General features: G+C 36.5%; 2 protein-coding genes across 2 annotated transcripts; one reads left to right on the forward strand and one right to left on the reverse strand.

Annotated features, from left to right (window-relative positions):
* Window positions 1-42,386: 42,386 nt before the first annotated feature.
* LOC122403322 (probable transmembrane reductase CYB561D1) lies at window positions 42,387-50,315 on the forward strand. The gene is made up of 3 exons (XM_043406791.1): window positions 42,387-42,524; window positions 46,981-47,227; window positions 47,920-50,315. Exons 2-3 carry the CDS (start codon window positions 46,985-46,987, stop codon window positions 48,445-48,447), a joined length of 771 nt encoding a protein of 256 aa, XP_043262726.1. The 5' UTR covers window positions 42,387-42,524; window positions 46,981-46,984; the 3' UTR covers window positions 48,448-50,315.
* Window positions 50,316-118,263: 67,948 nt separating this feature from the next.
* Window positions 118,264-220,243, reverse strand: LOC122403335. The gene is made up of 4 exons (XM_043406815.1): window positions 220,093-220,243; window positions 191,016-191,218; window positions 133,814-134,027; window positions 118,264-118,776 (listed from the first exon to the last, which is right to left on the reverse strand). The coding sequence occupies exons 1-4, from the start codon at window positions 220,241-220,243 to the stop codon at window positions 118,364-118,366; spliced, it is 981 nt and encodes a 326-aa protein (XP_043262750.1). The 3' UTR covers window positions 118,264-118,363.
* Window positions 220,244-279,430: the final 59,187 nt, after the last annotated feature.

Raw genomic sequence — 279,430 nt, forward strand, 5'->3', positions numbered from 1 at the left:
CATCTAAGAAAGTCGACCCTCGAACTTTTGCCCTTGCAATTTATTTTCACGATAGTACTAAATCATTGAATGTGTGAAAGCATGTTCGTTCAATTTGCTACAATTTTACGTCTCGAAGTTCGACACCTATCGTCGATCTAATTTGTAGCGAAATAACTTTTCGATTTTTTTTTTGTTTCGCTAAACAGGGGCGGAAGTTACGACGCGACATTGAAATTTCAGTTATAACCGGCCATTGAAAATTAACAAACTGTTACGGACAATGAGCCCAGCCCCGATTTAGAAGCAAAGTGGCAAGCTGCTGGCACAAAAAAGTGGTCCCGCGTGTACCAAATGGTATTCTAGACCATCCTCACCCTTCGACGGGATGCGTGCTCGAGTATGTTTCTCTGTGTACCCATCCATATGTATCTAGCCCATAAAGCAACGCACAATGCTGGCATTATAACGCTCGGAAACTGCGCAAGTACACGGCCTCTTGAGCTTCAGCCGAAGATTTTGTGTCTTTGTGCCGTCGCTGGGGCTCAAATGGGCAATCGACGTGAGTCCCAAAAAGATTTCTTTGTTGCTACTTTATCGTTGTCCAAGAATTTTTCATCGTTAACTTTATTCAGTCAATGTTCGGTTTATTGAACCGTCGCTGGGCTCCTATTATCTGAACTATCATCGAGCGATGATACGAACATCTTGAATGCACAAAAATGTAAACATATTTTTATACGAGTCTGATGAAACAGAGAAATAGTTGAAAGTTGATCTAATTTAATGATTTTTATATTAAGGAAAGAATTGCTGTCCTCGTTAGTGATTTCTGAGCTTGTAGAGATTGAAATATTAATATAATCCGAAGAGTGAACTAAACGTAGGGTTACAGCCACTTATCCGAACAGGAACTTCGATTATATGAATGAAAAGCATCCTAGTGTCCTAGTGTATTTAATTTTAAAAGTATGACAGAATTAAAAATCATGTTTCGTCTACATTTTAATTGCTTTTAAAGTGACTTCCCCTTAATATTTAAATAACGATGAATTTATACACGATTGGAACCTGGAAAAATGTTGTTTCATCGATATTTTAGGTTCCAGGGCGATATAAAATTTGGCTATCTTTTAACACCCTTCTTTCTGTCATCGTCGGTTCGTTTTCTTCGTTTCGAGACGGAAATTTTTTACGGTTAAGTATGATGACCCACTTCTTCGGTATTAAAAATCAATATTACGTCGCCCGAAGAACGAATCGCTATACGTCAAAGCGAGATCAAACTTTTTCAATCTCGATTAATTCCGTCGCGGTGGTATTGCCGTGACAGGACGATTGTCCGCTGTTAAAGAGCGCGGAAAACTGCGGTTGAGTGACACGAGCGCTTGAAATTTTAAAAAAAGAACCCTATGAAAATAAATAGAACGCGATCTCTCCGCGTGACAGGTACCTACCATCGTTTCATACGTACCGCAGCCGCGGCAATCGGTCTTTGTCACAGACTCCTCTACAGCAAGAGGAATTTGGAAAATAAATTCCGAAAAACCGTGGAAATTCTTGATACCACTGAAACTCGATTCAAATCGAATATTCGCTTTATTGCGCGTTTATTAATATCATAATTTTGTACACGGTGTACGTCTTAACGGTTCAATTGTCCAGCCATTCGTTAATTTACCTCTGCTTCAAAATGTTAATCTTTTTGCGAGAAATTTATATTAGTAGATATCAACGTTTGCTCCCTCTTGCTTCGTAAATTTGAAAATTTTGGTTACGTTTAAATAATTTAACGTAAACACGTTGAGTTATTTAGATTGTCGCCATCTTTAGAACACTAATTACGAATGAAAATGTAAGAACGTATAAAAATAAACAGGCAATAGAGGCGATTAGAGATAGAATCTCTATTCTATTCTGTTTCGCATTTACACATTCGTACATTCCCACTGCTGCCTGAAACGTATGTGGCATCGCGCCAATGGGGCGTAAGAACGGTCTACAAAAGTGAACAATTTATAATAAAAAAAAATATTAGTGTTATTATTAATGGAGAACACTTCTGGGAAAAGAAGAAATTCAAGTTTTCTTTAGTAAATTCAAATCTTGTTTAATACATTCGACGCAGAGTCAACGGTTGCATTTGATTAGCCTTGGTACCGATATTTGCATTAATTTTCTATAGAATTTTCCAAACGCATGATCTCGCTGGAAAGTGTAGAGCGCAACGTTCCCATTGCTGCTTGAAAAGTCCGTGGCATCGCACCAATGGGGCGTAAGAACGGTCTATAAATGGTTAAGCCGGGCTTAGTATGTATCCGCCACTGGGGATAAAGGTTATAGGCCAATGATTCGGTGCGGTTCTTGGATACGCGTATACACGCACGCACACGGTACACGTGTATCCGGCTGGAAGCTGGAGCTCGTGAAATCTTCATGTAAGAGGCCTGGACCTTACGCTCCTGTAATGCCCCCGGTGGCAGTCGAGGGAGAATCCCTACAGCGCGGATCCTCGATGACGATGACAAGGGCCGACAGCCTTTCCAAACAGCCAGTTGTGAATGTCTGCTCCCGTTTCATGGCAACTCGTCACGGACAGGGGCGACGATCCCGAACGCACCTCGTACAACCGCGAATCACCGTAATTAATCGGATAAGATAACACCGTGTCTCGTCAGGTGGACATTCCCAGACGATGATACGTATCGTTCTTTATCGCCCAACACAGACGACAATGTGTCAAGTTGACGACTATGACCCCAAGAAAAATTATTTATCGAGTCCCGTTGAATCTTACAATTTATTTTGATAATTTCAGCAAGCATAAAATTAATCTTGCCCGGTCAATTGGGTATTTTTTAACTCTTTGATATCAGATCTTTTGTTGTTTTTTCTATATTTTTTACACTGATCCTGTATTTTAAAATTTGATTAGGAGTCAGGGGAGATATTTGAATATAATCTATCTCCCAAATTTTCCTTTTCGTTTCTTCATCGAACTTGTATTCCAATACATTTAACCCAGATCTGTTTCTAATAATGATAACATTCGTCAAGTATCGAAACATGTACTTGTACCGCTTAGCACGTGCGCGGGGAATTTTTTCGCACGAAGGGGGATGCAACGAGCGTCATTATCGAAGATCATAATCACCCTCAACCGTACGAGAAGTATTCGTGGATCGAAATGCGTGGATTAAAGTGATTACATTTTTTTATCAATTAACCAAGGATTATTTTTACGATCTCTCGAGGACACTAGAGGAGCTCTTTAAAGGTTCGTAATAATCCTGTAATCCTTTCGAATGGTCAGGAATTTTAGAAATGTCGGTTCGAGTATCGTGTCGTATCGTTATCGGTACAAATAGCATTCTTTTAATCGATCGATCAGGAATTAAAGATGTCTCGAGATTTTGACGAACCAGACAGAGGTTGCGTAAATTGTTCTTCGAAAATATCTTTATCGATTATCGTTCTGTAACTTCATTAGAATGTTTGTGTTGCTTTTCGTTTCGACATAATTTTTTAAATGTATTCAGTGATTACATTTTCTGTCGGTATATTAATGAAGGATTACGCTTGCGATTTGTGGAGTTCCTTTAAGATGCTACAAGAATCCACGAAATAATCCTTTCTGTGGTCGGAGAGATTTAAAAAATTTCATTGCAAGTACCGTGTTCGACAAAGAAGCTCTTTTAAAATTCTGGAAAGGGTATCCCGGTCCGTGCCAGCGCGCTTCATCGATTTCAGCTACTAAGTATTACAGGATCGTGTTCGTCGACACGATTCCGTTCGTTTCGTCGTCGCAACCCTTTACAGGCTCCATTTCGTGAAGCAGCGACACTAAAGCGACGACAACAACAACAACAAGCAGATTTAGCCCGGCTGCCTTGACGCTGCTTAAGGGACACGCGGCTTATCTGCCTAATGCTGGTAATACTTTGGCTTTGCCTAGGCATTAAAAGCAAATACACTTACGTCGAACGACCCCATTTCCATGACGCTGCTACATAGAACCACTGTGGTATTAGAGCATAAAACCGATCCTCCTGACCCCGTTTACGTTTTTCAGAACTATTGTGCCCACGACACAAATACCGTTTGCCTAAAATCCTCTGCGACCGGCGACAGTACATATAGGGCTTTCCAATGAGAGCCATAGTACTCTGAACTGAAACGAAACGAATACTGCAAAATATAGTCCGGGGCTCGTTGTTTTATTTTTGTGTAATGATTTACAATATCGTTTTATCGGTGGAGAAATTCAATTTTCGATTACTGTTATTTCACCAATAACACGAATGATATTTGATGTGTCTGGCCTAATTCCTAAGTTGGTTCGCGTCAAGACTTGAGTGTTCTTATGCGTGAAAGACGAAAGACAATTTATAGGAACAAACTGAATTATCAAAGATCAAGAAAATTGTTTTTTGCAATAGGAATAGTATGATTGGAGAAAACAGAAAAGGGGATTACATTGTTCAGCAGGTTAACGAGATTGTGTTAATTAATAAATAATAGAAAGAATCAACGTAAGACAATTGTTTTCTGTAATTTAAATGTATTCTTGTGCTCTCAGAAAAAGTTCAGTTTAATAGATTCTTAAAACGAAATTCATAAATATGAGTTATAAAATATTTAATACTGTTCCTTTTGGTAATGATAATTTCAACAAGATGTTTCCTTTCATAATTACATTGTTCTTATTTAGGACTCGGTTACTTTGATACTATAATTATAAAATTGTTCTCAAAGTGTTTTATGGCGAGACCAGAACAGGATTACGAAAAAAGTTAAGGTGATTTCGAAAGGGGGAGTGTTGTGTTTGCGCGGGAGGGCATCGATTCGAGTTTCGCGGTTAGGTTTAACGCGGACATATGTCAATGTTTGCCCTCCGGTAACACGCGTTTTACGCTCATCTGGTTACTTCGCCCGGTCGGACCCTTCTTTTCGTTCAGATGACCGTGGATCGACGAAAGCGTTCGTACCCTTCGCGTTTCGGCCCGACAGGCGACAGAAACTGAACGCGTAAGGGAACGAGCGATTTCCATATAGGGGAGGTTTGACAAAATCCTGCTGCTTAAGATATTTTATCATGTATTTCCTATTTGGTACTAATTTATATGCAAATTAATTTTGGAAGTCTCTAAGATTGACAAAATGCATACCAAAGAATATAACAACTATTAACTCACTAGAACGTGTATAGTCCAAGAACCTAAGAACCTTAAAATTTAAAAAATGAAACACCTGAAAGTATTTTGTAACTCAAAAAATCGTAAACAAAGAGGTCCCCAAGACATTGACAAAATACCAAAGAATGTAACAATTAACGAGTGGCGAATGGTAACGATTTAGGTGAGGGATACGTATCAGACAACTCTAGACAGTCGCTTCGAATTCAATTGGAAATTAGATGATAGCGGTGTGGGATCGGGAAGATAATGACTCCGCTCTGTTCCGTTCCGCACAATTGTATTGTTGCTGTCGTACAACGACGTGACTCGTGGTGCGGGTTACGCTCGACTCTCTGGTACGATCATCGCCACCGTACCAAGAGGCCTTCAAAAACAAAAGACGGTCAGAGACGACGACAACGGCTTTTCGGCTCACGCGGCTCTGGTCGTCTCGTGTGCAACCATCGTCTCGTGTGCAACCATCGTCTCGTGTGCAACCATACATTGTAGCGGCTTCGAACGGCTAAGGCGTATGTGGTGCCTTGGCCGCCACACTACCCCCCTGCCAGTAATTGGCACAATTACGAAAAATTGACCGACTACATTACCACTACCATTTACTCTATTATATAAAATACGTTATCCTAACTAAGATTTACATTACAGTATTTGAACAGAGTTGAAAAAAAAAGGAATTTACATGGAGTTTAATATATAATACGTAATACCTAAAAATACATGAAAGTACATAAAAGTGATGGATAAAAATAAATGGTATATGATACTTATTATAATAATGCGCAAGCCTTAAGTACTACCGCGTAATTTGAAATCGCTCGGGAAAACGTACGCGTCTACCTGAACGCGTGACACGTTGCTGTATAACCGGCGCATTGTCAGGTACGTTTGTTTGTGTGACCGGCTGATTTTCTATGCTCACGGGATCCGGTCTGTTTTCTGCTAGCATATAAGCAGGCTTTAGCCTTTCAATTGATATATTTATTTCCTTACCTCTAATGTTTATTGTAAATGTTTTTTCGCCTCGGCGCACTACGGCGTATGGACCTTCATAAGCGGGTTGTAAAATAGTTTTGGCTGAATCTGTTCGGATGAAAACATGTGTTGAACTGCTAAGATCTTTGAAAACGAATGTACGATTAACGGAATGGCGTGATGCATTAGAGGGACTCAATTTAGAAAAATGGTTGCGTAGTCTATTAGTAAAATCGGAAGCATTTTCTGTGCCTTCCGCTGAATGCGAAGACAAGAACTCTCCCGGTAATCTTAATGGCTCGCCATAAACTAATTCCGCTGAGGTAGCGCCGAGGTCTTCTTTCCAGGCGGAACGAATACCGAGTAGAACCGTCGGAAGTATTTCTGTCCACTTGTCGGATCCGTGGCACCTTATAGCCGACTTGAGCTGTCGGTGAAAACGCTCTACCATCCCATTGGCCGCTGGGTGATACGCCGTTGTGCGAAGGCGTGTGGATCCAATTAAATTGTTCAGCGCAAAAAATAATTTGGATTCGAATTGCCTACCCTGATCGGTGGTAATCCGTACGGGAGCACCAAACCGCGCTACCCAACCGTCATAAAAGGTTCGAGCTACGGTTTGGGCCTCCTGATCGACCATGGGGAAGGCTTCCGGCCACCGCGTATATCTGTCTACACAGGTCAGACAATACCTGAAACCTTCGGACACCGGTAAAATTACTATGTCTAAATGAATGTGTTCGAATCGCGCAGAAGGTTTAACAAATGTAGCCAATGGTGCAGTCACATGACGGGAAATTTTTGATCTTTGGCACGGTATACAGCAACGTGTCCACGTGCGAACATCTCTTTTAATCGACGGCCAAACATAACGTTGCGTTATGAGCTTGATCGTCGCGTTAATACCTGGATGTGATAATACATGTAACATATTAAAAACTGCACGTCGGAAAGGAGGGGTGACATAAGGTCTTACATTCTTAGTCGAAATATCGCAAAAAATTTCGGAAGACGTGCCAGGCAACGAGACTTTGCGTAATCGCAGGCTAGATTCGCTATTCAACAACCGCTGCAACTCCTCATCCTGGGCTTGCGATTTTGCCAATTCTTCGAAATTAATCGAGTGGTTAACCGTTTCCACTCTGGACAGTGCATCGGCAACGACGTTGTCTTTACCGGAAATATGTTGAATATCTGTAGAGAATTGCGCAATGTAATCTAGGTATCGGAATTGTCGAGGAGAGCATTTATCTAATTTCTGTTTGAAAGCGAAAGTTATGGGTTTATGGTCTGTAAAAATCGTGAAATGTCTGCCTTCGAGCATATGTTTGAAATGTTTTATTGCTAAATAGATAGAAAGTAGTTCCCGGTCGTAAGCTGAATACTTCTTTTCGGCAGATCCTAATTTCTTAGAAAAGAATGCTAATGGTTGTCGTTCGTTGCCGACGCACTGATGTAAAACAGCTCCTACGGTGTAATCAGAAGCATCGCAGGTAACCGACAATGGAGCGTTGACCGCAGGATGAGAAAGCAGGGTTGCGTTTGCTAAACTATTTTTGGTATTTTCGAAAGCCTGACGCGCTTCCGAAGTCCAGGCTATCGGGGTCTTGCCCTTAAAATTGCCGGCTAGAAGGTCGTTCAAGGGTGCTTGAAAGCGAGCGGCATCTGGGATAAAACGGCGGTAAAAATTAAGCATTCCCAAGTACTGCCTCAAATCCTTCGCGTTTTTCGGAAGGGGAAATGACTTTATGGCTTGTACCTTGCCGGGCAAAGGTTGAGTGCCGCTTTCATTTACCCGATAGCCTAGAAATTTAACTTCTTCCTGTCCGAACGTGCATTTATTCGGATTAACAACAATGCCATAATCTTTTAATCGTTTAAATAATAATTCTAAATGGCGCAGGTGATCGGCTTGGGATTCTGAGGCGACCAAAATGTCGTCTATATACGCGTAACAAAAATCGAAACCGCGTAAAATTTCGTCGATAAAGCGCTGAAATGTTTGCGCGGCATTTCGTAACCCGAACGACATGTACGGGAATTCAAAAAGCCCGAACGGCGTTGTAATGGCCGTTTTTCCGACGTCTTCCGACGCAACCGGAATCTGATTATAAGCTCGGACGAGATCTATTGTGGAAAATACCTTTTTGCCACTCAGTTGTTGCGCAAAATCCTCAATGTGACGCACGGGGTATCGGTCGGGAATTGTCCGTGCGTTTAACGCTCTATAGTCACCGCAAGGCCTCCAAGCTTCTTCGCCCTTCTTCGGAACCATATGAAGGGGTGCTGACCACGCGCTCTTCGAAGGACAAGCGATGCCCATCTTCACCATCGCGTCGAACTCCTTCTGGGCAGCCCTGAGCCGGTCCGGTGCAAGCCGCCGCGGCTTGCTGGAAACGGGTGGTCCAGGGGTTGTCTCGATGTAATGCACCGTTTGGTGCGTAGTCCTCATCGGGGTGCCGCTAGGCCGTGTAAGTTCCGGCATCTGCATCAGGAGCTGGTGGTAAACGGTAGTCCCTGCTACTGTCTTCACCGACGGCGTTTCATCCTCGGCTCGTGTTCCGCGGACCGTTAACGACGTGGTCCGATCGACGAGGCGACGATTGCGGATGTCCACCATAAGATCGAAGTGATCGAGAAAGTCTACCCCGATTATGGGTTTTGTAACATCCGCAACCACGAATCGCCACACGAAATCCCGTCGTAGGCCGAGGTGCAGGTTTAACGACACTGTCCCGTAGGTGTTAATTACACTCCCATTCGCCGCCGCCAGCTGGTACTCCGATCTTTCTCGCAATCCGCCTAGCAGGCGGCGCGGAAAAACGCACAAATCGGCCCCGGTATCCACTAAAAATTCCGTCTTCGAGCTGTTGTCTAAGATGAAGAGGCGGCGTGATGCTGGATTTGTGTCGCTGGCCGCCATCAACGACTCCCCAGGTCGTTTCCCTGATCCGTGGCGTTCCAATTGCACGGTGCAACGCACCTCTGCGCGGCCGGACCGAACCGCCAATGGTACCAGCATTTCCCTTGATGGTCCATTTGTCCTCCCGCGGGCCGCTCTCGCGATCGCGATAGAGATCGTCTGCGGTAGCGCGAGTTTGGATGATTTCGGTGGGTCCACCTGCGACGGGAAGATTGCCCCTGGTCCACCAAGGATTCACGGATGGCAGAAATTTCCTGCCTCAAGGAAAGAGCCAATTGTGACATCTTAATGTTTAACATGGCCTCGATGTTCGGGCCCGGCGGGGGTATTTGGCAGGATGCAGATACGCCCGTAATCGCTGCCTCCGTGACGTGTACCCGCGGTGTCATCGTATCCGCAACAGCGTCTGCCAACTCTGCCACCTTATCCAGCGGGGTGTCCCGCTGCGTGGCTAAAATCACCTGCATATTAGCAGGTAGTCGGCCCATCCAAAGCGTCCGCAATACACCGTCCGAAAAAGCCGTACCGGCCAATCCGCGCAGGTGACGAAGAAATTGGGACGGTTTTCTGTCCCCGATTTCCTCGTGTTCCAATAACCGCCGCGTTTTCTGTTCCTGCGACGCACTAAGCCGGCGAATGAACTCATTTTTTAGCGTCGTGTACGGATCCGTGGCCGGGGGATTCATGATAATGTCTCTTACTTCCGCGGCGTGTCGCGCACTTAACGCGCCGAGAATGTACCCGAATTTCGTGGTCTCCGACGTTACATTGGATACCTCAAAACTTCTCTCTACCATTGAAAACCACATCTCCGGGTCTCCCGGACAAAACTCGGGTATCCGTACAGCGACGCGATCAACTGCCAACGGCACACCCGCGGATGTCCCTGCGTTAACGTTAGGGTCAGTCATTTTACCAGTCTTAGTCACAAAAAAAAATAGTTTCACCGCACACACACACCGCGCTTACTATTTGTCAGACCGTGTCCTTTTCTTATGTCCTTAACACTATACACTTATTTCTCTACACTAACTAATATTGTCCGTATACAAAAAATGTCCAAATTTTCTTAAAAAAACTTTACTTGCGCGGCGAGATCACGTCGGGGTCACCAATGTGGGATCGGGAAGATAATGACTCCGCTCTGTTCCGTTCCGCACAATTGTATTGTTGCTGTCGTACAACGACGTGACTCGTGGTGCGGGTTACGCTCGACTCTCTGGTACGATCATCGCCACCGTACCAAGAGGCCTTCAAAAACAAAAGACGGTCAGAGACGACGACAACGGCTTTTCGGCTCACGCGGCTCTGGTCGTCTCGTGTGCAACCATCGTCTCGTGTGCAACCATCGTCTCGTGTGCAACCATACATTGTAGCGGCTTCGAACGGCTAAGGCGTATGTGGTGCCTTGGCCGCCACAGCGGTAAAAGGATGAAACATCGAAGTTTAAGCTGTCGCGCCGTAGTCTTCTGCTTGGCACCGACACCACCTAACGTGAAGAACTTTGACAGTACACATTACTTGGCTCTAAACTATTTGCACTCGACATTTGCGCTGCCTTAAGTTTCGGCTTCCTCGAGGCGAAGGCCTCCGTACATTGTACCGCCTTCGAGTGCTGTACGAAGCGCACAGTACGCCAGGGAACGCGGTTCTGTTCGCCAGACAGACGAGAGAGGCATTGTGTGAAATGGTATGTACGTTCGGTGGAGTTAGTACGCCGAGGAACCGAATTTCCCTGTCAGCAATGGCTGCGACTTTCCGCCGGAAGTCGAGCCACACGCCCGAACTACCCGAGATGAATCTTGAACTCGACTCTTTCGGCGCTATAGCGAATCGAACTTTCCACGATAGGAAATCCTAAGAAGGTACCGAAATTATACGGTATTCCCGACCTACGAAGCTCTCGATCGTTTTAGATTCTTTCACGAGAAGGCTTGAAAATCGTAGTCTAGCCGCAGAATTACGAGAACGAAGAAAAAAGGAATGTCGAAGAGTACGAGATTCGAAAGGAATACTTGACATTGAGGGTAACTCGAGCACTTTAACAGAGAAGATTAAATTTACATCTGTGAAATAATTTTTATAGTAATCTTGGACTAATGTACTTCGAAATCAATTGCTTTATTTTAGAAAGAATTGGTTTTAACATTAGAACTACCAAGTTCAAAATTACGGTTTCCAATTATTTTTAAGATGGCACGACTGTTGTATTTCTGTCAAACATTTTAATTATCTGCCTGATGTATAGATTTGTCAAATACCCATTAATTTCACCGAATATACTTTAAATTCAAAGATACATATATCTATTTAACGCTAAATTTACAGAAAATGTCAGATACCCTATTTAAAATTACAAAACTCCTAAATATTATTCTTCAACAATGTGGAATTATGTGGATGCAACGATACAAAAATTTTAATGTAACATTCAATCAACGTTTGTAGATCCAGCGTTAAGTTTAAATATCTGTCACCCTTAACGAAAGACCGTTCATTAGCGAGTAACTTCTCATTACGAGGACACTTTAAAAAAAAGTGACTCTTTTCCGGTTTTATTAGAACAAATGTCCCAGCGAGCGTCGTTCGTAGACATCCGTAGACCCCGAGAGAAGGTGTGAATAGAGCGTTCTCGGTAATGAGGAACCCACTGGCTAAGCAGCCAACCATCCAGTCGCCCATCTATCTAGCCAACCCCGTGTTTCAACCCCCCATATCCATTCTCCATCCATTCCTATCCCTCGGCGTTCCTTCTTCACACCCAACCCCCGAACCGGCCTCTGGCACTGGTGTGTTGCCTCCGCTGCTGCGGACCCTCTTCTACGCCTCGGGTTTGTTTGCATCGCAGCCTCCATTTTAACCTCTGTTGGCTGAACGATGGTCTTCGTACGCGAGTGGATAGCGGTGGCGTCGAAAACGCGTCGCTGTCGAGGAAATTGCGGACGTTAAAGCGGAGCGAAGTGAACAATCGTATTTTCAGTGACTTAAATAAGAAAGTCGGCGGATATAATATTTTTACGACGTCCTGCTCGCGTTCGTGCTTGTGTTCCGTCGATTCCCCGGTTCCTCCCAGTAATTTCCATGACACTGGTTAATACATCCCGGCCAAGTTGTTCGCCGCGAGCGGAATGGAATAAATCGCGGGCGGCGGCGGAAAGATAAAGAAGAGAAGCCCGGGGAGAGACGATCGGAGCATGGAACAGAGACAGGAAGGCAGATCCTCGCGGGACGTAGCGGTACGGGGGTGTAGGAGGCGGAGGAATCCTTTAGTTAGGTTGGAGAAGCGTAGACACGGCTGAAAGTTGAAAGGATTCCCCGGATTAAGACGCGATAACGAGCTTCGCTCGCTCTCGACAAGCCGCCCTTAAGAGGATCACGAACGACGCCGATTCCGTGATTGGCTGATTATCCGGTAAAGTAATACGGCGGTTTATTGTTTTCCCGATCTGACACTTCAACCCCGCTGGAGAAGAGATTCTCCACTCGGTAACACCCTTCGCGAACATAAGAGAGACGAAAGATACTGCCGGAGGGACGGACAAAAGTAACTCCGGCGCATAGAAAACGATAGCAATTAGATAAATTGTCGTGGAAGAGGGACAATCGAGTCCCTCTTTTTTTTATTTCTACCTGTCACGCGGAAGAATCGTTCGTCGATAAATATTAGCCAATTGGTTACGGGCGGGACCGTTCGTCCAGAAATAGTCCCCAGTCTGTTCGTTAACGATGGAAAACACGATACCAGCGAGAACACGGCTTGGACGTTTCGCGTACTGCGGGGAATTGGCAGAAGTGATGGTGGAAAAGGACACCAGATCGAAAGACAATGAACTTCAACCCCCGAGGGGAGACCCTCGTACACACGTCACGTCACCTATTATTGCGATAACAGCTAATCAGCCAGCGTCCCTTGTTCCAGCCTGTTATGACGCCCGACGAGATCAAGCCGAGAAGAAGAGGAAGGCTGCGTGTTCAGAATTTCCCAAAAATTCCACCTTATTTCGTCCTTGGCTCCCTATATTAGGCTACGATTGTAATTCGAATAATTCTAAAAGTAAGTGATATTTACAAATTTTTGTAGAAGAAACTATCGTTAATTGGGACTGAACTTTTTCGGGAGTGCTCGGAAGACATTTTTAAATTATAGAAAACAATATTGTTACATCGATTTCTTTCGTTATTTATTAATTAAAGCAGTCATTTCAACCTCGACGATTTTTATTAGCATATAGCAGAAAATGCAAACAGTTTGCTTAGAGTCAAATAGTTTATGCTAAAATGGAAATTTTACAAAGTTATAAATTACTTTTTTCTTTAGATAAATTAACTTCACATCGATGGAAAAGGAGATTATGTATAAAACCAGAAATTAAAAGGTCTCTGGAGATATGTATAACAAATAAAATGAGCTGTGTTTGAAATTGATCAGTGAATTAATTTTTTAGTTATCCTAAACGTAAATTTTAAAATAGCAAGTCTTAGATACAGTATATTTAATATAGACACATCTTAAAAATAGCCTGTAATATCAATATGTTCACGAATTCTATTTTAAAGCTTTGGGCGCTTATTTTTGAGTTACGAAAAAAGATGAATCGATTTTTTGAACTTGTTATACGAGAATTCCCAATTGAGGCATGTTATAGATCAGTACTGTAGATAAATACAGTTAAAGAGCAAATAATAGGAATAATTTGCTGTTTCGTTTTTTGAATCACCATTATTTGAGATAAGATACAAATTATTATATTTAGGGGTTGAGACAATGCTTTACAAAGCTCCCATTTCATTAACCCTATTAATAAAAATATGAATTTGCAGAAAGATCCACAATCTACTTATAATATAAGTGAGTTACAATATTAATTGTCAAGAATTGAACAAAGAACGAATAAATGAATACATGAATACATGTGTACATGAATGAATAAAACATTCTTCTATGCTTTCAGTGGGCTTCTGTTGGAATCTCGTAACTTTTAAAACAACAATACAATCAAAAACAAAAACAATTTGGAATTTTCGTTCAAATAATAAGGATTCAGAAAGATTTGACGAAATTTTGATTTTTGTCTAACAAGTACCGCTCTCGAAGCCGCGAATTAATAGTAAAAAATGGATAACAGAGAAAGTGTTATAACCATCCCTTACTCTGGGGCGATTCTAACACTTTTATCCTCAAAGAAATCAAATTACTTATTAAAAATTAAATTATAGTATTCAATAAAGATAAAATCTATGAAACAAAGCATTAGGAGCTTGTAATAAGAGTGAAACAGATTTCCAAATTATTGCCATCCAGACAAAAGAGTGATATAAAATAGAAAACAGAGCAGAGATTAATCGAATGCGGTTCATTTTATAATTACCATAAACTTGGTGGTCGTAAAAGATCTATAAATTTTGATACATCAGTTCTTAATAGCGTTCTTTACTATCCCAGAATAATAATAAACGTACTATCTACACATTTTCAAACTTAATTTTCTCGTAAACGAAGCTAGAAATGAACAACTCCCTTTTTTCGACTTAGAATCGCACGTAGAATCACCCCCTGCTCGATGGTGCTAGTCGTCCGATAACACCCTGTACAGTAATCGACACGGTTTCGATACAAGATCAACCGCGTTCTAGGAGGCCCAGCGATCGTCGCTGGATCGAAATTCGGTCCAACGGGAGGAGTCTGAAGTCGTTTGGTCAGTCGGTCGACGACGGCAGCGCATGTAAATTGAAAAGGAGACCGAGAAGGAGGAAAGAGGGTCTCCCCGATGGGGCGAGACAGATTGTTATACCTAAACAAATCGGAGGGGGATTGTTTGCAGTGGCATCGTTTTACGCATGAGGCCGCGACCGTTCTTTATTCCTTTCTCGATTCTCGAGAGCCGATGCCACTTGAATCTCGCAGGCGAATGCGAAAGAGGGAGCGGGACAAGACGCCTAGAAATAAAGCCCGGCCACGAGAGAGCAACAGAGAGTAAGAGAGAGGGAGCTCGCGAGTCGGTATTCTCGGTAGGTCGTCGGTCACCCCCGCAGGTTAGCTTTGATCTATGCCGGCCTCCAGGACTACCCTGATACACCCCGCCGGTCCCCACTGTTATTTTATCCACTTGGAGGATGCTTCAGAGAGTCGAAGGCACTCTTAACCGTGCATGCTCTCGTCCTCGTAGTCATCGTTGGTAAAGGAATGACGCCTGTGCAATTGTTTTTTCGTATTCGGTCCCCAGCGAAGAGTGGGGCGGTACTCGAGGACCTCGCGACACTGCCGTCGGATCGTCGCGTTCTTTTTTTCGGTTGCTGCTTATCAAACGAGCTCGTTGCAACGGCGGTCCTGTATCCGAGTCACTGGACCAAAATGGCGAGCGTCCATCGCGAGAGCCGCCGACGCGACGCGCGGAAAAACAAACGTTTCGAGCGGTAGAAGCTAGCAAAGTCATCGTTTCGCGTCGAGGGGGATCGTTTGCTCTACCAGGTTCGAATTTTCGAAGCACCAAGATGCAAATTATTCTGACAATTCATTGAAACGGATTCCGTTCGTTGGTACGTCGCGACTACGGTGTTCACCGAGCAGCCCCGAGCCACCGACGTCGGGCGTCGCGCCTAAAACCGGCTTAAAAGACGACAATTAGATGACGTGGTCGGTAGTCGGTGTAACCTCGGCTGCCGGATTCTCCATATTCATGGGAGATCAGCGCGCGTTTAGTCGAGGGGAGGAAACGCCGGTAAGTTGATCAAAGGCTCGACTGCGATGTCGAGGCCCTCACAGCCCCTGCGAACCTTTCGCTCTTTATTACTCAAACAACTCCCGGGCACCCGAAGCTCAACTGTACTTTTCAAATAATGACCCCGTCATATTGTATACCTTTGCATTTTTGCATTAACAACCGCGCGCTTTCTTTAATGTTTCGAGTTCTTCGCGAGGGGGCCGCATCGTTTTTGCTCGCGGAGGTGAGGACAGGGGCGCGGGGGGACGAAGGGCGAGCTTTCATCGCTTCGACGCGACGCACCGTGTCACGGACCGCCAATCTACCTGGACGAAAGTCAATCACCGTCATTTTTATTAACAATAATAAATTTATGCACCCTTTAGTGTGCAAATAATGTTTTCAGTCATTGGTAGGCACACATTGTCCTGTAGTTAAATTATTATCGTTAGACTGCGGATGTTTATGCATTCATGGAAAATTTTAATTCTTAAAAAACTATAGAATGCACTTAAGATGTAAAAATATAAGGAACACGTACGATACGAATTATTATATTTAGGGGTTGAGACCATTCTCTACAAAGCTCTCATTTCACTAATCTTATTAATAAAAGCATGAATTTGCATACATCTCATGTTTTTAAAAATATTGAGGTATACATTTTCGTCCATTATGTTATCGATAAAAACTAATCCACCCGTTCCAAACGTCGAAACACATCCCCATACAAGTACATTTCCACCTTAATACTCGGCTTCGTATATTTAATTTTGAATTCTTCATTCTTCTTTCGCCCAATCTTCCAATCCAGAACAGATGAATTTACTCTCATCATTAAAAACAACACCGTTCCACGACGTATCATCTTCTAATTATTCCTGTTGGAACGTATTTATCATCGTCTGCGAGATCTGATAAATTTCAGCCGTCGATCCATAGTTTCACAAAGCAGACGGACGAACGGTTTCATCATAGATCGTATTTGAAACCGTTTGAGGGCAGTCGGAGCGCACGGCAAACAGGTGTGAGGTTGCCAGGTTAATCTCGAGCGAGGTCCCGTTTGAACGAGTTCGACGTAGCCGGGTGTCGTTTCTCGTTGTTTCAGCGAGAAAGAGGAGGACCGGGGATCTTACATATCCGTCGATTCTCCAGTGAACGCGAGACCACACGGCCGACACTCCGGGAACGGATTCAAATGGAATTAAACGCACTTTTCCCAGCCGTGGCACGTTCCTCTGCACGTTTACACGCAGACAGACGAGCACACTCGCGAAAAGGTCGCGCAGCGGCACGCCGCCATTTAATTACGCCTTGAAAAGGTTGGTAGGCAGAGAGAGGTCGGGAGGTCTGTAGGTTGATACAGCGGTAAAGGCCGAATGTATACTTACTTCCGTCCTTGCGGACTCCCGGACCGTACCTCCTGGCTGCTTCGCCCAGTGCAAACATGGATATGAAAGGTTAAGCTTGCCCCTTTGGCAAAGCCTTCCAGGACTTTCGTCCCCGGTCGTCTTTCCGTCTGACTGCGACTACCCGGAATGGCTGCGATAAAATTTGCTCTTCTCTCGTGACGTCGTGGCACGGAGTGAGGCAGACCGATTACAGTGATCCTGGCAAAGCCACACCGCCATCATGCAAATTGAAACTGTTCTCTCTGTGCACTCCGCCCTCTACCTGCTCTCCTTTCATCCGCCTCTCTCTCCGTAAATATGTAAATATCTTTCCTCGCGTCGTCGTACCCTCTCTCCCCTCCATGGTATCTCCATTCCACTTTGTTTATTGTGACGCGCTTAAAGTCGCAATTAATTTTCGGGGGCCTCGAATGTCACCTGTCTCTCGTGTCCCTTTTCTGGTCGTTCGACGAGAGAACTCGGTTCTTTTCCTACCCTAGGTCCGTCGATTCTGGACAAGTTTATTCCTGAGTTTATTCCGGTGCATCTTCTTCCTAACGTTCTCTCAAGGCGATTCTAGACGTTTTATTTATTTGTTTAATATAGAGGTGAATTTGTCGAAGTTCTTCTTCCATTTTTTAACAAACTTTTTACAACGTGTCAGCATCATTATAATTAAAGTAGTATGCTGTATCTCAATGGGGTTTGCTCTCTTGTTTAATCGGTTCCCACAACAACCCCAATGCTACACCAACTTAATAAAACAGTAAATGTGTTGTAGCACAAAGAAAAATGTTAAAAACCATTGCCCCAAGCTGTTTCAATAGAGTATAATACACATGATGCAAGTGATAATATCTGATACAGTATAAGGATCAGAGATCATAAATCGTGGAATGTTCCTGAAAAACATTTTCATAATGTAAAATTCCACTATATATTTAAATTCAATTGCATAACTATTTAATCCAGTGAAAGTTTATTAAGCTTTCGACAAAAATGAGGTAATAGATGCCGTGAGAAAGAAATATGTCTACCGTATAACACGAAATCTCTATTAAATATGACTTTACCGTGTATTCAAATAACAAACTAACCAAAACGGTGGTTTTTATGATAGCAAATTCCGTTGATGATTCCACGTGCACGAAGAAGTATCTCGATACCAGGGTGCTCGATGCCGGTTCACCGAACAGGGGCACAAAATTACATCGACCTACGGGTCTGGAAGTGGTCGTCGTATCTCGAGGACGCGCAAGACGTATGAATTTTTACGAGGCTCGCATACTTCCACGCGTATATTTGTATTCGATATTTTTACTCGAATTCCGTCTCACAATGGCATACCTTGCGTCACAGACACGTACCCAGAGCAAGCTAGACGATCGATTCAATGGGAAATATGATTTCGATGCACGCGAAGCGGAAGATATTCGACGTTTGTCGGACCCGGCCCACTTGGGCCGGATCCTTGCATTATGGGATTATCATTACGTGTGCCAAATACCTATTATGGGGTCGTGAACGTTTCTGGTACAGGCATTCAAAAATATCGGCTAAGGCGATTACTTTCGGGGCTACCTGTGCTCGATGTTTCCTTTTGTTACGCGCGTTCGACGAAACCGCGGTTTCGTCATCGGGTCCACGAGAAATATCGATTCCGAAAATATAAACTTTCAAATAATTTTAATTCGTCGTGCAGACAAAAATAGTATCTCTCTAAATTCCAAGTAAATTCTAAATAATGCAGTAACGATTCTTAAAATGAACTCCAGGCGTGATTCGTAAGTTGAATATTTCTATCTCTCTCAATTGGTTGGTTTCTTTTGGTTTTAATACTTTGATATTTGGTTTGGCAATGAAGTGAATCTATCGTAGGCGAAGATCTTTTAAAAAATATATTCTATAAGAGTGAAAGAGTGGACGTTGGCAGAATAGATAGAGAATATCCATATATATATATATATATTACCTAATGTTCTAGGTTTAGATATTCAGTTTTTTTTTAAGAATAAAATGAAAAAAATACTTTGGCTCAGCCTTTTGGAATTATTAGCTTAATTGCTTCATCTATCAAACATTTCCTATTTTCATACCCTGACAGATGCTGACATCTGCATGTCCCGGATGTAGGTTGGTTCGTACCACCAGTTAGAGGGGTGAAATCCACCCAGTAACCTAGGAAGACCATGTATCCACGAATATACTTTCCAGAAAAAGTTAGTAGCGAATGGTAAATTCCAACAGAAGGAAACCTTCACCTTATGGACTTTCGCGACCGAATCTGACTGCCATACCGACCTGAAAATTCGGAGGTGATTTTAGCGTCCTCTTCTCATGGATGGCGGTCAGTTGACAAACTGAAGGGATTAAAATTCATGTTTGAATCTGTTGGTAAAGTTGCGAATGACATAAAAATAGTAATGGGGTTTCGAGATCCCACAAAAATGGATCGAAAAAGAAATTAGGTAAAAGGTATACCGGCAGACGTTGAATCCAATGTATTTTTTTGGAGCTCTACAGCCACATTACCACATTTGTGCCAGTTGCAAAGTTACCAACAGGCTATAGAAATGAACACAGGAGAAAATGAGCAATCCAAAATTAGTTCGTATACGCAACACTACCCTGAAAAAAACGCGAAAAATTTCCATCGTTCGCAACTCTAAAGTTATCTATAAAACTAATTATTTGCAAAGATAACTAGGCAAGCAACGCGAATAATTTGTATTTCGTAACGCTAATAGCAAACCGGTATTAATTCTTACTCGCGACACTACTCTGAAAGCAAACGCGAAAATATTCATCGTCCGCAACGCTAAAAGTAATCGCGATAAATTCAAATTATGCGCAACGCTATTTTTAAAACAAACGCGATCATTTGAATTTCACAACACTAACGCAAACCACGATCTGCCCCGAAATACTGGCTGTTGATCTGAAAAACTAGAAATACTACAAATACAGGCGAATATAGTGACGCAGTAGGTACATGGAATGACTCTCCATCCTCATCCGAAGATGAAGATGAACAGCCATTTGTTGCAGCCCACTCTTGAAACAATTTGTCAGGGCCTCTTCGACTCCAAAGAGTCTCTTCTTTCTTCGGCGGTCCTGCCAAAGCCTGAAACTTAAACCTAGGCTCGAGATTCCGTGCAATACGTCGTCGGAACAAGCGTGGAGAAACTCGAGCGGGACGAGCGTTTCGGGGAACCTACCGCGAAGGAACGCGACCGCGAAAAGCGACTGTGAAGCCGCGTGATTCCAGGAATCGAAAGTAAAATCAAAACAAACGGAACAATCCGTTTGAATCGGCTAACGTTTCGACTCCTCAAATCGAACTACAGACACAGGACCTGTACAGTCCTGCCCTGACCCCACCTACTTACATCTAACACACATACCAGAAACCAAGTTACCTACCTACCTAACCCTATATTTAAAAAATTGCAAAACTCATTCTCGCAAACATACGCTCCACGGTTCTCACACATAATGTCCGGACGCAAAAGCCTACACTAGAGAGGACGCCCCGGGGTTCCTCCGACACCCGAACATTTCACACAACTTTCATACTCTAAGGTACGTACCAAATCCTGAAATCAACTGACAAAGGCTAGTGATCATTGCGTATCTTTATTATATTTATATATACTATGTTATTTTAATGTAATCGAATCATAGATAAAGTATGTTATTGCACGAATTAAATAAATTATTATATTATTGCATGAATGATCGTGATCGAATTTCTTCAGTTTATTTCTCAATATCAAAAAGTTAATCGTCATTTATATTTCATTAAATGTTTTGTACTATGATGTACGTGTATGCAACAAATATGTATAAGGTCAAGTAAAATTATCTTTGTAAATTATAATGGATTTTTTAAACGACGTAATTCCACAGCCTAACCACAAACACACACATGTGGCAATTACGTCGCGCACGATACACTAGCGCAATGTTAGTCGCATATTTATATTATTAGATATTTTTATAAACTAAGTCATCGTGCCCATTGCTTTCACTCGCGCAAGTAGCACCTGGGCACTTGGGTGAGATTAGGCAATGAACACGGAAAGGTATCCTGAAAATCCTGAACTAGAAAGAGTGGTTAATAAATAATAGAGACGGCATTTTTCAATTCATTTCCAGTTAGAATAACTCAACTTTTTGTTTGAATGTTTTAAAAACAAAACACGTTAATATTAAAATATGAAAAATGTTGTTATTAAAGAAAATTACTATAATTATAATTTAATTATGTAAAAGGAAACACTTTCATTAAGTAGTAATATTATTTATTTAGTATTTGTTTAAATAATTTTATTGAACTATTAATTCAAATATTCAAATAGTCTCGGTCGATTCTGTCGTCAAAGTAAATTTAAAGGAAAATGGAAATAGTATACAATGCTTGTTACTTTGACTCAAAAATCTACTATTCGCGAATTGTCTTTTTGTACATAAATTGAAACATTAAATTTTTCAATACGTAAGACTTTGGTATCTTTCATACAAAGCCATCAAGTTACATTTGAATGTGAGACATGAAGAATTTAAAAAACAATCAGTATTCAACTTAAATAATCATCATTGAATATATGATGTAATTAGAATTCAAAGAATTTCCATATTCAATTTATATTATATTATAACTAATTGATATTATAACCATTAGCTACTCTATGTTATATTTTCATGTCATATTAAAAATCGCGAAGTACAAAAAGACCCTAGCCTAAACTACAAAATAAAACAATGTACATATGTATGTATGTTCCTATGCACGGGTATAAAAAAATACCCGCGATCACTATATTCGCCAAAAATACCAAGTATACAACCAGTCACCCGTGTTGATTCGGACCTTTCGTCCTACAACATGATTAGGGACCGGAGGAACAAAAATCACATGCGACTCACCAATTGTAGAATGCAAGTACCCGGGGCGACGATGTTGGCTAGTAGAAGTCATCAGCAAAGTCATCAGTGAAGTCAGCAACGAAGTCAGCATCAATGTCAGCAGAGAAATCATCGTCGAGTTTCTCTGGATCCACAAGTACGATGATGAGATGTCAAGATCCTGTAGAAAGAAAGAGTAAATGTTTTAACGAAAAGGTTTCTACCATATTTGAAAACTTGATGCAGGAAAATTTGAATCAAACAATTTTTTTTTAAGCGTACTCGGAACAAAATACGAAGGATACTTACATTTTTTTCGCACGTGGGCATCGCCAAATACTCCTTTTCGCATAGATACAGGTTTCCTGTCGAAACGTGTTCACAAACTCTCAAAGCATTATGGCGTCGCGTCGGTTGCGTGACCGTAGTTTCACCGTAGTTTGACGGTACTTGAGCGTCTCATGTCTTTGAACTGTAATTTTGACTGTAACAGAAATAAAACACAAATTTGTTAACAGACACTTATTAATATTGTATAATGCATCGATGGAGAATGACGAAGAGAATAGAAACGCTTAAAAATGAAAAATGCGTTTGACTGTAATGAAGCGTCCCACGCGTTTGAATTGCAATTACGGGCTCTAACAGAAATAAAACACAAATTTGTTAACAGACACTTATTAATATTGTATAAATGCATCGATGGAGAATGACGAAGAGAACAGAAACAGTTAAAAATTAAAAATGTATACCTAATTAGCCACGAAGCTGTCAACGTACTTATCACGCCACTTTCCAGGCGAAGAATGACGAACAGGATCGGACACGCTCCCGCGCGAGGAGTGGGGAGTGGGCTGAGGGAGTCACGTAGTCCGTCTTGACTCTCGATGTGTATCTTCGAAAGAAAGGTTAAACCTTATATCTCGAAGAATTAAAAATAATTAAAATAAATACACGAAACAAATAAAATTAATATAAAAAGATACCAAACAAACAATTAATTACTGATTTATAATCTTTATACTACTGTGACGCCACAATGAGAAGCTGTCATTGGCTCATCTAATATCGATCTGTTATTGGTTGCATATGTAACTAGATCAATTAAAATATATTAATTCTAACCATATAATGTGTAAGTATTAACTTTCAATCTAAATTTCAATCAGTTTTTCATATAAAAGTTTCTTTTGTTTCTACTAAATTTTCTAAAGATATTTGTTTTAATTCTCACTAGATTACCAACCTTCTTTGACGCGGTGTCGATAACATTGAACTCCACACTGTTTTGGTAAGAAGTTTTCTACAGGCATAAACGAAGTGTGACGTAGAAGTAGAAGTGCACGCAATTTGTTTGTCGTAACACACGGATTAAAGGCACAGACAATGCTTAGTATAGACGCATAAAGCAACTGTGTTTGTGTCACGCAGCCAGGAATTCATGAGCCCATCTCCAAGGTGAAGTCGAAAGGCCGGCGTCCGAGAATATAAACACAGCCTGACCGAGCTTTCAAGAGATAAGAAACGTCTCGCATCATTGTCCTTGGCTTAGGAATGCTAACAACGGTAAGAATAAAATTACGTTTAAAGAATATTATAGAATACACAAGAAATAGGTACAGACGAGTAACAGACAGGAACAGTATTTAGTGGGAGTCCTATGACGCAAAAGAAAAACATCGTGAAAAATGAATATTTTGTATATTTTATACATATTATTTGTCTATTGTTTTATTCACACAATTTGTATGAAAAGCTTTTATTAAAATAATGATAATTAATATATTTCAATCGATCTAGCTATTTATGCGTCGATTAACAGATCGATATTCGATATTCAAGCAGCGCCTGTGATTGGCTGTTACTCAGTGTGACGTCACAAGAATATAAAGACAATAAATAATTAATTAATTGTTTGTCTGATATCTTTTTGTATTTATTTTATGTAGTTACTTTATTTCTTTTCAGTTATTCGAGATATAAGATTTAACCTTTTCTTCCGAAGTGCAGATTGAGAGTCGAGACGTTGGACTACGTGACCATCTCACCCCGTTCCCGCCCGCATTGCCCCGCGCGGTAGACGTGTTCGTTCCTGTCCGTCATTCGTCCTCTGGAAATTCGTGTGATGCGGTGCAATGACACGCTGCGTCCAATGAGATACGTAATTTTTAATTTTTGTCATTTTAATGTTCCAAATCGCTCATAATACTTTCCTTTACTATCTGTCGGTGCTTTCATTTAATATTAATACGTTTTTGACGTTCAAGTCAATCGGAATCGCGAAAAATGTTTGATCTGTTTCGTGCGTGCTCTTCCTATACGTAATCGTCGTCAATTATGATGTCTGTAAACGTAATTAACGATTCATGGACCATATTTCGGGTTCAGTCAATGTTTAATTAAATTATAGGTACATTTATTTTAACGCATTGGATCGTAATATGTGTTTTATTTCTGTTGCAGATTCTGATTGTTCGAGTTCGACTGGAAGGGACGCTACCGGCACGCAATCGACGCCATGTTTGGAAATGGCAAATAGAAGGAATTGAAAATAAAATATTGGGAAAATCAACTTCGTTATAACAAGTGAGTATGCATTTATATATGATTACATATTTTTGTGTTTTTATCGGTAAAATTTAATACTAAATATATAAATAGACAGGACTGTGTGATTACTTAATTATTTTTAAATTTCTAATTTCAGGTTTTTTTTCCAGAAATTTTGATGACCGCGCGCAATGCGGTCGGTAGAAGCACAGTTTGTTGCGTAGATTAGTTGATTGTTTTTCGAAGCACAGTTGCTTCGAGTAGAGTTTCGTTCATTCTTTAGACAAACGCGAAGGTCGACTCAGTGTATATTGCGTATTTGTATGTTTTTTCCAAAGCATCGTGGCTCTTAGCTTTCGAAATCGCGACAGCTCTCTTGTTCGTCGACTTTGATTTTCGGTCGCGTTAGTTTACCATTTTCTTTAATATTTTTTTTCCATTATTCTTTTGAAAAGTAGAGTAACTCGTTACCGGTATTAGAATCAGTGCATCACCGAAGAGGAGTTTTGGGCGATGCTCCACGAGTAAAAAATGTAAGTATTGCTCAGTTTTGAGCATGTAGATACTTTTATATTAAATTACGAATTGTTTTTAATTTTTACGGTAGATTATAATTGTTTCCTTATTCTTTATAGTTTCTAGATTTCATCCTTACATCCTGGCAACCAGCAGGACCATGCAGACGATTTCGTTGATGACTACACTGGGAAGCAGCATTGCAGAGGTCTACCTAGAGGTTCATCGTAGTCAACGGTTGGTGAGTCGCATGTGTTTTCGTTCCTCTGGTCCCCAATCATGTTGTAGGACGAAAGGTCCAAATCAACACGGGTGATCGGTTGTATACGTAGTATGTTTGGCGAATATAGTGATCGCGGGTATTTTTTGTACCCGTGAACAGAAACATATTTACATTATTTTAATTTGTAGTTCAGGTTAGTGTCTTCTTGTGCTGTAGGTTTTTTAGATATCATCAATAAATATTTTACAGAATAATAAATAGTTTTTATTAAGAACATTTATAAATGAAAATATATTAAATATTTTCTTCACTCATTTTTTACTTTTATTTTAAAATGACGATTCTAATAATAGTATAGGTATATGGAATATATATTATTGAATATTAATTGTTTCCTTAATTACTACAAAATATAATGTATTTCACGTACAAGAAGACAATTCGCGACTGGTAGATTTTTGAGTCAAAGTAACAAGCATTGTATACTATTTCCATTTTCCTTTAAATTTACTTTGACGACAGAATCGACCGAGACTATTTGAATATTTGAATTAATAGTTCAATAAAATTATTTAAACAAATACTAAATAAATAATATTACTACTTAATGAAAGTGTTTCCTTTTACATAATTAAATTATAATTATAGTAATTTTCTTTAATAACAACATTTTTCATATTTTAATATTAACGTGTTTTGTTTTTAAAACATTCAAACAAAAAGTTGAGTTATTCTAACTGGAAATGAATTGAAAAATGCCGTCTCTATTATTTATTAACCACTCTTTCTAGTTCAGGATTTTCAGGATACCTTTCCGTGTTCATTGCCTAATCTCACCCAAGTGCCCAGGTGCTACTTGCGCGAGTGAAAGCAATGGGCACGATGACTTAGTTTATAAAAATATCTAATAATATAAATATGCGACTAACATTGCGCTAGTGTATCGTGCGCGACGTAATTGCCACATGTGTGTGTTTGTGGTTAGGCTGTGGAATTACGTCGTTTAAAAAATCCATTATAATTTACAAAGATAATTTTACTTGACCTTATACATATTTGTTGCATACACGTACATCATAGTACAAAACATTTAATGAAATATAAATGACGATTAACTTTTTGATATTGAGAAATAAACTGAAGAAATTCGATCACGATCATTCATGCAATAATATAATAATTTATTTAATTCGTGCAATAACATACTTTATCTATGATTCGATTACATTAAAATAACATAACAAATATATATATAATAAAGATACGCAATGATCACTAGCCTTTGTCAGTTGATTTCAGGATTTGGTACGTACCTTAGAGTATGAAAGTTGTGTGAAATGTTCGGGTGTCGGAGGAACCCCGGGGCGTCCTCTCTAGTGTAGGCTTTTGCGCCCGGACATTTTGTGTGAGAACCGTGGAGCGTATGTTTGCGAGAATGAGTTTTGCAATTTTTTAAATATAGGGTTAGGTAGGTAGGTAACTTGGTTTCTGGTATGTGTGTTAGATGTAAGTAGGTAGGGTCAGGGCAGTACTGTACAGGTCCTGTGCCTGTAGTTCGATTTGAGGAGTCGAAACGTTAGCCGATTCAAACGGATTGTTCCGTTTGTTTTGATTTTACTTTCGATTCCTGGAATCACGCGGCTTCACAGTCGCTTTTCGCGGTCGCGTTCCTTCGCGGTAGGTTCCCCGAAACGCTCGTCCCGCTCGAGTTTCTCCACGCTTGTTCCGACAACGTATTGCACGGAATCTCGAGCCTAGGTTTAAGTTTCAGGCTTTGGCAGGACCGCCGAAGAAAGAAGAGACTCTTTGGAGTCGAAGAGGCCCTGACAAATTGTTTCAAGAGTGGGCTGCAACAAATGGCTGTTCATCTTCATCTTCGGATGAGGATGGAGAGTCGTTCCATGTTCCTACTGCGTCACTATATTCGCCTGTACTTGTAGTATTTGTAGTTTTTCAGATCAACAGCCAGTATTTTGGGGCAGATCGTGGTTTGCGTTAGTGTTGCGAAATTCAAGTGATCGCGTTTGTTTTAAAAATAGCGTTGTGCATAATTTGAATTTATCGCGATTACTTTTAGCGTTGCGGACGATGAATATTTTCGCGTTTGCTTTCAGAGTAGTGTCGCGAGTAAGAATTAATACCGGTTTGCTATTAGCGTTACGAAGTACAAATTATTCGCGTTGCTTGCCTAGTTATCTTTGCAAATAATTAGTTTTATAGATAACTTTAGAGTTGCGAACGATGAAAATTTTTCGCGTTTTTTTTCAGGGTAGTGTTGCGTATACGAACTAATTTTGGATTGCATTAGTGTCGCGTTAAAGTCTGAACCATACAGTTTCCATTCCGTTAAAAATCTGAAGAATTCCTGTCTCATTTCCTCCTGCGTTCATTTGTGTAACCTGTTGGCAATGTTGCGAGTGACACAAAAATGGTGTTGGAGTTCTAGAGCCCCAGAAAAATCGGTCAAAAAAATACATTGGGTGAAAGGTCTACTCGTATACCTGGTTTGTGAACATATCGTGCAACTCTTTTCTAACATTGAAAATAGAAGATTTTAATTCCAAATTAAATTACCCTATTTTGACTAATAGAAAACATTCGTACGTTCCGATCACAGGTATATTTCTCCCCATTTGCCGACCCTATTATCATTTCGGTATCACCCGCAATGTTACCATCAGATTGTAGAAAACGACCATAGCGCTTCTTATGGTAGGAAACGGAATCACAGGAACTCTTTTTTTTTTACAAAATGGAAGCTGTACGGACCAGAGTAGGGCCACAGACGAGGTATACGTCGTCTGTGGTAGGGCATCGATCGATTAATTACATTTGAGTAATCGATCGATTAATGGATGGGAAAAAGATTACGATATATGATATAAGATTCAGATATAAACATTCCATTAAAAAACAATCAAATTTCTGTAGTTGCATTTTCTGTCTCACTTCCTCTTGTGTTCATTTCTGTTATCTGTTGGTAATGTTGCGAGTAAAAAATGGGCCCGAAAAATGGGCTGAAAATTGGATGTAAGGTCTCCTCGTATACCTCGTCTGTGGTACAATTTTCATTCTCTTAGAAAACAATGAAATTCCTATAATTTCATTTCCTACCATAATGATCGCTACGATCTTTTTCTATAGCATGTTGGTAATGTCGCGGGTGACATCGACATGATAATGGTGCTCTAGAGCCACAGAGAAATGGGCCAAAAAAGTACATTGAATGCAACATCTACTTGCATACCTCATCTGTGATTTTATTGCGAAATAAAATTACTCTATTTCTATGAGGAAAAAATACTCGTACTTTCCGACCACAGGTAGAATTCTCGATTCTCGGATATTTCAGATAATTTATTCACCGGAAGATGGCTCGCTCGATAACACTGGTATCTTTTTTTTTAGAGCTCGAAGTTAATCGTAAAAAGGCGAAATTTATTTCCGATCTATTATTCCACGGAGTTTTTGGATTTGGCGGCGAGGTATGAAATAGATCATAAACTCGCCGCGAAACTGTTTCGAGGGATTCGTAGGTTCGGGTAGGGTGTCTTCAGCTCGGGACGAAATAGACGACATAAACGTAAACCGGAAGGGTTGGAGAAACTGTTTGGCATAACTGTCCGGCAGGCTTAATGGAAACCTAAAAGTAAATTTATGTCGGCTGGCCACTCAAAATGCTAATGCGAGCGCGAAATATTAGAGCGTCCCGGATAAATTTCGCGAATACGTCTCCATCAAGTTCCCAGCTCCCTCGTTTCTACTTACAGTAACGAACAAAAGATCAAGACGAAAAGAAATCGTGTATTTTGTACGAGAAACACAAGTACAATATTCTTTCGTGATAATAAACGATTAATTTTGTGAACAGTTGCTCGTACGACGTAATAAATTCAATCTCGGAATAAGTGAAATACATTTCAAATAAACAAACAAATATTAAAAAATTATTATTTGTTTGCTTGTTTATTTATCGTCTTGTTTTGTTTAATAATTACAACGCGTCTTCGTGGTATGGAGACTATGAGCCGATTATTATCAATATTATTCCATCCTTTTTATGTAGTATCGAATAAATCGTTTAGATTTAATGGTTTTCGACGTTTGACTGATTTATCAGCGATCGACATCATTTCTATTAAACTGAATTCAGTGATTGAACCAATCACTTGATTACAGTAATGTCGTTCACATGTAAAAATTGTTTCGCTTTGCTGTGAAACGAGTTTTTGATCGTTGACCGCTTCAGATGTTTAGTAACCAGAAATAATAGGTATTCTATCAATTTATATGAAAGGAAATCAGTAACGAAAAGGTGCTTACTCATGTTCAGGATGATAATCATAATAACTGAAGCAAATTTAAAAATATGAATTTTTTTTTTAAAGTTCTCAATAATAATTATAGAGGAAGGAATTTTTTTTTAGTCAATCTTCACTATATATGTAAATTATGTTTTGTTTTATTATTGCATATAACCAGTATTAATATCATAAAACCAACCACAGTAAGAAAACAATGAGTAAAATGGATTAAATTAGTATAAATATCGCAATAAATTTTCACCATGATAATGGTTATTTTATAATTTGTTCCTTATTTAATTTAGAGTCCCTAAAAATATCTAATCTTCGTATAGATAATTAATTGCAGTAGTAATAAATTCTGCAAAATATCTACATAAACATACGCGATGTATTATTGGGTTAACGCTATTTAAAGTCATTTTCCTCCTCAAACCATAATCGATCTGCCATCTTTAATGGCTGGTTTGATGCCATATAGATGAAATTCTTTCTTCATTCGACGTCGAACATTAAATTTTTCATCCGATTCAAAACGATTGAACACTGATTCATTAGTAATAATGAGTCAATGATTTTAAATTCGTATTCAGTTTAAAATCACATCTTTTTTTTTGTAAATACGTATTTTTTTACGAGCTACTCAGGCCATCAATTCACTTATACGATGTATCGCATGAAAATCGCTTTCCACGTCTTGATACAAATTCCCTAATCGATATCAATAGCGTTTCTGTGTTGATCATTTTCCTAAAGGCGATGTATCACGCGATCCGTACGTGGTGCAGTTTCTCGTGATCTATTAAACGGAATTTTATGTTCAAAACTACTCAGAACATTTATGTGTTTTATAGCGCTATAACAAGCTTCGATACACCCACGCGTTTAGCTATTTTACGAATTATTGTTTGATCATTTTGAAATCCAACTGTCTTCGTTATTCACTATAATAATACGCTCCGTTGCTATTTTAATAAAATACACAGTGCACGTAATAAAATGATGGACATTTTATACGAATTTAAAATTAAATTTGAGTGAATATCCCAGTAATCGTACGATTGAAAGAAAGTGAAACGTTTTAACTTCCAAACATGAATTAAAACGATCGTTTATATTATTGATTTCTTTACCTGTTGCTTCTACGATATCTCGTTTCTATATTTCTACGTTATATTTAAAAAAAAGTAAGTATAGTTAGAAATTCCCAAAATGTTCCAGTAATCGGATTTAGTTTTGCGTTGTAGCTTACCAAGTAAATAAACTTGAAGAGCAAATAATATTAATAGCCATCTAATTTTGCAATATTAGTTCATTTTACTAATAAATACCCAATCACTATAATCTTGTTTTTTTAAAAGTACTCTTTTGGAGATGATAAAATTACCTACTCTTATTTTTAACTTATTGAAGATATCTGCACTCTTTTCCAAACGACAATACACAAGAATAATCGCTCATAATTTTCTCCTTTCTTTTCCTCATTGTTTTCTGTGGAACTTTATTAAATTTACAGGTTGAAAAGTTCTCCATTTTGTAATTAAATCATTTGTAGATTTTTAAAATTCTATGTACGTAATTCTAGATTTGTTTACATTTGAATAGTATGAATTCACAGCCAATTTGAAGATTATATAAATCTTGAAGGTTTTTAAACTTAACGATTCACTTGGAACGTTCAGAAATTTGCCCACTTTTTCATTTTATTCTACAGACCATGACTTTTTGGCGAAAATAACTGCGTAGATTGATCGTGCAGATTGACAAACACTGTCCGCCGTGCCATAAATTTTTTTCTACGGATCACTAACTTTATTTCGAAACACGTTAAGAAAATCAATACACAATTTCGCACGAACTGTCTGGTCGAACAATATCGCACCATTTACTATATTTATATTCACTTCGATTTTCTGTGTATTAGTCTCAAAGGGTCTTCCTTCGCCTGTAGAATAAATTAGTAACCATAACTTCTCAATTGTTGTACGGGGAACAAGAAATTATTTATCGAAGCGGGGCAAAATATTCGTTCGATAGATATTTTATAATTACATTTGTAATATAGATTTATATTATATTTCACAATTGTTGAACCGGGAACGAAAAATTATTAGCCGAAGTTCGAAGCAATGCAAAATATTTGTACAATATAAATTATGTATTTACAGTTGTATTACAGATTTATATTCCAGCTCTAATTATTATTCTCTTTCATGAATGTTTATTGAACGAAGTTATTTTAATTCGTGGTGTAGGTTTTTCGATAACAAATTTATGGTTGAATCAATACATTATATTTTTTATTTTTATTTTATTTGATTCAATATGTATCGAATTATAAGCAGGTAAAAAATTGGAAAAATTGTGCACCCTTTCTCTGGCCTTCTCCCAGATTATATGTTTCCTTTTAAACATCATAAGATCTTTCAAATTAGGAAGAAAGATTGTTTCCCCCCCTTCTCCGATTTCTATTCAAATCCAAAAGCAATTCCAGTTTAGTCTGTGCAGTTTCCAGTTCAATTAGTATTTGGACATATTGGAATTAACATTTACAGATCTATGTGTATTCAATAACGATCACTTATTTGCCAAGTAAAATATGTTATTAATCCAAACGATGAATTATTACTTCATAATACAAACTAAATTAATATCGATGTTTGTCATAAGACTGAACCACATTGAGGTCAAAATAATTGTTACTGTATCGTGTAATATGCAACTAATTCTCTTTGTTAAATGACAGTTGATTCCAACACACGTAATCTACAGTCCACGACAAAAATATAGCATAATTTATAACGTGAAAATTGCTTTTACAAATAAGAATTATAATTAACAGAAATAGTTTTTGAATACGAATAACGATTATTAATGGCTGTTATCTATGATGAAAATTTAATTTTGAAATTTTGTCAACTTATTTCTGCCCGAAGCGTAGAACTAAATATTAAAAATGTTCTACGCGTGTTAAAAAAAAATATATATATCCACGACGAAAGAAACTGCGCAAGAAACCATCACTAAATGCCCGCCATAAAGGGGATCGTTTGAGGTTTTGCAACCCAACATATTCAGTGGAAGAAAAAAGTGGAGGATCCTCATCTTTATGGATGCGAAAAAATTTAATTTGTATGATCCAGATGGTTGGAATTATTACCGTCACGATGTACGGAAATAGAATAAATTATTGAAGCGTCGACGAATGGCTGACGGAGATATCATGGATTGGAATTGGATACAATGGAAAGATTAAAATAAAAAATAAAGAGGCGAACGTATAGCATTAGTTGCGTGGCATTAATCAACGAGCAAATAGAATATAATCCTAGTCGAGCTGGCGGAAAAGAATTTATTTTACAAAACGATGTTAAAGCTGTATCGATATCCGTTAAACTATGTAATTATTAACCCTTTTTCTCAAATTATATCGCGATAAATAGAAGTATTCGATAGTTCAGTAGATATTTGTAGAATTCCTAATTCCAGTGACGTTGTTTCAAAATTTTTTTATTAAAGTTCGTTTATAGCATGCTTTCAAAAGCACGTTGTACATTTAATCACCATGGCAGGTAACGTGTCAGGGGGCAATAAAAAACAAATTGTTTTTTGGCTTACCAGCAAGATTAATTTAATTATCGTATATGGCAATTCGAGTATTAGACAAGTATATTAAATTAATAAAGAATACTACCAAAGAAAAGGTGACTTTTGACACTTTTTTATTTGAAAAGAACCATGGAAATAATTGTTAATGCGAATTACTTGGCTTTAATTTACGTTTGAAAACCATGCAGGTACTATAAAATTATTTTTACAGTTCCGTGGGCTTAAATATGAAACTTCGAATTTCGATAAATGCAATCACTTTCGGAACGATTTTGCAGCATGTTTGGGATCTCCGTTTAAGTGGAAAATTATTTCATCCACGAGACACGGTACATTTTCCACCGTTTCTGTGATGGCCTGATTCATAATACCAAATGCAATAAATTTTGCATATTCCATAAATTGTTACACGTATCACGATACAACCTCGACTATGTTTTAATGTTTGCTATACTTTAGTTTTTCACTGCCAGATCTTCTACCATCTGACTATATTCGATCGATAATCCGGTTCGTGTATTTTTCTTTATTAATTTATGCAACCTTTTACAGTTTTCTTTTTTCTCGTTTGTAGTCATTAACATATCGATTTGCTCGTTGCTTTCTTTGATATATTTGCGGCCATAAATTGAAAGCTTCTCCAGTTTGAACGAACCGACCTAACAACCTCTTTCTTTCTGTTCCCCTTGCCGGGGCAATAATTTTGGTCGACCCCCAAACGATGTTGCCACATCCGAACAATATTTTATTCTGAATTTTTGTTTTAATTTTTTTGAATCAGAGGCCTTTTGTTTTCAATACTGTATTTATTCGCCGGGCCATGCTCTATATTAATATTTCAGAATAATCAGGGCTGAATTTATACCATTCCGTCCTCGACCCTGTTCCAAAAGTTATCAATGCATGTCGACGGAGTGTAATATTCGCAATGTAATTTTCTTTTTTTTCAAATAAACACATAAATTGTAACCAAAGCAAAATCTACAGCTTAGCTGTTAATGTTCGTTTCAATTATTATAAGACTCTGCGATAACTTTCATTGACGAACAAATAATGGTTTAAATAGTCAGAAATATAAGCATATAAATTGAAACCAAAGCAAAATCTACAACTTAGCTATTAACGCTCCATTCAATTATTATAAGACTTTGCAGTAAGTTTCATTATTATACAACGCAGAAAAAGATTGCTTAACAAAAGAGCGATTGGTAATTTGTAATATTGTAATTTTTTCATCGCAGTAGCCAAGATGATTTTAGTAATGGAAAATTGTATTTATGTTATTATTATTCTTTGATAAAAATACGACTTTTCCTTCAATATGAAACTATCGAATCTTTTTACAAAGATCAAATCCTTGGATCAGTTTTGTGATCGAGAATAGGGGTTGACGAACAACTAATGTTTTTAAATAGCCAGAAATATAAAAATCGACCGGTTTTAAATCTGGAGGAACGAGCAAGCCACGTTTCTGCAAGCCAAGGTCCTGCAGGACCTATCCATCTGTTAGAAAATCGTTCGTTCAAGAACTGCCTGGCTACTCGACTGAAATGGGACGTTGCACCGTCCATGCATAAACCACGCGCGACCTTTTTCAATAATTTGTGCAGTTGATTAATATAAACGGTCTCAATTATCGAAGTATTTCTCGACAACCGTCGTTGGCAACAGAAACTGTCGAGTATTATTTTTTTTCAAATACTTAAAACGAACGAACACTAATACTCATAAATTGTTAAATAATATTAGTGTAACTGGAAAATAAAATGATAAGTACATAATTAAAGTGCAGAATAGTACAGATTTCCAAATTGAAATTTCAGCTAATGTTGAAGACATTTCAAGATACGGAAAATAGGTCTGGCAGTCAATGTTATCTCTCTTTCAGAGAAACAAAGAGCTATACTTTGCATAGAAACAGTTTAATATGTGGAATCAATTATTCTCGCTCGTATCGTAAGATGAAATGATATTATGGGGCATAATAGTCGACTCTTTATTTTTAAAATCGAGATAAAATCACTATTGTCCCGTTGCCTATAATGTCAAACGATTGAAGATAAGGCACATGAAGCTTTTATCTATTACCAATCGTATCAACAAGATTAGCGTTGAAATTAGTTGTAATTATCTTACTCTAGGATCTCGTTAATCACCCATTCTGGAAAACAAAGCCCTGTTGTACATGGTATGGGAATAGTTTAGTGTATAGAATCAACTATACTAGCCCGTATTACAGTATAATAATTAAACAAGATTTTATGGAGTGCTTGTAGTATTATTCAATTTTTTAAATGAAAGCTTCATTTTATTTGTAAATTTTTTAGAAACATCGAGCATTCGACCATAGATATTTCAATCATCGTCATATTAATATGCAAGCGTTTCACAGTTTAGAAACAAACATAACAGCTGATCTCTATTTATAACATTCTAATTTGTCCATAAAATTTTTGTTAATATAATTCATTAAGAGCAAGAGACACGGTGCTTCTATCAATCTACTATTAATTCGTTTTAATAGGCCAAACTGGAGGTGTCGATGACTGGATCGACGTTGGGGTTAGTTATATTTACCTTGCTCGAGAATTTGACACAAGATTAACTCGTTAATCTTCCATTCAGGAAAACAAGGAGCTATCGTACATTGTATAGGGACGGTTTAGTATGTAGAATCAGTTATACTAGCTCGGTTTGCGATTATCCCATCGCAGGTCGCGCGACCAATTGTTACGTGAGAGGTCGCACATGGAGGTTTCCCTTGGGTTTCAATTCGAGTAATATTGTCTAGATAAACAAGAATCTTTGGTATAAATTGTTTAGAATCGCAGATGCGTAAATTAAGATTAACATTTCACTCTGCAATTTCTGCGAAACATCTATAGAACGTCGAGCAAGAAACATGTTAACAATATCTCATAAGAGAGTACAAGCTATTCAAAATTCTACCATTGAATATTTCAAAATAATAAATTAAATATATATCGGATAAAATGGTAACGTGGTAATAATAATTAAATACTCTTAATAGAGGATTTTTAATAAAAATTACAGTAAAAAACAGAAAAGAAAGAAGGTCGAAATCCATAATTATTATCGTACCTACCATCGTACATAATAAATATGTATTGATTATTCTCCGGAATTACGAAAAAAGCATAAACATTTTCGGCCTCGACGTTGTAATATTTTACCGAATCCGCAGATTAATTAAAAAATTTTTAAACACGAAGCAGATTAGACCTCAAAAAATTGCAGTTGCGTTTAATTAAGGAAACACCCACAATTGGCCCATAGATTGGCTATAGAATTAATTATAATAGACCTGTTGCTGTTTGTACAAGTGTGCATATATATTTATTTTTATTATTTTTCTCCCGTTTGAACATTCTTGGTAAACAGAATTTTATAACAAAAGGAAGTTTTCAGAAACAAATATTCAGCTCAGAGCTGCTCGCAAATGGCGACCATACGCTTTTATGAGACGCTATTATAGAAATGGCGAACCTGCCCCCGGGTGTACGACGCGGCTTTTTCGCATATGTTGGCAATTAAGTATCAACCTTCGTTTATGAATTATACATACTCGAACGACGTGCATTTTAATTAATTAAATGACCACTGTTCACCGAGTGTAAAAGATAAACTCGATAAGAGTGTTGTAAATTATTTGATTTTAACGAGTAAACAGAGTATAATTAATCTATATCTCTATTAACAGTGCATTTCGATTATGAAATTTTATGGCCGTCTTTTGCAGGGATTAAGTAGAATGTCTGATATGAAATCAAATATTAGCAGTCCCGAAACAATGCAAATTGATCGTTTATCACATATCTAATTTTTTCGGTGTTTAAATATTTATATACCGATCTTCAGTTCAGTGAGAATGACTTTTTCGATCTTCGAGGTTTGGCTGTGGGTTTTCGAGCACAGTCGGACCTCGATACCTCGAACCTCTTTAAGTCGAAAGACTCTATAGATCGAAACTTTATTCATTTCCCTCCGTAAAACCTCGGTAACTCGATAAATAAACAGAAGTTTACTCGAACCTCCGCAGCGGACTTTTACGACTCGAATTTATATAAATTAACTTCTACAACTAGAAATTTATTTTACGGATTTTTAACGCCACTATAATTTGTTTTTGTTTTCTTTACATCCTACTGCTTTAGTTTACATTTTAAATTATTAGGTCTCCTGTTTTCATAAAGAATGGATAGAAAAATAGTCATTAGGATATATTCAAAATTTATTTTTTACATACTGCAAGTTTCAGTTAAATATATTAAAATATTCCAGTAGATTCAATTGTTCTTTCTTTGGTCTATCAACCAAATGATCTACCATTTTATTTCTCCGGATACATAGACACAAATAAATAACAAAAGAGTTCTCTGTTAAATTTTTATTAATGTTAATCGTAATTTTTTCTACATAAGAAAGGTTTGTCTTTCATTATAAAGATCGGTGTGAAAAAGATAAGCACGACATCAACCGTATTATTAATCCCAGTATGAGCCAAGGCACGTTTGCCATCGAGTTACGTTTGTAACGTGATTTACATAAAATATTAGATTCCTCGCTAGGCGAATAAAATTTTTCTGCGTAGGAAATTCACAGAAAAGGGTAAAAAAGATATTGAAATCGAAGAAACCGAGCAAATTCAGTGATATACTAATAAAACGAAGATTTTCTCATTCTGTCTCCGGCATATGGAACATGTATGTTTTTTAAATTTCATCGGTTTTTTTTCTGATTTCTCGTGAATCTGAAATCACGTTCACAGTCTGGAAATCGCATTACCATATTTGAATCTAACTTTTCTGAATATTATTAATTTTTAATCAAATTTCGACGGATCACTCGCCGGAACGGACAGCGAAGATATTGTAAATAGACGCGGTTTTTCGTTAAAATTAATGTAAAAAATTCCGAGTCTTGATTAAGAATCGTTCGAGTACGTATAAAAATAGAGGCAAAGAGGGAAAGAGGGCTCCTTTCATCGCTTTTGTGGCCCCAATTCACGACTGAAGTGGGCCCCACGTGTCACGATGCACCCTGTTTATTTCATTACTGCTTTTACCCGGGCGATAAAAATAAATCGCGGTACGTAGATGTTAATTATAACACTCTCTGCTTCTAATTAAGAGTTCGTTAAGCCGGGTAATTAAAATTGAAAATCCTCTATCGCGACGACTCTGCTAATTAATTTTACTTCCAATCCTTTTTACCTTCTTCCAGCCCCTTTCTTTGCACCGTCGAAGAGGACGCTGCTAGCAAGAAATTTCCGATTTTCGAGAACTTCCGCGAAACGGACGGAACAACGGGGCAGCGTAAAAAGGCCAAGGTTCGATAACACTTTATCGTGACACTATCGAACGGCACGATAAAAATTAATTGCGTTCGATAATCAAAATGCTTAATCTCTACGTGAGAAAACGCACACGCGATGTCGATGAATACAGATCCTATCGAGTACCTAAATATTGTTCTCGAGTAAAGAGAAACTCGACCGAACCGTGACGATTGCTGCGCAACTTGACGTCTCATAAAATCGTAACTCGCTTTCCAGATTAAAATAAAAACATTAATAACGTTCCCCGTAACGAGCACTATCGATTCGTTGGAAATGATTAATCGTAAAAGGTGGTTGATAGTATTTGCATTCGGGGAATCATTAACGAGTATCGAGGTGATTCATCCTATAAATTATTATTTCTATTTTGTGTAAATATCATTTTTGAAATGGACATATTTGCTCGGGCGATACGAGGCTAGTAATTAAGATAATTACAGCTTCGAATTTCATGCGCGAAAAATCCTGGGTACAGCGAACTTTTAAAAACGGTGCGTTCCGAGATAGATTCGTTTCATTGTTTGTTTAATTTTAATTGTTTTATCAGTAATCGGAATTATAGGGCTGACACGACTACCTAATCTGAAGTTGATTGATCACAGAAAAGAACAGATTTATTTTACAAGTATTTCGAGAACGTGCGGATTTATAAACGATACTCAAGAATTTCGTTGTTAGACGTTTCTGTATTTAAAATATAATTTTTATTATCAAATAATAATATCCTAGAACTTTTCGATCAGACGTATATTTCAATTGGAATTTTTATCACGTCGATAATGACGTTTAATTTCCTGTCAGGATCTTTCACAATGCTTTGATGAATTGGGCATCGAGTGTTAATCATCGTTGCAAAGCGTAGTGAATCAGGACAAATTGTTTATAACGAACGCATTTATCCATCCCCTGGCAATCAGCAAAAGGTTTAAATGTGGAACGAGCAGCCATTTGGAGCCATGAATAGAATTTACAAATTAACTCTAACAAATTGCAGGGATATTTTAATTTAGTTTATTACCAAGATCAATCCTGTTAATGAGGTGATTAACGATATCAAGTAAATAATCAAGTGAATATTTCATTGAAAATATCTTTGGAAAGGTATGTTGCAAAACCGTAGCCTCATACGTTTGTAAACAACGCAACGTATAGATGTTTTCCGGATAGAGGGATACGAATGCAGCTAAATAACGTTGGCCGCTGGTCGCGTTGAATTAATTCATTCGTTAGCCGGATTTTCGTAGATTCTCGTTGTTTTTATTTTTACAGAGACGTCACCGGAATAATCCCGTTTCGTAATTAGCGCAATTATTACTAAATAAATTATGCACGTCCCCGAATACCTCCATCCGCGAGCTAAATGCACCGTTCGGGCTGATTAAATTAAAATATCGCTCGTCGAATTCTATCCTTCATAATCTTTTAAACCCATTGATAAGCATATTGCACGAACTGTATTTTTCGTTTGAATTATTATCGAATTATAGACACGGTTATTCGAACACGAGGCATTTCATATCAAAAGGAGCGCACGGAAAATTTTAATATTTTCGATCCTAATTGATCATTCAAAGGAAAAACGTATTATTTTTAATATTAAAAATATATAGAAAATTTTATTCGGAAAAAAAGCATGTAATTTTTAATATTAAAAATATATAGAAAATTTCATTCGGAGAAAAAGCATGCAATTTTTAATTTAAAAAATATATAGAAAATTTTAATATCTTCAAAGCTGTACGAGAACTTTAAACATTTCTGAATATACAATTGGTAATGTTTAGAGAAAGCAACTAATTTTAAACTTGAAACTGAATAAAAAATTCATAGAGTCTGAAGTACAACGAATTAATTAAGATGGAAAATTATTACTTTATGTTATAAAATTGTAGACATTATACAAAAGGAGACAGTATGTGTTTTAGTTATGTAATACTCATCAAGATAACAACAGCGTGAAAATGACAGTTCATGTACAGTCACAGTGAAAATCGTATATTGTGTATCGTCGAATATTTTAACTATGTTTATTAACAGAATAATACAAAAAAAAAATAAGGAAAATTAAAATATGACAAATTGATCTCACGCCCTTAAATTGTACACATAATTGCATAATAACACTGTTAATAACCCTTAAAATTTGTAAAATAATTAAAAAATAAAACATTCTTCGGAAAGTTATTCGTTTCAGAATTTTAATCTATTTTTTAAATTAGTTAAAATTTAGTCAAAATATTCCACGATACGCGTTGCATAATTTTCACTGAGACTGTATTTCGAATAACAATTCTTTTATCGTATGCAACGTCTGTAACTCGAGCCTATCAACGAAGCTCATGATTATTGAATGCGGGGGAGTACATACGAGAAAGAGGAAAACACAGCTTCAAGGCTAAGTTCGGTGATTTACTCGCATTTGTCAATGCACCAGGAAAATGTTATTAAAATATAATAATTCCCAACGATAATGGACACTTATTTGTATTTATATCATATTTTTCCATTCGTTATTGAATATAAACGAATTGTTTATCAAATGGCCAAGCATTTCCATTCATGCATTTTTGCAATTTCATAAAACATATAGCATATTAATAATTCTTCTTCCAATTCATTTTTTCAATTACAAAACGTATAATTCTTTTTTATATCCAGTGCTGTTGAATTAAACAAGCTCCCTTGATATTTTAATAAATAAAATACACGTGTACGAATTCGTGTAGAGAACATAAATATGTTGATGTTCATTGAAACAGCTTTTATAAGTAATAAAGGCGGATGAATTTTCATATTTCATTTCACTATTAATTTTCCTCTGAAAGGAACTCCCAGTCTTTGTTAGTAATAATTAAATTCGGTGAAACGAGATACGTATAAAAAGAAAATAATTTCTTTTTTTATGGAATCATTTTTTTAATAGATATTTTGAGCGCATTGCTCCTTTATTGCGATGAAAAATCTAATTTTCTTGATTCGAACAACATTTTATATTAATTTACAGTAATTTAAAATTTTACTGTAAATGGTACTCTCCAGTTTAGAATTGTATGTAAAATTTATCTTTCCTCATTTTCGGTCAAAGCTTCTTCCAAGCGTGGCTAAACAAATTATTTACTATTTAGTGCGACATGTTGGGTTTGAATAATCTCCTGCAAATAATTTTATTCATTTGATTTCTCAAATTCAGTAACGCCACAACCATTGTAGAATGTGTTATCAGAAGCTTAATTATATAAAATACAAAGAATAAAGTGTTAATGGTTGGCAAGAGTGCAACGACGAAACATTGTTTAATCGAAAATAGATCACGATATCGAAACGAATCGCTCGAATAATCCTTATTTTCGAGCCCGATTCTGACGCGATCGTGTAATCTAACCGTTTCCGACGAAAGAACACGGGATTAATCTCAATTAAAGGGCGGCGAACTTTTCGTATAATTCTATTCTGGTCCGATCGAATCTAAATTCAATAATCCGATTCAACGAAATTGCATTCGATTTGCATGGGAAATGTCGACTGGTAGGTGACTGCTCGCACACCTGACGGCCGTCGAACTTCCGAATACGCGCTCGTAAAAATGACGTCTGATCATAATTATTGGCAACGCGTACCCCTCGGTTCTGTTTTTAATTAATGAGTGATGCACACGGGGCGGTCACGTGTTCCACGACGCATCGTTTCGATTATCGGTCTTGCAACCGGGGGGGGAAAACATAGCGACTCTTCTTATATTGCGACAGTGGCGTGTTTCACTCAATTATGAGATTTCCTCAATTGGTACGACAGTAGTCGTACTCGAATCGCCGTCGTAACTCGCGCCGCTGAAACTCGCGTGCAATTTAAAAAAAACGTTCGTCGTGATTACGCGAGGGAACGAGTTGTTTGGTGAGTTAACGAGCCTCTCTTTAAATTCAACGAAATTTTTTTCTGTTTTTTTTCCCGCCCCGAAACTTTCGTCGTTTGCCAAACGTTTGCGTATAATTGTTAGTAAATAAGTGTTTTCAACCGCCTTTCCACGTTAATTATTGAGAGAGGAGCCAATTGGTGCAAGAACATCGTAAGATAAATTTGTGGTCAAACGGTGAATGTGTTTTCGTAATTTTTCCGTAAATAAATGGGTGACAGGACTTTTCATTATGGAACTAAAATAATTAATTCGCTAATAAGGAATACGAATTTTAGATCAATACTATGTACGTTTCAATTGTAAATCAGAATCTATTAACGAATCTTTTAAACCAATATTTTATTTGAGATTAAAATTTGCCCAACTCTGGGCCTGGGGCTGTTGGAACAATTTAATATTCGCTTTTCTGACGAGTACTCGAATTCTAGGAATAAGATATATTTAGAAAGGGAATGAAATTCACGAGAGAAGTAATTTTTGATAAAGTCTGAAGAATAAAGAACTAAAATAATTAATTTTCGCATCGAAATGTTAATGGAAATAGCTCCAAATTTTAAGTTCGTGTCTAACTTTGATATCGCGTTATTGTTTTATTTACTCATAAAAAAAGAAAGTGTTCGAGGTGCCTATGTTAGATAAAATCGCTTGCATAATATTATCTACGATCGTTAAGGCGGGGAAAACAATATTTCTGGACGATCGTGGGTCCCGAAATGCTCCGAAATCGTTTTCCCCGGAGACGAGAATGGAAATTTGTTGAAAAATGTCGAGAAATCTCGAGACGGTATTCCCGGGGCACAATTGTTACCTTCGATAGAAACGGGAAGGAGTTGGAATAGTCTCGTCGAAAATAACCGATTACGCGACACTCGCGATAATAATTGCAAGTATTATAAAACGATTTCACTGTTCGTTCAACGAACGCGGGCACGGTGCTATGCGAGTTCCAGTGTATCTTAGAGAGGAGAAAAGTAGAGGCGAAGGAAACGCGCTAACGAACTATATTGTGAACAAAATAAATCGAAATAAACGTAACATAGATGTGCCGTAGTTGCACAACCTGTGCTCGTCTTTCGGCCGGAAGGAAACTTGTTTATTTTATTTACTGGCTTCAATTTGCTCGAACAGATTACGGTATCCTAGAAGGAAAATATCATGTTCGGGAACGAACGTGTCTTCCTTTTTCTTTGAGACAATTTTCTGTTTCTCGGTTCGCCCGGAGAAAATATACTGTGCGTGTCGTAAATATATCAATCTCGCCAATGTTTCAACCTCTCGAGCTTTAATAGACTGTAAAGAAAATGCATTTGTCCAAATTCATATGCAGAAATATTGATTTTTAGACGTTTTATAAATATATTCAAACTCATACGTAATTTCTACGAACGATATAAAAAATTCTGTTCGGAATAGATTTTAAAAAATTATCATTTATATTTTCTTTTCGTAGTTACTTCTAACTTCGATAATTGTAATTTCCCCGTCTTCGAATTAATGGTTATTTGACTCTACGAATTAATATTCTCCACAAATTTCCGATTCTATTCGAATGGGGAGAACGTGCAAGGCAATCTCACAGAGGGATATTGTTTTCAATTAAACAAACATTATCTTTGGCCACTGGGTGAGAACTGTTGCATTATCTTGCGCAAACATAAGATCTTCATCATCAATCTCGGTCCAAGATGGCTTTAAATAATTGCTCAGCATTTGAATGTAATTGATGTCTTCTGCATTGTTTAGAATGAACACTGTAGTTTTCCCATATAATATCGAAATTATATTTTGCAAAGAATTTTTCTTTCATTTCTAAATCGTACTAGTAGGAATTGAACCCATTGGAATTGTCTAAAATAAATGTTTATTGCTTAAAATAATTATGGAAATTCGTTATTCAATTCTTTACTGGTATCGAAAGAAATTACTCTACATATTCGATTTATTTTTTCGTGTAGTATTATTTTTCCTCAATTGACTTTCTGGCTTTATAAAAATATTTTTCCAATACTCATTTCTATTACCTTTCACGTTTCTCTTCGAAACTTTTTTTCTGCTTCTTTGTTTATTTTTAAAATACTGTTTCATTTATACAGTTATTGTTTCCTATTGAGATCGTTTCAAAGCAAGTTGTCGGAATGTACTATGTTAATTTCCTGCTCAATTCATTCATGTTAAGCGAATTTCTGGGGAACTAAATATTGGATCCTTAGTGGGTAACGTCTTTGGAGCAGTGAAACTAACCTTGGAACTTAATATTTAACTAAAACTGCGGGAAGTTTCGATCACTAGGTCATGGCCAATTAGTGACACGCTTATCCCATACACCGAATTCGGTGCAAACTTCCATTCCCTAAGAAAATTGTTTCTTGGCATGTTTGTTTATGCAGATAAATTTACATATATAGTAATTTGTAATTTAGTCACTTGCAAACTTAAAAATAAACGAAAATATACAGCGAGAGACCAAAGTGCAGAGCTTTCAATTGTCACAGCCACCATTTCTATGTATAATGTGATTGAACGTGAAAACAGAGCCACGAGCATTAGATTATCTTTTGTAATATTTATTTTATTTCAATTTAAAATTCTATCTAGTCTGAGCCTCTTCTCGTAAAATTCCTAGTATATGCGTATAAAAATTCTTTTCTCACTGTTACACGGATCTCAGATTTTCGTTTCTTTCGGATCTTGGGATCGACGAACTCGTTTTCGTTCCTTTCGATCAGTGACCCGATTTTAAACAGGTCAGCGCCATTGCGCCCCCAGATGTAATCACGCCGACACATAAGAGTCAAAGTGTTTCGTTTGTAATTCCCCTTATCGTGCCTAGCAATTACTATTGCCACGTGAAATTCTGCCCTTCTGCCCGTTAGCAAAGACTTTCGAGCATTGTTGTCGAGTGCTTCCAAACGATCTAGCGCAGGGAAATTGAGAGAAGATTTTTTTTAGCGATACGATATCGGTGTATCGACGTAATAATAGTGAGATTATGCTGCTACGAAATCGAGTATTAATATATTATTCATTGTTGATTCAACGTCAGGAAAACCCCACGATTTATCACGTTGAAGCTAAGAGAGGGGGGTACTTTCGTTATCGATGGGTTTTTATTTAAAACGGTCGTTAGATATTAATATTTATAGTTTATACTATCTATATATTTGGAATATTATTGATTATATTCTTGAGTATATTATAAAGAATTATACAAGATCTTTTGTCGGAATTCCTTATTCCATGTATTTTTACATAAATTTTTTCAAAGTAGAATAATCATAATAATTCATAAACGTCGTTCCGTGGTTCCCATGGTTTCAACCATTCTACATATTACAAGTGAAAAATGAAGAGAGATTCCTAATGAAGATGAATATAATCACGGCAGCTAGTAAAATCAGAGGAAAAATTCGGTAACTTGATAAATGATAATACTTCGTTGTTTTCTTTATTTTTGGTTCAAAAAAATAATGAATATACAAGATAGTACATTCATTCTAGTAATGGTTAAAATGACGTACTTGTTTTTTTAATATCATTAAATAAAATGATTACTTTATGTCGACTTAAATAAACTGATATTCCAAATATGCTTCCTCTATTTATTTTGTGATATTTTATTTGTACTATTACATTAATTTATTTTTAATAAATGCTTAATAAAAGAAAATGGTAACGATACTTAACAGTTTAACGTTTATTTTTCTGAAATTGATTAAGGAAGACGCTTGCAAAATTCAATGAAAGTATAATATTTAGATTTCAGTTGATTTCATATAGTTTCGTTCGTTTGGCTCTGGTAGTTTTCATATTGATCATACTTTCAAATTCCTCGGTTTAACACGTTGATTGTCCGCGGATTCACATATGGGTCAGAACGGTTTTGGCTCAGAATTCAACCGAATACAAAACAAATATCGCTTGTACCGGTAATCTGACAGACTTTTTGGAAAACTGGAAAATATGACTACATCGCAAGGTCAGCGTGGTTTTTAAAAAATATAATAAAAATGCCTATTAAAATTCCATTGTATCTCTGGACGTGAGCTGTATTCACACGTACGAAAAATCAATTTGCTATGCTAGGTGACAAATTCAATATGTTCCATAAATTCGGTTCCCTAATTCGGGCCAATACAGAGTTGGAATAGTTTATATCAGTGTTTCTCAACCTCCGGGTCACAGAGTGCTATCTCATAAAGTTTCAGAATTTCGTAAAAAAGCGATCGAAACCGTTTTAATTTAAATTTTTCACAAAGTTATTAAAAAATTACAGCTATTGCTGTTAGCAGAAGTCACTTGTTGTTAATTTGGAAAGGGGGTGTAAATACTGTTAACTTTCTTCTCGAAAACGTACAGCGCAGAACGTTTATCATCCATACATCATTTACATCATTTACAGTATTTACAGTACAGTAAAATGTATGGATTTTTCAGAACGATGGAAGACTTACAATCGTACGCGTTGCGGAATATAAAGGCGCAAGATGCATCGACCAGTACCTTCGAAAATTCCACCGACTCGGACAACTCGCACACAAAACGAAGCCTCTATAGTTTATGTGTTAATGTTATAGACGTGGTTAACCACATACTCGTTATATATATGACGGTGTTTCTTCTATTCTACACAGCTGGATCCATGTCGGTGATGGATCTCCACGTGAGCCTCTGTACTGTAGGGGTAGGTAGATCAAATCTGATATTACACGAACGGCAGAAAAAATAAGGGCTTGCAGGGGGCAAAAACATTTCTGTTATATAGAATAATGATTCTTAAAATGTCGTGATTCGTAATTCCCCTTGGAATGAAGAGTGAAACACGATGCTTTAAAGACCACAGCTTACTAACTCTAGAAAGAAATTTTTAGAAGGGAACGCAGTAACAGTTCATTCGGTGTTTAAAAAGCGACGTTCGTTTTAAGAATCATTACTGTAATTTCTTAACGAAACAGACGTTGCTTAATTTCACAGTCTTTTTCCACTGTTTTGGTGGGAATACTTTTACAACGCGACCCTTTTTCTGCCTTTCGGTCGCAAACGCCCCACTGCGCGATGGTCCGAAAACGCGAGAGCTTCTTTGGCTGCCAAGGAACGGGGGAAACGAAGGAAAGAATATTCGACGGGGCGAAAAAGTTCGCGTAACCTTGCCCAAGAGTCTCCTCCGCAGTTCGAGACGATTGCGCGCGATTCAAATTGCTCCATTTATTTTCCACTTACACACACTGCCGGGAACGTCCTGCGCCGGATCGAAATTCAAGAATGACCGTAGGAGAGAGACCCGGGGTAACCGAGGTGGCCAAAGAAGTTCTAACGACTTCGCCAAACGACTGCAACTTCTACCCTTTCTGACGGACTCGATCTTACCCCTTTCAGTACGTCCTACTGATGTCGGAGTCCATTGTCATCCTGGCCGGTGAAAGCTTCTTGACGAAGTTTCTTACGCGCCGTGCCAAGAGCCACGTTCACTGGATCCTTCAGCTCGTTGGACTGATCTGCATCATCGTCGGCGTCGTGGTAATGTACAACGTGAGAAAGTTCCATTTCCGGAGCATCCACGCGATCCTGGGCATCTCCTCGTTGGCCATCATGATCTTCGTGACCATTTTCGGTTACCCGGTCTTCGTTGCCGCGAAACTTCGAAAGTATATTCGACCGGTGACCATCAAATTCGGCCACAACTTCCTGGGCATAGCCAGCTTCGTGATAGGAATGGCCTCACAGTGTTACGGTTACAGATACAACTGGCTGGCCAAAGTGTCCCATGTGCCACACGTTCAGTTAATGAGCATAATAGTGACCTCCTTGATCACCGTGTTTTCGTTAAGGGGCGCTCTAGTGTCCCTTTACAAACAGAGTGTTTCAGATAGAGGAATATTGAACTTTGGAAGACTGTGCGCGTAAAAAGGCATCGAACGAGAATCATTTCGGACAAATGGAGCTCCGTTTCTAACGAGGACGACTCCCAGGGAGAAAATTCCGTGCTTATAACGAGGGACTAACGCATACGCTTTAGTTTCCCTTCGTAGCTCGCGACTAAACTCGCGAGAGGCAACGAGCGATGGTCCAAACCGGAGATAATTAGGTGTCCCGTTTCTGGGGCAACCTATGTATCATTGTTATGGCGTCAACAATATTTCAGATCTTATCAAGTCGCAACGTATGAAGCGTCCGTTTCTCTAGGTTGAAATAGAAACGCCAACGCACGGCAGTGCACATTTCATAATCTATCTTTCGAGTCTTCTGGCTTTAGCGTTCAGGTCATCCGTCGTGATTCGACCTAGATCTAAAGTTAGAGTTCTCGAACCTCCTCTGTCCACCTATTGTTGCACGTATTTCTCGTTTCTTTAATTTTAAGAGCAACGTGATCCATGGCTCTTTCTGTTTTAAAGGTACAATGTTACGATATTACTTCTAAATACGGACAGTAGAATCGGAAGATTGCGAGCTTCCGGGCTACCGTGGTGCTAAATATCGTAGAACTGCTACCAAAAGCTATAGTCCAACTAATATAGCTATTTCATACGTTACGAACGGAAGATTGAAAGTGTACAATTTTGTAAATGAAAGTTATTTGGTAAGCTTTTCATTTCTGAATTATCTACTTTCCTGTTTTAGGTTTACTGTCACGCTATAATTTTTAAAGTTCAATTTTATATTGGATTTATAAATGGGGGAAGATTTCTTAACACTTTGAACTATTTTTTATTTACTAGAATTACGTGAGTATTTGAAAACAGTATAAATATAAATGAACATAGGGGTAGATTTATAGAATCTTAAATTTGTTGAGGCGTCGCAAATCAATAATTATTTCTATAATTTTATTATTTTCTGAAGTTTTAGAATTAATCGAAACATTAAATATAAAATATTTTCTTTGCATAAATTTCATTTTACTAGGAAACACGAAGGATTATTTTTCACCTTACTATACAAAAATTGGCTCATAAAACATTTTAAAAACATGTTTGAAAGAGCAAAAAAATAAAACTTCAATGTTTCTGACAGAAACTTTTGCAGGTCCAATTTAAAGAAATAAAGATAAATTTCGCTAAAGTTCGCTATTGGAAAGCAATTACAGAAGTTTGATTTTTTTGTTTCATACTAAAAAGTATCGTTGAAGAATGTCCGTATTACGCGAGAAAATGTAATTTGAGAGGTGGAGGATTTTGATTCTAATCGGGTCTATGCTGAAAACGTGTTTTAGGAACAAATATTGTTGACGATAGGTCGTAATTCGATATCAAGTGTAACGCGAAACGTTCCTCGGCTTGTGGGGAAATCCCATTAGCGCCTGTTGGAAAATACGTGTTGCGTTAACGTATTGCACGATCGGAGCGCATAATCAAAGCATAGATATATGTACTTAGCCAAGTAATTACGAGATGATATTCGGTATATCCCGTAGTTGTTCGATCGACGATTCGTGTTTTTGCGTCACGATACTGTCGTCGACTGTCGTCGATTTCAAAGCTTGTCACGCGTGTTACCGTGTTGTTCGATCTTTGATTAATTAAAATGGTTGCCCGGGGACGAGAAAATAGGTCTCTGAGAAGTCGAAGGTCGAGGAAAATATGTTTGCAACTGGTTTGTAAGTTTTAAGACACACTCGTAATTACTGGGACGAGAATTTTATATTTATAGTACAACAATGATGTATATAAAATGAAACTATTTATTTTTAAATAATATCTTCATAAACTGAGCGAAAGAAATTTTCAATTTGAACAAGAACAATACAATTTCGCTTGGATAAAATTATAAGACAGTTAAATTTGAAAATGTATATAATTAAATAAGATTATCACACTTTTTGTAATGTTAATGATGGGTAGCCTTTATTTTGTAATACCTTGATCATTTGATTCAAAGAATTTTGTATAATTTTAAAATATAAAATTATTCTCTTTGACTCATTAATATTGTTCAGTACTGAGGGTGGAGTGACCGTCACGTTGGCCGATCGGATCGTCGAAGGTTGTAAATCTTCTCTCCACGACTCGAGTGCGTCTCCACGACCTGATAGGGTGATGGAGAGGATAAGGTTGTTTCTATGTGGTTGATGTTTCTGGATCAGAGATGGATGTGGGACAGTCTCGCGTCTGTGGTCGATCTCTAACGATTGAAACTAGGACGCTTGATGACGATGGTTCGTCTGTTCGCTATGTGTTTCACGAGAGAGATCCTTTGGTAGACTAGACGAGATTTGTCCCACCGGTCAACATGCAATCTTGGTCGAGTTGCGGCTGTGTCTAACAACGGGGACCACTTAGGGGTCGCTGCCGCGCTAGAGCACACCGATTGGACTATCGAGACCTCCCCCTGCATGCCAAGATTGCCAAAAGGTGGTAACTGATAGAGAGGCCCAATCACTGGGGTGATTTGGGTCCGTCGATCTTAGGGAGGGTGGTCGAGTTGCGGCTGTGTCTAACAACGGGGACCACTCAGGGGTCGCTGCCGCGTTAGAGCACACCGATTGGACTATCGAGACCTCCCCCTGCATGCCAAGATCGACTAAGTTTTGGAAGGAATCTGGAGGTCCAATCACTGGTGTGATTTGGTCTGTTGATGGGTTTGGCCTAAAGACCAATGCATCGCATTGGTCGCTCGGTGTGTGTGACCGAGGGCCTTTGTCAGCCGGAATGTATTGGAGTCATGGACATGTGCATCGGCTGGTAAACAGATTGTAGCTAAGGAGAGGAACTTCTTTGAGGAAAGATATATTGGCCCTTGACTGCAAGGAACTGTTCCTGTTGTTGGCGAGGAAAGTCGTCTGAGTTTGGTAACTCGAGACACTCCTTGACAGCTCGTAAAGTAATTGGCCAGTGTGCCATGTGGGAGGCCTCGGTTTGGGCCGAGTGTCCCGATTTCAATAGGACCCTGTTTTCCTAGAGAACCCTCTCGCTTGGCGCGAGGACTGTTCCCGGTTCGAAACTGATTTATAGTTTTATGGCGACCCGTTATCTGAAGGGCCTTAAACCGTCGCCTTGCTAAGAAGTGGCGTGTCTAATGGAATTTACTTATGCGTAGGCACGAATTTGTTTGCTCAAGATGCATGCACTTGGGCTGTGAATTTATATGGCCGGAAACAATAACTTGTCTTGCCATCGACCGAAGTTGGAGAATGCTCCGGCTCGAAACAAATATTATAGTAATGTTTGACACCTTCATCTACTTTTCTGTTAAACCACTCATATTTTCTATAATATTAAGGTCCAGATTATAATTTTAGCTACGTGGTTAGCTGTGTTATCGCGATAGAATATAAAATTTGCTCCAATTATTCTACTCCAATAGTTCTGAATTTGTTCTTCGATTAGTTTCAAATAACCAGCACTTTCTGAAAAGCAGATCATTTTATCTTCATTTTTTTCTCGTTAGTGAAAAGCACTTTCTACCACTTTTTATTTTTATTTTTTAACACAACGATGATAGAAAGTGGTGGAAAGTGTTTGATTTAAAAACATTTTACGGCTTATAATATATTGATAAAGAAATCTTTTATAAAAATGGAAACTCTTACATATCTCGAATATTTCGCTTTATTTCTGTTTGGTATGCAAATATCGAACGAGATACTATTTAAGTTAAAATCATATTCAGCTTTGCTTCTTTCTTTATCTCGTCGATAAAGCGAATGTAATTAATGTGACGCGTTTAATGACAGTTTTTCGTGTCGCAATTTTCTTGTCCGGGTGATTAATACGTTTGTTGACATTCGATAAACCGGACTGGACCGATAGAAACGTTTCCTCGTTTCGGTGACATACGTATAATGATATTTATTCGCAAATGATACTGATTGCCACATTGGGAAACGTAGACGCTTCGAAGGACGCGTTTCTACATCTATATACAGGGTGTTAAATACGAAACTCTCTCAATTTAAAGGGTGAAATGCTGTTGTATTTACTTTTTATTCGTCGAACGTTTCGAAAAAAATTTCTTAAGCTATACAAACGAAATTTCTATTGGTGATTTCTTTATGTGACTTGCAATACGAAAAGAATCACAGAATAATTTAGCACGTTCCTCGTGTGTGTTTCCAAAGTGCTCTCTATTTTATTCTGAGGAATGATACATTTTTTATAATTCTATTTCTTAATATTTTTCAATATTTCCTAGACTTGGCTTGAATACTACTTTAAATGCCTCCAGAAAAAAAGGAAGAATTGGATCAGTAGATTTCCATTGAAAAATTGCATGAAAAAATGTGGAATTGACATAATTTAATTATCGTTTCAAGATGAATTCTGATAAAAAAATGTCTCCCACAAAAGTTTCTTTCTCCTAATCTATAGAATAAGAATTAAAATTATGGATTTCTATTTAAAAGAGTAAGGTTAAATAAATAAAATAGTTATATGCCCCCCCTGAAGCTGAAGATATTTAATATTTTCCAAAAACTGCGTCCCATTTGAGATACTCGAGTTTTCAAACGAACACCCTGTATCATGCATACGTGTGCAGACGTAGGTTCACGTTTAAGTAAACGCGCAAACGATATTTACACGGACCAAACGCGAACGCATTAATTAGAATATTCGATACAGAGCTCTTCGTTATCCCAGATGAGTGACTCTTTTCTCGACGAACCAGGAGAATCCTCAGTTTGCCCGCGAAATCGAGGGAAACCCGGTGAAAATTAATTTCACGCGAAATATTTGTCCGCTGCCTAATCGACGCGACCAAATCCCCGGCGGCGCTTCAGATAACGTCGGGGGAAAATCGTTTCTCGAATTTTTTCCGCCGCCCAGCGAGCTTTCGAATTAATTGTCGTTATTTCAAAAAGCTTTCACCGGAATGCAACCGCGCTTGATTTATCCTCGGTTAAAAAATATTCCCATTTTCGCGTGATTCCACATCTCTGTTCCTTTTTTTTTGCTTGTCGAGCCTCTATATTATAAAGTGCACTATTCGACAAAATTTTTCTTCGAATAAACATGGGTGCACTTTATATACGAGGTATACGAGTAGATCTTACACCTTATGGACTTTCGTGGCCCAATTTGACTGCCATATCGACTGGAAAATTTTTCGGCGAAATTAAAAAATTTCAAACCATTCTGAAAAAATTATTTTTGATTGCGGGGGTCAATTACAACCATTTTTGGTGAGAAGACATACCCCCGAATTTCTACGCATTTTCAAGAAAAAAATTCATTACCGAAAATATAATTTGTTGCCAGACATCTACTTCAAAAACTGTCCCATAAATTGCGCGAACGATTGCACCGGACAAAATCACAGTCTTTCCCTGCAATTAATAAAAAAATCCCAGTGGGTAGTTACGACTACGCGCGCTGTTATGCAAAAGTATGTAAAGGTTGAATTAGAATTACAGGTCGAGTATTTACAGCGACAAAGACGGAATAAACGCTCCCGCAATTACGATAGAACGTATACCAGACCGTTACGGAGCCCGCTCTCAGCGTAAGTTATTATAAATATTAACGTTATTCGAGCAACTGGAAGGTATGTACGTATACGCATGTAGTTTAAACTCCGTTAACGGGGGTTCACGTATTGTATGAATAATTCACTACTTACTGCAAACTTATAACGCATTAAATATTCATAACGCGTCCGTTAAATTCGTGCGGCCGTTTGAATTTTTCATAATAGTAAAAATTCCTCGTCACCCCCTCCCCCCTGCTCGCCCCCCTTTTATCGACCGACCTTCTCGCGAGAAGTCCGAAAAAGATTGTCCAAGTTACACAATTAAGAAGACGGTTCGGTAATTTAAGATCAAAGACCCATTTATTTTTGCATAACTTTAAAGATTCAAGTTTCAAAAGCGGTATTCCGGAAAAATCTCGACAAATTGGAGATGTTAAATTATTTTTAACTGAACTGTTTATATGTTCAGTTAACACTGTTAAAATGCATAATATGATAATAACGAAAAGTTCAAATTTTATTCAGGATTTAAATTACGTTTTCAATAAATTGCACTCTTAAAAATTTAAGACCCTATCAATAGTATGCAGCATAGTGACCCACTTTTAACGTAGATACATCAGACTGGTCGATGAGCGAAAGACAAAGGCGAGTTTCAAACGTGAGATAAGAATGGACGATACTTTAGCAAACATTTTGCATATTTGACGAGTGCCAAATTTAAAAGTGCAAGAAGAAACGTATGCAAGAGCGAGCATACATAGCAATGGTATCAACAATAGATTGGGAACATATCAAATTTAAACTTGAACTCAATTCTGAATAGTCACACTAATCTTAGGTTATTTCTCAGATATTTAACTATCTCGAAAAACAAACATTTAATAGTTTACAATTTTTTTAATCGACTTTTGACCGCGTATTCGGGTCAGACGCCTCTACAGCGCGTTAAAAAGTGAAATTCGCCTCCGTTGTACGAGAAATGTAATTTCTTAACGAAATATGGTCGTTGGACAACATTTTAGAATAACAAATTTATATTCGTATAGAATTTAAGTTATCAAAACATCGTGTAAACGGGAAATTATTCATACCTAACCGTTTTTTTTTTTTTTTTAATAAACCCTTATAAAAGAGCTCAATCTGACTGCCTGTTCCCCCCAACGTGCCACTCGACGCGTCGATAGAATCGAAGACTAACGATCCTCGTGAAACCGATGCAACGAAAGAGGCGCCGTGTAAAAGGTTCCGTCAAACCAATTCCTACGTGTAACCGTCGGTACGTGCCGGGCAAATGAATTACAAATTAACGAGAACAAAGGGGGTAACTCTCGCGGCTGTGTCTCGCCGAAGAAGGAACAGTTCTCGCTTCGAAAATGGAGCAAAAACAGAAAAAACGTGAGCGGAGGCAATTCGACGCGCTTTTACGCGCGAGTCCGAATGGTCGTGAACGCCGTTACTGTTACCAGGACTTCCACCATTGTTGCCGCACGCACGGACTACCCTGCCTTAATCCGCCGTTTCCACACCCTCCCCCCCAAAAAAATATTCACCTGCCTTTGTTCCCGGGCCATTTCTTTTTCACCGTCAGATGGCTCCGTCGAATGGACGATTTATGCTGATGCATTTACGGCCGCTCCAGCCATTGTTTAACAGTCCCTCTGACGCGTCACCGTTACTCGTTCATGCTACGAGCATTGTATCTGAAATTGTAAGGTAGGCGGTGATCACATTTTAAAGAACAATACCGCGACGACGACTATTGGCCCGATCGACGATCCGCTAGTCGATACGCTAGGTTTATCGTCGATCTTCCGCAATGTGCAGCGCGCGGGATTGCAAAAACCGGAAACGATATTCGTGAAAATTTCGGTGTCTTGTTCGATTTTATTCACAAGTTAACGGACCACGTTCACGCTGCTCGGATTTATATTATAGTTTCGACGTAGGGTAGAGGGAAAGCACCATACATATACCGAACTATCTTAAAATGTATTAATATTGTACAATTCGTAATACCGCGAATAGTAGGAGCTAAGGATTTATATTTGTGGACCAATCGTAATTTTAGACTTTAATTACTTGAATGGGGTCATTGCAATTTCATCTTCTAGTGTAGATAGTAGTATCTAGTCTAAGATTTATTCGTTTATAAATTCAAGTTTCTTGAAAATAAATTTCCGAAAAGTGTGATATAATTGTAGCGTCCAAAACTAAAAATGAATATCACAAACATACGATACTACGTCCATTATTGTTTAAACATTCTCTATTATATTAAAAAATAAGTAATTTGTAATTAAGTTTTAGTCCAACATTTTTCACTCTTTCCAAAACGAATTTTAACAACAAAAATAAATATTTAATCGTTTCTTCAATTTATCTATGATCTCCTTGGAATTAATGGACCAAAGGTTGAAAACCAGAGTCTTAATCATATTAGTCGATTAACAATAGAGACAAGCGAAGCTCCAAATACCTCCCATCATGGAATATAAATATTTACAACGGTTACATAACGTTTTATATTTTTTAAATTATTTTTTAACGAAGCATTTATGGACTTTTTTGTTACGTAATATTGTAGTCTTATTTCCACCTGCAGCAGAGGCTGACGAAGTTTGCACAGAAGTATCTGGGACACCTTATATATCGTAACAAAGTTTGCTATTGAAATTCAGTGATTATTTTAATGATATCACGTGCTGAAAGAGAAAGAAAGCACAAAGACGCGAACTGAGTCACGTTTCTATTGAGCCTTAACGCAAATGCTTTGCATGCAACGAGAGCTCCAACTTTACCTGCGCGCGGTTACCTTTCAATTTACATAACTTTGCAAATTTTTCGAAATTCAATCCGATAATTTAGGTGTATGCTTTACCACCTATAACTTCAGGAAAGTGTGAAGAAGAAATGGACATCCTTGAACGTCGATAATGTTTAACCACGTGTCCCATTTAATTGGTATTCATTTCATGTTTGTGGAAATCCATATATACTGATCGAAACTTCATGAATAGAAGTGAAATTAATTCTCACGGCGTTCGTTTGCTATAACGAAATAATAAACAATACTTATATGAAATGATTCTTGCGTTGAAACGAGAGGAAGTCGCGCGCGGACGATAAATAATATATTTATTATATTTATGGATTTTTTATTCACCGCATCGAACAAACAATAACAAAAAGGTAAAATCTACGAGAGAATTGTGAATTGAATTGAAACGTTAAAATTCAACGAACAAGGCTTTTTATTTTAGTTCTAACCTTTATTTCGGAATGAACCGACAAAGTTTGAGATCGATATGTCGATTATATATCTCCGGAAATTTTTACGACCAGTTCGTAAATCTGACACGTTCTCGATAATATCGTATAACTTTGACAGTTTTTCGAATTTCAAATCGATGCTTTACACACGAATTTCTAAATGTTATGTTTTAAAATACGTCCAATGTAATTTTGTACTTTTTGTACTTCGAGCAGAGTTTACAGAATTCACAACATCACTGATTATTAATATTTTTCATTGGAACCTCGACGAACTCACCGAGGAAATAAACAATAAACTGTAAATTTTTAAGAATATTCAAATAACATTTGTACAGAATATTGGGTTCCTAAATTTAATAAACTCAAAAAATGTCAAAATTTTCTTACAAACACTTCATGAATGTGTGAATGAAACATTTATTTACTAAAACTTATTCATTACATTATAAAAGAAATGTAACTTATATTATATGTATCAGCTTCGATTGAAAACAGTTTTCAAATTAATAGTGGAATTCTCTCGAAAATTGTTTTTTATTATTTGTTTTATTAATTTCATTCCAACCTGCCTGTGATATTTTTTACCAGATTTCTGATTTTAAACGCGTTAATCTTCAAAATTTGTTTCAATAATAAAATTTACAGTAAAGTAGAAGCTTAAAACGATTAAATGTAACAAAGGAAGATAATAAGGTGGCTTTAGAAAATTCTATCCGTACCTCAATTTGCATTTTCGTGATTTATGGACGTACAATTAGAAAGATAATCTAAAGCGTGTCGGAAGCAGAATTTCCGATAAAAGTTGCAATGTTTTTTAAATAAAGCAAAGGCTAAATTTGTAAACCTAGATTACAATTCTGTTGAATTCTTTTTCCCCAAGAAGCACATCCAAGTGCTTCTACGTAACGCCTTTCGATTATTGATACTGTTCACCGAAACCTCGAGGAAAGTTAGAATAATAAACCGTGTAAATTTCAAAGAATTACAGTTACTCGTTCTCTAAGAACGTAGGGTTGAAAGAAGGTCGATGTTTAAAATTCTGAAGCTCGACTACCCTCCTTTGCCAGAAGACCCTCTTGACCGCGAAAAATGTCTGACCTAATAACGGATAGTCGTCGACTCGCAAAGCATTCTTGGGGAACTTTGTAGCAAGCGAGAAACGTTTACATCTCCGGCAAAGAAGCCGGAAATGATTTCATTCGACTCGAAGGTGGCGTATAGCGGTCCCGAAGTTTGACCCATTTTCGGAATCACGCCAGTACGTCACGCACTGACGTTGGGTTCGCGGTCAACTGAAATCGCGGCAACTTTTATAATCAGTATCCGTGAACGCGGGGGGTGGCTGCTTTGCAGCTACGACTTCGTAGTTTCCCGGCCCGTGACGAAATTCCGTGGTTCTGCACGATCAAACCTAACTGCTCTCTGTCCCCACTTGCACACACGACGGTAATAACGACACGGAAATTTCACTGTACCGCGAGTACGGAATGTACATTGTTAATCCTGCGACGGACAAAACGGGAATTAACGGTAGGAAATTTCTCATTGGTTTTGGCTAGACGTTCCCTCCAATAAGTGCGGTTTCGGCTATGGGTAACGGGGTCTGACTATATCACGGGATATTCGTATCACCGACGTCCGGAGGATCGCGTAATCCCCGATGAAATATTAAATTCCCGCGCGGCGGCCTCGAGGGAAGTGATTTAATTAGATAAAAATTGGGAAAAAAAGTAAATAGAGAGTACGGAAGAAACAGAGAATTTTCTGCATTTTCTGTTTCCAACAGTACGGCGACGATGCTAATTAAACGAATTGCACAACGAGGGAACAATATCAACAGTCTTTTAAGTTTTATGCCCGACAATCTCCACTCCCGACATATTCGTTATCCTCTTAATTAACATACGTCATTGCTCGTAATAAACGCGCTTTGTACGTTGCCAACAGCGCGGCAATATTGCCGTCAAACCGAATTCATTTTTTCCTCGTAAATCGCATCCCCGTCCCAGCCACCCCTATACATATGCATGTAGATCGAATCTCGTCATAGTTATCGTTCGTCCGGCCACAGTATCGGCCGGAATCAATTAATGTAAATCAAAAGCAGCGAACGAAAGCGCAATCGTTGCAGACCGAGAAGGGTTTGACTATAACGTGTACGTGTGCCTCTGTGTGCGCTATGATTCGTGGTACAATCAAAACCGGGGGTTGATTCCTCGTTTACGAATAAATCGAAGAATAAAAATATTTTTCATGCGGAACTTTCGACAGACTTCATACTGATCACAAATATTAGCGTATCCAGGCAGGGATTGTCAAAATTTTAATTGTGGCAAACCGATACCATGTTTTAAAAATAATTGTTTCACGAAGTCTGAGGAAAATAGTTTCTTTTTCTCGGGAATAAAAGTGTTGGTTTCTTTTAAAAAGTGCAACTCTCATTGAAAGCTCTTAATAAATAAAAAGAATGAAATTGAGAAAGTTTTGTATTTAATATATTTTAACGAAAACGTGTTGCACAGTATGTAAAGTTTTTAAACGAACACCCTGTACGCCAAGTCAAGAAGACTCGAATCAGGACAAGTGTACGCCTACTAATGAACAGAGCAGCAAGGTTAAGGGGTTGATGTGTTCAAGAGGGCGCGAATTCAGGCTTCCATTGCGTATTCGTTTTTGGAAAAGTATCGGTACCTATCGATTTCGAATTCCGTACACATATTTGCACACGCGTTTCGGATTACCTGCGATCGACGACCGCGTGCAATCCTTATCGCACACGGAAAGAGTTATTTACTAATGAAAATTTATGTTTTCGTATCTTTCAAAGCATCTTTGTGAAAGTATTACCAACGAATCGGCGATGTTAATTCCGTTGAAAACGAGCCAAACTCGACCTCGTTCGGACTGTGTTTAATTACACGCAATTGGAACGTTTTCCGAACGTGAATCGAATGTGGTGTTATTTAAAAGAAATAAAATTGTAGAAAATGTGGTCGTATTTACCCTCGTTTTCATCGGAAAGACTTCGTTGATCGATGAGATATTGACTTGAAAAGATATAAAAATCTTTCATTAACCTTAGCCTTTTCAAATCATGAAGTTTTGATTTTTACTAAAATTGAAATAATTCTTTAAGAATGAACGATCATTTTCTAAGGAATAGTGAAATTACTCCACTATATTTTTCCATCATATTTCCTTTACATTAGTCGCCATTTTTTAATGCAAAATATCACTATTATTTTCTCACATCTATTTCTTAATATCAGATAGAATTAGATATTTATTCTTCCTCTATTGTTATGTAAATCAAAGTTCTAATTTAATATTACGGTGTTTTTAATATACGATTCTTTAGACGTTACTTTTTTATTAAGAAAAATAGAAATTGCTCTTATTGAGACATTTATCCTAAGCGTGCACTCAACTATAAATTAACCCTTTAAGTGCATTATTGGAGCGGCTGCGGCCCTCCACAAGTTTAAACTAATATTGTATAATATATGTCAATGCAATTATCTGAAAATTTATGTAATCCTCCATTAGTTCATTATTTCTTAAATGCTTTAAAAGAAAGTTGATTTCCGTTTTCCAATTTGGTAACAATCAACATTAATAATAGTTCAATTGAGATTGAAAGTCCACTTGAGGGTTAATTGACCTATGTGTACTTAATTTAGTTCTGTTAACGTTTAGATTTATCGGCGATAGTACGATACGAATTGTTTTTCGTTGATCTTGAACCTTTCTAACCATATGTTTGCGTCAAGTTATTGCAAATGACAGAGTATAGTAACCGAGAGTATACTGATACGTTGCTTGCATTAAAACCTTGTGACGGCAAAGCCTCTGTTCCGAGTATGTAACTATCCATCTACTGTTGTAATTATTAGACACTAATTAATTTTTCACTATGATCGAGTACCGTCATATTTTATAAGAGGAATTAGATACTTCGGTGTCAGCACAGACATTGCCAAATCAGAGTTGAAAATTTTTTCCAAAATAGAAAAAGACCAACTTTTACTTCCAACCAAAGTAAAAAATAGTTACGAATTACTGTAACGAATCTCTCCCATCGATAACTATTATCAGCAACTGGAACGAATTTTCTTCGTTAATTTACATTGGTTTTACATAGTTTACTTTTATACAACACGTATAAGATAATTGATAAAAGATTGTTTGCCCTGTGTAAGAGTTCATTTATTCGTTATTAATTAGCATTGCTAGAATTTTCATGGCGTAACTTCAAGCAAGTATACAAGACTATTCCAAAATCGTGGTATATCCAGAAAATTTCAAAATAGAATAAATTTAACAATAAATTAGGAGTGAAAAAGATAACTACATTATTTCCTAGTCATTCTTTTCTCAAAATCGGAACTTCTAGCCCCGGTCTCCCCTATTTATTTAGTCGCCAAAGTCAATAGAACGAAATCTTTTCGAGGAAATCTCGAAATCACAAGGACGAAGAATACTTCGAAAAATATTTGTTCCACGAACGTTTGCATCGTGTACCGTGCAACGAATCGCGCAACAGTCTGTACGAGGTATGGTAGCCCGAAGTTTAGGTCCGATATCGCGTTACACGTACGCAAGATTACGCGATGGTCGAGGGGCTCGATTGTGTGGGAGGTTGAGTTATGTTTGCGGGGTCGCAAGTTGCCGGACGCCGGTACGATAGCGGTGCACGGAATGAAACGGTTATGTTTCATTTCGGTGTAGCCGTCGTGGCCCGATGCTAATGGAGTAATGTCAATCGAAGGCAACGCTACAGGGGCTTGCGACACTCGAAAGGGCCTCGTGACGGGGGGATGGTTTGGCAAACAGACGGAAAGCAAACAAGCGCCGCTTGCTACGAACATTTTCGTCGGCCCATACCTGGACATCACGCAGCTAATGTGAATTCGATGAAGATATATTGAGAACTACGGATGAACAAGTCCAACTGTTACACTCGAAGGACTGTATCGGAAACTCGATTCAAATCATTCCGCCATCCCCCCTCTTGTACGCGCTTGAAAAAACTTGGAATTGCATATGAAGCGGAAAGGCGAATATCGCATGAATTATCCAAGGAGAATCTTTACTTAAGAGATTCGTGAGCACGATTCCTTTGTCTCGTCGTAACATTGGAATAGCAATACTTGATACGGTTGAAGTTACGTGTATTCTTAGATTTTACAATTTACAGAGCGGATGTTTCTCTTGTATTTATTTGGAAGCCATGGGAATCTGACCCAATTCGTACTTGTGATATACGACTCTGTACGTATGCGTATGATTTACAAGGGAAGTTTGGCAATTGATGCACTCGAAAGCATCTGAAATTTCGCACAATCGAGTACATGTGAACGTAACCACATTGCTGTTTTGCACTTTGGCACAAAAACGGCTCGGAGGGTGTTTACGGCCCTTTAACGGGGTCTTCTACTGTAAAACGCGTTTTTTTTACGGATGTCGGGGTACGTTTTAACAAAATACTAAAATATTTTATTGATACAATCGACTGCCGAAGCGAGGAGAAAACAGGAAGAAGAAGAAGAAGAAGAAGAAGAAGAACGAGCCCGCTCGCTCGCGGATTATTTATACACCTCGCGCACACGCTCTCTCTTTCTTTCCTTCTCTCGCGCGCGCGCACGCATTTCTTTTCTAATTGCGCGAATATTCAAATCGTTGCTACACGGATAAGATTTCTGATCTTAACTAAACGTAATTGATCGAATAAATTAGATCGATTCTACATTCACAGCCATTAGCTCGGTGTTACCCCACGAAGAAAAAGATTTCTATCGTGGGTAACACCGATTACCAGGTCTCACCACGTGGAGGTTGCTGCGAGTGAAGACCCGAAGAGAGATGGCTGGAATTCAAGTTCTATCGATCTCCCTTTTACATTCTTAGAAATTAGATTACTAAACCAGAGAGATAGAAGGAAGCAAAGTTCCTTCGATCTTCTAGTTTAGTTGTGCCAAGTAATTACTTTGGTTTAAACGAGGGATGAAGCTAAATTGTTGGAGACGCGACAAGACGCGATGCTGAACCGTGCAGCGGATCTTGGGATCGAACCTACTGTCCTTGCTAATTCGAATCGAGGTCTCTGAAGGACCCGACTTAGGCTGTCTAACAGAGAGAGAGTACCTGAGACAAGGACGACTTCCTGCTGGAAGGTGTGCGTTTCCGCTGAAAACGGATACTTCACACCATCCAGCGAAGAAACATTTTCCTTCAATCGAGTTATCAAAGGAAGGTGATTAGATCCTTCGGACCAACGGTTCCATCGGATTAGTTAAGTAATGTTTTATTAATATATTTTTACAATATTTGGACATTATGCATTATTATATGCTTTAGGGATTTACGATTGCAATTACATAGAAATTAGATTATATTTGATATTTTTATACCTGTTCTATATATTCTTATACTGATGGTGGTTTAACGACGATGGGTATTGTTTCAAATGAAACAGTCTCGGGGATTCTGCGAAAAAAATGTTACTTTCTACGATATACGCGTTTGCTGCGTGCCAATACGTGTAAATCCTCTTTATTCATTTTTTACTATGTGCTCATGAACGTTTATGGTCAAGAAACTACATCGACTATAACGTGAGCGTGTATCAGGCAGCTTTTAAAGCCAGAAAATCCATAGTTACACAGCCACTTAAACGTCTTCAGTTATTAAAGACTGGTCTGGGTTAGAAAGATTTATGGCGAGGGAAAATCATTATTGAATCTGTTGGGATAGGTTGTTGTAGGAAAACACTTTTAGTGGGGTGACAAGACTTTCTTTATTTTTCCGTTGTTTTCGGTTAGAGCGCGCAAAACCAAGTGTGTTTATTCCTCGCTCGTCTCCGTGTCGACCCCTCGGTTGCACTGGCAAAATTGTTAAACAACCCTGATTGGTTGGGTGATTGAGGGGGACGACGTTGCGCCCTCACTGCAAGATTTCCTTCGGACCACCCGCGCTGGGCCCACTTGGCGAAACTCCGATGGGTACGCGTCGAGTGTCCTCTGGAAATCCCTAATTTACGACGGTCTCTATTTGCTGTTGAGGGACTTAGGAAAAAGAATTTACTAAACGCATTCGATACGCGAGTCTGGAAAATATCTTCCTCAAAAACAGCTTCGACGAACGAGAGTCGTAAATTACGTGGGCCGTTTGCACGAGAGAAAAACTTTCCCATGTGCGCACGACCGGTCGCTACAAATCCTCAGAATAAAAAAGTAAGAACGAGGAATACCATTAACTTTCAATGTTAATAATTTTTGATTAACAAAAGATTTTACAGACAAACGAATACAGAACCAAAATATTTGATGATATATTTATAAATATATCGTAAATATGATGTATTTGTTTTATCCTCGAAGTAATGGAATATTGTTTGCTCTATTATGCATTGATTTATACAGTGTTTTTTTAATATGATTTTATTAGACTTTTCAAAGCGTACAAAATAGTTATTAATATTCAATTTTTTGATATTCTAATTTAAACGCGTTAATAATATTTCTTTTATATCTATTCAATTTTTTAGTAAATCTCTAATGTCTGTACTCTTCATCTAATGGCCCGAATATAAACTTTTATACAAAAACTAATAGAATATTGTGTGCATTGTTATGTATCGATCGATATGGTGTTGCTTCAACGTAATTTTATTAGACTTTTCACCGCGTATAAAACGGTTATAAATATTCAACGGTCTGGCGTTTCGAAAAATGTATATTCGAGCTTTTAGATGAAGAGTATAGCTCAACACAATATATGTTACTTATAGATTTAGTCCAATGGTGTCAGGATTAATAAAACCTGGATACGTACCAAAAAAGATACCGAATTTACACACACTTAAAAACCTCGATGAAATTCGTAAAAGAGAGTTTTCCACGATATTTTTGCCAAACTGTTTTAAAAGAACCAAAATGAAGCGCATTTGGAACAAAATAATTAGACGATCGTGTACCAGGTTCGAAATAACAACAGTGACCTACAAAAAGTTTTGTTTTTATCTATATTCAACGCATCGGCTAATAAATTCCGGTAATCGGATTAGTATGATTGAAAGCAGGAGAACTAGGTCTCAAATTGAGAAACCCCTAAGCTAACATCTAAGCATTGAATATTTATAACTATTTTATACGACGCTCTGATAAATCTAAGTTCAATGTCAATGTTATTATAATTACTTAAATGATGACTATATTGCTTTGACGGTTAAAAATGGATATGATTGCAATGGTTCCCAAAAATTGTTCATTCTGAATTTAATTAAGAAATTGTTTTTCAATTGATTTCGTAAGTGTAATAACAAAATTTATTCTCAGTCTTTGAAGACGAATTAGGATTTTTGAAGCCCTCTTGATACAAAAAACGAAGGATAAAAAAATTTATAGTAAAAGTACAATAGTAACAATTTAAACATTGTTTAGTATTTTATATTTTATTAAGAAATAAATTTCACTTTCTTGAGCAGTGAAATTCTTATTATATTTTATACATTAAGTTTGAAATCATGTATGGAGACAGAACAGATATTATATTCAGAGAAAACTTTGTACTTGTTAATAAGGTTGGCATGCTTTCTACCTGAAGCTACATTCCCATATATTTATGGTTGCATGACAAAATGACATCAAACATTATGAGCACACAATATTATAAGGAATAAGACGCGATAAAATATCACAGATGAAAATATCAAGGGACAAAGTATTAGGTATCATAAAATACGAAGAAATTTATTTTAAAAACCTCAATTGCAGAAAAGCTTTCCATTGTATGTCGATTAATTATTGTAATTGTTAAAGGTTTGGTAGACAATGGATATAAAGACAATGTACACAAAGGGGGAGTGAGAGACAACCCGAGTTAGGTTAACAACATTTACTTCATCAACTTGGACTCCTCTGCTCTTCGATCGGTAATTTCTCGCTACGACTGATCATTTAGGTTAGAATGCATCGCCTGCGGGCTCACCTACTAGACTTCAGTCACTATTTCGTTCCATGGAAATTGCAAATTCGATGTCGTCCTTTTGTTTTCGTGCGTTGTAAAATATGATAAATTGTCGTTTTTGTACTTCCATTACAATATTTATTTATTTAAAAATATAAGCTCCTCTAGAACTTTTATCAATCAGATATGCAATTGTTAAAATTGAACTTTAATTTAAAAGAGAAAATAAATAATTTAATAGCTAAAAGTTCACTAAATAACTTTGATATAACATGATATACATATATTGATTGACATAACTCCTATTATTCCCAATATTTTCGATTGTATCTTGTACCTTACTTTAATATTACAGTTGTTAATAGTTAAGTGTATAATAACATGAAATTTGTTCGAGTCGTTCGTCATAGGATTCAGGTGAAAGTGATACATACAATGGTCATTTCTCGTAAAATTTCTGTGTTTATATTTCCAATAAAAGGAACATCAACCCTCAGCTAGCGTCGTAGGGTACTTTGACACCTCCAACGATGAAAGTTTATTTCATTCGTAACCATTACTCTATAAAATAAACACAATCGTCCAACGAGGAGCTTTTTATTTGTAATAATATTTGTTTCAAGATACAGGATTGTTAAATAAACGAACGTCATATTTTAACCCGCGAAAATTATGGTACCGATTCCAGTGCCGTTATCTATTGCATCAATCATCATAAATCCAGGGGATGATTAATAATCGAAAACAAGTGGTCGCGTTCCATCTTTCAGAGGCGCGGAGCGGATTTGCATTATTTTTGGGATGACCTGACACTCCGAACCGGTAACCCGTTGATGCTACATAACGTGCGTACAATTAATACGGCGGAACGCGTCCGGCGGGATGATTTTGGATCAACGCCAGATTTTAAACTCGTTAAATACGCGCCGTTCCGACAGACTTGAAACGCATTTATCTAGTTGTTTCGCGTGTCTCGTATACAGTTTTCCCTGGGAAATTTGAACGCAACGATGCAACGCACCCCGATCGTTTTCATTCGCGATGGTCCACTGTTCGCGTGACAGAATACTCGCGCCCCCTCTTCCGTTGCAACGGCGGAGAAATAGATTTAACTACAGGAAATGGGGCGTATAAATCATTTATACGCGTATAATTCTTTTACAAAATAAATATACACGCGATGTTCGCCGCGCAACTGTCGCCAGCCGTCATATCCTTTCGTTTTTTCGAAATTTTCGAAAAAAATACCCGCCTGCGAAACGTTGCGTCGCGAAATTATTTTTTTTTTTCTTTTTTAATAAGGTATCAGTTTTTCCAAACGGACTGATGGCAATTGTTGTCGTTAACGTGGCTGTAACGCAACGCGAAGCGTGTTAATTTAACCGTTTAATAGGGAATCGTTATTCGCTGAAATTTTGTTTATCTTGTAGAATTTGATCCGTACTCGCAGCTGCAGCGTACAGAAACATAATGGCTCGCATAATGTCCAAATTCCCGTGCGTGGTGGTGCAATATGGACAGTATGAATTTAATTGAACGTCATAGCAAACATAACACGATAATAAACATTAGTATCGTTATTTATTCACTATCCATCGGTCCATTTCTCTCAATTTACATTCACATTTATATTATGTGGTACAAATAAAACTCTGCAAGCTGGTCTTTTTAAAAATCATCGAAGATACGGACTTCTTGTGAAACATACAATTTTAAATATTTTAGAACATTTCCTGAACTCCCAATTTCTAGAAAATTTCTTCACGTTAGTACAGTTGTGTGTTTTTTTTTAAATAAATCAAGGTTTCGATAGGTACAATGTTTCCTGTGACATCGTGCCAGTATTAAAAAAAATATTCGCGACGTGGAACCAATTTCAACGATGTACGAGGAACCAAGAATGAAAAACGATCGTACGAAGATACGGTCAATTTAACCCCCTTTCTGAGTTACAGCTATTTTTGTACTTCAATCGTGTGTGGTTGTTCACGTTTATAGGAAGTACTCGAAATGGCCACCTCCCCTTCAACCCTCCATTCAACCTTGCAGTCGTCGTGTGACAAAGTCTCTCAATTTATCAAAAATTCCAGCTATTTATCAGATTCGCTGGCAGTCTTGTAGTGTACGTTGACAAAGTATTTCAACACTGACAATAGATTATTGAATAATCGATTGTTTTCAGGTCGGTTCGGAAATCGAAAAAAAACAAAAAAAAAAAACGATGGATTTAAGTCTGTGGAACGAGCGGGCAATAAGTCCTGCAACGCCCATCCGTTTGGTAGGAAATCGTTCGTTCAAAAACTGTCTGGATCCACGGCTAAAATGTTGCAGCGTAACGCCATGCAATAATTTATCCGACTCATGGAACGGAATAGCAAAGAAGGTCGAGAGTTATCATGGAGTTATCGAGCATTGTGTACAAACAGTTTAGCAGATACAGTCGGCCACGAAAATATCCGGACACCGCTATAATTTTGACGTTGTCCACCCTATCTTGAATATTATGCTATACCACCGTGTGGTTTCTAAATAATAAAAATACAAAAGTTATTTATTCACTGTTTAAAGAAATGCTGGAATAGTTATAATAAATAATCGATGTTAGTACGCTCCATTCTTTCGTAAAACGGTTCTCGAACTAGCTTTTAGTTCTTTTTTTAAATTATAATTATAATTAAATATGTTTTTGATAGGCATCAGGTTAGGGAATTGTGGAAATGGGATTTTTCTACAAGTGATATGACAAGAATTTCTAGACAATCCATGCTTCTAGTTCTTTTTTTAAATTATAATTATAATTAAATATGTTTTTGATAGGCATCAGGTTAGGGAATTGTGGAAATGGGATTTTTCTACAAGTGATGTGACAAGAATTTCTAGACAATCCATGCTTCTAGTTCTTTTTTTAAATTATAATTATAATTAAATATGTTTTTGATAGGCATCAGGTTAGGGAATTGTGGAAATGGGATTTTTCTACAAGTGATGTGACAAGAATTTCTAGACAATCCATGCTTCATGCTTTGGATTATTGCCCTAGTAAAATTTATATTTCTTTCAATCTCCATATTTACATCACACTTTGTTACAGATTTATTCTGTAAATATACAGGAATGAATTTTCCTTTCAGGGATAATATATTTAGTCTTATCAACAGAAATCAACATTATTAGAAGATTCTTTTACTCCTCGAATAGTATCACCATTCTGCATTTAAAAATACAAATTAATTTGCCCAGTTCTGGCCACGTGGGAGGATGAATACCTCCAAGTAAATTCTAAAATGGAGTCCACTTTTCGGGTCGAGAGACTGAAATTAATAAACCCGCTATTAGGCGCGCATAATTAACAAGCACTATCTCGAGGAAGAGGTCGTAACTCTCGAAACGCGAATTTTCAATATCATTAACGACGTAACAACAGCGATAGCGGCGCAAAGTGGGAGGCGTTTGTATATTTACGAGTGACTGGTGCTTCCCGGGGCTTTCGCGATCGCCGTGGCAAAGGATCGGGTCGAGAAAAAACTGGCAATCCGATAAACTTTACCGCGGAGAGATGTTCATTTACGTAAGAGAGAAGAACTTCGAACTCGTAGGAGTGTACCGTTTAAAATCAAACGCGCACGACGATCGAGTACCACGGAAGTTTAACTTCGGACCGACGTCTGGCCAGGCGAAAGTTCGCACGTATCTGCGCGTCAGGGGGGTGGAAAAAAGGAAAGAATGGATTCTTCCCGCAGCCTTAAAGCGACGGCTCCCTTTTACGCTCGAAACTTCGTTCCCTTAGATCCGACCTTATGCAATCAACGGGGAATCGGAAACTTGCGGCTGAACGCCGTGCAAAGCAGTAGAATCTTGGGTGGATCCGTAAGTAACTTAGCTTTTCACAGCGCTTTCCGCGAACTACTGTCACGATTAACTTCGAAAAGACAAGGAAGAGGCTCGTTGGATCCCCCCGGGGGAATTCTTTAAAACACAGAGACGGCATTCGTTAATCGCCGCGCGAAATAACGTTTCGAAGAAGAGGATAAAAGATAATCAACGTTCTATGACATTGCTTTCTCCTTGAGATAAGGAAATTATCAGTTTTCCTAACGATAAACCTACCACGACGGGTCAAACGACCATTTTTAACATATCGTTCAGAATTTCTAACATACAATGTTATTTTAGAGAAGAATATGTAGTCTGCCTTGTCTATCACGACCGGTCTGATCGGTTAAACGATTTATATTCTCTTGTAAGAAACTGGTATCAAATTCTGGTTAGTTTCCGATGTAAATAGGAAATATATGGACAGCAAAGACGAAAGAAGAGAACCTCCAGTTCCCACTGTCTTAGAATAGTCTAACAACGCGTATTAAAAATAGTCAAACTTTAGACGCGTGCAGTTCCGAAACTACTAGTGTTTCATTAATTATTGAGCCATCGTTGGCAGCGGCAAACCTTCCCCTTTAAAATGGTTCTTGGTTTTTGTCGATCCGACTTCCCGTTTTCGAGATATCGTAATTTATGTAAAAGGTAATTTTTCTTAATTCGACTAACGCTGTCTCCGTCTAACGCGTCGCGTCGGACCTCCTTGTCGCACGTTGACCCACTAACCGAGTGACCGAGTGACGTCACGTTTACTATTTACTACGAGCACGTGCGGTCAACGACCTTGACAAGGCCGTAGTAAGAAAGTAAACAAACGCTTCGGACCCTTATACAGGGTGTTCGGCCACCTCTAGCAAAAATTTTAATGAGTGATAGTAGAGGCCAAAATAAGACGAAAATCAAGAATACTAATTTGTTGATGGAGGCTTCGTTGCAAAGTTATTAACATTTAAAGTTCCGCCTGTAGAATGACAATCCGCTAAACAGCTGGTTCGCGCGGACGGTTGCGGCAGGCGAGTGCTAGTGGTTCTCACGCAGCATGAAAAATTCTGCTTACCGACATTATCGACAGCCTTAGATTTTTGTCCACTTACAGGATGCGAACACCTTACGTTGAATAAGATTCAACCTGTCTTATGAAAATCAAGAAGGGCATATCAAAACTCGTCCGACGAGATTTTCACAGAGAAAGGGTGAATGCCAGTTCCAATACACAATGTTGTGAACAAAAATCACCCACATGCGATTATACACGCCCCACGATTGTCCACAGTGTCCACAAGTATCCACAAATAATCCTTTCAGGCACTAACCACTATGCAATTAAATAAACACGTACCGCGATTATGTTATTCGTGAATGTCTACGTGTACGTGTATCACGATTCTTCCGAGTTACTTACGAATAAAACTGTTATTAATTTTTCAAATACACTTCAATTTAAAAATGTAAAAAGGAATCGCAGGATAAATGAAATTTTCGCATCGATTTACGTTCACGGCGAAGAATGTAACAATACTAGCAGCTGACTGTGCCATCGATCGACGAGGTTCAGAGAAACATATGCCGAACAGGCCCCGATTCTACGTCACTCGCCTCGCTTATCTCTCTCACACACAGCGGAGACAAAGGGCAGCATCGGCACGTGTTCGGCCAGCTAGTCAGTCGTAAAACAGTATCAGTCAAGCTAGTTCACGCGACACATTTCAGTTATGTATTAAGTAGCATGTAAGAAATACAGTGATATAAACAATCAGCGAATACTTATTAAATTCCTGTTTACATTTTTAAATTGAAGTGTATTTGAAAAATTAATAACAGTTTTATTCGTAAGTAACTCGGAAGAATCGTGATACACGTACACGTAGACATTCACGAATAACATAATCGCGGTACGTGTTTATTTAATTGCATAGTGGTTAGTGCCTGAAAGGATTATTTGTGGATACTTGTGGACACTGTGGACAATCGTGGGGCGTGTATAATCGCATGTGGGTGATTTTTGTTCACAACATTGTGTATTGGAACTGGCATTCACCCTTTCTCTGTGAAAATCTCGTCGGACGAGTTTTGATATGCCCTTCTGGATTTTCATAAGACAGGTTGAATCTTATTCAACGTAAGGTGTTCGCATTCCCATAAGTGGACAAAAATCTAAGGCTGTCGATAATGTCGGTAAGCAGAATTTTTCATGCTGCGTGAGAACCACTAGCACTCGCCTGCCGCAACCGTCCGCGCGAACCAGCTGTTTAGCGGATTGTCATTCTACAGGCGGAACTTTAAATGTTAATAACTTTGCAACGAAGCCTCCATCAACAAATTAGTATTCTTGATTTTCGTCTTATTTTGGCCTCTACTATCGCTCATTAAAATTTTTGCTAGAGGTGGCCGAACACCCTGTATCTCCGGAACTAGCCACCGCATCGACTTGAAACTAAAATCGCTATATCTCCGGAACTAATAAAGCTATCGACTCGTACAAACGCTCATTTTAAAGGGCATTTCATCCCCTATCCGATGACTATACCAACTACTATAATTTATGCTGTCTTCTAGATTTATTTTGTAATTTACTTTGACGCTATATACCCAAAGAAGTTTCAGTAATTCTTATTGTACTGGTGTGCGATAAAATTGGATTATAAATTGTTTATTTAATTAAAAATGAATTTAAATTTGTATACAGGGTGTTAGCATAATTACTATGCCATTTTTTCGTGAATAATTGTATTCTCTGGAATTAACTTTTTAAAATTCAGAAAGAGAAGAGAAAGAAGAAGGGTTTCGGGATTAATAAATTTATTATCGTTACTTGCTGCGGAATTATAATATTTGGGCGTAGTTACCGAGGGTATGAACGTGTCCCGGGACCCTGGCTGTTGCTCCATCTTGCTCGCAATCAGTATTATCTCGTTTGCTATCTTCGTCGAACGTTGTTTGCGAATACCGGAGATCTCGCTTTTGTTGTTCGAGTGTGATTGTCAAGACGGGAGTTTCTCTGCAAGAAATATTAGATGAAATGGGTCGACAACTGCAATGAAACAAAGGATAATTTTGATTTGAAGCATGAATGCAACGAGAAACCGTGCTCCCAGCATCGTGTCTGGATGATGCGAAAATAGGACATTTAAAACTTCATCTTTGTGATCGCAAAATCGAGCGAATTACACGAAGTTTCCGGAGTCGGGCAAATTTTATTCACGGGGCACGAATAAAAATTTTAGATTAACTCGCGGAACGACTTTTGCCCCTCCGGTGTCGATTCGAAACATAAATCGATGGATTCTAATTTGCTAAGGAAAGTTTATTTACGAATCAATCTGACGTTTCTATTCGTTATTTGCGAATAATGTTTCCTTGAATATTGTACACAATGTACTCAAAGAACTGCTAAAACTTCTATCCGTTCCGTTTCAATTAATTAATAATACAGTAGAATAACCTGTTAGTTCTTTCTTATTATCGTGTCGCAATTTTTCAACAGTTCGTTACACGATTGTTCTAATCTCTAACAATGAACGTCGAAGGTTATTGTGTCCACGGTTTTAGAATCTCAAATCCAATTATACTTGTGCAGTACCAAGCGCACAATAGCACCTTTTCTAACGTCAGGCTCGATTTAGGTGTGGACAGAACTGATTTGGGGAAATCCATTGATCGAAGTGTTTCTAGCCACCGTGTAGCGATCATTTCTCGTCACTGTTGACAATCCTGCTAAGAAAGGGATCACTTCGTTGCCCAGTCAATAACGATGTGCAAATTGTTCGCCGTTGATCTTTGTTTGCGTGCGACAATCATCGTATCCAAATGCTTTGCCTAAGCTCCCCTCTGATTTCGTGGTGTCTTTGCACCGTCGACCACATTCTCCAAATGTATCAACTATTTCCAGCACGGTCAATCTTGAATCCGACCCAACCAGTGATTTCGAGAAGCCACCATTACTGAATTCGATAGGTCATCCGTTATAAAAGCCACAGAATAAATAAAAATCAACAAATTTTTTGAACCGACGTTGAGCATTCATCGATCATCGAAAACCTCTTCGTAAATATTAAAAATATTTTTTGTTCCTGATAATATAGACCATAGTCTGTTTTATGAAACACTTTTTCACATACAAGAGACTCAAAGGAATTCTAGTTTCTCATATGTTTGCTAGAATCTTTGAAAGTACAAAAAATATTGAGAAAAAGTCAAATACGAAATGTTATAGTATCTCATGCTCTACAAGACTGTGATAAAAGATTCCAAAAAGAGTTTTAAAATATTGTATGCTTAATAATAATAAGACAGAAAGATCTTCTCAAAGGAATAGCAAGCATTCAAAAACGATAATTGATCTGAGAATTGATTGAAAAGATTGTCGAAGAATACAAAACGCAAAGTCGAGATTATTATTTTCCTTGTTTCAACGTGCAGTTGGTTTTTCTATTAGCATGAGTCAATTCCTTCGAAGGTTCTCAGTTCTTGCCTTGACCTCGTTCGACCGATGCTATCCGTTTTGCTTCACCCTTTGAATACTAATATGCTTCCCAACTAGTGGCGAATCTAGATTTATCTGGACCTAAGCATCTTTTCTGTTTCTGAAATGTTTTATGAAAGGCAAATGCTATTATTATGTAAATATATTGATCCCCCTATTAGCGAGCATTTTTAACATTATTCTAAATAAAGTTTTCTATGCGTAATTTTCTTTTAGTTATCCAGATCGTCTTGTTTGCATCTTTTCTTACGTATCGTTGTCGCTAGTTTATTTAAGGTTTTGTTAATACTAAAAGTAATTTATAACGTGGGAAATAATTAGAAAATTAAGGTTACGATAGAATAAAACGAAATGAACGAACGATGTGTAAAATCGAATAATCATATATAATTCAATAAAATATTACGAGAGGCAATATTTAATATAATGGATTATTGGACAGATAAAGTATATACCAATATACTCACGTATATTTTTATGTAAAATATAATCCAAATACATACGATTATACGTCCTACTTGTTACAAGAATTTTCAAAGATTCAAAAATATTTAATGCTAGAATAATTGTTTGTTCAAGAAATAATATTTTATTTCTTTAAAAAAATTTCCTACGTACCTAACTGCGAGAATTCGAACAATTTTTCAAACGTTTTAAACGAAATATTCCTTGAGACATGAATTTAGGGGTTGTTGAGTGACCGTAGAATTAATGTACGACGGTCTGTCGAAGAAAATATGCTTCCAGATTGCATTATTTCAACAGTAAGGAGACGATCCTGTCGTGGGAATCTGAAAACGGGTCTTATCTGAACATACAATCTCCTCAGGGCAAGGATTACCGAGCAACGGATTCATTATGCAACAAGATGAAGATCCGGGACACACCCCTAAGCTGTGCTCGAAGCATTTAGAAGCAGCACGAAAGAATTTAAAAAAGTATGCACCGCTTGTTCCGATCTCTGGATTTATATCCGATCAAATTGCTAGAGAAATAAGGAATAATTATTTGAGAACGACTTTTAGAAACGTCTACAGAAAAATCTGGTGCAATACTAAAGCGAAAGTTATTGAAAAATTAATAGCGTAAATCTCGAAAGTATACTGGGCAATTTTTAACAAAAGAAATACTAATGGGTACAAAGAAGATAAAAAATATCTGGTTTCAAGCGTATTTTATAAAGGAATTTTGAAATTTAAAAAAATTGCACAGTAAGAATAAACGTTTTATTCTATCAAAGCCTCGAGTTTTTACGAGATTCTTGATAAGCCTACCTTTTGACCCCTCCTAGACCACTGTTCGCATGCCATCGCGATTCCTTCCCGTACGAAATGAATTAGAGATTCAACGGTGTCTACGAAGTAACAAACGTGCGTCTGATGTAAGTTCACCAGCGGGAATTTATGGTTTAATCCCTTAATACGGCTACTAACGCATGCGATACGTGGGTATCTATTTACAAGCTCGGGAATACGAGATACACATAACTAAACCGCGTACGTTCACTCAAATGCATGTTTTTATAAGAAAGCAGGTGAGAAAGCCCCGGACAGAAATCCGTCTTATCGTTAGAAGACTCGAAAGATCTTCTATTTTCCACACATTTTTTCAAGTCTATTGCATACTTCATCCACGTTTGACGTGAGTATTTTACAAATTTTATATTTGTCGTTTGATTAAATTTCCTGCAATAAACTTCGCGCGACTGTGTATCATTCCGCGACATACACAAACATTATTATGCTATACTAAGTGATTCTCCAGGAAACGACAACAAATACAGCTACCGTGTTCTCGAGCTTGCGTAACCATGATAGTATCGTACATGTATATTCAGTAAAATTTGAAACAGTGAATACATCGCAACAGGTACAGGTTGCTCAAAATTTAGTATCCCCAAAGTCTTTATAAAGTTATTGGTATGAAAAAGTTAGTTATCTAATTCGATGAAATTATTAATATTGAACAAGGTTTTAGAAATACAGCTGAAGGTGTCAGAGTGAAAATTATTTACAAATGTGACTCGGGGAATTGATAATTGCTCTACAGGTGTCTAAGTTTAAATCAACTCAAGTATTTGATTGTTTTAGAAATCTTGATTATGCATTTTTATTCAATTACAGTATTATATCCGAATAATAAAGTTTGCTTCGATAAGATTTAGATAAGCTTACATAAAATTAGGAATAATCATGATGATTCTAGAAATTTAAAAAAATGTAATAAAGTTTAAAGAATGATTTCAAATATTAAATTTCTTTGAGTTTATTACATAATAATTATGCTCTTATTTTGTACAAACAATCAATTCATTCAAACATTTGAACAAATTGAATTTTCTCAAGATCGATCAAGCATTCCAGATACTTGGATAATCGAATGTTTAACTCGATTCGAAGTATTTGGACAGCTTCGTCTTATTCCGTGAGCATCTCCGAGCATCCTCTAGAGTAAAAACTGAACTTTTCAGGCGCTATTTGCCCGTAAGAAGTTATCCGATCGCGCGTCGATTCGAAATAATCGCGTTCGTGCTTCCTTCCATTCATTTTGAATATCGTTTTTCTATCGAAACGTAGCAGGATGGCGCGTTTCGCCCGGAACGTTCGACGGCGTGGCTAAGTCTTTATTAAAAAGCTTCCGTTCCGAGGGGTATCCACGGGCTGCCGGGTAGGAAACGCGATAACATCACGGCCGCGTATAATTTTCCCGGATACATTTACAGGAAGACGTTTATTTGAAAGTATTTGCTTCCAGCGAGATTAGTTCGTCCTCCGCGTGTATTCGGCTCTAAGAGCAGAAATAAAGTCGATGGCCGCGATAAAGTCGACCTAAAAGCGAACTTCCCTCTTAAATTTCACCGACGGTGCCGTCATACGGCGTAAAGTGTTGATAATGATTGCCGATACCGCGCTACCCAGCGTAGATCGAATTTTCTCCCTTGTATTTTTGCAACGTACAAAATCCAATTTATGCCACCCCCCGTCGCCTTTCGCCGGGCGAAATTATTTTTTTATAAGGTCGGATACGAGCATTAACGGGGCTCAATATTGATCTACTTCATTTCTCTACCCCCAGTCACAGTTCGCTATTTAGAATTCCCCAGAAAATGCTACGCACTTCCGAGCCTTGCGTTATTAAACGATAATTACGACACGTGATCATGACGGTCTACAGTCTTTTCTTTTGGTCATTTTGCAATCGTTGTTATGTTGGTCAACAAATCGTGTAGACCACGATAAAGATTGGCAAAGTTTTGAAACATTGTTTATAACAGTTTTGGAAGAATAGTTGCTTCCCTTTTGGTATTCGAAACAAGATTTATTTCTTCTCTGGAGTGCTTCGAGAATTGTAAAACTGTTTTGAGTTACGTTCTGAACTTATGCTATATCCGGTATTAGGGGACACCTAATGATCTGTTCAAATTCTATACCAAAGTTTAACTAAAGTTTCAGTCAACTATTATAGTAATATTATTTCTTTCGTCATTTTATATTGATTTCTAACAATAAATAAAACAGTGTAGAGGGCATAGAATATTTTTATAATGATTTAAAGAAAATCTTAAATGTGTGGTACTAGAGGAACTCCCCCTATTTGGAAAACAATCAGGAAACCTTGAGAGAAATCTTCTCATTACTGGTCTTCAATGTATTAACAAGTTAAGAACCACTGCACTAAATGAATTACAATTTTAATTAATTCCCAACCCTATTGAGATACAAGATACTATTTTAATTATAATGTTCCTGACACGTTGTAAAAAGTTTGTTAAAAAATGTCCCGTTCGAATCGACGAGGAGGAACTTCGACAAGTTCCAACCCTACATTTTCAAATTATAATATCGTTGGTAGCTTGTACTTTAACCGATGGAAAGAAGCTTACCATCGATATAACAATACACGCGTGCGTTTAATCTCCATGGTGTAAAAATAAACAGAATGCAAAGCGTGTAAAATGCATAATACATTCTGGGACAACCTAATATTAAGTCTTCTGCGTACGTGGAGCATGCCAGGCGCGTTCCTGTGAAGGTATTCATTTAAGATGAGACTCCCAGCCGCAAGTTTCGTTTTGAGAGAGGCTTTTTTCCCCTAACTCAGGCTGCATCCTGTCCCGCGGAACGTGCATACGCGCGCGTTCACGCAGTGGTCGCATAAATTTTCGAAACGCAGCACAACTATGTTCGTGCTCCGCAAATAAAGCGCAGAGTAATCTAAACATCTTAATTCTCCCCTGTTTCTCATTATATCGCCGTTAGCACTGCAGTCATTGATAATGCACTTTATCGAAACCCATCATGTTGATCCATAATATTTAATTCGCGACAAATATTAATATAAATCGATTAAACAATATTTTATTCAAGTCAAATATTAATTTAAACGCATCAAATAATATTTAATGTACTTCAAATTGATGGGTTTCGTAAATTTAGCATCAACGTGCATAATAATTATGTGGAAAATGAAATTACTTCGCAGGATACTTTAGTTTTTGGATAATTGAGTTTGGAAATTAGTCGAATAAACGGGCGATTGAATATTTGTCTGGCGCGTCTGACCATTATTTGCCATTTCTACTTGCCCTGGCGTACGAATCGTACTCTGTTTCACGTGTAATCAATTAATACTTTTAGTCATCTTTTTTGCAAAAAGAGCCTCGTATGAAATAATTTTATTCTACATTTTTTACCCGTTTTTAAAAGAATAGTAAAATAAATTAATTAAATATAATAATAGTATCTTTATTACTCACATGTAAAATGTATCATTGAAAGACACATTTATCCATATTTTAATTAATTGCAAACAAAATTTCTACCTACTATTTATTAAAAAAAGACTCAATTAATTAAAAAATGTAATAGCACTTTTATTAAATACATATAAAGTGGAATATTGGATGAAACGTTTGTCCATAATTTAATTAATTGCAAACATAGTTTCAAGCAATTATTAATATTAACGTGCTGTTAATTATCAACGTTTTTTTGTAGTAGTAGTGTGCTTTATCGATTTCCAAATGGATTAGAATGTTTCTCATACTCTACCTTCACATTTCCCATTTATATATATTAATATATATTTTTTATAAATATAACCAATATGAAACATAAAACGTTCAAATTAAAATTAACATTACTTTATACAAACTAAAGTTTACGTATATCTATCGTAAAACTTTCTACTGTTAATTTTGCTGTCTTTCTTTGTTTTTTGCTTTCTTTTTTGCCAGAATGACTGCCAAACGAGAAACAGTCGGGACGATAGTCCGAAACGAAGTCGACTAAAATTGCAAATCGACTCGATTCCCCCAGAATGACGTTGTTTGTAGAATCCTGAAACCATTTTATGTAGACTATCATTCCTGAGGAATTGAGTCGATTTGAGATTTTAGCTGACTCCATTTCAGATTGAAAAAGTGTCACAATTGCTTTACGCTCGGTAGATCATTTAAACCCATTAGTTGCCGTCGACGCGAAAACACATCATTAATTATTAGTTTTTTTTACACCAGGTTGAATATTTATTTCCGTCGAAATAATCAAAGTCATCTATTATTTGGAAAATTTCAGTTGGAATTCTTTTTTAAATCACCATTTTTTGGACAGATTTCTGTGACAAAGTAATACAAGATATTAGATTAATTATTCTTGAAAATTGCCTAGATCAAATTGAATAAATTATTTAATTAATTTTCAATCGCATTCGAAATATTCTGACAATTTTCATAAGGCGTAATGATAATATTTTATATTAAATTTAAACATAATACATAGTGAAGGTTTAATAAAAAATTGAAGCATTTATGACAGATTATACATTTCTAACAGAACTTTAAGGTCACCATATACACGTTTAGGTATTGTCCAAAAGAAAAAAGAAAGAACATAATTATGTTTAACAAAACGATGCTTGAAAAAATGAAGTTCGTTTTCCAGAGTTAATTTGGCTGCTTTAATACAAATGCAGAGGTATACACTCGATTCGTTTTTGTCTTTTCATTATTCTTAATTAAAATCACTGCCAAGTTAAAAAGAATTTGTTCGAGTAATTAATTGTTGCGTATTTTAAAAGAGAACGCTGTTTGTCGGTCGGACGTAGAAGCTCTCAGCATTTCAGTTTTCATTCAATTTATGGAAAACAAATTTATTTAGTAAGCAATTATAACGACACAAATTTATAGTATCCAGTTGCCATTCCGTCACAGTCAACTAATTGCAAAACTTTTTTCTTCATGCCGCTCTGAAGTTCCTTTATCGAACTTTATTCAAATTTTCTTTTGATATAATTGACCGTTTCGAAGTCTTCGAAAAAAGTTGTTTGAGATCTGAACTAACGACTTTATTCTATTAAAGATGAAAGAGAAACTAAATATGCGATAATCTTATTATCCGGACGTTGCCTGAGAAAAGTTATGACTCTCTCGTATCAAAGTAAACAATGCTATTAAAAATAAATGGATGAAGATCATAACTATGAAAGAGTTTTAATGGAAAGTAAAATCTTTATTAAAAACACGTAAAATTGGAATTTGTTCGTTACAATACGAACAAATCGATTCGAAACGGATAAACTTTCATTAAGTACGGATACGATTTGATTTGATATCCTTCGTTAAATTTCAATTCGAATATACATATTGTATGCCTAGCTTGAAGAAAACGAGTTCAAAGGTTAAGTGATATTTTATAAATTGAATAAATAGTTTCTGTCGTGTTATATTTATTATATTCAGAATAAATTCCTTATAAAAGAGCTGCAACTTACCGTAGTGGATTAATAAATAATTTATCTTGATCGAATTAATACTAAAAATGCTCAAATGCAATTTCGTTATTCTTGACGTCCATTTTTACGTGTAAAATTATTTTATAAAATATTTTCATACCAGTAGCTTAACACAGTATTGTAACCTCGTGTAAAGAAGAGTTACGATGGTTTTACTAGGACATTTTAAAGGTTAAATCCCCTACTTTCGCAAAAGCATAAGCTAAATTCCTTTGGAAATTCTTTTATGCTAGAAAGCAAGCGAGAAAGTGGAGATGGATTTGTCCTCAAAAATGTTTCGAATGGCTCCATAAAACTGAATATCAAAGACTCTTTTTTACAACGAGCTTTTTAATCAAGTTGATGTACAGTTGTTTCTGCCATTTTATTCCTCGTTGAAGTGCCATCAGCATCGCAATACCCAACAGTCATAAAATATTAAAACACATCTGTTATACTCGCAGAAAATGAAATTTATTAGTTAGAACATTTTCCCTTTGTTTTCCAGTTTCTTAGTTAAATACTAAATAAACGAATATTGAAATTCCGTAATATTACTACTATTTTTCATACATTAGTGAAATAAAATTTTATATTCAACTTTTCTCATTGTGAAAGGAAGACTGTTTAATTAAATAAAATTCGTGAATTTAGTTGCGCAGAAAATGAAAAAATTTTTAGGAGTTTAAATTTGAAAAATTCTTTGGTATATAAGTTTAATCTTCAATTTTATACTAACTGTGTAGTGTAAAAATATATTTGAGAAAATAGAGGGTTCAATTCTTGACACGTTTGACTGCCATGGTGGTCACGTTGTTTTCTTAAAACACTTATAATGATTCCTCATACTCTTAAACGTTGTGTTACTACTATTATAAATGATATAAAGAAACAAGTACTCTATTCGAATAATAAATACTCCTACCTTTCGTTGAATAATTTTGATAAATACTAAGGACATTTTCAGACATAGAAAACTAATATGGCAGTCAACGTGTCAATCTGTTAGAACCAATGTGTTTTAAATATTCCTTGTAAAGAGAGGGCGCATCATGTGCAGAACAAGCATCAATATTATAAAAGAATTTCTCACAGAATAATTTTGATAAATATCAAAGGCATTTTCAAGCGTTAATCTGCTAGAACCAATGTATTTCAAATATTTCTTGCAAATAGAACGTGCACGGATAGCGGTAAAAAGGGGCGAAAGGAAAGTTAAGACCGAACCTCCATACATTTTACAGCTCTTAAATCTATCCCAACTATGGTAACGTCATGAATTTCGAGTGGAACACTTCGGGGGCACATTTTCAGTAGCCCGAATCACGTGCAATAATTCAAAGCGCGATATTTTTGCACTCCCCGGGCCCAGAATGCCCCCCCTTAAATGGTCCGCATTTCGTTCGTTGTTCATAAGCAGAGAAACTTTTGATCGATAACGCGACGCGTGCACCAACGTACGCGTGTGCAGGTCGCATAAATATTTTTCTTAAAATGCATTTCGCATCCGGCGGGACCGCGTCGCGGAATATTTGCGTATGCATACGTGTTTCTCGCCGGATCGTCATACTGTTCCGTCAAAGTCGTTACACCCGACACGGTGGATAGGATGCATAATCCTCCGACGGGGGCGGAGTAGCTCGTGTTGTATGTATAACACCGCGAACTTGTCGGGGCGATAGAGGCGTTGACACCATTTTTGTTCTCGGTCGGCGGCGAAATCTAATTAATCCGGGGCGTATCTCGCGCGAGCGTAAAGGTATTCCGCGCCGGGGGATCGACACGCGTGCGAGCGTACGTTTCAATGATTCCGTTATTACTTTTAAAGGAGCACGTCCGCGGCGCGTTTTAATTCCTCCGTTCGACGAAGAATGCCATTCACGTCCGACGGATCTTCGTCTACCGCGCGCCACGGCCGGGCTCCTTTCCCCGGTTTCAGAATTTCAATTCGATCGTCGATGCTAAAGAGTCGAGCAATTGCCGGCGATAAAACGTCCAAAGAAATTACCGTCCAACGGGAACGACTTCGCCCAATTTTCAAATAACGGTTTGTATCTTTTATTTCGGCTACGATCGAGCCCCCATTCTACGAACGCCCGTTATCCAAACGTTCGAAGGGTAGGACGTTTTATTATTCGAGGAGACTATGGTTCTTCGAAAACTTAAACGACCAGATGTCTCGTGCTTAAATTCGGGACAGCCCTACTCCTTTCATGCCCCTTCAAAATTACTTAAGGGAATAGTCCGGAACCTTTGAAAAATCGATTTTTAAATTTTATTTCATTTTCTATAAGTACATACCCTGATAAGAAAATATTTCCAACGATGGAGATACTTTTTGGACCTCCCCAAAAATCACATAAAGAAATATTCTAGTCTAGAGTCTCTAAAAAGTCAATTTTTTAATTTTATTTTATTTTCTGTAAGTACATGCCCTAATAAGAAAATATTTCTACCAATGGGGATTCTTTTTTAACCCCCCAAATCAGTTAATAGATTAGTGAAAATATTCAAGTAGGTAGTTGCAAGGCAAATAAGTTTCAAATAAGTTATTTGTACTCGTTTGTACATTATTACACGTTATAATGTATTATTTCGTGGGTAAATCTTTTCCATGAGATCTTCTTCAAATTTGCTTATAAAATTCTCCGTACGAAAGGGAGAAATTGCATTAAATATTTTTTAATTAACTTCGCTAGTTCAAATACGTGTATTGTCAGTTTTTTAAGATAATTAAATTTAAATATAAGGCATCATACTACTTTTAAACAATCGATATTCATTTTCCGTGTTTGAAATGGGATTTTCAACCGATTTTATCTCGAACTCATCCACATGCATATTCCCAATGATTTTGTTATATAATAAATTGCTTCAAGTGTGAGTATGATTGTTATTCAGATTAATTTTTACGTGAAACGCGTTTATTTGCGGTAAATGGTGTAATATGTTAATTTATACATTGTTGGGATGGTACTGAACGCATTGTTAACACAAACTGCTTTGAAACTATGAGAAGTACAGGGGTGGGTGACACATGCCACTCGCGCGATTAACGAAGCGTTAACGCAATCTAGCGAGATAATGTAACGCATAGTGTAATGTACGAAGAAACTATAATATTAAACGATTCTTACCAGCGATGGATCTATAGAAATTAGGGTAGTACAAAAATCTACGAGTTTATAAAAAAATACAATTTTCTAACTTAATTAGTGAATTAAATTAACGAACCACGCCACAATAAGTAGAATTAAATTTGGTTGCGTCAATTTGTAAATTTAAAGCCAAATATTGTAAAGATCTGATGAAAATTGCCATATTTCGAAAATGCCATATTTAAAATAGATTTTGTCTTTATTAAAAATAATTACGTTGGAGGCAGAACGAAAGTAAATGATATTCATAACAACATTCAATGTTTCTTTGATGCTCGAGTTTTTAATTTTCTTCCTGATTGCTGATGTAAATTTTTGTGCATTCCGCGTATTTAATTTTAAATAGGATATTGCATGTTTCGTTTATACAATTTAATTCGGTGGCTTCACATTCTCAAATGCACGCGAGGAAATTAACATATCTCGCTTAAAAGTTATAAATTGGAAATGGAAAATTGGTACATATATTTAGAATACCATTCGGGGCAATTTATAGGGAAAGTAGACATAGGAGAATATACAATATTAGAGAATTGGCATGCATTGCTGAAATGGCAAAAAGAAACCTCACCTATAAAGAATAGAATGGCACATAGTGATTTTTTTTTCATTTCTACGACGTAGTAGAATCTATTGTGCTGAATACTACAATATGTCAAAGTACAGAAAGAATAATATGGTTGAAAATGTAGCAGATGCGGTTCGATAAACGTAATACATTGATTGACATTTAATCTTCAAATCCTGAAAAGAAATGTACTTGGAAAAATTTGGTATTAAATGAAAATTATTGCAAACAATCTTTTACATTTCACATTAATTCATTATTAAAATACCATATGCAAAATCAAAATGCGATGTACTAAAAATTAATATTAACAAAGATTTTCTATTCCGTCGTTGAAGAACAAAAATGTAGTAAAAATTGTTACTTTATTACTTAATACACTTTCTTTCGTTAAACGTACAATTTTTAAAAATAAACTGGTTGCTATTTGTTTAGCTTTATTATTTTTCCAATAAATATAATATTTACAATATAGATTAAATTAAGAATATTTTTATTGTTTATTTTATACATATTTTGCTGCCATTATTTTTTGTAGTATTATTATTACAATTTTAGGGAATTATATTATAATTTATTGAAATTAACAACTCTCTGTAGATATAAATATCATTAACAATAATTTTTAATAATTTTAGTAATTTCTTTTAATATTTGGCTATTTGCTTCTTTTTATTCCACTTTCCTGGCTAAATCCTATTTTTATCTTAGTATGTAGAAGTTTGATGGGGTTTGAATCTGAAGACCGTCGGGATGTATAGTTGTTTGGCGATATTATATAATCATTACTCCATTATCCTCTGTGCCGTATGCTTTGGGTCGTTATCTCGTTGAAAGCTAAACGACCCTCCCAGAACTTTATTTCCCCGCACTGCGGTTAAAATTTCTTTTTAAAATATTAGGATCAACATTTTTGTCCATAATGCCATCAATAAAGTTTAAACACCCCATTTCGACTATATTCGCGCAACTCTGGAACGCATCAACCCCTTCACCATTGAATTTTGATACTCCATTTTCAGCTTCCCCTAAACCGTAAGGAATTTTGATATTACATTTTCGGCTTCTCCTAAACAAAATTCTACCGTTTGAATTAAAAATGTTTTCGTCTTGTTTATTATTTCTATCAAGAATAATTAATAGAAACAGTATGCAATTCTTCCCGACACTTTATAAAACATTATTAAAGAAACAATACAAATATTTACAGTCTTTCAATTCTCATTCCCTTTTCTATCTAATCCGTATATTAAATACAGTAAATAAAAACATTCGAGCGCCGGGGTAGGCTTGAATTTATTCTAGAATTTTTGAATCAATTTAAATATTTATTCCCGTTTGTAATAATACAGATAAAAACAATTTTGAAAGAGCATGATTCCGTATACCATTCCATTGAACTTTCGCAAGGGATTCATTTATAATGAAAAAGTGTTGGAATGATATTTTTGCGGACGAAAATAAATTTCACGTTTTCCGTTAGGCGAGTCTGGGGTTTGTTATCTTCTCGGGTAGAAAAAAATTTGAATGGTTAAAAAATTGATATTTGTGGCGCAAAGGGGATGAAATTGCTCGGTTGCAACCCTCCGCGGGCGCGCCACCGTGTCAGATTACATTATGAACCGTCTCAGGGACTATTATATCGTAGTCCTCTGCTATTATTCTTGCCAGTCATGCATCTGGATTCGATTCTGACCTAATTGCACGCGTACGGTGCTATTCTAATTTTGGGAAAGCTTAAGTTTCATTGAGAATGACTTACGACTGTCTGCTATTTCAGCTAGATGAAAGGCTAAGCGGTTCATCTCTAAGTATCTCTATCTTCCAACTGTTCTGCTAAAGCCAGTTATTATACCAGAGCCATGTGTCTTTTTTGGGGGGATTGGGAGGGTAGATTTGCAGTCAACCCTCTGATAAACGCTCCACATGCACTTGCACGCTAAAATCGAGCTCTAGCAAAAGTTACACTATATCTTCGTTAAAATTCCGAATTTCAATGGCAGTCAATAAAATTCCTTTAACAATTCAATATAGAAATAATTTCATGCCAATATTATAAAGGTTTTTCAATTCTTATAAATTCCTTTAGTATTATTATAATACATCGATTTTCTGAAGGGATATTTTGAAGGGAATAATCGATCTCTTTTTAAAAATATTACTCTAATTATGAAATTGTACTGAGATAATATATTTTAATATTATAATATATTAATATATAAAGAATTCAAATATTTTGAGTAGCCCACAGGACACTGTAACTTTAACACTATATATATTAACATATTTAAGTGTTGTATTACAAGAGTTTCGAAATACAAAATGAACAATTTGTGCACCATTTATATAATCATTGTTTATACTTTTAAATACAAAATAATTTTGATTAGATATTCCTGACTTATACGCTCCCGTTTGTCTTCTAATCTGTTCGTATGTTCGCTTTTCAAATTTATTGGTGTTATCTGTATCCTGCGATTCAAATTATCCCATAAATTTTCGATGGGATTTAAGCCCGGGGATTGCGTAGGCGGATGTAATACTTTCAGACGATGATAAAGTAAGTATTTCTGCACCGTGCTTTGTACTTCTGATCGTTATCCTGTTAAAATTTCAAAGCTCTTCGAATACCCATATCAATGGTAATGAATTTCTTTCTGATTTTTTAGAAATACAGAAAATTTTTTAACGACGACTTCTTATTGATCTTTTCCAGTCTCTTTTCAATTCTATTTGCATAGATTAAAACATCAGAAGAATAATGTTTCAGACTGATGGCGTGTTAACTATTTTTTATCCACCGTTATGTATGGAATTAGTTTGCATGTATAATAATAGAAATAGTTTTCACGACCAGGAAATACAAGTTTTTTTCTTCGTAGGATATTTTTAGCAGCTTGTTGGGATTGTGGATGTAGGAAGGTTCAAAGCAATATTATAGAAGGAGGTAGCATGACCAAAACGTTCTAAGCAAGGCGCCTCATAATTGCATGAACATCAGTCTCGCGTGGGTGAAATGCTCTGAAACACTATGTTTCCTGGCAGCGCTTCAGAGCTGTGCGCATTTGTCCGCTAAAATAACAATTCTTTTGGCCTGCGGTGTTTTATTTCCACGGTGGTAAGATAAATGCTCCTAATTTCGACATCAACCCAGTCACCAATGATACCAATTTATTTCAGCGATATGATTACTACCAGCTTTCTTAAAGCAGTATTTCCTTTATTTTCAGTAATCTACATCTACTTTAAATTTATTAATATTTACAACAGTGTTTTCAATTATTTTAAATGTTATAATTATTCAGACATTTTTTTTTACAGTTGCTATTTCAAATGATAGCTAATGCTCAATATTATTATTTTTTCCTTAGATTATAATATCAGAAAATATAGATAATAATTTATTTTGTATTTAAATACTTAAAATACGTTTAATATGTTTAACAGTATAATGAAGACATAACAACTGCTTTTCTAACATTCATTTATAAAAATAAAATATAATTATTATTAGCTTCTTGAGAGTTCGATCAGTGGCATAATTAGATTGATTTCTTCTTTGAAATAATGGATACAGTGTTAATAATATCAATAATTCACTGAGTATAAAAGACATAATGTTTCCAGCAAACCGTCAATAATTATATTACCGAGACAAATTGATAGAGTCGATGACTGGATCGATGTGAAAATTAGGTGCACTTATCTAATAAGTAAGACCGTGAGGGGTTGGTTGCCCATAATTCAGTTTTTAAAGATTCTTTTATAGAAAATTCCACAATGGACAAAGTCCCCTCCCTAATTAACAGGTCAAATTAATCACCAAGTCCCTTTATTTTATCGTATCTTTGCTCAACTTTTCAAAAATAGATTTCATGTTTCAAGGATTAAAAAATGTACGAAAAAAATTGGTGAAATATTTCTGTCGAATATAAACATGATGAAAATTCTAACAGAAAGTGTAAAGACTAAAAGTAAATTAATTGTTACTTTTACGATATTTTAATAAACCACTCATAAATTATAAAAAAAGGAAAGGCCAACATACGTATGCAAAAACAAAATATGTTTATATTTATATATGAAAGATACTATAACAAATTTAATGGTTTTCTTTTAAAACAATTGTGAGATTTTAAATAAAATAGAGCTTGTAATTTTTTTTTCTTTTACGAATACAAAAAATACAATTTCCAGATAAACCAATCCTGAGATTTTAAATAAAATGGAGCTCAACAATGTATGTACATTAAATTTTGTAACCATCTGTTTCAGTACTTTTAATAATAGAAAAACTCAGAACATTGATAAATACAAAAAATACGATTTTCTGATAAACGAATATTAAGATTTGAAATGAAATGCTCAATATATATATATGTATATATATTAAATTTTGTGATCACCGTTTTCAATATCTTTAGTCACGAAACAATAAGTGGACAAATATAAAAAAGAGGGTTGTAAATTTGAATCGATAGCAATATTTTCCCTCAGTTGTATTCTGTAAAAGTCAGGATAATAAAAATGAACATATTATTAGTGACGTCAAACCGAATGAGACATTCTCACGCACGAGCGTCGAGGTCTGACGAAGTAAAGGAAGCGGATTTAAACACAGAAGGGTTTCAAAACAGGCTTTATGAAGTTTGGAAAGAAAACGACGGCAGTGCGCCAACCTGGCATAATAAAATTCAAACGGCCACTCGCGGGTTCACCTCTGCATTAAAATATTCATCAGTGACACGTTCAATATTTCAAGGCTTTTAAATTATGTTTTACCGCAATTACGTTACCCTTCGTGCACGTTGACGGTGCAATTAGATACGTTTGCGCTAAAATTTTGCCCTCCGTGTCCAACGAGTCTACTGTGCTCGCGCAGTCATGCAAATGTTCATGTTTTATACCGGCGCAGTATTTTCACTGACGACCGTATTTCCCGATAGTAATATTTTCCTCTTCGTTCTCTTTTTCTTTTATCGTGATAACAAAAGGTGCCCGATTTTTAAAAATATGCGTCACAATTAGGGGCACGCGTTACACGTCAAGATGGCTCTTCGATTTTCATTTTAAGTAAGAACATGATTTCTATCAAAAGAATAGTAATTACCTTGTCAATATTTCAAAATCAAGAATATCAATTTCTTGATTCAGGCTTTGTTAAAAAGTTATTCATAAATTACATTAAAAAATTTAAAATCGTTATAAAAAAATTATTTTCGGTTGTAGGGGTCAACCACAATCATTTTTGGTGAATAGACATATTCCCGAATTCCTACGCGCTTTCGAGAAAAAAATTCATTACCGAAAATATAATGGCTGACCATACATTGATATGTTTCACTGAAATTTCATGCATATGTTTAAAACATCATAACTTCTGAACGGATTAGACGATTTTAATGTTTCAAAATGCAAACGACGCGTATTTTAGTCAAGAATATGTAGAAATTCCAAAAATATTCGAAAAGTTGATCCTTCCAGGGGAAAATGATAAAATTCATTAATAAATCATACAGGTTTCCAAAGCTGATTTAGGTCTTTATTTTCAATTTGCTCTTTTGGTATCACGATTACTAGTATAATTATTGGAAGATGTACTCATTCTCAATAAAAACATATTTGGCACATTGTGTAGCCTTCATTTAAAAAAAACGACGGATGATAATAAATGGTTGCATGACAAGTTTACAACAAAAGTGTTTAGTAGGAACAGCTCGTCTAAAACTCGTTCAAACTAGATCGTCTCGATAACCGAGCGAAAAACGAACAAATTTCTTCGTACGTTTTCGCCGAGGAATTATCATCCCCTGTTCGCTCGAACTAAAAATTATATTTATACCGGGAGATTTATAAGCTGGAACGAGGTCGGAGATGAATTTTTCTAAAACGTCGATCGATGGCCGACTGCTTTAAATGGATGTCGCGGCCCAAGGAGCACCCAAAACGAATTTGTTCTGCCTGGTGGTGGTTACGAGCCGCCTCGTTTGTCGTATATAACAATCAGGGCTTATCACGGTTCGTCAGTAAGAGGCTGACGAGGCGCGGGTCAAGCCCAGTCTGGTCGATAAGGTCATCGAGCCAGCAGACCGGAGTCATTTGACGACACCGTCCAGGTATGCCGTAACGTTATCCCTCGGTGACGAGCATAGCGATCGCATTAGGGACGCGAATTTCTTCCGGAAATTCACCTAAGCTGCAGAGAAAACACGTCTCGAGTCGAGGACCAAGAAATATAGCACGAATTGGCCACGCTCAGCACCTGACCGCTGCACTTTCTCGTGACCCTGATTAAAACTTACCCCTATCGAACAGATTCATCGAAACTTGGTCGACAATCGAACCTCGATTCGCAAATATTTTTAACCGCGAATATAATTAAAAATTATTAAAATATTTAGTTTCAATTTTGCGCCTTTCTTTTTCATAATAGGTTAAGTTTTTTCCCCTTCCTTCTTTTGTTTTTTTGTGTGCGTGTGGTTCCTTTTCTGTTTGATGGGTTTTGCTGTTTGGTCGAGTTGGAGGTTTTGTTATCTGAACGAAATAAAGTTTTATGAACTATAAAAATAATGTATCTGCATATAATCAACATATTCATATACAATATTATTATACAAAAATATCTACCTAGAAGTTTGAACATATTCGGAAGATGAGCATCGATCGAGTGATGCTGTTGAATTCGACTGTGATACTTTAAGAACCATGGTTGAGCATAATGCAGGTGTAACGATTCAAGAGCTATTACTGAAATTGAATTCAATTCCTTCGACCATCCGTCGATGTTTGAAGGAGATTGGAAAGTGCAGCAGATTGGGAAAATGGGCGCCGCATGAATTGTCCGATTCAAATCTTCAGCGAAGGAAACGGGTCATATTCTTTTCCCCCCGTTTGAAGTGTGAACCAATTCACGAGTCTAATTGTTACAAGAGTCGAACAAAAAAATGGATCTTGCTTTACAATATTAATAGTGTCGATTCACAGAAGATTTTACTTTCCATTCGACGGGAGAATATGGACGAAATAATTGATTTCGAGCTTCTGAATCCCGGAACGAATGATTAATATGCATGTTTATGATTAGCAATTGAAACGATTGCAATCAACAATGAAAAAAAACAGACAATTTGTCTAAGGATTCTTTCATTTTTTGAAAGTTCGAAGTTCTAACAATATTATTCACATTTTTATAATTCGAAATAATAATGAAGATTTTTGACTGTTTCTTGAACGTAACTGAAGTATGTAAGTGCATATGAAGATAATTTGTTAAAAAAAAAATCGTATCATTGGAATATCATTTCAATTGAAGATAATAATTATGTATTCGTTAAAATATTTATATTACGTGTTGGTAATATGGTTTTTGTATTGAGCGAATAAGATTTCGTCTACAGAAGGACAGTTTAGCAAAATCTAGAGGAAAAATATTTCTATGTTGGATTACAGTTTCAGTGTGCGTTGATTGAGTTAAAGGGATTTTTTTAAATTCAAATAATTGGCAGGGCTGTAGAAAAATTCTGAAAAAACATTTTAAATGTATCTTCGAGAGAATTAAATTTTATGTAAAAAGGCTAAATAAGCGTTCTTTCCATTTTTTATAGTAGAGAAAAAGTAAATGAATGAATTTTTATAATGGAAAGACGTTTATTTAGCCTTTTTACATAAAATTTAATTCTCTCGAAGATACATTTAAAATGTTTTTTCAGAATTTTTCTGCAACCCTGCCAATTATTTGAATTTGAAAAAATCCCTTTAGCTCAATGGGCATACATTGAAACTTTAATCCGATATCGAATTTAGTCTGATATCGAAGCCATGTGATTTTTATAAATGGAGGATCGAACAATTGGACGGTTGGTAACTGTTATATAAATCAAGAAAAACGTATCGATGATTAATGATACCAAACAGGTTAATTAATTTCACCGGGTGTCGAAACGAGGAAAATTGGAAAATACTTGGGGAATGACATGGGTCTTACGTTGGTGCCTGACGGTGCAAGGGAAACGTGTAACGAATTCTTGTTTGTAACTGTTCTCAAAGTTTCCCAAGTAAAATTCCATCCGAAACTTCTGAGGCCTTTGTTCCTGGCTTCCTGGAACTTTCTTGGATAATTGGTCAATACATAAGTTATCTTGCAATATGCTAACAGATCCATCGACCTAGGAACTAGTACTTTACGAACAGAAGGTAGCAAATAAACCACGAATATAATCGTTTATATATAGTTTGGCTAGGAGTAATAATTGTAAGCTTTCCGAACTGTGAGAGTTGCATCGAGTTGCAATTAAATTCTTCGGGGTTTTGAACTTTCACTATGAGGTAACTTTCTGTTAAGAAAACCCCTGCAGCAGGTGAAAAACAAAGTTAGCTAATAACGAATGTTGCTGCCGATCGAAACCCTCGGTCTTAAGTATTTAATTTTATTAAGGAGTAATTTAATGAAATACCATCAGGGATTTAATAAAGTATAAGATTATACTAAGATAAGGTATACTGCTATCTTAAGGTGAGCCTCAAATTGTTGGATCAAATTTGATTTATTCGCAATGTATTCCTAGATTAAAATCGTTGGTATTTTGTTAATATTCGAGGTACCCAAAGAGCCATCTGCAGCAACATTTTATAACGTTGAAAAGTCAAAAATATTTATTGCAATTTAAAAGAATTAAGATTTGACATTTTATCGTAAACAAATTTTTAGACATTTTTGGAAATTTGTTTACTGCACTTTTTTTTGTTTGACACTCTGTATATTATCTATCGATACTAAAGTAAATATAGACATATTTTGAAGACACAAACAATGAAACGTGTGTGCAACGAAAATTAAATACGAAAAATGTCACTTCTATTTCGCTCCTCGATGCCTTTCTGTTGTTTTACTATTTTCCTATTTTTTGATTGCTCGAGAATTTCATGTGCCATAAATTTTTTCCCCCGATTTAGAGCTACGATCGTACTTCAGTAAAGTGCAGTTGCTTGCTCGAAACGGTCACTTTCGGATCAAATAAAAGTCCGTGGACGTCTTGCCATAGTTTCTAAATCCTCAAAATATTGTGTCCGTCCGATTTGGCAACCGTTTCGTACGCGTTGCCAAAATATTTCAGCGCTATTAATTGTCGTGGAAATAATAAATGTTTTCATTTAGCCCTGAAGAATACAAAATTCTGCTAATTTAAATCCGGGGAAATCTTAAATCTTTAATGCAAATTGAAAAAACTACCTAGTTAAATTTTCCAAACACGTAATTTCAGAAATATGTATTTTAAAAAAGGCTCTTCCGAAAGCTATGTATATCTTCCCCAGTTTCGTAATACTATAACGCTTCGATAAAACGTAGATTGTAGTTTTGATTATTAAGGGATTCTCCAGGTTTCCTCGACTCGAGTTCAGATCGAAGATACAGCTGGCTGAGTTTCAAAGCGTGTCGGTTACATAGAGACTAAAAGCTTTTATATTTTTCAGTGTATCGATACGAAAGTATTATCAATGGATTCTACGTCGTATGAATGATGTATAAGTAAAAGTGGTCCCAGCATGATCGTGTTTATACTAGTTTTCACCGATCAATTCATAATAGAAGACACTCTATTAAAGATTAAACAGGCCGATTTGAGGCACCAAATTCGCGCTATACTTCGTTAAAACGTAACGAGCGATCCTCGAATTTCTACCCCGAATTGCCATAATCGTGGTAATGGACAAGTTCACGAACGAAATAAGCACGATACGAGTCGAATTAATATCGAATATTTGATCCCATCGTTAATCATAATCGTGATTATTTTATTAAATTCACTGTACAGTGTATCGATACGAAGGCAGAAATTTAATACTTTTTATTCGAACGAAATACCGAATACGAGTATTTACTTTTTCATTTAATAGAAATGTTATTATATTTGATAATCAATGGATCGTTAAACGCAAATTACACAAGTATTTAACATTCCATAACACGATTAACATCACAAAATTCCAGATCACTTTGTCGATTAATTTATACGTTAAATAAAAGCATTCGATGCTGATCGCCTCTGCTCGGAATGCAATGCGTTTCGAAAATATTTTTCCCGTAAAATTATACTTCGTGGGAAGTCGAACGAACTTTCTGATCGATCAAGCTCGCTTTTTCTTCGATAATTTCTAACACTCTTTACCAAAACAGGAAAACAATTCGATCGTGGTCTTCGTTTTCGATAGAACCGAGTTTCAAAAATTAAAAACGGTGTCAGTCGATTCCATCGAATCTTCGATATCCTGGCTTTCCGGATATCCTTGTCCTATTTGCTGTATCGTCGATTTGAATGCCATTAATTGGGAAATCTGTGTTCCAATCGCTCGTAGCCGAACCGTGTAGCAAACCGCAAGCTCCAAACTATTTTATTCTACGCTCTATTATTCGTTGATTCGAGCAGCGCCGATTGGAACATTGTTCTCCGTCCTATTCGGTCGCCGACGAAACCATACATCGTACCACATTCTGTTCATATACGTAAACAGCTGACTATAAAATCGCGACGAATTAAAAAACAATTAAACGTCGAATCGCGCACGGGCGCCATAATTTGTATTTGTTTAAAAAGCTGATTGGAAACTTTGCTGGCTTGTATTCGCTTAAATGATGAGGTGCCTAATCAGCAGAAGCCTGCAGGATTAATCCTTTCAGAGTAAATAGTCATTTTCTGTGTCGATAAGTTCGATTATCTCCGTTTATTCGTTGCTGGAGAAAAGCTGAGGATTACCTTGTGTATCTGTTGTGGGATTGATTTAATTTATAATTTTAACTTGCTATAAGGGACACTGTGTTCCAGCATGCACATTGTTTAGATAACTGTTCATAGTTAATTTATATTATTAGAACAGAATGTCGGTATTTATTTTTTTACGTGTAAAAAACAGATTTTAAGGATTTTTTACACTGAACATAATATTTTCGATTAGTTTGGAACTTCATACTACGACTATGTACTAAAATACGCGTCGTTTGCATTTTGAAACATTAAAATCGTCTAATCCGTTCAGGAGTTATGATATTTTAAACATATGCATGAAATTTAAGTGAAACATATCAATGTATGGTCAGACATTATATTTTCGGTAATGAATTTTTTTCTCGAAAGCGCGTAGGATTTCGGGGATATGTCTATTCACCAAAAATTATTGTAATTGATCCCCTCAACGGAAAATAATTTTTCCAGAACGATTTGAAATTTTTTAAGTTTGTCTACAAATTCGTCCATCTACTCGAATTTTTTTCTCGAAAATGCGTAGGATTTTGGGAGCATATCTGTTCACCAAAAATTATTGTAATTTACCCCTGCAATCAAAAATAATTTTTTTTAAGCGATTTAAAATTTTTTAATTTCGCCGAAAATTTCCAAAACCTACTCGAATTTATTTCTCGAAAGTGCGTAGGATTTCGGGGATATGTGTATCCACCAAAAATGATTGTAATTTACCCCCGCAGCCGAATATAATTGTTCCAGAATGATTTGAAATTTGTTAACAACTTTTAAACAAAACCTCAGTCAAGAAATTGATATTCTTGATTTTGGTCTTATTTTGGCCTCCAGAACCTACCATTAAAGTTATTTCCAGGGTTGGCCGAACACCCTGTATAATGAGAATACGGTTTAGAATAAAGTTGATTAATTAATAATACAATTAACGTCTCTGTTGGTCATATCATGAAACTATTTTCGGAACAACCCAATATCTTGTAAGACAGCAGACAGCAGCGTTAACGAAATTAGACGAAACCCGATCAATATGAAGGTACTGGTACACGTTTTCATATCGAAGTCTTTGGCTGGGACAAAACGGCCGACGGACCCGTTGCTTTGTACTGTTTCCAAGTAGAGAATCTGGTTGAAACGATCGAGCCGTAACGACGAAACAGATATCAGCGTTCGACCACAAAGGATACACGGCTTGTAATTTCGAGCAGAAACGTGCGCGATTCGAGCCGAAATCCCCGTAGGACCTGGGAGGATACTTTCCGGGTAACGCAAACCGACTACTTGTATCTCACGTGTTCGCGATTTTACGCGTTTCCATCCGGTAATTCGAGGCCAGCGATCATTTTACGTTCTCGTCGAGGAAAAACGAAAAAATCATTCCCGGGACGCTGATAAATCAGAAATGAAACACGACGAAGCCACTCCAGAAACTATTCGAACGCCCAGATAATACTAAATGGAAATTCGGGCGATGCATATTCGTCCTTTTGGGTAACTCTTGGTTAAGTCCCAAATTATGAGCGTTAAGGAGTTAATATCAAGGTTATTTTAATTAATATCAGGGCACATTTTGATACTAGTAGAAGTTAGTACTAGTAAATGGAGTCATATGTGTTTTATTGCATCAGCTGATGCACTTTGATATTTTTTCTTTTCGTTGCAACCAACTACGAGCTGGGAGCTTCACCACCTGAGGTTAAATTGCATTTTAGAATATAATTCCACTTTACAGATTTACAGATTTAAGTCGTTATTATTAAACGAAGTGAAAAATGTAGAAAATAGATTTGTTTCACGAATACCTCGAGAATGGAAAAATGTGTTGATTTTAATTTATAAGGCTTGATGACGATCAACCTCATAACTGTGAAACTTCACATCAAGAATTTGCAAGGGGTTAAAGGAAAATTCATTTCCGTTTTCCAATTTGGTAAAAATCAACATTAAATAATACAATTCGTGAAACGAAAAAAATCGTTCCCGCAACGATGATAAATCAGAAACGAGACGCGAGGAAACCCACGCCAGAAACTATTCGAACGTCCAGATAATACGAAATGGAAATTCTGTCGATGCTTATTCGTCCTTTGTCTCGAATTGTAATTCGACGTGGCGTCGTTCGTACGTGTTCTGTGTTTCCGCGTTTCGAGCGTCCCGTATTCCGCGCGCGGTGTAAGAAACGCGAACGACCCGAGAACAGCGGCGTAGATCGATGACGAGTCGTCGAATAAATCCAAGGAATTAGAAGTTCGCGGCACGAAAATCCCGGAGAGTGTAAGAGACGTCTCCGTCGTAATCCCGCCTCTGTGACTGCGTCAAGTTTTAATGCGTTTAGGCGACGTTTCTGGTAAAGGCTATTCAAACTTTATCTTCGCGCGGATCGTCATTCGCCTCGCATCCGTTTATTCGCCTCTCTAAATATACTCGGTGCCCTTCGACCGGTTACACGGCGAGACCCGGGGTCTGACTCGTGGTAGAACCGGAAACGAGAACCATTCCTCGCGCGATACCAGACTCGAAACTGCATGTCGGAACTTCTCGCGTCGGGCTTTGTGTGTATCGAGCCGCGTTCGAAAATTCATCGAGTACATCGGATGTTCGTAAACGAACCGAATTTTAGGAATATATTTCGCCACTTGCAGTCCACTACGAGCTCGAAGCTCCACCACCTGAGTTTAAATTCGATTTTAGAATGTAACTCCAGTTTACAGATTTTTAATTTTATAGTTTCGATATGTACAAGATGGATCACCATATACAGCACCCCAGACTCACATTATTATTAAATGAAGTGAAAAATGTTTCTCTATATTTATTCAAATTCGTAAGCTATTTATAGAATAATTGAATTCTTATTCTAGTATAATAAAAATAAAAGATCGTAACAAGTAGAGATTTTGGGCTCCATCAAGACAATACGTGATTCTATTCTTTGCATGTCCAAAGATTCAAATAAAAGCTCTTTCTAAATCTAAGAAGGTCGTCCCAAAAGAAATGCGAATGAATAAAAGATGGTTTATCTAATTTCAAGAATATTTTCACAGCCCTCCAATATATCAGTTAATTTCTTCCCAAAATTCTTCCCTAATTTGTCAGCTTATGGTAGTTTTTAGAACCTTCAAGTCAAGAGGACAATTGCCCTACATGGGTTTCTTGAATTTTGAAAATACTTCATTGTCAGTTCTCATTTAACATACGAACAACAACAACCAGTAGAATATCACTGAATATATTCGTAAATTTAATATAAGCCATGAATAGTTCCACAGAGACGCAACGAGTATTATTTAAATATTTCGCGTTACGAATCTTCGTATTGTAGGAGTTATAGAAGTTCTTTGAAGAAAAATTAAGAAGAAACGTCAAGAAACATAACGTCGAAGACAATTTCCTTCGTCACACAAGATAGCAATCGACCAAATTAAGGAAACGACGAAGCAGTGACTCGCCCAGTGGCATAATTTCCAATCCCGGACTAGTTCCGGCGTACAAAGAACTAACGGTCGCGGTGGAAGGACAGGGGGAAAAGCAATTTTAACGTCATCGTTTTGTAAAAAAAGGATTCGCGAGGGGGCTATAGAAGATACGGCAGCCATGAAAAGAAAAGTGGTTATAAGAAGTCGAAAAGACTCTCGACAAGTTGCTTCAACCCTTAACCAATAAAGATGACGAGTGCTGTATTGACTGCGCGGATGCAACCACACAATGCCAGGACGAGTGGATCCAATGAATACCGTAGTAAAAAGTGGAATTATCAGGACCGTACCAATTCAACCAGAGATAGACTTATCTTTTTCCGTGCAGTCCATTTGCCTTAGAATATAATATTCGATTCTTTGTTTAACACTGTGCCCTCAACGCGGTTTTATGCGTAGCAGTCCCGACCAAAAACTTTTGGCATCTTTACAAATAATTGTAAAAATAATTGCTAATTATTTATGATATTTTTTACCTCTAAACGCTCTTAATTAATTAATTTTTCTAATTCCACTGTCTCTGTCTTCGTCTAACGCGTTGTACCTCTCTCTCTCGTACGTGAGTGACGTAGATTTACTATTTACTACGAGCACGTGCAGTCAACGACCTTGACAAGGCCGTAGTGAAAGTTCATCGATCTCGCGACGTAAATAATGAAAAGTAAACAAACGCTTCGAACCCTTATATTTCTGAAACTAACCACACGATCGACTTGAAACAAAAATCGTCATATCTCCTGACCTAATTAGGCTATCGAGTTGAATGAACACTCGTTTTAAAGGGCACTTCATCCTCTATCCAACGAATATAACAACTATTATAATTTATACTATCTTCTATATTTATTTTGAAATTTACTTTGACGCTATGCACCAAAAAAAGTTTCAGCAATTTCTATTGATTGTACAATCTCCGTGCGATAAACTCTGGATTCTAGATTATTTATTTAATTGAAAAAGTGCTCGTGTCATTACTAGTCAGCATTTTTTTCGTAAATAATAGTTTTCTCTGGGACTAACTTCGATATCGCCTTAAAACAAAATTAGTTTCACAAGAAAGTAAGTTTCCAGAACCTGGTCGACCAAGTCTTTTAGTCAATGGTATTAGTTAATTAAAATTTCCCCAGAATTTTGAAGGTAGTACTCGATACTCGAAGATTAATATTTGGCTAACTTTTAACATTACAAAGAAGCAGTCTTTCAGGAGCTTTCGTTCATTCTCCCAAATAGTTCTATCCTATATAATTCTTCTATTCCTTAAATTATTCTGAGATCCTTTAGTTATTAAAGTCTCATCAGAAATGATAAAGAGATCCTTTTTTTAGTTTTATTTTGAAAGAATTGGCCTTTCTTAACAAACTTTGTCCCGAATGAAGAATCAATTTTACAACGTCGAAGATTAGAAGTAAACTTTTATTTTTCTAAATACAGATTCGAGGTCACGTTTTTAATAATTTGTAGAAAATACCATCGTGCTCCTTGGACCACAAACTGGAAGTTGCTTCATTGTTACAAATTTTCTGCGCTTCTGACGACAGTGTGCACTTCTGGAATTTTGCTGCTTTGTTCTAAATAGCGTCTGACATATCATAACTCCACATCTTGTTACACGTGCAACCCTTCAGACTCAATTTTCCTAGACCCACGTATGTCGCAGTCGCCACTCCCACGCAAAGTGAATGGGAGTTAGCACATTTAGAAACACTATCCATCTAGCGATGGTCAAACCTTTTATCTGGATGAGAAATTCAAAATTGTAAAATGAAATGTTCTACAATGAGCTAATAAAAATTTAACTGATTAATCGAAGATTTGTCCCATTTCTAGTTTTTCAAATATTTCATATTTTTAAATTTCTCAGTATAATCTCACATATAGAAAAAGGTGGACTTTCGTTCAGAGTGAATGTAAAATATTATTATATTTACATAATTGTTTATGGATTGCAAAGGATGTATTTGCAAAATAGTATAAGCGCTTTACTGCTTAATAATTTATTAATTTACTGTAATTCGCGTGATATAATCTTGAGTTTCGGATTTCGAATTACCTCCTTACATTCCACAGAGACAATGTTCGTGTACAGCACTCGTGATTTGATCAGATATTATTACGAATGCACAATGTAATAGTCCCTCGTGTTGTATTTGGCTTCACCTACTGCTTAATTACACCTCTGATGACATTGGCTCAACACCTTTGTCGCAGGTGTGTGTAATTTTCTCGTAGTAGGGTGGAACTATTGATTTATCGATAACAGAGATTCGTATTCCAGATAATAGAATAATTTCAATAAGCGATGAAACGTCAACGCAAATGTCGATACAAATTTTAGATTAATTCATAAGCTATATTCCATGTACGTTTCATTCATGAATTTATTTATAAATTAGAATTTATTTCTGCAGATCAATATTCGGGAGAGCAAATGCTGCGGGCAAAAGCTAGTTTACGAACGAATCGAATATACTTTTATGAAAATATGTCAAAGGAAAATTATATATTTATATTACCTGGCTGAAAGTCTGCCCTTTGATGCCTATTTTTATCGTTTACTATTTCGAGTTGGTTACGTCGATCGAAAGTTATAGCAATTTTTGCCAAACCCTCTCGAACTGCCGCTGAACTCCGTATCCGAGCCTTAATTGCAAAATTCTAGTTCGTACAGTTTTTCACAAATAAAAAGAGTCATGTATACAATTTCATGTTAAATTTCTCGTACTTTTGATTGGTGAAATTATAGAAAACAAACGAACAAATCTGACGAAACCATCTTCAGAAAACTCTTCAGTAATCTTGCACTTAAATTTTTAATAACACGTTTACACGGTTAAAACAGAACTTTACTCCATTGTAAAATTTCTTCAAGAGTCGTGTATCTTTTAGATCAGATTTACACAAATTATTTTCTTGCAGTTGGCGATTCCAAACTCTCCGTTATTATATTTCTATTAATTGTATCACAGAGTTAGTTTCAATGAAATCTCATCGAAGAACGACTCCGTTTGGTCAAACTCAAACTAATAAATAATTCTATATGAAATATTTAGTGGAAACGTAACAATTAACAATCAAGCACATAATCGAGCAAATGAAATTTATCTAACTATCGTTCAACTAATTGAAAGTAATTCGAACTATGTGAATTCTTGCGAGGGTCGATGAGGGTTAGTTGTCGTTGTTGATACTCTAGATCCAACATTCTGATACTCTCTGTTGCAGACTATGCGAGTGACTATGCAAGACTATATCGAAACCAACAAGGGAACATCACCGAACTGTTACACGCCGATATTGATGAAACTTTGCACACAGGTGAAGTTGTTGAAACTATGCGACATGTATTACCTTTCCAGATGTTATATTGAATCTAACAAAGCAAAAATATTGACATTTCTTTACGTTTTCACGTGCCTCGACTACATGAAACGCGAAAGGGCTGTTTGCAGAGTTCTATATACAAGGGTACATACACTAGGATGAAACGAAAAAAATCAAAATTGTTTATCCTTTTAAATTGAGCCTGGAAAAGCTAACTTTTGTTCAAACAATTTTTCATCTGACGCAGGAACATTGAAATGTTATTCTTTTGCTCTTTTAAACACACAAATTGTTTTATGAGTCCATTTTTCATGATTTAAAATCTAACAATAATTCTTTTCTCGTTTTCTTGTAAAACAGAATTAACGTAATAAAAAATAATAAAAATAGACATTAAAGGGTAAACTTATAGCCATCCAATATTTCCCCTTCCTTTGATATATTTTAAATATTATTCTATTAAAGGTAAAATTACTTTTCTTAATTATTTTAGTCAAATAGTTGTCGTTTTATTCACTTCTCCTAAATTAATTTAATCTACATAAAAATTCGTTTTCTATCTTTCTCATTTAAGGGTGGTTTTTCGAATATTTCTTAACACTAGAACTACCAAAGTGGTCAAAACGATCCATTCGCAATTTCTAATAAAAATTGTAAATAAATTCATTTATTCCCATTGCGTTATACGTTTCTTCGAGTATTCGTTGTTTTAATTTCTTTGGTACAAATAAATATAGAGGAAGTTAAAAGGGGATGGAAAAAGCTTACCATCGATATATCAACACACGTTCAATCTCTGTGGTGTAAAAATAAACAGAATGCCTTGAAAAACCTTAAGTGCCCGGTACTAGGAGAACTCTCTCTACTAAAACGGCGATATAAAATAATAAAACGGTGTTTAGAATCATTAGAAACGAAAGGAACGAAATTCTAGCGGCAAAATCCCGCAGAAACTTGCGGGAGGGATCCCCATACAATATCCGGGCGAAGATCTCCATTCGCCGGTAATTAACAAACCGCGTGCGAAAACTTGCGCGTTGAAATATACGAATTCGCGAGCATGAAGTTTGCCACGCCACGCGGCGCGAGTTTAATATTATCTCAGGGTTAATTCGAGTACGATGTTGGTAACGCCTCGAATATTGTTGCGGATGCTGATGGAATCGGACCGTGGCGCACGACCAAACCCCCGTCACGATGCAATCCTCTATCGAAGACACGAATCAGAAACGGCGCAGCGGGTATTGCGTCGTCGCCGAGGCGGCAGGAATAGATTAGAGTCATCTTTCTGGAATAATGACGTCGGTCTGCTCGTTGTTGGGCACACGATATTAACGATTCAAATTTAGCACGGCCGAGCACCGGGCCGCTGATTGCGGGCCAACGTTGATTCCAAGGAGCCCTCCGAATCGGGTCAACAGGAAACGGTTCCTTAAAAAAAGAACGGCGAAACAAAGTTTCTGCGGGCCTCCGAGACGTGACCCATTGCACTTCCGTGTTAGAAGCACGATCGACACCGTGTTTCGTTCCCACTGGCTCCTTTTGTCGGGTTTCGACCCTGTAACGAGGAGACCGAACCGTAGCAATGCGTACTTTTAACTAGCCGTAACCCCAAAAATCCTGCGCAGTCTTTGAGATTTGAAAATGATCGTTGCTTGAAATTATTACGAGCAGCTTACTAGAAACTTCCACTGGAATTTTTTGTGAAACTTTGAATCGAATAATATGCAAGTATTTTTTTATTTGGCCAAGGGATGAAAACTGTCCTCAAAGTTGCGAATAAAATACAGGTTTACTTAAGTTTTTTAAAATCTGTCGGATAGAAAATAAAATTTTACATATAAAAGTGACTACTTGAAATGAATGTGAAATGTGTGGAGCTTTTGTGAAACTTTGAATTGAATAATATTACGCGAGTATTTTTTTATTAATTCAAGGGATGAAAACTGTCTTCAAAGTCGCGAATAAAATACATGTTTACTTAAATTTGTCAAAAGCTGTTAAACAAAATTTTATACACAAAAAAGGCTCATACATGCAAGTTTCTTTATAAATATTTCTTGTAAAACCTTCTTTTATCAGACTGAAAATTATTCATAGTAACGTGAATATACGAAGTTAATATATGCATCCTTTCCCAATTTTTGTTGGTTCGATCAAGATAAACATACATTTTTCTTAAGCTCCAGCACGGGTATATCCCACAGAGAGTATACACCGGAGTGCATGAACAAAAAGTGATATAGTTTGTGCTAGGAAGTAATTTTCCAAGAACCTATTAAACGAGTATTTCCTCGAAACTTCGAGGGTAGTTATTAATTCCTGAAGATTAATATTTGCCTAATTTTAAAAATTACAAACAGTCTTTCAGAAGCTAGCTTTAGTTTATCCCCCCAAAGAACTTTTAAATTTCCTCTAGTTCTTCTATTCCTTAAATTATTCTGAGATGCTTCAGTTATTAACGACTATTTCACCAATTTTCTCCACAAATACGACTGCTTCCACCAAGCGTATTAATACCTTCGATTTTCCCACCGTCGATTATTTCCGATTACGTAGCTTTTATCTTTTGACCGTTTTCTCGCGGAGGCTTTTTCAATATCTTCGAAAACATCAAGCTTACTTTATCTAATACCCACGATATCCCTGGCCGCGTGGTTCCTTACCGCTTTTTCTTTTGTCCTGATTCCTCCCCTCGCGTTTTTAACTCTTCTATTTCTGACGGTACCCTTTCCTCTAGCTTGGAAATACTCCGCGGACTATCTTACCCTCAAAACACCTAATGCGTCTTCCTTAAACTCGCTTCGCCCCATTTCTCAAACTCCTTTCCTCGCCAAAGTTCTGGAAAAGCTCTGCTTTTCACTGCTGTTGAGGTTTATTAACTCCATGGATATTGTGTCTTTCAATCTGGACCTATATACTATTGCTACACTGAAACTGCTTTGCTGCACATTTCTGATACCGTTTATTTCTTTAGACTCGTCGACAGTTTTCGTGGTTTATCAACTCCATGGACATTCTGTCTTTCAATCTGGATTTAGTAACCGTTACAATACTGAAACTGCTCTACACATTTCCGATACCATTTATTCCTTCAAACTTGTCGAGAGTCTTCGTCATGATTGTTCATTACTCATCAAATATTAAGTTATAGAATTTTGGATTTTCATTTAGAAATACTGGAATTTCACTAAAGGAATAACGAAAAGATTTCATAACTGTATCTACCTCGGTTTTAAGTGTATCCATTTTATCCAAAAAGTGGAAATTATTATTAAAATTGATATAATTATATAAAGTCAAAAAGCCAAATGAGTCACCAAACTTGACTACTTTAAATCGCCCATAAATTCTTTATTCTACGAAAAAATGTTGCATAAACAGTCGTACGATATCAAACAGGAAATACGATAATTAACTAAAAAATAAAAAATATAAAAATGCAATTTGAAAGAGTATAATTATTATTAATCTGCGTAAAAAGAGAAAAATATAAAACTTCTGTAAAAGTCATACAATACTTTTTCAACCGATCCCCGAATCCAAACCCAAAATGTTTATAAACATGGCTGCTACGATTGAAGTTATTGTTACGCAAACTAGTATCAGTTTCATCGTGTTACGCGCGAGAAAAATTCTGCGTGTTCGAAAAATATAATATTCGATACCAATCAACGTGTCGAAACGTTTTTGAAGCTGGTAAATGGCCCAAACTGGTCAGCTTCAACGACAGAAACTCGTAAGAAATATGAATAATACTACTGTTGTTCTTGCTACTATTAATCACAGTACGCATATCTGCACGTGACAAATATCTGAGAGGAATTTTGAAACACCTGCAATTTTATGTTTGATTTTATTCGTTGATTCGAATACCTGGAAGTACTTGGACCACGTTTCATTTTGGGTTGATTTTTAATCAAGATTCGAGGGCCTCGTGTTTTTTCAAATTAAATGTGTAACACCTAACAATGCAATTTTGAAATAAAAATAAATGAATCTATATGGAATACTGACAAGGGAGGTTCAATTAATTTCGAAAAAAATTCCATTGGAAGTTATGATACTCGACCCCTGTCTAATGTGAGTGTAAATTACATTTCTTTGTCTACATTTTGAGCCTTTATAAACAACATAAAATAAATGAATCACAAGAATAAGTTCGACAAATTAAAATTTGAAAAATTAAAAATAATATAGTGTTTATACAATATGCATAACAGAAGTGTGTAAAGAAAATGGGTCAAATTTTCTCAATTAGATCAAGTACCATAATTTTCAACAGAAATTTCTTGAAAACTGGTAGCAGTATTCCACATTATTTAATATTACGACGTCAGGTGTTGTACATTTCGTTAAAAAATTTCAAAGTGACCTTTACATTTTACTAAAAAAGCAAAAGCTCAAAAAAGCTAATTACCGAGCGTGTCTCTCGACACCACACGACCACTTTTGTAACATTTCTCTCGCCCAAGTAACAGTTTTTGAGTAATTCAAGGTGCTAAGTGACCTGAGAAGAACCGAAAAGGTCGAAACTATACTTGTAAAGCTGGGAATTCTGTCTTTAATTTTATTCACGATTAGCGCGAGCATTGCTAGTTTCGAACTAATTTAAATAACCTCCGTCCAATTTATCTCCGCAGACCGCGAATGCTGCGATGACTAGGTTCTGTTTAAATCTCTCTATATTCTCCGCGCTTCCATATTTCAAACCTCATTTTCTTACTCGACGTGAAAATGCTCTGTTATTTTAACTTCATCCTTTCAGATATTCCTTAGATCCTTTTACCCCTTTAAAACTCGCTCGTTGTTTTATTCCCTCTCATTTCCCATAACTCTCTCTTTTTCCCCTTTCTTCACGCACTTAGCAGTATTACGACATCCGTTTTGTTCTCGAGTTTGGCTTATACGCTTAAGATTAAGTTGTAAAACAGCTATTGTTGATCCTCGTCCATTCGTCGTGTCACAACCACCGCGTACGGTACACGTATTCTCTGTTTTTCTCTCTGTTTTATTATGATGCGATAAAGATGTTAGGTATACGAGTAAATAAGAGAGACCCCATTTTTATAAGTCTATAGGGTGATTCTAAACACTGGAATGAGCTATAACTCTTCCCCGGGGGAAGATGAAAATGATTCATAAACGAAAAAGTTGAAAGTCGCAATAAAGAATATCTCTTTATTATTTTTGTTGGCGTTAATATTCCTTAAATTTGAACTCTGCAGTTTTTATAACGATCAATAGTTTCTTATTATTCTGTCTATAAAAGTGACTATCAATTGTACTTCCAAATATTAAATATTCTGAATAAAAATGATAGAACTTGGGATATTTAACATTATATAGTAATATATTAATTTTTCTGCATATTTTGGGCATTTGTCGATATAATTTCTATAAACCATATGTAGAAATTATAATATTTACATATTTAAATGATAAATGGAATGTTTCTATTTTTAATTTCCATTGTACATGTATGTTAAACTTGGTTATACAAATTTATTTGTTGAATGTGTACAAAATGAAGATTAAAATTAATATTGTCTCTTGGGCAATATAAATAGTAGCAAAGATTGAAATAAAATTGTTTAAAAATGTTTTAAAGTAAGACTATTCGGTAAATATTTTAACGAATTATGCCGTTTAAATATGTGAATATTATAACTAATTTCAATGCGTTAATTAATGTCAAGTTAATTCGAATATAAGCTAATATTAACGTTAAAAAATGGTAAAACACTTTATCGAGTATTTCATCGAGTTGTATAGATTAATAAATGTTTCGTCGACGTGAAGACTTCAACATTTTGACGTTGAAACTCGTTCATTTTGAAAACGAATGTCCATACACAAATTAAATGGAGGTGACTCGCAAACAGCTCGTTAATACATACCTGCAGTATCAAGCCCGTGACATCAAAGAGTCTCATTTCCATTTTACATCCCCTCCTCGTACGCGAAGTTTTGTGTTAAGTCAATATAAAGCTCTACATTTATTTAATTCACCTGTACCTGAACTTTTTTGAAACGCGTCGATTACAAAATAAAGAAATGGAACAATGGACTCGTTACTCCAATATTCCATTTCACCACACTCTCGAAATATTTATTTATCTTTTACGCAATAACAATTTTAATGGAAAGTAATATTCAAATTTTCGGAAAATTTATTTTTTTTTTATTCGATGGATTCCATGTTTTAAATGACAAAATTCATACAAATTATTTCTCAGCAATTTACATCTTTTATTTCAACGTAACCATCGACGCGACGAGTTTCTATTATTTTTAATAAATTCTCAAACTTCGGTGGTTCGAATTACACTTATTTTGTAACACGTACTAGCGTTTCCGAATTTAATTCGAAGCTGTTGAAGGCACCTGTGTTCGAAAGAACAGGACAAAAGCCTAATGTTTGGACTTCCAATTTTTCATCGAAAAAAAGAATAAAATTTCATTGAAATATATTCACTATTGTAAGAGTTATGGCTGTTTGAAGATTGGTCCATTATTATGGGGGTTTTCTCATTTTACGGGGTCAAGGATCAACTTCTCGAATATTTTTGAAATTTCTACATATTCTTCACTAAAATACGCGTTGTTTGCTTTTTTTAACATTAAAATCGTCCAATCCGTTCAGAAGTTATGATATTTTAAACATTTGCATGAAATTTCAGTGAAACATATCAACGTATGGTCAGACATTGTATTTTCGGTTATGAATTTTTTTCTCGAAAGTGCGTAGGATTTCAGGGGTATGTGTATTGACGAAAAGTGGTTGTAATTAACCCCTCCAACCAAAAATAATTTTTCCGTGAACGATTTGAAATTTTTTAATTTAATTTTGTTAATAACTTTTTAAAATCAAGAAATTGATATTAAAATTGTTCCCAGGGGTGGGTGAACACCCTCTGTATCCACACTGAACATTTTCTGTTAACTCGTTTTACGTTTCTATATTCGAATTGTTAATAAATCATTGTGTTGGCAAATAAGTCTTGTTTTCTCTTCTATTTGTTAAATAATCGGCTTCGCGGACTTTGTGGGAGCCAACACCCAACTTGTTGCGATACTCACGATCAGACAGGCGTTTTCAAAATATGTTTGCGCTACGCTCGGGTTTCGTACGCGTTTGTCGAACGGTATATTCCACGGGACGCCATTTTCCGTCATAGTCGAGTACCCGAGGTGATATTCCCCGCTCGGAGGCCCGGCTAGTGTCGCGTTTCAGCCCGGTATCGAAGCACTCGATGAACCGTGTTTGACGGCACGGGCGGTAAACGTAATCGAGGACCGATTAAAACCGTCTTCGATCGAGACGCTCGCTCGAACGTTATCGCGAAATTTCGCTTCGTCGGCGTTCCCAATGCGTCCAGCCAATATCCTTGCAGATCCTTCTTTCTCCGTTTCACCCTTCCGTCGAACAATCGTACGAACAATCGCAACGACCAACGAGAACCGCGTCCTTCCGACCCCGAAATGGAAACGCGAACCGTTCTCCGTCGTTCGAGCGAAAACCATAATAATTCTCGAACGGCTTCGACGAGGCGCAATAATGAATTAGCCGCGATCGAACGAGGCTGTAATTTTAATACGACGCAAACAATGCCATTAGCATGCCAGGCTATTACCAGAGACTGAGCCAGGAACTGTGTCACGGCGAAATTATTCTCCGGGGAAGGTACGAATGAAAATGCTTACGCTCCACGAACCCATCGCGTTTCGCCGGTATTTTGCTTCGATAAAGAGGAGCAACGGTATTACAGCGAAACGAAAACACTGTCTATTGTGCCAGGGAAAAGTGATCAAGGAGCAATTCATTACATAATACATTTTCGCGCCGCATATTGTTTTAGCGGAATTAAACAAGCCGTCCCGGAACGGAAATGTAACTGGAAATCGTAGACACCGTGTTTTCTTCGCCAGAAATTTACTATTTTTAGTGAAAATTTCAGCGATTCTTTGCTATGGAAATGGCCTAAGAAAACGTATTAAAAACAATTCTTTCCATCACGATGCTAATTTAATAAGAAGTAATTTAAGAAGTTATATAATCTTATTAAAAACAATTTTTTCCATCGTGAAGCTAGTATGAAATGTATCTGAAACTGAATTTCATAAATAAGAAGTAATTTAAGAAGTTATATAATCGTATTGATAACAATTTTTTTCATCATGATGTTAGTATGAAGTGTATCTGAAATTAAATTATTTAAAAAATTATGTAATTGAATTAAAACGTATCTTAAGTCATTAAAGTTCATCAAATCAAATCAGAAGTAATTTCATCGTATTAAAAGAAATTGTTTTCCCATGGCGATGCTACTATGAAACGTGTCTGAAATGAAATATTTATTTCATAAATAAATTGCACGAGTGTGTTTCGAAGGAAAAATAATTTCATCGAGAAAATAATACAAAGAAGAAACAAATTTCTTTTTTTTAGAATTGTATACGATCGTGACTTTGTAATTACTCTTTCGAACGAGTTTCTATTCATTCTTTGCTTACTATAAGATTGTCTACATATATTGTATACTTGAATAGCTTTTAAAAAATTCGCGCTAAATTGCCGGAATGTGAGATAATAAATGCATTTAATTTCATGCTTTTCCTTTGCTCGTTACTTTTAAGTAGTAAATAATGGAGACAACTAAGAGATTCTTCGTGAGGACCCATTGAAGTCTCATGAAATGGAGCTTCTTTTGTGAATCGTATCCTCTGTGTTTTTAACCAGTTAATTGGTTGTCCATCGGTGTCTTTTGTTCTTCGTGTTGTTGCTTTTTCTAATTACTTGGCCAAATAAAATTCGTCTGTGAGTGTACAGTGTTTTATGTAAAATTATTACACTTACCTGATCCGCTGTCTGATGATACGATAGAAAAATATACTGAAAATATAACAATGTTACATGGAAAAAAATAACTTATGTCACTGACAAAGTAAAATTCTTCCATAATAATGAAATATAAATAAAAATTCAATCCAGCCTGAAAGCAATCGACTTCTTTGGAACTTTTCCCCCAAAGAAACCATAACACTTTTTTCTGTATACTTTTACACACATATTTCAATCCTATTTCCACAGTATTATTTTAATGAAAATACTACTAATTGAAGAAGTTGTATAATTTCAAATATGGAGTATTTTTGAAAGCTGGAATTCGCTGGCGGGATTCCGGGTCGTTCTGCTAGCCTGAAACGAAAACAGCCACAAAGCTTCTTGATTAGTATGAATGTAGTCACAGCGTGACTCGCGTATAAACAATTTCTCTAAATTAAAAAAAAATATGGTTGCCCTTTGAAGATTCAATATTGATATTTTTGTGTTTCGTTTTGTCTATCGTGCTAAAAAACTTTCACGCGATAAAAATACGATTATTAAAAATTTATTCCAAATTTTAAATCAATTGGTTAACCAGAACTTGAGATGTAATTTAAAATATTTGGTTTCAAGATAAACGTATTTAAAGCATTTCTTACATGAAAATTTGTAAATATGAAATGATATGTTTATTCGAATAAAATAAATTATTACCACGCATTCTGACGATGGTTTGAAAAAATAAGAAAAATATAATTGCATACTATTAAATACGACAGACGGATATAGGTCTCAAACTATTTAAGAAAATTGTCTTCATGTTACCTTTCAATTCTTTTAATAGCTATGTGGGTGACCCAGAAAATATTGCGCGATTTTAGTCACTTCGATCCGTTATTTTTGAACGGTTTACCCAAATAAAGTACGCGTTTTAATAAATTATCGGAAAGCTCTTTCGGTGCTTCGTTCGTTAACGTTTTTATTATCCATTTAATTTGTTTTCGGAATAAAAGAATAAAAATAAACGTTTCGATGCTTTTGTATTGACATGGGAAATATGTATTTATAATTAAAACTATTGTTTACCGTGTATATAATCCAGACTTTGCTTTTTTATAATTATTGCATTGCAGGCTTTTATTCGATCGACACATTCTTCGTGTATCGTATATCATAACTAGACAAATAATAAACATTTTTGCTGATTCTTTTTCTAGGCATTGCTGGACAATAAATGTATAAAGAATTATTGGAAAAAATTCCTGAATATTTCCATTTTACGTTCTCGAAACTGAAATTAATACTTCTTTTATTTCGTTATTGATTCTTCTTTCACCTGACATGTAAAACGACAAGTATTTATTTGAAAAATTGATGTTACATCATCTGGAGAATTTTCATATCCAAGTTGTGTCCTTATTAAGGGAGATTTGTCTTGTAAATCGAAAGTTCGAGGTTTAAAATGTAAGCTTGTACAATTTTAAGGGCCAATTTGCAGAAGCAATGGAGTCACAAGTTGTTTGGTGAAATTCTATTAAAAATTTTAAACACGTCTCAAAACCATATTTTTCATATTATTCACCATACATTTCTCCACGATCCTAAAGTTTACAATTTCTCATCGACATAAAGTTAATTTACCCAAGAAAAGAGGGTGATTTTTCTTCCAAACGCTACAAAAGCTTTTCAATTTTTTATTTCACATTAATGAATAAATAATGAAAGGAATCGACATGAAAAAAAATTGTTTTTCACAATTTAAAAACGTTTCCTTACATCTTCCAAAGAATTAAATTCAAATTAAGGAACAGCCCTTTCAGAAAGAAATCGTAAAACATCGCTTTTAGAGATCCGTTATACGAGAATCTCCCCTCGGTTCGAACAGTAAACGCATTAGCATAATTTTCTTTTTTTTGCCTCGTATTTTGCAACAAAGTGCTCATTCTCGCGACTGCGATGCAATTCAGCGGCACAGTTCGTTGTGTATCCACCGAGTGGCTGGCGCCTCTGAATTAATTCGCTCGAGTTTATGAATACCAGACCCGGTATTATGTTCGAAATCAAAATATCCTGTTCAAAATTAAAATATCCCCGTTAATGTTCCGTTATCGCCGAGCCACGCGACTAATTAAAGAACACGCATCGGTTTCAAAGTCGAGTGGAATTTATATGAAAACTTTATTCAACTGTAAATGAGATTAACATTGTACGACGTCCGTAACATATATATATATATAATATATATATATACGCTTGTTGTATATATATATACATTATAACAGACAGCGACGATATCATCGAACATCACATTAAATTATTTAATCGTTCTAACTTATACGAATCAAATCCCTCGTCAAGTGGCGTACGCTCGAAGAAATATAATCGTTTCGGTTTCCTATTATAACAAGTTCGATCGATCGATTAATCGCGATCCATCCTCCAATTATAACAGGGATTTTCATTTAACCGTAGTACTCCCAGAGGCACGCGCACGCTATCATTGAGCTTCATCATTCGCTCGACGGTCGGTACATCGCTCGTACACGTAACACGATCAGTTTATTATTTGTAAAATTGGATTATCCGCATCAACGATGTGTACAATACGTGAAACAGTTGTCTACTATAGTGGATTAGCTCGAAACATGCGACAATACTAACGCTGCGATATATCGTGGTCCAGATGATCGTGTCTGTACTTTTCATCAGACAATAAAACGCAAACGTCCATTTAAAGAATCTACCATATAATTTATCGATAACGATTAACTGTCGTATAGAAAATATATAGTACAATAATAGTCGGATATAACGAACGATAGAAATCGATAGTATCGCGGTCCAACCGAGAATAACGTTATTCTTTCCCCTACGTGTACACTCGCATAACTTAACCTACTCGTATTTTCGCGACGAAACTTTCCGGGAACTATTCATTTTCAAGCATAATTTCAAAGTGAAAAGGCAAGATTTTAGTCGGGCATATTGAATAATTTAATTTGCAAAACAATCTTTCGACGCAAAAACAATCTTTTACTGGAAATTATAATTCTCAAATTATTCGATTTATTCGAGGTAATAATATCGTTATGTGATAATTGAAAGTATAAGAAACGATTTCACGTTGATATTGTTTTTAATCTTTATGCTTTGGGATTTTTACTTAAATTTTTACTTTTTCAAACGTATATGTACCATGTACTAAAAATGTATAAAAAAATATACCACACAATATTAAAAAGTTAAATTAGCTAACAATCATATTATAATTTTATTTCAAAGTTTCTCTACGAATTAAATTAAATTAAAGTAAAACAAACAATAGACAACGATAAAAACTGATTGCACGTTGATATTGTTTTTAATCTTCATGCTTTGAGAGTTTGTATCATTGAAAACATTTATCAATGAATAACAAGATAATGAAATTTGTACTTTGTCACACAATATTAGAGTTAAATTAGCCAACATCTCTGTTAATATTGTCACATTAAATGCTATTATATTTTCGAATAAAAGGAAACTATATATATTGCCTTTTCACTTTAGAAACGTGTTTCAAAATTAATTTTCCCCGCGACGTTTTATCGTCAATATGGTTGCACGCTGATTTACGCGAGCAAATCGTACGTTTACATTACGACAGCGACGCAGTTCGTCGCTGGTGATACTCTAAACGTTTAAACGCCATCGACTTCGTTGTCGATACTTTACGCGACGACTTTCGATACCCCAAAAAACGAACGACGGTCCCCTCTACGTGTACACCTGAGCACGGCCATTTTGCGGACGTCGGATAGAACTAATTTGGACATTATGAGCAAGGTCGTCTGTGCGGAGCAAGGCAATGGAAGATAATGTCGTTAGGCTGTGCTGCATTACGCCGGGATTATCACGATTAATTACGCGCACCTGTACGTAGGCCGAATATGGAATATTCCATTACTATAACCGGGAAACTTCGCCCCGATTTAATCCCTTATCAACTCTCGTTATCGTCGGAGCAATTCGAAAAAAAGATGGGCAAAATTGTTGGCTGGATTAAAGTTTCGAGCAACGAGTAAACACACACCAGCGCGACTGGTCGCTTCAATTCGTGCAGGTTTTTTTTTTCTCGATCTCTCCCGTTGCACACTCGATACCGATCAACTTTTGCCGGACGCTCGCGAATGGCTGAAAAGTTGAGTACACAGAATCGATGGTACAGTTTAAATCCACGCGAAAAAACAAACCGAAAACATGGACGACATTCTTCGTACGGAAGCTTCATTTTTTAAAATAAATCGATGCTCGATCAAGAGTTGGGATTTTAGACCGATTCGTAAACTGACTTATCAGTTATAAATTAAAATCTATCAACGATTTTTTTTTAATATTCAGACAAATATGTACGAACGAATCTAATATTTTTATTCCTTATTTAAATTTTTTGGATGACAATTCGTAAACTGTTAAAATTCGTAATTTTGTTAAAATTAGAAATTAATCGTTTTCTGATGTAAAAATTGTTGAAAACGATTTCCACTTTTTTCCTGGCGACGGTATTCTCCATTTTCGAATGCTCGAATGCAAGAATAATTTTCTTCCGCGACTCGTATTCGACCAGTGCACAAAAGTTCCGACGCGACGCCATAAGTAAAAATCCATAGGCGTTAAGTCCCGGGATCGCAGGTGGCCAAGCTGGCCACCATATTGAATATTCAAAAAAATCTCTGACACTTCTACCGAAACGTGGCGTTGGCGCTCCATTTTGTTGGAAAATTAAATTCTTCCGAGTTTCAAGCGCGTCTTCTAATGATTCACGGGACGCGATATTACATTCGAAGAGCCAACGATTGCTTTTTCAATTATGTCAGCCCAAACGTTTATGCCCCAGAATTGAATGTACATTTCAGAAATGGCACTGAGATATGCAAAAAAATTTTACGAGTAACGTCGTTTCATTTAAAACCCACAGCAGGGATTTGTAGCGCCACGCACTCGTTCCTGAAAAATTCTAACCTGAAATTAAATTCGTTGGTTCATAGAATATTTAGTAAAAATTGTTCGTCATACACGTTAATGAACCAGTGGCAAAATGTTTTTCGTAAAAAGCAAGTAGAATTTATTCTCGTGTAATATTTAAAAAACAGAATTTTTAGAAAAAACTACGCCGTGAAAAAGTTGACTCGTCTCTATTCTAGGGGTTCTTTTTAATTTTGCAAAAAACAGTTTCTCTGTATTCTTTTTCTAATTAGTCGAAAATAATTGTTACGTCGACGAAGCTCGACCCTTTGAACGAGTGTTTAGAATTTCGACGTTTTGTATACTGGACTTTACAGTTACTAGCAGTCATAACGCGAGCATTACAATAACTGAAAATTGATAATATTCAAAAACACAAATTATTCATTGATTTATTCAGAAATGAAACTTCGTACGAAATAATATCATTATGTTTTTTACCATACTCCAGTTATCGGACACTTGGAATTTTTAAGTCTGATCACTGGAACATCTTGATATTTTTCAATCAAAATAATCTTTTTAAATGAAGGGACATTAGTTCTATTTGTTTTAGTTAATCGAAGTTCGTATTTCCTTAACCGTCTAATTAGTGAGACAGTTACCCTAGATGGATACGTACTAATTCGCCTAACTCGATGTAAAATTCTGCCCAATCTCTGATTCGAATTTACAGTCGCCTCGGAAAATAAATCAACAATCAGCGAATCCGGATAAAATAGTAAGATATAAGTTTTGTAACGATGATAAATATTTTCCTAATCAATTACATTACAAAAGTATAAACAAAATATTGATTTTTCCCCATTACGATACATTGGAAAATAAGTAAACGCCTCAAAATCTATTTTGATAAATTAATAGTCTGTCTATTTAAATCATTAAGGCGATTTTGTATGCTGCAGAATTATTTTTTAATAACATCTACGCTTGTTTATACTTTTATATTTAAATTTCAATGTATCTAATGTACTTTTGATTTATGAACGATTTTATAATCTTTTGAACATTTCTTTCCATTTCACTCACTTCGAGTGTTTCCATTTTCATTTAGCTCCCTTGATAACGTTTAAAGCGCGAACATTAACGATGGAACACTGTATTACACTGTCAAAAAAGAATTTTCCCAAAAGTCTCGGTCGAAATAATAGAAAAGCGACAAAATTTCGATGCATTTCGCTAAATTTGAACCGCTCAAAGGCGTTCGCTCACTTTCCGAGGCGACCGCGTACGATTCTTCTCGCGACAGTCGGTCGACGCTAAATGGTCGCGCACGACCCGCGTCGTCTGCTATTAACGTAACAAATTTCGTCCGTTGTCGTTAACAACCCCGTCCGAATGAAGTTGTCGTTACGGCGGGTTGCGGCGCGTCGCGGAAAGTTTTCGGGTCGGTAAAACGCGCGCCGGATTGCGACAGGACTGCCGCCATTAATCGTGCCGCTCGTCGCAGACAGATTACACAATTACAGTTCTATTATCGCGATAGTACACATAGCTTACAGTCACACGTATCACAACAGTTAATAGAATGGCGCCGCGTGAAATGCCAGCTTGAGCAACGTAGAGATACCGAACGACGAGATTTATCATTCGCCACGAACAACGCGAATAAAGGCGAAATATTCCACCCCCTATTATTCGCGTCCCTCGAAATAGCTACTTTTTGAGCATTCGTAAACGGGTTAACGCTATTTACAGTGATTATAGAATCGTGCACACGGTTACAGAGCGTCTCGTTACTCGCGGAAAAAGTATACCACCGCGATAACGTTTCTCACCTACCGTGGGACATCGGATTGCGAAGGTCCCCGAACGTCTCGCGTCCTGGAACTTGGTAAAACATAGCACATGTCACGCCACAAGATTTCTCCGAGTCGGTGCCGACGTGGACGTGTTCTCCCTAGATCCGTCTGGCTATGCGCGTGCCGGCGCACGACGGTCAGTTGGTGGTGGTGGAGTGCAGCACCAGCTTCAACGTGGCGAACATCATCAGCAGGGCGCTGCACGCCATGACGGACGGCGAGGACGCGATGCTGTGCTGCATGGCCGCCGGATTATCCCCCTTGAACACGTGCACCAGGACACGGGCCGGCTGCGCGTTGCTCGCCTCGCAGGTGTAATTTCCGGAATGACGATCGGACGCGCGCGGCACCTCCAACCAGCTCTCGCGACCCGTCAGATCGGTGCTGACATTGACCCCCTGATCGACGTCGTAGTTGATCATCCGGAAGTTGTGGTACCAGAATAGAAACGAGGGCGTCTCGGTCGATTTTTTCACGACACAGTGGAGCTGCAGGGTGCTGCCCGGCCTCACGAACTTCTCCATGGGACCGGCTATCTCTGCCTTGGCTTCTGCAAATGCCAGAACGTGACGCGTCAGACGTGAGCTGCTTACCGTCCCCGTCCCCCTCCATATTATTTACTGGTGTTATGAGGAAACGGGATGGGGACGAGTTACTACGCTCCGGATCGCGATAGTGTGTGTTCCGTACGTTACTTGCAAGTTTAATCCACTGTTTCTATTTTTAGAAGTAATACATTTTTTATAGATAGTCAATTTTATAGATTCTAATCTATAAAAAGGTTTATGATTGAACCTAAAATTTTGTATTCGTTATTCATGAATCAAACTTCCCGACTATGATTAGGAATCGAAACTAGCTTTTTCTCAGGGCTTTGTTCGTCCTAATATTAATTTTAAATTCTAAGGAAACGCTCCGGATCGTGATAGTGGGTGTTCCATACGTTACTTGCAAGTTTAAAGCAGTGTTTCTATTTTTAGAAATAACACATTTTATAATTTCAAATTTGTTATTTTCTGAATTGTGACTTCGTGTAAAGGAATAGGAATGGGAAGATGAGTAGTATAATAACGAGTACAGCATGATTCTACGTGTAAAAATAAGTGAAAAAGAACGAATAACGTTTTCTCCATCGAGCCTTCGTTTTCGAGATAATTGAATTTGAAACAAGTGAAATTCAGTATTCGTAAAACAAATCTATTCTTTCTCGTGACAGATTTAAACAAAATTAAATAGTATACATTTCAAGGGGTTAATAAAGCACATATAGCTAAGTATGTCTGTCAAATATTAACCGTAATCATAATTGAACACATAGACGGTCCAGAAATGAAAAAATATTCCGTAATAAACAAGCTTATAACATCCAGACACTCGTACCTTCCCAGCACGATAATTGCAAAATTACGTTCAGACCTCACATTTAACCGTGGATATTTTAATTGCGCAAGATTCCAACAACGTTGAAATACTTTCGCGAGCCACTGTATGCATCGTGGCTGGTTAAGGGTCGTACGGGTGCAGCGTACGAAAATTCTCTTCTCTCTCCCCGTCTCTCTCTCTCGTTCTTTCACGAATAACCGTCGCGTTATCCAGCGGGATGACGGGGCTCCGAGAATTTTAAGTTACCCCTTCGCGGCAGAAGTACGACGCCTCCCGTCTTATCCGGCCACCGTTCGTTTGCTCGACCGTCCGCTCGACGCTCACCGACACGGACCGTCGCGACGCCCCGTGAGCCTGTTATAGGATCAGGTGTGACGGAACACTGTAAACACGGTGCAAAACCTTCCCCCCAGACCCTCGGGTATGCTTTTGCTCATCCATCCTATCCTGTCCCACCCTCCTCTCCCCTCGTCCCCTTGCCAGACCAGCTCGAGGCTTCCGGTACCCCGGCGTCACGGACGAACGCTCGCAAACGCGAGCGTGGATCGAGTTTTAAGCGCTCCTCCGTGCGACGTGAACGCGTTCTTTTGAACCGTGCACGCTTCGGCTGCTTCGCCGGAGCCATTCAATCGGTTACGGGGCGCAAGCATTCGCTCTGTTGTACGAATAAAAATCAAATTCGAGCGGAACGGACGCGTAACGGGTTCGAAATTTACTAAAACGTCGCGGCTTTTTGTATTAAAGGCTACCCGGTCCATTGTTCCCGTTTCCCGTTTCCCGTTTCCTGCACCCGGACGTCCCGGCGTACCCGCTTTCGAAACGTGACTTCTAATCGACTGCGATCCGACACGAATCGAATCGTCGGGTCACGCCATCTTTACGGCCGAACGAAACCGAGAAAATGTTTCTCTGTCACGATGTGCTCGTGCTCTTCGAAATAATCGTTGCTTTTATTTATTTGTTTAACAATCTATTTTTGCTTGTTTGCAAGCATCTAAACGTTATTGTTCTCGTAGCTCTACGTACTTTTAGCAAATAGTGTATTTTTACTTTATTAATAATACAGTTATATCGGGGATTTAATCATTCTTCTAAATGTAATGCAATGAAAGCAAATGTTTGTGTAAACACGTTGACTAAAAACTTAGAATATTCTGTTGAAAAAATCCTCTTGTATAGGACAACCACTTTAATTATTCTTTAGGTATTACATCCTATAACATGCGATATAATTTATATGTCTCTGGCAACAACGCAAAAAGTTTGCAATTACGCGCGCCAAAACAACGCTCCAATACGATCGGTAAAACTACATATCGGGTGGTAATTGGGGCTTACCTCTCCTCACACGTACTAACGAACCATTTGAGGTCTAACCACATATTGGAAACCACTGTTCGGTCAAGAAACCCCGAGACGATCGTCTCAACTCCCAGCTTCTTTCGAAACCACGTTCGAAATTAAGGGAAATCCTCGCAGGAACATAATAATTCTTGTTTCGATCGTTCCTTAGCTTTCAAAATTTAAAGAACATATTAATCAATTGATGACTACTGGTATTTTCAACTGTATTTACAAGTTGGTCGAGTGGTTGATCAAAATTCAATTCAAAATAAAATCCTTGCATTGAGAATATTAAATAAAATTCTCAAATTGGGGAAATATTGTCTTAGAAAATCTTACAATATTTTAGATCGAAGGCTGTAATTGTTTTGTATCTGAATAATTGTTTTACGATACTTAGAATTTTCTATTATTTAGTAATATTGTTCCAATAATCACGGTACAATCGTAAACAATTCTACGTGAACAAATAAATAAGAAATGTAGAATCAAATTTTCCCGTGTAATTCTTTGTTCTCGATATAATTGAGTTTGAAAGTTTGTCTGACTATTGCTTGATGTTTCTACTTGCTTCGATGTTCAAACAGAGTTAGATAATTTTCATTCGCAAATAACGAATGAATATTTTAGATTCATTCGTAGCCCAACTGATGAATTAATGTATTTTAATTTACGAATGAAACGTGAATGAAAATTAGTTTACGAATGGATCTAAAATTTTAATTCGTTAATTAAATTTGTCCGAGTCTTAACATACATTCTCCACTTATTTTTTCACATATAATCGTTCCATGTATATGTATATTAAATTGTTGTGTGCGTTTCTTTCTAAGAATGTCAAGTATTTTCAATTTCATATAGAATTTGTATGTTTTGTATTGATTTGTTTAATCGATGGTATACGTAAAATTTTGTAAAATTCATTGGATTGCTTAATTAAAAATCCAGATACGTTTATATTTATTTCTTCTCTATTCATTTCCCATCGAGAGAAAATAACTTTCCAATCTCGTGTGCAGGCTCATCAATTTTTGCTGGATAATAAATAACTAAGAATACGAAACAGTAAATCAAATTGAAAACGAGCGCAGTTATATTGTCGCTCGTCGCTAAATAATTAAAATGAAAAAAATAAATAAAGGTATCGGTAATACGACTAATGGATGCCCCGAGTTCTGTTATCGATCCCGACGCTGAGTCGACAGCCGAAGAATTAGCTCTTGGATTACGATTGCAAGACACACGGCTTAGGTGTCCACGAAAGAGGTCAGAATCTCTTAATGACGAACGGATTGATTTCTAAACGACGCTTCGTCGTCTCAGAAACGATTATCGCGAACTATGATTCATTTATTCGAGGTAAAATAACTGATTTTCAAATCTGACGTAAAAGAAGAAACATATGAAATTCTATACGTGTTTTTCCTCGAACCATATTTGTGTTATCGATGCCACTAATAAACGAAATAACGTTTGATGGATTGTATTATCGATCACGTGCATAAATTATACCTATCTGACAAGCTAATTTTGTGTGCAGTCTACCTATACTTTATTAAATATTACTGCAAAAAATTAACAAATTTTCCTTAAAATTTTCGTGCCAGAGCAAGCTTTCTGTTTAGTTTGTTTTGTGAAATGGATTTTTTCTGTTTTTAACCATATTGTATAATAAAGTAGTAACACCCTTTGATTTTTGCAACTATAGAGTAAAATAATAATTTTCCTAATCTATAGTTTTAAATTTAAATGTTCAAAATCATAGCGTTTACTCTGTATCAATAAATTTTGACTTCCACGAAAATATTCCAGAAGAGAAATTGCTTAAAGTTCGCAGAGATAATATGTTCGATGCAAAAACAATTATAATTTCCATATAACGTCCAATTCATATGTACGAAATAATATTTTTAATAAATTTAAGGGTCCTCGAAACTTTCGAACGACACTGTGGGCTTGAAAGAGACTCCATAGTTTACCGTGGCTCCTCTTGGCGATAAAAATAATTATTTTTACGCTTTTTGTGCAACTTGAATTCGACAGAACGGCGTTAATAATCGATAAAGTCCATACGAGACGTCAAATGAAACAGAAACTGCGTTTCAATGCGAGCTACATATGCAATGCGATGCACGCTGGGATGAGCGATTTCAAGCTTATGCGGATCTGCGTCATCCTACGCTCAATGTTCACCTAGCATGATCGTTTACTTGCAATCTCTGTACGAATCTCCGTCTGATTACCTCCATGCAATTCATCACTTTTATCGAGATTTATGTACCAATATTATAAGGAGAATTAGATCATTCTTTCGTCACTTTCATCGAGATCTATATACCAATATTGTAAGGAAAATTCTCTTGCAAATGGTTCAAAAAATCGAGTTTCAATTTTCCCAGTAAATCAAAGGAACATTTTGAATATAAATATGCCAAAATTTTAGGGTCAATTTCGCAAAAATAACAAAGTTACAGGCTATTTCGTAAGACATGTTAAAATGTGAAACTTCATTAATAATTTTCAATAATCTTTCCTCCAAATCATATTTATCAAAGAGTATTTCAGAATAACTTTAAAAGAAATCGATTGATCAATTTCAAATTCATTTTATTTATCTATTTTCTGTATGTCTGATGGTTCGTTAGCGAACAAAAATGTACGACTCTGCAGGCGAGACTACAGTATTAATGTAGAATGCAACTCTTCAATTTTTCAGTATTAATGTTCGAATCGAAATTACAAGTCTATCGTTGACTAAAAATTGGTGTATAATACAAGATAACGTCCAATGAAACGTACGAAAATTAAGAAAATAGCTTGACGTGCATTTTGTCGCCGGGGCGTAGTATCTTAATTAGTTTCGGTCGCGAAAGAAATTCTACCCGGTCGTCCAGACACCCCGCTGAAAATTGAGAAGCTTATTAAATGTGGCGTGATGTACTTCCTTCTGCCGGCGTTGAAGGTTTTAAGGGGATGTGACGGTATCGAGTGATTAAAATTAGACGACGTCGGTAGCAGGTCGACGTACTCACGGCTGAATGGAACGTTTATCGTAGAAAAATGTCGCCTCTCTCGAACCGTCTAATTACGTTTTAATGAGACGTCATTAAAGGGGCCTTTAAAGATGTCTTTATTTCGGGGGAACAATACCGCGATATGATATTGATTAAAAAGTTGAAAGTGAATCCCTTCCGGCTCGGTGCCCTCGTTAAGTACGCCTTTGCTTTCTGGACTTCTTATTCTCCGTAATCCAATCTGATTTCTAGATGGAACTTACGAGCGCGATCCGAACGAACCTGGGGGATCCATTCTTCTCGATCGCGTCGCTCGACTAATTAGCGCCGAGGCAAACTGCCGATCCAATTTTTTTAACAATCGCAAAGCGTCGCGAGCTCTGCTCCAATTAACTAGAATTAATCAGCTAATCGGGTTTCCGCCGCGAGACATTGCTTGCAACTTAACCCGCGTGCGTATTCTTATACGTATTTCATACAAGGCATCCTAGTAATCGCAATACGACCGCGAAGGAAGTTTTACGTTAAAGATTAAGTCGAAAACGTGGAATAAATTTCATTCATAGGACACTTTGTTCCCGAGAAAATCGACTTTGTAAATTAATGGTCTATGCAAAGGGTGGAATAGTGGTTCTTAATTTATTTGCATCACATAAATGAATGAAAAGTATGTCTTTAACAGGAATTTCTTTTTCGTTAAATTTAAGTACAAATATTACAATATTCGAGTGATTTACTTTTGGTTGTCACAATTAGTATATTGGGAAATTGAAAAATATGTTTCTGAAATAATTGATATTGATACGGTATTTTATTTTCTAAATTGAGCATCATTCTACGTGTAAAAATAAGTAAAATAGAACGAATAACATTTTCTCGATCGAGCCTTCGTTTTCGAGATAATTGAATTTAAAAATATGCCCAGAACAAGTGAAATTCAGTACGCTTTGTCTGCCGCGTTTGACCTTTTGTCTTTGAGATAAAAAAAAAACAGAATAAATATAAGAATAATATAAGAAAAATTTAACTTTCAGTCAATTTTAACTTTCTTTGATCCACAAATTGTTGTAAACGTGGCTTCAGAAGGTGTTATAGTTTATTAGCAAAAAAAATCTTAACGTCACACTACAATATCCCTCTAAGCGTTATTTGATTCCTGTCTCGTCCACCAACGACTGCAAAAACTACCTGTTCACTTCAGGGTTTTCTGCCCCGTTTGTCGAATAAATTTATCATTATTATTATTTGTCAGAAGGAATCGACAGAGCTCGAACACGCTCACGAGCCATCGATAATCTCACAGAGTCGCAACGACGGTAATTAACAAGTCGATTTCGTTCAGGGTAGTATCGATCGTCGAAATCCTCGATACACGTTCGTCGTCCCTCGGACAACTTGTTCCCCGCCCGAGCCTATCGTTCGACACGGCTATAAACCGTACGTCGTTTAAACGCGTATAAAACGCTATAATCGAAACGTCCTACGGGCGATCCCGCGATACATCATGCTCGGATCAGAAAAATCTCGACCCGCGGAATCCCTCCCCCTCCACCCCCCGGAACGGGAAGGAAGGAACGTAAATATTACGCGTCCCAGTTTCGAGAGAACATAAATATTAAAAGTACCTGAGAAAGGCTCTCGTACGTATCCGTCAGATGTCACGGGGTAAAAACACGCCCTCCCCCGCTCCCCCTCCGGTAACCCGGGGACAAAATTAGATACCGGGCTCGCGCGCAAACTCACACGCGTACCACACACGTGCAGGGATGTACGTACATACGAACCGACGTACATCCAAAAACTGTGAATCTAAATGCAAATACACAAACACCGGCGGGGGAAGGGGGGGCCCGCTTAAATCGGCCGACGCCGGGGCAGAGACCCGTAATTCACGAAACTTTTGCCTCCCGAGTTCTGATAAAAAGCATTTTCTCGCTATTGATCGGCTCGTCTGCTTAATAAAATCCAGATAAAACTGCTCCCCTTGTTCAGGCTCGAGAGAAAGAGAGAGAGAGAAGAGAAAGAGATAAGAGAACGGAAGGGTGGACCGTTTACGCCGACACGTGGGGCCTGCGTAAATAGGGACGAAAATGTAAACACTTGGATCGTAGTTCAAGGAGGGAGCCTTTCGGGAAGAAATGGGGGAAAGAAAGGAAGGAACCGGGGCTCTTAAAGAGACTATCCCCGAGCTAGTACATAAGGAAAAAGAGTTTCCGTTGTGCTCGAGCGCGCTCCGTCTCTTATCAGCGGCCGGACAATGCCGGTGCAGTCTCTCTGGGTACGCGAACGATGCTCTTTACGCGTCCCTTACGGAAACGACGACTTCGGCGCGCCTGGCGTGTTCGGCTCCATTGTGCAGGGGACGCGTTTCGCGCGTAATATTCGTTATTGCGGCAGACGTAATGGCGAACGTCGCAAATGGACACAACCGCGCGGCACAATTCGCTCGCCCGACGATGAAAATATTAAGTTCTGGGGAAAGGAAATCTATTATTTTACACTTAGATGGTTGTAGTGATGTACAGGGTGTTCAGCCACCCCTGGAAAAAATTTTAATAGGAGATTCTAGAGACCCAAATAAGACGAAAATCAAGGAAGTTATTAAAAAATTTCAAATTGTTCTAAAAAAATTATTTCGATTGCAGAAGTCAATTACAATCATTTTTGGTCAATAGACATTCCCCCGAAATCCTAACCATTTTCGAGAAAAAAATTCATTACCGACAATATAATGTCTGACCGTACATTGATATGTTTCACTGAAAATTACAAAATTTCAAATTGTTCTGAAAAAATTATTTTCGGTTGTGGGGGTTTATTTTAAAAATTTTTGGTCAATACACATACCCCCAAAATCCTACGTACTTTCGAGAAAAAAATTCTTTACCGAAAATATACTGTGTGGAAATAACTAGTCTCTAGTTTGTCAAAATACGTTTCAGATGAGAGGAAAAGTTTACAGAGATGATACGAAGAAAATAATGATATTAATGCAAGTATGAATGATTGTCAAATACCATAACACCTGAATATTCCGTTCGTCTGGATACCAATTCCAGCAAATGAGGTCTGTTCAAATGTTCTGTCTACGAGAAACAGAATTTATTCAGACGAACGCGACACAGCAATACTATTACCTGTTTAGTTTCCGAACGAGAATTGTGAGCAGGTATCGAACTTGGTATAATTTATACGTACAGTCGCACGACTCGATAAGTCTCAATACGTCCATCGTTCAATTCAATGAATAGACGTATCAGTCTATTAACATTTATACCATCCCATACATATTGGATACCTAGTAATCCAGCTGTTTCGGTCGCGAAGTATTATGCCCGCTTGCTATACTACGCAGATCGTGCTTATCACACAGCTTCTTGCTGTGATCCCTTTCCCTAGGCTCTAAGGACCACCTAAACTGATGTTTGGGAAAAATCGATAGCCTTGAAGTTGCTCTTTTTAGTTGCACAAGAATATTTCTAGACTTGTGGAGAATCGACTCGAGGTTGTAAGGCTCGATCAAACGAATCTAATCCCAAAACCTAGTGCTACCCTTAACCTAACCTCAGCTCTCCTTACCAAGGTGACGGAAACGCGTAACACTAACCGGTGGGTCAAGCCAATCCTCCAAGTCGTCACTTTGGCAGGGCGTTTCTTGCCTTTTGCAACATTCCCACCCACTCTGCTGTCCAGAATCCAGGTGTATCATGCAAGAGTGAGCGAGAACGTTGGTCCTTTTTAAATAAACATTTTGGGGAAAGCCAAAGCCCCCAAGACCCCGGTGCTCTGCAGCTGTGCACTACCGTGGGTTTACAATACGTCAAATTGAGGCAAGGAAGAGCTCCAAGGATTCCAAGTCCCGTGTGGAGTTTGGAGGTTCCTTAATGACCGTACCCTAATTTGTCAAGTAAAAATGTCTCTAAGTGATCTGCAAATTGAAATGAACTGTCAGTTGAATTATTTCACTTTCAACAATTCCAATCTATTCTATCATTTTACAGCATTAAAAATGCTTACTGAATTCGTTCCTAATCAGAGTGTCGAAATGATTCCGATACATCGTATTTATCATAATTGTATTAATCCTCTCGCGCTCTGACAGAAATACATACCAATATTGCTCGCGATACAGTAAAATATGAGCGACGAATCCCTCTGTGGATTTTGCGTGTCACTTGTATCCGTGCGACACGACGTTTAACGTGTTAAACTGTCACGGTGATAAATTAATAAATACAACTATATCAAAAACTGTGAAAGCGATAGCTTGGTACGAGTAATTATATTTCGGTGACGCGATTACGCCTTCGTAACTCTCGTTAAGAACTCCCGGAGCGCAGAAACGTTTCTGCTACGGCGAACGATTAATTCTGGAGCTTGGAAATTCAAATCTAAAGTTTACAAATGGCGTATCGTTCAGATTTTGCACGGAGGATTTGTTAGCAAGGATGACACAGCGGAACTTAACGAAGAAAAACCTTTCGATGGACTCTGAGTTTGCAAATACCTGAATAAAAACTCCAACAGTCGGGTGAAAAATATATGAAATGGAAGAAAAACCTACGTTTTTATCAACATCGAGTTTACAATATTTAAACAAAAACTCCAACAGCGAACGAAAGATTTTACCAAACTCCATCAAACTATATTGAACGTAAAAATATTTTGATCGATTTTTACTGGCCAAGGGTTGATATAAAATATTAAAAATATACATAGCTCGTGAAAAATGGTTCAATAAACGCTGTAATATTGAAAAAATTTCTAGGAAAAATTTTGAGAAGGTGTGCAATTTTTCGACAAAATTAAAAAATTTCAAATCGTTCTAAAAAAATTATTCTTGATTGCAGGGGTCAATTACAATCATTTTTTGTCAATAGACATACCCTCGAAATCCTACCCACTATCTAGGAAAAAATTCGAGAAATTGTTCAATTTTCGACGAAATTAAAAAATTTCAAATCGTTCTAAAAAAATTATTCTTGATTGCAGGGGTCAATTACAATCATTTTTTGTCAATAGACATACCCTCGAAATCCTACCCACTATCTAGGAAAAAATTCGAGAAATTGTTCAATTTTCGACGAAATTAAAAAATTTCAAATCGTTCTAAAAAAATTATTCTTGATTGCGGGGGTCAATTATAATCATTTTTGGTTGACAAACATACCTTCGAAATCCTAACCATTTTTGAGAAAAAAATTCAGTATGAGCGGAACCTTAAATGTTAATAACTTTTTAACGAAGCCTCCATCAATAAATTAGTATTCTTGATTTTCGTCTTATTTAGGCCTCTAGAAGACGCTCTCCTTTGTTCCCAATTTGCAATGTAATATTTTATAATGTTGATTTCTGTCACTGAATCATTGCATTTTACAGAGATGAAATAAAAGGGAGAGATTCAACGATTACAGTTATTCTACAACCTAACATAAATTAATCCTGAACTTATAGTGTAGCCTAAATAGAAGATGGACGATTCTACGTAGAAGAAAAAATCTAAAATATAGTGTTATAGGAAATGGAAAAAGATAAAGCAAGAAACAGAGGAATTTATCGAACTTATGATCGAGAGAAGGTTAAAATAGTAAGCAGACATGTACGAAAAGGAAGCTGGCAATTTGGCGGTAGGGTAAAAGGACGCAGGAAGTATAAATATGTATAAATAGGAGACTTTGAGACAAAGATCTTGTAAACAAGACAGCTGAGACGAGAGATCCGTTTCTACCGCATATTCAGCGAGGGATTTCAGAACGTTGAAACGAGAGCAACGTGATCGAATTCACCGGAACAGTAGGAGAAACGAATTTTGGATGAATAAAAGAGGACGGTCGAGAAGAAAGACAGGGTCCACAAACGATATCACAATAATCAAACAAGGAAACCTCAAAGGATTGCGAAAGTATCAGTTAGAGTGGGTGGACGAAATAAAACGAGAAGGATCGTAAACGAAAAGAGGCAAAATTCGTACCGCTGAGTGAAATTTTCAGAGAAAATATTTTAAATACTACTCTAAATGTGAAATTCTTTACGATCGAAATAAAAAAATATTTCGAATAAAATTGAAAACTTTCTAGGGGTAAAATATTTTTATTTTTGACATCTATAACGAAACCTTTTACTTTGACAATTTAAAATATAGAATAGTATATTTTGTTTTTATAAGCTAAAGTATAAGATGAAATACTTAATCTTGTTTTATAAGTACGAGTTTAAAAGAGTCCTTAATTCGACGATAAATTACGAAAGGAGATAATGCAAGGAGTAATAATTGCGAACTGAATTTATTTACTGTCTTTTAAGAACAGCTTAAGCTGGTAATAAATACTTTCTCAGGAAGAAGTACTTCATTCTATACTTCGAAGAAATAAAGATATTTTACCCCTTTATTCAGTAAAATAAACATAGTTCGTTTGCTGATGATAAATTAAGTAAAAAACTGTGATATAGATATTTTTAATAATCTTCGAATAAAATTTTCAAGAATTTTTCCAAGAAATTAAATATTTTCGAAAAGTACATGTATGACTTGGATTAAAATAGTTATTTACTATTTATTAATTTAAATAGTATTTTACCTAGCTCTGGGCACAATAACTTAAATATGAAAATGAATAAAAACACCAAGCTTTTTGAATAGTTATTGACTAAAATAGATATTAACTAAAAATAATTGTTATTCGATCAATTTTTTTTTTAGTTAGTAGTTGAAACAGTTTAATCAATTTACAAAGAATAAATTTCACAAAATAACGCAAATGAAATTGATTTCATTTCCTTTTCAATAAAAAGAGTTTGATATTTATATTATAAAGAAAAGTGAGTTGTAAACTAGGAGCAAATAGAAACAAGGTCTCCAATTTTTATGTTTCAGAAACGTTGTTTACGGAAAAGAATAAAATATTAAATGAAATATTTCTATTTGTCAACCAAGTTAGGAGCCGCGGCTCGGTGGTTGCGAAGCTAAGGATTTTCTTCATTAGAGTTCGTAGACAGATGAATGTGTTTGTTTAACATGTTGGGAAAAATGGAAAATATATGCTCCCGTCCATAAATCACAGGAGACTTAATGACTGTGTAACCAAAACGAATTAACACTGGGAAGCGATGTAGATTATGTACTAAAAATAATTTATTCAATACGTTACAAAAGGAAACTCATATTGCATGCTATTTATTTTACCAAAATGTTAGCAAATAGTTTGAAATTTTTTTGTGATTATTTAAATTAACGCTGGAATTCTGTAGTATAATTTCCATTAATATCGTTCCAACCCTTGTGTAATATTTTTCACGAATCTTTCTTTGATTTTGAATTGCATTTATCTTCTAGATTTACCCCCTCGTACAATTTTACTTGTTGCATATTTATTTTGATTTCAAGCGAGTGTTATAAAATTCACAAACTAATTAAGATAACTAAACGTGACAAAGATAAGAAAATTGTTTCAGAAAATAGTATCCAGTACCTTAATTTGCATTTTCCAAGACGATCGAGCAAAATATCCGGTGACATATGGACAGTAGTATATAAGGGATGTTGTTTGGTAAATAAATGAAGAATAACATGTAATTTTATTATAAATTCACAGAAAAGGAAATCCCACAAAATATTAAAATTAATTATTAACTTCACGAAGGTTTTCGCCTCGAAAAAATATTATTATTCTAAAGAACGTGCTTTACCATAGATTATTAAATAACGGAGTTACCATATAACAATAGCAATAAACTAGAAAAATTGATTAAAGTTAGAAATTGTAATAAAAATTTTTATTAATTTAAAATCGTCATTATATCACTGTTAATATCAGAAAAGCTGTTCAAAGATAGTTAATAAAAATTCACCGAACGTGTGACTTCCTACGATTGATGTTTAACATTAGCGAAGATAACGCAACTCCAAGTGTTGGAACGCCTTGATAAAAGACAATTATCAAAGGCGGAGAGAAACATTTTGCAGAAAGGAGTCGAGCTATTGCTCCGAAAATTGTGATGTGGGTCTGTAGACGGACGACTACTTTGAGATTTATCACACAGAACTTGTTTTCCGAGGTACGCCATTTGTCTCTGTCCGTTCGGTGAAGTTTCCGGTTCGCGGACTCGGTCGTCAAGGAGTTAAAGCTAATCGAGTCTTATACACAATACAGAACGTGTTAAACACGATGTCCAGGGAAGCGAAAATTCCCTCTGTGTCGCCCTACGAATTTCAGAGGATACTCCCATTCGGGGACCTCGATTTTAAACGATTTTCAACATAAGAAATGAAAATAAAATTTAAAAAATAAAAAATTACCATATAATTATACAGTAAGGATTTTCAAATTTCTCTGTTTCATTACTAACCCAGATCTAACCCAGACCTCGATTTTAGACGATTTTCAAAATAATAAAAGAAAATAAAATTTTTTTAATAAAAAGTTACGGTATAATTATAATTATAATAGTAAGGATTTTCAAATTTCCCAGTTCCCTAGAACGATGTGAAATATTTTTTTTAGTCGAAAAATTTGGACGCTTACCCCCTGTCGATGTTACTTAAAAATTCGTTTTTCATTTTTAATAAATTTGATTGGCGCTGTACAGAAAAAGTTATTTAATACTTTTTTGGAGGTAACCATGAACTCTAGTTCTCCCCAAAATTTCAATGCAATATATTCACTATTGTAGGAGTTGTGGACGTTTGAAAATTGGACCAGTTTTATGGGGTTTTTCTCATTTTACGGAGTCAAGGAATAATTTTTCGTATATTTTTAGAATTTCTACATATTCTTCACTAAAATACGCATTATTTGCATTTTTAAACATTAAAATCGTCCAATCCGTTCAGGAGTTATGATGTTTTAAACATATGCATGAAATTTCAGTGACACATATCAATGGTATGGTCAGACATCTACGGTGACGAATTTTTTTCTCGAAAATGGATAGGATTTCGGAAGTATGTGTAATGACCTAAAATGATTATAATGGACCCCTGCAACCGAAAATAATATTTTTAGAAAGATTTGAAAAATTTTTTGTTTACCGAAAAAAGCACCTAGCCAAATTTTTTTCTCGAAAATGCATAGGATTTCGGGAGTATGTGTAATGACCAAAAATGATTGTAATCGACCCCCGCAAACAAAAATAATTTTTTCAAAATGATTTGAAATTTTCTAATTTAATTTTCTAATAACTTTTTCAAGAAATTGATATTGATTTTGGCCTCTAGAATCTCCCATTAAAATTTTTCCCATGTGTGGCCGGACGCCCTGTACAACATGATCTAAAACAAGAGTAAGGAAGTTATGGTCAATCGTAACCTTAAATAAAATAAAATAAAACATATGCAATCATATGAATCAGTGTACCACATCAAGGTGTTAAGTCTGAATCTCGAGTGTTCCCGCTGAAATCAGCTCAATTATATTATTCCGTTCGCGAAACGAGCGAATCCTTGCTGAGTTTGCAGCTGAAATAGACAATAATATTAGCCCGAAGAAAAGCATCCAGGACGCACGAAATCGCGATATTTTTGCCTACGTTGGTCGGTTGATGGGCGTGGACGTTCCCGTCTCTTTTTTTCTCCACCGACGTGCACGCGAACCGTTTATTTCAATTTCATTAACCGCTCGACAAAATAAAATAGAATTTAATTTATTCGACCAGCGGTCGTTCCGATGGAAACGAGGGGAACGCGCGCGCTAGACGCGGTAAAATGTATTAAAAGCCGGCAGAGAACGTTGGAAAAATTGGATCCTCGAGCGTGGCGCGGCACCGGATGGTCGATATATCGGGTTATCGGGTGAAGAGAGTCCGACAACCACGCAAATAGCTTATATTGGTGTTTTATTTCACGCTTACCGACAACCTCCAGGAACAGAAATATACTCGTAGGTGGATGGGTGGACACTTGGCACTGGTACAATCCGGCATCCCTCGGTTGAACGTATTTTATTTGAAGAGTCCAGTCCAGGCTGTTGAGGAAATGGCTCGCCTGGAATCGTTCGTCGTTCGCGTACGTTGTCAGTCCGACGGTCAGTAACTCCTGGGCGTTCTTTCGCTTGATCCACGACACCTGAAATCCGGCAAAAAGTCGCGTTAACAAGAATCATCTGTCGTCGGTGGCCGGGATCGGTCGTGAAGCCCGGAAAACGAGGGGATCTCTGCCCTCCGACGATAGGATCCGAACGTTTCGCGTCCACGAGACTCGTACACCGTTCACAGTGAATCCCATAAGTATTCCTACCCCTGCACAGTGATTAAATTCATAGATCTAGGTGGACAAAATGAAAATATTAATGTTATCGAAACAGTCCCAAGTCCTATAAATTTAGAGACTGATTTTTTTAAATTGTTTACAGAATAGAATTACAATTCAATATTGTCTCCCTCAAAATGACTTCCTTGAGAAGCCACACAGCGCTGGAGACGATTTTTCTAATCCTTATAGCACTGCTGGAACATGGAACATGGAACATGGAGTATAGCTTTCAGCTGGTAAATTACAGCCGCTTCAATGTTTTCGAGTGTTCCAAAATGACACCCCTTGAGGTGATTTTTCAATCTCGGGAAAAGGAAAAAATCACAAGGACTGAAGTCAGGCGAATAAGGAGGTTGAGGAGCCACAGGAATGTTTTTACTGGCCAAAAACTCATTTACTGAAATTGCTGTGTGGCAAGACAAAATTCATGATTATTATTATTATAATATTAATAAATATGTATAAAAAACAAATAGTGACAAAAGATTCATGAACATGTTTCTTAAGAATGTCCATCCAGATCGTTTAAATTGCCCACTGTTCCTCGTTGCTTATGGGACAAACTTGTTGAAATGAAACGATGCACGTAAGATATTGCAATAAACATTTTGCTATCAATGAACACACGTATAAAGTTTAATTACACCAAATTATAACAAAATTGATCAACTAATAACAAAAATATATTTATTTCACTCTACATATTCGTACCATTCTTGGTAAAGTCGATTTTCTTTTGCTTCGAATGTTATTTCGCATCGAAAATAATTTCCACGGTTCACAGTCGGTTGAGTGAACGCTAACAAAGCAGTCTGGTTCGAAATTGTGTCGAAATAACATCAATAATTACAAATGAGTCGAAAGAAGTCCGAGACTGCTCTGGAAGAGCGTAAAATATTCGTTAAATTATCGCTTTAAAGCTGATAGAAAGTATGCCAAATCGATTAAACGACCCACGAAATACTATAAAATTAATACAAAGTAAAAAAGTTACCATAATATGCGATTTTTTTATCAAATTTACACTGGTACCAATACTTTTGTGGACTGCTATTACGTACTATGCAGAGTAAAATCAATATATTTTTGTTATTAGATAATCAGTGTTATTATAATTCGCTATAAATAAATTTTATACATGTGTTCATTTATGATAAAAAATGTATTACATAACTTTAAACGAATTCTTTGATTTCAACAAATTTCTCTTACGAAGGTACGAATACTTATGAGACTGACTGTATTACCGATCGGATTTTCATCTTTTCAGCCCTCCTCGAACCTGGTTTAGTTGAAACAAAGTAACCGATAATTATTTCAAATATTGGATCCCGTTAAATATTACGTCTGTGAATATTAAACGTCGGATTTCAGGTATTCCCATTAATTTCGAACACGATACCTCCAGGGAACAGATGGATTAAACGGGGAAAGAAGTTAATTATTATCAATTCTCGCAACCCTTCAACCGCCATAGTGTTTCATTTTTAAATAATCTGTTAAATAGTCCAACGATTTGTCGAAACGTTGACATTAATAATTTTTCATAAGATACAATAATATTCAGGATAATTCCGAAGCTCCTTTCATTTCTTTTGTTGCTAACGAATTTCTTTTTTAATTCGTCAATTGTTACGATTTTGGCGTGATTTACCTCTTCGATCTCATAGCTAATTTGTTTCATAACTGCTCTTCACGAATTTCTCGTCTCAAATATTATTAATCTCTCTTAACGAGCGAAAGTATCGTATGTTACTAACGAAGATTCAATTTTGTAATTATTTTTGCAATGTTTAACACTTTGAATGCTACATCGTCCACATATGACAAAACTTTTCATTTTGGAATCGATACAATTAATTGTCAAGCTGAAATGGCAAAGGATTTATGAATTTTAGTTGTTACGAAAATAATTACAAAAACAAATTTTAATTTATGCAGTTTACAATTGTGTAAAATCAAAATTTTGGTCTCACACAAAATTGCACAGCTTTGGAACTGGAACAATTAATTCTTCAGCTGAAATGTCAAAGGAAATAACTTTGAATAGGATTTATGAATTTTAGTTGTAACGAAAATAATTACTAAAACAAATTTTAATTTATGCAGATTACAATTGTGTAAAATCAAAATTTTGGTCTCACACAAAATTGCACAGCTTTGGAACTGGAACAATTAATTCTTCAGCTGAAATGTCAAAGGAAATAACTTTGAATAGGATTTATGAATTTTAGTTGTAACGAAAATAATTACTAAAACAAATTTTAATTTATGCAGATTACAATTGTGTAAAATCAGAGTTTTGGTCTCACGAGAAATTCTACAGTTTTGGTCTGGCAGTCAATGTGGCCATATTACTATCTGTAGACTATGTATAGAGGGTGGTTAATAAAAAATTGCAAAACACTTCAAAATTTAGAGGATTCAAGAATCTCACATCTCGAAACTATAAATAAAAATGTTAAAACTTCAATGATTGTCCAACCTAAAAAAAATTGCTTTTAAAATTTAATTAATTTTCTTGTTTACTAATTGATTTGTTCGAGTATAAATTTGGAACACCGTTGAAACAAAAATCGTATCAGAGAGTAAGTGATTTGGATCTCCTAGTAAGTTATTGCACCGATAAAATTGCGCCCCGATTTTCGATTCGAGGTTTTAATTAATTGCTCGTAGGTGTGTACAATAATCCGTAGCTATCGGAGTTCCGCGTACTGTATAGGGTCGTTTAAGAAATCGCGAGACAGGGCACGCGATATTATCCCTTGAGGAAACAAACAGGCATCAGGTCTGCTTACGACGTTCACCATTCACTTCCCTGTAATACCGAGAGTCTTGGATCCATTGTCCGCCTATTACGGTCAGTAACTACTGTGCCAGACCACTAACACCGCCATTAGTCAGTACTTTTTATCCACTAGCAATAACCAGTGTCCGCTTCCCAATGGTCATTAATTTCTCATTGTATGTGAGAATCGATCGTCTTAATACTGTCATGGAAACGATCCCCTCGCACGATGGGGCAATTTTAAAATTTATCAGTTCGAACGAAATTGAAAGAAACGATAAAGCATATAAAATATTTCCTTGATTATCACATATGGCAAATTTTAATTTTTGAAAAACTACGTAATGCACTTAATATGCTAAGTAAGATTAGAATTATTATATTTAGAGATTGTAACAACACCCTACAAAGCTCCCTTTTTATAAATTCTATTAATAAAAATATGAATTTACATAAAGATTCGCGGTACAGTTACCAAAGTTGCAAATAAAATGCATGTTTGCTTAAATTTTTCAAAAACTGCTAGAGAACAAAAGTTTACATAAAAAAGAGGATGCTTGGAATTAATACGAGCGATTTACAAGCACTCGACTGGAACATGTGTGGAAATTTTATGAAACTTTAAACAGGGATGGAGCATTTGAAAAATATCACGCGAGTATTTTTTTATTGATTCGAGGGATGAAAGCTGTCCTCAAAGTTGCGAATAAAATACACGGTTGTTTAAATTGTTCGAGAACTGTCAGATATTATTTACAAGCATCCGTCTGGAATGTGTGGAAATTTTGTAAAACTCTGAACAGGCATGAAGCATTGAAAAATGTTTCGCAAGTATTTTTTTTATCGATCCAAGGGATGAAAACTGTCCTCAAAGTTGCGAATAAAATACACGTCCGGTTGAATTTTTCAAAAACTGTCAGATATTATTTTCAAGAATTTACACGCATTCAGCTGGAGTGTGTGAAAATTTTATGAAACCCTGAATAAAATATTACGTATTTTTTTTATTGATTCAAGGGATGAAAATTGTCCCCAAAGTAGCAAATAAAATACATGTTTATTTCAAATTTATAAAACACTGTTAGAGAACGAAATTTTACATGTAACAGAGGCTCATACGCGTCCGTTTCTTTATAAATATTTATTATAAAACCTATTTTTAGCAGGCTAAAAATGATCCGTAGTAACGTGAATGTTGCGCTTATGGGGCTTCACTTAAATTAACCACACACTGCACTGCACAGTTCAACACATATATTTATTCGTTTCAACAATGGGTCATGTGGGCACACGTGTTCATTCGACCAGTTTCCTCAAACCGACTGCCCCGAAGGCTCCCGAGCCTACCCGAACCGCGCACGAAAGACGTGCAGTTGCACCACGCTCCTTTGTTCCAACAGTGAATATATGAAGTCACTAAATTCATACTTTCCCAATTTTTGTTGCTTCGTTCAAGATAAACATACATTTTTGTTAAACCCCAGCGCAGGGATTTCCTGCAGTCGTGCATAGAGAGTATACACTAAAGTGCATGAACAAAAAGTAACATAGTTTGTGCTGGAAAGTAAGTTTCCAGAACCTAGTTGACCAAATGTTTTACTCGATGGTTTTCCTTTTTCAGTCTCCGTTAAATTTTGTGAAATCCAATTAAACGGGTATTTCCCCAAAACTTTGAGGGTGGTTTTCAATTCCTGAAAATTAATACTTGCCTAATTTTAAAAGTTACAAAGAAGAAGTCTTTCAGAAGCTTCAGTCTATTCTTCTAAACAATTTTAGAATTTTCCTTAAATCATTCTGAGACCCTTCGGTTATTAACGATCATTTTATTAATTTTAGGGTTTAATAAAATTGCAGAATAATAAAACTGATTGTTACGAGAATTATTAACTAACTTGACTTGTAGGCCTAAATGGCTGAAATTCAATTCTAGCTTATTGTATGTCGACGTCACTCAGGTTAGGGCACGTTTCCGTAGATTCCAAAATCTAGCGACGGGATTGGCCCAATGACGTACTAATTAATACAGATGCGTATCGATTGTCAAGCAACGTGTTGCACTATCACACAGATACCAAAGTTAATTAGTAATGGGATTAGTTAGATGTATTTGTTGATAATTTGTGCGATACCGATACGATCGAGCAACGACATCATTAAAATCTCAACGAAACAACGATTTGCATAATCTATTATTCGGGTTAATTATCGTATAAGTGGCTTTTAATAAGTTATTCTTAAGCACCGTGTCGAAAATGTTTACCAACAGATTTAATGAATTTTTATCTCTCATGACTTTCTATAATTCATAATAATTATGGGTAATTTTGATTTACTCGAATTTGAATTTCCTTATTTCACATTTCAGTATAAAATTTCTGGTCGAATTTTTGAGGAGTTACATTTAAAAAATTCTTAATTAAATAAAAGAAGAATTTCGTGACTGAGATAGTTAAAATGAATCCTCAGTATGTTGAACGTGGTTTAGAAACTGTGTTGTGTTCATTTTCTGTGCAATAAGTGTCAAAAGATTCGGAATTGCCCCCTAAAACAGTGATAACAAATTAAGAATATTTATCCTGCTGATAAATATTGCTGAAAATACATTTGTAAATGTTTTCAGTTTAAAAAGCCAAAGATTGAATTAAACAATTAAGGTTGGAATTTTGTTCAATTAAATTTACAATTATCTTGTACAATACTTATTATTGTTATATTTAAGATAACTTTGAACTATACTTTATTATTAAATATGTACCGGGATTTCAAAAATTTTATTCAAATTTATTTAAAGCTGTCCTTTTCCTGCCGGGAAAAGTGGAACAGGAGGAGATAAAAATTAGAAAGAACAAAATTGTTCGTGTCCTAATTTCTAACAACTCTGTCCAACTAGAATTGGAATTTTCGCCACTGTGCGCCATAGCAATTCGGTCACCATTGGACCACGATATTACACATCGATTTCTTTAATCGACAAAGTTTATAAAGACACGATACGTCGACTTTCAGTTTGCTAAATAGAAAGGAATAACAAATCACAATGAAAATAATAAAATTAAAATTAAAATTGATATTAATAAACATAAATCATATTAAAAAAAGTTTAAGTAATCAAATGATGTCTGTAGTAACTTGGATGTGTATTATTAAGTCTGATAAATAGATTCTAAGTGTTTTCAGTTTATTTAATAGAAAGGAATAACAAATCACAATGAAAATGATAAAATTAAAATAAAAATTGATAGTAATAAATATAAATCATATTAAAAAAAGTTTAAGTAATCAAATAGAGTCTGTAGTCATTTGTATGTGTATTATTAAGTTTGATAAATGAATTCTAAGTGCTTTCAGTTTGCTAAATAGAACAACAAATCACAAAGAAAATGATAAAATTAAAATAAAAATTAAAATTGATATAAATAAACATAAATCATATTAAAAAAAGTTTGACTAATCAAATAAAGTCTGTAGTAATTAGTACGTGTATTATTAAGTTTGTTAAATCGAGTTCGCGAACTCTGTGAGAGCCAACGTACGATCCAGACACTCGATCGAAAAAATTTATTCCGTACTCATGACAGATAAGTTATCCAGGTGTAATACGAGAGCCGAGTTAAAAACATTCGAAGCGTGGGAATTAGTATCAAAGTCGGGGGATAACAATGGGAAGAAGGCACGAGTGGAAGTTGTCGTTCGCGGAGTGCAACGGAGAGGTAAAAAAACGTCATTGCGAGGCAGCGAGTTGATGGAGGTTTGTGCAGTTGGCAGAGAATCCTGCGAGACGTCCGTTTGCAAGGTACGATTGAAGTCAGCAGTGGAAGTGTAACGTAATGTTCCGGAATTGCAGCCCTTTCCCGGTGTATATAGTCCCGTGCTTCATCCACACGTATTGGAACTTGTCAGATTGAACAAGCTTTTTCCCCTCGGCGAAATTTAATCTCTCTTTAGAGATAGACCGTTCGTTAACGTACGGGTCATTCCACGCCAAATCGATTACCGTCTGTGCTCGAGGTCAGAAATATTGTTCAAACCGAATTATGGACCGGTTACTTTCAAAGTGGCGCAAGATAAATACAGCAAGGGAAACTGGGCCACGTTGTTACAGTCAAATTATCTGGACACTGGATATATATAAATTAAATAAAGAAATATCTGTGAAATCTTACTTTACTTTAATGTTCATTGCTATGCAGTGTTAGACTATATTCGTTAATGTTAGTAGCTTTTATTCTACTATTTATGTTTCTTGGACTAGTTGATACAGTAAAATTACTTGAATACTAGATATATGTATATAAATTAAATTAAAAAATGCCTATGAAATCTGACTTTACTTTAGTGTTCATTGCTATATAGTATAATATTCACAGAAATTATTAGCTTCTATTCTACTGTTTTTATGTTTCTTTGGATCCAAAGTAAATAACGAGACACTATACATAACTTGACTAATTTGATTTTTGATCGAACTATTCAAAGATAATCACGTTTTTTTATTTTGTTTATGTGCACTACATTTTTGTACAATAACATGGAACACATTGATACAGTGTACTACTAACACAAGGATGTCCTCCATGTGTAAAAGAAGGATTTGAGAATTAAGTAATAGGACACACTAAACTAACTCATTCGCACCTATTAACGAAGGAAAATGTTTTTAAATTTCCAAACTGTAACGTGAACCTCAGTATGAAACATATTATATTTGAATGCAATGATTTTCATCATAGTAGAGGAAAACACAAAATTGAAAATGATTGAAAAGAATTGAAACCATAATGGAAAACTTATCAGCTTTTTAAACGATATTAATGCACGTAACATGATTTAAAATAAGAATATGTTAGCTATTAATACGACCTTAAATAAAATAAAGTAAAATAAAAAATGCATAAAAATAGAAAAACCACGAAAAAAAGTTGTGTTTTTGACACAAGAAAATAACATTTTCTTTTACAAATACAACATCGAGGAAAGTACGAATCGAAACGTGTACGTCAATATTTAAAAAAAGGCAATTTGAACCGTAGTCCGAGAAAATTTAAATCTCAGCGAGTTTTGAATCTTTCAAGACAAGTTTGCCTTTCTTATTGAAAGATAACAACGCCAAGCACAGGGCAAAGAGGGTAAAGAAGTGGTTACTTTATAATATCGCTAAAGATCTCTATAAAACGCCATCTGAATATTTACACCATAAAACTTTTATGGAACGACGTAAAAAAGACGATTCCGTGACACACCGTTTGACATAAAGGAGCTACAAAAATCTAAAAATATTACTCAACTGGAAGAACATCCGACTAGTCGTTAGCAATAAATCAGTCGATAGATTATAAAAAAAGAAGGATGCAAAAGATTGCCAACAGAAAAGAAGAACCAACGGACCATTAATCAAAAAAATATCGTTAATAAAATTGATGGATACGAAAACTTTTTTCATCTCATTTTCCCTATATCTTTCATTTTGTTGGGTTTAATTGGCGGACAAATTAATATTTATTATTTCTATTTGCATCGATGATAAATTACACGTACTCGGTTAATTTCTTCCGTAAATATTTTTCATTTATCCGCGTTATAGTTTTAAGACGTGTTGTCGAGTCGTATATGTGGTGTTTTTTATTGTTTGCGTGACGTATGCGCTGTTTGTGTGACGTGTAACACGTGGACAAGCGTGACATTCTCGAAATTAGCAAATGGTTGCGTATACAGGATGTTCCGTGATGAAATCGACAAACTTCGGCCGCATGTTCAGCATATTAATCTAACTAAGCAATATTATACACACCGTGTGTCGATCCATCTTTGTTTCCCATACACACAAGATGCATTCGTACAACGCAAAACCACAACTAATTAGGCCGGTTCGAGATACTTAATCTCTTCCTCGTTAATGTGCTTGAAATTCAGTGAAATTGCATTTGAAATCAATATATATTATACTGATATTTCGATGGGTACTGTTCAAAATGAGCACTCCGTGCCTGCACGCCCACAAGTAGACGTGCTTCAATCGACCACATCCACTCGATATCGACATGATCATTACTAACAGCTCGTTAACAACTACTCCTGTATAATAATATTTCCATTTAAATGCAATCTCAATTTTGCACAAAAAGAATCAATTTTTCCACAACACGATTCACTATTTTAGAAACAGAAAAATTTAGAAACAGTATAGATCCAAATGCTCGCCACCAGAGGGCTCGCGCTCTCACAAGCGCTCGATCGACCCCTCAATTGCTATACAGGGTGTTCGGCCACCTCTAGCAAAAATTTTAGTGAGCGATAGTAGAGGCCAAAATAAGACGAAAATCAAGAATACTAATTTGTTGATGGAAGCTTCGTTAAAAAGTTATTAACAATTAAATTTAAAAATTTAAAATCGTTCTGGAAAAATTATTTTCGGTTGCGGGGGTCAACTACAATCATTTTTGGTGAGTACACATACCTCCGAAATCCTATCTACTTTCGAGAAAAAAAATCGAGTAGGTGCTGAAATTTTTCGGCGAAAAAAAATTTTTCAAATCGTTTTAAAAAAATTATTTTCGGTTGCGGGGATCAATTACAATCATTTTTTATCATTACACATACCTCCGAAATCGTACGCACTTTCGAGAAAAAAATTCCTTACTGAAAATCCAATTAGGTGCCTAAATTTTGCAACGGAGAAAAAAAATTGCAAATCGTTGTGGAAAAATTATTTTCGGTTGCGGGGGTCAATTACAATCAGTTTTTGCCATTAGACATACCCACGAATTCCTGCCCACTTTCGAGAAAAAAAATAGAGAAGGTGTGAAATTATTCGAGAAAATTAAAAAATTGCAAATCGTTGGGGAAAAATTATTTTCGGTTGTAGGGTTCAATTACAGTCATTTTTGGTGAATAGACATACCCCCGAAATCTTGCGCATTTTCGAGAAAAAAATTCAGTAAGAGCGGCACTTTAAACGTTAATAACTTTTTAACGAAGCTTCCACCAACAAATTAGTATTCTTGATTTTCGTCTTATTTTGGCCTCTACTATCGCTCATTAAAATTTTTGCTAGAGGTGGCCGAACACCCTGTATATACGCGAGAAAAGGAAAATAAATATATTCCAACTACTCCGAATGATTTTTAATATTAATTATTCGGATTTATTTAACCAGATAGAAGTAGAAATAAATTTCAACCTCTCTGTTGCAATATAAATAACGTAACTTTAACGGTTTCATTTACGAGACACGGTTCAACGAGAATGTAAAGAAAGAAACTCCAATATTTGTCGTTCGAAAGTAAAAATAAAAATCCAACGCAATATTGCTTTACGTATATTTACAAATATATATATTTATATTTGTTGCAAGCAGAAGGCTGTTTTATTTCAGCATTTTCCAGCTATATTTAGATGTTAGAATGTTTTAAATGAAAATCATGTGTACAAGAGAGGGCCGTGTTCGTGGCGCAGCCGGGAAACTAGACGACTTCCCGTGTAAAAATAAATCGAAAAATCAAATTTTCTCGTACGTGGCGTGGTTTCGATTTCGAGAGTATCGATTTTGAGAATTCGTATATGTGCGAACAGGCACGATTGCCTGGCTCGTCTGATCATTATTCGTTCTTTCTACTTGCGTTAGCATTTATAATTAATTAAAATCTGTCGAAACAGATAATTGCATACAATTAAAAATACATTCGTCTTTTCCAGTCGAAAATAAACAGTGCTTGTGGCTGGTTTTTATTTTTTAAGAAACCATAAACTATTTTAAATCTGCAATTTTTCTTAAACATATATAATCATATGTTATTCTTAATATTTAGAATTTTGAGTTCCCAATAATTGTAAAAAACTGAGCTATCTATAATTCGTTTCTAAATGAAGCTTTACCTTTGTTTTTAAATAGAATAACGGATAAAAGTATCAAACTGTGATCATTGATAAAAAGTATTAATTTGTGAGAGAATTTCATATTCCACACAAAGGAATTATTTTATTCCAGCAGACGTTCGATCATTTTATCTTTACAAATTAAATATTTTCCTGTTCGTTTCGTTACATTTTTCATTAACGTTTGCAAGTTAAATCCATTATGTATTATATCACCGACCAGACTTAATAATCTAATGTTCCACCCAGTTGAATTGTTACTTTTGTTCTAAACAAAAGTATATTCTCAATGTCTCGTTTCATCTGATGACGGAAAAGGAAAGAATTGGAATTAATTGCTAGAATGTAATAGTTGTATAACTTGAGAGACTGATGAAAAAGTGCAAAGAAACGAGAAAGATGATATTTAAAATACGACGATAAAACTTTTACCTGCTGGAGGTAAAGTAAGTTTTTAACATAAAATATGAAATATTTCGTAAAGTATTATAGTTTTAATAACAGGGCGAAAAAGGAGGCCAGTCTCCGTTAAGAAGATGCACGACATCTTTAGAAATTAATTATTTTTATCATTGATTTTTCAATCTGTTCTGCAACATCTTAATTCTACATTAAACTCTTCATTTGTAGTTTCATTTTCGAAATAATTAAATTTGAAAATTTATGGGACACCTGTGCTATTCAATAAGAGTTTTTCTAGCATGTCTGACCATTTATCGCTATTTCTACTGAAGGCCAAGTCTTATTCTATCGCACGTGTAAGGAAACATTTTCTCAAAAAACAAAGTTCCATGAATACAAAAACTTCATTCTATCTTTTCTCGTGGAAATACCCTCTTCTAGTTTGTGCCACGATTGTAAGAACATTGAAACTTTGAAGATTTGACGGACACCTGTGGTATTGAATAAGAGTTTTAGCAGCATGTCTGACCATACATCGCTATTTCTACTGAAGATCAAATTCCTATTCTATTCCAACGTGTAAGAAAACTTTATTTCAAAATTTTAGGTGCATAGTTAGTACATGTGTGACTATAGCTCGTACTAGAAATAAATCAAAATTTTTAAAATTCTCGAAAAACTTGATAATCAAATTGATAAAAGTTGCCATTTTTTTAAATATCGACCTTTTCCTTTTGTTCCACTGCCAGTTACAGTCACACTCATAATAATTAAGAATCTTTCCCGTTTTTTCCATTTCGAACAATCAGAATGGCCTGGAAATCAAGGACACCATCAAAAGATATTTTTTAAACGCGACTATATGTTTGGCTATGTTTGAGAGTGTGCAGTGCCATCAATTTTAACTTTCTTTCATCCAAAAAATTTCAAAATATTACTAAAATATGTGTAAATGAACCTTGTAAATTTGACTGCAAAAGGTATCATAATTCATTCGCAAAAAATTCGAGAAGAAAGTCAAAAAGAAACACCCTTCACAATACCCTTTTAAACGTCAATTGATTCATGTCTTGTCCCTCAATGGATCTCACCCAAAAAATTTTAAAATGTCACTGATCCCCGTGTAAATAAACCTTGTAAATTTGACTGCAAAAGGGGTCATAGTTTATTCACAAAAAATTCTTCAAGAAAGTCAAACAAAAACACTCTTCACACTAGAATACCCTTTTAAACGTCAATCGATTCGTGTCTTGTCCTTCAATGGATTTTATTTAAAAAAATTTTAAATGTCACTAATATATGTGTTAATAAACCTTGCAAATTTAACTGCAAAAGGTTTCACAATTTATTGGCAAAAAATTCCTCAAGAAATTAAAAAAAAAAACTCGCTTTGCACTAAAACATCCTTCTTCCTATCGCGAACATGGAAGCCGAAAAGTTGTTTTCGTCTTCTTTTCGTGCCCGTCAGCCGGCGTGTAGTACTTTTACGTAACCGTGAGTATCAGTTCCGAGCGTAAATACACCTGTCGTACTAAAACATGTCTCGATTCGCATCGCGATCGAAAACTTTTCGTTTGCGTACGGTTCTTGCCGCGTTATCCGCCCGTTTGCTCCGCGAATGAGCCGCCCTGGATCGCGATACGCCGCGTTTTCTATTTACTTAACGAAGCGAATTCCCGTGTATAAATGGAGCTCGAGTTGGACCGTTTCAATGAGCAGTCGATCGTTCGTCAAGAAGTTCGCGTAAAGGGCCGGCTGCCAAACACCGATAGGTAGCCCGGTAACCCGGTGAAAACTCGCTACGGCCTGTAAACAGTGGGAACATATGACGCACGGCAAACGTGGTACGTCAATAACGATCGGTAATTGCCGTTGCGTTCTCTATCGCTCGATCCCGACGTTACCTGCTCGTAAGCAAGAAATTCCCTCGGTCAGAATAATCCCCAGGACTGTGACACAGGATGATTGCACAGCTCGTGACCGGAATTGATCGCGAAACCTACATCGGACGGCACGTTCCACGGAAACTTCCCCTCGCGAGTGATCCGTATTTATTCAGACAATTATTAGTCGTATTTACCGCGATGCGGATTTTCTCTCTGTCAATCGTATCGCGGGAACGCAGCTTACAAACGATGCACGCGGGTTCTTAAACATTCGTAGCCCTATGTCGAGTTGGACTTGGATTAAGAAGCCTCTCTACTTTGTCAGATTGAAAATTGAATTCTTTGCGTTTTCTTTTGGTATGTAGTCTCGAAAATATACCTAACAAATATTAAATTGAAATTCGGAAAACTGACGAAGTTACAGCCTGCTGAAAAATGACTAGCCTAATAGGTAGAGAAGATTAAACGGCAAAAGTATCATCTAAGCGAAAATAAGCGTTAACGTGCTCGTTTTCGAGTTATTGACGAAAAACTGTTGCGAATGATCGCTCCGGCGACGAAAATCGTTGTTGGGCGAAATTTCGACAGGCTATCCTGTAGGGCAAAAGCAGGGGAACACGAGACTGTCGTTAAAAGTGTAGGTTCTCGTGCTTGTTTTCGAGAAATAAAAGTCTCAAAATTCGAGATAAAAAAACATAATAATATTAACATAAGCTGACTTTCGTTGGAAAAAATTATGACAATTACAAAACAATTGGCATTTCTTTAATACTAGAAATTTTTGATCAAATTTCTTTTGTCGATATAAGCATTTGTGATTTGTAATGAAAAGAAATTTTGAATTTTTCTATCTTCTTGCACTTTCATCGAATTTTCAAAAAAATTTTGTTATTTTGAAAACTTCGGGGATATATTTATAGCACACTTGCGTTAAATATGCAACGATGTGATTTTTTATGCATTAGGCTATTGGTGAAATCGTATCAAAGAATTCCCAATTTGGTGGTTACTTGTTCTTATTACGAGTATCAGATCCTCTGCCTATGGCGATAGCGTATTTTTGCACATTCTGCGCAGAAATATCGTCCGGCCATCGCGCGTGGTCGTACGTGTACAATGTGTCACAAAAGAAGCGTTACCCTTTTGTTCAGTGTTCATTTTACAATGGTGTGTGAAGCATCCAATTTTATCGTGAAGCGCTTGACGTCTCGACAACGCGTTATTGTGATCAGATTTATTGTCAAAGCCGGTCGTTTGTTATAGAAATACGTAAAGAAAATCGTGAGACGTTTTTTTTTTTATCGTCGAGTGGACTATTCTTCGTGCAACCAAAAACGTTCGAATAAATCGGCAATAATAAAGAAAGTAATTAATCATTTCTGTCCCGATATAATTTAATAATTGCAAAAAACGAAACAAAGCGAATTATTCCAGAAAATGGTGATTCATTTCAAGTTAAAATATTCAAAATAACATCAAAATTAAATATTCCACGATATCTTGGAATAGCTTTTATTGTATGTAATATTAGATGTCGATTGGTCTCCTCGATTTTCTTCATTTAGCTGCTTCTTTCTTTGGGAGTGTTTGAAGGGAAAAATCCTGTGCAAACATGTTGAAACTATAATTCAACAACTCGAGGACAACATTCGATAAGAAACGTACGAAAAGAACAAGGAAAGATTGAACAATCTATTGATAAAACGAAAATATATTTCTATTGTTTCGTAAAAACAAAAATGGCAACCCTTATTTTACGACACTTCGTATATCGCGCCTCATACGTATCGTGCATATGTAGTGACGAAACTATATATCTATGCCAAGTGTACAAGTATGATATTGCAATCGTAAGAGAATTTGGCCCTCGTAGTCAGAACATTGAAGCACCTAGCGAAGAAGAATTCTTCGATGTGATTTTATCGATACGATATGGCGTATCCTAAAAATATTTTCGTATCGAAGCGTCTTATTAAAGCTGCAGCCGCGGTAACTATCGATAAACATAATAAAGAATGCGCAAACACGATAACAAATTTATTCAAACATTCTGGAATAACAGCGCGAAATCGGTGTGAAATTGCACCAAACTAAAACAAAAATCATCGTTTTGTACAATAAATTGTACAAATCTTCTTAGACAGTAGAGAATTCGAATAATCTAAATTCCACTTTAGTTTGAATAACCAAATTTTATTTTAAATACTTCCAAAAAATTAAAATTCTAGGCTGAAATTTGTGTAAATAGAAAGAACTTCTAACAAATAATTATATAGATTTTTCGATCTCATTATCTCCTTTGAGAATTCTTTTCCAGAATAAATATTTATCCAAATTAATTCAACGCTCGAAATTACGCGAAAGTAAACATTTGTAAAAGTATGTGTTAACAAACTGAAAATATTGGAGGGGAAATTAATTACCTCGAGCAGTATTTTCCCATCGATGTTTGTAGTACAAACTAACGAAATAACTTTATTCCTATTATTTCAAGCAGAGTCGATATTCTTTTTCACACCAAAAAACGATTAAGGAAAACTGAAATGTTATTTGAATATATTATTCGAATCATAATTCTAATAATATATTGCTGGGAATTGCTTCAAATTATTCGAGAAACATATTCCACCCCGTCCATGAATTCGACTCGTATATATCTATATAACTGGCACAGCATTTATGCTAACATACTCGAAATATCGAGGATTACAGCCGTGAACTAAATCCTTACAGATTCGTGTAAAAAACACAGACTTCATTTTAAATACAATAACCAAAAGTAAAATTTGCATTGCAAATATGTAATATGAAAAATATCGAACAAACAAGGATACAGATTTTTCGATATTGTTCCCAGAAAAAAATTTCCAAACTGGCAGAGTATTCATCCAATTTACGAAATACAAATTATAAGCAACTAAAAGTACAAATATACTAAAAACAATAATAAAAATCGACAAAAGTATATTTAAAACCTTCCAACAATTTATATTCGCGCGAACCAAAAATATCGAAGGTAAATTAATTCGATGTTCGAAGCACGAACAAACAAAATAATTTCCAAATCTTGTTACTTCGAGCAAATCGATATTCTTCGCCCGAATACTTTAAATAAAACATAGAAATGTTATTTCTTCGCCGCAATTTCTCGCGTAAATGTTCAATCGCGGTTGAATAGCTAAATTGAGAGCGAAATAATTAACAGCGATACGAATGATAATTCCATAAGTCCGGATTTCCATCTCCCGTAATACTATCCTCTCCGTTTCAGCCTTACAAAACCGGAACACCGACGTACGCGTAAATAAACCAGACGTTTTCTTCCACCCAGGGCAGATTCATCCATTCAGCGTAAACACGCGAATTGCTTAACGTGCTCCGACCTTTATGCTCCACGTCGACGATTCAGTATCCGCCCCCGCGTTTCTAGGCCGAGCTCGGCGCATTTAAAAGCGCGAAAGCCTATTGCCAGAAGCGCTATCAACGGGGATGATCCAGCGAGCTCGATTCAGGGACCACCGGGAGGGGGAGTGGAAGACTCGCAATTGGAATTGGCCGCGAAACGAGGAAAGGAAGAAGATCCCCCGTGGTACCCGCGACAGTATCTTTGCCACTCTGTACCGCCTTTATGTCGACCATAAAGTTTCGCCGCCCGATAACGAGTGATCTCGCGGTGAGATTGAATTCTTGATGTTTGTCGTTACGAAACGTGCAAACCTTTCGCGTATTAACCGACTTCCGCCCGGGGGGATTAGCCGTACTTCGCGCTTTTAATCTCCTAATTTATCGTCTCGATGAAACACCGGGGGTGGATATTAAACACTCGACGAGAGATTAAATGGAACGATTCGTCCGCCGGCGTGCGGCGAAGATTACAACCGCGGAAAAATTGGCCGCGAAATCGGAGAAAGGTATTGATTTGCCAACTACATGAACTTCGGAAACGAATTTAAGCCACGTGAAATGAGAAAAACCCCGTAAAAGTAGTACAATTTTCAAACGACCGTAACTCCTGCAATAGTGAATGAATTTGATTGAAATTTATTTGTAGAGTAGAGCTCATGGATACCCACGAAAAAGTACTAAACAACATTTTGTACATCGTCAAACAAATTTGAAAACGAATTTTTAAGAAAAATCAACAGGGTGTAGGTACCTAAATTTTTGAGTGAAAAAAAATTTTCAAATCCGTCTAGAAAAATTATTTTTCGCTAGGGGGGTCAATTCCAATCATTTTTTGTCAATAGACATACCCTCGAAATCCTACCTACTTACTAGGAAAAAATTCGAGAAAGTGTGCAATTTTTCGACAAAATTAAAAAATTTCAAATCGTTCTAAAAAAATTGTATTTATCTAGTGGGGTCAATTATAATCATTTTTGGTTGATAAACATACCCTCGAAATCCTAACCAGTTTCGAGAAAAAAATTCAATAACTGGATAAATTTTTCGACAAAATTAAGACATTTCAAATCGTTCTAAAAAAATTATATTTAGTTGCGAGGGTTAATAACAACCATTTTGGGTTAAGAGACCTACCCTCGAAATCCTACGCATGTTCGAGAAAAAAATTCCTTACCGTAGATATAATGCCTGACCATGTATGACATTTTTCCCTGAAATTTCGTGTACGTTTGAAACGTCATAACTTCTGAACGGATTGGAGGATTTTAATGTTTCAAAAAGCAAACAACGCGTATTTTAGTAAAGGATATGTAGAAGTTCTAAAAATATTCGAAAATTTGTTCCTTGAGGCCGCGAAATTAGAAAAACCCAATAAAAATTGTTCAATTTTCAAACAGCCATAACTCCTACAACAGTGAACGTTTCTCAATGAAATTTAGTATAGAAGTAGAGCTCATGGATAGCTACAAAAAAGTACTAAACAACATTTCCGTACAGCGACAAACAAATTTATTAAAAATCGAGATCAAACTGTTAAGAAAAATCGACAAGTAGGTGCTGAAATTTTTCGGTGAAAAGAAAAAACTTCAAATCGTTCTGTTCCTTTCTGTTCACCATCGTGTCCGCGAGCCTTTTCCAAACGAAGGGACCTCCACTCTCGCCGCGCGTTACCACCTTAATGCGAGTCCTTCATTAACATGCAACGAACGTATTTCATCCGACGTTACGGTGTACGTCCGGGGGCCGTTCAGTTTCAGAATCCGACCAGCGGTCGGGAACGACCGAAACTTTTACGTAAGACGTCGCTTTAAGACGTCGCGGCGTTTAAAAAGCGGAAAAGGATGCCAACAGCCGAGAATGGCCGGAGCGATTACCTAGACCATGAGAGCGGCATTGGCTGCATCTCGAAGAATAATGAGAAGCGATGGACGAACAGGCGGAGGGGAGGGGGTAGGGAACGGTAAAAGAACAGCGAAGAAAGGAAAGAGGAAGCTGTTGCCAGCCGCGGATTCTCACGTACCGCTGACAATTCGCGAGGCGTATCCTCGTGGACATTTCTCCCCGGTACCGAGAATATTCGAAAACCGAAGGAAATTGCGAGGAACGTTCACTTCGAAGGATAAGACGTCCGACGTAACGAATTTCGATCGAGTTCGATGAAACAGACAGGATACGCTCGCGGCCAAAAACACAACGCGTCTGTGTGTCGTCATTAATTTCTTGCGAAATTGATCGTATTGCAATCCACTTTGTACTATTCTAGGAATGTACAAGATGTTCCCGAGTAACATGTAAAAGCGTGTAGGAAGTAATTTCTTATGAAAAAGTAAGAGAAATAGAAAGAATACATTTTTTTGGATTTTGTTGTTAGTTTTCGAGATAATCAGGTTTGATAATTGGCTATGTGTTATACAGGGTGTTCGGCCATCCCTGGGAAAAATTTTAATGGGAGATTCTAGAGATTTTTAAAAAGTTATTGACTTTTAAATTTTCATATCGAAAATTTTTCGACGAAATTGAAAAATTTCAAATCATTCTGTAAAAATTATTTTCGGTTGCGGGGATCAATTACAATCATTTTTGGTGAATACACATATCCCCGAAATCCTACGCGCTTTCGAGAAAAAAATTCGTTACCCGAAAATATAATGTCTGACCATACGTTGATATGTTTCATTGAAATTGTATGCATATGTTTAAAACATCATAACTTCTGAACGGATTGGACGATTTCAATGTTTCAAAATGCAATCAACGCGTATTTTGGTGGAGAATATGTAGAAATTCTAACAATATTGAAAAAGTTGTTCCTTGACCCCGTAAAGTGAGAAAACCCCCATAAAAATGGTCCAATTTTCAAACGACCATAAGTCCAACAATAGTAAACGTATCTCAATGAAATTTAGCATAGAAGTAGAGCTCATGGATATCTACAAAAAAGTACTAAACAACTTTTCCGTAACGCGTCAAACAAATTTATTAAAAATAAAAATGAATCTTTAAGAAAAAACGACAGGGTGTAGATGCCTAAATTTTTCGACAAAAAAAAAAATTTCGAATCATTCTAGAAAAATTATTTTCGTTTGCGGGGGTTAATTACAATCATTTTTGGTGAATAGACATACCCCCGAATTCCTACCCACTTTCGAGAAAAAAATTCGTGTAGGTAGACAAATTTTATTAATAATTTTTAACAATAATTTTGTTAATAACTGTGAACTATAATTGTGGTTCACTATACATGGAAAGAAACTTGTATCTTATGAAATTCTTTGCATTTATTTTTACACCAAATGTTGTTTATTACACACTGTATATTACTTCCATTCATTCATTCATTTAGTTCCATTAAATATTCCAATAATACCTTTACCGTGGCTTGCAAGGTCACAAATATTATTGAAAATTAATGGAGACTACATATTGAAGCATTGTCTAACATAAAAGACAATATGGAAATATTTATGAATTAGAAAAAGCTAATGAACAGGAATTTAAAGATACAATTTAAAATCTGTACAAATCTAATGTTCGAGATAATAGAAATTAAACAAAAATCCACTCATTATTAAATACATATATTGGGTTATATAAATTAGTATTTAACGAAATATATTTCTGTTGCTTTACAGTTTTCCTTTGTTATTCTCCAAACCATTTTACAATTCTTTTCCATCGATCCACTCTGAGATTGCAACCTGACTATATTATTTTTAGCAAACGTAAAATTTTATATACGCTATTGAAAAATTAATGACAGCACACCTGTCGTATCTTTTTGGTTTAGAGCGTGGAAAATTCTCGCATTTTCATTTCGAACCTCCGCGAGACCACCAGCCCAACTTCGAATTGATTATACTTCGTGGTTAGTTGATCAACCACGTGTCACGACTCGTTTTAAATTTTGAATAAAAATTTTACACCCACTGTTATTATTCCCCGTTTGACAATTTCTATAATATCCATTTAGTTTTATTCGCTTCTGAAAAAGTGATGTACATTGTTCTTATCCGTCACCACCGAATGAACGTTTAATTAATTTTGTACAAAACACAAGGCTTCGCAAGCTCTTCGTCAAATAAAAGAAAGCGATTCTACAAAAGAGTGTCTCAGTTCAGTGATTCAATTTCACGGTCCTTTCAAATCCATTTAAGGCAGATATTTTCCAGACTTCAATGGAATTACAAATGCAATTACACGAAGTTGAAAGCAATTATATTTAACAAAAAAATTCGAAAAAAGGCCCTTAAAATCTCTGTTTGCTGCAGCTTTAAAGAACGAACGAAATCAGATTGCATGCAGATACGCAAACAAATCTAATAACCGGTATAATTATGTAGTAAATTCTACAATTTCATTTCTGATTATTAAACATTGTAGTATACTCTTTGCTCTCAAACACTTTCAAACCTGTCAGAGTTACTTTTATCCTAATAAAGAACTTTCATTTTAATAAATATTAATTTCGAAAAGTAATCACAGTATTATTGCACGTATTTTGAAATAATTGAATATTACTAAAATCGTCGGTGCCACAAAAAAAGTTTAATCATAGCGATTCTATTAGCTACAGCGAGGAGCGTATGGTTATGAGAGGTTATGTTTTTCTTGATCCAATTTTATCACATATTCATAACACGAAACGAATCAGCTCTGCGTAACTGCAAACAAATGTATTGTTATAAGACGATCATGTATTATTTCTATATTTCTCACGAAGTTCGCGCGATGAAATACCGCTTTGATCTTAAAAAGTGAGAACGTCGCCTCTGAATAATGCTTTCGTCATTATCGTGTTTAAAATAAAACAGCAAGGGAAGCTTGCTTCAAAGAGCAACGAAAGAAACGGAAACCGGTAGACCATACTGAAACGAATGCATTTTTTGGTCTTTTATCGGCCATTCCGGAGAAACGCGCGAAGCTAAAGGATCTTTATGGAGAAAAGATAGTACTTTTTCTGGGCAGATTTATACAGCTATAATGTCCCGTGATAGATTCGACGATTTTTTTGAGATTCATACGATTCGAAAATTCTATCGCGGAAAGAAACGCTTACGATAAATTTATTCCACTCCCGGGACGTTATAAATATTTTAGCGACAAATTCCTCGGATCCTTACGAACCAATAAACACAGTTGATTAATATTCTTTCAAAGTTTACGTGGCCAGCAAACGAGGGAGAAAATGGAATAAAATTGTAGGTAAAAATTGAGGTGAAAATATTTTATTACATTACTGGAGGGAAAAAATGAATTTGTGGGGTTGTACAGGGTGTCCCGTAAAGAGTGTAAGAACCGGAAATGGGGGGTAGCTGACACGATTCTGAATAACAATTTTCTTCACAAAAATGTCGGATGGGGCTTCGTTTTTGAATTATTAACGAAAATTATTACTTACTGATTTTTGAAACCATGGTAGAAGATATAAAGTCATATTATAAAAGCAGAAATGTTCTATGTACGTACATGAAAAGAAAGAAAATAAAATTGTAAGAATTTTTTACGGTTTTAACAGTTTATATATTAAAATTAAAAATCACCATTTTAATAACGCTAAAAACGGGGAATTTTCCATTTATTACGATAATAGTGTGATGGAAAAATTTATGGTAAACAAGAGTTGTTCAAGTTTATTAAAACCGTGTTGTAGAAGTGCTGTCGCAATTTTTATAAAATATAAAGTCATTTACGTATATAAACAAAGAAAAATCAATTTATTGCAAGCATTTTTAACGATTTTAATACTTCGTGTATCAAAATTAGAGGAAACAAAAATTCAACATTTTAGTAATACTAAAAAATGAACGAAAAATTCCCCAAATTATTCCAGCAAAAAGAAGTACGATTTGAAGTAAACAAGGAATATCCAAGTTTATTAAAACCGTGTTGTAGAAGGTCTGTTGCAATTTTTATAAAATATAAAGTCAGTTAAATATATAAACAAAGAAAAATCAATTTATTGCAAGCATTTTTAACGATTTTAATACTTCGTGTATCAAAATTAGAGGAAACAAAAATTCAACATTTTAGTAATACTAAAAAATGAACGAGAAATCCCCCAAATTATTCCAGCCAAAAGAAGTACGATTTGAAGTAAACAAGGAATATCGAAGTTTATTAAAACCGTGTTGTAGAAGGGCTGTCGCAATTTTTATAAAATATAAAGTCGTTTTCGTATATAAACAAAGAAAAATCAATTTATTGAAAGCATTTTTAACGATTTTAATGCTTCGTGTATCAAAATTAAAATAAACGAGAAATTCAACATTTTAGTAAAACTAAAAAATGAACGAGAAATTCCCCAAGCTATTCCAGCCATAAAAAGTCCACTTTGAAGTAAACAATGAATATCCAAGTTTATTAAAACCGTGTTGTAGAGGGTCTTTGGTAATTTTTGCACCGTATTATATCGAAATCATGTTTTCAAAAGACCGTGTTACGAGAGGGTAGATTGTATAATGTAAATGTAACGTAGGAATCTGACCTAAAACTCGTTCGATGTGTAGAAAGGCGAATGTATAGTTTCTGTTGGGTTTGCGTAATCAATAAACGATCCAGAAATACCTGAGCGGAACGTGTTGCCTAAACGTTCGCCATAGAATTCACGAATTCCGTTCGATCCGCGCCGTAGTTTTGCTTTGCGTTTTCCCTTTCAACGAACAGCAACAGAAAATCTCTCCAGCTTTGTCCGACTTCAGACCCGGGTTAAACAACTGTTTAGAAGGAAAATATACCGACTCGCGAAAACGATAGGAACCTTTTCAAACAAAACAATTTATGCTCAACGAGTTTAGTCTGGCTTGACCCACTGAGCGGCTCGGAATCGGATTATTATTTTATCGTAAATTACGCCCGAGTAAAATAAAATATTTATAATTCTGTATATTAATTGCTCAGATTTTAAATTGTTTTTTTTTGACGGAAACCCGAGGATAATACAAATGACGGAAAAAATATAAAAATGTTCATTTTTAATTTGCCCTGCTTATCCGAGCAAATAATTTGTCATAATATGCCAGCAAAAATGATTTTAATCTTTCAATTTAAAATTTAAATTTTCTTTCGAAATTAAGATTTTAATTTTAATGCACAATTATATACTTTTAAATAATGTCTTCTTTTAAAAAATTTTTTTAGCGAAAACTAAGATTAAAAAACAGTCAATCAATGATTTACCCAGGCTCAAAATTTTTAATTATTCTTTGGATAACAAATTGCTCGTTCAATAAGCAATTAAGTGTGATTTATATAGAGGGATTAATAAGCTTTAATAAGAGGGATTTTTCGATTCAATTCTTAATTAAATACAGCTATGGAAAATTCTCGCAAATAAATTCTTTTGAGGCCAATCGATTAAACCATGCAAATTTGCAATTACTTAGACATTTTAATTACTGTTCGAACAACAAATTGTGGTTCCAGAAGGCAATTACGGTGTTTTATACGGATTTTAAAAAACTCATTAAATCAATGGCATTTTGTTATTAAATCCTATTATGGACTCAAGCATATACCCTGTAGAAGCAATTAATTGTCACTCAATTTTTTAAAATAGGTGTATTTGGACAAAAATCCTATCATAAGTTTACTATAATCATTAAACGGTACAAAATTTGTTTTCGAGTTCTTTTCTATTTTTAATTAAAACAGAATTTTACAGAACTTTATCCACAATTTGAAATTATTTTTTTTTCGTTGAAAAATTTAGGCACCTAATTAGATTTTTGATAAGGAATTTTTTTCTCAAAAATGCGTAGGATTTCGGGGATATGTGTATTCACAAAAAAAGATTGCAATTGACCCCTATTACCAAAAATAATTTTTTTAGAACAATTTAAAATTTTTTTTCCGTCGAAAAATTTCACACCTTCTCGAATTTTTTTCTAGAAAATGCGCTGGATTTCGGGGGTATGTGTATTCATAAAAAATGATTGTAATTGACCCCTGCAATCGAAAATAATTTTTCCAGAACGATTTGAAATTTTTTTTTCCGTCGAAAAATTTCACACCTTCTCGAATTTTTTTCTAGAAAATGCGCTGGATTTCGGGGGTATGTGTATTCATAAAAAATGATTGTAATTGACCCCTGCAATCGAAAATAATTTTTCGAGAACGATTTGAAATTTTTTTTCCGTCGAAAAATTTCACACCTTCTCGAATTTTTTTTCTCGAAAATGCGTAGGATTTCGGGGGTATGTATAATGATCAAAAATGATTATAATCGACTCCCGCAACCGAAAATAATTTTTCCAGATCGATTTGAAATTTTTGAATTTAATTGTTAACTTTTTAACGAAGCCTCAGTCAAAAAATTAATATTCTTTATTTTCGTCTTATTTTTACGTCTACTTATTCACTGCTTTGTTATTTATTCTCTCGAATACAATGATTATGTTTCTATTTTATCACAGGGACGACAATAATGTAAAATTTCGATAAAACAATCGCGAAATAGAGTGATTGTAAGTTTCATTGCTCCAATTAGTAAATTGACATACACCGTTTTATTTGACCAATACAAACGTTTCTCGAGCGCGTGAACAATGTCTATGGGAAGCAATATTCCCGTTATGGGCACTCGTATGAAAAATGCTTAGTTGGGAATTTAAAAAACGAGGACGTTACCGTTCCGCCATGCGCATGGAGATAATACATTTTCTCGTATTTCATAAACACAAATTTATTGCGAATAATTTCTTTTATTTCAGGCATGCGAAATTTCATTACCGACGAGCAGAGGGAACAGTTTTTATTTTTAATTACATTAATCCGTATTATACGGTTGCCCGGTGCGTGAATTATTTTCATATCCAATTTTGCGCCAGTTGTACAAAAATTTTATAGGCGCATTGTCCCCTTTATCCCTTTTATAATCGCATTATGATTGAACCATTGTCCGATGAAAGGTAATCCGTTAATATGAAATACAAATTTTTATTCAAATCCCCCGATAAAGTTGAAATCACTGCAGTTTTAAAATTCGCGAACCAATATCCCGGGAATAAAAATTTTAAATGGTATAAAAAATTGTACAACATTTTTGGCGAATCGCGTTCCCCGTGTCCTCGATATCGAACAATCCACACGTCACACAGCGGGACAAAATGAATAAATTTAAAAAGTTTTTATGTCTTCCGAGGGGGAAACTAATTGAATAACAATATGGTAAACCACAATTTCAATACTTCAACTCGTTCTTTTGTAATCAGTGTTCAAAGTCAGCAGAAAATCGCGGAAGTTGAATTCTTACCAAAACCAAGCACAGCTTTTATTCACCGTTCTGAGAAATTTTACTTCCAAAGATGAAATTTAAATTCGTTACAAAGTTTGTAACGTAGATATTGATTCTACCGAGTCCAGAAAGTAGTATAAAATCAACGCATTAAATAATGGTAGTAAAATTAAAGGAGGTACATTCTAAATTTAACTTTCTGTAAGGTTTCGTGTAATTGTAATCAATTGCAATTTCTCTAATTGATGCCACGTGAAAGAATGGACCTTTGTTTCCTCGAAACGAAATGAATCCGGTGGGGTGTTGGGCACCTTGTAAGAAAATGGCGGTCGACGGAAACTCTCGTTATCTCGAGTGTCGCGTGCTTGGTGTCTGTACTGCACTCCATGGTTTCTTATTCTTTGTACCCCAAGGACGAAAACAGAACACTAATCTAATATATAATACAATGTATACTAAGAAGAGCAATAATAGTAAGCACATAGTAAAGATTACTACATAAAAATTGTACTGTGTTATCTTAAAAAACCACTAAACACACGAAAGAAATTATAATAATTCATAATTTCAAAACTCAGAGATGGTACTCGGATTAGTGTTCGATTAAACGGGTTACGATCAAAGATTTTAGACCCAAAATCGACGACTCTAATTAGAAAAAATTCCCTTGACATATTTTACAAAGAAACTAATAATTTAAAAAAGTGTTGACACAGCTAAACGTATGGTTGAAAAATACACATTTTTCATTGAAATAATTCTTTCTGTTGTAGAATAGTTTCGGGGGATATCGAGGAAAACATATTTCTCTTCATACTGTTCTTTCTCTAGGACCGTTCAAGCATTATCACGATCATAAGTTTCAAAATTAGTATTTCATACAGCAAGCCACCACAAAGTAATCCGAATACTTGAGTTAGAGGTTGTTATATTTAAATAAACAGTCCAGTAAAGTGTATTGAAAGTACTAAAATTTAGACGCGTGCAGTTCCAAAAATACTCTTATTTTCACCATAATTGTTCCACTGCTAGAAGCGGCGAAACTTCATCTTTGAAAATGATTTCTAGTTTTTGTCGATCCGACGTTTCGTTTTGGAGATATCGTCATTTATGTAAAGGAGTAATTTTTTAATTTCCACTATCTACGCGCGTGAGTCGAGACAGTCGCGCGAGGTCAATGAACCCGCGACCACAACAATGAAACGTAAACAAACGCTTCGAACCCTTAGAAACAAAAATCGTTATATCTCTGAAACTAATTATGCTATCGACTTGAATGAGCACTCATTTTAAAGGTCATTTCATCCCCTATCCGATGAATATAACGGCTATTATTATTTATGCTGTCTTCTAGGTTTATTTTTACGTTTTACAGAGTCTTTTACACTGATCTGACAAAAAAATGTTTGCAATAAAAGTTAAGAAGTAGTTCAAGAAGAACAAAGTGCAAGAATAAAAATTTCGAAAAATTGCAACTGAAAACTGGAAATATACTCGCTAAACTCGAACACTGTGATCTGTAGGTATATTTGTACCCTAATACATTCTACGTTATAAAATACATTTATTATTATGTGGCGATGCTTCTCGTGCTGGCCAGCAGAGGGATACGCTCAACCTGCACCTCTCTCACAAGTACTCGACCGTCCTATGTATACACTCTTCGACCGATTATTAAATGTCCCAACACCTAATATAAGCTCTACTAGGATTGTCTTACTGATGAGTCTCCACTAGCAAACCCAGAAAAAAAACAGTAACCCGTCACAAGCTTCTTCCAATAAAATAAAAAGTAAAAAATAGAAATTCACGAATGTTTACCAACGAAAGTGCGCGCGAATATCAACGAATAATGGTCAACCCGCGAGGGTGACCCTTAACTTTTCCGCCTTTTTTCTCCGGAACGCCCGAAGCTGAAGAGGGGGGTTAAAAAAAACCTGGTTTCGTCGCGGACTATTAATTCAGTTTCCCGTCGTCGACGCGTGATAAATACACGTTTGTATCGCAAAAGCACGGGTTTTAATTAAGCCACATTTCACGACGTTGTGCACCCCCCCTGGGCGGCTCCTCGTCCTCCATTTGATTTACATCGCGTTTAAATTATTATAAAGTCAACGGCGCACGCGCGCATAATATATACGACGTGCGAAATAACTCTTTAGAATTTAATGAATCGAAAATGAGACGCGACATGGCACAGAAGCCCACCCCGGTCGTATTCATGGCCGTGTGTGCTTTCAAAGGCGTCCACCACCACCACGCGGCACAATTTCCGCGACGAAGACGCAACGTCGGATGGCGTCTCGCGCGTCGTCCGAAATCCCCGGCTCCATATTTGCGTGTCTACGGTTCGCCAGGCGTTTGTGTATCGTTTGCACGGAGATGCCTGTTGCGTAACACGGAATCTCCACCGTGGCGTTTCCTTCCACTCGACCCTCCGCCACCCCACCCCCTCGTCCCCGTTCACAATAGTCGTGGTCCGATACACCCACGAAACCGCATGTTACGTCGTGTAGTACCGTTCCGCGAGACAAGTTGCTGCCGGGAGCCTCGTACACGAGACGATTCGGAACCATCTGGCCGTATTCTAAGACGGTATTCCGCACCGCGCCCCCGAGGGGTGAAAGAGAATTATACAAACAGGGTCGCGGAAATGTTCCCTTTCCGTGTTATAAACGGTACGAGAAGCCGCGAGAAGCATCGAGGCGAACCGTCGCGCACGGCGCAGAGACTTCCGGGTGCGGGGGAGCCATCCGACAGCGGAAACCTCCGGAGCATCTGCGCGTCGTCGGACCCCTCGACGAGACCGCAACTTTTCCAAAAGGCCGAGCTCGTGTCCGCGAGCACGAGCTCTCTGAATCACGCGGCGAGCCTCGAGGGTGGTTTTTTCACAAACGGATAGAGGAACGTTTAACGCTACGGTTCTTAATCCTTTCGCCTTTTCGTGCTCGCGTAATTTCGAAACGCGCGCCTCCGAGCGCTTCGTCATGCTAGGATTTTTCTACGCTGGAAAATTTTTTAATTCGATCTTTCTTTTTCTCTTTCGCGGATGAACGAGAGAATAATATACGGAATGAACACTTTTTCTTTCACTTTTCTTAAATATGCTGTACGATGTATATTATTTTAGTTGGTTGATGTGCATAGGAAACGATGTGACTGAATGTAAGTTCATTTGATGAATCTGAAACATGCAGGTTTATTCTTTTTTTAAAGGGGACTTGTTTGAAGGATTTGTTTATGAGTTTATGGGATTTGTTTAAATAGAACTGAGACAGTTGGATCGGTATATGAATTTCTCTGATATTGGTAAATATTTTGTGAGGCGATTCTACAGGCAACGATTTGAAATTTTTCAATTTTGCTAGGCACTTACTGAATTTTTTTTCTCGCTAATGCGTAGGATTTCAAGGATATGTCTATTTACCAGAAATGATTGCAATTGCCCCCCGCAACCGAAAATAATTTTTCCAGAACGATTTTAAATTTTTTTTTCATCGAAAAATTTAGGCACACTTCTGAATTTTTTTCTCGAAAATGCGTAGGATTTCGGGGGTATGTCTATTCACCAAAAATGATTGCAATCGACCCCCGTAACTAAAAATAATTTTTCCAGAACGATTTGAAATATTTTAATTTTGCCGAAAAATTGTTCGATCTACTCGAATTTTTTTCTCGAAAGTGCATAGGATTTCGGGTGTATGTCTATTCACCAGAAATGATTGTAATTGAACCCTGGAACCAAAAATAATTTTTTCAGAACGATTCCTAATTTTTTTTTTCGCCAAAAATTTCAGCACTGTCGACTTTTCTTAAACGTTCGTATTTGATTTTTAATCAATTTGTTTGACACTGTACGGAAATTTTGTTTAATACTTTTTTGTAGGCATACATGAGCTCTACTTCAGAAAAAAGTTTAATTTAAATATATTCACTATTGTAAATGTTATGGCTGTTTGAAAATTGGACCATTTTTATGGAGTTTTTTCGCACTTTACGGGGTTAAGGAGCAACTTTTCGAATATTTTTGCAATTTCTACATATTCTTGATTAAAATACGCGTCGTTTGCTTTTTGGAACATTAAAATCGTCCAATCCGTTCAGAAGTTATGATGTTTTAAACATATGCATGAAATTTCAGTGAAACATATCAATGTATGGTCAGACATTCATATTTTCGGTAATGAATTTTTCTCTCAAAAGTGGGTAGGATTTCGGGGGTATGTTTATTGACCAAAATTGATTGTAATTGACCCCTGGAATCGAAAATAATTTTTTTAACACAATTTGAAATTTTTTAATAACTTTTTAGCAAAACCTCAATCAACAAATTGATATTCTTGATTTTCGTCTTATTATGGCCACTAGAATCTCATTCAAATTTTTTCTAGGGGTAGTTGAACACCCTGTATAATGAAAATTGCATTCCTCGATGAATTTTACAGTGTATACATGTCATATTATATTATTACATTATATTATGTTGGAAATTAAACGATAAAGAGTTACTAGGACTCCTAATAGCAACGGTAAGATATTTTACAGATACAAAAACATTATGTACAATTGAGTTTTACACTATTTTGCACCTTCCACTTTTAGGGGAAGCAGCTTTATAATGTTAATTAATTTCAAATAAAAATTGATGGTTTCGTCGAAGTATTGTTGGTGGACTCGTCGGTAAGGCAAACCTAAAGAAACTTAGTTCAGACGCAGCTAAATTTTGACCACCTTTGTGCTTTGGAGTTTTTAAGTCAAACTTTCAGCAGGGAGCTAACGGTGTTATCAAGGGCTATTCGGTGGCGGATGTAGGAAACGGAAAATTTGTCCAGCCTCAAAGCCTGTGTAAGGTCAAAATCTAGCTACGTCTAAAGCAAAGTTTGCTGGGTCAGCCTTATCGACGAATCTACCGACCATAGCTAGACGAGACGCCAAAATTTTATTTGTGTAAACTTATCGTTGTAGGATCTAACCGTAGAAACGAATTAACAGATTCTTAATTTCATACTTCGTACGAATCGTAAGGTTTGCAATAAATTCTTGGTGATTTTCAATTAATAAATTTGTGATTCAAAAACATAGTGTCGACGTTTCTGCTGAGAGAAGCAGTTTAAAAAATCCTTAAAATTAAATTAATGGACCATAAAACAAAATAAAATTATAATGAAGAAAATTTATAATTGAAATCGATTTCAAAAGATAATTTTAATGAAAGATTGAAGGAGAAATCGCTTTGCTTAATAAATAAATATGTTCGTGCATAGAAAATATGTTTAAGGGCACGCAAGTGGCAAGACAAATGTGTTACGAATTCGGATAAATTGAGAATTCACTGTATCGATCCGGAAGTACTATCGTTTATTTGTAAAACTGTTTAAACACGAAGTAGGTATGTTCGTTCTAACCTGAACTTTTTCTTTGTCTGTTAAAACCGGTGCTCTTACCTAAATTGTAACCAACCGGTGTTTGTAATTTGTACTACACTCGCAAGTGGTACAATTTAGACTAATCCCTTACGTTGTATTTTCAAATGAAACACGGTGGCAATAAATACAAGAAGAAAGTGTTTTATTGCTCGAGTTGCATCGAAAGCAAACGAAAAATAACTTTAAAAGCATTTCACAAATAGCTTGATCAAAGTATCCGAACTTCCTTGAAATATTAATATTTTCTTACGTTTAGAAAATAAAAATAAATAAGCCTTAGTCTTTGATAAAATCAAAACTCATTATTTTTAATTATTTTTAAATTGGTTTCAATCAAATTGTTAAAATTATTTATTATATATAAGTACAATTTAAACAGCCATTTTTTGAATACAATATTTGCATGAATATAAAGAATTGTTCATGTTGTACTAATATTTGTACAGTAAATATTAATTAAGAGCACGGGCATTTTCTTTATAATTTTGAAACTGAATATTTTTAAAAAGACTCCAAATGAAACGTTTGTGAAAACATTAATTGAAAATGCGGGAATTCCAGTTCCAGCTGAAATAGATTTGACATCGTAAATATGGCTGACGTTCGATATAACGCCAGAATATTTGTTTACATCCACATTAACGGAGAAATACGTTCTGGTTTAATGAATCCCGTTTTAAATTTTATAATTGGAATGGAAAAATCTCGAGCAAAGAATATGGAAATATTTCCAGCAAAATGTTCCAAATCTGTTCCAATAATCATGATCCAACTGGAACAGGGGACGATTTTACGTAACAAAGAAATTAGATCAAAATTTGAAGTAAAATTTGTGTAACGAGTCTTCGGTTTCGAGAAAATCGACGTGAAAAATTCATTGACATTAGTAGAAATAGTTTTATTAAAACTATTTTAAACAAATTTTATTATTATTTTATCACTATTACAATACGTGTATCATTTGTTATTAAATTTCCCTAAACACCCATTAGAACATCAGAAATAGTGTTCCTACTGTTATAAATTCAAACTCACTCATATTTCTACCAACATCCATACTCTAAACAAGATCGACAACTTCACAACGATAAAATTTGAGAAAGCTTTCATAAAACCAAGATTAACATAGTAGACATTAACAAATATTCTGATTATACCGATGCTAACTCGATACGTGGTCATTCTGCAAATTATTCAAATTCGACAACTTCATTTCAAATTAACAAACGCTCCGACGAGCTAAATTTTCGTACAATTTTCGTTGGGGAGTAATAACGATTAAGTACCAATCAAAAATATATTTCCCCCGTAAATCTCATTAACGGGATTAATTATTTCAAACGCAACTAAATCTACTTCAGAATCATTCTCTCGAAAAATTATTCCGGGTTTAAAAATAAAATTTAATACCACATGATCAAATATATGCACGTTCGCTCTTTTTTTATTGTTATCGATCGAATGAACGAGCTAGGAGATTCAAAATGATATCGTTAACTTGTGTTCTACAGATTTATTTCCTTGCAAAGATCTGAAGTATAGTCATTATTTTTTAATTATACAAATTCCTGTAATATGGCCCTTAGATTTCTATTATTTAGTAAGGAAATAATTTCTGCAAAAGCAAATCGGAAGTTTAAAAATTTTTAAATATCAAAGATAGCATTGTTCTATAAATTCATCCTCAGCCACACTTCTACCAACATCCACACTCTGAACCAGATTGACAAAATCATTAATTTCGAACCATAGAACGTGGAAAAGCTTTTGTGAAACCAAGATTAATATAGTAAACAATAACAAATATTCTCTGAACTCACATGTCCATTATATCTTTAAAATTTGATCTAATCTTATTGCACCCCTGTAAAAAATTTTAATGGGAGATTCTAGAGACCAAAATACGACGAAAATCAAGAATATCAATTTGTTGATTGGTGCTTCGTTTAAAAGTTATTAACGTTTAAAGCTCCGCTTTGTGAGTGAGAACCACTGTCATGCGTTCGCAGCTGTTCGCAGACTGCAGTTCTACAAACGGAACTTTAAACGTTAATAACTTTTTAACGAAGCCTCAATCAACAAATTAGTATTCTTGATTTTCGTCTTATTTTGGTCTCTAGAATCTCCCATTAAAATTTTTTCCCAGGGGGTGACCAAACACCCTGTATAATTTTGCCCCAGAGTGGAAACTGTTGGAAATTTGTGTTTACATATCACATAATTGTTTTCAGAAGCCAAACATAATTTGAACTATAGAGAACTTGCGTCTAACAGATTTACTCTGTCCCCTAAACACGAGGTTTGTTCACTGTTCACGTAGGCGACATCATTTTCCACAAAAGTTCCACGTCGAAATGTGTATTTTTGTTCGAAAGTATAAAGTGTAAGAATACTATTTCAAAAATACGTCAAATTCGTCCGTTTTGTAACATCTGGCGCACGGATTGCACTCGATGGAACACGGTCCGTAAGTTTTATTTCGCGCCGGATATTCGAGAAGTTGCATCGTCGCAGAGGAACGCGCGTACCGCGGAAAAAGGTTCGAGGGATAGGGTGATATTTTTTATTAGAGGGGCTGATGTATCGCTTCATTTTTATCCGTCCCGGTAGTTGGAGCAATCCGCAAAAACCCCGTATTTTCGCGTGACTGACAAGCAGCGTGTTAAGGAACTCCAATGCGACTGAAACGCGTTGAAATTTTTATAACTTAAAACGAAAGCGCCGCTAGATCGACGATCCAGCGAATCGCCGCCATTGAAACGAATAAGAGTGGTGGTTAAAATTTGATCAAACATTTTAAAACGATCTTGTATATTCATTCGAGTCGAGATATCCAACGAGATTCGCGTTTATCGAGCAGACGTAAACGACAATTATACTTCAACACCCGGGGCGTCTCGCGTGATCCTCCACTTCCATACTAATCAGACTAATTATTATTAACATTAGAACGACTCGAAGGGGTTAAACGACCTATTAGCAACTTCGCGAAAGTAAACTTTCGGGATTGGTAATTGCTATCGGCTGAAAACTTTCCGCCTCTGTTCGTTCGAGTGTTTTCTCAATTACAAATCGATACGAGGCTGCTATTTTAATAATTAAATAGCCCCTGGAAGAAATGAGTATGTTGCAAACGTTCAAACTTCGTTTGAATATACTATTCTAAGTATAGGTTATATAAACCACTATTCAATCCTAAAATAATTTAAATTTAGTGCAAAAATGCAATTGAATTAATTAAAATTTGTATTTAATCCCAGTCATATTATAACTAAATCCTTACTTCTTCTAAATAGTAATTCTAAATACTGCTTAACTGAATTTTCATATTTTAAAATAATGATCTATATTCATTGAAAATATAATATTGTTATGTATAGTAAAGTTTCATAACTTTGCTAAATAATGTATTATCTTCTATAAACTCTCGTATACAAGATCGAATTTGTTGTAAAATGTTATGTTACACTGTGCAGATCAAGCTTAACAATAACATATAGCTTACAAGAACTTTTTCCCCTCGACGACGTCATAATTGCGAGAACATAAAATTTCATTAGTCAGAATTATTAGCAGTAAACGAAAAAAATTACCAGCCTCGGTAAAAACTAGGAAAACTGAAGTTTGGAAATGGAAATTTGCCAAAATGAATTGGTGCAAATACTGGCGATGCACCGAGCAAAATAAAATTAAATTAAATTAGTAGTTTTATGAACTTTACGATTTAATTAATATAACAGAATAAACGAAAAATACATGTGGTAATGCGTAAAATACACAGTCGAATTATTACAAAATCGTCAAAATCTGTGATATGTGTAAAAGAAATGTGGAAAATATTCTGTTTATTTTGGTTTCAATAATACGATCGATTCTAATATCATTCTTTTATTTATTTTTAAGTGTTTATTTATTTCTGTGTTATTACTGTTTTTATCCTGAAGCTTCTAAAAATTTAGAATGCATACAAACGACGAACAATAATAATAATATCTGTATGAATACTTTAACAAACAATGGAACCTGGAAAAAATACTCGAGAAAATGATACGAGTGATTCTTCTAAGTAGACAATCTTTTGAACAATGAACTATTCGAAGTCATAAAAACTTAAAATAATTTTAAAATTTAATTGGGAATATACATTCCATACTACATTATTTAAAATAATTAAAAAGTTAAATACTAGCCAAGTATTCGAATCGCTTGAAAATTCAAACTTTATAAATTATATGGTATAAAACAGAATGTTAGTTATAATATGGTCCTTTGATGTAACTATTATTTCTGTGTCTCGTAATGCACTAGTAATAATTTTATATTGATTCTTGGAATCTAAAATTCACCAGATGTTAAGAGTATTATTACACTTCAATTTAATCCAATTTTTAAATTGAAATTACACATTTCTCAGATAACATTAATAAATATTGCAGCAGGTTCATAGCTGTGACATCTTCTGTGGACTTCAATATTTGACAGCATGTGTCAGTTACACTCTGTACTAGATTTTCATATTTCCCTGGTACGAGAAACACGCGGTGCACTTCATAAATTTCGACAAATATAGTAAAAACACTGAAAACTGAGATACCTTCTTATTACACAAAGAAAGTTTAACGAAATATACATACTTCAAAAGTGTTATTTTTCCAACACTTTTATAATAACGAATTATCTGAATGAAAGGCAGAAAGAAAAATTATATTAACACTAGAACTACCAAACCGGTCAAAATGACCCATTTGTAGTTTCTAATAAAACCTGTAAAAAATTTACTCGACTGAATTTTTGGAAATTTACCGTAATTTTCTATAAAAGAATGAATAAACACTTATTTCCATTGCATTATACATTTCTTCACGCACCTATCGTTTCAATTTCCTTGGTACAAATAAACACACTATAATTGTCGGTAGTAGTGAAACGTCATTAAATAATATAATAAAGAGAAATTGTTATACGATCGAGCACGCCAAACCCAAACTGTCGGAGAAAGGAAGGCTTCCAGAATAATGAAAAAGGATCCGAAAGACGTCGTCGGAAATATCATCACGAAGGAAGTAACACGAAAGTTCATCCTTAAACATTTCGCAGGTTTCTTAGAAATACTAGATGGCACGGAAGTCCAGAACGGCACGGAAGGAAGCCATTTGTAAGCTGAAACAGTCGAAAGAAAAGGATCGAAGGTTCCGAAGGGGTATCAAAATAAAAGCAATCAGACCCCGGGAATGATATTTTATTCTCTGATAAGAGTAAGTTTCGCTCTTTTTCAGCGGCGCGGAAGAGTTTTAATCTCGAGGAAAGCCAAACGTTCGATTCTATTCCAAGAATCGCCAGTGTTATACGCGAGATTCTAGGTGTACCGGTTCCAGGATGAATAAGATCATCCGATATCGGAGAGCCCGTATCTACCAGAAACTAGGCTAGACAAATATGTTTGTCTCGACGTTTTAAAAGATACAATTTCTCGAAAAGTATCCCCTGGCATACGATAGTTGGCAAATGGAAACAGAACGTTCGTTCGATATGATCGCGGACACATACTCGACCGTAATTCCATTAATTATGCGAATCGAACGACCCAGCAACATGTTCGAACGTTTATAGTAAATGATTGCACCCTTTCGACTGACGTTTCTAGGAAAACATTATTCGACACGATATCGTCGAAATCTGATCTATCGAATCTAGTCTCATTTATAAACATTATATTTCACCATTCTGAACGATGATCGTCACTTTGTGAAAAATAATCAGCTCGAAAGTAGTCAAAAAACTAACAACCAAAACACATTTAATATTTTAACATTAATTGTACCAGAAGATGAATTATTATGTAATTCCTGTATCGATTTGCTTACAAAGTCGACAGTTACTGGAGCTTGCGTGACCCAAATTCGCATCCTGGCGAAATTAGGGTTAACGCTTAACATGTTCCCGGCCATTCGGACGAGTATTCCGACTGTTCCTATTTTCGTACCGTTTCATGATTCTTTTAGTAGTTACCCAAAGTGTTCTTTCGACGTTGGGCAAAGTAAACGAATATTACGCGCGTGTAGAGGCCATAAAACCTGAATTGGGATCAAGTCCGGCGACTGTGCTGGCTGTTATATTCCCCGATGTTTCTTTCCGCCATAAGAACCCTTTACGCAAATTATACGAGTGCTTAGGGTCATTATTTTGCCGTGGAATAAAATTCCTGTCTATTACCCGATGGTACGATTTGCTTTCTCGTTGTATTTTCTATGTTTATCCACGCCAAACCGTTCGAAAAACCTCCTTCGTGTCATAACTGTGCCGCCATCGTGTTTGACAGTCGCACAATTCGCTTTGTTAACGTTTCCTCTTCGACAGACCGATGGACGAATGTTCTTCGTTGCGACGCAAATACTCGAAACTTGGATTCGTCGGTTCGATCGGCAGGTGTTCAATTTGTGTCGCTTTTTGTTCGCGTCGACAGCATTTTACGATATTTTAACCAAAGTACCCGGCGGTGGCTTCCTGGCAGCCACACGACTGTTTAAATCAGAAGTTCTTAGAAGAAGAGTGCAAGATCTTCGGGTCACTGATTTTATCGAAACTCCGAAAACTGGTAAATTTCGTCGTTTTATTTACGAAAATGTACCATTCTAGGATCGGATACCGAATAGTTTTCGAGATGTTTGCTATTCAAGCTTCACGAATCGTTCGATGATTGTTGTTGTGGCTTGTTGGTAACGAGCAAACTCTGCGAAGACGTTAAAATAATCGGAATTGTGTGTGTGTGTGTGAGAATGGATTATTGATTTTATTGTGAATGAACTGTGAAGATATTTAGATGGCAATGATGACAATTGGATAAAGAACAGCATTTTTACGAAGAAATGTGTGTTTAATAATAAAATGTAGGATGGTGGCATACGAGTGCAAAGGGTTAAAATTTGTAGGAATTCACTGAAGCAGTGATAGAAATATTAGATCAACCAGTCTTCTATATAATTCAATCTACCCAAATCCTCTGATACTTGTATCGAAGAAATTATGTGATTTGACTGCTGAAAATTTCTACCCATTTTGTTTATTTTTGTCTTGATTATTAAATCAAGTTGAATGCTAAACGGTTGTTGTCTCGCTACATGAAAAATTCTCTCGTGTGTGTTTCCAATTAATTGATGTAACAAAGGTTCCAGAGTAGTCTAACCGGAGGAAATATCAGGGCATCCGATTTCGGTAGAGATCCACCAGCAATTCCAAACCTTTGGCCGGAAGTATGCGTTGCAGTATCTCCGAGGAGGACTGGGAACTCTCGGTCAGAGCAGTTATAATGTTCCTGGAGTGTTCGTAACTCAATGAGTGCGTCTGGAGTTAATATTCGCATGACTCCATCACCGTCAAAGCTGGCGAAACGAGGGTTGTAAGGGCTGGTGATGTCTGTACGATCGTTTGATCAAGTAAACTTTGCCTGAATGAAAAAGTTTGCCGACCAAGGATTTCAGGAACGAAAAGAATCATTGAGAGTCGCGCCTCTTTTGGTCGTCTGGTCAAGAAAATTTCTGCTCGAGGAGTATCAAGACTTCAGAACCCCCGGAATACCAATTTTTCCTCTCTGATGGATGAGTGGACGCTAACCAATGAAGATTTAATTAACCTTCTCAAATATTAAAGGCAAAATTACTCGTATGTTGTCAATTATTTTAGTCAAACAGTTGTCTCATCCGGAATTAAAGTAATACTGTGTCTACGAATGTGCAAGGTGAAAAAGATTACAAAATTTTCTTACAATTTTCAAAATATTAGCTTTTCTTTCCTAAACCTCAATCTTAAAATAGATACTTTTTCTAGATAAAAATTAGTTTCCTTTGTTCGTCAAGATTTAAGGTTTTTCGCATATTTCATAACGCGAGAAATTTGATGTGTTTTAGATTAATACTGTGAACGTTCTAGAAGAAATTTATAACTTTTTTATAATGGCGGTTACTCGTGTTTAACAAAATGGTAGATGATCTGGTGAAGTTGGGTCACTTATAACCCATAATAAAAATAGCTATAACTTTCGATGGGCATGTGGCGTCGCCTCCCATGCTCGCCACCAGAGGGATCGCGCTCTCACAAGCGCTCGACTGACCCCTCGGTTGCTATATACAGGGTGTTCGGCTACCCCTGGGAAAAATTTTAATGGGAGATTCTAGAGGCCAAAATAAGACGAAAATCAAGAATACCAATTTGTTGATGGAGGCTTTGTTAAAAAGTTATTAACATTTAAAATTCCGCCCGTACAGAATTGTTTTCCCGAAAATGCGCAAAATTTCGGGGGTATGCGAATTCACCAAACATGATTGTAATTGAACCCCGGAACTAAAAATAATTTTTTCAGAACGATTCGTAATTTTTTTTTTCGCCGAAAAATTTCAGTACTTTCCCCCTGTCCACTTTTTTTAAAGAATCATTTTTGATTTTTAATAAATTTGTTTGACGCTGTACGGAAATTTTGTTTAATACTTTTTTGTAGGCATCCATGAGCTCTACTTCAGAAAAAAGTTTAATTTAAATATATTCACTATTGTAAATGTTATGGCTGTTTGAAAATTGGTCCATTTTTATGGAGTTTTTTCGCACTTTACGGGGTTAAGGAGCAACTTTTCGAATATTTTTGCAATTTCTACATATTCTTGATTAAAATACGCGTCGTTTGCTTTTTGGAACATTAAAATCGTCCAATCCGTTCAGAAGTTATGATGTTTTAAACATATGCATGAAATTTCAGTGAAACATATCAATGTATGGTCAGACATTATATTTTCGGTAAGGAATTTTTTTCTTGAAAGTGGGTAGGATTTCGGGGGTTTTTCTATTGACCAAAATTGATTGTAATTGACCCCTGCATCCAAAAATAATTTTTTTAGAACAATTCGAAATTTTTTAATTTTGTCGAAAAATTTCACACCTTCTCGAATTTATTCCTAGAAAGTGGGTAGGATTTCGGAGGTATGTCTATTCACCGAAAATGATTGTAATTGACCACCGCAACCGAACAATTTTTTTTTCACCGAAAAATTTCAGCATCTACCGGATTTTTTTTCTCGAAAGTGGATAGGATTTCGGAGGTATGTGTAATGACCAAAAATAATTGTAATTAACCACCGCAACCGAAAATAATTTTTCCAGAACGATTTGAAATTTTTGAATTACTTACCTTATTATTTACATTAGGTCAAAGATCACCTTACAAAAACTCAAACTGTGATATTTTCTTCAATATTCTTTTACGAACATATGTTGCTTTGAAATGCGGACATATGCATGCTAGTTGCAACAAATGACAATCGCAATCGATTGCATTCATCGCCAATTTTGCAATAATTGCTTCAATATTGCGGTGTTCCAAATTAGAAACGTATTCCATATTAGGGCAACCAACCCTAAATTTCCCCAGCTATGGTCTTTTAAATTAAGAATTCTTCCGTTAGTAAATCGAGGCTGAAAATAAATCCCTGATAGCGGAGAAATCACGTATGCATCGGGAACCTTGTGTTTAAGCGCCTCGACAGAGATCGATCAACCGTTCCCGGATCAAACCAATATACATTTGTTTGTCTCGGGACACCGTTGCAAACGGTTCACGCTTATCGGGTAAGATTCCCCGATGTGAATGCAAACCGAAGTCCCCAGCGCGATGCCGTGCGTCGCATTCGCGTTCCCTCCGCTCCCCATCGAGGTCGTGCATTCGCGAGCCCACCCAATTACTAGGATACAGATCGTTAGCGATTTCCAAAGAGGCTCCGGGGGTTGTACAATGCGAGAGCCTCCCCCCGACCTCGACGACTTTCCCCTTTCGATCCACTTTTTACCGCGGAAAACCGCTTACGACGGGTTCCGATGTAACAAATCGCGCATACGCAACGCGGCCGTTTCGACCCCGCGTCGCGCCAGCGCCGGCGGAATTACTCGTCGAAACTGGAACGGAAGCCCGCAAAATATGAGATATAAAAGTGGTAAGTGAAGAGTTACATAAAAGGTCGGTGCAAACGACTGGGGAACGTACGCGTCAAAGGCGACCGTACTTGCTTTGATTCCGACTACCGGTAACGATGTTGCAAACACACGCTCGCCTTCATAAAACTCTTGTCGCCGACGTCGACGCGCGGAACCAATAAACACGGGCCGCGGTTCACTCGACCATTTTTCCCCCGGCCACTCGAAATCCGCTTCGATCGATGGTAACGATCTCTGCCCGTTTACGTCCCGCCCGACTCTAACGCTCGTATGTGAAACAATCACGAAACAATCCCAAACGTCAGCTAATTCCGGAATAATCGAACGACGACTTCTTTGTGTTTCTGGCTGCGATTAATTCGTGTGGCCATCGAGAATATTGCGTCGTAATTTCTTTATTTACGGTGGAACCTTCGTTGTATGAATTTATTGGAAAAACACAAGTGCGATCGTATGAGAGAATTTTTCATGTAATAGAACGACAAGCGTTGAGCACTCAACTTGATTTAATAACGAAGGGGGAACGAAGTAAAATTAGTAGAAATTGTACAAAAGCAGAAAGAAACAGTATTTTACAATATTTCTTCTTTCGTTTTAATGAGATCGAGGAAATCATATGGATCACTCAAATTTTTTTGTAAAGTCTACGGTATTGCATTACTTTTGGGCTTGGAAGCATCGAAGGTCAGTTTCCAAGGCTTGAAATGCTTTGAAACAAACTGAAAATAGTGCCTTCGTCACTGCTATCACTGATTTCACTTCTTAGTAAGATTTAGATTATAATTTCGACTTTCTTTTCGTCCAAATAATTTTTGACACTGAAACATGTATAAATAAATCTTACAAAGACTGCAAAAGGTGTTATAGTTTATTGGCAGAAAATTTCTCTAATTTCTAAATGACAATAATAATAATAACCATATAGTTATTAATCCCCTGTTAAAAAAAAAAGTTTCTCGTGTTTATAAACCGAATCCAAAATTGCTTAATCCCCAAACATTTCTGTACAATTAATTTTAATTCTCTATGCACAGTGAAAAGAATATTTCAACTAAAACTAAAATTTAAGAATTCTAGTATGAAACAGTACAAAATAAGAAATTATTCGTAATTCAATGGTCCCTCAAAGACGTAAAAAGCGACACCAAGCAGCAAAGGAGAACTATCCCCGTGCAAGACTCTTTATTTGAAATATAATATTACCATTTAATCTGAAACACTATGCTCTAACGTTAACAATTTAAACGGAAACAGAGGCGTAGCCTGCTCACACTTTTGCCTCCCTGCAATCCGATATTTCTTGCCGTTAAATCACGCCGTAGCGTTTTTATTCAGGAACCGAGCGAACCATAATATTGTTCGTTGCCACGGATCCCTGGTTCGTTCCAGTCGTTGACTCGCGCAGCTGCAATTCGCGCCAAACAAACTGATCTTTCTACACGCTCCAAGATCACGTTGTTGTCGTTAATTTACGAAATTTCGTAATATTTCGATCGAAATTCCGCCGGGGGGACGAGCAAGAAACAGTACCGGGGCGCACCGCGATATGACTGCTCAGATATAATTAGATTTACATCGCTCAGGCTCGTCCCCGCTTGAACGGATTCCAAATATTCCTGTAAATTACGGGCAAAAAGACGGCTCTGCGACCCAGTTCAACCCCATGATTCTGTTCTCCATCGTAACCCCTTTTTCGAAACGTACAGCGGGCCATAACGGCGGTAAAAGAAAAAAAAGTGGGGGAAAAAAATGGCCAACCGCAACGACACGCATTCATAAACGCGAAACTTTCGAGCATCGCAATCGGGATAAAAGCTTCAAAGAACGGCAACTGCTGTCACGCGGAGCAATGGAACGCGGATTATCAGAGCACCGTTTAACAAAAATACCCATTACCGTAATACCCGTTGCACGAAATGGCAATTCGACATAATGGGAGGCACGTGATGGCGAAAAAAAAAGTACGAAAAGTGAAAACGTCGTCGTGCTTATTACTTAGCGTCGATGGGAGGCTCGCAGTTGGGGGAGGGGGAAAAAGGCTGTAGTTTCTGAAATTAACCGTCTCGTGGAAAACTGCTAGCCGATGAAATGCGTAGATCTTTCTGTACAATCACGTGGGTGGTCGTAGTCGTTCGAAACAACCGAAATTCGATGCTTCGATTTTTTTTTGGCGATTATTTGTTAGTTATGGTGGTAAATTCATTACGAACATTATTCACGATCTATTAGAGCACGTATATAATTTGTTTTTATTTTTTTAATAATAATTAGCGTATATAGAATATATTACAGGTGAATATGTCCCATTAAAAATATAGGATTCAATAAATAAGAGTAATTGTTTTCTTTGTTGAAATTTATCTGCTGCTTAACAAATGCTTAACTTATTTAAAAAAAAATAAATTATATGTCTGTTCTAATGAAATACGAAAAGTTTAAAAAAATGATCTATAACAGGCTGAATAGTCAGAAAAAAGAATTTCCTTTCTTCCTTCATTGAAGGATGAGAAGGATGTTTCATATTTTGAATTTTAATTAAATATTTTCTATATTCTACCTGTTATTTAAAAGAATCAAATTGTATATGTCTTCCAGCAGAATGTGGAAACGTGTGAAGAGTACTCGTAATGAGTTTAAAATCGAAGCTGGTAATTGTATTTATTCACACTTCTTCTGTGCTTTGACAATTGCATTGGATCGGTCCACAATTATTTGGAGATTTGTCACTGGATGACGTTTCATTGTTTTCATTTAATATCTACTTAGCCTGTATTTCACTTATTGACACATGCTGATTGGTGATTCATCGCCAATTACTTTCGAAACAGTATTTCTAATAGGAAAATTTTAATGTCTATGTTCATATAAACGAAAAACATATGATTATTGCTTCAATGCATTTTACATTTATAAAATCAGTTGAAAATGTATGGTGTAATCTATGTATAAGAAAAGTTCATATAGAATACATCACCAATTTTCAAGTGATTACTATTATAATTATAACTGATTATACAGACGTGTATCCACTATGGTATTTGCATTTTGCAATATTAAATGTAGTTGACAATTAATTATTTTGTTTTAAAAGCCATGTAAACGCAAAAGAATTCAAATATTCCTCAAATGCACTGTAAAATAAAAAGTGTTGACTGGCTAAAAGAAATTTGGAAAACACTGACCCAAATAGCTATACAATGCAGTACAAAAATTCTGAAATTATCACATTTGAAGAATCTTGGCATGAAAAATAAATACAAATGTTTCGCTTTTCCACAATTTGAGTTTCGCCTTGAAATTCGTTACGAAATAAAAATAAATTGTTAAATGCTCGATTGCTTATGACAAGAAACAAATAATTTGTAACAATGTTCAAGGAAAATAATACCGAATCGAGCAAGGTGATTCATCGATGACCACCTCAAAACCGAATCTCCACCGAGGAAGGTTTTCAAGATATATGCGTATAATGGCATTCGAAAGGTATTATTTATTACGAGCTTTTACCACACAATCAGACCATTAATTCGGAGAAACATACCCTCTCGATCGAACGAACCGAAGACGATAATCGAAGGAAAGCATCGGGAATTAATCAAGAGAAAAGGTGCAGTGTTTTACCATCACAATCCCAGGCCACACGTATCTTTGATGACACGGCAGAAATGATGGGAGTTGAATTGGTACGTAATCAATTATCCAGCATATTTTCCTGACCTGCTATCGTCAGGTTTCTACTTACGGTTTTTACAATATTCCGTTAATGGAAAAATTTTCCATTCTCTGGACAGCTGTAATACATATCTGTCGTGCATTTTTACCGATAAAGAACATAGTTTGCTCCATGGACGACAAAAAGAAACAGTGAAATAAAATTTTAGTACATTGAATAAATTTCTTTCGTTTGTCATTTAAAAACCCTCGAAGACTCGATCAATTTTACAAAAAATATCACCGTTAGATTTCCTCCGAGTGGTCATTCTAATTTGAAAATATTTTCTGACGTTATTGGAACAGAGTACAAATATCAATTTCTTTTTATGAGAAATAAACAGTCGCTTAATAGTAACATACCGATTTTTAAAAACTTTTACTATACTATATTCTATACTCAAATATGTACTCTATACTCTACACTACACTCTAAAAGAAAATAATTGAATCAAAAATTGAAAAATCGCGTCGAACGAAACTAAGATATCTTTGAGTCGAAAATTGATTAAAAAATTATTAAAATCACTATCAATCCGATTATTAGCAATTCTAGAAACTAAAGGACAGTACCATCGCTAAATTCAATAAAAAATAGTTTTTCACGTGAATTTCATAATCCTAGTGCTAATAAAGCGTACATATCGGTTGCCCTCTTCAACTTATCGAACATATCCGAGTACCGTTTGGCCATTTAATCCTGGGGGCACCTTGTACAAGGCAGCTGCGTCTACGAGTTGAACAGTCATGGCTTCAATCGACCAAGCGTATCCGCAGGCTATCGCCTACTACGAGTACCTGTGCAAAGTCGTTCAGCAACGACCGCCGCAACCAATATGTGCGCCGCATTCAACAACGTCGTTCGCCATTTCACTGTGTCCCGTTCCGACGCTTACTTGTTCGCCCACATAACGACGACGATTCACTGGGCGTTTCCTTCGAAACGTAACCGAACTCGCGAATCGACAATATCGTGGTCGTGTATGAACCGCGCGGTTTTTTAAATAAAATCTCGAGATTACAGTGGCCAAGATTGACCGTCGTTCAACCACGACCGTCACTCGCGAAATTGACCCCTTGTCGTATAATATCTAGTCTGGTTACAAGTTCTCAATGTCAAGCTTCAGAATCATAAAACTAGACACTTGTCATCAAGTCTTATTGCAACACTAGAACCACAATTATGGTGAATTTACTTGTATCGAAGAAATTAAAACGATAGATACTTGTAGAGACCACGCAATGGAAATAAATGTTCGTTCATACTCTTATAGAACATCACGGTGAATTTGCAAAAATCCAGTCGAGTCAATTTTTTACAATTTTTATTAGAAATTAGGAATGATAAAGAAATCTATTCTTTTTCAATATTGTTAAATAAAACTTTTCCTTCATATAGTAAATATCCCAGAACTGTCTTCTTGCACGAACAAATTTAAACAAAATTAGGTAGTATACGGTTGAAAAATTATTTGAAATTAAATCATACGCCAGGGAGTTAATATTGAACGATTAGTTTGAGAATTTGATTGCAACGTTTCGAATAGTTGAGATTGTAACTTGGACGAGACGTAGTCTATCGCGTTCCACGCACAACTGTGGTGTTCCAAGTCCTTTTGAAGACCTTTTCGTGGCACAGATTTCGCTAACTACCTGTCTAGTTGTCGACACGATTGGGCAGAAAATTTACGCGAACGCTATATTAAATTATGTTATCTGTTTTATGTTACTTTGGAAACTATTAATAAAATTGTCTTCTGTCTATTTCAGAATGTCTTCTTAAGATCATTTCATGCACGATAAATCCCGCCACGAATTTTGAAAGTATTCTACAATGACAAGTAGTTCCTCTAGTATTTCTTAGCAAGAAACTATAAAACCTACATTTAAGGGTGTACTTATACGCGTTTTGGTAATGGTTGCAATTTTTTTCATTCAAAAAGAGTAAGAATTATGGGTGCTACGTGCCCTCGACCGTGGTTGTTGAAAAAAAACGTCGTCGCACCTAAAGCTAGTCTACGCGAGAAGATTCTCCGCCGTTGCTGATGGGATTCCCAGAGAATACTCTGCTGCTCGCGCGCTCCTAACTGATGCCAACGTGACAGCCGTCGCGTACACTGCACAACTCCTAAAGTTGGCCAAGGCAATCCGCGAAAAGCGATCGTGTCTGTCTCCTCCACAACAACGCCCGTTCCATAGTCGCGAAGATGACTCGCCCCGGCCATTTTGACCCTGGAAGTTGTTCCTCGTGCTTCATATTCGTCTGACCTTACCCCCCCATCAAATTCCACTTACTAAAGTTAGCCTCCAACCTAAATTATGTTTGGCTTTTGAAGAAACTATCACCAAATGTACATCAATAACGAGACATAAACTAAATTACAATAGACACGAATTGTCAATTGTACTCACCATAGTATGGAATGTTGTAAAATAATTGTATATTGTTTGTTTGCATACTATTGATTAAAATCCACCATATACATATAGACAATAGGATTAAATAAAAAATATAAATAATGAGTGATTTTTTAGTCATGCTTGCTGGAAGAGGGTTAATCTTTGATCTGGCGATATTTGAATTACAAAGAATATTTAAATAAATATTTTCAAGCGAAGAATTACATTTTAAACCACCCGAATCGATAAAAATAAAAACTCACGATTTAATAATTTCATTTTCAATTTTCCATGAGAATTTGTATTAATCTTAATACTTCGAACGGTCCACGAAATTCGTTAGCCTAAAAGAAAAGTTTTGGCAAGAGAGAAAGATTAAGAACCACTTATCATCGATTTAGAAAGGTTGTTCGTATTTTTGTGTATATTAAATGTACTTATATCGTTAAGTAAGAAGGTACAGTTCCAAGGAACGACGAAAGCTTTTGGTTGACGGCTCTTTAGGATGGTCTGGCGAATGCTGATTTGCAAGAAGCTTCTTAAAGAGCCAATAGGTTTACCGGGGAACGGGAAGAGAGGGTTGGGAAATCCGATAGCTCTGTGCAAGTAGAGTCGTGGCGTAACGTTACAAAGGACTTCGGCAACAGATGTTTCAAACGCGTTTACAAATTAATTGAAGACGCGCGGAGGAACGGTTCGATTACGGACATAATCCAAATTAGATGTGTGAGGGTGAGAATTACGGGATTTGGGGCAACTCTGCACGCCTGTAAGCTGTGATTTACAAGGCGTGATCTTCAACTTGGACATTCAAAAAATTCTAAACTAACTCCTTGACGTATGATTTACTTCACCGATGAATTGATTGCAACTAAATTTGATAGATCTAGATTCAACCGCTGAGATTTATTAATTATTATGTTGATTTTAATTAAATCTATTAAAAAATTAACCTTGCACCGTATGCAAGATGGCGAACTAACAAAATCAAAATGGTGCATCCGCTTGTATTATAGTGGCGCCCTCACCGATCGACTAGGTGGCGCTCTCGATCTACAATCTACTTCAATAAAATGTAATTATAAATAAAAAATATTTATACAGAATCTATCTGGCCCAATTTGTACCATGAACTACGACTCAATCTGTATGTGTATGATTTAGGTAAATATTCTAACGAAATATAAGCTAGATTCTAAACAATAAACGGTTCAAATCAACGAAGGGTATAGAAGATCCTAACTTGCAGAAATGAAAAATCTTTTTGACATTCATATGATCCTAATTTAATTTAATAATTTAATTATAAGATAAGTTATTATATTGTTATATATTTTCCATTAAACCAATTTGTAAAAATCATTGAAATTACGTTTGTAAAAATGAAAAATTGTCTATTCTGTATAAGACGATCTTAGTATACGTTTATAAAAAAATCGTTTCCTCAAATAAATATAATTTTTCTAAAATTTCTTTAATTACCACTTCTCTCTGAAGGCTTTATATCATAAATATAAATCACTAAATCGTTTCTCATTACTTACTGTATCCCGTTAAGTAAAATGTTTCAAGTTAAGTAAACACATCGTGTTAAATTCCAGATTTGATACTGTCCGTGCTCCATAAACAATAATAGATATAACAATTGATATTCGTGCCGGTAGCATCGTAAAATATCTTGAAATTGAAATGACTCTTCGGAGAATACGTGTATGCTTTTTTCATGAGTTCAATAGATTACCGTTTTCTGATAAATTTCCTTCGAGGATTGAACGAGTCCAAGGCAAAAAGTTATTGCGATTTCCCAGACGTGTTACGTCAAAAGTGTTTATAACGTTGAGTTTCAACGAACAACGAGAGGCCAACTCCGCTTCGGGTTATCGCAGAACCACATGCGACGACACGAACCTTTAAAAAATTGAAGCAATTGAACTACGAACTAGTTCTGTAGTTCTCCCTCGTCCGCCTTACTTACGGACAAACGATTTAAAAGTCCGGGGAAAGTTTCGACCGGGTGGGGCCGACTGGTTCATCAGGAAAATGTGAAAAATACATTTAAAGACTTCCCTCGAAAATTGGATTTGTTGTTAGGCAGGCATTTCTGCGTTGAAACTTTTAATTTTGTTATTTCTTAGCGGGCGAAATTACCATCGACTTAATTCGGAATTAAATATTTCGGTCTCATAATCTTTGTAATATACGATTTGTAATATTATGAACGTCTCTGCGCGTTGTAAAACATGCAAGTGACGACAGGAAATTTAATTATCTTGTATAGTGAAAAATGCACGCGGTATTATTTAGTTTTATATCAGCGTTGCTTTGTACGGACGCGTGGGCTCGCGAGAGGTGAAAATAATAACAATTCGGGGGAAAAATTTCAGTCGCGTCGCGGAAAGCTCGCGAAAATTAACCGGCGAATTTCGATAAAATATTGCGCGGAAAATGTGATTTCCAATATAACATTCGCGATTTTAAAAGACTTTAAAAACTATTTATAACGATACTCGAAGTATTCGTATTCGCTGAATATCCTTTAAGTATCTCGAAATCCTGACGTCTCGTTAATAATTTTCTACAGAGATATTCAATTAACAAGAATAACATCGAGAAGCTGATCAAAGATTCGTTGCTATTCTTTGTTACATAATCGTATTAAAAGCAGATTCTTTTAATTTGTTAATTTTTTAATCCTCTCAAGCTATTTTCTTTGGATCCCCATTCTTCTTTTAATTCAGTACTACGAAATTAATCTTAATCTCATTACACGATAATTATGCTTCTGTTTAAAATAAAAACTGGAAACATCCTGTAAATTTAAAATGAAAATCTTAATCCACAGAAGCTTATCGATAATATGAATAACTGTTTATTTTAATATTTCAATATTGTAAAATCAAATAATTAAAAAATGTGTTTTATGAGTTCGACCTGAAAGTTCCTTCCACAATGTGTGCAGAAATAATTTCATTATAAGGATTAATCTCTGACACAGATGGACAATATTCTCATTTAAATAACAATATCCATCAACGAATAAAAGATAAGAGTTTCAATTCTTTATTGGTTGAAGAAAGATGAAAATTTAAATTATAGAATATTATATTTTACATTGGACGAGCAAAAACTTATTTGATCGAGTATCCAATCGGATAATCGTTCCGAATAATTCGTCATACGTTTGATTTTATTCGTTATCCATTATTCGAATAAAATTTTTGCCCATCTCTGATATTTGGAAGCCCTCCAGCTGGCGTAGGGCCTTGTCTACCCTCTAAAGCCCATAGTTTAATCCGACCCTGCCTATAGAAACGAGACACGAAATAATTCGTGAACTGAAATGCTTTAATTACCTTAACAACATTTTTATTAACAGTTTTCGAAACATTCATGCCATTAGAAAAAGGAATTATGGAAGATAATCGTTGGTATTAAAAAAGGGTTAATTCCAAGCAATGGAATATGAAGAAAAACTGTGATTTGAAGAAACTATAGAAAAACTCCTTTATTTATATTTTATAGATCTTCTATATTTTTAATATTCATTAATTGTACTGAGTATAAAGACTTGAATTTAAGTTAGATTTTTCCAGGGTATAGTATAATAACAAGATTCTATCATGGTAAATGCATTTATAATAAACAAATGAATTTAAAAAATACTGAAAAATTGAATACATCTTCCTTAAAAGCACCAGCATATGAAATTTTAGGAAAATCCTCCATTTGTATTAAAATATACACAGATCTGTTATAAATAATAGAATAGGATACACGCAACCAAACATACATCAAAACTAGAATACATTATGGTACATTGGAACAGTCGAAATTACCGCTATACAATAAACAATAAAAGTCGTCTATAATGGCTCTAACGAGAAATATCATTGCCACCGACTGCATCAGTGCAATTCGTATGATAATTGATGAAACGAATTGTGATGATCAAATTCCAGATATCCTAGAAACAAATCATTGTACAATTGAAACATGGGTTCAATCGCACTTGGGCATTATTAGGAAACAATGAACGAATCTATCTATTGAAGAAGTCTTCCAATCAGCCATTATAAACAAAACTATTGAATCTGATGTGAAGTCAACGTTATAATTAAAAAGTGGAGCAAAAGCTTTTCAGGGGGAAAAATTAATATTTTTCATATTTAATTTTCAAAAGAGCTCTCCAACGTTTGGAATATCTGATGCACAAAATGAAATTTTAAATGCTGTATTAAACATTAATTTGGATTTCCAAGAGGTAATTTCAACGATAGTCACGAGATTTACAAGTTAATATTTCTTTTTTTTTAAGAAACAATATTTAATTCATGTTATTTCGAGTAAATTACGATGCAATCTATGTTGCTTCGTTAAAAATAATAACGAATACTCGCTAATGGAGAAATCAAGGAAAAGAGAAATGCGATGACAACTCCAGGAGAGAATTTCAACGATAGTCGCGAGATATATTTGGAATAGGATCTTGATCGGGCACACGAGACCCGCTCATTCATATTTCAACCCAAAGCAAACCCTCCAGTGTGTGATATATGTACACAATACACAAAACAAAAAGGAACTTTCCCTCGACCGCAGAAAATACACCGAATCCCGAGATAAACATTAACCGGAGTCCAGCTCCAAAAAGAAAATTTCAACGATAGTCGCGAAACATTCGAATTAATATTTTTTTTTCGAAAACCTCTTTGCAACAAAGATTTATTTAATTCCTTCCTCGAAACCTTTGCAATTCGAATTGAAAGAAGCTCTAAGAATCGAAATCCACCTCTAAAATTCGAAGATTTGTTAACCCTTTGGGATACGAAACGCCTAGATTCCACATTGTTCCCCAATGGTATTTAATTTATTGTTTGAACCAGCGAAGGGATCATCGTCGATAACTCACGACGAAAGAACACTATTCGTCTCTCGCGGGCAACTGCTAATTTAGCCACTGACTCGAAATAGAACGTTTCATCCGCGGGGCGAAGAATAGCTATTTCCGGGGTTGAGTAATAGCCCCATTTATGCGTTTCTTATCGCTGCAAAGTATTTGCCACTATTTCTCTATTTACCCCGCGTAGGTATCTCGGATCTCGCGCGACTACGTCGATTCCTTCTACGGCATTACGTAGTTCCAGCATGTAATACCCACCCGGTTGAGGCTGGCTGCAACTCACAGTATATCTTAGACATCGATACGACTACACGAGAGCCTTCTCCATTCGCCTTCTACCCGACATAAAGGAGATTTCATATAAAGGACACCAATCTCCAGGGGATAAGTCTAAATGTACATAGACTTCTTTCAGTACGAAGACGTCGCATTCAATTAGAAAGCAGGCTTCTCGCAAAATTGCAAAGGACTTTGCGCGATCCTTCGATGCACGACGGCCGACACCGGGGCCAGTTTCATTATCTCGTTCTCTTTCCGTCCACGGAACACGCAATGAAATTTTCTACGACCGGACCAGGGAGCACGTAGCGACAATAGAAGTAGCGTGCGAATTGTTCGACGTCGACCTTCCTATTGATTTCCACCTGCGTCGATTTAACTCGACCTGCCCTCCTACTACACCCCCGCCCGCTTCTATTCCAGCCACGACCGCACAATTATTGCGTAACGCTGTTGCAGCCTCGACGAAGACAAATAACACGGTAATAACTCCGTGAATATCGCGGTCGCCGCGAAAAACATCACCCCAATTCCGGCGAAGTTTGCGAGTTGGCGAACCGATTGGTTCCGTTGTTGAGTCTCTGGTGGATCGATCTGATTTATGACGCGTTCGATGATTCGCAGGCGCGAAAACTCTGAAGTTGATCTTGAGAGATCCACTAACACGTTCCATTTTGGGGAAAAACATTAAAGGTGCCAGATTATGGGGGGTTTGAAGATGTTTGAATTGGAAGACATTATTAGGAAATAGTGGACGGATCTATCTGTTGAAGAAGTCTTCCATTCTTCCACTATGGGGCCTCAAAAACTTTTGCAAAAACTGTTGGATCGATGGAAAAGCTCTTTGTCTCCTTGTTGAGTCTCTGGTGGATCGATCTGATTTATGACGCGTTCGATGATTCGTAGGCGTGAAGACTCTAAAGTTGATCTTGAGAGATCCACTAACACGTTCCATTTTGGGGAAAAACATTAAAGGTGTCAGATTATGGGGGGTTTGAAGATGTTTGGTCGGACCATTTTAGTGAGAGTCACTTGAACATTATTAGGAAATAGTGGACGAATCTATGTGTTGAAGAAGTCTTCCATTCTTCCACTATGGGGCCTCCAAATCTTTTGCAAAAACTTTCGGATCGATGGAAAAGCTCTTTGTCTCCTTCTGCTTTAGAAGTCAACGTTGTAAGTAAAAGTAAAGCAAATCTTTCTGGGGGAAACTTAATGTTCTTCATATTTCGTTTTCAAAGCAAGCCCTCCAACATGTGATGTATCTAATGAACAAAATAACATTTCAAATTCTGAACTAAACAATAATTTGGGGCTCTAAGAGGAAATTTCAACGGATATATTATAAGTTAGCCTTTCATGTATCGATCTGATTTATGACACTTTTTGTGACCTGAAAACTCAATACTTTCCACTTCAGAAAAAACACTAAAGGTGTCAGATCGTAGATGGTTCGAGGATGTTTGGTTGGACCATTTTAGTGAGAGAATGGAACAATTGTTAAGTTTATATTAAACTGTTAATTTGTTTGGAATATTAGCCATTATTTAGTTCTTTACCAGGGTGGTCCTTCGAACACTTTTCAGTATGGAACTAACAAAACTAATTCTCCAGTTCAGATGTTGAACGACATAATCAGGGCTGGGAAAAATTTGGAATAATTTAATACAAAATAGTAAACGTTGGAATATTTAAGTAAATACTATTTCATTAAATGTTTAAATCACGAGAAAATGCTATTTGCTCCTTGCACTCGAATTCAAATACAGAAAATAAGACATACAAAAAAAACTAAACATATTTCGCAACTGTCACTCGCAATCTTCTATTCAAATAAATATTTCTGAACGTAGACGTTTCATGTTATCGACACAAGTACATGATTCTATGAAAAGTTAAAAGACAAAAACCTCTTATTTGCGATACTATTAGTTGCAAAACCATTATTCCAAACACTATAATGTAAAATATTACCACATCATGAAATACTCATTTCACAATACTATTTCCACACGTAATTGCACACATGGAAAGATAAAAATATTTACATTCTATTTACTATTTCATATTTACTCTTTTCCCACAGCCCTTGCAATAATTCTGTCCAGAATTAATGACTTCCAGTGAGTTTGCAGGAATGATGTATGTCAAATTTTAAGTTACGCAGATTACAATCGCCCAAAGCCAAAAGGTTCTCGTGAAAGATTGCACGAGGTCTGGCAGCCGGGGCGCGAAACGTTCCTCAAATTATCCACCGCTCGAAGACGGTGAAATTTTTACGGTCGCCTCTTCGTCTATCACGGAAGCGCGCCCGGACACTATTCGAGGCGAAGCTATTCGTTTGCCTGTCGTTCGGTACATGTAAACTCACTTTCCGGTTTTTCGACGAGCGATATCACCCGCGACGGCGAAACAGCTTTCAATGCGCGTTGCTTGCAAAACCGTAATATTTTTCTACGCGTACGTGACGATGAACAAACGGCCAGCATCTCGTAAGATTGGATGGGGCGAAACAGGATCGCAGCGAACTTCCCGCTCTGATTTTTCGTTGCGCGAATAACGACGCTTTAATGGCATCCATTGTTGCCCGCGCTACGCTCCCTTTTGTAACCCGTATCTCCCGTTCCAGATTTTAAATCACGATCACGAATTGTTATCGTTCGTTGTATCGCGTAATGTATCTCGATGATATTAATGCCAACGCATACCGACCCTCCCCCGTAACCCTTTCAACCCCTTTTCCAACCCCCTCCTACAGTCGCTATCGCGCCCGTCGAGCTAATTGCGCGTGACACGGAATGTTTACCGACAAAACATATAGCCGGGCATCGAAGTTGTGAAAACGGGGCTTAATGAAATGGTACGCTACACACTTTCCGCCCTGATAAATAAAACTTTTGTTGCCGCTTCGTATTTATGAGACAACAGGACACTTGTGCATTACGGTACTTCGTTACGATGCATTAATTTATAACGAACCATTCTTGTCTTACTCCCTCTCTCCACTGTTTTGTCAACTGCAGCGCGCCAACAACGTTGTTCAAAATGAACAGTTTCTTTTAAGGGAAATATATTTCAATGCATTTATTTCAAAATATTTTTCTTCATATTATTATGCTATTCGTAAAATTTAGAAGCTCTTCACAGGGTAAAGTCTTGTCTTACCCCCTCTTTTCTTTGTTCTGTCAACTACAGGGCGTCAACGATGCAAAAAGTTATTTAAAATAGACAGTTTCTTTTAAGGGAAATATATTTCAATCCAGTTACTTCAAAATATTTTTCCTCGTATTATTATAGCATTCTTAAAATACTGAAGTTCGCGACAACGTAATTAGAAGCTCTTCACAGGGTAAATTTTAAGTAAATTACGTTAATTAGATTTTGCAAACTGAAAGTAGAACTCAGAACTAGGTGAAAAAATACATCCAGATTTCAAAATGCCAAGTAAAATCACGGAGCTTCATCCCTCGATAACCACGTGCGATATTTATTATTGACAGAAGGGTTGAACGCGTTCCCTCGAAGCCATAATTCAGCCAAAAATCCAACGAACGGATTGCGTGATCGGTTAAATCTGAACAGAAGCTAACGCAATATTGGCAAGACATCCTCGGTTAACAAAGTAAAACACAAACACTTTGCTTCATAACTTTCAAACTTCTCGGGCTAAACGAAAGGGACTCGATTCTCCTTCGACTTTTTCCCAGCCACCTCGCGTTCCTCTTTTTTTTCTTCCCTGGAAAATCACGTTACAGATCCTCCGGGGGTCCCTTCTGTTGTTTTCTGTTCGCTTTTGTGCGAATCCCCCCCCCCCCCTCATCCGCCCGAGAATAAAGCAAAAACATCCACGAGAATCCGGCACTGCATGGGATATAATGAAAGTAATTAGCATGTTATCGTGGACCATAAAAGCCTCGGTCGTTAACAATGCGCCCCCGGGAAATAGTTGAAGAACTTAAAAAAATCTCGCATCGCCCCGACCCTTCAGATTTTAATCCCATTTCATCCCGCGGTTTCCCGAATAAACCTTCTGTTAGGATCTGCCTGTGGGAAACCCCTCCACGAATCCCAAGTCCTCTCGACTACTCCTTACTTCAATTAAATCTTTCGTTCGACCTCCCGTTCCACGCCCCCGGCCCCCTTCTCTTCCCAGCCTCTTGTACGTGTCTTCTTCGCTGTCCCCGTTCCGTAATCATAATAGCGGCGCAAATTAAATGTACCGCGAGTGAATAATTTTCGTCGATGCGAGAGATCGGTAGCCGCGGAGACGTTTAATTCGCGCAAAGCAGCTTCCGCGAGACGATTCTTTCCCGGGTGGAAGCCGTCTGTCTGGCTCTCCGTCTCTCACCGTGCCGGTTCCGCCCCTCGACTACCACCGGAATCCCCCAAAGGCCACCCTTTCAGGTATTACGTTGATATGATAATAACTTTTCCGCACTCCCGGGACCAGAGATCGGTCTGAGCCCCCCGTCAGGATAATGCTTTTTCAAAAACTTTCTGAAGAATGGTTCCGCGACAAATCTCACCACTCCATCCCCGAGATTATGGACGACGCAGGGCAGCATGGCCGTGGATCCGGACTGGGCGGAGATCATCGTCGAGTTCGTGGTATTAAAGGTCATCGGTATGGTCGGCGACAGGTCGATGTCCAGCGGTTTCCCGGTGATGCCTGCGTCCAGCGAGTTCACGTTCGCGGTGACTATCTCCGCGGTGACCGCCGTCGGACAATCTGAAAAACAGGCATTCGAATTTGTGGGAAATGTTGGAACCAGTGTGTCTAACGCTAGATTTACTTTCTATTTTTCGATATTTCTTTCAACGGGTTGTCTGCCAGGGACCGAATCACGCGTAAACGGAACTTTGGTTTTAGATAATTGGAAACTAGCATACCCACAATTTGTCGTAGAACTTATTTTTACAGCCTCGTTAAAATTCAAAAGTCAAGCTAGATTTTGTTAAACTAGAGACTAGTTATTGTTGTAGCAAGGAAATTTCCTATTAATACGTTCTTTCCCAAGCTACTTTTGACCAAGTGTCTGCAAAATTTACCTATTCTCTATTGTTATTGTTACGCATCCCATCGAATGGCTTTGTAGACATAGATCCAAGATTCCAAACTCTAAAAAGATACGAAAAGTAATCGATTTCTGCGACGTGAATTACTAGATGACCTTCTTAATACGTTAATTGCCAGGCCAAACCCCTCAAATTGCCCACAAAAAAGGAAATTTTGGTTTTAGAAATTTGGAAAGTAGCATATCCACAATTTGTCGTAGAACTTATTTTTACAGCCTCGTTAAAATTCAAGAGTCATGTCTAGATTTATTTTCTTTAACATTCTTTTTTGCTCTTCAATGAAAAATGAATATGACAACTACAAAAATTAATTAAACATGGCCGCCAAGATGGTGGCCGCGACACACCGCGCCAAAACTGAAGCGCCATCTGCTCGTAGGGACCGTCGAGGCCCGTTTACGATGGACGAGAGAACCGATGCTTATGAACCGCGTATATTCAAACACGATCAAACGAATCGTTACGAGGTCGAACAAGATTTAAGCGGCCGGTAGCGCGAAACTGCTGGGTCCTCGTTAAGAGGCTTTCCTCTGGACTTTACTTAACCCCTTTCTGCTCGGCTATCGCCCCATTCAAATATTTATACGCGCCTCGTCCCGGACGAGGGAGATTGTCAGAACGACCATTTCTTTCTCCTCGTATTTATTCCCCGCTTTTGCGAGGAGCGCGAGGCGAAAGAAACATCGCAGGGCAACCTCATTGAGTTTTTTTAAACGCGTCAAGGAGGCAGTCCACGGTGAAACGAGACAGCACAAACGCCCGATGAAACGGATCAAATGTTAATATTGACAGTCGATGAACGAAGGTGTCTGTTGTCTCGTCTTACTTGTTATTTTTTCTTTTTTTAACCGTAGTATGCTTTCTATTGGGATTCCGTGCATATGTTTGCTGATGTCTCGTGTACACACGGTATTTTTTTCGAGGAAAAATAATGAAAATTGGAAGAGTTACAGTTCATCGAGGAAAGACTTCAAGAAAAAGTGTACCGATGGCTGACACGACTCTCGAGGCAATTTTCAAATGAGCAATATGCAGATATTATAGATGTGTATGAATGTCAAATCGATGTAGGAGGTGATCATTTTGAAATGATATAAAAATTATCTATAACTTTGTAATAAATCATTTACAAGCAAACTACATATATATTGTCATTAAAGTAGGAGACAAGTTGTATATTTTAATCTATGTTTCATTAACATTATTTATAATGATAAGTACAGTATTGCAATATTACGATATCAGATTCCAAAGATTCAAGAATGCTGTGAACTGTCTACGCGGAAGTAACCCCTTTAAAAGAATGCGGGTGGTTATGTGGTCGTTCGATGACCTAGTCCATTTGGCACCTTAGGCATTTGCCCCATTGCCAATGCTTAATTACGACACTGCATAGATGCATCATACTTTGAGTGCTACTCCAAATATGCATTTTTGAAACTTCCCGCGTAAACAGGATGTCATACGTTTGTAACGATCGTCGATCAATAACAGCCAATTACTGATAATTACGTATAAAACTGCACAAAAATATATACGAGACACCAGAACATGTTGATATATTTTTCAGTTCTCAATTTACATAATTTTTGTTGTCAATTAATTACAAATATGGAACTTGTCGTAAAGATACATTACATAATACATAAGATATATTGATCGTAAGAAACGAGCAGCTTTTAATGATATTTACATTTGTCATTTTGCATATGTTGTATATATCCAGCTTATACAAAACTTACAAATTAGTTCGAGCAAGTCTCCGAACTCGCTGAATCTCGCTGCTGGAAACAATAAGAACTCTAGTAACGAGAGTTTCGTTCGTCGTGCTCGTTGAGTAAATACACGTTAAATCGGTGCAAAGACCAAGTTAACATCGTTATTTGCTATTTAACATTATATCTTTAACTTTAAACGGCTGATTCGAAGCATCTCGAGAAAAGAAATCTCGAGTGCCTCTGTTCACAACATTAACTTAGGGGTACCGAACAAGGAAGAAAACAATTAAAAAGATACACCAAGAATATCTAAAGAAAGTCAATTTCAAATTGATTTATGTCAACCAACGATCATCATCGAATCAAGTCGAATAAATCAACCATTTCCAAGTAGTATTTAAAAGGCAATTATGATCCAACCATCCGTTATATTTGAGCAAGAAAACAATTAAAAAGATACACCAAGAATATCTAAAGAAAGTCAATTTCAAATTGATTTATATCAACCAACGATTATCATCGAATCAAGTCGAATAAATCAGCCATTTTGAAGTACTGTTTAAGAGACAATTATAATCTAACATTGATCTTGAGCAAGTATCGCATACAATTGCGTTTGGATATCGATAAATGGGACTGCAGATCCGATCGGACGCAGGATTGCCAATGTAGCAGCAGGAAAAATGTGTAAAGATGAACGATCGGATCCTCGATAACTTGCGTGCAAACAATTTGAAAAAAACGAATTATGAAACTGTCGTTTGATTTATCAATACGGCGTTATGCCGTCGAAACGGATTTTATGGGCAAACGTTTGGCGGGGAAAAAGTAATGCTCCTTGTAACAGATGCCGCGATACACAGGGTGGACCAAATAAACAGCTACGAGCTACGATCGGATATATCGACTTCAATCTTTTCTCATTTAACACACTGGCTGCCATGTTCTTCGCGTACAGGACTTTTTGCTAGGAAAAAAATTATTTCTTAAAGTTAGATATTAAGATTCATGACTTTCGAGATTACAAAAATAATTAACACTACAATTTTAGATTTTGGGCGAAACAGGTTCGAAAAAACTCACTCGTACTTCATCGTTCGATAAATGATTTTTACACCGTGTATTTAATTTAACAATACTTGTTCGGTTTTCGAAAATTATAATAATAATAATTCGATAGATACTTGGAAGATACGAGAAAAATTTGTTACATGTTCAATTTGATTTATTGCCAATTGAAAATAGTAAAATAAAATGAGTAACTTTGGTTCTTAAATTAAACAAATATCTCTCATCGATAATGGTTATTGGAAAAAAAATACTTCTATGACTGTTATCTGCAACTGAGAGCACTTTAGCCAAGGAGATTTGCATAAGATGTCTTTGTTTGCCATCGATAAATAAACGAATATCGCCAGTGGAAAGTTTCCTTAAAATCACTCTTTTCAAGTGAAATTCTATAAAGAAGTATTATAATATTCCATCGCGCCACTCGAGCTAGTGTTAACTAAATGGCGTGCTTGGTTGAAAGAAGCTGTTTCATGCAATACGTCGCGAGGCAATTAACGAAATTGCTCAATCCTTTGATTACTGGTGATACTGTTTGAATTTCATCGACGCGGGAAATTCGGAAAGGCGAAACTTCCTTTGAACTTAGCCTATATAAAAACTCATTTTGAAACTTTTCCATTTAAGATCGAGGAACTGGAAACTGTGTTTAACAGAATCGATGAATCTGGGAATTGAAATGGACAAAAAATATCTTTAAAAGAGAATATAGGTTTCGCAAAAGTTTTTAAAAATATTACAAACTCTACAGAAATAAAATTTCAAGGTACCATTGGTGGAGAGTTAATTATGGTACAATAATATTGTGTAAATTTATCGTTTTCAACATTTAAACGTATTTCTCTCAAAAAACACAATTTACTTTAATTTATATTATGTCTGAACCATGAAGCATGTGATACAATTTCTATGATATACTTTATCCATTTACAAGTGTTTCATGCTCGCATAAAGCTTCTCAATTTAACAACGGGAGTAAATATCGCGACACAATTGAAAAATTTTATGGACCTCGGAGGCGAATAGTGTATGCCAAACGGTTTGGAACGACGACCGTTGGGCATGACAAAAGAGTCTAAATACAGCATTCAGCGACGAAACGATGTTAAAGGAGAAGAAGTTGCATTGTAGGATTTCCCCTATAGCTAACTAAGAATAAGAATGATCAAAATTCTGTTACATCTCTTCAGGAACATTAAACGCGTTTCTCTGCAAACGATATTTCTCGAAGCGGTTAACATGATTTCGCGAAACCTGATCGACGAAAAGAAGATTTATGTAAAATATCTTTCAATCGAGCACTTCTATTAGCCATTAATGTGGAAAAGTTTTACCAAAGAGAGAATTTTCTTAAAACATTTAATAATCTAAATCTCGATAAGATACGTATCAATAATGAAGCAAAGTTTCAAATTAACATCTTAAATTTTCGTTTTATAAAATTCCAAAGATGTCCTAATTTTGTTCGTAGTAAACGGATATTTTCTTTACACTTCCTGGACGCCTCAGATATTAAAAACGCGTTTCTAAATTATTAGATTAAAATTCGAAAAATTGCCGCACTTATGGAAAATGAAGGCTCCAGCGGAGGTGCTTGCTGAACCACTCAACGCTCTACTCTAAGTAGACATACTCGAGTAAATACATATTGCATTTTCCCACAAATCTCACTTAAGCCAAAAATTCGGAAGTGTGATCGTTATTAAAGCTACCAAGAGGAAACAAATAGAATTATAAATAAACTGGGAATTAAATATTTTTATGGTATTTTTAAATATCTTTATCAACTTCGAAGGAAGTGAAACGACCAACAATTCAAAACATGGGTGATTCAATTTATTTATTAATATTCTTACTAGTGTTTAGTCAAGAACTTATTAAACATTTTTTTTACATTAGAAGGCTAATATAAGGTGCATTCCTCAATTTTGTATCCAAAGATTATTCTTAATAATTTTTCCAGATAATTAAATAATATTATATAATATAATATAATATTGCTTGATAATTGAAGCAAACTGAACAACATTCCTATGAACTATGATAACTATCTAGTTTTAAGCTTATTAAAATTATATAACACTTTTATTTTATATGAACAATTACCTTAGAATTCATTCAATAATAATTTTAAAAATGTTAAAAGAACCAGTGCTAATTCAAAACCTTACAATAAACAAACAATAAAAATAGTGAAATTTTACACAAAAATAAATCACTTTTCTCAACTTGGAATTAAGATACAGTTTCTATGTATGCTAAATTTAGTGAATTGATTTATTGATGGAATTTTTAAGTATATCAGGCAGGAAAAGTAATTTCGAGAAAAATTACGTTAAAGATTAACACTTCGTCACGCGACTAAGCTATTTATTATAACAATATTTGCCACTGAAATTCAGTGATTAATTTAATCACCAGTCTGCCGATTTTATGCATTTATGGAGCAAATATGAAAAACATATGCTAAACGGGCGCAAAAATATAATAAATTTCCGCAAACTGCGATGTTGATATTATGATATTATTTTGTGTAATATATTCCGTAAACGTTCTGCATATGTTTTTCACATGCATAAAATTCACGATTTACAAATCACATGATGTCCTTCGTTAAATGCAAATAACAAAACCAAACGATAAACTAACTCTCTATTAAATCTGTTCGATTTTTATTTGCTTCGCGGTTACTCTGCAATTCCTATATCGTAAATTTTTATTATATTCACCTTAAATTAAGAAATTTATTTTTAACGTCTTAAAAGAACAATCTTCAATTCTTTTTAAGATCTAGAATAAATAAAGAAATCCACATAGTTCTATAGAAGTTTGAATTACTAACGTTTGCTATTGAAAAACCCACACATACACGAGAAATTATTTAAAAATAAAAATACCAGAAAATTACGTTCCAAATGTGGGGTAAAATTTAGTTTGCTTGTAGCATTCTAGACTGTTTAAGACTGAAGTCTTATACGATTTATTTGTATGTTATTTTCTTAGTAAAGACAACATTTTTAATTTAATAATATTTTATTTCCATTATAACATGTGTTCAAAATCTAAAACTCAAAGAAATATTGAACACTCGCGTGACTAACGAAGAGTTAAACCAATCACAGAATTTCTGTAACGAACGTACTATTGGTGGAACAGATGAAGCGGTTATATGTCATGGTGTCCAACTTCAACAACATTTTGCTGAAAACTAGTTTCTTTGAGCTGGGAGACACTAAAAACTCCGACAGCAGTGAACCAATTTAACGCGGAATTTCACACACGTATGAAATAAATACACTTCGGTAAGACCATAACTAGCACGATATCTGAAATTCCAATATTTTCACTAAAAAAATATTCCACATTTCCTCTACCACTTTTTCCAATATTCCTTGAGTGTCATCGTTTCGACGATTTTCAATATCATTTCCTCTTTGTGATTCAAACCACAGCTATATCAAACAGAAATCCATTTAAACCCATTTACACATTTATTTAACAATATTTTTCTATAAAAAAAAACTTATCTTGCTTAAATCAAACAGATAAATGTGCAACTGTAATTGTATTTACACACTATGTACTTAGAACACGAAAGAAAAAGATATCTACAAATACAATGACTCAATGAAGCTTTGCAGTGGATTCCAAAAGAATACAAAAATTTCGAACATAGAAATGTAGAAATAAAAATATTTAATTTCAGTTTATTTATTTCAATGTAATTGTTATTTACTTAATATTATTGTATTATATTTTCAATATTATTTTATCGTTACTAATTTCAATAGTTATTATCAGAACTAATATTATTGATCTCAATAAAATAAAATTGCTTTCAAGTTTATTCAAATTCTGATATAAACTATTCTATAACTCACTATTTTCATATATCTTTCACATACATTAAAATTTTGTTACTTTTTTAAATCGAGATGCATTATTTCTCCTTTGTCTGGAAAGCTAATAAATTAAGTAGGCTTAAATTATTTATAACAACAACAAAAAGGTAACTCATAGCTTGTTGCAGATGGCAGTACTTTCAGTGATATTAAAAAATATAATTTACTAATTTACGAACTTTTAATAGCAAGATTAATCAATTTTGTCTAATTTGTTCTGCTCTCCTAACAAATAACGAAAGCGAACTTGGATTACGAGCACTATGGTAGTAATCGCTCCGTACACGACTATAATCTCACCATGATGGCCGCCCGGATGCAAGATTAAGTCCATGCTAGCGAAAGGTACGAACAAACTGCGATTCTACTGATTTTTGTTGCTTAATCCTGATTAATACCCACGGTTTGGGAAACATTGGACTCCCAATCGATCTCTGTTCGTACAGCAGTTTGCAGTTTCTACGGACGACCGACTAACCGACGCTCGAGTGATCGAAGTATGAATCGAAACAAATGTTGATAAACGAGGACGTGAACATGGTCGAGTCGAGGAAAATTTCCAACTGCGGTCGATATCATGCAATTTCTACGACGGACAAGATGGATGCGTTAGTCATTTTTACAGCGAGGCGTGAACCACCCCCAGCACCTTCCAGAAACGTTTGAAAAGTCGAGTACAGGATTTGTTTCTCTCCTTGGAAGAGAAATATGATCTTCGAACCCGTCTAATGATAATTTAAAGTTCGTCGTGGGAGTTGGAGATTCGCGTTGCTCGCGCGAAGTTTACGGAACTTCGTCCTCCGCGAAAGGGAAAAACTCGCGCGACTTCGCGCTTATGGGTTTCCTCCATCAGCGACCGGTGTATATTAACCGAAAAGATTAAGGCGCGAGAATCTCATAAAAGTGACTTTCGTACACGATACGCTCGTGAATCTTTCTTTTGCAACTGGAACCCTTGAAAACGAATTAACAATCGCAATTTTAACAAGCTGCCAAAAGTCTACAGGTTACAATTCTATTGTACCTCGTATTTGAAAATATTGAATTTGGATTCATCGATAAATGTTACAAGAATTCCAAGTTGTTCATTTACGAAAGACTGAACGTGAAATCTATTCTAAATGTCGCGCTCTCACAAGCACTTGACCGACCCCTCAGTTGCTATATACACTTCGTCTCACTGATTCAAGGGGGATCCCCCTAATGGTGGGGATAAAAATGTATCATTTATGGAACAGCTCTTGAGGACATTTATCGAGTTTTGACTGTATTAACCACAGCTACGCAGCGCCACAATTCTGCCTTGGCTAATTGAATAGAAGACAAATGGAACATAAAGTTAGAAAAAATATAAAACATTGAGCAATACATACGAAATGCAATTAGTTTTAGTACCAATAGAGCTCCTATTCGTCACTCGTGTGTTACGTTTCGACAGTCTAACTCGATATTACGAGACAAGGGGAGGACCCTCATTGTATCACTTTAATTTTAACGATCGTTTGTAGGTTGGTAGAATGATTAATTAAAGTTACATGCCCAGCGATGTACAATGGGATCTGTCTGGTCGTCGAAGCAATGGCGGCGAAGTGACATGTTGCGTAGCTTGTAAATCGGAAGTTCCAGCGATCGAATACTGGTTAAATATCGCTGAACTTCCGATTTACAAGCCACGCAACGCGTCACATCGCCATCGTGGCTTCTCTGACCAGATACAGATCCGTTTTACACCACTGAGCATATTAATCATCAGACTGCGGATCTTTATATAATTTCATTTTTTTATTAATTAAATTACTAAAATGGTAGCTTTGTAGAGGGTTGTCTTCACCCCTAAATATAATAATTCGTGTCTTACTTTAAGTATTTCTTGTATTTTTGCATATTAAGTGCATTCTGTAGTCTTTTGAGAATTAGAATTTCTGATAAATGCATGGATATTCGCGAGCTATTAATTATATATTTAAACCTAAGTAAATATTGTTAAAATAGTTAAAAATATCCGGATGATTCTATCAATTTAACACTGCTTCGAAGAATAATGTAAAATAAACCTATAATGTTTTTTTAAAAATAGAAAATGTAGAATTATGCAATTTACGTTATTGAATAAGTTACACCTTTGCCCCAAGCTGTGATTACGTAAATCCAATGGATATTCGTGCTCTTCGAACAACAAAAAAGTAAGGACATCGAAGCAACAACTTATACAATTGTAAAAGAATTTTCCTTTGCTCGAAAGCTTGAAAAACGTTTTCAAGAGGGAAAGTAAATCTTGTTCGATATCACTATAAACCATATTTTTATTTTCGATTCGTTTATAACGTGTGCTTCGGATGAGTTCACGTTTACAACGCGTCGTAAAGACGTAGCATTAAGGTGTAATTGAAAACTATCATAAACGCGGATATCGTAAAACCAATTGCCATAAAGCAGAGTATATCGATAGTATTGCACTTATTTGTTCGACAAGTCAATTGATACCGCTTATTAAAACACTTCGGAACAATCATAATTTCTAAAGGAAATAAATACGTCCTCACGAGGGAGAAACACAACTATTTTATTTATTAAACGCTTTCAAGCTTGTTGAAGGGGTAACCTTATTATTTTAAATAGAAACTAATATTTTTACTTGAACAAACTTATTTCTGAAACATTTTTTTATCAATATTTAATGGAATAAAACACTTGTTTACTTATGAAACTTTTATATTTTTTTTTATGACGGAATGATGACAAATCAATCACAATTACAGACTGCATTTTGAAAACATACTATGAAAATAGGGACATTATAATTTTTTTCCTATTATAAACGACTACTGCGATTCTTTATTTAGTAAAAAAGCCACGTGAAGATGTGTAATTGTAATCGACTTATCAGCATTCAATCATAAAAAAAAAAATGAAGAAATTTTATAAGTAAACAAATGTTTTATTTTATTAAATATCCTTGTGAGATAAAATTTAATAAAAAAATGTTTCCATTTAAAAAAACAAAGTTACCCTTCAAGTAACCTTGAAAATGTTCAACAAATAAAAACTAAATAAAGTAGTTGTGTTACTCTCGAAATGTTTAAATTTAAAGTTTACAAATGAACAATTTCTATAATATTGCTGGATCAAAAACCAAAGTGGGTAAAAAGTAATCTCTACTTTTTACATTTTTCCATATAAAAACGGTTTCCAAGTAATTTAAGTGGCAGATCTTGGACGATTCTGTATTAGTCTGCGCGACCGCGATCGGTGCCACGTACGAGCCTTAAATCATAACTTAAATGTTTAAAAAACTTTACGTCCTCGAGTGTCAGATCGACGTTAAAATGTGTCTTCCCCGGAGTGAACTCGGATTTCCATGAAAGTTCGCCGGGGTAAAAGTTTGCGCGGCAAGAAAAAGTCGCAATAAAATGTTTAACGAATACAGCCACCGAAAGCTCTCCTTTTTACGAACGTCGTGGCCATTATTCGTGGCGGGGATCATCAAATTTAGCGCCGGGAATTCTTTCTGCCGTCCCAATGCGCGCAACTTTAGATCCCCGATGTTGTTAAGGTGTATACATATGGTAACCCCCGCAGCGCGAGACCGGTAAAAACAAATAGAGAAACTTTCTGAAGGCTTTCCAGAAACTTTCATTATTTTCGAACGAGACCGTGCCAAGAAATTCTATTAAAATAATAAGAACTTAAACGAGATACCGCCAGCTACGAAACGTATACAGAACGCGGTGAAACTAATTCGTGGCTGTGTAAAGAAACCACGAAACGTTTACGGAAAAATTTTCGACCCGCCTACCGATCTTTCTCCATTCCGCCATCGAACGACGATATCAGCTCGCTTGCATTTCAGTCGTTCAATCGAGTTAATTGAATTACTTGCTCGAAAGAAAGTTACTAATGCACCATTTATTAAATACCATTAGAGGAAAAGTTCTATTCTCGTACGATTCTCTGCCTTGAACGTTCAAATCCTTTGACTCGCTACAACTTTTCCTATTAGTTTTATACGGAGTGTTTCGGTACGAAAGTAGGCGAATTCTTTGTGAAAAAATAAATGGAAAATATCTGGCAACAATTTTTCTTTACGATTTTCTTTTTAAATAGAATTAAATCTGAAAATTGTTCACACTTTGATAATATTAGGAAGGATAGTGATTAATACATTTTAACAGAATTAAAAATTATCTTGATAATTAATTTTTAATGCTAGAATTATGTTTTATGACATTAAATAAACTGAAATAAATTAAATATTTTCTAAATTTGATTGGTAATAAAAATAAATGAAATAAAAAGAATAAATATCCTTTGAAATGTAACAATGCTATTACTGAAAACAGCATTTATTTTATTTACATACTGTAATTATTAAAAAGTTTCAGAAATTGCACCACGACAAAACTCCTTAGATCATACCATTTTATATTTATGAACTCATGCTTAGCATGTTCGCTACCACACGTCTGACTTATCGCGTGAGTTATGTGACACGTGGAGTAAACATGATAAAGTGCATAAAATGTGCATTATGGGTTCGTGAAAGTTGCGACGAAGTATGGAAAGGATACAAAGTCTATTATTATCCCAATTGTAACGTACAAAGTGAACATAAATCCGTTATATTATAATTATTAACGTGTATTTAAACTCTATTTAATCAGTATTATTAAATACTAGACTATGAGTAAAGTAATTTTTTAAAGCAAGATTTTAATTTTTTAGGTCATAAAATGATCAAGTTAATGTTTGAGTTGTAAATGTGTATCATAGAAAGCTGTAAAAACTGAAGTGAGAATTATAGGCACTGATTAGTAACATCCCTCCAAAAAAAGAAACGAGTGGTTGGCGTTGGTAAAAACTGACGAAAAAAGTTTTAATCTACACGAGCATGACTATTGTATCGGTAGTATTAAATAAAGAAGTGTGAAACTTCATTTAACTTCATTTAATAAAACAAAGACAGCAATCGATACTGCAATGTTGATTCGCGTTAAATTGTAGAAAAAATACAGGAAAAATACGACGTGCATGCAAGCACAATCGACGTCCACGAACGAAGTATACCGCCGATGTTTCCGTCAATATTGATTCGAGTTGCCAATATTAACATGTCAATAAAAATAATCACGTCGCTTCGACGGATTACGCTATACATTTTATTTTTCTCACGCCTCGACGCCCCGGATCTTCCGGATCGCTTTTAGAAGCGTATCGAACTAAAATCGATCTTCGTTCCCGAGAAGAGGGGGAAAAAAGAGAATTATCCCCGCGGCCGGAATGGCCTGGTCACGATAAATAATGACTATAAGGTGCCGTTATTACTGAAAACTTGGAAAATGAGATACTTCTGGGCTTAAGCAACTGCAATATTCCTAAACTCCCATGCGCTAAGCATCTTTCGAGGCAATTTAACTACGAACTTTGCTTCAATGCCCGCTAAAGTGGAAATAAAACACCAAGGGTGGGCTGAACCGTTTGTTTTACCATAACTTGGCTGACGGTGATGCAACTACACCGCGAGGTCGTGCAAATTTATTTCCCGTGCCGTGGCACGACTTTGTAATGCAAGAGGGAAACGTTTCGAAGCGTCCCGTCGGGACGTTTCTGCGAAATACACCGCGATGAACTCGTCGTGCTTCGCGTCAGCGATGTCAAACGTTAACACACTCAAAACATTTTTCGAAATGGACATCAAATCGGCTCGTAAGCCACGATATCTTTCGTTTCTCTCTGTTATCCGCTTGTTAGGTTAATCTGTTCAACCCTGCTGCTCTTCTTGGGTCTACACAATGGAAGAATCCCACGATTTACAGATTCATTTCTTCTATAAACTTATATAACGATTGTTTCAGCCACGAACAAATATTCGAATCGTTTACAAATGTTGCTCGTAGTCGTTGCGTATTACACAGCCACTCTGTGCTCCTAAACTGTACCTTGACCCTCAGAAGTTGTTGCTTCTGATACGCAGAAATGACTTCTTGCGGAGACTAACTATTGAAGATGTTACTCTGTCGAAATTAATCTGCCACTCCGTCCTGATTTTTCCCCTGCCAAGGTGGTAACGAGGAACATTGCCTATCGGAGGGAGGAATGATCAAGCCAATCCTCATCGTCGTCACCTGAGCAGGGCGGTTCCTAACAATTTACAACATTTTCGCCCACCCTGCCCATGTCCAGGTAGACCATGCAGGAGTGAGCGAGAACGCTGCATTGTTATTAACTTTTGGGAAATGCCCAACTCTATTGAGTCAATCGCTATTGAGGCAAGGAAGAGCCCCAAGGATTCCAAGTGTGAAGTTTGGAGATTCCTTAACACATTGACTGCCACGTCACCCACATATGGGTGACACGACTTTTCACCAAGGAGTTAAAAAAATTAATTCTCAAGATTAGATGTAAAAGAAAATAAAGCTAGGTGGAGCCCTTGAATTTTAATGAGTCTGTGAAAATTAATTCCATGACAAATTCTTGGTATGCTAGTTTCCAATTGTCTGAAAACAAAATTTAATTTTCCTTTCAATTTTAGGGGTTTGGTCTGGCAGTCACGTGTTAATGACCATATCCCAATTTATCAAATAAAAATGTCTTGAAGGCCTAATCCTCAAACATAGCGAACAAATCACGTTCGTATCACAAACCCGCTCACTGTACCGACTTTGAACACAATGGACGACATTTTTATAAGAATCCCATAATTTAATGATTCATTTCTTCTATAAACTTATTACAAACACGGATTCCACGCATGTGGATAGTGTAACGATAATAATAAATAGAGAATTTACAAAAACAGTGAAGAAATCAAATTCAGATTTGGATCAAAATGAACATGTTAAAACGATCCAGGGATTACTCTGTATTATATAATATCGAGTTTAATTTATAGAAAATTGCATAATAACTAGCTACACTCGTCATGAGTTCTAATATATATATTTTCTATAAATTAAACTCGATATTATATAATACAGAGTTAACAAAATTAGAGAAAAATAATATGAGATACTCTGCACCTTCGAACGGAAAAACAGTCGCGTCAGAATGAAAGGCGCGAAACGTACAGAATGGGTCCGCGATATATCTGAATTAAAACCTGAAAATGTACACGAATTTATGACTGACCTGATACAAATCAAACGTCGACATAAATTTTTCTTCGACGGGTTCTCATGCATTTTGGCCGCGTTTCCAGCGCATTTAATTCTCGTATTCGTTCGAGGTTCGCGTTCATTCCTCTTGACAGAACACATTTTCTAACAGCGCGGCGTGTCGTAAAGAAAAAATGACCTATCAACATTCGTCCAACACCTTTTTATTTTTGAATATACTAACAAACTGTCACTCCGTACCGAAAGTTACGAAAATAACTTGAAATAGAAGCACGGAAGAAATATACTTTTATAGTTTCTTTAGTTTGTTCGAAACAATATTTATTCGATCATTTTATGCGTTCGACAAGTGCTTCTAACGACTTGTGAACAGAACTATTAAACAATATATATTAAATAAGTAACAAAGTACAAAATGATTTTGAGCGAATATTGACCATGTGAAATCACTAAATCACTTTTGAATGCCTTCGTTAGCGCCATATTGATTTTTTTCTCATTGCTCAATATTTTTAAATCGACTTTAAAGAAATATTGAATAAGGTAGCTGTCCGAGTTAATTGGACGTTCCCCCATTATCAGACAATTAGCACAGTGTTTTTTGTTGATATTAAAAAAACTATATGTATTTCATCTGAATTTTTAGGTCGATATGACAGTCAAATTGGGCCACGAAAGTCCATAAGGTGTAAGGTCTACTTGTATACCTCGTCTATGGTACTGGATTCTGAATAACTAGCCCTCTCATCGTTATTCGGACCATAAAGGATCGAGTCTAAGAGACCAGACTCTAGTAGGCGTAAGGAAGTTCCCTCTTGGGTCACTTTTGATACTGAAGTCTAATGCAACTCCACCAAGAATAAAACCCTTAACCTTTAACCTTCGTACAGGGCTACAAAAAAGTTTAAAATTATAGAACCTCTTCCTTACTTTTTTAACGTTATTTAACTGTCAGTCTTGGGTACTAGGTTTTAGGTACTTAGGTCTTAGGTCTTTTTTAACGTTATTTAACAGTTAGACTCAGATACCACCGACCAGAGTTTGGCAAAATTTTATCCAATTAATAAATAAACAATGAAAGTAACATATGGCAATTTACTCGTGACATTTAATTGTTCGAACTGTTATATTTCATCTGAGTGTTGTGAAATATTTCATTCTATGATTGACATTTAAATTTTTATTTAACGGTTGTTTATCTTTTATCGAAATTTTTATTTAGACTGGAATTGCTAAATCCTTTAAAAACTTGTATTTATTATGATACGAAAAAATTAAAATAATACTCGGGAAAAAGTTTCCGATCAGATTAGAATATTATTTTAGATATTGATGCTTCGTTATGTTACCTTGCATATGCATGACTTTCTTTGAGACAGTATTTTGTAAAATTGATGATACATTTTGTAAATATCAAATATTCATAAATATATTGCAACAAGCATCCAGAAAATGACATTCTTCGGAATTTGACTTTTTCGTATTGGAATATTTTAATGAGAAATGTGGAATCTAATTCGACGTGACGTGCGAAGAGATTCGATATCGAAAAAGAGTAGAAAAGTAAAATGAATATTCCAAGAATTTGAATATGGGACCTCACAGATTATAGTCCGGCACATTCTCCGCGAACTGTCGGAACTATTGGAAGTCGTGTGCTATTTTAGCCTAATCACGAGTGCAAATTGCAACAAAAAAATTTACTCTTTCGCGTAAATACTCGAAGAATGGGGTAATGACAATCAGAGAAATTGTTAATATTTTCTCAAATTATTTTTCTTCGAATCGTTGGATTATGAAATATGAGATTTTTACTTCGAGTAAAATCATCGAAACCGCGATTCCATTTATTCTCAAATTTAAAAAAACATTATTACCATCGATGTCGTCAAGTTATGTGTTTATGTATCTCAACGACACGACTTCATTCTAATAGCTCTAACAAACATTTAATCCCATATAACACGAAATTTGTCAGTAACTACCGTGTTATACGACAGTTGTCTGTATACAGGGTGTTCGGCCACCTCTAGCAAAAATTTTAATGAGCGGTAGTAGAGGCCAAAATAAGACGAAAATCAAGAATACTAATTTGTTGATGGAAGCTTCGTTAAAAAGTTATTAACAATTAAATTCAAAAATTTCAAATCGTTCTGGAAAAATTATTTTCGGTTGCGGGGGTCAACTACAATCATTTTTGGTGAGTACACATGCCTCCGAAATCCTATCGACTTTCGAGAAAAAAAATCGAGTAGGTGCTGAAATTTTTCGGCGAAAAAAAATTTTTCAAATCGTTTTAAAAAAATTATTTTCGGTTGCGGGGATCAATTACAATCATTTTTTATCATTACACATACCTCCGAAATCGTACGCACTTTCGAGAAAAAAATTCCTTACTGAAAATCCAATTAGGTGCCTTTTTTCAACGGAGAAAAAAAATTGCAAATCGTTGTGGAAAAATTATTTTCGGTCGCGGGGGTCAATTACAATCAGTTTTTGTCATTAGACACACCCACGAAATCCTGCCCACTTTCGAGAAAAAAAATAGAGAAGGTGTGAAATTATTCGAGAAAATTAAAAAATTGCAAATCGTTGTGGAAAAATTATTTTCGGTTGTAGGGTTCAATTACAGTCATTTTTGGTGAATAGACATACCCCCGAAATCTTGCGCATTTTCGAGAAAAAAATTCAGTAAGAGCGGCACTTTAAACGTTAATAACTTTTTAACGAAGCTTCCACCAACAAATTAGTATTCTTGATTTTCGTCTTATTTTGGCCTCTACTATCGCTCATTAAAATTTTTGCTAGAGGTGGCCGAACACCCTGTATACCTTTACTTTGACCCAAATCTGAATTTTATTATTTCCCATTCCAGTAAAAGATTCCTAACTATATTTCTGTGTTATCGATTAGTAAATTTTCTACTTAATAATGCCATTAATTTAACAAAGCTACCGTAAAATAATTGATCAAAAACAAAGACTCTACTTGTCCAAAGAAAATAGTTTGCATAAATCTAAATGGGCGAGGATCAATGGGTTTTCCCCGTCTACAAAAATAAATAAAAAATAAAAAATAAAAAATAAAATTAAAATAAATAAATAAATAAATAAAAAATTAATAGTAAAATTAAAATAAAAAAATAAATAAATAAAGAAAGAAAGAAAGAATCTGCAGAAATTAGTTCGACGTCTTCCAAAAAGTTCAACACTATTTCGTACAAAAACGGCTGTTTACGAGCGATCAGCGTTCTAGAATCGGTTTGAATTAATCGTTCCACGCGTTTTAAGTTCGCTTTCATCCAAAAAGCGTTGGTCCCGTTCGCCTCGCGTGCGCGGATACGCATTTACCTCGATACATAAACTTTATCGCCCACTGGTCACGAAATTTATCGAACGCCCCGCATTCCGTACAGTATCACGCGCATCCACCTGGCTCTGTGTAAACTATCTTTCGGACAGAAATTCCTTGAGCAAACAAAACGAACGTTTGCCCGCGGCAGGCGGACTCGCAGATGCTCATAAATACGGAATATGAAACTGCACGCAGATCGAGCCGACCCGCGTACGGGATAAGTATATTTAGCGGATAGACTGATGAACTCCCGCGACAGACCCCGCAAGTTTACCTCCCCATCGTTTCTTTTTGCTATACCGTCGTGCTCGTTTTACGCTAAAAGCAGACTTTCGACGCGCTTAACGCGCTTTCTTTTTTTTCTTCTAACGAACTTGCCGCGTTTTCGCTCGCGCCGCGACACAACGAGTGCTGAGTGTCGTTTGTACCAAACCAACCGGGCACAAATACTCCATCTCGATTATAAATAGAATTCTTCATTGAAAGGAAATTTTCGTCAATGACTGATTCAATGAAATACTGTTCAACTTTTGTTATGTGAACTTCCACGTACGGAAGTGTAAACAAATCTCATTTATGCTGCGGTGAATATAGTGATAATGTCCTGCATTGTTTAGATACAGTTATTAAATGGCTGAAAGCACAAAATTAATTTACAGTTTTGGAAAGATTTGAAAGAATTAGCATTTGTTAAATCCTTGATGGAATATATATTATGTAGCTACCAATTAATATTTTGTATCGATACTTCGTGTCTAATAGATAGTAATAAATACTTATTATGAAGCAAACAAAATTAATTTACAGTTCTTGAAAGATTTGACGGATTTAACATTTGCAAAGTCGTCTATTGAAAGTTATCGATTAATATTTCATTATATATTTTGTAGGAATGTTTTATGTTCATTTAATAATAACACACATTTATAGTTGTCAGTTTTACTTCTTAACCGAATAAAGAAATTTATATCGTATTATATTACGATAAATTCTAATTTACAAATAAAACCTAAGAAGTTAGTTTACGAATGAACCTGAAATTTTCATTCGTTATTCGTGAATTTTATCCAACTCCGCTATAATCCATATCCTAGCTCTATAGCAGCCATTTTGGTCCGCTGCAGCGAAAAGAGCTCTTTATTATCAAGTATCCACATCTTATCATTGAAATAATTAAAGAGATTTGTATTTCTCTCGAACAAAGTCAGTTAATAAACGGTATTTTACCGTCTATCGAATTCGCGCAAGCTATTTCGTTAGCGTTGTTTTCTATGTAAATTGTTCGCAGCTGATGTACGTTGCAGCGGTTTAAGCGTGCGTCTGAAATTTGCATGAGTGATACATCTCCCTATGTTGCTAAATTGAACAACTCTGCCACTATCGTCTCACGCGAGCCACATTAAATTGAGTTACACCGATGTAGTAAATGCAGGGTGTCCGTTAAATCATTGTGCAAGCAACGAAACGGTGACATCTCGTGGGAAACATAAACGAGTGGAGAACGTGGAACGCTCGTTGCGTAATGTTTCTGCCCTTCTCCTCCTCTGACGATCGCGGAACGAAATCTCGATCGTCTCGCTTATTCAAAAGACAACGAACGGCCCCGAAAGGATCAAACTCGATTTAACTACTTTCGAAAGATTCGCAAAAGTGACGGCCGGACGTGCTCTATAAATTCTCCGGGAATCTGTTAGGGAAGAAAAGATTCGGTTCGATTCGATTACCGGACCGATTCCTTTGTTTGCCCGAACGACTACTCTAACGAATTGAGCCATTCGAGCCGTGGATGGATTCCGTCTTCGTAAGCCTGGTTTCCGAAATGGCTGTCGCTTTTGAAATAGCGCTTAAATCCACGTGGTCCGCGCCCAGCAGATAATCTAAGGGCTGTCGGTCCCTACACTCGATAAACTTCGACTTTGGCTTCGAGCCTCAGTATTCCAGCGCGAAAATCGGAACTTTGGCTCGGTGACCTGTATTCGACTCAAAACTACTTTGTATCTGCTTGACTGCGAAGTACTTTCACAATTTAAAAGCGCTATAATACGTCTTCCGCGTTTCAGACTGTCTTCAATGGCCTCCTCGCGAGAGAGGGATGTAAATTTTATTCGTACAATTGCCTTTTCCCGTGCCCCTTTTGCTCCGCCATCCGCGGTGGAGGAAATATTAGTTCGCGAAGTCGACGTAACGCGATGGATGCCGCGAATTTTTATGAAACAACCACCGTTTTAGGCACCAAAAATTCTCACAAGAATAGAATAAACTTAAACGTTTCTAGTCTCGCCAAAAAGCATTTTGTAAACAGTCTTGAAACGGACTAAAATTAAAAAATAATCTATACAGAGACTCTAGGCTTCCAACTTTCACGAACATCGAGTGTTCCTCGTGTTTCATCGCGAGCTCTACTCGTTTTAGCAAAATTAAACAATCGACGCCGCAGACCATCTATCAAATTATTGAACCCGGTTTTCGAAACTTCGCCTAAAAGAGCCCCCAACGACAATGGGTGAAAACTTCGAACGTCCACACGATGCTTTTGTGCCTAAGTTTCCATCCCCTTTCTTAGGGAATTGCTCACAATATTCTATGATCTTAGCAAAAGACCTATAATTTCTCTTTGCATAATTATATCTTATACTCTTGTTATTTCACCACCATTAACAGAAGCGTCTGATGGAAATGTGTGACAAGTAAAAACTAAGTCTTAGAACACTCAATGTTATAATTTCAAGAAAAGCAATCGAACGATAATCTTTTTGGGGGATTAAGTTCAATTTTCTTAAAGATTCTTGTTTTCATTTACACCCAAATTATGGTGGATTCCGACGTTATTTTTCTAATATCGAAGTAACGCTCGTTTCAGTTATTAGGGACATCTGAGAAAAGATTCCCTCGTTAAAACAGAGCCTGGCCTAGTTACGGGACTTACCCAGTATTCTTGTCTCGTGTGTATTGCAAGAGTAAATCAAGAAATTAAAGGCGTTGCGCCGCGATGCGTCCAACCAGCGCGTTAAGACTGTCGAGGAAATAGATCAATGTATAAGATAAGCAGAAGTAACACCTGGCGTGGAAGCGCGAAAGTTATGTGCCGTGAGATTTCATGGTGTACCGGAGCACGAAGCTCATTGTGCTTTATTATCGTGCTTAAATGTTATATTGTACTCATACGGCACAGTTTGTTACGGAGTCTGTCCATGGCGTACGGTATCCCCGTCGAAAATATTTACCCTCGCGCCTCTGCTCGTACATTAAACGGCGAACATGATTTACACTCGCTCGTGTACGTCGAAATTTTATGTCTGCCGCCTGTACGCTGCCATAAGCACCACGGCACAAAGCTCGAAACGTTATAAATCGTTTTGGACTATTGCAACTTTGCGAAAAAAAAGATCGCACCATGACTTCCTTGAGATTATTTCACTGAACGTTGGATTTTCTCGAGAATTTATTTACGCTAAAAAGGGAACGTACTGGAAATGTTAGTCACCGATTTTGATGAGTAAATAAAAATATTAAAATAAAGTAGTAAGTAAAGGTAAAACTTATTTCGTCAAGTATCTTACACACTGTTAGAAATGAAGGTTTCAATGGATGAATTTTGTATTTTGTTCTAACAAATTTGACGCATTGTTAGAAAAATGTATTTGGCTGGGATTTGAGATAGTATGAAGCAAAGAGGTATAAAAAGAATAAGAACATAGATTATAATTGAGATAGATAGCAAGTAGAGTCTTATTACCAGACTGTGGATCTTTATGCAAATTCCTGTTTTTATTAATAGGATTAATGAAATGGGAGCTTTGTAGAGTGTTGTCTTAACCCCTGAATATAATAATTCGTATCATGCTTTAAGTGTTTTTTATATTTTTGCATATTAAGTGCATCCTGTAATTTGTTTAGAATTAAAATATCCGTAGTCTACTTATTTTATATTAATGTAATATTGGCAATGAGTGAGTTGTGGATAAATAACAGAAAGTAAGCTTCTTTCCTTGGCCAAGGAGCCTGAAATTATATTTTCGCTATGGAATTTTTTTCTCGCAAATGCGTAGGATTTCGAGAGTATGTCTATTGACCAAAAATGATTGTAATTGACCCCAGCAATCGAAAATAATTTTTCCAGAACGATTTGAAATTTTTTTTTTCATCTAAAATTTAGGCACATTTCTGAATTTTTTTCTCGAAAACGCGTAGAATTTCGGGGGTATGTCTGTTCACCAAAAATGATTGCAATCGACCACCGCAACTAAAAATAATTTTTCCAGAACGATATGAAATATTTTAATTTTGTCGAAAAATTGTTCGATCTACTCGAATTTTTTTCTCGGAAATGCGTAGGATTTCGGGGGTATGTCTATTCACCAAAAATTACTATAATTGACCCCCGCAACCGAAAATAATTTTTCCAGAACAATTTGAAATTTTCGTTTTTTTTTTGACTGTCGATTTTTCTTAAAAATTCATTTTCGATTTTTAGTAATTTTGTTTGACGCCCTATCGAAAAGTTGCCTCATACTTTGTTTCAGGTACCCATGAGCTCTACTTCAGAAAAAAATTTCATTGAAATATATTCACTATTGCAGGAGTTATAGTTGTTTGAAAATTGAATCATTTTTGTGGGGGTTTTCTCACTCTACGGGGTCAAGGAACAACTTTCCGAGTATTCTTGGAATTCCTACATATTCTCCACTAAAATACGCGTTGTTTGCTTTTTGAAACATTAAAATCCTCCAATCCGTTCAGAAGTTATGATGTTTTAAACATACGCATGAAAGTTCAGTGAAACATGTCAATGGTATGGTCAGACATGAAATTTTCGGTGATGAACTTTTTCTTCGCAACTGCGTAGGATTTCGGGGGTATGTGTATTCACCAAAAATGATTGTAATTGACCCCTGCAACCGAAAATAATTTTTTCAGAATGCTTTGAAATTTTTTAATTTTATCGAAAGATTTGACCACCTACTCGAATTTTTTTCTCATAAATGCATAGGATTTCGGGGGTGCGTCTGTTCACCAAAAATGATTGTAATTGACCCCCGCAGCCGAAAATAATTTTTCCAGAATGATTTGATATTTTTTAATAACTCTTTAACGAAACCTCGATTAAGAGATAGATATTCTTGATTTTCGTCTTATTTTGGCCTCTAGAATCTCCCATTAAAATTTTTCCCAGAGGTGGCCAAGCACCCTGTACAATACATTGCGCATTTATGCCTCGAAAAGGTGTGACGTTAGGTCGTCGTCGATGCGTCGATAACGCAAAATAAAGGCGAAAGACGATAATCGAAGGCAAAACCGAAACGATCGAGCAGACTTCATTAAACGAGAAGGATCGAACGAAACTAAAGTGAAGTGCGCATCGACTCGCAGCCAGAAGTATCTGCTTCTGTTCGAAAGGTCTTATAACGATTCGTAATGCGCTCGTTAAAGTATGACGCTCGAAATTACCGAGTGTCGCGTTCAATTCCTAACGGACGGGACGGCAATTCGATAGCAATAACGGTCGCGTGTCAAGAGTCCTCCGCGGTAATCGACATCGAGCCAACTATTTTGTCGCTGGAAATATTATAGTAGACTGGCGCGGTTCGTTCGCAAGATATATTTGCTCGTAATTTACGAGGGCCTCCCGCTTAATTGCGTATTACCGTGGAGCCTGTAATTTACGCGTTCAAACACTTCTTTCGATTTGCATGGTAAACGAGCCACCCTCGATCACACTTAGTCATCTTGGAAACGCGGATGTACAAATTGCAGGGAACAAAGTTATCGCGTAAAAGGCAGATAGCGATAAGGAAAGTTACGATTAATGCCTGAACGGGCGAAAAGAGGAAAAAAAAGAAAAAGGTAAATCTGCGAGAAGCGTTAAAGAAGTGTAAAGGGAACGCTGCTAATGAAATACCGACGCTAGAAAGAAGGTGCTGGCTCTGGGTAAAGATCGGATAGGTTAGAAAGTGCTTAAAACAGGTAACGGGGGACGAAACTCGGCGGTCCGTGTTAGCACGTTAAACGGGTACATTAAGAACTTTATGGTTAATTCAGACACTTTCGGTTTTGCCATTGCTTCTGGTAAATTACATGGTATCTAACGTGCTCGTATTAAACGCTCGCGAATGATCGATAAAGGACACACGGTGCAACATCGTCGCCAAGCTTTACAATGTCGAGCAAGTTATTCCTTACACGGAACATCTGCCATAATTACTGCAACGATTATACGCTTTTTTAAAATTTCTGTAAGAATACCGCGACAATACCCCAATAACAGGCTATCAATCAGGAGAATTAATATTCATCTTCCGATTAACGGTGAATGCGTCGAACAGAAAGTCTACTAATTAAATAATTAACGAACTTTTCGTTCGTCGACGAAAACGACGAATAAAACTTACACCGTTCTTTATTGCCGTTTTTAATTGTGATTTAAAGATTCGTTCGAGCAAGACTCGTGTAAATTATATTTATAATACTGGAGAACTCTTTTATATGGAATCAATTTATTTCTTATACGTTATATTCAAAACTATCGACTATATTTGTAGTTATCCTATTCTATTTTAGGTAAAATTTTGTCCTCCGTTTATTTATAGGTATAAACTAGGTGACCATTACTGTCACGAAAGTCGAAAAAATAAATTTTCTAGCACTGACATCTACAAGTATCTATATCTGGATATTTTATTGACTAAATATTCCGATAATACTCCATTGTAAAAATTTTTTAATTTATTTGTGTTTAAAGAAAAATTGAAAAACTGATTTCTGATGTGGTTGCCTCGACTGAAAAATTTTGCTCGAAAAAAGTGTTTAGGACGTTTAGAAATAAATAATGAAAAATGAGGAATTTTTTGGACGTAGACTAACCCCATAAGGAAGTGCCACGTTTCGAGGCTAAACGACGACCCCTATATGTACATTAGCATAATTTTAACCAGAGTGGTCCAACCCTAAAGAATATCAAATATATTTCTCAGCATTCCTTTCAATTCACGGTAGAATATTTATTTCTGCAATTCGATTTAATCAACACTCGAGCAAGATCGTGGGATAGTTGACCTACTCTTTAAAGTGTACAGACTAATAGATCAGCTAATTACTTGACCCAACATTCCGTACCGGTTGAATTTTCTTGCTTCCCCATTCCGCCACGAATTCAAGGAATCGCACTCCCCCTCTTTTTTTACAAAACCTCATCAAAACTTTTCCGGCAAATTCAATTGCCCGGATCGTATTTTGTAATGTCATTGACTTTTTTACGGTTCTTCTCTCTCACATTTCACCGCAATTCCTGCAAATACTTAACTCCTTTGTTCGAAACTTCTCTTTTTTATTTTGTTGCATATACGAGGTCTGAATAATTTACTTCTGGCGGTAGAGAAATATTAAACCAGTCTTATTTTATATCAACAAACAAATATTAATTTTTTGAAATTCGAAAACTATAGATATTTGTTTAAACGAAACTGTATATATTGATACCAGTAAGAACTTCCTGAAGACCTGCAAAATGCACTCTTACTTTCAAAACATGAACAGTTAGGAAAAGATAGAATTTGTCTCAATGGTTAACACATTGTTTATTTAAGTTCACACTAAAAAAAAAAATTACTTTGTAACTGTAACTATAGTCAATGTGTTTGGACAATTTCATCGCAGAAATTCCAAACGAATGTAGACGAAAGTGCGTTATTTTTGCGAGAGTAGCTTCGGGTTATTGGGCGCTAAACTCTTTATTGTTGATTAAAGCCGACGCATGGAATCATTGCGTTAAAGGCAGTAAAATTGAATTTCACGCCCGCGCTATACGACCTATAAAAGTGATCATAGACATTCAATTCTGAGTGACAACATACGCGACAGTCCGTTATTGGCAGTTTGGCTGACAAAAAAAAATGATTCTTCGCGGACAAAATAAGCTGAAAGCTTGAAACAACACCCTTGCAAACAGGTCTGAGTTTTCCAGATGAAAATTCATCGGACACGAGAGCACTTGAGTGAAAATTAATGTGGTAAATCTTGTTACGAACCACATCCTGCTCTTTTGTGTTTACAGTTACGCATTGTCCAGGTTTGCAACACCGAATTTATTTGATCTTTTTCAATGCAACGAGTTCATTCATCGTAACCAACGAAAAATATACACGTTCGAGCACAATTATAGCACGGTTATGTAAATAAAATTATAACGTCGCGAGTATGAAATTTCTAAGCAATTTCAACTTGGACGTATAGTCCATAGAGCGTGTAAACACGATTAGACATTTTTAGAATTTCTGCTCATCTATCCGTTTGTTTGCTCGTTCGTTCTGGATTAACTCAAAATCCACCGAACCGATTTTGATTAAACCTTCGCCATTCTGTTCCGTGTTTGCCTGTGAACGGGATAGGTTTATTTATCGTAGTACACCTGCGCAACGGAAGCGAGTACTAAACAATTAGTAATGAAACTCGGTTGTGTACGTTTGTTTGCTAGCCTGAAGTAAACCAACTTAAAATATCGGTTATATGGAAATTATAAAATGCGCGATATCTCGCTTATGCTTACTCTCACAGGAGAAGTGCTTACGACAAAATTTGTTGGATATTGAATAAAGAAACTTTTTTGTTCCGTACAAATTTTTGATACTATCGATAATAACCCAGATATCGACCTAGCCATTGATATAAACATCGTTCCAACTTTAGAAATAAACTACTTTTCTATTACTATTTTTTCTATCCCTAATATTTGAAAATATCTACTTTCGACAGGTATTTCTTGAAACTGAAAGTCACTCGAGCGAAACTACGAGCAAAAAAGATATTAGACTAGGTAGAAGAAGGTAAAATCTAAGTGATTATAGGAAATGGGAAGATATAAATCTTTTTATCTCGGGGCTGAGGCTTCCTTATTTAACTTTCAACCGGTGGTATGATATCTAAATCATTTCACGGATCTAAGGCAATCCAGGGTTTTTCAATAATCATGGTACAAAATTAACCGAAATTCTGGAATATAATTTGTTCATATAATGCTTTATAATTTCGAGAAAATCAATTTTGCAGATTCATTGGGACACATGTGCAGTAGAATACGATTTGGCGTCAGTTCAAGTAGAAATAGTGATTGATGGTCGGACGTGTCAAACAAATCGTATTCAATCGCATAGATATCCGACAAATTTTTTAATTCGATTATCTTAAAACTTTAGCATTATATTTTATTATTCTACATTTTCGATTTATTTTTTCATGTAGGATCACGATTGTACCATGATTAGTGGGACATTCTGTATAGTAACTGCTCACGATTCAATATCTAACCACTCGCTATGAAGATAAGGAATGATTTATGCTTTTGTCCTATCAAAATTTTCGTACAGTCACAGATAGTTAATTTTTCTCGACGCTATATTTAATTTATTCATCTTTCTCATGTCATGATATTTATAATAATAATTTAATATTGGTACAGGACAAAGTTGACAATATAGAATCCAAACAAAAATAATTGCAAATATGTTTTCATCGGCAGAAAAATTCTAAAATTTAGAAGTCAGCACGTAATATTAATAACAAATATAATCTTGTAAATCTGTAAAACATTACAGTGTATCAAATAAGATATTCTGAGAAGAAACTTAAAACATCATAATTGAATGAACAAATAAGAAAATATATTTGGGAAATAAATAATAAATAGAGATGGTAACATTGAAATAGTTATACAAACGAAATAAATCTCTTTTTAATAAATAGTGAAAGTGACATGATGGTTACAAAAACCTTGAATTATTTACGATCGATAGCCAACAATCGAAAGTTTTTATTACGCACAAAGAGAATCGTTCGTTAAAAACATTTTTCATTCCCATATTTTTCAATAGATTCCCATTGAAGTGTTATTGATGGATTAACGAGGCTTTTCCAATAAAAAAGAGTTCAAACGCGATCCCGTTCGAACTATTTTTAACTACATAAAACAGACAATTTTTTGAATGTTCAAAAGAGGTCATGTTTCCATCGAAAAAAGTTCAACGAACCATCGAAAATAGTTTTATGAAAAATAAACAAATTTTAATCTTCGCTGACGCGAGTTTCACGTTTTACGCGAATTAAATATCGATTTTATTTATTTATCGTTTTAAGAATATCGAGGGAGAGAGCTAAATCGAAATTTTATAAATTGAACAATTTATGGAAGTTTGAAAAAACGTTTTATTGCAGCAAAGAGTGGCAATCAGAAACTTTGAACTTTTCATCGAAAGATTTTCCAAGCTTACAGAAGGGATACCTCAAAAACTAATGAAACTTCTGGCTTGGAATTTTAATAGTCCGTAGAAAACGTGTCCACCCATCAGTGATATTGGAATATCAGTTTTATTATTAACAAAAATTAATAATAACTCTAGTTATAATTTTACTATTAACAAAACACTTAAAACTTTTACTTGTTCATTTTAAATGGACGCTATTTTCAATATTTCTACTTTTTGAGATATTTATAGAAAAATTGTTTAATACTTTGTGGCAGGTGCCCATGAGCTCTAGTTAAGAAAAAAATTTCATTGAAATATATTCACTATTGTAGGAGTTATGGCTGTTTGAAAATTGTATCATTTTTATGGGGTTTTTCTCACTTTACGGGGTCAAGAAACATCTTTTCAAATATTCTTGGAATTCCTACATATTCTCCACTAAAATACGCGTTGTTTGCTTTTTGAAACATTAAAATCCTCCAATCCGTTCAGAAGTTATGATGTTTTAAACATACACATGAAATTTCAGTGAAACATATCAACGGTATGGTTAGACATGTAATTTTCGGTGATGAATTTTTTTCTCGAAAGTGCGTAGAATTTCGAGGGTATGTGTAATGACCAAAAATGATTGTAATTGATCCCTGCAACCAAAAATAATTTTTTTAAAACGATTTGAAATTTTTTAATTTCGCCAAAAAACAGCACCTACTCGAATTTTTTTCTCGAAAGCGCGTAGGATTTCGGGGGTATGTCTATTGACCAAAAATAATTATAATTGACCCCCGCAACCGAAAATAATTTTCCCGTGAATGATTTGAAATTTGTTAATTTAATTTTTTAATAACTTTCTAACGAAGCCTCAATCAACAATCTGATATTCTTGATTTTCGTTTGATTTTTCCCAAGGGTGTCCGAACAACCTGTATTACAACAAATAATTGAAAATCGTCTTGTTACACGACTCCGCCCTGTAGAAAAAGAAGAAACATCGTTTAAAATTCCTACGTGTACGTTCGTCAGTGTTCCTTCTTCCCGTGCATCCCGTAAGCGTCGAAACGCTGTAACACCGAACGAAACGCAAACACTCGTTCGAGGTCCACCGTAGGGAAACACGCGGACGTAGGAAATGGAGAACCGGGGTGTACATACTCACCGGTTCGCACCAGCACGTTAAGTAGGATGGATAGCAGAAGGGTGGTGGCCCGGTATCCGTGTATTATGATCATCAGCCACCTCGATACGCTGAATCCCGCGTCGTGCCATAGACCCGTGCCCTCGTGTACCATATTTTTCCGCCTCGCCCTTTCTCGTCCACCTTGCCGCCAATTGCCTCCCCGTCGCCTGGCCTCATTCACCGTTCGCTTCGAGTTTTTATCGTCGGTCGAAACGCGGCCCTCGAACCCCGTAGGAATGTCTGTCCGCGTTCCTGCTCGTCGAACGGCCCGATAGAGAGAAGAAGAAAAAAAGCTACGACGTTGGAATCCACTGAGGGGGGAGTTTACTCCATCGACCCGGCGTTCGAACGTTTCTTGCCGACACTGAAAATCTTTTCCGTCGCGATTGTTGCACGCGTCGTCGCCGTGGATTGATTAGCGTTCCGTCGACGGAGGAAAACTTTTCCTGTTGCCGTGGAAACCCACGGCAAGGAGCCGCGAGCTAGAAGATCCGCGTTTCGAGCGGCAACTCGCCGGGATCAATCCGAACCTGCAGATATTGCTCAAGTTTATGGAGTTCCCGTCGACGGCGAGTCGTTCGGCAACTATCGTTAACGACGAGTGTATAAAGTTGCGCCCGGGAAGCTCGTCAGCGGCCGATTTCCTAGATAGGCGCCGGCTTCTCGGGTCTTATCGTGATCGCGAAACCCGGTACGGGTCAGCGAACGTTCCGCCCGGTCCCGGGCCAAGTTGCTCGCGAACGTTCGTAGTTGCTATTGTTCCGCGGGTCTATAGCGCCACGGAACATTCGAGACACCCGGATGCACCCGGGAGAACAAACCGTCAAAGAAACACGTGTCGAAACGCTCGACGACGGGGACTTCTCTCTGTCTCGAGATATTGTTGGGAGTCTGCGGGACGTCGCGGCAAGCCGTTGGGACGATATCCTATGGCGGTAAAGTTAATGGCGCGCCTCTAGCTAAAGGACTTTCTTGCTAACCGTCTCCTCGTTCAGTTTCATTCACGGACGTTCCCGGTGCTTCGTACGTTATCAGAAATACAGGACGCTCCGGGCCATAGAACGAGAACGTTCCCCGAGTTCCGGGGGCCCCTCCTACCTTTCTCGAGTGGCTTTCAGCGTTCTTTCGTCCCTTCTGTTCCACAGCCAAAGGCTCCGGCGGCCGCCTCTGTGCCGAGTCTACCGGGTTTTCTTTTTTTTCTTCCCCCCCCCCCGCCCCCCACTCTCGTTGAATCCCAGAGACACCGGATGAGAAGCGTGTTGTGCACACCGGCGCGCGTTCAACCACCGGGAAGATTTTTCCCTGCTCGTTGCTCCGGGTATTAGCGCGATCTCGTGGAAGTTTCGCGACTGCTTTCAGAACCGCGACCGTCGCAAAGAGCCCCGCGTTTAATTCCTACCGCAGACGAGGGTATCTCCGGCAACCTTCATCGTCGATTCCCGGTGTGTCCCTTTGCTCTCGTTCGCGGAAATAACGATTACCGCGCTACGTTAGCGAAACCGGCACTCGACCATCTTGGTTCGTTTTAATTGGCGACGCGGACGTGTCGCGGCTCGAAGACGGAACTTCGCGGAACTGTAGAGATTCACGGGTCCCGCAATTTCCAAGGATATCACGGGGGGGCCGTGATGCAACGACGCGAGACTCGACGATCGTTAAGTGACACGGCTAATATTCCGCTTCGCTCGGTTTCGCAGCCTCCACGGTTCCCCGGACGTCTCGCTGCGAGACACGTGGGCGTCGACGTCGCGCGCCTTCTTCGGGGTCGGTTGCTTCCGTCGCCGCGGCGATGCTCGAGGCCGTTTTCACCCTTCGGTTACGCCAAAGATTTGCCAAAGAATTTCCCGGGCTTCCGGTTTCGTGGATATTGTGCAAGTTTGTGGAACGTCGCGGTAACCTTGGAACCACCGGGTGTCCTCGCGTCACAGCGAACCGTGGCGCTTTCGAAACATCCGCTTGCGTGGACACACACACTGGCGGTCGGCGTGTCTTCGTGGAAGATCGTCGTGGTTAACCCCGGTCCTTTGAGGAATTTCGGCCGTCCCGTGGTCGGCGTTGGTACAAGGGATGGTCAGTAACGCGCCGCTTCACGGATTACAGATGACTCGCTTCCTCAGAGGCCCGTTCTGGTGCTCCTGAAATTCGAGCAAAGTGGATACAGATCGGGCGGGATCCTGCAACCCGAACGGGCGTCTCGTGTAATGGCTACGACGGGGGACTCGAATCTCGTAAACTTTTTAAAGGTAAGCTCCTTTTTGTTCAAATCCAGTTGAAATCTGCGAAAGCCCGTAAGCCAGAAAGACGAAACGGCCGAACGAGACGGGGACCTTAACTCTGGAGTACTCTGCGCGAAGCCATCGCGGAGCCCGCTAGACAAACATTGTTCTCGAAATGGCAAATATTCGATTGTTCGAAAGGGGTTTTTATTTTGTTTTTTTACACGCGGACGGGAAGACCCATTTGTTTATGGAAGTTATTGTGCAATGCTTGTGCAAAACATTTGAAGATGCGCCAAATTGATGGTATAACTTCTAGCAAAATGTTTGGATCTGGCGGATAAATATGAAAATTATGAAGAATATTCATGACTTTGGATTGTAAAATGTAGATGGAACTGATGAAACACTAACAGGAGACTAATATAACCCAAATGATAATAAAATGACAGTTTTAAAGTATTACTAGAAGGAAGAAAGAAGAAAGAGAAATTATTAATTCAGAGACATACATTGAAAATTGGTTTGAAGACACTTCAGACTTCAGACTTCAGACTTCAGAGAAAGGAGAAAGAGAAATTATTAATTCAGAGACATACATTGGAAATTGGTTTGAAGACACTTCAGACTTTATTTTCTATGTTGACCAAATGTCATCATAGCAAAGCAGTAAAAGACTATTTGCAACAGTATTAAAACAATGTCAAGATCAGCAAGCAGTCCTATACTATAAGTTGTTTATTTCATTAAAATTGAATTTAAATTTGTATACAGCAAGTTCGCGTAATTACTATGCCAGCATTATTTCGTAAATAATTGTTTTCTAATTCTAAAAAATTTCTAAAAAATTCTAAAAAATTTCGAAGTAGTTTGTCAATTTTCTGTATAAAGTTAATGTACCAAATATGCATATTTACAGTAAAATTATTGAATACCTTTGAACAGATTTTTAAAATGCATGCGTTAAGAAAAAGATACACGACAGAAAAGAGAGATATCTTACGAATAAATTTAACTCTAAACGATCTTGGTACGAATTGGTATGCATGAAGTGTCGTTAGGTTAAGTGTTTGAGTTCCCATTACTTCGAAAAAGTTTTAACAAATTTTTTGACGCAACTGAAATTACCATAAATTTTAGGACTAAAGCCTCCTCTTTGCAACGACTCACTTAACAGTTAATTTACAATTTTGATCGTTATTTTATTCCGCTTTGAATGGAATACGCGTACGATGCTTCCTCTATAAATCGTTTCCGGTGATTTCACTATTTTTGTCGTGTTCGATCACGTGTAAAAGTCGCGGTTTTTTTTTATTGTCGTGGTACAGTGTTCCCCGAATATTTGGCCAATACCTTTTGGGCATTTTACGTCGTTTTCATGAAGCTATTCGCAAAAAACGTTTAGATTTACGGAGGGACAATTCATGGAAATTTTACCCCGATAATGCACCGACACACGCGTTGTTTCTTGTTCAAGAAATTTTGTCCAAAAGCAACACCGTAACGATACCACAGCGGCCATATTCGCTATATATCGCTTCCAGCGAATATTTTCTTTGTCCAGGAATGCAAAAAGCCATGAATGGATGTTTCGCGTCCATTAAAAGCACAAAACAAAAATCGTTGGCTCCACCAGAAACTGCATTCCAGAAATGTTTCGAATAGTGACAAAAAACGTTGGCACGAGTGTGTTGTGTTCGTTAGAGCAATGTTTCCCAATCTTTTTCGACTTGAAAATCCCTTTTGCAATAGCTAAATAACTCACTTCACAAAAAAGTATTTCTACTAAAAAAAATATATTAAAAATAAGTAATTTCAGAATCAACAGAATCAAAAGCTTATTTCGTGCCAAAGTTTTTTATTTTATTTTATTATTACGAAGTTTGGGCTCCAAGATATTGTTTTGATTTATTACTGTTATTAATTAAATACATTAATTTAAATTTGAGTTATGAATATAACACAGATGTAGAAAGTGTTTATTGAAGTATAAAACCCCACTAAACCTTTGAATCTGTTTTTCTCGTAATTGATTAAAAAAAGGACACGTATTGCTTGTATCTAAGTAAGTTTGAGGTCGTACAAACGCTATCGAAGACGACAATTTTTAACCAGAGTACCGAAACGTTAATTCAACAGCGGTCTCCTTCTTGTCGCGACGAAATTGCACGGAAATTCTGCGTTTCCGTCTTGCACACGCGCTATTCAAATAGAGCATCGATGATTGCACAAGAACCTCATTCCTTGCATTGTATTGACAAATGGAAGGAATAGTTTCTTGCGAGGAACATCCGTAAAATGTCCTTTCCCCGACTTTGATGAAACTTTGCTATACACCGGCCAAAAATGAGGAACAGGAGTTTCTTCTAATATTCAAATTCGAGGGGTGAAATTATTCTCTAATGTCTCACCCTCTGATTTTATCTTGGAAACTACTATAAAAAACATTTTGAAACTATTTCTCCTCAGTTTTTGACAGAAAATGATATACTATACTTACGAGTACACATAATTAAAAAAAAATTAACATTGTTCAAGGAATTAAGAAAACAGGGTGTATTTGGGACCATTTTTTTCAAGCATTCTTGGTTCTAGCAAAAATGTTTGAGTTTTCGATATTGTAAATGTATAGTGATTACCTGCAAGCTTTTAATATCATTTTTTTAACTTTATTTATTTATCAGACTGAAATGTAAGAGTAAATGATAATTTCAGAAATCTAATTATTGGGATATTTTAATATTTCAGAATTAGAATAATTTTTGAATCGAACAAAGATTTTCATGATAAATATTAATAATTTCAAACAAGGTTTCAGTCTTACTATCCAAGATGTATTAAGTGCATCGCTATTATAGGGGGCTATTTTGAAGAATAAAATATAATAATTACTTATTTGATGTGTCTACGTCTTTTAATCACAATCCAGACATTTTATAGTCACGCTATGAGTTCGATTATTAGAACATTTTGATATTTTCTAATTAGAATAATTCTCAAATCGAACAAGAATTTTGATAATTTCAAACAAGTTTTCAGACCTCCTACCCAAGTTGTATTAACTGCATTACTATCGTAGTGGACTATTTTGAAGAATAAAATATAATAATTACTTATATGATGTATCTACATCTTTTAATCACCAGAGCCCGAAAATTATATCTTCAAGCTATGTAGAATTGATCAGAACCGAAAAATAATAGTTATACAACAGATATAAGATCGATTCTGAAAAGCCATAACATTTTTTCGGTTCACGTGACTGCTTCAAGAACCGAAATATTATAACTCTGTTTTGAACCCTTTGAGGAACTCTGTATCCCTCCAGGATGTTCCAGGAGGTAAAGCACCGCACGAACACAAAGCAGGACTCGAGCAAGCGAATAACATATACGGCGGCCATGACAAAAGTTCTATCGCTCTTATTGGAAAATCCTAACAAAACAGGAACGGACGGACCAGTAGAAGCGACCGCGGACGCCGCGACAATGCTGTCAAACCGAGTCTCCTTACCGGAATCGATTAACCTCAATAATCGAGGAAAATTTCTATCGCTGGTGGAATTTTGCCGTCGTATAAGCTCCGTTTCCTCGCAATTATCAACGTGTTCGGTGTGTTTCCGTCGAATGCTGTCCGCTCGGGCGGAAAACGCGGCGCGATAACGCGTCTACCCTCCCCCAAAGTGTCGGGAACCGTGCCCGCGAACGCGGCGGGAAATAATAAAGCGTAAATTTCCGACGCGCTCGCGGATTAATTCGCGCGAGAATCTGTTGCTCGCGAATACGAAAAAACTTTCGATCGCCGCGGGAATTATAAACTCCCGCGACCGTGCAAACAGTTTAACGGATAGAATGCCGCGGATAAAGGCCGCCTCTCGCCCGCGTATACGTTTTCGTGGTCGCGTTTTCCAACTGTTGGGAACTGCCTTGTCGGAATTAACCGAAGGAAAATCTGAAAACCGTGGATGGCGAAACGAACATGTTTTTCGACGGAGCAGGCGTTTGTTAAATCATCATCGTTCCGTTCGTGGATCCTCGAGAAACGAACGAATTGTTGCGACGCGATACGTTCTGTAAAAACGACTTTACCTTCGGCCACGAGTGGCTCCTCTTCCTATCTTTACTACGCCGAGCGTTAAGCTCCCTCCGACGTGAAAGGGCGCGAAATTTAACGAGCGACTAAGGTCGCAGGCAGGTCGGGGCAATAAAAAAGACGAGGAGAAACGAGGACTGAAACGAACGGGATATAAACGATGATGCCACCGCGCTGGAAACGCCAACAACGACGACGCGGACCCAACGGAAATGCTAACGATAAGCGTGAAACGTGCGAGATACAGGAAACAAGAAGGGACACGCGGAATTATTGGCAACTGTCTACGGGGTGTCCCGCTAGAAACAGGTCAACGTTGATATCTTTCACGTTTTAAATACGGTTCAACCCCGCGTTACACGTTCCTCCCGTTACCCGAATGTTCGATCACCCGACCACCCTGCTATTATTCGAACGTTCCGTTATCGGAATACGCTACCGTCCATACAGAGTATTCCTTTTCTTATTGAAACATTCTTCCGTAGCGGTGGAACGATCCTGGCGGCTAACGAAAGTATTCCAACGCCTGGATTTATGGTTTTTAGCGCGTCAAACAATCACGCCGCGAGACGAGGCAGCACATTTTATATTTTTCTCGCGTTTCAATCGCGTGATTTCTTTAACACGATTAGTTTTGTGCATTTATGGGAAATTTTAATTCTCAAAATAATAGAAGAAACACTTAAAATGAGATACGAATTATTATATTTAGGGGTTCAGACAACCCTCTACAAAGCTCCCATTTTATTTGCATGAAGATCCAAAGTTTAATTATCACATTTCTTTAAAACTTTTCTGCTGTCGTTGATTTCATCTTGGGTATTGTTTCAAATATTTTGCAATGCAACGTCATTGTAGGAATGTACACCTAGCACTCCGTTTTGCACGGTATTCTTTTACACGATTTCCATTAAGACGATTTATTAACAGTTGCACGATTTTTTTTTTTTCTTTTGAACGATTTATTCAACGTTATGCAAGTTCGAAAATTGGTCAGGCGCACGAGTACTAAGTGTGAATATCGATTCGATAGAAAATCCTGTTTCACTCCTTTTATTCTACTAATATGAATGACCAAAGTATGCACAGCTTATACTCTTTTTATCACGTTTATCTAAATTATATTAGTACCAAATTTGTTTTACAGAACAACCTCATAAAATAAATCAATGTTCACTTATTTATAAAGACTATTTTTGGCTGGGATCATGTGCTATTCTAGGGTCAAAAATACCCTTAACTATTATTAAATACATATATAAAAGGAAAAAAAATTATACGTTTCATAACCCTCCTATAAGAGTGAAAGCAAATTATGAAATCCCTCATTCAGCAATTTCTATAAACATTATTTAATAAATATGTATACTGAAAATTACATAAAAATTAATTGTAACAGAGAATTTAAAAATTTGTGCATTGAAAAATCCCCCAAAAATCTTTAAAATTATTTATCCAGTATTTGGCTTATTTTTCTAAATGGATTTGGAAAATTTGCAAAGTTGGAAAGTTCAGAAACTTTCCATACTAATTTTAATCATAAAAGCATCTTTTCCTAAAACACAGAAGCAATTGACAGTGTTAGGGGTAACTATAGTGTATAAGTAACAAAAGAAAAAGGGTGATGCTGAAATTGGAAGCAGAATTACATATCACTGGACATTGGGAGAAAGATGTTCAAGGATCATTTTTCTGCGTGTAATCTAAAAGAGGTCCACGATTACCAGAATTAAAAATAACGAAAGTGTGCAAAATTAGCAAGGAGTGATAAATTATAGCAGACAATGCAGACACGGATATTGTAAAAACGAAACGTTGGTATGCCAAGTTCCTTGAATATTATATTACGGATGGACGAAAGCTCAAAAGGAAATGAATGCCGTTGAAATATTCATGTTGGAAGGTATGAGAATTATGGCTATATCTAACAATTACCACCTCACTTTTTATATTACGTTCACCGCGTATTGCTTTGCGTGATAAATATTAATCATCATTGTTTTATTGCTTGATTGGAACTTCAATTTATCTAGACTAATACAGGGCAAACGTATCTATATTTAAATCTCCTTTTGTACAATTTGAAATTCATTTGTAATTTATTTACTAATTTTGTAATTAATTTAACACAAGTACACATTTAAAAATATTTGTAGAATGGATAATTAATGTACTTTTGAAAACGGCTGCCCTGGATTCTTCGAAAAATCGATCGTCGAAACAAATTTGTCTTCCTATTAGTTAGCATAATCGACGTTTTATTGTATTTTGAAAATAATTGTATTTCACGCCCCGTCCACGTTTCGTATTGTCAATCTTGTTCAATACACTGGGAAAATTACAATATTAATTATTAATTCTAGATTGGGTTTTCGATAATAGCTCAAAAGCGTTGAAATTATAATTGTTTCGAAATTTATTATAAAAATGAACGTAACGAACGATTCAAATGCAAACAAAATAAGTAAAGTCATCAAAATGCAATGTGTTTAATATGCACTTATTTGCTAGAACATTTTAATATAAAAATTTAAAATAGCATTCTTTTTATGAAAACTCACATACATGTTAAATGTTACTAAATGTTTTCAAGTGATGAATCTACACGTGTTTGCATCTTTTTCATGGATGTAAAAAATTAATGAACTGATAAATTTATATTGTAAATATATTCTGTATATTTTCATTGTATATTTGTAATAAAAAAATAAAAAAGTAGTTTCACTGTATGTATAAATTGCCTACTATCTAAAAATTTAATTGAAACACTCCTCGTTTCAAATAACGAAATTATTTCTGTCGTTTCAAATATTCCAAGAAACGTGAGGCTAAAACGATTATTTAAAATAGTTGCTTCTTACTGCTGTTTAAAATAAAATTTGTCCAGATCTGCTTCCCGCAAATATAAACCAGTATAAAGGACCACTTCCTGGAAAATATGAACGAAAGATGATTCAGTTTATGTTTACTTTCTGATATCGTTCTCTTTTAGCGAACGACGTGCTCTGATTAAATTAATAGCGGAATTTGAAGAGTGAACTTTATTACAGTATATGCATCTGCTGTCGTAGAACTGTCGCGTTTCGCGATCTCTAACTTTAACGCCGTCTTCCTCAAAACTACTTTTCCAGCGCGTCCATAAGAACTCCGGCAATAATAAACCAAGTTTCATGAAATTTGACATGCATATAAAATAAGGTGCGTCCCGGAATGATAAAAGCAGCTTAGAAAATAGCGGTTCCAAAACTTTGGTAAACATTAAAAACTCGTCGTGTTGACGATCACGTTAAAGTTTGTTTTTTTTTTAAATTAAAATGCAAATTCAATATAATCTTTGTTTTTCCTTTTTTAAACGAAACATCGAATTTTTCGCGATAAAATTCGACAAAGCAACGTTTGTATTCGAAAACGCCCGAATTTTAAAGTGATTAGTTTTTAGTGACCTTTTACTACGCACACAGGATGTGACAAAGAGTATAATAAAATGTGAAGGACATTAGTTTCTCTTGAAAATATGAACGAAAATTTCACTTGAAAACATGAACGAAAAATAACATTTGCGTCGTGAAAGCTTTCGACATTCCTCAACGAGAATGTATTCGATCTAACGAGAAAGCAATTTTGCCTATCATTATCTTACAAAGAATAATAATTATAAATTAACAAAAACTAATATTGAACCTAAGACTACCCAGAGACTGTACGAGAAACGCCAAAGTGTACGTTGAATATTTTACCTGGCTATTTGCATTTTCAAGCGAAATAAACTCTGATGTTTGTAAACTCCTATTATCATGAGGAATTCTACACAACCTGCAACGCTAGATCGTTTCAAATAATATCAAGCGCACTGGAAACAATGAAGAACCATTGTATTTCGAATACTGTTTCCTACTGTCGCATTAAATGCAAGAACTAAATAATCGCGTTCACCGTAGACGTTAACTGATCGCAGATTAACTATTTAAGCTTTATAGACGAGACGAGCTCGTTTCTTAATCGTTTATCGTTTATTTACAAGTATCGAAGATTATTCTCTCTCGTTATTCATTTCATAAAATTTTAAACTAAATGATTTATATAACATACGATTACAGAAACACCTGCGACACGAATGTTCTGTTACTTTAATAGTATATTCCAGTGAATTAATTCTAGAATCAAAACTGGTAATACAAACAAAGTCCCGTGAAAGTTATACTGTTATAGTAACGATGATAAAAATATAGTTTTGAGATAAAAATTACATTCAGCGTGGAACAATGTCTCCATCAAATTACGATTAACACCTTGTATACTGTAAACATTCTTTACAAATTTTGTGATACTTTATATTTATCTGGTATTTTACGATAATTCCCCCTATTTTGACCTAAATAATAAAATTATTTCAACCTGGATTTCTCTGTCTACAACTGTAAAATTTTAATAAACTGCAAAATTGAACAAGTGATTTATTCTTTAGCCAACACATTGAAGTGCATAATAATTCCAAAAAATAAAAACTATACAAGATGTTCAACCATCCTTGGGAAAAATTTTAATGGGATATTTTAAAGGCCAAAAGTAGGATTTCGGGGTTATTTGCATTGACCAAAAATGATCATACTAGACCCCTGCAACCAATAATAATTTTTTCTGAACGATTTGAAATTTTTTAATTTTGTCAACTTCGTCCACCTACTCGAATTTTTTTCTCGAAAGTGCGTAGAATTTCGGGGGTATGTCTATTCACTAAAAATGATTGTAATTGGCCTCCTCGACCGAAGATAATTTTTCCAGAATGATTTGAAACTTTTTAATAACTTTTTAACGAAGCCTCAATCAAGAAATTGATATCCTTCCTTTTCGTCTTATTTTGGCCTCTAGAATCGCCCATTTTTTTCCATGGGTGGCTGAACACCCTGTATAGAATCGAATGTATGATAATGTGGCTTATAAATTCGAATATCATAGCATTCACGTTCACGAACGTGTTATTTGAAGAAATAGGTATAAATGTTTATAAATACGTAATTCTTACAATATCACGTGCCGAATAAATGCATCGGATATCTAAAATGATATCTCAAGCTGAAAATTTTGCAAAACTACTGTCACATCCACGACTGTACGCAATCTCCCAAGAAAATAGATAATAAGCTTGGCTGTAGATTCAAAACTTTTCCCTCACAATTGGCTGCCTTTCCTCGCGTTACAGATCCCCTTGAAACGTCGAAGACCGTAAACTCTTAAGATCAAAGGATCTCGAGCACGCTACGAGTTCATTTTCCCAAACTTATGTCTCAGACTTCCTAAAAAGTTCTCAAGATCCTGGAAAAGGGATTGAGGGAACTGTTGTCCGTCGCGAGTACGTGAACGCGTCCGTCGAATTCGCGATGACGAAGTCACCCGGTGGTCTACGCATCGACAGGTAATACGGTGGATTAAAGATTCAAGATCCAGACCGTGGGATGAACGACGCTCGACTTTATGAATACTAATTGGTATTCGGGAGAACATTCGCCAGGGGGCTGGAATTTATCGGGTTCATCAGACCCCTATTCGTATCTCCGCCGGAGCTCATTGAAAAGGGGCAATAGGATAACGGAAACCCTAATACGGAAAGAAGGTAGCCCAGGCGTTATCTGCAAGGAGCTCTCGAATCGAGTCGGCCGCTGGAATAACGTAGAATCTCCCCCTTTCGCATAAACACGTATCGTTCGTACGTAAACGGGATGGAACGGTTTGGCCTGGATTTGGCATCCGTACTTGGTAATTAAGTTCACTCCGCGCGCTGTGTACAGGCGTCTCTTCCCCTATCTCTGTCCCTCTGTGTGCCTGGTGGAACACGAAATTGCGCCATTACCGGTGGCGATTAAAGTGCCGATAATCCTGAGCATCGATTTAACCTATGGCTCGGTATCAATTACCAGGTCAATCGTCGTCGAATGCCACGTCCTATTTGGCCACTTGACTGACCCGAAGACATTTAAATGAAAATCGTTGCCCTTTATATCGTCGTGGATCCGCGCCACGCCGTTCGTTTCCGTTTCGCGGGGCAAGCGGATGAGATATCCACCACACCCCGAAACGGCGAACAGAAGAGTGGTTAATTGAAAATCTGTACGAACCTATTTGATATTCATTCATATCCGCGCAGCGCACATTACACGTAACCCGGGTATCGATTCGTATTACGTATGTGCATAATTTTCGCGACGCGTTGCGCGAGCAAATTTTTACGTGTTCGTCGTGTTCTCGCGCGCCGCGCTACGATTGATTAAACTACCCCCTTGGAAAGCTTTCACGAGAGGGGGGCGGGACGACGTTAGCGGCGTTGACGCTCGATGCGAATTAACGGCGGCATGAACGACGCTAGAGAGAATCGCGAACCAATCCTTGTTGCTATATGTGATATAATAAATTAATATCGTAAGAGCTAATTGAAATTGGGTACGGTACGCTGGAAGCGTTATGCATCGTGGCTCGCTAACTCGTGTACAAAACGATATTCCTGTCGGTTTTAACGCTTTGATGGCCGCAACTATCGCCCAACGGTTGCACGCCGCATGATTCTTCTTCGACTCGACGTTTTTTCAACCAATATTTTTTTAATACTCAAATATTCGCTGTAAAAGTGATATTTATGAATTTTTTTTTTTGATTCTAACATCTTACGCGATGAAACTGAAGGTACATATTTTCGCGATAAAAAAGACAAATATCAAAATAGTAATTATTATATTATACCCCCTCTTGATACCAAGCAAACTTTTAAATAGTTTTATACAACGAATGAAAAGAAACTTAAATCACTTATTCTCTATACAGGAAGTTCGTCCACCCCTGGTAAAGATTTCGGTAAAGAATTTTTTTCTCGAAAGTGCGTAGGATTTCGGGGGTATGTGTATTCACCAAAAATTATTGTAATTGCCCCCTGCAACTAAAAATAATTTTTTCAGAACGCTTTGAAATTTTTTAATTTCGTCGAATTAGACCACCTACTCGAATTTTTTTCTCATAAATGCGTAGGATTTCGGGGATGCGTCTATTCACCAAAAATGATTGTAATTGACCCCCGAAACCAAAAATAATTTTTTCGGAACGCTTTGAAATTTTTTAATTTCATCGAAAAATTTGTCCACCTACTCGAATTTTTTTGTATTCCAGCTTTCTCAATAAGTTTAAATTTCCTTCGCCAATTACTCTACCTGTTATTATTTGACTGCAGATGTTTATGCTTAATTTGGAAAGATATAAAAAATACTTAAAGCAAGACACAGATTATTATATTTAGGGGTTAAAACAATAAACCTCCCATTGCATTAATTTTAAATAAAAAATATGAATTTGCATAAAGATCCGCAGTCTACTTATTATCATTTACACGAAATGCAGCATCCTTTTAAATACGACACCAATGTATTTAATAAACTCAATTTATAACTAAAACAGTTTATTTTCGTATTACCAAGAATAATAACTATTATTATTATAATTTCGTTACCTTTTCGTAACACAGCAATTGCCAAATCGCGTAAAAGTAAAACAGAAACGAAATCTATTTCTAAATTAGATTGATTCCGTTCTGCTGTCTCGACCAACGTTTTCTACGTCGTGCGATTTAACTAACACTTTATAATCAGTTTCATAATATTCAATACCAATCAGTGCAACCTATTTACCGAGCAAGTGCAGTACGTGTCTAACATTTCTAATAGAGCTCCGTAACAGTTTCCATTTAAAGCGTTAATGGCAATCTACGCGAATACAGAAACAGCAGATATGCATTTAAATGTACGGTCTTGTTGATTGCGACGCCATTTTGGCAAGACACACGCACGCGGAACGTTTTCCTAGTAGACGTTTGCCAAATAGGAAAACATTCGAAAGAATACGCGAACGTACGCGGGATCCCTGGCTCGTTTCGAAATCGTACAGTAAAACCTTCGTTATCCGTACCAATAGAGAAACGAGACCATTCGAAGAGGAGAACAATTAGTTTTTTGGGATCCTTTAAAAGTTTCAACATGACGAAAAAAGAATATTTTTTATCCTTTCTTTTTACGAGAAATAAAACAATTTCTAAACGCACTTAATACTTGTTGGATAATAATGATCCTCAAATCTTTTACCGAGTTTTTGTTTGTAAACTTTACATCTAAATATCTTGAAAAGAATACACTTTGTTTATAGAATGTTTACAGATTCTTATTCTACAGGGAAACATGAGAAACTTTTGTATTGGATACATTTACGTCAGACTTTGTTTTAAAAAAACGTTGTTCCAGTTTAAGTAATTATAAATTTTAACGTGACTTGGAATAATTTTGCACAATCTTCGTAGCACGTATCTAAAATTTTCTCCATTTTGTACCTGGTAATAATGTAATCTATTATGAAATTTCTTTTTAATATTTTTGCAATCTCTTACTAAGTTCTCAATATTTTCTGATCTTTACTTGAATATGACAGATTTTAAAAGTCTAATGACAACAAATTATTCAGGAGATCTCCAGTGGTCGTTCCATTGATATTCTACAAGTAAAAACGTAGAATTTTTATTCCATTGACCTCGTTATCTAGTTACAAGAAAAAAAGAGTAAAAAAATCAATTTCATCAAGTCAATTTCCCAACCTCTGCTTTGGGAGCAGTAAATCTGAAAAAAATTCTACTTCATTAAATATCTGTTTAAGATAAAGTCTGGTACAAAAATGCCCTGTAGAAAAGTTTTTCCTTTTTCCCAGTAGAATAAGAGTTTATACATAAAAGTACGGTTTCCATTTAAAAGAGGAAAGTTTATCTCCAAATAACCTTATATTTCTCTCTTTAAACTGAAAAACTTTGGAATTTAATACTTTACCAGAGAATGCGTTAATTTCGTGATATTTAGATACGAAATTCTCCACCAAATATGTATGAGATATATCAGTTATAGTAATCTATATTTTCAATATCAGATGAATTTGGTTCAACAGTTCGTTCGATTCAAAATGACTAGAAATGAATAAAACATCCCTTTTTTAAATTAATTTTAAAATAATTGCAAAAAAAATTGAGGCAATAGATAGTTTAAAGTGTTCAGTTTAATGGTATCATATACAGAAGGTGCATTACTAATCAGGATGTTCTACATTTCATACTAATTACTAATGCAGCTCAATTTACCAGAAATGATGAATTTCCACTTCATTAAACAAACGAAACTCCAATATCAAGTTAGCATCGCGTACTGGTACGGATAATTGGCACTCGATCGAGCCATTTTTACTAACTGAAAAATTGAGTATCCTTCAATATTGTGCCTACTTTTTAATAGACGAGTTAAATAAAATATTGATAAATATGCCACTCGTAATCGTAACATGTAGTTTATGCTCCACATCGCTTTAATTGCTCGATGAGATAATCTTTAATACAATTTCATGCAATTCAATTAGTAATAACTTCTCTTGGGAATAACTGAACTTTTATGGCAATCTATACGATATCACGACTATAGTTCGGTATTTATACTTGACAGAAAGAAATAATAACGATTGGAAGTTGTTGCAAAGCAAACTATTACACGAAGTATAATCAATCTTAGTGAAAATTGAATTGTATATCACATAAAACAACTAAGTTTCGTTCAAGCAATAAAAAAATACAAATTTTCAACGCTGCTTTTTGTCTTCGTAACGATTTCAAGTTTTGTATCGTGAAAATAAACCAGAAATTTTTACTGTAAAAAATTGTACTCCTGATCAAATAGATTAGACGTGGAAAAACTTCGCGTCGGACGGCGTAGTTCTTCGGGATCAAAGTTTAACAAGTTAAAACTAAAAACTACGGTTCAGGATTCGCGGTACAACGGGAAATAACGTTGCCTCGAGCATCGAGGAAGATTTCCAACGAATCAGAACAACGTCTGGGATTGTTGAACGTATCAAAAGATGAATAAGAAGATGATGCTTAGAAGCTTGCATTGAAGCCCAAGGCGGTCGCTGGTAGCAGTTTCTTTGGAGGGAACCCTCCGCAAAAAAATCCACGCTAAGCCAGTTTCTAACGAAAATTACTGAAATACAAAAATGCCCGTAGCTCGTAAATAAGATCGAATGGCACAAATACATCCGTAAACTTTTTCGCCGTTTTTCAGCGGTGAATTCACCGCCGAGGTGGTTATGCTCGCGTGTTTCGATGCATCTTGTGTACGCAAGTTCTAAAGAACCTGAATGCCCGGAGTGATTCTAGAAAACTAGAGCCCCTGTATCTGCTCCTTAAGCGAGCACGGAGGAAACGTTGCCCGCGTTTCTACGAGATTTATCTCTCCGCGATTATGTTTTATTTAAAAAACGCATCGATGCACCTCCAAGGTGCAACTGAGCTTCGTTTGCAATAAAGTATTTGCCTTCTACTACGCCTTTGTCGAGGCCGTTCCTGTTCCGTTATTAAAAAAAAAGAAAAAATACAGTTGCACCTTCCTTGTGCATCGGTGCTCCTTTTGAGGAGAATATGGCCATGCATCGGAGAAAATCATTGGTCCTATTTTTATTGTCGCCCTGTATGCGTGTGTTGTATCAGAAGAGTACAAGCGTGCTACGAATGCGTGTGTATACTGTTCGATGTATTCTGTTCAATGCCTGGACGAGACTGTGGCGTTATTGGATATGTTGCGTGTAATGAATGCAAAAAAAAAATAATCTTTTGGTGGTTACAGATCTCAATATTAAGTAATTAAATAATTTGCAAACAAAGAGTATGCAGAGTGCAATTAAAGCAGTCAAGATACTTATTACATTAAATTTTTGTTTCACAAGTTTCTTTTGATATATTCAACCACTGTAGTTATTAGTACAAGAAAAATTTACCTAGTCTCCACAAAATGTTACAAAAATTCATTTAAAGGGGCACTTAGTTTTCAGACGATTATATTGTATTTCAAATATAACGAATGAATTATAGTGTACGAACACGAGTGGGAGTGATTGTACAGTTAATTAGGCAAGAATGAATTCTCTGTGCACGCTCGAGATTTAAGTGAGCGCGGTCGACTCTTTATAAACTCGCGCAGCCAACAAGTTAACGAAATACTATAACGACAGGGGACCAAAGCGGTTTTCTATAAAAACATTTATGTTTTTCAGGACGCGGCGCGGCGCGTTCGCGGCATAAAGTTCCAAAGAGTAATTCCAACGACCGTGCACCGTGGAAAATATTACACGATGATATTAAACGTAGATGCGCATTGTGCGGTTATTAAATGGGGAGGAAAGTTTAGGATGAAAGCACGAATAACGTTTTGTCTCCGTGGAAAGAAATACTTTCTGTACTAGGGAAGAATATAAAAAAGAAAGAGGAAAGAAAGGCGGTATAAATGCAGCAACGTCGAAATCCCGCCTATCGAGATTTTTTCAGTGAAACTATTCCAAGAACGAAACGTTTTTTTACACTTGATATTTCCTAGGAGGCAATGACTCGCGCGAAATGGAAAAATGACGCTTTATTAAAACGCCCCGGGCGAGAATTTTTCTGCCCCCTTCGCGCTGGAAAATGTTTAATAATTCCGGCGCATCCCCTCGTTTTGTCGTCGAAACGTTTTACGTAATTTTATCCAATCCCGCCGCGTAACCCCGTACAACGCGGATCCCGCGCATCGAACGCGCTCTATTCGATTCCCGAAGGCAACACTAACTGTAAATTGTTAATACATCCGACCCACCTCGACGAAGCACAGACCGCTCGTTTGTTTCGCCCGCGATAAAACTTGCTAATGGCGGCGTTATTTATTCGACCATGGTTACGTCATTGCAACGCGACCCGCGGATTTCGATTATTTTCCACTTAATTATTCCGTTTTCAAAATTATCGCCGCCCGGCTACTTCCTGTGCTCGTTCGTTGGCTCTCTGCAACGTTTCCGGTGGAAACCATCGACCACGGCTCGAAATCGTTTTGAATTTGACAGACACGAAATATTCGATTCAAGAAAAGTGTAATAGAGCTTATGGACCCTTTCTGTTCAAGTGTTAGTCAAAATAATGTTCTTAAATATTATTGAAAATCCTGAGTTGTTCAGAAATGTAATTAAATTGAATAAGCACAGACTCTAAGCTTACGAGGAACATCAGAATCTCCTTCGAGATTTTGTTAATTTCAATTCTAGCGTTAGATCCAAGATCGACGAGTTTATCTTTGATATCTTCGACGAGACAGGTGTTTTTAAAATTTGTTTGTTAAAAAGACATCGTTAGAAAATCGTGAAATTTTCCAAAGACTATACTTCTGTTCCGTATCAGCAAGATTTACTTTAGTCGCGACGAAACTAGATATTAACACATTTTTAGAATAAAATATTATCCCTTTCTAATGAGTTAAAAAATTTAATATGTTTCGTACGTATTGAAATGTATTCGTTTAAAATTCGTTTAAAATTGCATTTATGATCAAAATACGTATCGAAATAAATATGAAAGAAACACGTCGAATTTTAAGACAAAATTACGTTCGCCACGCGAAATGAATTTAACGCTTTCACGTCGAAGGGACGAGTATCAGAGCGAAGAAAGCCCAACACATAGACGGACAGATGAAATCGACAGGCGATTTACTTGCACAGGAGGGGGCGTAAAAGGACCTTTATACGAGACAAATTTTTTTTACTTTCGATTTGTTTTCTCGTTCGCGCAGAATCGGCCGGTGGTTCGCGCCATCGATACCGAGACACCCTGTATATTTAGTGTAACTCGTTCGTCAGCATCGACAGCGGTTATCGATCATCGAAGAGAAACGTTCGACCCTACAGAAGAAAGCAATCAACGGGGACGTTCTATCTGTCTCCGCTGGCGAAGCTTACACTGGTCCCGCGTCAATGACAAACGCGGAGCACGGTGTTAACAGCAATGAAATCCTCCGCGAATGGACCTTTTTCGAAGTTAAACGACAGACCGTAAATCAAGCAAACTTTCGCGTTCGAGAGAATGATATTTACCGCGTCGAGAGCGGTAGAAAAAGAGAAAGAGAGAGAGACAGAAGGGAATAAAGGCACAAAAGCGAGAGAGAGAGAAGAATTACCGTTGTTACCCATCGGAAACTAATTTCGACGCGCGGAAAATCTCGTTTGCCGATCCGCCCGCGGACTTTTCTCGCGTTTATTTAATCGCGTGTTTACAAATTAGTTCCGACGATGCGATTAGGGGGTCGCGAGATTCCAGCGTGCATTCCGCGAACCGTTTCGGCGATTTCTCGATCGATTCGCGACGACGCAATGTGTGTCCAGCGATGGAGATAAGTCAAGAAACTATAGTTTATGATCTATAAATTTTTATATCCCGAAATGTTAATAAAGGAACGTAGATTTTAACACTATCCTTCATTTTTACTGAATTTACCAATTTGTTGTTGAAAATTATTGCAATTTTCGGTGCATTTTCTTAAACGTGTGCCATTTACCGAGAACTTGTGTTTTTAATTTGATTTTTGTTGAAAAGAAAACTGTACATGCTTATAAGATAAATAAATATTTAATAGTTTTCACTGGATATATGAAAACTAAATATTCTTATTATTAAATAACTTTTTTCTATACCATAAGACTATTTCATAATAATTTCATTGTATTTCATTTTAAGTTATCCTGCAAAACAGCCTACCTACCATTCAAAAAAAAAATCACAAAAAAGATCGAAAAAACAACAGTCTAGAGAACAATACCCCCTTAAAGCAAGATACGAATTATTATATTTATGAGTTGAGACAATCCTCTACAAAACTCTAATTTTACTAATTCTATTAACAAAAATATGAATTTACATAAGGATCCTAAGTCTAGCAATCAATGTTCAAAAGATTGTAACCGATCAATCGAAAACAGTTTCAATTGAAGGGTTCCACGGACCATACATGGCTGCTCGAGAGAACAATTTCGAAGGATATAAGTGAAATGGAAAAATTTTTATAATACCAGTCTCAGTGCACTTCAGACGCGCCACGTAAATTTTCCGTTGTTCGCGGTCCCGTTCGGTTTAATTTCAGCGGGAGCGGATACGTGCATGCGCGCCGACTCGCGTATGATTTTATTATTGAACAATTATCGGCCGGCGTGCTGAAACGGCGAAGCAATTAAAGTAATCGTTGGCGCGTCCAGCGACCGGATGCCGATAAAATTAATGCTACAAACGCTAGCCGCCGATAACGGGAGTCAAACGGTTTGTAATCACCGCAATTATCGCCGGATAATTGGCCGCGACGAGTGACAAGTCCGCCGCCGCGGTGGCCCCCGGGGGTCCGAGGAACGCGACGGTCGCTCTTTTCGCGGCTATCCGGAGTGGCTAACGAAGGAGCAAGCAAATCCCGGACGCGTTTCCCATTATCGTGCACGAGAAAACAGAACTAACGAGTACCGTCTTTACCGGGACTGACCTTTTCAAGCCGCGGCGAAACGCGTCAGCAGCTTTACAGCCGCGTCGCGTCGACCCAAGAAAACGCGAACCCCCCTGCAACCATCGGGTCATCCGTTACTGTCAAAAGAGATCCGTTACAGGGACAATAAAACCACCTGTGCTTGTAGTTTGCTCGGAACGTACGAACAAAGATTGGATTCGGTGCTCAAATCGTCAAGGATGGAGCTCCCGCGAGGCTTCCGCCGACATTTCTGAATGCTCAATTATACAGGGTGTCCCAGCATCGGTAGTACGACCGAAGAGTGGTGATTCCACGTGTAAAAACAAATCGAAAAGAAAGAATAACATTGTTTCGTTGAACGAGAAAATCAAGTGTGAATATTCACCATGACTTAGATAAATAGGTTGCAATTACGTTTTTTTTGCACTTCTGTACACTCCTGTTGATATGAGTTCCTGAATATGTATCGCCATTTTATTTGTTGCCTTAGTATGTTATTGTTGGACTGATGTTTATGCATTTATGGGAAATTTTAATTCTCAAGAAACTACAAAATGCATTTAATATGCAAAAATATAAGAATTATATTTAGGGGTTGAAACAACCCTCTACAAAGCTCCCATTTCATTAATAAAAATATTAATTTGCATAAAGATCCACAATCTAGTTATTATCTTCGATGGTCCCCAGATTTGACACCCCTTGATTTCTATCTATGGAGTCATGTTAAAACAAACGAGCTTAAGAAGAATATTTTGTGCATTCCTCAATTAAATGCGAGAATCAATTGGCATTTTAAGAATTAAAGGTACAAAATACATCAGAATGAGTTCATACAAATCTAATTCAGAGAGTACAGATGTATATGTAGCACAATGGTAAATATTCAACAATTTTTGTACAAATTAAGTTAGTTTAATGAATATTTTTACTTGTAAGATGGCTACCGCATGAACAGTTAACGTCAAACCTTGTCCAGCGTAAAAAAATTTGTATAATAGGCCACTTCTCGAATTATTACTGACGATAGAGAGAGGGTTTTGTGCAGCAACCCAAAACGTCAATAGTTATCGCCTGATCCATCGCCTAACCCTACCCCAAACCAACACTTCATCCTCAAAAGGTATTCTTGTGTATCGTTCATTTCGAACTTCTACATCAAAATCAGACCGTAACAGCAGATATCTGCAGGCCACAACGTAATTGTCTGCAAGCAGTTTCGGTGGAAAAACGAGCGTCATTAGTGAATCTCGAAAGAATTCTATTCCGTCAGAGTAACGCTATGCACAGCGACGAGAGCGGTGGAAAAAGTTAATTTGTATTGAGAACTCACCCAGCACCACACCCACACCGTACTCTCGGAACTTTTCACCAAGCAACCACGTATTTCAAACATTTCAACAATAATTGAAACCAGCTAAACCAGCATCGAATAAGTTTTAATTTACAGTCTTTGACATTTTGAAATTTAATTGATAGGTGAAGAGAGGTCGTAGAAAACGGTGATTGAAAATAAACGTAAGTGTTATTTTTTTGCAAAAATCAGCAGTGGAAAACCTTACTTATGTCCTGATATTGCCAGTCTCGCGTTAATCGGCCCGCATACACAAAAGATTAGGCTTATCCGCGGGCCTCGGTCGATGGTCTATCACGCTGGTCTCTTTTGGGAGAAAAACAATCGATCAAATCTACGGGCAAACATCCAGTAAACTCAGACCACGTACGAACTTGTGCTGTTCAAGTATTTGAAATTCAAACTAAGACAAAATTCGTTTTTTCAAACTAAGATCAAACTTGGAAGAATTCGATCTACCCGAATGTTTGAACAGCAATCAAACAACATTGTTTGAAATCCATAACTTGAATTACTTCGAATAATTAACCAGAAGAAACAATTATTAGTGAGCAGGTTTCAATTGCGTTCTGGTATCCTTTTGTTACAAATTTAAAGAAACTTATTGTAAATCAATCTTTCACTTGCAAGCGAGTAAACTCTCGAAACATTGAAGCACCACAAGTTATTTAATTAGAATGATATTCCTTTTTTAGTTTGTAGAATAATCATGGCTGTTCAAACAAACTTTATTATTAAAGTGTAATATTATTATTATTACTGTATTATTTGCTTGAATAATTAACTTTACTAAAACATTCAAGTTCTTGATTTGATTTGAAGGATTCAAACTAAGCTTAGAAATTGTAGATTGTACATTCAAGCTTTGGACACTTCTAGTTAGAAGGGCTACAATAATATTTCGTTTCTCTCTTTGTCTTCTTGCTTTGATTGCCTTTCTATTACAGTAAACATTATAAACTCTGCAAGGATTATCTCCTTTTTCTATTAATTGTTTGATAGACTGGCAGTGAACAAAATTTAAATCATCAAACTATTCACGACATTCTGACCCAGAATTTTGGTTTAATTTAAGATTTCTGCCACGATAGTTTTGAAAAATCTCGTCGTAGGGAAATAGTAGAAGACCTAAAAAATCTGCGTGTGTGTTTTTTACACTGAAATGTTTTTTTTATCGAGCAACAACAGGTAACGAAACCACAAAGCGAAGAATAAAAGCATTCCAGATCTCCCCAAAGGAAAAAACTCAAATCTCAACCATGGGCCACGATCTTTTGGGATTTCAGAAGTCCAATACGATATTTTATAGCATCGATGTATCATAAACAGTCAATATTACAAGAGATATGCTTGACAATAACGTAAAGCCTGCGATAATGAAAAAACGAAGAGGTTTGACACTAAAACTACCAACGTTGGATACATACCTAGTTCTCCTACCCAAATATTTGAAAAATCTGCATTCAAAAACAGCATTGTCGTTACCTTATTTAGCTTTAATTAGAAAATATATAAAAACAGATATTTTAATTGAGGTATATGACGTCAAAACAATGTTTCTTTCTAAATAAAGATATATGACCGTTGTTGGTACATTTATATCGGTGTGAATAATTTTTGAGAAAAATATCTGTAACCCGTCATTTTGGTTTGGAGGTTCCAATGTCAAATGCTCGAAACCATCGAGGAATTAGGCTAAGGCCGCGTACGTAAGTACGTCTCGTCCCGTCAGATTTCGTTCTATTCTTTGAAAGCATTCTTCTTTGCATTACGCAAGATCGAGAATTGTTCACCATAAACGTAGAAGGTGATTTCATTGAAAAGTAGGAAAATTATAACACTTATTAACACTAGATTTCCGGAACGTTGATTCCACGTATCTTCATTAACACGTTGACTGCCAGAACAAAACTTTGGTTTTAGACAATTGTAAACTGTATAAGTTAAAATTTGCCTTAGCACTTATTTTCGTAACCTCACTAAAATTCATGAATCCTATTCAAATTTCAACTTTTATATTTCATCCTGAGAATTAATTAGTTCCATAGTAAAAAACCCTGTCACCCATATGTGGATGACGTGGCAGTCAAAGTGTTAAAAGCCATCCCGTTGACGATTAGATTTACATGTGTTTTCTTAATCATTGCATCAAAAGCATGGGATCTAAAACCCGTAAATTTTGATCTTTTAAAAAAAAATATTTCTAAGAGTCACTCTTTCCTCGTCGAACTCGCCTCGAACTATTCGCGTTCCCGACGTTTCGACCGTCTCAGCGTTCTTTCTCCGATACCGTTTTTTTTTCAATGGCCGTCACAGCCGATGAATTACGCCCCGAAATCACCTGCTTCGTTAACCCGGCGCCTCGTCGTTTCGGATAATTCGTCCGCCCAACGACGATCAAGATTTATCGCCCCACCCACGTTCGGCGATCCACGTTTCGCGGCGTTTCCAACCGTTAAGAATTAAATCTGCGAGGCACACGCGTCCACGCGTCTGCTTCGAGAGCGTGTCACGCGATTATCCCCGACGGTGGTACGAGATTTGCGGAAATACACGTTCGGCTGTCCGCGGTGCTCCGACGAGGAACGCCTCGCGCACACGCTCGACGCCCGGACGATATCCAGAGCGGATCCTACCCGGGGAATCGTCGTGGACGAAATTACGCACGAGAAAAGTATATCCGTGGGAGTGGAATTCGAGTGGATACGGACGTTGTTACGCGGACGATACGCCGGAGCAACGTACCAGGCCGCCACGGATAGAACCCGTGTATCGAATGCATACTCAATGAGTTCCCGCGGCCGTAAAAAAAAAAAAGAAAAAAGAACGCGGACTACAACCGGGAGATGAGCAAAAGGGAAAACGAAAGTGGGAGAAAATGTATTCTATGGATCACGAGTTAATCCGTCGATCTTGTTCGCAAAGAAAAGCGGGTAAAAAAGAAACCGAACCAAGGCAGACATCGACGACCGACTTACGTGTCGTCGCGGCATCCCGCGGCGTCGATAGATTGCAAGATCGTCGTCTCGGACGTCAGACAGCCACGATGTTGACATTCCGGCGATATGTTGCCGCCGCGCTTTAACGACCCTCCAAGTTACGTCGTCGTCCCGAACGTATCATTTTCCAGCTACTCGACGCCGCGCGCCAACCCGTCGAAGTTCGCGCCTCGACTGCGCGGGCTTAACGACGTTCGAAGGATCATTAAACCGGGACTGCGCGCTGATTAACTCGAGGATGGTTGAACGAATGTCCTCGAGGCGGGAGACCCGACGCAGCGCGTCTATTACCGCGTCGTTTTCGAGAGACCCTGGTGCCGCGAGGGATCCCCCGACCGGTTACGGAACCGACGAATAGTGGAACGACGTTCTCCGGCTGTCCTCAACGATATGCACAGTTTCGCGACCGGTGGTCGTCGCGACGCGACACGGCGTGAAAAAAAATCGCGAGACTCAAGGACGTGGCGAGACGCGCGGACTCGACGTCTGTGTCGTCGTGAATTGCACTGGCCGGTTCAGCCCTTTACCGAGTCGTAGGGGTGGCGGCGAAAGCGAACGAGGAGAAGGGATAGAACGCTGTGGAGGGAACGAGCTCGAAGGAGGGGGGGAGAGAAACCGTGGCAAGAGGGGTTGACGATAGTAAGGGGAAAGAGAGATGGTGGGGGAGGACGTGGACGGAGAACGAAGAGAGGACACGGCCGGGGGAATATATGTATACCTAACAGCATCCACAGCGCTGAAAACCACCGTGGTACATTTCGTGGGGCTCCCGCGAGAGAGGAAAAGAAGGAAGGAGGTGGGCAACAGAGAGAGCCGGTGGCCTCTACGAAATTAAAACAAAAAGCGTGGGGAAACACATCGTGTTGCTCGAAACGGACTGCTACACACGCCGTCACTCTCTCCTTCTCGGTCCTCCGTTTCCCCTCAGCGTTTAGCGATGGGACCAATCCAATGACACACTTACAGGCTGTTTGTTAGCGCGGTGGTCACTGGTGACCGCCAATTCCAACCTGCGACGCATCTTCAACCTTTATCGGGATACTTTTCTAACACAGACGTATGGAAGAGTCAAAAACCTTGAATCTCTTGGGCGTTTGTTTATATTTTCTGTCAGTTCTCGCCGAACACTGTATGAAATGTGTATAAAATTATTGAAAGAGATACTTTAAAATGATTTTGATTCTAACTTGTAAGTCGAAACCCATCTCAGAGACAAAATACGTTTCAGTCCCATCACTACGTGCTCTCCTTCTTTTTTTCCACGCTCAGTTGGGCGAAGTGGTCGTTTTTACTTCCTTTTATCGTTTATTACGCGTCGCCGTACGCATTCGACGTCGGAAATTACGCGACGCCAACTTATTCGAGAGCGTGTAACAGCATTACAACTCGAGAGTCTTTCGTGCATTCGACGTTTCGTAAAATTTTTCGTCGGTTCCGGTCTGAAGTCCATCGTTCTTTAACGCGTTGACAAGAAGGGTGCTTCATATTTATATGGCCCTTTGTCATTATTTCTATGTCCCTAATCGACTCCCACACGATACGATACACCCTATATATGTCATCTTCTGTCCCTTCGGACATTTATAACGTTGTTACGTACGCTGAACGTTTCGTCCCTCAAATTTTTCTTGTCACTTGCGTGCATTGGGAAATCGCCCTGCTACTTATCTAACCTTTGGAATGGGGGTCACTTCCGTCGAGATACAGTAGCCCGGTAATTAAGACAATTCGGAGAATACCGAATGCGGTAATTTCTAACGTACTTTTCAATCCGCCCCCACAGATTTTTGGGTATATAAACCCCGCGACTTCATTACTCGGGGGATCATAATCGTATCGTCACGTTTAGAGTCAACGTCAAGTCTCTCGTTACGCGTCTACGATTTTGATAGTCAGTTATATCTAGTGAGATCGGGCTACAGTACCCTTTCGTATCAATATTAAACCATATAGAATCCGTGAACCGGCATAAATTCTATTACGGCCTTTAGCTTCAACCGACTTACCCCCGCATCGCCAGTGCGTCAACACCGAGCAACAACAATTTAGGTATTTATAATTATTCTTTGGACGCGACAAACATACACAGAACACTTGTATCTTTCTTGTTTGTTTTAAGAATATATCTAGTTTCATTATTAAATCAGAGTTACTTATCTTCTCTAACCCATCATTATATAAAGCGATTATTGTTAGTTAAACGTTCCCACAATAATATAACCTTACCGCTCGGGTTATATTATATTTAATAATTGAAGTTACGAGGTCAATTAACACATCCTTAATCCAAATACAAATTCTTACAACCTAGTGGCTCCTCGATTACGCATCGAGTTCGTCCACGCAATCTAATACCATCCTAGCGGCTCCCTGCTTACGCACCAGGTTCGTCCGCATCCTACAGCTCCCTGATTACGCATCAGGTTCGTCTGTGATTTATCCAACCTCCCAGCAGCTCCTCGATTACGCATCGAATTCGTCTGCGTTTGTTCCAACCTCCTAGCAGCTCCCCGATTTCGCATTGGGTTCGTCTGCGCCGTTATCAACCATCCTAGTGACTCCCCAATTTCGCATTGGGTTCGTTCACGACATTACACCCTCCTACGGCTCCCTGGTTTCGCACCAGGTTCGTCCGTAAGTGACTCCATCCTAGAGACTCCCTGATTTCGCATCAGGTTCGTCCTCGTTATCAACTATCCTAGCGGCTCCCCGATCTTGCATCGGGTTCGTCCGTGCACCTAATTAACGAATTGATACCATATTCCATACTCTCTCTTGCACTCGCAGGCCACGCGCGCTGCACGGCCCTGGCTCGTAACAACGTCTTCGATAACATAAATCTGATTTTTTAACAAGTATTTATCGTTTGAAACTTTTGGAATATCTTGTATTGGTAGTAAAATGCAAAGTTAAGTATTTTCTTGTGAAATATTTACTATTATATCATTTACCTCGAGAATTTCTTAAAGTACGCGTTCTGCAAAAAAAGTTATGACCAAACGATTTTTTTTTTGATAATTTATCTTTCAATATGCATTTATAAGGAATTAAATTATTTCCATATTATTATTATACATGAATTGCACAAAAATTTTCACGTTAACATGGTCTATGGTCTCTGATGTATGTATATCATAGCAGCATCTACATTCACTGCCTTTTATTGTCTGTTTTGCATAGTTTGATCCCGTATCGTATCATAAATCTTTCTGTCTTTACAAATATATTTCCATGTAGCGTTTTGCTTTCCCATCTGTCTATTTTTATTTCGCGAATCGCTATTTTATCCTCTATTTCATAGCTATAGCTATTGAAATATCGTGGTGTTGTTGTTTAAAGATTTGGGAGCATATTGAATATTCTATTTTTTCTTCGATTGTTACAAAAGTGACCACATAACTCTTTCTATCTATGTTTATCTACGTTTGAGTGGCTATGATGCGTTTCTTGTAAATATTATTAAATATTTACATATTTACAAAAATTTTGCAGATTCGATTCTCTGGATAACTTGATCCTTGATGTTAATGGCCACGAATCCTCCTTCGAGCAATATTTGCTAACGAAATTGTTGCAAATTTTGTCCCCAATCCATCTTCCAGCGCAAGTTCTGCGATTTCGAACGGTCGATGTTTCGTCAAAGTTTTCCCCCATTGTATTTGGTTCTTTCTACATAGCTATTTTCAATGCTACGACATACAAAGCTTCAATAGTCTCTTGGTTCTTTTCTTGAAATGCTCCTATTCGATACAGCTTCATCTTTTTGAAAGTATTCCCGTTCAGAAAAGCATTTGCCCTTTCGCGTTGAGGATGAAAATTCAGCAAACGTTTCTTCAACTTTTTTGGTACCATAGAGTCATTTGACAAAACATAGTACGAATAACACGATGAAGTCTTTCTGCTCGACGACGACGCACGCATACACACCTCTAATGTATATAATTACTCGTAAATATAAATCACTAAATCGTATAATTACCACTCGACAAACGTTGACTCGGTAAATCACTGTTTGCGACGAAATATTAAATTTCTGTTGCACAAATATTTGCCAAGGTGTCATAATCATCGCCACAAGCTATGTCCATACTTAAAAATATTTACTGGAATCAAATTTCGTTGCAATGATTTTTGAATTACAAATTACACGTTTACTTGGATCTGTTTGAGGAGAAATTTATCTTTTTTATTTTAATAAAGTTTCAACAAAATTGAAATGTTCATTTATTTTGTACTGTATCTATTCGTTTTATTATATTGTGCAAGAATTTTTGCATTATAATAGTTAATTGAATTGATAATGGAGTTGCCAATTATGGCGTTTACTTCAATAATAATCTGAGTCGTTTATTTCTTAATAAATGTGTAATTTGTAAAGAATTGCATAATTATTTTTCAATGTAATGGCGTGTTTTGCGAATATATTACCACGACACGTAATTAAGAAAAATAATTATTTTCATTTTTTAAATAATATCACTAATTTTGAAAATGCTCTAAGTCAACTGGCATTTTGAACAAATATTTAATGGAAAATTACGTCATTGTGACAGAATATTTTTGAATTAGTCCAAACGCAAAATAAATATCTCGAGACAAAGAAATTACGACTTAGACTACTTTCATAATCACTGACAGACATGTCAGATACTATTTAAACGTAGTACAATAAATTACATACTATTTCAGTGTTTCGTGGCTTTCGAAAACAATTTTAACCGACGCATTTTACGAGCATCGTTGAAACTTCCTCTAAGAGTTGACTTCAATTGATGTTTATTTCGGGATTCAGAATACTTTAGCCGCAGTTAGACGAAGCACCGTAAATCAGATACTAGTTACCCGGTGTAACATAAATTACATACCGTTTAGACGAAGTAACCATAAATTAAATACTATTAAGAAGCATCGTATCTTTCGAAAACAATATTAACTGACAAATTGGTTGCCTCCAATTGATGTTTATTTCAGGATCTCATGACTATCGTTCAAATTCTCTCTTAGAGTTGGCTCCGATTGATGTTTATTTCGGGATCCAAACGATTTTAGGATAATTTCTTTCATTGTATTTCATATATTACAACGATCATAGTTAAAGAATTTTTATTATAAATAAAATATGAATGAGTAAATCTGGTAACTAAGAATAATAATTACCCTAAAATAAATTTTCAGAAAACTAACGTGCCTCAAAAATATCAAATTCCTAAACTTTCTTGTCACGGTTCGTTTTCATACGATGATTCAAATTCAACTGGTTTATCTTTTATTCTCCTGTCAAAGCCTCATTGATCATGGGATGGATTTTATTTCTCTTTTTAATTATAACAATTTTATTAAATAATATCTCCATGTATTGTAATACCAGCAACGTAGGAAAAAAGTTCGGGTTTTCGATTTGTATGAAAAGTGAGCGCCAAAAGTGAAGTGGATCCATTGTATGGTCTATTTACAGGTACTCGCTTCAACGACGCTTCCAACTCCATTACGTTTTTGATCAAACAATTCGAATTCTGAATTTTATCAAAAGAGAAGCCCTCGATTCGCGATTTTTCAAACAGTTATGAATTGTCATGAATGCGGCCCAACGCTTTCTTCTTTTCCGCGCAAATATCCGATGGGGTTCGAAAGCAAATGTAATTGTCCGAATATTTCAGTTTAGAGACCCAAATAAAATAACTTTTTTAGCTTCTGGATAAATTGGAATTTTTTTTCATCTCGATGGACGATTAGAAATTGCCTATTCGATTGATTTCTATTAATGGCTAAATAAACTCTTCGGATACAAAGAGTATGGTGTTGTATATATTTAATTTCATTGGTCAAAAATTGTAGTAAAAAGATTAAGAAAGTAAATATTGTATGAGTAGCATGTACTGCATTGCAATATTGAAATTCGAATATACCCTAAATGAATGATTTGTCGTTATAAATAGTTCAACAATTTTCTATATAAAATTATTGGGTCGATTGATGTATTAAAAAGTATATGATTTTAATGAAAATAGAAAGTTAACAATGAAAACCTAACATCAACTTATAGCTCCTGTAAAACAATATAATTTTTATTTAAAACATTTTGAAAAGTATCCTGAATTGTATTTCTTTAAAACACCGTGGTATAATTTAATGGCGAATACACAAAATCAATGAAAGAGATGCCATTTTGTTTCCTGCATGCTATTAAAAAATTAAAGGTTGATATAATTTTGTACCATACTTATGAAACTTGTAAGAATATTGAGAATGCTTATTTTGGATGCTTACGTTTTTGTAAAAATAAATTCATTGCAGAATATGTTACACGAAATACATGGCATGTTAAATGGTGCCACCCGAAGGTTTCTTTAACCGTACAAGTAAACGTAAACCGTCATCGATCCTTCTAATAAAGAGGGGTCGTTTTTCTTCCTCCGTAATGAAGCACGTACATAAAACATGATCTAGTGCATAAAATCTGCATAATGCGTTCATAAATGTTGTGGAGGTGTATGAAAATAAAAATAATCTAAAATCTTATTATAAAATTTTGATACGCAAATCAGAATTCGAACTCGTGATAAATGACACTGTTATGCAACCGTGTTAAAATTTGCTTAAACATTCGTTGTTCGAGACCTTGCTTATCAATCAGCCCTCCGTAGTAACAGAAAAATTTAGAATATGAAATTGTGCATAGAACGTATTTATAACAAAAACGAAGCACGGAAACCTATTGAATTATCGATCCCTTCAACGCCAATTAGGTATCTTATCATTGAAAGTAGAAGTTTGGTTCCCGATAAAGAAGAAAGTTGAAGCATCCCGAGGAACCCAACTCCAACAAAAACATAAAAATAAAAATCTAAAGAAGTCGACGCTCCTCGTAATAATTTTGCTGGTACCAACAACGAAAACAAAATTATTCTCGAAATTTTTTATTTATTTATTATACGGGTAAAACTCTATTAACGTGCAAGAGAAAATGTGATATTTTGGGGTGGGGAACAGTGCTTATAATTTGTTGATTGAGGCTTGGTTGAAAAGTTATAAAAACATTTCCGGCCACACAGTATATTTTCGGTAAAGAATTTTTTTCTCGAAAGTATGTAGGATTTCGTGGGTAGATTTGTTCACCAAAAATTATTGTAATTGACCCCCGCAACCGAAAATAATTTTTCCAAAACGATTTGAAATTTTTTAACTTTGTCGAAAAATTTCACACTTTCTCGAATTTTTTTCTCGAAAGTGGGAAGGATTTCGAGGGTATGTCTAATGATAAAAAATGATTGCAATTGACCCCCGCAACTAACAATAATTTTTTCATAAATGATATGAAATTTTTTAATTTAATTTTTTAATAACTTTTTAATGAAGCCTAAATCAAGAAATTGATATTCTTGGTTTTCGTCTTATTTTTACCTCTAGAATTTCCCATTAAAATTTTTCTCGGGTGTCACCGAACACCCTGTATAGCCTATAAAATAGAATTTTACCGCCAAATCCCGCAAAGTAGATTACCTTAAAGCGAAATCCAATTGGGAGCAAACGATGTAACCGGCCTAAATCCGGCCACGATTGTGGTTGCATACCGAATTCGATCGAAAGTTATCGATCGACGTGTTGAAAACCGGAAATCAGAAGCAGGATCGTATCGAGAATCGGTAGGCAATCCGAGATTTATCCGATCTATCCCCGAAGACTTATCCGCTCTGCCTCCCCCATCGTTTTCTCTCGCGACGCGAAGCCAGAGGGATAACACGCCCGGCGTTATACGCAGGTACGAATCCTCGATAATAAGTCCTCGTAACAACGACGAAAGAAGTCCGTCGCGACTCTTAAGAAACGACTTTTCGAGAATCGATACCGATATTCGGGTGCAAACCGTGCTCTATAAAAATTTTTTCCAACGATCTTCCAACACTGCAAACACGAATTAATGAATAGACGCTGGAACGGATGATGAATAGTGCAAAATACAGTTGTAGGAACAGTATTTAGGTCGAGAATGGGAAAATGTTTGTCCTACTGGCAAAGCAATTTTGCAACCGAACTCGCGTGTCACGCATCAAAGTTTATGTAGCGGTATTTTCGAGAGAAAAGGCTAACTTGTTTAGGCTGACCTAGGATCTCACCTGATTTTAAGTCTATGAAAGACCTGTGAGGTGTATGTAAGGCCAGAGTACTTAATACGATTGCAGCACTGAGAAAAAAAATGATAGAAGCTGTAAATCGTTTCTACATTTCTGTACCTGAAAGCCACATTATCCCAAGTACACTTTTTTTTAAATTGAGTCATATACATCATTGTACTACCCTTTTCACAGTTTATCAGAACAATATGGACACATTTGTGTTACATGTTAAACAATAAAGTTCTAAAACCAGCTTGAAATCCAAGTTTATTTATTCCTAGTTCATTTCAATTTTTTTCAAATAAATTTTCGAATAGTTTATCAAAACCGAAATAAAGATCGTCTTACAGGTAAAATTCCAAAAACCAACTATATATTGAGTTATGTGTGCAAGTGGTATTATTTAACACCCCAACAAAGGGTTATGGGCCCAGCAATTTCATATCTGATTTTTTTTTATTATTTAGTAATTTCTTTTATCAAATATGTCATTTAATAATAATTTTACTGCACTTGATCGTAATCTAACATTCTGATTAATTTTCATCGGATGCACATAAAGAAACAATCGTGCCAGTACCTCTAATCGCGACACTGTTCACCGGTACGAAAATCGGTGGTAGAAAGTTGACGCGACAGCAGCAAAAACATTGTACGTCGAGTCGAGCTTAAAGGATGCATCGTATCGCGACGGCCAGGTAAAATAAAATCCGACAAACCCCGCGTGCAGCGTTTTTCTCCTCTTTGATGCCGTGGAATCACCCTTCGAGCCACCGGGCGTTCAATTAAGAATCGTCCCGCGTACGTGCATCACAGCGAACACACAGGTCGACTTTTGCGTTCGACGGTTTTACGCGAGAGCGAATTTTCGTAATCGTTTGTCTAAAAAGACAAAGAAGAAAAAAAGAACAGTAAAGATCGTGAAAATTGTCCGTCGATTGATCGCTAAATTTCGTTCCCCGTTTCCCTGGTCCTCCCCACGAGCCGCCGTCGTCGACCTTTTGCGTAATGGCGCGATAATAAAGCACGCGGCCGCGAAGTTTCGTAAATTATCGTCGAATTAACGCCGGGGGCTTGTATGCAGTTTTACGCCCCCATCGTCGTACCCTTTCGCTTTTTCACGGGCTTAATAAAATTCAACCATCAACCGACCGACCACGTGCACGACTCTTCTGCACACCCCCTTTGGCGTCGGTTCCTCTGCTCGGTTCGGTGACGATTCCACAGAACTGGGTGGGGCGTCGCGAGGGGCGCCTGCGTCGGACGAGATATCCAGGAGCGTGTCTCCTGGGTTATCCTTAAAATATCCGGGGCTATCCTATTACCACGAAATTCGAATCGCGCTGGCTTATCATTAATCACGACCTCCCTTCGGCGACAGGAGTCGCTAGGGCATGGCGTCCTGTCCCTTTTCCGATCTCTATACAAGTCCGTACGTTTTAGAGCGTGGCCGGTGCTCAACTTTCTCCCTCGTCGATCTTTCTTTCTCTCTTCACCGTCGTCGGATGTCCCCTTTCCACCTACGCCCTTTTCCCGATTCCTACGCTCCGGAACCAGCGATTCACGGGTCGAACCGCTGAAAGAGAACCAAGTGATAAATCTACGAGCGATGAACGAACTACTCGATCGGTTGCTAACTCTCTCACCCCCTGACCACCCCCTCTAGCCATCCCGTGGAACTCTCATACGATCGACTTTTATTTCAAAAGGCGGCGAACGGCCGGAAAAGGGTTCGTCGGTCGAGAAAGCGAGCGGAACCAGGGCCTAAGGGAAAAATAGGACGGCGAGGCGAGGGAAGGAGTATGGGGATGGCCGTGTACGACGTGAAACACGGCCCAGTAATTTGGAGAAAATTTAAACGCTCCGCCGCCGGGGTAATTGCGTAGAGCGTCTCTATGTCGCGTCGCTCTACGCGCTCGTGCCACTTTCCGACGTGCTACTTTTTCCCAGAGTTTGGGATCCCGCCCCGGGACGATAGACTGAAAGAGTTTCTAATTAAACGATACGCTCGCGTGTTTGACCTAATGAAGAACGCGTTTAACGCTACGAAAGAGAAAGAGAGAGGGACGAGTTGTGACGAACCGAAACGCGTTCGCCGATACGGTGTTCTACGAATTAACGTCGCGATTATTTGTAATTGTTAACTTTGACTGAAGAGTGCAGAGCTACGTATACTACACGAAATCAGGAGTTACGAGAAAAGTAAAAAATATCTGTTTGCGTTTTGCAAAAACCATGGGTTTCTTTAATTGATTGAAAAAAACAGATAAAATAGTGAATTACTTAGAATTTTATGAAAGACTTGAGATTTTAACTGGTTAATAATAAACTATTTCAGGCTTGGTTAAAAATTTTAACTGGTCAATAAAGCTTGAAATAGTTTATTATTAACCAGTTAAAATATTTAAAATAGAATCTTTCTGAAATAGATGAAATAGTGAATGACTTACAAATTCAAATGCAATTATATGAAATTTTTAACTTTGACTGAAGAGTGTAGAGCTACGTATACTACATAAAATCAGGAGTTACGAGAAAAGTAAAAAAAATCTGTTTGTGTTTTGAAAAAACTATGAATTTCTTTAATTGATTCAAAAAACAGATGAAACAGAGAATTATTCACAATTTTATGAAAGACTTTAAATTTGAACTACTTAATAACAACATAATTTAAAAAACATTTGTAATTTACCATATTTTTAAAATTTTTGATCGATCCTGTACGAAACTAGTGAAAAACTCATGGCGATTATTATAGTATGACTGAAATGAAATTCGTCCAGAAATATTGAATTTAATATTGAATTTAATTTCATAAACATTTTTCCTGCTTGTGTAAAGACTGAGGTAAATAGTCTTTGTTCCCTTTACTACCAGCTGTAAATTGAATTTTTAAAGGAAATTTTTTTTCGTGTTTTAAATCCCCAAGGTACGATCGACATTTTCTCCATAACAAAGTATTAGCAGATATTAAATTAATTTCATAATTTTAATCCTTTCTTACTCTGCATTCAATACTGACCTGGTAATATTAATTCAAAACGAACGTTTCTAGTTTGAGTGATCTTCAACGAAAAATTAAAAAACTATAATATAAAAATTGTATTATGCATAAAAATAGTAAATACATTGCAGAAATGTTCGTAATAGTAGTACGCAAAAAGAAAACAGGAAAAGAAGAATGCTTCTTCAGTGGACAATAAAAGAACGATGAAAAGTCCAAACAAAATTAAATACTGTGGATTATTAATTTTCTAAAAAGTCTGAAATATGTATATTTTTATTTCAAACATTTGTCTTTTTTCATTACCCATGAAGACTGAAAGAAATAATTAAATTTATCCCCTTTAGCTTGATATGGAATTTCCAAACGCACCTTTTTTTAATTTCTTAAATCGTGCACGATTAACCATTTCCTCGATAATGTGGAATTAGCACGTATTATATTCCTTACATAATTCCAGTCCATTCTTAACCCGCCTTTAATACGTGCTCGGTGATTTATGAACGAAATGTAGGTCGAAATGTTAACATCGACAGAACTGCAGTCGTATCAAATTGAATTGGCAGCTCAAAGTCGCTTCCTCCGCCTTATATCACGCCAGACGTCTACTTTCGCGACTTGCTCGAGAGGCGGTTGAGCATCGTATTTTTTTACAATTTAGCAAGTACTGAATATTCTCCGTGCCTTCGACTATCGTTTTTTATCCACTCGGGCACGGTACTTTGATAGGCGCGCCGCGAGATAGATACGTGTATCGAGAAGGCCGTGATCTCGAAGAACTATTGACTCGATCGTAAATATATCACATTATGACACATCGAACGAAACTTCCCCGACAATTTCGCACGGTTCAAAACTCCCACACGGAATGTGTTAAGCAGATTCTTGAACCCTTTCAGAACTGTCGTTGTACATACACGACACCGACTATCCATATTCGTCTGCTAGACTCTGTTCCTTTTTGTTTCGCCTTTCACCGTTCCAATTCTATTGCCACACGATTCACGCCATTTCTGTAGTTCGATCGACAGACGTGGACGACACCCAACTGATAAAAACTATAGACCAATTGGCTTCTTTCTATATAATTTTCCTTCGTTCTCTTTTCTTTTAATATAATTTACATTTGACGTTGAAATTAATTCGTCAACCCTAAACGATTCTTTGATATGTTAACTAAACACCTGGACTTTGCAGAGTTCGTGTAAAAAATTACTGTATGAAGAATTTTCGAAACGAAGAAGTGGTCCAAATGTTTAGGAAAAATGTTCCAAAGTCGAGCACCCAATTGGATTTTTATATAATTTTCTTAATTATATTAATTCACCAGTAACAAATAATTCTTTGATATGTTATCTACACAACTGACTTGGCAGAATTCGTGTAAAAAATTACTGTATGAAGAATTTTCGAAACAAAAAAGTGGTAAAAATGTTTAGGAAAAATGCTCCAAAATTACAATTACAAATCTGTAGATTGCAACAGTTCTAATCTATTCTGTATGGAACTCGATTTTTTAAAATTCTGAAACAAATAAAATGCAAAATTATAAATTATATTTCAATCAACAGCGATTTAATAGGCCTAATACAACAACAGCACTCAAATGGCGACCACTTGATACTGTTACTATTAAATTCATATAATTTTACGTTATTTTTTGTTTAAATGTTATTACCTACATACAATAAAATTTTTATTCCGAAACAATGACTTCGCGTCAGATTTTATCTCGACTACAATGGCCTTGGGTGAACAAAATTTCTGGAGAAACTTGATTCTGTAAAAGGGCCAACATAATTTACGAAAGGTTGAATTTATAGCGCAAAAAGGTGGCTGTGCAAAGAGGTTAATTTATAATGGGAACCCTGTGCTCCGTTACTTTTTGCAGAAAAAGTGTACAGGGTGGCGCAACAGTGTTCCAAGTTCAGCCACGAGCGCGAAACTTGATTTCCGACTCTTCGTCCAAAGAGGGTTAACTCGTAATAACCCGGAAAATAAAGCTCGTACGAGCTGTCCCCGTGCAACGTATCATTTCCCATCTTGCACAGAAGATTTGCTCTCCGAAGTATCAACAAAGAATTCAAAAGTGCTCCGCGTTTATCGAGTAACGGTGACGTGCGAAAGAATCGTTAACGCGCGGAAAAAGGATAACGGAAGGGGGTTGGGTCTCTCTAAAAAGCTGCCACTAATGCAAATTTTCTCCTCGAACTGGCACACGCGCACGCCTGTTGTAATGTTTTGTTCATCCCCTCCGCATTTTATGGCTATTGCTCTTCCCTTATTCCCGCTACGGTTTAATCGAATCTCCTAAACTTCTATCTTCTTCCGTCAAACGTTCGTCCGTTGTCAGCGAAAAGGATAGGCCATCGAACCTCTGCTCGATTAACAAAAAACACACCGTGGATAGTGTAATCTTGTTACGGACGACTAGACAATAGAATCGCTACGAAAGTGCTATGCAAACGAACCGTCTGAAGTATGGGTACGTACGAAACGAGGTGCAAAAACGTAGCACCGTTTAGAACGTTTTAATTATCGGGAGAGTTTCGAAAATGGAATGCAAATTAAGTGACCCGGAAATACTTTTCGTATACAAGACACAAGAGGGGGGCTAACAGTGAGATTGTAATCGATTTTTCACGTCTTGCGTAGTTCTTTTTTTTCTTTAATATTTATTCCGCGGAGTAGCTCGGAACGATAACGTCCTCCTTCGCGGGCAGTGTATGGGAAATACAGTGGAAATCGATAAAGAACCGAACGCTGGGAGCTTATATTTTCTTCCTGGACGGGGGAGGTGGTGACTTCTGAATCGAGCGAACAAAAACACTGTCCGTACCCGTAGAGACGCGGTGAAAAAGGGAATTGACTTTGAAGACTTTACTTCCACCGATCTCGACGGCGAGTTCTTTCGCTGCGTTGAGTCCCGACAATCGGTTCGATCGAATTTAATTGGCTACTCAAGGTCAATTGGAAGCTTCTCCCGCTGAATCGTTCGACCACCCCGTCGCTGGCGATGGAACCAATCCAAAGGCAACGCTCGTTTGTACCGATGCAAATCAAATTTTCGAGAGGTTGTTCTCCAAGTTTGATCATTTTTCCTCCATCGACAACTCGACTTTATGGAAATGTTTTTCCTTGGCAATTATTTGCATCCAAATGCAAACGGAGTCGAAAGATCGATTGGTAGAGTGTTAAAAATGGTTTTAAAAAAGTCGACTGTTTGCTTTCTGCAGATTGTTGTTTTACAAATATTTTCCCAAAACGGATATACCTACCGAGTACGAATTTTCATGGACTCGTAGCTATGTAAAAAACAGTTTTGAATAAAAATTTATTGCAACAGACGACCATAATAAAAACTTCGAAAACAGTTTGTTTCCATAGTAAAATCAAGATCATGGTGAATATTTGAACTAACATATCTGAACATATTTGGCACATAACGTTGCTTAGTTGACAATTGTATAAAATCCTAATCCAATGTTTGCATTCAATAATCTAACGTTGTATGTTTACACTGTCTAAAAAGTGATTCCTTTGTGGCGTCGCCTCCCATGCTCGCCACTAGAGGGGTCGCGCTCTCACAAGCGCTCGACCGACCCCTCCGTTGCTATATATACACTCCTCGAACGACTTCCCAATATCCCAGTCGTCGAAGGCAGGGCCTGCTAGAAAGCCTTACTGATGAGTCCACTACAGGCCCGGACGAAACGCGCCCCCTCCTTTCCTTTTCTGTCCTCCTACGAATTCTCACGAGATCCCCTACCCGCAGCGAAGCAGCGCCACAATTGGTGACCCGGACGGTGAATTGGACAACTAGGAAGCAGCTCGAGAATTTTCCAGGAAACCGCAGACCCGCACGCAGTGTAGGACGAAGGAGGCAGCGCCGAACAACCGTGTCTAATCGTACTAGCAAATAGCTCTTTCGTAATCCCTCTCCTAAGGTGGCCTTTCGTTCACTCGATCGCTCGGTCCTGACCAAATCTACCTGACGAGGCCGTCGTCTCCAGGAGGACACAGATTGGCAGGATTCGAAGCAGCAGCAATAGCACGCATAGTGGGGCCACAGGTAGGACAGCAGCATATACGCTCGATGACTTCAGGAGCGCAAGGCACGAGGGCGACTCGCCGCGCCAGACGATCAAGAGAACGACCACGCAGCAGCCAGAAATCACGCAATATCCTACGGCAATAGAATCGAAGTTCTAGCCAGGATCAGAGAAAAATCTCCAGTGATCGTCAATCGAGATAGAGGCGCTATACGAAGACACGACGACGACGACAAGTCCCAGAGGAACGGAACAACTGTAGATAATGTACATAGTATTCGATAAGTCTTGTAAATAGTAGACTTAATCCGGTATCGTTAGCACTGGCAGGGGGGTAACGTGGCGTCGCCTCCCATGCTCGCCACTAGAGGGGTCGCGCTCTCACAAGCGCTCGACCGACCCCTCCGTTGCTATATATACACTCCTCGAACGACTTCACAATATCCCAGTCGTCTAAGGCAGGGTCTGCTAGAAAGCCTTACTGATGAGTCCACTACAGGCCCGGACGAAACGCGCCCCCTCCTTTCCTTTTCTGTCCTCCTACGAATTCTCACGAGATCCCCTACCCGCAGCGAAGCAGCGCCACACCTTCTTTCCACTGTTAATAAATAAAAAGATTTTTGAGATTTTCTTTTTGAAAAAGTATATGTGCTCTATATAATTAAACAAATAATAAAGATTCTGAACTAATTCTTTTTCTACATATTGTTGAATAATAAATGTTTAAACGTTACAAAATTAAAATGAATCCGTTTAATACAGTTTCTGAAAAAATATCCCTTCGTTTCACGTTCTCTAAAGGCAAATTTCCCTTTAAGAGGAGAAATAATTTATTATCGGTATTAGAAAAATAATTTTGTCAATATTAGAATTCAAACATCAAATATTGTCAAAATCTAAACAAGACAACGACGTAGCCTCCTGTCAGAATTATGTTACAGGGATGAGAAATGACGAGTCTGACCAGCTATGGAATAATCTCCTTTCAACAAACCCAGAAAAGAGATTACAGTATTTTCTCTATACAGGGTGTCCCAAAGATGTTGCGGGTCCTTAAAGGGGGTGATTCGGGGGATGATTGCAAACAACTTTTTCCTTTGTGAAAATGCTCTCCGGGGTTTCGTTAACGAGATATTAACAAAAAGCACCGACCAATCAGATCGCGCGCTTTCCGCCCGAGCTCCCATGCTAGCATGGCTACGCGCCGTGCTAGCGTGGCTACGCGCCGCGCTGCGACTTGTGAACAAGCAACTCGGCATGCAACGAGGAAAATTGCGTAGAATGGCAAATGAAAAAGGCGTAGCAAATAAAATCGAACACGTTGTCATGGTTTGTTTGTTATTTAAAGTGAATGATGAATAAAGGATAAATAGATGAAAATCACGTGTAACGTAAAAAGACGAATACACATTTTTTTTAGAGGATTCGAAAATAATAGTTATTTGAAGTGGGAGGATATGGAATACGTAAAATTCCTTGTGTCAATAACGTATCCACGAAAAGGAAATTAACGAAAAGTGATCGTAGTTCGTTATTGTGATATAAATCCGTAATTTAATAACGACCAGCACTGTTGCTGATAACGAATAAGTCTGTTTAAAAAGCCCGGATAAATATTTTCGTACGAGAATTTTAAGAATTATTGCCGGAAACAAGCCATAGCTTGCGTTAAATTTAAAAATGAATGATTACCAATAAACTGACTAAAACTCACCCTTGTCGAAAATGCACCTGTAACTTGAAAACTTGTGTCACTGGGTCACTGAACCGATCCTGGTCATCGATGGACGAGCCCAGTGCACAGCTGATCCCAGGTATACGACACTACCCAAAGTTAAGGGTCGCAATGTCAGGTGCGTCCAGGTCAACGTATCGAATATTCACTTCACTGCACGGCTACTAACACTGATCACTTTATTTTTTTGTCGTGAAACGTATTGTTCTTACGTTTTAAAAATTGGTGGCCCCGAAAGGGGCCGATTGTTATTAATGAAAGTATTGCTCCACATGACGGCCTCGCGGCATCATGGACCCCGTTGAATACAATCTCGACGCTAAGCGACGAAATGTATCCTCGCTTGGCGTTTGAATATTAGGGAATTCTAACGCAAATGCTCGCACAGCAGCACTTGCGTTCCCGTTGTTCCGGGCGTACACCCAGAACATCCTATAGTACTCTTGAGCCGTGTACATTTCTACGACGGGTTTGCTAGCTGACTGACAGGATTTTTTTCAAGCAACTTCCACTACCCCGAAATAGCTTCTCTCGTTCCATTATGAGTTAACTCCCACCAGGACAAAATTTAGAGAAAAAGAAACCAGCATTTGCTGAAAAAACACGTGGCCTGCAGAAGTGCAACGAAAACTTTCACAAAAGCCCGCGTTCTGTCCTTCTACTGCCATTGTACCCATTGCCTCGAGATAGAAAACATACACCACGTGTATCGGTTCGAAAGGGCCCGAAGAGAAGAGAAACAGAAAGTCTTCGAGTTGCTATAAAGAAGAAAATGCATACCATTCCTGTTTCACCTTTCCGATACCCTGAGTTTACGTCTGCTACGAGGCGAAACCAATTAAGTCATAAATTACGCGCTTAATTGGTCTGCGACTTAATACGCGTCGACGTATTCCGGACGAGAGATGGTGGACAGCATTGTCATGACCGTATTGTCCCGCTAGTCGGCGGTAGAGAACAGTTTCCTACAGTTTCGGATAATTTATGACTTTATGACGTAAGAACAATACGTTTCACGACAAAAAAATAAAGTGATCAGTGTTAGTAGCCGTGCAGTGAAGTGAATATTCGATACGTTGACCTGGACGCACCTGACATTGCGACCCTTAACTTTGGGTAGTGTCGTATACCTGGGATCAGCTGTGCACTGGGCTCGTCCATCGATGACCAGGATCGGTTCAGTGACCCAGTGACACAAGTTTTCAAGTTACAGGTGCATTTTCGACAAGGGTGAGTTTTAGTCAGTTTATTGGTAATCATTCATTTTTAAATTTAACGCAAGCTATGGCTTGTTTCCGGCAATAATTCTTAAAATTCTCGTACGAAAATATTTATCCGGGCTTTTTAAACAGACTTATTCGTTATCAGCAACAGTGCTGGTCGTTATTAAATTACGGATTTATATCACAATAACGAACTACGATCACTTTTCGTTAATTTCCTTTTCGTGGATACGTTATTGACACAAGGAATTTTACGTATTCCATATCCTCCCACTTCAAATAACTATTATTTTCGAATCCTCTAAAAAAAATGTGTATTCGTCTTTTTACGTTACACGTGATTTTCATCTATTTATCCTTTATTCATCATTCACTTTAAATAACAAACAAACCATGACAACGTGTTCGATTTTATTTGCTACGCCTTTTTCATTTGCCATTCTACGCAATTTTCCTCGTTGCATGCCGAGTTGCTTGTTCACAAGTCGCAGCGCGGCGCGTAGCCACGCTAGCACGGCGCGTAGCCATGCTAGCATGGGAGCTCGGGCGGAAAGCGCGCGATCTGATTGGTCGGTGCTTTTTGTTAATATCTCGTTAACGAAACCCCGGAGAGCATTTTCACAAAGGAAAAAGTTGTTTGCAATCATCCCCCGAATCACCCCCTTTAAGGACCCGCAACATCTTTGGGACACCCTGTATAAGCTCGGAACTCGTCCACGATATAGGCAAATATCATATCCCCTCTACTTATCCCCACTGCGTACCGTTAGAACTAAGCACTCGCTGTATCGGCGAGTATGCCTTCCTATGGGCGGTTCCCCAAGATAGCGGCGCGTTTGACAGTCGGTCGTCGAACATTGTCATACGATACGGGCTCAAATTACTAAGGCAACACTAGTGCAATAATACAAATTTTTTATTTTTCCTTTTCTTGTTTTGAAACTTTTAACATGTCTGTGACAGTTTTCTGATTTAACTAAGATCAAGTACAACATAATTTTTATTATTGTTTTTCATAAATTATAATATACATTTGACCTTTCTTTAAAGTGTATCCTCATCTGAAAAAAGGAATTGTAATTTAATTGACCTATCATTTATTTGCCGAAATCGTGAGACAACTCAGAGTAAAATAAGTTGGTTAAACAGTTTAAATTCGCAAGTTATGTATATCTTTTCGGGTTATATCACTATTGCAGTAAACGATCGATACATACATATATGTACTGAAGTTATGACACGATTTAACTAGTACATATACAATATTAAATCAACAACGAAATTCATCTTTATTTTTGTTCTTCCTTTTTTCAAACTTCATCAACATATTCGTGACACTTTTCTGATTAAAATGACACCAAATACGATATACAATTTAGGTCCTATTTACTAACGCAATAAGAAATCAAAGGCATGCATCGCTCAAGTGACTCCACGTCGGCTGTATCGAAACACAGGCGATGTTTACGCGAGCCTATACAGAATCAGTATTTCATTCTGCGACCTCTACCAAGAGAGGTAGAAGTCAGAATTAGAACACCGATTTCGTATAGGCTCGCATAAACATCGCCTGTGTTTCGTTACAGCCGACCCGAAGCGAAGGAAGCGATAGCAAATTCGGCGATGCTCGGCCGCTCAGTCCCTCTTTGTCATATGCTCGCTGTTCTTTTCTATACTCGCCGCCTCCAGTAGGCGTCAACAAAGTATCAAGAATCGTTTCTCGTCCACGATATAGCCGAGCGTTGAGCCCCGAGAGCGTCGCTTCTATAGAGACAATACTGTATACCGAATATAATCAGACCCGGTAAATTTTTCATCTCCGTGCAGTAAATATTTCCAAAATTTTCCTTTCCCTTTGATTTTTCGATGTTTGTGGATTTGCTCGATGATGCTGAAAGCCAAAAAAACGTATTTGCAGAATTTTTGTTTTCCCTGCGCGGCTGTTCGAATATTCGTTTCGCCATAACCCGAACATAGCCGAACGTATTTCGATAAAAATTTTTACGCGCGCAAACACTGGTCTGATGTAGACAAACTGGCTGTTTTGTATCGGGCTTTGATCGTTTTAAAACTTTTTAAAGAATTTTAACGGATTTTGTTAAAACTCCATCCACGGGAAATCCACTTGATAATAAAATGGAAATTATTATTATCAGGGAATAATTACTATATAATTGATGATTAAAAACAATACAAGGAAATCGTTGTTTCGGTAGAATTAATATCGTTATTGATATACTTCTTCAACGTGGCTGTTTCCTGTAAATGCAAACGAGTGCATACAATCGCCAACGAAAACTTCATCAATTTGTAACTTTAAAACCCCGCTAATTACGCTTCAAGTTTGCATCTTATATTCCCGATGAACCGTGGTTAACTAAAGTGAAAAGTTCATTTTGTTCAAATGTGCATTCAATCTACGATATATATAAGCTAGTAAAAAATTAAAATATTAAATTATGTTTAACAATTTGTTGAAGTTGCACAACTTGGCGAACACTTTCAATTCTTTTTATTATCTATTCTTAGTGTGTCTTTTCATTGTTTTATAAAGAGATCGTGTCCATTTTCTTTTATAGAAATTCTCTGTATTTTCATTATTGTAAAATGGTTAAAATTCCAAACAAAATGAAAAACTAGGGCAAATAATATAGATAAATCGCTAAATTTTTAAGTAAATCAATAGCACCGATCTTGAAAATCGTTAAGGCCTTAAAAAGAGATAAAAGCGTCGATAGTTGGGTCTCTCGATGGACAAAGAATTTTTTAAGGCTATTCCTTGGAACAGTTTGGAAGAAAAGTATCAATTTGAAACGTAATTGCGTCGATATCATAACACGATCTTAAATTCCATGACTATCCAGCACTGTATCTATCGTCCGATCGCATAAACCCAAAAGCACACGTCCCTTGTCCCTTAAATGGAGAGACGAGCTTTATTATGTGGTGTAAAAGTGGGGACAGTGTCTGACGTAATTCGCAATCGGGAGAAGTGGCCTCGAGCAACCAATTAAATTTACGTCCACTACAAAGGGTAAACATTAATTCGGAAAATATTTCAGTACGGGGGATCGTCAATATTGACCGCCAGAAAAAGAATTCTCGACTAGTTTTTATAATTTTTAAATTACTATCCTAAAACATTCGTTCGTAACCCAACAGCAATACTTTAACACTAGAACTAACGACAATTATAGTTAATTATTTGTACCAAAGAAATTGAAACGATAGATACGCGAAAAAATATATAATGCAATGGAAATATGTGTTTATATATTCTCTTATAGAAAATTACGATAAATTTGTTGAAACTTCAGTCGAGTAAATTTTTTACAAGTTTTATTAGAAATTGCGAATGGGTCATTTTGATTGGTTTGGTAGTTCTAGTGTTAATTGAAAGTCCACTTCGTAAATATATCAGATGATACTAATATAATTTATTGCTTGCATTTAGCTTGTATGCCATCGAATGCAGAATATAACGCAATTAAATCAGTTATTCCGTTAACAAAGTTATGAATAAATACTTCAATACATCGCTTCGATGTAAAATAAACAATTTGTTATGAAAAGAAAATAAACATAAAGGAGTACACATATTATTTCTGTAAATAATTCCTATCGTACTTGGTACCAAAATACAAATAATTTCGGTTAACATATTATTTTACACAATATTTACTACAATTATCGTGCAAATATTCCGACGATCTTTGGCCATAGTGTTGAAAAAAGAAAGGCAAATTATTATGGCCGTGACCACTCGAACTTACTACGCAACTATAACAGCACCGAAAGCATATTTGTGTATCAAACAGTACTTGTTTGACCATAACTTTACGTATACAAAGCAAGTCCCAACTTCAGAGCTGTTGATTCTTTAAGCTTCGACGAGCAGAAGACTTTGAAAGGATCGAAACTCCTAAACTGATATCGATACGATTTATCGAGTACTTTCGATCACTAATACAGGGTGAACGAAACAGAAAATCCACTGTAGACGAAGTATAGAAATATTGCGTAAATAGAATGATTAGTAATGCAAATTTTGTACACACTAAAATGGATTTAATACATTGACTGCCAGACCCAATACTATACAAACCAAAACTTTGATTTCAGACAATTGTAAGCTACATAACTTAAAATTTGTCTTCCCATTTATTTTTATAACCTCACTGAAATTCATGAACCCTATTCAAGTTTCAACTTTAACATTTCATCCTGAGAATGAATTACTTTAGTTCCATCAAAGTGTTAATTGAACAATCGTTGGAAAGTCTAAAATTATCCTTGCAACATATCAAGGAAATATGATAAAATCAAGGAAAAATGGCCGCATTTTGCGAAAAAGAACGTGTTGTTTCGCCAAGACAATACACCAGTTCGTACATCTGTTATCGCGATGGCCAAAATCCAGGAGTTGAAGTTCGAATTGCTCCCTCACGCACCCTATTCGCCAGATTTAGCCCCCTCGAATTATTTACTCTTTCCAAACTCGAAAAAATGGCTCGGTGGTAAAAGATTTTCCAAGAATGAAGAAGAGAAGTCTACGGTTAATGGCTATTTTGAGGAGCTCGATGGAGTATCGAAGCTATTGAACACCGCTGGGAAAATTGTACCCAGCTAAAAGGAGATTATGTTGAAAAATAAAGATACTTGTTCCCAAATTTGTTGTGTTTTTTTTTATTGGGTCTGGGTACTTCTGAGACCTCTCTGGTACTTCGATCATAATCTTCGCGCCCGCGGCAGGTACGCACGAAGAAACTTCGCGAACTTATTACCGAGTGACCTGAGCCCGGAGTGGCTTAAGGCAGATTTATCATTCCGGTGTGTGGTTTAATTAGAATTTCTAACAAGCTTCTACGCCAAATACGGCGTGCATAACGAAAGTTGTTACCGATGTACCGTTTACTCGCGCGAACGTAAAACCGCGAGCATTTCTCTTAAGAGATTCGTTCGTTCGTTCGTTCTCTGGTCTCTGATTTATGAACATGGATAAAACAATGGCGTAACGCCGCGAAGATCTCCATATAAATTCGTATGATCGCGAGTAAATGATACGCGTTACATTCGACACGGATCCGCGAACGAAACGCGACCGAAATTGCAACGTTGAGCTCTAATCACTATGTTGCTTAGAAACTATGAGATATTCGTTTCATCCTTTGTCGTGCAACGAAGTCCAAGATAACGAACGTTCTGCAAAGTACTTTTGTCCGAGGATATTATTTTTGGTTAGCAGCCGGATACGTAACAGCATTTATATCTGTTATGCTCGCACGCGTTGTCGCGAAGACGCGGAAAGAAACGTCTGCACAAAAATCCATGACATACATTTGGAACGTACGTTTCACGAATAAACTACTACTGACGCAAATATTTACGAAGATTGATAATTATATTTTCTATGCTTTTAAAAATAGGTTTAATACCTCTTCATTCACGATATGTAATAGTTTCAAAAAAAGATGAATTGAATAAAATTTAGGTTTTCTAGAATTTTAAAAATTCAACTTGTTTTAATAAATATCGATATATAAAATTATTGGTTATAATATCTATTGTGATTAATAATGTAACTGTAATAATTATAATTATTATAATCGTTGGAATATTATAAAAGAAATTTAAATTGTTAGAAAATGGAGAACTTGGATCTTGAAAAGAAAATATTATTCGATATGAAATTACTAATAAAAATATAAATTTTGTTTAAGAATCTTAAATTCATTGCACTTATCTGCCATATTAATAAATTTTTAAATTACAAAATTTATATATATTTGAAATTAAATACTTTTTAATTTTAATTCATAGATAATAAATATTATATAACAATCGAAATTATTCAAGCAGTATTTAAATACTGCTCCAGTGAATTCAAAAGCAAGAATTTAATCTTTGAATCTTCATGTTACATTTTGTTTAACACTAGAATGTTTATTTATTCTCTCCTGGAAAACTACAGTAAATTTTCAATAATCCAGTCGACTAAATTTTTAACAATTTTTATTAGAAATTACGAATAGGTCATTTTGAACACTTTAGTGGTTTTAGCGTTGTGTTTTCGCTAACAATGAATTCAAAGGAATAGGAAGTTTCTTTGTTGCTAATTCTGTTGATATATTTTTAACTGATCGAGCAGATAATGTGACAATCTAATTAATGCGGCCTGTTTCTAGAATGGCATCTTGAATAGGAAGGACAACAGGGTGACGTGTTGAACGTTGTGTGTTCTCATATTTGTATAATGTGTATTATGTGGCATGTGTGCGGTGTGTATTATGAACGGAGAGTTAATTCTCTGGTATTTGTTCCAGTACGCCTTTATTTTGCTCCTCCGTTGAAACAGCAATCGCTGCACAATACGCACCGCGACAATACTGCAAGACACTATGCGAAACCATACAAATTCGTATTTTCATGGTAAAAAAACGATATTCAGTTTGTTTCTACAAAAATGAATAGTGAAACGTGCATAGATATGATCAATAGCCATTGAGATGTGCAAAGGATTTAGCCAAAGAAAAATCATTTTCCAACAGGGACAACTCAAGCTTGCATAAATTCAATATATGAAATAGATATTGAGTTTAATCGTATGTAATTGCCTTATTTTTGAGCCAAATTTATTTCTCCTTTAACACACTAGCATATATGAATGGACATGACTATACACTGAGGCCAAAATAAGACGAAAATCAAGGATACTAATTTGTTGATTGAGGCTTCGTTAATAGGTTATAGAAACATTTCTGGCCACAGGATATATTTTCGGTAAAGAATTTTTATCTCGAAAGTGCGTAGGATTTCGTGGGTATGTGTATTCACCAAAAATGATTGTAATTGACCCACGCAACCGAAAATAATTTTTCCAAAACGATTTGAAATTTTTTAACTTTGTCGACAAATTTCACACTTTCTCGAATTTTTTTCCCGAAAATGGGTAGGATTTCGAGGGTATGTCTAATGATAAAAAATGATTATAATTGACCCCTGCAATCGAAAACAATTTTTCTGTGAATGATTTGAAATTTGTTAATTTAATTTTTTAATAACTTTCTAACGAAGCCTCAATCAACAAATTAGTATCCTTGATTTTCGTCTTATTTTGGCCTCTAGAGTCTCCCATTAAAATTTTTCCCACGGGTAACCGAACACCCTATTCCTTAATATTTGCAAAAATATAAGCTTCTTGTGATAGAAAAAAATATTTAACAATATTATACAATATTCTATAATATTCTGCAACATTAAAATTTTGATTTTAGACCATCGTAAACTACATAACCTAATATTTCTTTCACTACTTATTTTTCTAACCTCACAACTTGAAAATTAATTTTTCTAGTTCCATAATGTTAAATACGTGAATTTTATAATAAATACGGTGAGACAAAACGAATCATTTCAATTCCAAAATCTAGTCCACCTAAAATAACCTCCAATCGTGACAGTAGGAACATTTTAACAATTCAAACGTAAACGCAAGAAGCACCGTCCAAGTGGCGGTCCGCCGTAAGAGTAGGCTCCCCAACCGCCATTACTGTCAATTGTTGCTTCCCGCGTGTCTGCAGGGCTGACGGGGCGAACGTTCGGCGAAATTTATTTTGATAATAGACTCTCGATGCCCTCCTCGAGCGCCTTAATAAATCAAAGGGAAATAAACCCCGGCTATCGCGAATTTACTTCCGCTTTATTCGAAGCACCGTCGCCACGAAACTAATGTCGCGTTTTATTACATCCCGAAGTTCTCGTCGTATCGGTGTTATTTGATTCCCCCTGCTTTTGTTTTACAGCTAGCGTACACGACACCCCGAAGGATTTATTGACGGCCCCGGTTACCTGCCGGCTCTTTGGTAAGCACGGCCGTAACTGCAAACCCCCTTCGTTCGTTTTTTTTTTTTTTTTTTTTTTTATTCCCTTTCCAAACCCCCGACGGTTTTGGCTAAGCTCGACACGGATAAGGATTCGAAATATCTCATAGTTCCCGCCGATACGTGACGATTGCAATTATTTTGCATAGGTCAGAGATAAAGTAATAAATCGTGGCGAGATAGGATACGCGCGATTAACCCAGTTCCTTGTCATAAAATCTTGGAGATAGTCGGACGCTTCGTGGTATGGGGATCTCAGGTGTCCAGGATACTATCGTCATCGGGCCATACCGCGAAATTAATGTATACTATGTGGGTCGAAACTTTCAATTATGAACGATCCAATGAGTGTCCGTATTTCACGCAGCCTTAACGAATAAATTGTATGAACACAATGCACAAAATTTCAGTGAGAACCGTTGCTGCTTTCGGCAGGGAAAAGTCAATTATTTTGATAGTATAATGAAACGAAAGTTAGATAATTTTTGAACATATTTTTATCTAATTTTAAAATGCAATTTTGTTCAATTAAGATATAGATAGTTCAATAGAAACATAAATCTATTATTGGAGAAATGATGAATTTTTTTTATTGAATGAAGACTACGATTATGGATTGGATAATTCGGAACTGGGTACGTGATTATTAATTGGAACATCTTTCCTGCGTAATATATGTAACGCATATTTGATGGCAAGTAAATTTCATTATTAATAATCGTGCCTTTCGTTGTGCATTTAGTAAAATGAATATCGGTATTAAAAATATTTAATTTGGTTCAGAGAGATACGTATTATACGTGAACTTATACGTAATTAGGTTATGTAGTGAGTCCGTTCGTGTTTCTTTCTAAGAATATTTCTACCGTAGTTTTATGCCTAACCTATTTCAATTAAAAGGTGTTTCTTGATTTCTGTACATTTGGATGCAAATAACTGTGGAAAGAATTGTTAAAAAAAATGAAATGAGAAGAAAGTTACAGTACCTCTATATGTAAAAGATTCGTAGCTCAAACGTTCCATTTAGAAAAGAGATTCTTGTCTTTCGCTGTCAACGTCGAACGTTTTAATAAACTCATTATTAGACTGAAGCTTGTTCTTATAATAAAAACAACCGCCATCTACAGCAGAACATCCGAGTTTGTCGTAGAATAGTACATTGTCTTCGACGTTAAATGGAAATTCAACTTTACCAACAGGCGATATAAAACCACAGACAAGGTATACACAGGTATAAAACAGGTAACACAGATCACAGACGAGATATACGAGTTTTCATTTCACCTTTCACCACAGACGAGGTATATGAATAGACCTTTCACCTAATGTAATTTTTCGGCCGGAGTTTCTGGGGTCCCGCGAACCCATTACCATTATCGTGTCACTCGCAACGTTATCAACAGATTCAGAAATTAAAACAAGAGGAAGTGAGACAGAAAATAAAATTACATAAATTTTATTATTTTTGAACGGAATTAAAGCTGTAGGGTCCATCATTGGACATTAATCGATTAATTTCATTGGAATAACCAATCGATTGAGATTATTTAAAGATTTCAACATTATTAAAATACGTAAGGATCTCATTGATAAATACACCGCAAATCCTCTATTTTTTATTTTAAATTGTAATATATTATTTATTTAAAAACTAACTCGACAAAAACGTATTTGCGACTCGAAATCAGTGTTATTAAACCGCACACCAGGACGAAGAAGGTATGTGGAACTATAAGAAGAACGCAGCCATTAGCTCATATTATTTACTATGTAATTAATATAATTATTAATTACATAGTAAATAATATGACCCGGGTCTCACCACGTGGAGGTTGCTGCGACTGGAGACCCACCCTAGCCTCGCCCCAACCACCCTTCCTTTGGCGAGAAATTCGAATACCTATCTAAGGGAGAAGCTATCGAAAAGTTAGAAACGAGCTAGAAAAGGAGAGTTCTTAAAAGAACTGCCCAATCAACAGATGAAGAACCTAACAAAATGTCAATACATGTGAGATGATACACATGTTTTCTAAAAACGAAATTGAAAACTGCAACTGCACGCACGAACTCTGACCGATGAAGAGATCAAAAACCTAACAAAATGTTGATACATGTGAAATAATCCATCACATGTTTTCTAGAAACGAAATTGGAATGTGCAACTGCACGTATGAATCCTGATTACTAAATTATCAATATGTACTTTATTATTAATTGTTCCTTCTTAAATAAATACTTGCATTATGACAGTGCCTAACAAGACACTCGTACAAAACGAAGAAAGGATCCTGAAGATCCAACCAGAAATGTGCAACTGCACGTATGGACCTTGCATATTCGAATACTAATATGTATCTTAATATTAATCATTCCCACTTAAATTTACGCACACTTTTCGGTTATACTTAATAAACGGCAGGAGAACGTTTTTTTATCTTATAATCTATATACATTTGTACTTATATTCTAACGCAATCTGTAGAAACATGAAGAAATATGAGGAAATATTTTCTTCTTGGTGTCTTCGTCAGTCCCACGATGTTTTCCTGAAACAAAAACTCATATCCAATAAAATATATAACTCATATAAAACAAATAAATATGAAAAAATATTTCTTCTTGGTGTCTTGATTAATCCCACGTTGTTTCCCTGAAACATAAATCAGACAATAAATGAAATTGTATGAAATATATCTCTAAGAGCGATCAAGATGGTATCCGTGTACCATTTCCAATTCCATTCTTCGATGATTATATATTCTGTAACAAAAACTTGTTCAAAGGATTAAAAGCTGAAATGAAAATGTATTAATGAACACAGAAAAAAATAATTATGTACCGTCAAGATAGACTCATAGTAATCGATCATAGTAAAAGTGAATGAAATTAATATTTTAACTAAAGCTTTCACGAGTAAAAATTGATATTAAAAGTTTAAAAACATAAATATTACATGAAATTGAATGAAAAGTTAAATTCGTCCAAGTGTTAAGATAAATAAGAAATAGATTGAAAATTTTATTTATTTGTTACCGTAGATTTTATTTTTCAAGAAAAAAATTTTCAAGACGTATACATTGCAATAATTATATTTTACTGTATTCAAAACTAAATTACGTTCATACAAAAAAAGCAATAACGAACGAAAATGTCGATTCTACGCGGAAATTAATTCTCAATATGAAATATCGAATTGCAATTTGCATACCCTTTTGATGCAAGCATTCTATTTTCCATCAATAAAAACAATGATCGCGAACAAACTTTGATTTGTGCAAAGAATACAGAATATTTATAAAAAATTCGCTATTTATAAATAACAATTGGATTGCAAACGTTATTATATCCTGTAAAAATTACCAACTCTAACAATGAATAATTAGTGATATAGATATCTATATAGCAATCATAAATACAATCTACAATAAAATTAATCATAATATAGAATTTTTAAATGCATCACAAATCTGTGATGAAAATACATTCCCATATATTACAGATTTTAACACGTTATGAAGAATAAAACAATTGGTCTATTCACAACAGTACTTTCAAGCAGTATTTCTTTTGAGAATAAACTCATAATTGGAATAAATGTCCACTCGTGTTAAATTCAAACAACCCGTGAGTGGACCATTCTTTCTTTCGCAACGCTAATTTATAAAATAAAAAACTATACGCGAATGGTGCTTGTTATTCGTAAAATGAACCATACAGGGTTCCTTTATTAATTAAATCGCTTGCACCCATATTCAATCATGCGCAACACTAATTTTAATAATGACGTTGAGCCATTCGAGGCTTTGCTGAATCCCAGCTTGCTTCTCGATGATCCTGGTGCAGTGAGCAACGTTTTGACCAGCTTTTGGGCATTGGATCGCAACTCTAATTAATAAAAAACGCGACAAGATCGCAACGCTAGTTTATAATAGAAAAATTCCAAACGCGATTTATAACAATAAAAGCAACCGCGAATGATGATTATTCGCAACGCTCCCTGAAAAGTAAACGCGAAAAATAGTAATTCGCAACGCTAAGAACAAACCGATCAGTACGTTCGCAACGCTATTCTTAAATAACAATAAAAGCAATCGCGTATGGAATTCGCCACGCTACCCTGAAAAGGAAACGCGAAAAATAGGAATTCGCAACTCTATACAAGTAAAACGCGATTATTGTATATTCGCAACTCTATCTTTAATGGAAATACATTTATGTTTCGCAACGCTAATGCAAATCGCGTAGCCCAAAAACGCTGGATCAGGTGCTGGCGTCTTCGGTTGTAGCTAGAAACATACATGCACAAAATAAACTAACTACATCAAGCTACTTCAAACTACAATAGAGTGGCACATATGGGGATGAAGTTAGACGTTTTAAATATCGCAACACTACGGGGCAACAACGCGATAAATCAACAATCGCAACGCTAATTTATAATAGGAAAAATTCCAAACGCGACTTGTAAGAATAAAAGCAACCCGCGAATGGTAATTATTCGCAACACTACCCTGAAAAGAAAAACGCGAAAAATAGTAATTCGCAACTCTAATTCGCAATCGCGTTTACTAAAAATTCGCAACGCTATTTTTAAAGCAAACGCCCGGTTCCTAGGTTTGCATAAAGACAATCACGAATCGTATTTATTCGCAGCACTAATATATCAACGCGATAAATATTTATTCGCAACTTTACGAGCAAACGCGAACATTGTATATTATTCGCAACTCTAACTTTAATCAGGGGCTATTGGTACATAGACATGTACTGGCCACAAAATAAACTAACTACTACTAGTACTACAATTGGGGTAGAATTTGGGCATTGAAAATATCGCAACGCTAAATAAAAAATCGCACGATTAATCAAGATCGCAACGCTAATTTATAACGTGAAAATTACAAACGCGGTTGACATCCATTATTATATATATAAAAGAGTAGAAAAGCAACGCGAATCGTGATTGTTCGCAACACTACCCTGAAAAGCAAACGCGAAAATTAGTATTTCGCAACTCTACGAGCAATCACGTTTATCAATAATTCGCAACGCTATTTTTAAGCAAACATTCGGTACCTAAGTTTGCAAAAAACCAATCGCGTATCGTGTCAAGGCGCAACACTACCCTGAAAAGGAAACGCGAAAAACAGTGATTCGCAACTCTACAAGCAAACGCGATTATTGCATATTCGCTACTCTATGCATATCATAACCGCGAGTTATGGGGTGGGATGGCTGGCATGTATGGTGCAATCATGTACCATCAGGTACATGCATACGTGAGCGAGTCAGAAAAATAAACTAACTACAACTACAGACGAGTTAAGTGACAAAGTAGTAACAGGAATGACTTTCCATTCTCATCCGAGGATGAAGATAGAAAGCCATTTGTTGCAGCCCACACTTGAAACAGTTTGTCAGGGCCTCTTCGGCTCATCGAGAGCCTTTTCTTTCTTCGGCGGTCCTGCCGATGCCTGTAACTTACGAAAGACCGGGCTCGAGATTTTGTGCAATACGTAGTCTTCCAACAATATACGAATTGTTGCAAGAGCATACGTGGTGAATCTCGAGCGGAACGAACGTTTCGAAAGGGACCTAATCACGACCGCGAGCGCGAGAGAGCGACTTTAAGAGTTGCGCGATTCGAGGAGTCGAAAATAAAGCCGAAACAAACAGCACAAGTACACCGTTTGAATCAGCCAAATTTCTACTCTCGAAATCGTAACTACAGGAACAGAACTGCCACGCGAAAACGCGCCTACCCGAATTACTAATGTGGACAGTCCTGCCCTGACCCTACCTACTTACGTTTAAACACACACACCAGAGAATAAGTTACCTACCTACCTAACCCTATATTTAAAAAATTGCAAAACTCAGTCTCTCAAACAATCACTTCACGGTCCTCATTCTCAATGTCCGGGCGCAACCTAAACTAGAGAGGACTCCCCGGGGGTCCTCCGACACCCGGACATAACTGACTTCATTCACACTCTAATTGTGTACGTACCAGTTTTTGCAGCGGACTGACAAAGCTAGTGCTCATTGCGTACTTTTATTATTTATGTAAAACATTTTAATATATCTGATATAGTCTTTATTATAATATACTCTATACATATATGATTATATAAGATTGAAAAGCTAATTCATTATGCATTTTACAATATTATTGACTAATATGCAATACGAACAATTGCCAAGTAAATAATAACTATAAGTTTAATATTATTATTGTGACTAGTATGAATCTAATGTCAAAAAATTCTGTATCTGAATTGTAATAAACTTTTGAAACGATGCACTTCCACAACCTAACCACAAACACACATATGTGGACAGTACATCGTGCACGAGACACTAGCATTGTCAGTGGCACAGATAAATTATTATTATAAATGTTACAAACTATGTCATCGTGCCCCGTTGCCTTCGCTCGTGCAAATAACACTTGGGCATGTGCATGAACTTAGGCAACGATCACGGGAAAGTATCCTGAAAATCCTGACTAAAACAACTGGTTATTAATAATTAACTAAACGGTATCTATTCTCAGTTAAAATGACTCGACTTGTTATATGTAATATATCAACAACAAAGTACGTTAATATCGAAAGATATTATGATTCAAGAAAAATTTGTGACTGAAATTTAATTGTTCAAAATGTAAGACTTTAATAAAGATTTCATGATAAAATAATTCACTTTGCAAATTGAAATAAATTTGTTAAATTATTATTCAAAATATTCAATTAACCTTGGTCGATTCTGTCGTCAAAGGAAATTAAAAAAAAAATAAAATTAACATGCATGTTCCTTTGAGTTGAAAATCGACCAGTCGCGAAACGCCTTCTTGCACATAAAATACATCGTATGATGTATTAATTAATAAAACAAATATTTAATAATTATATTAATGATGTAAGATATTTTACTTAATCATACGATTAATATAATGTTTTCATATTCTACTCAATTATTTAATTCATATAAAGATAATAAACATATTTCATATATTTTATCAAAATTGTGTAATAATCATATTGTGTAATATTTATTGATAACATTAAAAAACGCGAGTGCAAGAAGACCCTAGCCTGCACTAACATAATATAATTCATGGGTATTTTTCATACCTGCGGTCACTTAACTCGTCAAAAATACCAAGTATACAACTGGTCACCCGTGTTGATTCGGATCTTTCATCCTACAACATGGTTAGGGGCCAGAGGAAACAAAATAGCATGCGACTCACCAACTGTAGAATTCAAGCACCCGGGCGACGATGTCGCCTAGTACGAGTCATCAGCGAAATCATCAGCGACGTTAGAAATGAAGTCAGCATCAAGGTCAGCAGCGAGATCATCGTCGAATTTCTCTGGATCCACAAGTACGATGATGAGATGTCAGGATTCTTTAGAAGGAAAGAGTAAATGTTTTTACGAAAGGTTTCTACCGTATTTGAAAACTTGATGGCAAATTTAAATCAAACAATTTTTTTTAAGCGTACTCGGAACAAAATACAAAGGATACTTACATTTTTCGCACGTGAGCATCGCCAAATACTCTTTTTCGTATAGATACAGGTTTCCTGTCGAAACGTGTTCACAAACTCTCAAAGCATTATGGCGTCGCGTGACCGTAGTTTGGCCGCAGTTGAGAGTCTCATGTGGTTGAATTGTAATTACGAGCTGCCACAGAAATAAAACACAAATTTGTTAACAGACACTTATTAATATTGGATAAATGCATCGATGGATAATGACGAAAAGAAGAGAACCGATTAAAAATGAAAAATACGTTTGACCGTAGTTGAGAGCCTCATGTGTTTGAATTGTAATTACGGGCTCTTATAGAAATAGAACACAAATTTGTTAATATGCACTTATTAATATTGTATAATTGCATCGATGGAGAATGACGAAGAGAATAGAAATGGTTAAAAATAAAAAATACGTACCTAATTAGACGCAAAGCTGTCAACGCACTTCTCACACCACTTTCCAGACGAAGAATGACGAACAGGATCGGACACGTCTCTCGCGCGAGGAGCGTGGAGAGGGGTGGGGAGTGGGGTGAGGGAGTCACGTAGTCCGTCTCGACTCTTGATGTGTATCTTCGAAATAAAGGTTAAACCTTATATCTCGAAGAACTGAATATATTTAGGATTTGTGGCTGCAAAATACATATAAAAAGATATCAGATAAACAATTAATTACTTAATTGACGTTATATTCTTGTAACGTCAGAATGCAAGCTTGTCATTG

Source organism: Colletes gigas, unplaced genomic scaffold, assembly GCF_013123115.1.
Source record: "Colletes gigas isolate AHSC1104 unplaced genomic scaffold, ASM1312311v1 Colletes_gigas_Sc00049, whole genome shotgun sequence".
In the NCBI taxonomy this organism is placed as follows: Eukaryota; Metazoa; Arthropoda; class Insecta; order Hymenoptera; family Colletidae; genus Colletes; species Colletes gigas.

Bases quoted from the DNA above. Each gene is read 5' to 3' on its own strand.
- LOC122403322 (XM_043406791.1), top strand. From the start codon at position 46,985: ATGGAAGACTTACAATCGTACGCGTTGCGGAATATAAAGGCGCAAGAT. The intron at 47,228-47,919 runs GTAGGTAGATCA...TACCCCTTTCAG, and splicing joins TGAGCCTCTGTACTGTAGGG to TACGTCCTACTGATGTCGGA.
- LOC122403335 (XM_043406815.1), bottom strand. From the start codon at position 220,243: ATGGTACACGAGGGCACGGGTCTATGGCACGACGCGGGATTCAGCGTA. The intron at 191,219-220,092 runs GTTCTCCATTTC...CCTGTTTTTCAG, and splicing joins CGGTGAGTATGTACACCCCG to ATTGTCCGACGGCGGTCACC. The intron at 118,777-133,813 runs GTAAGCGTGAAA...TGGCATTTGCAG, and splicing joins TCTGTTCCTGGAGGTTGTCG to AAGCCAAGGCAGAGATAGCC.